This window comes from Cricetulus griseus, chromosome 2, assembly GCF_003668045.3.
Source record: "Cricetulus griseus strain 17A/GY chromosome 2, alternate assembly CriGri-PICRH-1.0, whole genome shotgun sequence".
NCBI classification, from domain to species: Eukaryota; Metazoa; Chordata; class Mammalia; order Rodentia; family Cricetidae; genus Cricetulus; species Cricetulus griseus.
This window is the reverse complement of record NC_048595.1, coordinates 180,730,891-181,015,837: the sequence shown is the minus strand read 5'-3', so window position 1 is coordinate 181,015,837 and position 284,947 is coordinate 180,730,891. Positions and strand designations below refer to the sequence as shown.

Genomic DNA, 284,947 nt, shown 5'->3' with positions numbered 1-284,947 from the left:
CATATTATTCTTTTCCTTTCTGTGAAATGGCTTTGTTGTGTATGTTTTTTTTGTTTGTTTGTTTGGTTATTTGAACTTGGGACCACCAAGTTTTAAGATGTATGTTTTTAAATGACAGTCATACCACTGGTGAATGGTCAAGTTGAGAAAGTGTGTATTGCTAGTTTATATTTGTTTATTTGTTTTTAAAATTAAATTAATCCTTGATAAGAGTTGCTTTTTTAGGAGTTAGTCCTTGACCACTATAGTTTGATGCCATCTCCAGTTTGGTTAACTTGTCTCACGATCAGACCTGTTACTCTCCATGACTAACTGTGTAAGTACTTATAGTGGAATAAATTGCTTTTCTATGAAAAAAAAGAATACTCACAAATGGTGGTGCAAACCTTTAATCCCAGAACTCAGGAGGCCCAGGCAGGTGGCTCTATGAGAGTTCAAGGCCAGCCTATTCTACATAGTGACTTCCAGGACAGCTGGAGCTATGTAGAGAGACCCTGTGTCAAAAAATCCAAAACCAAACCAAAGCAAACAAAAAACACTAGCCAAAAGTGTAACGTTGAAAGGAACCCTATAGAAGCTTACAGGTAAAGGAAAAAATAAACCACAAAAGTAACTTAAATATATCTGACTATGCAATAGCTAACACTCAAACAGCTATGCTTATTGCTTATTGCCAGAGTAAATGTCTAATATAATAGTTGGCGAAGTGCACAGAGTCCTCAGAGCTCAAAGGACTGAGCTGTGTTCTCTGTCCTCCACAAGGGACCTTTCTGCAGTGCCTGTCCTCTGAAACTCTGAGCAGCTTTCCTGGTAACTGAATGCCATGGGCAATTTGGAAACAGTAAATGATTTCTGAACATGCAACAACTGAAGACTAGCTCCTCAAACACAACAATGATGCCAAGGGGTATCTAGCAGCACTCGGGTTGTATCTCACTGTTCCACACAGTCTTGGTTCACAAACACACAGCATGCTCTTTGCACTGTGCATGCTATCATGCTACACAATGCCAACAAATGCTACCAGAAGCACTGTAGCTCAGATTCAAGACTACTGAGTGTTAAAAATTTAGTGTTTTTTTTTTTTTTTAGCATACATGCAAAGTTTTCTGTTCAGTAGAAACATGGTGGTTGGATAACAGGAATGGGAGACTTTTCATATTTTCTGATCACATAAACAATTTAAAATATTTTCAAAATAGTTGATGTCCTCTCTGGAGGCACATTCTCATTCTCTGTCTCTCTGTCTTTCTCTGTCTCTCTGTCTCTCTGTCTCTCTGTCTCTGTCTCTGTCTCTGTTTCTCTCTCTCTCTCTCTCTCTCTCTCTCTCTCTCTCTCTCTCTCTCACACACACACACACACACACAATTTTAAAATAAAATCTTTTAAAAAATTGTGTGGGTGGATGGAATGGTATGTGCATGTCAGTGTGGGTATCCGTAGAGGCCAGAGAAAGAGTTGGATCTCCTGGAGCTGGAGTTACAGATAGATGTGAGCCACCATGTAGGTGTTGAGAACTGAGCCCATGCCCCAGCCCTGGTCATTCATATTTGGCTCTAGAATAAAACATCTGTCATTCCTCTTGAGATAAGAGTGGTGCTTTTGCCTGCATGCTTACTTTGGGAGCCCATTCTTCAAATGACACATAAACCCCAACGTTCCACTGTGAGAATGCCACACCCCTGGGGGATTTGAAGGCTTGGCTCATCTCATCTCTTCCTCGGAGACAATGGAATCTCTACAGAGTTTCTGCCGCCATTTTTTTCTCAGCGTTGTGCCCATCACCAGCACCACCATTGCTCTCCAGTAGAACATCTGGGCTTCAATTCAGTTCACACCTGTTACAACCGGACTGCACTGCTTTGGTCAGAGGGCCCTGCACTGAGGGAGAGAGGGCCAGAAGTCCTAGGCCTCAGGCACCTCCTGATTCTGCCTGTGTTTTGAGTTGCCACCCTTTAATTCTTTGGCTCACAACTGACCACGGGGGTTTGAAATACTGAGAACCCTTTGTTTGCTATCATCTAATTATGTTTGCTAGCTGAAGAGCTCTTGGCAAAACCACCTCTTGCCCTTTGTACTTCACAAAAGCTATCCTTCACCTGTGCTTACAGAAAACTGGAAGAGATCACCAGAATAGCCAAAAGTATGCTGCTACCATGGAAGGGGAAAGTTTACCCACCACACAGCAAACCCACCACACAGCTTGTCCCCAAGTTGCCACAGTAGAGAAGTTTCTCATGAAGTACAGATCACTGAAGGGAGTGTAGTTCCAACAGAGTCATCTCTCCCAGGCTAAATCCAATTGCGTATACATGACGGGGTGATTGTGGTCTGCTCAGAATTTCCCAACAGGTAGAGGTTTGTGGCCAAATGCATCTCTACCCAGGGCCACTCAACACTGGCAAGTGACCCTCCTGCAGTTCCTGACATGCCACACACACAGGTGACAGGGCTTTGGGCCAGAAGCCCTCATGTTGATCACTAAACTTTTGATAATGAAAGAAAGCAGGATTAGTGCTAGAGTAGACTGTTGTGGGGTTAGGGGACTAGAAAAAGAAGAAAAAGAAAACACCACCTGATTATCATTGGACTGTGGAAGACAAGTCTGGTGAGGTTAGCCGGGATGTGAAGGGAGAAGGAGAGCTGGTTCCAATGCTTTGCTTCGGTGTCAAAGTGGAATTTTCCAAAAGTGAAAACATGAAGCAATTGAGTACAGCATGTTGTCACAGACATTGTGGTTTCATGTTTCTGTATACTTAATGCCTATACATTTCCCCATTTTTACATTTATTGTTAGACTTGTTTCTGGTTTCTGAAAGAAATGATTTTGTATTGATCATGGTCAATGAAGGCTGAGGAAATCAACTGAGACTTTCTACTGTAGTTCCCCATTTAGTAGAAATTATGCAAATTACATGGGAGATTTTTGTTCAACTCAATCCCAGAAAAAGTACATTAATGAACACTAAGAGGGGTCTCTAGAGATAACTGTGGCTTTCCTGAAGCCCCCACTGTCTTGCACATCTTGATTTGTTATAATGGTAGAGTTGACCTTACATCTCAAACAGGCTTGACTACTTCACAACATCAAAGTAAGTCTGTTCCTAAAAGGATGGCACAAGTTAGAGTCAGGCTCAGGTCACACTAAGAGCTCAGATGTTCTGTTGGATGCACTTGGCCCAGACCAGCCAATTATCAGAGTTTTCTACAAAGCATTTAAAGAGTGAGGAGATAAAAGGCCTAGATCTGTGTAAGAATGCAGTGTTACTCTTCTTCTGCAAGCCAAAGCCATTCATCTTCCTCTGATGACAGTAATACCCTAGACCCTACCTGGGAGAGAAGAGAGAGGCTTCACAGGAAGCTGGTCTCAGTTGTGCTGACTTCACTAGTCCCTATGGCCAGCGGCATGTTCATTAGCCTTTGTGAAATTTGCTCTTCAGTTCTAGCATGAGGATGCTATCTCCCCATCAGAGGGATCTTGGGAGGCTTCAATAGGCCAATGAGGCTGGCACCACCGTAAGTGGTAATTGCTATGAACTCCCCCTCCACCCAGCCCACATTCCCAGGTCTCTGGAATTTCAGGGCATCAGTAGAGTTCTTGACCTCATTGGGTACTCCAGGGACTCTAACTTCTAGTTTACAGCCAGGAGAAGTCCCTTACCAGATCCTGTTATTTTCTTCCCCCTCCTTTCCTCCATCCATCCTTTTAGATATACCTTCATGTGTGGTATCAAGCCCAGAGATTGGCTAAGCCATTTGGATCATTCTTCTGGCTCCTCTCCCCCTAGAACCGTCCATCCATCTGCCTTGTACACTGCAGTGTACCCATGAGAATTCAAAGCCATGTCTGCCCGTCTACTGTCATACTGTGGCTCCTCCTTAGTGTTTTTTTGCTAGTTTTTCAGCAAACTCAAGCACAGGTCTAAGAAACTAAGCATAAATCATTTTAGTTCTCCAATTCTGATTGGGGCTTTGTAGACTGACCAATTTCAATATTTTTCTCATGTGAGTAGAAAGGGTTTCTTGTTTTGTTTTGGTTTTTGGTTCCTCGAGACAGGGTTTCTCTGTATTGCTTTGGAGGTTCTCCTGGAACTCACTCTGTAGACCAGGCTGGCCTCAAATTCGAAGAGATCAGTCTGTCTCTGCCTCCCAAGTGCTGGGATTAAAGGCATGAGCCACCATCGCCCAGTGTAAAAAGGGTTTCTAATGAGTCTGTTTCCATGTCTCCCTCCCATTCTGAAATGTTTCTACACTAAAGCTGGGTGGAGCTTCCAAGCACATGAAACTGGATTGCCTCCTCACATTTCACCACAGGTGTCACCAGAATGGAAGGCAGGTCCCTGCACACATTGAATCCAGGCTCTCGACTTCCCTTGGTTTGATTGAAGATCCATTTATTTATTCTGATTGGGTTAACTGAGGATCCTAATTTGACAGATGCCTTTACTGGTCTGCTTTCAGAGTATTTGGTTTAAGGTATCTAAGACAGCATGTGCTACTTATTTTAGCTTCTTACTAGGATACAGCTATTTCAAGAAGGGTTATTGAATAAACTGTGACCTAATGAATGTGCACTGGTTTTGTATCCCTAACACTTATCACAGTATCTGCTACATACTAGGCACTGGGTAAACATTTTTGGAGCAAATGAACAAAATCAACTAGTTTAAAAATAGAAGCTGATCTACTACTCTGATCCACATGAGTCTGAACAAGAGCCGATACTCCATCTAAGCCAAAAGCATCTCATTTAACTCATTTTCCCCGGCTCATGACTTTTGGAGAAGGAGCTCAATGAGATGGGGTGCTGGGCTAGGCACTGGATGTCTATCACAGTTCACCACATTCCATTTGCAGTTTCTCAATCTGCTCATAGATTATTTAACTATGTATTGCAGATGGATTTTTCTTTGGGCTGCTGGCTCACAAATAACAACACAGAGACCATCTTAGTTAGGGTTTCTATTGCTGCAACAAAACTGAGACTCCTTACTCTGGTGACTCTAACTTGTGTTGACACACAAAACCAGCCAGTGCAACTGACCCTTTGTCAACTTGACACACAAACACAAACACAACCCTTCCTTTCTTATTCACCCGCAAGACTTTAAATAAGTTTAAAAGTCTCACAGTCTTTATAAATTTAAACACATTAATTTTTTTGAGACAGGGTTTCTCTTTGGCTTTGGAGGCTGTCTGGGAACTAGCTCTTGTAGTCCAGGCAGGTCTCAAACTCACAGAGATCCGCCTGCCTCTGCTTCCCAAGTGCTGGGATCAAAGGTGTGCACCACCACCGCCTGGTCACATTAAAATTTTAGTCCCTTTAAAATATCCAATCTCTTATAACATCCAACATCTTTTAAAATTCTAAGTCTCTCATTTGTGGAACCAGTAAAATACATTCTTACTTCAAAAGAGAAGAATCAGGGCACAGTCACAATCAAATCAAAGCAAAATCAAATTCCAACCATCCAGTGTCTAGAATTCACTCACCATCTTATGGACTCCTCCAAAGGCTTGGGTCACTTCTCCAGCTCCTACCTCTGAAGCACACACAGCTTGTTTTCTAGGCTCTGGCTGGCTCCTCTCCACTGCTGCTGCTGTTCTTGTTAGTCTTCCTATGGAACTGGCATCTCCAAAACTCTGGGGTCTTCTGCTGCAACTTCTGCTGCATTTCACGAATAGCCTCTCATAGGCTCTCTTCACGGTGTCAAGCCTCAACTTCTTTGCATGACCCTTCAGTACTGGGTCTTCAACTGCCACTGAGGCTGCACCTTACCAAAGACTGCCTCTCACAGTGTCAGGCCTCAGCTTCTCTCCACGACCCCTTCATGCCTTCAAAACCAGTACCACCTGGGTGACTTACATGCTACCAAGTCTGGCTGCCAGCATGAGGTGCAACCATGGCCACCTCTGGAACACAGCTTCTCTGTACTCTTCTGGAAGCACTTCCCAGAAGATTCCATCTCAGTGATGCTGATCACTTCTTAATCACCACCAATTTCTTAGTTCCAGCCGACCAGCATCAAGTTTGCTTTAGCAGTTCTGGTATCTTGTTAATCACAGCTGATTCTTCATGATGATCAGAACCACAGGATCTTAATTCAAAATAACAAATAGCCCTGATATCGTCTTTAAACTTCCCTCTGAAACTTCACAAGCCAGGCCTCCATGCTCTGCACTTCTCTCAATATTGTTATCTTCCAAGCTCCCACAGAACATCCCACTGAGGTCTCAACACTCAATGGTCTTTCTAGCCCTAAGTTCCAAAAGCCCTTCCACAATCCTCCCCAAAACATGGTCAGGTCTGATATAGCCATACTCCACTGCATTGGTATCAGTTTATCTTAGGGTTTCTATTGCTGTAAAATGAAACACCAAGACCAAAAGGCAAGTTGGGGAAGAAAGGGTTTATTTGGCTTACACTTCAGCATTGCTGTTCATCACTGAAGGAAGTCAGGACAGGAACTGAAACAGGGAAGGATCCTAAAGGCAGGAGCTAATGTAGAGACCATGGAGGGGTGTTGCTTAATGACTTGCTTGCTAGGGCTTGTGCGGCCCACCTTCTTATAGAACCCAGGACCATCAGCCCAGGGATGGCACCACCCACTACGGTCTGGGCCCTCCCCGTTGATCACTAAATGAGAAAATGACTTATAGCCTCATCTCATGGAGGCGTTTCCTCAGCTGAGGCTCCTTCCTCTGATGACTCTAGCTTGTGTCAAGTTGGCACACAAAACGAGCCAGTACACAGACTTATTTTTAATTATGAAAGCTCAGCCTTAGCTTAGGCTTGTTCCTAACCAGTTCTTATAACTTAAACTGACCCAAGTATTTTACTCTATGTTCTTTTACGTGGCTTGGTTACCTTTACTCTGTACTGCCCATCCTGCTTTCTCCACATCTGACTCTATCCTTCTTCCTACCAACATTCTCTCTCTGCCCAGAAGTCCTGCTTATCTCTCTTGCCCAGCTATTGGCCATTCAGCTTTTTATTACACCAGTCATAGCAAGACATCATCACAGTGTAAAAATACCACATAACAGTGTATATGACTTGTGTAAATAATCAATTTAATTAATATTGCAAAGATTTATTAAACTGCCATGTCACAAAAGCCATGTCAGTTGCTACAGCATGGAAAGGAAGAGACCACTGCCTTCTTTTTGAGAAAGTCACAGCCTCTAGCTATAAATAGCTGCAAGTGATGTCAACCTCCAGGCCCAGTGAAGCAAGGTTTCTGTAGAAAAACACTTATTGGAGAAAAAGGTCAGAACTCTTGGCTTTGAGAGGTACATACAGACCTCAGGAATTCAGATTACCTTTTCTGTTTGCCAGGTTCACAAACTGGGGATGCAAAGCCCCATGGACTGCTAGACATGGACACAGGGACTCAGAACAGTCAGCTACTGTTTCCATGTACTATTTCACAGAAGCCCCTGGCCTCCAAGTTACCATTGCTGTATTACTGCCCAGTTTCACATGGAGAAAGTGGCTTCCAGAATTGGTGATGTCCCTTATTTCTATCTCAGGGAAAATAAGAGTGGGATGCTTCTAGGCACCAGTTCTGGTGCCCCAGGCTTGGGGACACCTCTTGTATAAGAGTGCTTGAGGATATAGGTTTGAGAATAGGCTTGGACCGTCCAACCCTGAGACCAGTTGTACCAGGGGAAAGTGCTTAGGCTTCATTTTAAGAGAGAGGGATGGAGCCAGGAGTTCTGATGGATGTGTTTAATACCAACACTCAGGAGATAGAGGCAGAAGGATTTCTGAGTTCAAGGCTAGCCTTGTCTTCATAGCAGATGGGACAGTCAGAGCTACATGGTGACACCCTGTCTTAAACAAAAACAAACAAACCATACAACAGCAAAAATTGAAACAAAACAAAAGATAGGGATGGCCTTGAACCTCCTCCTCTGTCTAGTCCCAAAGATTAGAAGAAAACTAGGGTAGAGAGGTGGCGAGGTAGGTAGGGTGGAGAGAACAGGAATGAAGCTGCCTGGGTAGGAGAAAGGAGATGGGACACTGAGGACAGGAGCTGGTGGGGGGAACACAGAGGTGGGGTAGAGGCCAGAGGAACTGAGGGGCAACAGGAAAGAAGCTGAGAAAATTGGGAAGATGAGGCTGGAAGAAGAGAACATCTGAGGCAGGGAGTCAGGCCACAGGCTTCTGTACAGCCAACCTCTTCAGTATTGCACTGGCCCATGTGTTCCCAGGACCCTAAGGATCCCAGCAAGTGTAGGTGTAGGTGTAACCACTCAGACAGGAGGCTAGGTTTTCTAAAGAGTAACTCATAGCCCTCTTTGGCCACCAGGCTATTGAAACAATGGGCCCTGGACAGCTGAATGTACCCTGGGAATTCCTTGTTGTTGGGAAGGAAAACCTGAAAGCTCAGCCAGAGGAGGAACTGTCCTCAGGGAAAGATTCAACACTGTTCTGACAACTTAAACCACTTTTCAGGAGAGCCTGGGATTGAGACAGTGGCTGGTCAGCGGGGCTTGGACCAGGGCAGTTGAGATATGCAAACCTCTTGCCTTCTAGTTAAACATCAACTTCCCATTGGTACCCCAAAACAGACTTGGGGAGAATCATTGGACCTCTTTGATTCTCTTCCCAGTGTGTCCTCATTTTGTACATCTCCTTCCTGTGCTTTTCCATATTTATTTCTCTTTAATCGGTGTCTTCGGGATCTCTCTTGTTGGGTTTCCCAGAGACAGGCTTTGCCTCCCCAGGCTCCACTAACCCTGGGGCTTGGCTGGAAATGCCTTAAGTCAAGAAGGAAAGGAGTTAGTGTTTAGTTAGGGGCCAAGTGTTTGCATAAGGAATTAGCTACCTGCTGGTCCAAGTTTGGGCTCCTTCAAAGGCGTCGTGGTGGCTTTTGTTCCTTGAGGATTACTGGATAATCCAGCCCTACAGGTGCCTACTGTTTTGAGAAAACTTTATGTTAAAAAAAAAAAAAAAAAAAAAAAAAAAAAACAGTCGAATGGAAGGCAATCCTCAGTTACTATTCAACCTGCAGTCTTTTTATTTATTATTATTATTGAAAACAGATTCTTCTCTCATACACTATATCCCAACCACTGTTTCCCCTCACTCTACTCCTCCCAAGCACCCTGGCCCCAGTCACCACCACCTCCCTTCCCCCTCATATTCGCCCCTTCATATCGTCTTTAGAAAAGAGCTTCCCTCCAAGAGACAACAGGACAAACCAAGATACAATAAGACAAGACAAAAGCCCTCCTATGGTGGCTGGGCACCTGACATTTTTCAAGGGGTCCTCTGCTGAGGCCGCTGACTCTGAGATTTGACAGAATCCCAGGGTTCTAAACAGAACTGGGACATTTGGCTAAATCTGCAGTTGCCCCCAACTAAGGTTCACACCAGCAAAATGTCCTTCCCTCCCTGCCTCCCTCCCTCCCTGCCTCCCACCCTTGTTCCCTTCCTTTCTCTTTCCCCTCCTCTGTCCTTCCCTTCCCACTCTTGTCTGAGTTCTTCTTTTCGGGTTACTATAGCTGGAATTCTAAATGATTCCCTTCTGTCTTCTCTTTGATATTTCATGTTTTGGGGTACAGGAATGTGTTTGGGTACGGTCATGTTCTGTACATGACTTGGAAATGTTTTGCATTTTATTTTTGATTACTTTAAAAAATGATTTTTAGCTGGGCGTGGTGGCACACGTCTTTAACCCCAGCACTCGGGAGACAGAGGCAGGTGGATTTCTGTGAGTTCGAGGCCAGACTGGTCTACAAAGCCAGTTCCAGGATAGTCAGAGCCCTTACACAGAGGAACCCTATCTTGAAAAACTAACTTTTTTTTTTAAATTTTGACTCTTCAGTATTTATATATTTTTTTACATGTGGATATGTATGTACACATGAGAACTGGTGCCTGCAGAGTCCTGAAGAGGGTTTCAGATCTCTTGGAGCTGGAGTTGTAGGAAGTTGTGACCTGCTAGATGTGGGTTCCAGGTACTGAATTCCAGTCCTCTGAAAGAGCGGGACTCACTATTAACCACTGAGGCATTTCTTCAATCGATCCCTTTTTTTTCAAATTTTAAAAGCATCTTTCTTTCCTATTTTGTTTTCAGTTTGACTGAGCGCAGCTTGTGGAGTGAGGACTTGACCTCCAGGTCTTAAAAGCTCCCCGGAATGCAAATCTTTTGCAAACCAGCGTGGAGGACCAAGGGCTCCGAATCACTGCCAGGGGCGCCCCCGTGTGGCGCCAGCGGATATTAGCTCTGCATCTTGAATGTAAACCAGGGGACCAAGGAACACACAAACAGAAGTCATAATGGTTCCATATATTCTTTACCCCCCTCCCTTCGTCCCTCTGTCCCTCCCTTCCTCTCTCTTTTTGTCTCTGCCTGCTACATTTTAACATTTATCTAGAGGTCCTACGGGATTATTTCTTATTGACAGTTTGCTCTCAACACAAGCCTGAGAGAATGGACATCAAATGCTTAAAACGGTGGAACTTGCAAGTGGGTCTTTCCAGGCCCAGTGGTGTGAAATCCATTTTACTTCCATCTCAAGCTGTTTTGTACATATCTCTAAAACCCAGCTTTTTTTTTAATTTGTCAAATGATCAGGGGATCCACCCCCAACCCCTTTCTAATTCTGGATGGAGTTTCCACTTAGGTCACCTCTTGTCTTCTGAGCACTCTGTCTTGGAGAGCCAGGGAACATGGTGGCAGCACTCTGTCTTGGTGAACTAGGGGTACAGGATTTCTTGCCAGCGTATTTAACTAAGAATGTATTTGGCTATTGTTAAATGCTCATTGCAAATAAGGATGGTGATTTTCTTGAGAAATCACCAATGATTGAATCAATTTAAGAGAGAGCTTAGAAAATTAGATGCCAGTTCACGTAAATAACCAAACACAAATGTTTATCCAGGAAAAATGCACTCCTTGGCACAAATTGAAAGAAAAACCAATAAAATTGAAAATTTATTTACAAGTAAGTTTGGAATAATCAACATGAAAATAATATATGATAATGCTTCTCTACTGAATCTGATTTGTTTATATAGCTGTCTGGAGAGCAATTTGACAATGCTAATGGTATGTACTAAAGGGTGTAGCCAAGTTCCACCATGTAAGCATCAGCCCTTCATACCAATGACAGCTACTATCTTATATAATCTGTTTCAGAGACTTTTCTTTTCTGAAAGACAACATGCAAAAGAAGTTAAAAAAGATTACAAGCAAAGATGCTGAGGGCTTCCACTCCTGGCAATACTGCAAACTTGTTCACCTGAAAATCTTTCCATAACAAACATCTCAAACTCCATTCTGCTAAAGGAAATAGCAAAAAAATGACTCCTAATGACATTCTGCTATAATCATGCACCAGTGTCTCACTCAGCCTTCCTCAGAGGAACTTCCTCTTGCATTGGATGGGAAGAAATACAGAGACTCTCAGGTGGACAATGTGCAGAGAGTGAGAGACCTTGGAACAACTGGTCCTAAATGGGATGTCTCTATCAAATCCCTACCCTCAGGGCTCAGGAAACTCTGTAGAAGAGTCAGAAAGATTCTAAGAGCCAGAGGGGATGGTGAATACCGAGAAAACAAGACTTTCTACACATAGCAGAACCTACACATATATGAACTCACAGACATGGTGGCAGCATGCACAGGGCCTCCATAGGTCTAAGCCAGATGGGGCCCCAGTGATGAGAGGGAAAGTAGACATAAGCCCCCAACTCTACCCCAGAAACTATCTCCAACCACTTTTTAAGTCTAATAACCACTTGCAAATGAAAAATTAGTCTTCTCTAACAGAGTCTCACTGGGCATACAAACCACTCCCAAGGAACGACCCATGCTCAGTAGATGGCCAACACATAATGAACTCAATGATACTTTTGTAGTTTTTTTTTTTTTTTTTTTTTTGGTGGTGGGGGAGTGTTTCTCATAATGCTTTGTCTGTTTTTACTTCTTTCTTTTTTCTTTTCTTACTATACAGGTGTTTTGTTTATGTATTATGGTTTCCAATTTTGTGTCTCTTTGGGATTTTTTTCTGTGCATGCAAATATGTATTTCTAAGGGTCTGTATGTGGTGTGTGTGTGTGTGTGTGTGTGTGTGTGTGTGTGTGTGTGTGGTTTTCCTTTGACTCTATTTTTTATTATTTGTTGTTTTGTCCTATTCAGGTTTGTTTGTTTTTATTTTATCTTCTTTTTTTTACTTGTCTGTTTGTTTTCTAATGAGAGAGAAAATGAAAGGAAATGGATTTGGGTAAGTGGGGAGATGGACAGCAGCTGGGAGAAGTTGGGGGAGGGGAACCATAGTTAGAATATACTGCATGAAAAATCTATTTTCTTTTTTCTTTTCTTTTTTTTTTCTTTTGGTTTTTCGAGACAGGGTTTCTCTATGGAGCTTTGGATCCTATCCTGGCACTCGCTCTGGAGACCAGGCTGGCCTTGAACTCACAGAGATCCGCCTGCCTCTGCCTCCCGAGTGCTGGGATTAAAGGCGTGAGCCACCAATGACCGGCCTGAAAAATATATTTTCAATTTAAAGACTTTAAAAATCAAACCAAATATCTCAAAAGAAGGGACAAACTGTGATATGAATGAGAAGAGAACTAGCATTTCATTTATCAGTGTAGCTAAGATAATAAAATATAGTTAAAAAATCCTACACAAATTGTGATTGCATTTAAGAAAGACTTTTAAGTGTTCAGCCCTGGTGCATACTGTTTGTGGATGTACTTGTTTAGGTAGAGCATAAGCTCAGCTAGAGCTCTAGCTTCCAGAGCCACAGACAGGACATGGGATGGCAGATGCAGCTCAAGGCACATAGAGGACAGACCGCCTAGGCTCAGAAAGCCAAACTGTCAAATAAGGGCAAGTCAGAAGGAAGTCTAACTGTGAAAAGTGGACTATTATAAACTGTTTGGCCTATTGCTCAGACTTATTACTAACAAACTCTTACAACTTAAATTAACCAATTGGCCAATCAGTGTTTCATTAAAAACCAATATGAGTGAGAAATAATTACAGTGTACAAACACATTATCCCACATCAGATGTTGAATGATTGATTGAACACAGTGAAAGGGGAAATAAAATAAAATCCAAATTGCAACCAGAAAATCATCTTGACAAGGCTTTGCAATCCAAATGTTCTATATCTACATAGCCTAAAAGTCTCTATCTATGAACTTAGTTTACAATCGTTTCAGAATAATGATTCCTTGAGTGCTAGGAAAAATCGGCACTGTTCTTCATTGAGGATGTTCAGTTCTACCATCCTGTGGATCTCTCAAGAGCACTAAAAATAGCTAGGCTCACAATGGAGAACCACAGGAGAGCCTCCTGCTGGAGTTTTCAGACTCAGAATAGGAATACTTTTAAAACATTTTTTAACAAAAATGATAATCTAGAGAAGCCCCCAGGGAACAGAAAACAATAAGGAATGGACTTCTGGAATTAATAAGATGCTTTGGACTTTTAAGTAGGGTAGTAGATGCAACTGCAGATCCAAAGGAGATGGGCGGGGGATTAGTAACGGAGGGCAGCTGGGAAAACACTGATGCAAAGCTCAGGGGAGAGACAAGAAATAGTAACAAAGACAGTGTGTGGGGGGAGGGGGACGGGGAAGCCAAATGCATTTTTAGGGGTTTTGAAATAGCAGGAAAGGAGAAAAGTGCAGAGAGTGCAGCAAAGACTCTTGGTACTCAAAAGTGCAAAGCAGAAATAGAAAATAATTTTAAAAGATTTTTTAATGGGGAAGAAGAAATGGGATGGAGGTAAAAGGGGAGAAAAAAAAGAGAGAGAGGTGGAAGAAGGGGGTGGCAGTGGAAGGTATGGAGGAAGAGAGACGACATGGAAAAGGACAGAGTTTCACAGCCATTTTTTCAGCAGCTGCCACAAAAGCATTTAGCAGAATGTAATGAATGTGTTAAGAAGAATGTAAGTGCTAACCTAGAATTTATACATAGCCAAAAGACCTTCTAAGGATGGGGATGAAATACAGGCACTAACAGACAAAAAAGAATGAAGTTCCACACCAGCAGCAGTCTTTTTATTTTTCAGCTGATTATTCAGAAATTTTATAACATGCACTCTGATCCCATTCACTTCCCAGTCTTTCCAGGCCTGCCTCCAATTCTTGTGACCTCCTCCCCAAAAATGAAGGAGGAAGAGGGAGAGGAGGAGGAGCCCACAAATCCAATTTGTGTTGCCTATATACTCGCTGGAGCATGGTCAAACTCCCGGTGGCCAACCCCTTAAAGGAAATTGAGTCCTTCCCTACCCACACCCCTGCCAGAAGCCCTGCATTGTGGGGAGCTACACTTCAGCATCCTTACCACAATTTTAAAGCGTTCTCTTTGGTGGTTTCTTGTCTAGGCTGTTACTTCTTTGGAGGTGGGATGGGGTGGGGATAGGGGTTGTCACTGAAGCCCCCTATGTCCCTCTTTCTCAGCTGTGAGTCAGTAGTCATAGATGACACTGAAAAAGTAGCTTTCTTGCCCTTTACTGTCATGGATCATGGAGTTCTACATGGTTGCTAGTGACAGCTCCAACCACAGAGATCCACAGATATGGCCTTTGCTGATATATGGATTGTGGATATCAACATGGCCCCCAGCCTCAGCAGGACTGGACCCAGACACAGTCCTTAGCAGTAGCATAGGTCATGGACATCAAAATGGTCTCAGTTGGCAGCACAGATCATGAATAGACACATGGCCTTCACACACCAGCAGTCTTCACAAAAGAGATTTCTAGAGTGTATTCAAGGTAGAAACAAGAACCCAGGAAGAATGGCTTAGAGCTAAGGACAAAGAGCAAAGATGTATGTAACTTTCAGATAGATCTTGGAAAGTGCTGATTTTGTAAAGCAGCAATATGTTGTGTGAGTTGTTTTGTTAAGGAAATACAGAACTTACTTAAACCTTTTAAAAAACTTTTTATTGACTCTATGAATTTCACATCATACATTCCAATCCCATCCAATCTTCTTCCTGGACCTTCTCATCCACCCACTGCCCTTGCAACGTCCCCCGGGAAAAAAAAATAAAGGAAAAGAAAGAGACAGACAGACACACACAGACAGAGAGAGAGAGAGAGAGAGAGAGAGAGAGAGAGAGAGAGAGAGAGAAAGAGAGAAAGAGAATCTCATCATGGAAGCTGCAGTGTGACAAAGTGTGTCACAAAGTGTACCCTCCAGTCCACACATCTCTACTGGCAAGTGTTTACTGCAGTGAGTCACTGGTCTGGTTCGAGGCCTCAGGCTTCTGTTACACTATGGATACTGGGCCCTCACAGGGACTCCTCTTAGACATCCTGCTGTTGCCCTGTGTAATGGAGATCCTGCAGATTTGGGTCTGCAGCACCAGACCCTTCACATGCTCCAGCAGATCACAGATAGGGAGGATGTTAGGGTGGGCCAACTCCTAGCCCGGGTCCGGGTTCTGGGCCTTGGTAGAGCTGGATGGGTCAGGCTGCCAGCCCTCCTCCGTCCTCAGGGAGAATTCTCTGGCACCACCCCAGCTAGCTCGCTGTATGGTGCAATGATCAAGGGGCAGGCCGTCTCTCCTGCTCTCCTGCTCTCGGAGCAGGCTCACTTGTACCTACACCACCAGGGCCAGCTCTCCTATGTTGCCCAGGTGAAGTGTAGGGCCCTCTCTCCCTAGTGCTGCAGCCAGTGAGGGACAGGACCAGCATGGCTCTTGGCAGCAGCCTGGGGCCCGGTGACAGGCAACTCACCTCAGCCCCCTCCTCACCACCTCCACCCAATCATATCTGCCTCTCTCCACAGGATATGAGTCTTTCTACTTCTCTATCCCAACATATATTTGCTACCATAATGGTTTCTACCCTTGTGGCACCAGGTCCTCTCTTCCTCTGTGTCCTCTCTTCCCTGCCTGGTGCAAGCAGTCTTCCGTGGCATGTGGGTCTTCTCCTGCTCAGTTTACTTAAACCTTTAAAATAAGTATAGCTTCTAAATTAGAAAAAACTCAGATAAAACATGAAAAGTATTCAGGCAAGCTTCAAAGTCAAAGAAGGCAAAAAGAAACATTGGAAACAAATAGGAAATATGGGCTACTTTTACACAAAATCTAAACAGACAAAATCTTCCAGTCAACATCCAGGTTAGGGGCAGATTGCCCTGGGGTCTGAGGAGGAGGCTTCTTGTTCCTGCCTAGCACCATCACCAACTGAGTGGGACAAAGAGACCGACCCACAAGCAGGAGAAAACATGGGCCTATTCAGAGCCTTGAGGTACCAGGCAGACAGGCACTATTATGGTGAGCAATGGAGAGAGAGACAGAGACAGACAGACAGACAGACAGACAGACAGACAGAGAGATGCACACACAGAAAGAGAGAGACAGACAGAAAAATAGACATACAGACAGAGTGAGAGAGAGGAGAGAGGAAAGAGAAAGGGGAGGGAGAGAGAAAGAGAAAGAGCTTCATTTCCTAGGGACAGACTCACAGCTGAAGAGGTGAAAGCAGTGAGGAGCCGGCTGAGGTGGCTGGCCTGATTGCCACTCAGGACCATGGTGATGTTTGGGCATGAGCTGCTGCCAGGGCCCTTGTGTGGGTTCATGGCTCTGCTGCAGCTACGGTCAGTGTTGGCACCACCACCACCACCAAAGGCCTGATACTACCGAAGGCAGAGACAGCTGTACCGAGTTGTCCCCTCCCCTCTCTACGGAGGGGAGAACTGGCCCTGCCCCTCACTGGCTGAGGCACTTAGGAGAAAGGGTCACAATGGAGCTGACCCTGTTAGCAGGGCCATGGGTTAGCTGACCCTGAGCCCGTGAGAGTGGGAGAGCCGGGAGAGCAGGTCGTGCCCCTCTGTCTGCCGTGCACGGGTGAGGGAAAGGTGTCCGTCATCGTCATCACCTGCGGCAGGTGGGAGACCTTACTCAACCCCCATCAGCTGTCGCACTCAGGCGAATGGGCCTTGCTCCACCTGGGCGGTACAGAAGAGTTGACCCTGTAGACAGGGGTGTGGGTGAGCCAGCCCTGAGGGCATGAGAGGGGCATAGCTGGTACCACCTCCCTTGTCTGCAGTGGGGTGGTGGGGACCAAGGAAAGATGCCCTCCCCCTTGCCCCATTGCCTCCATCTGGCGAGGGAGCTGACCCGCCCCTTTACCAGCTGCAACACTCAGGACATCCCGCCTTGCACCTCACCTGGGCAGCACAATAGAGCCTATGCTGTTGGCAGAGGTGTGGGTGAGCTAGCCCGGAAGTCGGAGTGGGGGGAAGCTGTCCCCAGTACTCACACCATTCAGCGGTGTGGGTGGGGGAGATATGTCCCCTTCTCCTCCCCCTGCAGCACTCAGGGAAAGTGGACCTTGCACCTCACCTGAGCAGCACAGTACAGCTGACCCTATTGACAGCGGTGCAGGTGAAAGGCCGCGTTCCCGGTGCAGGCTGTGGCAGGTGGGAGATAGCCCTGAGGACATAAGAGTAGGAAAGCCGCTCCTGCCTCCCACCAAGCTGCAGCACTCGGGAGAGGTCCCTACACCTCATGTAAGCAACACAAACCTGAAGATGTAGGTAAGGGAAAGCTGACCCTGAGGGCATGAAAGCAGGAGAACTGGCCCCGCCTCTTGTTCATTGCTGCAAGGGTGAACTGTTAGCCAGGGCAATGCGGAAGAGCTCACCCTGGTGGTGAAGACAGGGGAGAGCTGGCAGGCTGACCAACCGTGCAACTACCCTGGCCCAGACTGGTTATGTTTTGACCCGCCCCACCATTCACTCCATCTGTGATCTGCTGGAGCACGTGATGTGATGGGACCAGTCCTGCAGAAGACCCAAAGCTGCAGGATCTCCATGACACAGGACAACAGGATATCCAAGAAGAGTCCTAGTGAGGGCCCAGCATCGATAGTGTAGCAGAAACCAGAGGTTTCTTAAACCAGACCAATGACTCTCTGCAACGAAGCCTCGCCAGTAAAGATGTATGGATAAAAGAGTTTACTGTGTGACTGTGTCACACTACAGAGATTTTCCCTTTTTTTCTCTTACATTTTATTTTATTTTATGGGAGGGGGGGACAGTTGCAAGGGCAGAGGGTAGATATGAAGGGACAGGAGATGAGTGGATCAAGATGCATGATGTGAAAGACAAAAAAAAACACATAAAAAAGACATTTTTAATATAAAAAGAATCCTTCAGACAAAAGAAGAAAAAAACTAGGAAAAAGAACACGTTGAGGGAGCATCGTGTAAAAGGAACACATTAAGGAAGCATTGTGTAAAAGGAACACGTTACGGAAGCATTGTGTAAAAAGAACACACTAAGGAAGCATTGCGCAACAGAGACAAATGTGACTCATTACAATAGAAAGTGCTGAAAGCAAAAGGCTGGGAGAGTTTGCCTAGGAGACTAAAGGAAAGGGGGGCTCTTTAACCCCATTACTAATAGGTGTCAAAGCTTTCAGGAACCAAGCACAACTAAATAATTAAGCAACTTGGTCTTAACAGTGGATTCAGATTATATAACATCTAGCAATCTTGAGTTTTCCATGCACTTAATAACACATGCCTCTTCAAAGCAAGCAGTATCTTCAAGAGATGTCTGTACTCCAGCTAAAGGAAGAAAATATGTTGGCTAGGATAAATAAAGCCTCAAGCATATAATGTATAACAAGAGATAATTCAAAGTAATCGCAAATACAAAATGTTCAAAGTGAAGCGATGTCCTTCATAGCAGCATTGTTCACAATAGTCCGGCTATGGACACCTTTTGGGCGTTTGTTGACACGTGGATGCACAAAGAAGTTGTGGCATATGCAATGAAATATTCAGACCTTTAAAAAGGAAGTCCTTTGCCAGGCAGTGGTGGCACACGCCTTTAATCCCAGCACGTGGGAGGCAGAGGCAGGCGGATCTCTGCAAGTTTAAGGCCAGTCTGGTCTACAGAGTGAGTTCTAGGACAGCTAGGGCTACACGGAGAAACCCTGGCTTGAAAAAGCAATATAATAATAATAATAATAATAATAATAATAATAATAATAATAATAGAAGTCCTCTTGTGACAACATGTAAACTTGAGGACATTATGTTAACTGAAGTAAATCAGACCAAAGAAACAAACTTTTTATTATCTAACTTATATGTAGAATTTAAAAGTAAGCAAAACCCACAGAAGCATTGAAAATGATGACCCCCAGAATGCAAAAGTCAGGGAAACAGAGAAGTGTCTGGCAAAGTGTACAAACTCACAGGTACTTGAGTGGGAGAACACATGGCATGGGACTACATTAACCATAGTGCACTGCTGTGGTTGATGTCTGCTGAAACAATATCCATAGAAGCTTCCACCAAAGACATTCACTGATAGTAACTGAGGTGATTGACATACTTGCTATCTTTTGAAAAATTTTTATTTTATCTTTTATTTACATAAGGCTTGTATTTTGTTTTATTTATATCAGGTTTTATTCACAGAGATGTTCATGCCCATAGAGAAAAAAAGAGGGCTTCAAATACTCTAGGTCTCTAGTTACAGGTGGTTGAAAACAGTGCTGGTAACTTGGAGCAAGTGCTCCAGACAATTGAGTTATCCCTCCATTCCTGACAAACTGAGGTGTTTTTTTTTTTTTTTTTGAGGGGGATTCTTTTTTCTCTTTCTCTTTTCTTACAACTAAACATTCTAAACATTCCTGCTTATTTTCTTCTTTGCTCTGAGCTCTTGACTATCTGTTCTGCTCATTTCAAGTGAGGTGCATACCTTTAAAGTACCCCTGCTGGGATGTGCTTGCACAATCCCCAATTTATTGTGCAGATATTTGATCTTACTGTGAAACCCTGAGACTGTGTTAATAAAATTAACCTTGGATCAAGGGGACAGAGCCACCAACTAATTGACAAGAATTAAAAAACAGAATATGGAGGACCCAGGGACATGGTTAGAGAGACTCAGGAAGGTGTAGGGAAGGACTTAGAGATTCATGGTCTTTTTGGTTTGGGAGGGGTGGAAAGAGACGTGCTTGCTGGGACTCCTGTAAAAATGAGAAGCCCAGCTAGTCTCTCCTCCTTTGCTTCTTTGGTCGATCAGGTTTTCACACCAATATCTGACTTTTGAGTCTTTATTGGTAGTAGAACAACTTAGGTAAAAACAACAGATATTTTTATAATATGTATATACGTCAGAAGCATCATGGCATGTACATTGTGGCTTCACATGTCAATCATACCTCTTGGAAGCTGGAAAATAAGTATGTCCCATGAGAAAAATAAGCATACAAATAAGGAAATAAACAGAGTTAACATGCATTAAATATTGCAGTTTCTAAACAAATAAAGTAAAAGCCAACAGACCTAACTACTAGACATAGACAGACACAAACACTGTAGCAGTAGTTTTAAATTTTTCTTACTATTTAGTTGACACAGGGAATAATTGGTTTATGACACTTTAGCAATATATCATTGTATATTTCTCATATTTTCTCCTGCACCACCGTGCCATGTCCCTCCTACTATTCTTTCTAGTTCTTTCCTGCCTCCAATTGTTCTTTTCTATTTTCCTGTCATATTATATGTAAATGTGCATATATACATATATATTTAAATCCATATTTCACCTATGAGAGAAAATGATCATTTGTTTTCTTCCTCAATGACCCTCTCTAGTCGTCCTCCCACTTTTAAATCTTTCTCTTCCCTAATAGTCTCCTTTCAACTTCAATGTTGTCTGTGTGTATATTTAAAATATAAATTTTATAACTGAGGAAAAAAACATGATATTTGAGCTGGCTTGCCATTCTTTTTCATGCTCTGTATCCATTTCCCTGCAAATAACTTCATTTTGTTTTTCCACCCAGCTGAATAAAATCCTGGTGTGCATGCATTCCATATCTTCATCACCCACTCATCTACTGATGGCCACCCAGGCTGGTCCTCTCCTTTGGCTACTGTTAATAGTGCAGTGAGAATATAACCAGGATATGCAGGTATATATGTAGTAAGTGTGACCCAGAGCCCTTCCTGTATATACCCAGGAATGGCATAGCTGTGTCATGTGGTAGTTCTATTTTCTGTTTTGTTTTTCTTCCCTCCTTCCTTCCTCCTCCTCTTTTTGTTTTTTATTTTTGAGACAGGGTCTCCTGAAATTCACTGTGTAGACCAGGTTAGCATGGAACTCAGAAAGATCTGTCTGCCTTTCAATTTCCTGTTTTTTGAGAAACTGATTTCAGTATATATATATGTGTGTGTGTGTGTGTGTGTGTGTGTGTGTGTGTGTGTGTGTGTGTGTGTGTTTGCCATTCTGATTGTGTAAGATGGAATCTCAAAGAAGTCTATGGCTGTTGTTGTTTTTAAGAAAATGTTTTTTAATTAATTTTATGTATATGGATATTTTGTCTGCATGTAAAAGTCTGTGAATCACATGTGTGCAGTGCCCATGGAGGCCAGAAGAGGGCATCTGATCTCCTGGGATTAGGATTACAGATGGTTGTGAGCTACCATGTGGGTGCAGGTTTTTAATCACTGAGGCATCTCTCCTGCATCTCAAAGAAGTTTAATTTTACATTTCCCCCATGGCTAAGAATCTTTAGCTCCCCCCCTTTTTTTTCCAAATTGTATTTCTTCTTTTGATGACCATTTATTGAGTGGCTTAGTTTAGGTGTTTAATTTTTGGAGTTCTTTATATATCGTAGATATTAGTCCCATACTGTATGGGTAGCTTGCAAAGACTGTGGTGGTATTGGGGATAGAATGGAATACAGGCCTTTCCCAGCACTGTGGCTGAGCTCTTTGTCTATAGCCCCACAGTAGATTTTTAAAGAAACATGCAGAGAAGAAAATACTGGTTGGATTGTGTTTGACTTCAATTTTAAAATTATTCCTCCAAATTTAAGTACACAATACACGAAATGCAGGGTATGGGTGAGGCTTCTGTGGTTTTGAGTTCCAGGACTACGTGAGTTGGAGCATCTCTCCATTCCCACACAGCCCACGTCTGTGAGTGATTATGAGCCCTGAGGAGGAGGAAAGAATGCAAGCATCAGGTGTTAACAGCACTTTCCCCAAACATTCCCCTTCCTGCTTTCCCTAGTAATTCTGGTTTTGGAAAGTTCCCCTCCTGTGGGTCTAAAGTAAACCAAACCACCTCTCCGGAGAGTGTTCGGCAGCCTGGCCCTGTACTCTGACCACTTTGATCTTGATTCCTGGAGGGAAATGACCCCCCCAAAAGGAGATGGAATTTCCAAGGGCTGCCATCTGGTCCTGTGGTGGAGACAAACATGGTTTCAGAGATGTGAGAATTCCCATTCTATGCGAGCCACCTTGCTTCCTACCTGTGACGTGAAAAGGAGCCTTGTTCTTTGTGGGAGGGTGTGCAGTCCATTCCAGGATGGGGCAAAGGCACTTTAGATTATTTTATTGTCTATGCAAAATGAGCTGACGCCTCCCGGATTGCACAGGATTCTTAGAGTTTTGCTTAGTGTATGAGGAACACACCCCACAGCCAGAACAGCCCACCAAGGACCCATCTAGCACTGACGCATGGAAGGGAGCCATACCAAGATGAAAGATACTTTCTTGTATGAAGTGAGGTGATGGAAAAATAAAATGCCCGGACAAGTATGCACACAGACGGATACAGAGTGGAGCTTCCTCGCTGACTTAGTACAGCACCTGACTTTGCAAACTGCCTTTCATTAAAACTGCTTCCAAAACCACTTTACAGTTAATAAAATGCTCGGCTTGGGACTGGGAACATAGCTCAGTTTGGACGGCTGCTTCTCCTGACTGCATGAAGCCCTGGGTTCAATAAAATGGGCGTATGCGGGCACACCTGTAATCCTGATTCTTTGGGAGATGGACAAAGGAGGATTACAAGTTTGCGGTCATCCTAGGCTGTGTAGCATGATGGAGGGCAGTCTGAGATACACGGGACCCCGTTTCAACAAAAACAACAAAAATAAACCAGGAAGTTCAGCACCTGCCAGTTGTTAGGGTTAAAAAAAAAAATCACCCTCAAAGACAGGGGAAAACATTCTCGTTGATGATACCGCTGTCAGGTAGATGTGTCGGGAACCCCAAGGGGTTGAGTCCGGGGTCCAAGTCCATGTTGCAGGTTCTTATTTATTTCTATCAGGCATAGACAACTTCCCTTTTGAGCTGAGACCACCAGTTTGCTTCGCCGCATTTCTCGCTCTATCTCCACCTCCCTGACCTGCCCGCCCTCCAACTTGCCGAGTGAAGGCAGAAAAACACATACAAATTGTTACCCTTTATAAAATGCACCTAAGTTACGGGGGAAAATTTGAGGTTAGATGCATTCTAGACAATTTGGGAGATATTTGACTAAATGTATACCAGGGTCTGTGTTCAATCTGGAGCCAATTTAAGGCCCTCCTGAGAATTTTCAAACACTGAAATTGTGTACAACAAGATCTATTCTAGAAGAAAAATAGAAAAAGAATTGTTGGTTTTGTAAGGTTAAAAAAAAAAAGAAAAGAAAAAAAAGAAAAGAAAAGAAAACTTTCCAATGTCCCGGCTTTAAGAGCAGTTTCTGCTCGGCGATTGCGAATGTGAACAGTAGATGGCAGTGTTGTTCCTGTCTTTGGGGTAATGCCCGCTGGAGCTGCTGCTCAAGCAGTCTGGCTAAACGTCCATTCTATTGGTTTGGTAATAATCATACTGTATCCAGAAACAGAGGAATCTGCCTTCATAATTCTCATGAGCCCCACCCCCGCTTTTCTGTAGTGTTGAGGGTGTTGAAGAATCGCGTGCTACCATCGTCTTTTGCTGTATCTAATGAACTCAATCAAGGAGTCAGGAAGAGCCAGCCGGCTAAGGTCTATGAAACACTCGTTTTGAAAAATTACCCCAGACACTTTTTTGGAAAAAAAAAAGAAAAAAGAAAGCAGAAAAATTGCAGAGTTTCTACCATTTCAACAGTAGCAAATTTAGCAAACTAATAATCAGAAAACAATGTCAGAACTATTGTGGTGTGTGAGTAATGAGCCAGGCTCTGTGCCCAGTGGTCCCCATGTCTGCCGTGATGCAGTGGGAACCATCACCCCCATTTCACAGATGAGGTCACTGACTTTCAGAAAGTTGAAACACTTCCTCTGAGGTGTCAGTTAATGGCTCTGCTGTTTACTGCCCCAGACTATAAGGATAATTTATTACATTTTTCTAAAGACAGTCATAGCAAAGGCAATTCATAATTTCAGAATCCAGGCTTGAGACGCACAAATTCACAACAAGGAAGAAGGAGGTCTTCTATACCCTACCCAAAGTAATATATCAAGTATGTGTGGTGTACAAATTGTAAATCTATCTACCTTTTAAGGATGTTATTGTAATTTCAAAGTATCTTTGCAGCATAAAACTTCTACCTCATGAGAATTAATAGTCATTTACTCCGCAGTTCTCCCAGGCTGGTCTTAACTCATGAGAGCCATTGGTTCTCCCACCTCAGGCCCACAGTGCTAGAATTACAGGCATCGCCCCTGTGCTTCGCTCCACTACACTTTCCTTAAGTGAAAATGCATGTCTGAGAAGCACTTTCTTGCAGCAGCTTCTCCTTGCTTGCAAGACACCCCCCCCATTTTTAAAATTTGAACTAGAAACAAGATTGTTTTACATGCCAATCCCAGTTCCCTCCCCCTCCCCTCCTCCCCTGCCCCCCCAACTAAAACCCTACCTATCACATACCCTTTCTGCTCCCCAGGGAGGGTGAGGCCTTCCATAGGGGCTCTTGAGAGTCTTTTGTGTCCTTTGGGACAGGGCCTAGGCCCACCCCTGTGTCTTGGCTCAGGGAGTATCCCTCTATGTGGAATGGGCTCCCAAAGTCCATAGTTTTGCTAGGGATAAGTACTGATCTACTACAAGAGGCCCCATGGATTTCTGAGGTCTCCTCACTGACACCCATGTTCATGGGGTCTGGATCAGTCCCATGCTGGTTTCCCAGCTATCAGTCTGGGGACCAAGAGCTCCCCCTTGTTCAGGTCAGCGGTTTCTGTGTGTTTCACTAGCCTGGTCTGGACCCCTTTGCTCATCACTCCTCCTTCTTTGCAACTAGATTCCAGTTCAGTTCAGTGTTTAGCTGTGGGTGACTGCTTCTACTTCCACCAGCTGCTGGATGAAGGCTATAGGATGGCATATAAGTTAGTCATCAATTTCATTATCAGGGGAGGGCATTTAAGGTAGCCTCTCCTCTGTTGCTTAGATTGTTAGTTGGTGTCATTTTTGTAAATCTCCAGACATTTCCCTAGTGCCTGATTTCTCTTTAAACCTATAATGTCTCCCTCTATTATGGTATCTCTTATCTTGCTCTCCTCTATTCTTCCACAGACTCAACCTCTCTGTCCCATCATGTCTTCCTCACCCCTCCTCCCTCTTCTCCCCTTCTCATTCTCCTAGCTCCCTCTCCCTTCTCCCCCATGCTCCCAATTTGTTCAGGAGATCTTGTCCCTTTTCACTTCTCCGGGAGACCATGTATGTCTCCCTTAGAGTTCTCCTTGTTTCCTAGCTTCTCTGGCAGTATGGATTGCAGGCTGGTATTCCTTTGCTCTATGTCTAAAATCCATGAGTGAGTACATACCATGTTTGTCTTCTTGTGACTGGGTTACCTCGCTCAGAATGGTTTCTTCTAGTTCCATCCATTTGCCTGCAAATTTCAAGATTCCATTGTTTTTTTCTTTTCCACTGAGTAGTACTCCATTTTGTAAATGTACCACATTTTCTCTATCCATTCTTCACTTGAGGAGCATCTAGGTTGCTTTCAGGTTCTGGCTATTACAAATAATGCTGCTATGAAAATCGTTGAACAGATTTCCTTGTTGTATGAATGTGCTTCTTTTGGGAAATGCCTAAGAGTGGAATTGCTGGATCTTGTGGTAGACTGATTCCCATTTTCCTGAGGAACCGCCATACTGATTTCCAAAGTGGCTGTATGAGTTGGCACTCCCACCAGCAGTGGAGGCAAGACACTTTTTATTGTGAGTCCACAGTAGTGAGGGCCACTAAAAACCAGCAGGCTCCCCTTCCATGGGAAGTGGAAGGCTGGCAGTACAAGGAAGCTCCCCCAGGTATCTCCTTTGGAATCAAGAGAACTCAGTAGAGCTCACCTTCCCATTGTCAATAGGCGAGGAATTCCTCAAGTACATACTTGGGAAGTTAGTTACACTTCAGATAAGAGCAGTGCGTGAAGGAGCCCCTGAGAAGGTTTGAGTTTTGTTGGCTCTGAGAACTTGAGTTTGATCAACATAGAAAAGGTCTGCAAACATCTCGAGAACTTGGGTTTGAAGAACCGAAGAGGCAGAACAAACTCACAAGGCAGTGAAGGCTGGCTTCCACTTGGACTCTCAAGTCCCAGACTATCAAAGCACTCCACGCCTCTCAATTTCTCTTTGAGGGCCTCATGTATCTTTATGAGAAAAGAGTGGACGAGTTTAGGTGAATAAAACCCGAAATGTGATAGTAAGCCTCAGGTTATCCCCTCGCATGTGAAGCTCTGAGCACTCACCAGTTGCAAGCAGAAGCTCTCCTCAATACTCCCCTATGTTAAAGTTATAAATCAAGCTAAAAACTGAATGAATACTGAGTGGGGGAAATGCTCTGCTTTCTAAGATCAACAAGTATACTTTCTTAATGGTTTGGAAGGAATCTGAATTCATGGAGCCTTCTGGGTTCCATGGCAGAGCATTGACATACAAAAGATACCGACTCCTCATTGCTCAAGAAGCCATATGAGCCTTTGTGGGGTTACCCAGATCATACGTCCATGCTCTGCCCCCCCCCCAGCTCCGAAGCATGGGGTTAATAAAACAGCTTCATGACACGACAGGCTCAGTAAGATCCAGTGAAGAAGTGTGGACCCTGGAAACTGTCTGCAAGGCCATCAGAGTGAGGACAGCATGGTCATATTTGGATGGAAAGGGGGTGAAATTTCTTGGGGGTCAAGTTTTTTTAACCCTGCAGAATTTCCACTCCACAGAGAAGGAGAGACCCGAGGCTGGCCAGGGTCCAGCATGAAGAACATGGGCTTGGCTAAGGTCCTCTTTGGAGGCTCAAATGTCTATAAAATTTCAAAGTGTCTTTAAAACTTGGCTTCTCTGTAAAGCACGAGGTCACAATGGGAGACAGCTGGAAGAACAGGATAGGAAGGCTGAGGGAAGAGTTGAGAGAACATTCCTCAGCAAAGGTGAGGGGGAAGGGATAGAAATAGATTACATGGCTCAGGCCCAGGCAAACAGAACCCTGCACTGTGGTTCCAGTATTTTAGAAGAAAATTGTGTGGTGATTTGGAAAGACTGGCATTACCCTAAAGCAAAGCCCTGATGCTACGCACGCAAGTGTTTGGGTTATTGGAAACTTGGGTTACAGTCACAGTGCAATTTTGATTTGGGGATAGTGAGAATCAGTAGTATCAGGGGTGTCTCTTAGGTACATGTAATGGGAAGGAAGGAACTAGAACTGGGAGTGGGGGTGCACCCCTGCAGTCCCAATGCTCAGGAAGCTGAGGTAGCAAGGTCACATGTTTGCCTTCTTTTGAAGAACACAGTGGTTTATTACATTCCATGCTCTACCAACTGGACCCAGGATGAGTCTGCAATTGTTTATTCTCGTAATCAGATGGACATGACCCCTGCGTTCTGAGGTTTCAGTATCTCTCTTCCATCACACCCTACCTCTTACCCACTGTGGCTCATAGACAAGCCTGTCTGGACAAGGCTATGCTTAGATGACTTTATCCATTGTGAATCTCATTTTCGGATCACAAAGCTATTTCCTGGTTCCCCCAAGAACCCTGCTTGCAGATGGTGGGTATGAGCTGGCACCCTTACATCCACCACAGCACAGCACTGTCCACTTGCCCCGCCTTAACCTGCTGTAAGGATCTATGCTTTCCTTAGCATGCCTGCCCAAGGTAGCTGAGGCTAATCCAGACCTGAGAGCAGCAAGACTTGAAGGTCTGTGCTTTGCTAGCTTTCTCTTCTTTTTTTTTCTAAATCCTTTTTAAAGATTTAAAACCATTTGTTAAAGTCAACCTTTATTTTTATTTTATGTGTATGTGTGTTTTACCTGCATGTATGTCTGGGCAGCATGTGCATACAGTGCTGTTGGAGCCAGAAAAAGAGTGTTGGATCTGCAGTTACAGATGGCTCTGAAGCACCATGTGGGTACTGGGAACCAAACCCCATCCTCTGGAAGAGCAGTAAGTACTCTAAACTGCTGAGTCATTGCTCCAGCACCTAGATTTGAAAAGTTGTTACTTGTGTAAAAGTGTGTGTGTGTGTGTGTGTGTGTGTGTGTGTGTGTGTGTGTGTGTGTATGCACCTGTGGGTGCAGATGCCAGTACAAGCCAGAAGGGCCATCAAATCCCCTAGAGTGGGAGTTACAGGGGATTATGCTGGGAACCAAACTTAGATCCTCTACAAAAAGCAATACCCGTGCTTAACTACTGAGCCATCTCTCCAGCTCTCTCCCTTTTTAATCTATCAGAACAATATTTATTATATAATTATTGAACAATTAACTGTAAACTTAAACTATTGTGACAATTGATTTACACGGTCTGAACAAGATCCAATGCTTATATTTCTGTCAGGTCTGATAGACCTAAATAATTAATTATTTAGATTTTCTAGGCTTAGATATATCCTACCCAAAATGTCTTTTCTAGCTTAGAAGGAAGCAAAATGTGCAAAGATGGGACGTGGACTTTGGGTACAGGATGACTTCCTGCCTCTGTCTCTAAAGTATAAGGGGACCACAGAGCAGCAGTTTCCTCCTCCCACCAACCTGAGTTATCTCACCGTCCCTTGTTTCACCAACTGTCTGTCTTATATTCCTCCTGTTTGAGACATCTGGAGTGGCATCAGAACAAATGATGAGCAGAAAGGCTGGCATCTCCGGGCCTGGTGTCTGGCAGCATTATCTGATAGGCTTTCCTGCCTTGTAGAGTGAAAGTTTGGATTCTATAGTTCTCAGGTCTTTTGGGCAACATTCCCAAGACTCAGTTCCCTGTTACTGGCTCTTGAGTGGGTCCCATGGAGGGAGATGCTCAGGTATGTGGGCTGTCACAGGATCCTTCCCAGGAACAATTGGCTGCTGTGTTTTCCTAACCCCCTAGCAGAGAGACTGCCAGTCTCTTGTCCTGTAAGAACTCCAGCTGTGTGCCAGGCCTCAGGAGATCAGTTTTAAATCCACACCTCAGAAAGAAAGCACCAGTCCTTGGTGACCACAGTGCTGAGGGAACTCAGCAGGGCTTTGCCAGGGGCCACACTGTTGATCCTGGCACATTTTCCATCCTGATGTGGACAAGCCATGGGGAGACCAACCCGCCCGCTCTCACCCTCCATCCTTGCTCCCCTGCTGTGCAGGGGGTTTGGGTTTCTGAGACTCTGGGGGAGCTAAGTAGCTTGTCTCGGGCCAGGGGTGTGTGGCCTGTTCCTGTTGCTTCCAAGCCAACTTTAATGTGCTCAGATAGCTAGTGCCCACAACCCCATGGCTGGAAGATGACTCAGGGCCAGATGCAATCAGACTGGGAGGCAGGCAAGTTTTAATGGAAACTGGAACATTGTAGGTCACACCTAGGGTGTATGTCATATAAAACTAATGTAGTAGAGAGACATGTGAAGTATTGACAGGAGTTTCCCACCTCCCCCCACAGCTATGTCCCTGCCAGCTGGGCTGAGACCAGAGCCAGGCATTGTCTGGAAAAAAGGGAGGGATGTCCAGAAGGGGCCAAGTAAGAGACAGTGCAGTCTGCCTGCAGAGCTCAAAGCCCTGTGATCTTTCAACTATAGTCACGTACCTTAAGAGATAGGGCAATGACCGTAACTCACTCAACACACCTCTCTACAACATGAATGTACCATCTCCCGTGGGAATGGGAGAAAAAAAAAAAAACAGGTGTAAATAGGGGGTAAAGATTTAGGAATGTGTGTTTATAAAGCAGAAGGATATCTGGACCCAGAGTCTGTCCTAAAACAATATATTCTGGGCCAGACCTGAGGGACATCCTGGAAAACACCATGCTAGAAGACCTTAGGAGTATGCCCAGGAGTTGGCATGCATGGGGAAAGGTCCTCCTCTCTCTCTGGGAATGATTCTATCCATGATGGATTTGTGGTCTTAAAACAAATGACCCCATGACTTAGTTTCTCAGGAAGGAACTGCATGTGGAGCATGGACCATATGATGTAAACAGGGAAGTCCTTGGAGGCTCCAGCAGGTTCAGCCCCGCCTGGCAAAACACTGTGAGGGGACTCACAATTAAGTCTAGTACTGATATGGAAAATATCAAAAGGGGGAGCTACAACTTCAGAGGCACGGCTGCTAGGTAGGGAGACCCAGTATAGGACCCAAGGAATGGAGATATCTGTTCATGAGAAGAATGGTGTCAAGGGTAAAGACATGACAGCAGTGACAGATCAAGACAGACAGACCATTTTCCATGAATGCCATCACATGGGCAACACTCATGAACTCTTCTCTCTTAAAGTCCCAGTATAGGAAAGGTAAGTTTCCATAGATCACCTTGTCCACGTTTGTGTATAATATTGTAATTCACAAAACTTAGACCCCCCAAACTTGAAAAATCACAAAAATGACTATTTCTCAAAATGACTATGTGTTTTATACATGCCATGCAATGGTACGTCAGGAAAGAAATATATAAGTAAGTAGATAAAGTGTAATAACTAATTTGGCATGTGTGTGTATGGTATGTGTCGGCTGTGTGTGATATGTGCGTGCATGCATGTGTCTATGTGTACACATTTGGAAGACAGAAGAGCTACTTAGATGTCTTCTTCAGTTGCTCTCTACCTACCTTTGTGACAGTCTCTCACTGAACCCAAAGGCCACTGCACTGTCTCTGCTAGACTGGCTGGCCAGTGAGCTCCCAGGATCTGCCTGTCTTCACCTCCCAGGGCTGGGTTTACAGACATGTGGAGCCATGCCTGGTTTTTACATGGATCCTGAGGATTTGAACTCAGGTCCCCATGTTGCTGTAGCCACTGCTTTTACTCACTGAGCCATCTCTCCAGGCGCAATAAATACTTTTATTATGGTTCTGGGCCATTTTTAGCTTTACTTTTAAACATAGAAAGCACCTTTACTGGCCTTGAACTTACAAAGATCTGCCTGCCTCTACCTCCCAAATGCTGAGATTAAAGGCGTGCGCCACCATCACCCAACTGAACCCTCAGGCTTATCCTCCTTCAGATACAAGGCTACTGCCAACATCCTCCCTTCCCACTGACCCCATTTAGAATACCTCTGTGTATGTAGCATCCAAAAATGCTGAGCTGATGTTCCCTTTATAATATGGTTCCTGAGAAACACACTGGACACAAGTCATCTCAGTTTTTTTTTTTTTTTCTTTTTTGAGACAGGGTCTCTCTATATAGCCCTGGCTGTCCTGGAACTCAGTATGTAGATTAGGCTGGCCTCATACTTACAAAGATCTACCTGCCTCTGCCTCTGGAATTCTGAGATTAAAGATGTGCACTACCACGCCTGGCCCCACTTGTGCTCTTATCTCTTCTACCTCCCCTTCTAAAGGAGCCTATTCAGAGTTTGCTCCATAAATTTCTCATTCCTGTGCACAGCAGAGCACTTGCTGTGGTACAGACTTCTTGGGAGCAGCAGTTTGGTTGCCAGGGAGACAGAAGGGAGGATATTATCATCTTTTTAAGTCTCCAAGAAGTGTCTCAACATAGAGTAGGAAGAGGCAGAGAACTTCCACTTACCAATCACCAAGGTTTATAGGGACCCGCACTACCATGGCCTTTTCTTTTTTTAAAAAATTAAGATATATTCAGATTTTTCCCACTCTCTTTCATCCCTCCAACCCCTCTTGTGTCCTCCCTCCCACTTTCTTTCAAATCCATGGTCTCTTTTCTCTAATTATTTTTATATGTGTGGCATTTTTATACTCCAGTGGAAAACATTCACTAGATGTGGACCTTGCCAGTTGTGGCCACACTGTCCAGTTGGGAAGGGGCTGCGTGTGTGTTCTCTTCATCGCCCCATGCAGGGTGGGCTCTAGATGTATATTAAAGGACAGTGCGTTACCAGGACCTTCGGCTGCTTTGTTTCTCTTGGCACTGGGCTTACCTAGGGTGAAGGTCCTAATGAAACCCACTTTCTGAACAGAGCTCCCTTTCATGCTCCTTATGACATAATGTGGCTTTGAAGTCTCAGCTTAGGAGAGAGAGAACAAAAACAATGTGCTGTTATGGGGCTCTAATGTTGCATGTCACCTGAGTGCTTCACTTAATTGCATGCTCATTAACTGGATGCTCTGTGCAGCAGATGAGAATATCTTTTGCTCTGTCCCAAAATGACTGGAAAGGAAGGGACTGGAAAGCTGTAGATTTGAACAATAGCTTCAAACCACAGGTGAACCTAAACCCTGCACCCCTGTAGTAGCACCCTGAGCTCTAAACCAAGTTCAGAGAGCCAGAAGGGCCATATAAATCTCCAAGGGAGAGAAACACCACAAAGCCAGGTGACAGACATCAGTAGCCAAGCTCCAAGTAGGGTTCAGATCCAACAAATGAATGAATGCCATTGGACCAAGAGCTCTGCTCCCCAAGAGGGTGACAGGCACTGTTAGCCATCAAAAAGATTTCTCTTTTTATTATTAAGAAACCCACCAAGTCTCTCCTCAGTTCCATGTTCCCTTGGACTCTTTAGACTGCCTATCACTGAATCTCACAAAGCTAGCAAGGGGAATAAAGGAACCCTCATAGAGGTGACCACAGGCCTGGGGATTAGCAGTTGTCTGTTGCCCTTCTGACTTTCCATGTTATGTTTGGTACTTCCCAACAGCCTGGTCCCATAACTGTTTCAGCCCCAAAAGAACACTCAGAGACTTATATTAATTATAATACCATTGGCTGTTGGCTAGGGCTTCTTATTGACTAGTTCTGTCTTAATTATTAACCCGTTTCTATTAATCTTAGTATTTCTACATGGTCCATCTTACCGGAGATCGCCTGACTCGCACCCTTTCTTCCTGGGATAACATGACGACTACTCTCTCCTACACCTCCCAGAATTCTCTACATCTCCTAGACCAGCCTATCTTGCTGCCTCATTGGCCAAACAGTGCTTTACTCATTAACCAATAAGAGAAACATATTTACAGAACGACATCTCCCATCACTTCCATCTTGTCTCAGGCCCAGCAGTGCCTTGGCAGGACTTGCAAGCTACTCAGATTCCCAGCAACTGGAAAGGTCTTGGTGCATCATGACAGCAATAGTGTAGATGGAATAAATGCATAAGGTCAGATAGAGAAGCTTGTTGGCTTTACAATGCAAAGAAGATGGTGCACAGATGTGTGGAATTGAGGGAAAGCAAGAGGAACTCCACAAGGGAAGAGTGAGGTGAATGGGCTGGACAGATGACTCATTGGCTAAGACCACTGACTGTTCTTTTCAGAGAATGTTAAATTCAATTCCCAGCACCCACACTGGCTGGCTCACAACCACCTGTAACTCGAGTTCTGGGGATCTGGCACCAGAATCTTCTGGTCCCTATGGGCATTGTATTCACACATATGCATAATTAAAAATAAAAACAAAATTTTGAAAAAAAAATTTAAAAATGTATTTTTTTTTAAAGTGAGAAGAACATGAAAGACAGATCCTTTCTCTTCAGTCACCAGCTGTGTACGTTAAAAATCTCAGAAGATGGGGAACACAGATCCACTGGTGACCCTCTGTGGCCCACTGGAGTGGCAGCTAGGGAGGGAGAAGGATTTGGGAGAATGGGTATGAACCAAGTAAGATGCCTCTTTCTGGAAAGCAGAGTTGTGCTCAGTGGGTCAGGAGCATGACATGTGTGTGTGCCTATGGTCTAGGAGGAAGTGCTCCTCTGCTGTAGGGAGGAGGGTGAGGAGTCCTCTAGAGCACCAGGCAGAATCCACACACTGGGACCTTCCTATGCCTCTGCAGTATTTCCATCCTTGAGAATGAATTATAGGGCTGGAGGGATAGCTCAGCCAGTAAAAGCTAGGCGCACAACCAAAAATATAAGAGAATGAATTGTAGACTTCTGGAGTATTGTTGGTAACATGCATTTCTTTATCCTTTCTCCTAAGACTGTGGGAAATGTTACAGTATGAAGTCTTCATGAAGGGAAGTCTAAGAAGTTGTAAGCTCTTGAGTTGCTGCTGCCGTGACAGACGTGACCAGAAGAACTTAGTGGAGGAATGGGTCACTCAGCTTACACTTACATATCCATTGTTGAGGAAAGCAGGGCAGGAACTTGGAGCAGAAACAATGGGGAAAGCTGCTTGTTTGCTATTTTTCTGAGGGATTCACTTACTTGTGGATGGTTTCTTGTAAACCTAGGATCAGCTACTCAGGGGTGTGGTGCCCACAGTGCACTCCTGCATCAATTAATAATCAAGATAATCCCTCACAGACATGCCCCAAGGCCAGCCTGATCTAGGAAATTCCTCACTTCAGGGTTCTCTTTTCAGATGACACTAGAGCATGTCACGTTGACAATGAAGGCTATCCAGGACAGGAGTAGAAGGTGAAAAAGAACAAGATGAGTAAGAAGTAGACTCAAACTCAGCTCAAGCTAGTTCACATCAGTGTGGACTGTGTGGATAACATAAGGGTGCCAGCCCAGGTAGGGAAACGTGTTTGTTAGCTTTAAGCAAAACAAAACAAAACAAAAGCAATAGGATAAGCCTAGATATGGGCATTTATTTTATAAATATTTATAAATGAAGAGAACAAAACATGAACAGATAATTTCATATTTGGGTCACTAATTAACACAGTAAGAAAACAGGAAAATCAATTCCAAATTCTATACAATATTTTCTTCACCAAACTATTTTATCACTGGAGTTTCTGTCTCTGTCTCTGTCTCTTTCTCTCTGTCTCTTTCTCTCTCTCCCTCCTCCCCTATGTGTGTGTGAGAGAGGGGGTGAGACAGAGAGAGAGAGCAAGAGAGAGCAAGTGAGAGTGAGCGAGCGAGCAAGAGCGCATGTGTGTGGTATACTATGTACTAAAGATGGAGGTATGTACTCACAGTCCCAACACACCCACAGACATAATTGTTATGGAGCTGATTGTTATGCTCCATGACTCAAAATACACATATATTCCATGGAAGCTGCAGTGAATGAACATAGCTACACCCATACTTTTGGTTGCATCGGTGAAGGCAACCCATTCCTTCACAAGCTGACGACTAGATTTAAGGAATGGTTCACTTTACTGGAAACCAGCACTGACTCAATGGGACTTTATGGATTTAGTGGAAGGACCACCAGCCTTGCCCCGGCTCTGGGCCTACAAGATAGATAGGCAGTAATGCAAATTACTCTGATTAGAGTTGGAAATCTCTGAATCCCTATTGTCCATCTGACTCTCTTAGTCCCTGTCAAATCCATTACATTCATGAGTCTTACCTGCTACCATTGTCCTTTACCTGCTACTTATTGTCCTTTAGAGACAGACATTATGGGGTATATTTGAGACCATATTATTGGTTAAAGGCAACTACCTGTGCTCCTTAAAATGTCTGAACATTTATTAATGATAATAATGTAAGCCCAGGGACAATTAATGTGTGCAGGACTCACTATATTATCTTAATTATGCTTCATTTTCACCAAGAAATTGATGTTTGGTTATTTCCAAGTTGTACTATTGGCTGAATTTACTGGATTAGGTCATTAAAGCCCAGTGGTCCTTAGCCAGATTCTCTGTGGACACTATGCAGAATGAGTATGTGCTGTCCCATCCCCCTCTGCTAAAGCATCTGTTGTCAGTGGCTTTGTTCCAATCCCTCCTAATAAACAAATTAAGGTTTCCCAGGAATAAGTAAAAGTCTTTAAAATTTCTGGCCTGCCCTGGCTTCCTGTGAGCACAGTCACAAAAGCAGCTTGATACAGGATGACTAATACTACCAAAAATGGGATTCTCAATCTTGCATGGTGGTCTCTGGTTTGCACCCAGGGCAGTATCCCACACACCACAAAGAATGAGCTATACCGGTGGGGATGTGAGCATGTTACAAACAGGGCCAATTGTGGTGCACTTGCAGGTAATGCAAGAAACACTTAGAAATGCTAACCAAACCTCACATTGTCCCAGTTTATAGTGATAGACTCACAGGGGATAATTCTGTCCTTCCCAAAGAACACAGTATCATGATCTCAGTACTAATGACTTAGCTAAAACCTGTTTATGTAATGTGCTTACAATGCCAGTCTCACTTACATGAGGTCTCTCCCTAAGTTGCTGGGTTTTTAAAATAAAGGCAGGGACTCTTAAATCAAATTCATGTGTAAACAGCAAGATTCTCTTTGCTGGCTGGCTTCATTCAGTAACACCCTATTCTCTAAGCCCAGGTATTTTGGCTTTTTATTGCATGGGTCTTTGGTTTTCTATACCAAGAATTTCAAGAGGAAAATAATTCCTATTTCTGTTACCCTCCCAGGAGGAAGCCCAAGACCGCTTGGATCCAGGCAGAGCCCTTCCTGTTCTCCAGAGCCATATGTGGGGTTTTGGCTCAAGGAATAATTTGGGTGTGTCCTTACAAACATTTCTGTCTCTGAAGGGCTCACACAAGGAAAGGCTGGCACAACTAGAAAAGGGAGCTGATATTTCTGGGCTTGCGGGCTTATGTGCTGTTCTACCTGATGACGGAGGTGTGGAAATAAAGTCAGATGGTTCACTGAATCAATTCCTTTTGACACTGAGATGGCTGAAGGTCACACTGAATCTGTTCCTCATCCTGTAACATAGGGAGGCCATCACTTATCTTAGTGTCTAGGGCAGGAAAGAGAGAGCAGGGGCTGGAGGTGGACCTGTGCCAGCTGCCTTCTCTATGACTGATGCTAGCCAGGAGTCCTAACGGCCTCATTTCAGCTAACTCTATGGCAGTTGAAGGGAGTAGATAGTGTGAGTCCTGCTATGTCACTGATGTGAACTGATTTGCAGCCAAGGTCTTGGACGTGGTATATATCAGAGCTGGGTGTTAACCTCTCATTTAATTCTGAACCCCATTTCTTTTGTGCTTGTTTATACAGATAAACTGGTACCCACATGGGTAAGACAGGCCTTCATTGTCCAGTGGGCAGTAATTTCTCAATGATGCAAGCCATCTGTAACTCATGTCTCCCTGCCCCACACATCAGGAATGCACAGATTTTTTTCTGACAAAAAGCTCACATATTCTAGTCAATTTTTTTCCAATTTAAAATAAACTATTTCAAAAAACAGGTTTTATTCTCAGGAATGGTGAGGTAATTCTCCCTATAGCTCATATAGTAAACTCTACCAACTGGGGGAAAATATCCCATCAGACCTTGTGATGGGTCAAAGTATGTTTTCTTTTGGTGTTAGCACATTTGTGCATTACTTTTCTAATTTAACTCTGGAGGAGGAAAGGGTCTCTGCAGCAGGTGGTCCATGAGCAGTCTCAGCTCTCACAAAGTGTGAAAGTGGAGTATCTCTTGGATCTATCCCTGCCTGCCTAGGAAATGCCTAGGGAATGGATAAACACTGGGTGTCTTCAAGATAACTGAGTGTTCCGCATGACATAAGCATACCAACGGTTCCTTTCAGAATGTCACAAATGTTGGGCAAGTTGGGGGAGAGGGAGAGAGAGAGAGAGAGAGAGAGAGAGAGAGAGAGAAAGAGAAAGAGAGAGAGAGAGAGAGAGAGAGAGAGAGAGAGAGAATAAAGCATAGTGAAATGTCCATCATCCTCCACATAAAAATGTTTTCAGAACATAAAAACTCAAAGCTATTTTCAGAAAGGCATCACGACAATGGAAAATACCTTTGCCATCTGTTTCCCATCATTCTCTTATCGGCTTCCCATCCTTCATTTTGAGAGGTGCAGCTTTGTCTTTAGATTTGGGCTTTAAGGCTTGAGGGTTCTAGCTGTGGGTTTCCATACATTTTTACCCACAGTCTCCGCAGTATGCTTTTTGTGGGAGGCTATTTGGGTGAACAGCCTGGCTGCTGGAGTTAAGGGCTCTGTGGCCGTGGGCTGGGTCTGCGCTTGGAGTGCATGTGAGGAGAGTTATACTTCCTGGCAGTTTCTGTTCCCCTCAGCATTTCTCTAGGGAATGGACTTTAATACCTTCAATCATCCTGAGTCAGATCTAATTCATGACTATCAGAGCAGGATAGACTTCTCACCACCAGTTTGGAATAAACACCTTGGAATGGGTGTGTTGCTGTTTGCTGCTGCTTAAGAACCAGGACTGGAGAATCAGTCACCCTGTGCCAAGCAGGGGGTTCTGAGATTGCACTAATTGCTAAGATACTAATTGCATGTGTGTGGCTTTTCTCTCATCCTTAAGTTTTCAGTTCTCTTTACTCATTTGGCACATCTTCCTATTGTGTGTGTGTGTGTGTGTGTGTGTGTGTGTGTGTGTGTGTGTGTGTGTCAGAGAGGAGGAGGAGAGAGAGGAGGAGGCGAGAGAGAGAGAGAGAGAGAGAGAGAGAGAGAGAGAGAGAGAAAGAGAGAGAGAGAGAGTAATGATGAGAAACTGTGACAATAAGCTTTTACCAGCCCCAATCCCTTAACTGTTGTTTTTCCTCCTTGCTCCTAAGTACAGGATAGGAGGAGGCAGGGGCAGGTGAGGTGTGCTGCTTTCTCTCTAAGGGTCTGTGGTTTGTGTTCTGCATGTGAAAAGGATGCTTGGAGCAGAAGATTCTGGAAGCAGGGGATTTGAATAGATATTTTAGGAGGTAGCCTTGATGAGACTGAAGGGACCAGCTCCCCTTTCGGCAGTCATAGTGGCCGAACACATGCTTGTCTGACCTTGTCCTGGACACTAGAAAGTCACATGCCTGCCTCGTGACAAGGAACCAATCAGAAGTTAGCTGGTGGCGCTATGCTTTACTACCCTGGGTGTACTTTACAGACAAGCACACAGCAATGACTCAGAGCAGAGCAACCACCCTGGGAGGGCCTATGGGCCATAACAACCAGTTGACCAATCAACACAGGGCAAGCCCTCCAAGCCTGGAGGCACACGAATAGTGAGCCTGTGCATACCCCTAGACACTCCCCTTACGCTTCCCTACAAGATCTCTTGGGAGGCCCTAGGTCTTGTCTTTGCGAGCCATCCGCCATGGCGGGTGGGTGAAAGACCCAAGCTAACATGGGGTTAGCTCGTTAAATTACAATAAAGCCTCGTGCAGTTTGCAGCAAGCTCTCGAATCCACCTGGTGATTGGGGTGACCGTGGTCATGGCCTGGGACCCCGGATACCTGAGTTTTCCGGGGGTCTAACAAGACTATTTGACTTCTAAAATCCTATGAGTTATTATCATTAAAGATAGTAATTGAGAGAAATACTCTTTCTGCCCAATTATTTCTTTTACCAAATAATTGTATTGTTTAGCCAGGCTCAGTGGTTCTCAGCCTTCCTAATGCTGCAACAATTCCTCATATTGTGGGGACCTCCAATTAGTTTGCAGTCCCACCAATTCGGGTTCCTTTTTCTCCACATCCTCTTCTAGAATTGGCTGTTGGTTGTTTTGTTGATTTTTGGCATTGTTATTGAAGTAGAAGAAGTCTTAAAGTTGTTTTAATTTGCATTTCCTTAGTTGCTAAGGACAATTTTTGAGATATTTCTTAGCCATTTTTTATTTGTTTTTTTTTTTTTTGAGAACTATCAGTTCCAATCCATAGTCCATTTTGTTTAACTCCTCCCATATCTCCTCTAGTAATGCACCCCTCTTCATTCCTTTTTCTTTGTTTTTTTGAGAGCCCACTAAGCCCAGTTAGTACTGGAGCATGGGCATGGGGCCCTCCACCGAAGCACAGGAAGCTAACAGTGGCCATATCTTCATAATGAATGGTTCTCTCTCCTTTAGTTATCATTGGCCTATAGCTCCTCTGTAAAAGGTGGTGCCTGAAGACCATTTACCTCATCAATGCTGGAATGTTGGCTTGCTTGACCTTGTATAGGTCTTGTGCATGTAACCACTGCTTCTGTGCGTTCACGATTTCAATAGCCCTGTCTCATCTAGAGGACAGCATTTCATTCATGCTTTCCATCCTCTAGCTCTTGCCTTCTTTCCACCTCTTCTTCTGTGATGTTTCCTGAAACTTGGTGGTAATGGAGCTAAGATAGATGTCCTCCTTTAAGGCTCTTCACTAGTGTCAATTTTTTAGCATATCTGTTAGATATGCTAAATGTATTATGAATACATCTTTCCTTACTAGGTCCAAGGAACTTAATAATCTCTGAACTCTGTAGCTCCTTAATAGCCTAGATGAAGTGAAGTGAGTTCCTGAGCAAATGCAGATAACAAGATGTAGTACATACTTGACAGTGTATAGTATATCTATATACTGAGAATGGCACTGGAAGGAAAATATGTCCCTGCCTGAACTTTTTCTTACTGCTTCCATTGCCAAATATATAGCAAAAATTAGTACCACTCAAGTTATTGAAATAGCTCCTAGCTGGCCTTTCTACATCTGTCCTTGAGGACCACTTGTTTGTTCACCCCTCAGTAGCCAAAATGATCCATTCAACTGCCATTATTTTTTCCATTTCAAGAAATAGTTAATTGCTTACTATGGTCTTGGCACTATCCCATGTCAAATAAATAACTCATAAATGGGTAATATTTTAAGTTTTCTTAGAAATTTCTAAAAACATTTCTAGAAAGATTTGTTGTATTTTTGCATGTATTTTTGCTTATATGTGTGTCTGTGAATCAATGCATGCCTGTTGCCTATAGAGGTCAGAATATGGTGTTGGATCGCACAAAACTGGAGTTCTAGATGGTTGTGAGGCACGGTGTGGGTGCTGAGAATTGAATACAAGACGTCTGGAAGAGCAGTCAGTGTTCTCAACTACTGAGACATCTTTCCAGCCCAAATAATATTTTTCAAGGCTTCATTCAACCAGAAGCTTAATTTGCACCCAGTATGCCATAAACCCTCTGTCCTCATCAAGGTGATATATATAGAGAGGATACACACAAAGAAAAGACAAGAGGTCAGAGGGTTACAGGTCCAGCCAAGATTAAGAGAACAGAAACTGTCGGGACTTATTACTGTAAAATCAACTATCATCAGAAAAGTCTTCTCATGATCTCAGATAGACATGTCTACCATGTTTGATTATCTATAGGTACTAGGAGAAGAAATCCCTCTGTGTATTCTAGGAAATGCAAGTGTGCCAGCAAGATCACCAGTGGAGTGAGAAGACTCTCAGAAGAGAAGACAAAGAGGTGGGCCTGGGCACTGACTGTCAGGGTCTGGTGGGCTGTCAACTTCTATTCTGTGTAACCTGAGAAGGTGCTAGAAGCTTGGAGAAGAGTGGAGAAATGATCAGAATGACATTTTTAATGGATCACTTTGGCTACTGAGGGCTGAACAAACTTCAGTGCTCATCAAGAACAGGGCAGAAAGTCCAGCTGGAAGACTATTCCAATAACTTAAGTGACAGGTTCTTGTTTTTTTTGTTTTTTTTTTTTTCCTACAACATTGACATTGAATATGGTCACATGCCCGTGTATAATGCAAACAGTGTCCATATGACTTAGTGTAGAGTGTGAGAAGAACAGAGCCAGGATGACGCCTTGAGTTTAGATGATTTCAGAGGCTTCATTCAAACCAAAAACTTCATTTGCATCAGAAGACATAATAGGAACAAGCAACAGACTGTTAGTCTGTTTTTGAGACATAGACATAGCAAAGACTCATGACAAATGGAATGGGCACCAGGATTTGTAAGCAAGTTCACTCATCTGGACCACAGGGCTGAGCTTGAAGAACACAAGAAGTCACACACCCTCTTGGGTTCTCTCCAGCAATTGCTTTTTAGTTGTGTAAATCACTAGATTCCTTTTTCATGTTGGCTGCTGAAAGCTTAATGCTATATTTAGTCAGTCCTTGTTAAATAATAAAATCCTAAAATGAATGTCATAAATAGCAAAAATATAACTAGTAGCTTATGGGTCAGCTATTTGAGAGGTTTTTCTTGCCTGGTTTTCTTATGTGGCGACTGTCACCTGGTAGCTCAGCTGTCACTGGCTATTGGCTGGGTCAAAGTCTTCAGTGGCCTTGCCTACTGTTCATCACTTGAGGCTGGGATCCAAGTGAGAACAAGCAGTAACTGGGAAATCTCATGGAAGTCCACCTTTAGAAACCACACAAAGTTGCAGTCACTGTTTTCTGATGCTCAAGACAAATATACAAGGCAGCCTTTTAAGCTTATTTTGGTAGAAAGAGCTACAAAGAATTTTTGATCAGTTTAATCCAACTAAGACAAGGGGTGGTTAGGAGAAGGTATGTAGAAACTGATTAAACAAATTTTGTATTAGCTACACACACACACACACACACACACACACACACACACACACACACACACACACTAGCATTTTATTTCAGTGTTCTCTATTTATTTTTTTGCATCACCTTGTCCTTTCTAAACACTAGAAAGTGATCTTACTTAAATGTTATTACTTATCACACTGTATTATAGTTTACATTGGAAAAATTTACCTTGATATCTGGGATGCCTTACCTCAAAACACTTTCTGTTAAATTGGTTAGAATTGCTCTAGGGTTTGAAAGTGTCATGCAATTTTAAAGTTAGCAGACATTTCAATGAGCCTAGCTAGGTATCTCCCTCAGAGATATTTTCCACTCTCATTCAGTGAAAGCTGAACTCCCCCATACGTTAGGAGTGTCAGAGCATCACAGTTGTCTTAACTGCTCTTGTTGTTCTCTGTTCCAGTTTCCCTTCTGTGAATTCACAGCCTCAAGAATGACCACTGGACAGAAACAGATACTCCCAAGTAAGAGGAATTGGAAAGAAACTCTATCTTGATTTGGGATTTGCTTCTTCTGAGTAGTTGGAGACTGAAATCGATCTCAATCATATAGATCAATATTGATGTCCTTACTAGTTGGGAATTGATCTGTCATGACCCAGCACATGTAAAGATTTCACCTATGTCTGCCTATTGAGTCAGATTCAAGGAGATTATTGTTTTGCTGAAGACCAGTTGACTGTGGACTCAGCTGGCTCTTCCTGCTATGGGGGATGCTGCAAAGAGTTCTTTTTCTAGTCATTTAGAAGGAAATGGATTTTCACTGGAATATACCATATTAAAATGGCAGGACTTGGATCACATCAAAGCAGGTCAAACCCTGAGCACAAACAGGGACTCCAGAGACAGGGGGAAGAACTTCCTACCTTGATGAATCTTCTTGATCAACAAGGTACACCTTTGTGTGGGTCACAGAGACTCCTGGATGGATGAGACGGGCTCACTAGTTGAGGTTTAGCAAGTTTGAAAATTAAGAAGCACGAGATAATGATGGTGAATACAATTTGACTGAGCAGTGACTTTATCTACTAGCTGTGGAAGGGGTGATGAGTGGTTGGATCTAGTATACAATGAAGGCAGGTTCTCAGGACTTGATGTTGATTAGATATGAGAGGATTCAGGGTGACTCAACTCACTTTGTATAAGTGAGAACAATGATTTTGGAGGTACACTTTTTCCCATCTAAAGATCTTCACAAGGCTTACAATGATAGTGAATGCCGAATGTTGTGATAATATGTTATGATGCTGTTGAGGTGAAAAAAAATACTGTATTCACTCTATGAGCAATGCAATAGTAAGAGAATGATGGGGAATAAACTGAGGTTGAAACTATGTAGTAATGTGCATTACTGGGTCATAGGTGTAGTCCATCAATATTTTGTTATGAAAAAATATAATCATTGAAAATAAAAAATTCTTTGTGGACAAATATCTGTGCCAAGGCTAGTTTCACTTATGCTGCTGTGATAAAATATCCTACAAAAACTCAACTTAAGTGAGAAATCATTTATTTGTCTTATAATTCTGGGTTACAGTCTATTCCCAAGTCATGGCAGAAACTCATGTGCCACTAGTCACATCACTTCCATAGTCAATAACAGAGGGACATGAATGCATTCAGGCCTGTTTGTTTACCTGCTGCTTTCAGCTAGTTTCCCCCTCTCTAATTCTATTCAGGAACCCCTGCCTAGGAAATGATGCAACATAGAGTGGTCTGGATCTCCCTATACAAATTAGCAATCAACACAATCCTGCACAGATGCACTCATGGCACAACCTGATCTAGATATTTCCTCATTAAGACTCTCCTAGCATGTGATTAAGTTGCATTAACTAAACACCACATTGCCCAGTATGTAAAATAAAGTTACCTTTATAATATAATAAAGCTTGCCTTTATAATGCTTTTTCAAATCTTCCAGTCAATCCATCTCTGAATTAACCTATCAAACCATCTTCTATTAAAAACCCTCCATTGAAAGAATATTGCTAAGAGTTGGAGACCAGGCTTGGAAAATAAGCAAGAGGAAAGGAGGGGCAGAAAATAATAATTTCAGGTCACATCATGTCACAGAAGCACTGTGATAAAGAGCCCCTTGTCCCTGACCAGGACATTCCAAGTTACTCAAAGTACACTGAAGCTCTGGGAATCAGTTGTAGTCACACCTAGAACAAGCTCACTGCTCTCTGAGGGGTGACAATAATTGGCTGAACTTATTAATTATGTAACTATCAGCAGCTTAAACATGCCTAAAAGTCCCATGATGCTCCCGTTGAAGCTATGTTATAGTCTAAGTTAGATACTGAATCCTTTAAAAGCTACCTTCCAAACATCCACAAGAAAGAATAGAAGGCACGGATGGATGGCCAGGTGGATGAGGAAATGGATGAGTACAGGGATGGATTAAAAAAAAAGTAGGCTTGAAGAGCTCTGTGCCTGTCCCAAACACACATAGCAGAGATCTGTTATCTTCAAGACTTGTTTCTTTCTGTTCCAATGGATCAGCTTGTACCACAGTTTTGGGCTTGTAATTTTCTTTGCTGCTTTTGGAGATGAAAGTGACCTTATGAAGAAATAAAATCTTGGTGAAAGTAATGAATATGTAAGTTAAGGTGAAATCATACCACTCTGGAATCGTGGCTCGTGCTTACAATGCCAGCACCCAGAAGGCTGAGGTTGCATGAGTGTGGGACCTAAACCACCTTAATTTCAGAGTTTAGAACTTTCAGACAATTCTTTTCTCTTACTTAAGGCACTTGATTTATGATGCTTTGTTAGGACACCGATGCAGCTTGCTTTCTTCATCCTCAAAACAAGTAATGATGGTCTGCTGTACCCCATTGCGGTAGACTAGTTCAAAGTGAAGGTTCACTACAAATTTTACTGGTAGATGTTTGCTGAGTACACATATTACATGGTGTATTTATTTGAAATTCTGATCACCAAATCTGGTCATTAAAATTGAAAAGGGGTATATTTCAAACAATTTAGGTAATATTAGAAATAGCATCTGTGTTAGATGATTTTAAAGGGTCAAAACACACTTAGGTCAAAGATACACATTATAAATTTAAATAAAATCAGAATTTAAGTGTGCAAAATGAAAAGATCTTGAACTGCAATCTTAGTTTAGATAAATAATTTTAAAATAGTTACACAGGTTAATTGATAAAACCCAACATTATATAATCTTTTAAGTTTACAACTTCATTTTGACCTCATATTCATATTTTCTCTCTCTCTGAATAGTCTCAGGTAGAAAAATGAGGGGAGACCTGCTTGGGTTGTCTTCCCTGTGGGGTTTTATGTTGCATCAGGAGCTATGCTTATCTTGAAGGCTAGAAAAATCAGGACAGGACATAGAAAACACCACTGTTCATACCATCTCTCACTGATCCAAGCATGACTCAAAGGGCGAGTAGGTGTATCTAGGGACCCAAGGACAGACTGCAGACCCAGCAGCTATTTGGGACCTTGAAGGGATGCATATGTCATTGACTAATCCTTCATCTACACTCAAAAGAGACTGGCAGCAAGTGAGGGGACTGGATGTTTGTAGATTGCAGATGAGATCAACATTATAAAACAGAACTGCTTTTATTATCAACAGCAAAATGGAACTTATGTAAACTTGGGGGGACATGGTTGATATCTTTCCTCTATTTTGTTTTTGTTGTAAAACAAATACGAGGACAAAGTCAGACACACATTGGAGATAAAAACCAGATTTAAAACAGACGCCAGAAAGCCATTTTTTTTCTCCCACTCTGAGAACCATTTGTGTGTAGTGAGGCCAGAAAGACAAAGGGGATGAATTAAACTGCCAGGTTGCTGGGGAAATAGTGGACAAAGCTGGCATCTGTAAGAGCTGGCTCCTTAATATTTGAATTAGCCTTGTTTGTCCAAATACATTTATTCTTTCAAAAAGCTCATGTAATTATTTATTCACACAAAGCTTCATGTATGTCTTGTTCTCTCTCAATGTAGCCTATGGAACAGTTTGATACAATTTTAATGGAAAAGCAAAGATGGACGCATGGGAAGAAACAATTAAAGTGGTTGACACAAGGTATAGTGGTAGATTTATCTCTCTTCTACTAGTTGGGCAGTTTTCACCATAATTGGTTTGCTCTGCAGGGACTGAGCCCATCCTTTTACTCTAAGGCAGTGACAATTACTAAAGCTGTGTTTCCTCCCAACAACCGAGGGGTGAGTTTTGCTTTTTGACCCATTCAGCCAGTCTGTGTCTTTTCACTGAAGAATTGAGGTCACTTAAAGCTATTACTGAAATGGGTATGTTAATAGTGGTCATTGTTGATCTTAGTTTTTTGTTTTTTTCCAGGCAGGATTTCTCTGTATAACAGTCCTGGCTGTCCTGGAACTCGATATGTAGACCAGGCTGGCCTCCAACTCACAGAAATCCATCTGCCTCTGCCTCCTGAGTACTGGGATTAAAGCCATGTGCCACTACTGCCCGGCTTGATCTTTTTGTTGTTGTTGTTGTTGTGTTCTCAGTGGTACTTTGCGTTTTAGTACTAATGGCTACTTAGTTCTTTTAGTCTCTTGGATAGGCTCATTCTTATTCAATCTAGAATATTGCTTCCTGTATTGTCTTTAGGTTTGGCTTGCTGAATATAAATATTTTCAGGCTATCCATATTGTGTATAGCTTTTCTTTCTTCTTCAACTATATCAGATAATTTTGCTGGGTACATTAGTCTAGGTTAGCCGTCGGAGTCTTTTAGGATGTTCAATGCACTGCTTCTGGCTTTCAAAGATTTCACTGAGAGGTCAGCATTATTCTGATGGGTTTCCCTTTATGACTTGAATTTTTCCTTTTGCATCTTTCAATATACTTTCTTTGTCCCGTATACTTAATGTTTTAACTATGATATGCTGTGGAGATGTTCTTTTTCTGGTCCTGTCTATTTGACAATCGTGCATCATTTTGTAGTTTTGGGAAGTTTTCTTGTATGACTTTTTGTGGTGTTCCACATTTGCTGTATATTCCTTTCCTGTGTTTTAATTTTTCCCTCTAGTTCCTCTTTTATCTTCAAGTCCTGAGATTATATCTTATGTTTGATTTGTTCTATTTATATGCCTTTTCTGTGGGTTTTCTAGTTGGGTTACTGGTCTTTTCATGTCTATCTTCATCTCAATTGGTTCTTCTTCAGTGTTTCTATATATGTATAGAATTCTGCTTTCAGGATCAGATCCTTTGTTTTCATCATTTCCATCAGCCTTATGTTTGTGGGGTTTTTTTTTTGTGTATCATTCTTGTGTTTATTCTCCTTAAGTTTTTCCCCTTTTAATTTCATTGAGCTGTTTCTTTGGGTCTTCTTTAAATTCCTTGATTCTTTGACGAAGTTTATGGGTTTTCTTTAAATTCTCTATCCCAGGGTTCATTTAGGTAATATCCATGGATAAACATTTCCAAAGGACTTGTAGGTTTGGGATAGGAGATTGTGGCCAGATCTTTCATATTGTTTGTACTTTTCCAATGAGATCTGGGTGTGTGGACTTTTTGTTGTTAGTTCTTTGTCTGATATGGATAGAGCAGGCTGGGGCAGAAATGATCATCTGTGAATGGGCTAAGCCTAGAAGTTGGAAATGGCTCAGGCTGAATGAAGTCAGGTGAGCACAGGGAAGTGGGAAGATATGCAGGAGGTTCATTCTAGTCCAAGCCTGGAGCAAAGGGATAGATATGGGAGTAGGGGAGACTGTGGAGGAGAGGACCAGTCACAATCACCTGGGTGGAGCCTGGAGAAGGATGTGTAGCATTTGACAGGGTGGAGAGACTTTATGTGGCATAGATGGGTCCTGTGGGTCAGTGACAGGCAGGACACATCCTGAAGGGAGTTGGTTGTGGCACAGACAGAGGTAGGCAGGCTAGGCTGGGGCACTGGATGTAAGTGCTTGGGGAGGGTCTATGGGGAAGAGGATGAGCCAGTTTCACCAGGATAGCCCCTGCAGAAGGATGTCTTTGAAAGGTTTAAAAAAAATGAATACTATGGTTTCCATTTTAGAATTTTGTCATGTGGTGCATAGTTATATGGCCAGTGTGTTGCTTTGATCCATCCACATGCTGTGTAATGGTGAATTGTGAGTAATAGATATACCAGCTCAACTATTACTCACTCTTTGTGGTGAGAAAAACATCTTGCCTTTTACTCCAGTTGACACCACAATTCAACTCCCATGGGTTCTTCTCTCCTCTGTATTTTCAGTAGCCGTGCATGGGACAATTTCTAGCATTTGTTCCCACTACTGTGTTCAGGAAATTCTCTGTGTCAAGTATCAAAATCTGCCTCTTCAAGGTCAAGCTCATTCCCATCATTTCTAGGAGACCTCATCTTGACATGATGCATTTCACTGACCACTCTTTCCCCAAGATTCTGGGCCATTTGTGCAAGACAGTCAGTATGGCCTTTGGGTGAATATAATTGTGCATCCATAGATGGTTGTCTTGTTTCTCTAAATTGTTTAAGTCTGCAAAGGAAAATGATTTTTGTGTCCAGATTTTAGGTAACAAATGCTCCTTTGAAAAACTTACTCAAAAATAAAGCTGTGTAATACCTCCCTTGTGATAAAGACTAGTGGTCCCCTTCCCCTGACTGTAACACTGTATCATTAAGAGCCTCAGTGGATCAGGGGACCATCATGGAACAAAGCTTGTAGTTAGCTTGCTCCAGATACCCCATCATTCCATTCTTATTTGGGAAAGTCCCACAGGACTCCCTAGAAAGGTACAGAAAGGAACATGAATCAAGAAAGTCTTTCTAAACTAAAGAAGGTGCCATCAGATGGTCCCCAGAAACATGTTCTGATGTTTTCTGGTAAACTCCTTATTATGGAATTGCCTACTGTCTGCATAAGATCCAAAGCCAGGAGGCAGTCCACGAAACTGAGTTTGGATCAGGAAAAAGGATAGGCAGGAGGAACCCTTGGGGGCAGAAACATAGGCAGCAAGACAGGTCAACATGCTGCTTTTTTAGACACAATGTTAGGAATTGGTTGTTCATAGCTTCTACTGTTGTTTCATTAATAGACTCGTGTATGAAGCAGTAATTGTCTGGGGAAGGCTATTCATTTTAGTGTTCATTACAGTTTGCTTAAAATTCACGTAACATGTTTTCCGTTTCCTTTGGAAAATGTCTACACTACATCCTGACATTTAATCTGCGGCCTTAATGGGGATGACTAATGTGAGCTGTAGGTTTTTGGCAATTTCGAAAGAAAGCCAACTTAATCTACTAATACCTTTTTTAGGCTCACAGGAAGGGGGGGGAGACAATTAAGAAACACAAGTAACTAGTGTACTTTCCTTGAGATTCGTAGTAAAAAGAAGTGTGTATGTGTTTCAAAATATGAAGGTCTGGTTTAAATAAAATGTTTAACCCTTCGAAAGTGAGGACTTTAATATACATTGAAAGGTACAGGGTTTTGGGTGTGGTCAGCTGTATTGCAGCCAATATCTTGGCATGTTAGTGCGCACACAAATCTCTGGTTTATGAGGCACTGGGAGCAGTTACACAGAGGGTGGGTAGACAAAGCAAAAGCAGTGTTTAAATTGTGCTTGGAAAACATTTTGGATTCAGTAGAAGCCAAAACCATGGGAACTGGCCTATATCCTTAGGGCTTAAAAGAGATCCAAACAGGCTCACCATGGAGTGGAAGTATGCAGAACACTAGATTTCAGCCAGGCAACCAGGGTTCTGGTCTCACTTGTGTGTAAATTGGCTGTGTACTCAACTCTTACAAACCTGACCCTCAGTTTCTTTACCTGTAAATATGAGTGAGTTTCTAGCTCTAGCTTTCAGGGTGATAAATCATTCTAATGGGAGCTATTGGTGTGCATGGTCTTTTTACTCTGTTTCTTGGGGACTCCATAGTGTGAGGGCTCTGGCTGTGTTCGTGGCTTGGACTTCTGGGATCTCAACCACAATTACAATAAACAAGGGGATATATGGCAGTTGTAAACATTGGTTTACAATTAGGGCATTTACATTAGGCATCTAAAAATCTCACAGGTGTGGAGGACTTAGGGGACTGGTTTATCTGGGTGCTGTGTGTCTGAATGTGATCCTATGGTTTAGTGGTTGTATTGATAGTCAAAGAAATGGGCTTAGGAAGAAGTCTTGGATCAGGATGTGGTCTCATTTATCCTCTAGTGGCAGCGATGGCATGGATGCAAAGAACAGGAAAAGTTGGCCCTCCTGAGTTTCTGCTACCTGCAGGGTCCTCCACCAACAGGACATGTCCTCGCCTCATTGGACCCTTGGAGCCACACAGTGAGATCAATCAGGGAAGTGATCAAGTTGGAGATTGTTGTGGGTGACCCTGCTCGGACACCCCTTGGGGGAGGGGGTGAGAAAAGGCAGCACCAACGACTCAGGCACTGGGAGTACAGTGAGTAGCAGATCATCATGCTGCAGACTCATTTAAGGAAGTTACATAGACCTGTCTTTATACCCCTTCCCAAGGTCCCACTGGCTCAGGCGGCTGACTCTGCTAATTTGTCCTTTCCTCATTGGTGTCTCTGGGTCAGGTGTCTCCTTGTCAGCAGTCTCTGGTGTAGAGGCAGGCTTAGCTCAGAGAGGAAGTGCCTGCCATGCATGCTCATGCAGGCTGGCCTAGGCACCTGGGCAGGGTGGCTGCTGCTTGGGTAGACTGGCTGAAGTTTCTCCTATAGGAGATGTCACACAGCTTGTTCCAGGAGATAGAATTAAATTGCTTTGCCTGATTCAAAGGAGGGTTGCTTGTTTTTGTTGTTTTTAATTATAAGACCATATTGTCTCAATGGCTGAATTACAGACCGAGTTTTACATTGTATGTTAGGATTCTACTGAAAGGGTTTTCAAAGACAATTAAAATAAAAAAATGTACTTTTTATTAAGAAGTCATGGGTTTGAATGTATCAAGAAAATGAGCATGGTAAATAAAAAAATACCAGATGTCTCATTTCCCCTCCCATCTTTACTTCTTTTTAAAAGTTCCTGGAAGTTGTCCTTCACTCTTTACAAAATTTCTATTCACCCCCCCCATAAACTTGTCTTTAAACGGATTCCAATTAACCTATCACAGTCCCACAGATGAGCACATCAGTCTCTTTCCATGGCACTGGAGGAGTAAAGAAAGGTTGCCTGAATAATGTGGTCCTCCACTGGACTGTTGTAAAGCGGGAGTACAGATGAGCCCTGAGTGGCGTGGAGAGCTGTGGAGTTTTTGTCATCTGAAGAGAAGGGAACTTTCCTATTTCCAGCATATTCTTGAAGAGCACGAGCATTTCTGAATGGTCAGGTTGAGCACACTAGTTTGCCATTGTCTATATCAAATAGGACTGTGTTTCATTCATTTCAATTTTATTTATTAATTCCATTGTGGACCAGTGTTGTAGAATTTTTAGTTATGTTATGATATGGCACGAGAAGAGCCTTTATGGGAAGCCCCACAGCCAGTGGGTGAGGGAGAAACCATGCTATGCAGACAGAGCTTATGTGGGAAGTTTTATTGGGGGGAGGAAAGGGAGTGGGGAGAGAAAGGGGAGAGAAGTGGAGCGGGGGGGGGGGGAAGTCCTGCTTGCCTCTTCAGAGAAACAGTGGGAGAGAACCGAGCTTGCCTTGCCTGTACCTGCTCCTGCCTACAGAGCAGGAGCACTGCTTGCCCTGTGCTCATTCTGCCATGTCCCCAAGGGGCGGGGCCAGATGTGCCTGGATGATAACAGTGTGTCTCACCTTTAACATGCAGGATCTATTCTGCAAGCCAAGGTAAGGAAAACCAAATAAAGCCTCAGAGAACGAATAGTGTGACTGGTGTTGTTCTCAACCCTGATATCTTAAAATAGTAGATAGATGTTTGAATTAGTTGTCATTTATATGCTTCTCTGAATTAAGTTCAGAGTTCAGGTGCGAATGTGACTAACATCCATGCAGTAGTGTAAGCTGCAGCAAAAGCTCTAAGTCACAAAGTGGGTAGAAAGAGACTCCCTGTCATCTGAAGATCATTGTCACTAGTGCATGTTGTCCCTGGGTTTTGTTTAGGTTCCTGAGTCAACATTATACTTTTCTGTATGTTAAAAAAACAATTAGGCTGAGTAAATTTCTGAGAAAAATGGGAACAGAAATAACAAGATACCTAAAACATCCTTGGTGACTAGTTATAAGTTGATAGATGGGGAAACCCACAGAGATAGCTGACCAGTTAGTGAGAGCTCACTGACTTTGGACTGATATCCGGGGAACCTGCACAGGACCAAACTAGGGCCACTGAATGTGAATGAATGACAGTTCTGTGGCTTGGACAGTCTGTGGAATAGTGGCAGTGGGACTAGGATTTATCCCTAGTGTATAAACTGACTTTTTGGAGCCCATTGCCTAAGGAGGGATACCTTGCTCAACCTTGACACATTGGGGAGGGGCTTGGTCCTGCCTCAACCTGATATGCCAACTTTGTTGACTCCCCATGGGAGGCCTTACCCTTACTAAAAAGTGGATGGGGCCTTGGGTGGGGGAAAGGTGGGAGGGAGGAAGCAAGAGGAGTGGTAAAATGAAAAAAAAAACTTTTAAATAAATAAAAATTAAAAAGAATGATATAAAATTACAGTTGTTAATAGAGCAGCCAGGGATGCCCATAAAAATCCTACTTGGTAAAAGCTTTTTGGAATCACTTTCTTCTAGCACATTCCTCCATTCAGCATACCTATTGCCTTTTATCTTCTGCACGAAGCTCCCAGCAGTACAGGTTTTTATACTTCCTCATGAGTAGGTTTAAGGTAAACTAAGAGCCTTGTTGCTTGATATTCAGAGCTAGAGTCAAACTTGGTTCCAGGTCATTTGACATTACAGAGCTCACGCTGTACCATTAATAGACGCCAGATGAAGCTGTGTGCGCATGTTAAGTTTTAAAGGATGCCCCGAGGCAAATACTTTCCTTATTCCACACAGCTAATTTCTGGTTGGCAAAGGACAGAATTAAGATCAGTCATAATAGTCCCTTGTTTTCTTATTCCTTGGATGAAAAATTTAAGCACACAAATCCTACCATGGATCGAATTAACTTGTAGGTCTTGGAAACTCGTGTGTGTGTGTGTGTGTGTGTGTGTGTGTGTGTGTGTGTGTGTGTGTGTGTGTGTGTGTGTGTGTGTGGTGTGTGTGTGTGTGTGTGTGTGTGTGTGTGTGCACCCACCCATTTTAGCAATGTATCAAAGGAGGGTTCATATTAAATTCTGTTAAACCTATTCACTTCACAGAGTTGTGTGCATGGCATGGCAAGAGGGATTGCTTTTGGGTGCAGATGCCATTTACATTGAGATATGCCTGCTTCTTACTTTTGCTTAAAGATTTGGCTCCCATAAACTTTGTTCTTTACTCTCTTAGAGATACTTCAGTCTGCTTTATTACAACAGCTTCCACAAATATACTGGTGGAAGAAGTGAGAGGCTTTGAGGACTCTGGAAAACTGGGTCCCAGGAAGCTTGGAATTTATGCAGAACTGAATGATCCCACCGCTTCAATTGTATTATTCTATATGATCTCCACTTGAAGGCAAAAACTCCCGACTGCTTTTGTTGTGCATTTCACAGCATTCCTTTCCTTTCCTGTGGCTGTGCCTTGCCCTGCATCTAGTTCTTTAACACACAGCCCTGCAGGCAAAGTCCCCAGGGCCTCCCCATAGATGTACAAGCCATTGTGGTCTCAGGAAACTCAGCCAGAACACTACCCCAAAATAAGCTTTATTGCAAGACAAGTGTCATATTTGATACATAGACCTACAAAAACAAACACAACCAAAATCCGTAAGTTTTTCCTCACAAACACTTGATTACAAATTTACATTGTTTTTCTTTTTCTTTTTAGTTATTAAAAACAAACAAACAAAACAGAAAAAATAAAAGCCCCCAAACATTGGATATAACTGGTTACTACTCTTTGGTCGACACAGGTGTGAGAGGAATGATTGGCAGTCTGTGTGTGCTTCGGCCATTTCACATGAGGTTTCATCACTGGTCCAGGGATGGGTTCTCCCGAGAGAAGAACATGGAGATGTGTTTGTATTGGTACCTCCTGGTGTAGCATCTTTTCAAATGGCTAAAGCAAACTAAACATCAATTCATTTTACAAAGGTATTTCATACAAAATAATCTATGATAAAATGAGGCATATGGTGTATAACTACAGTATTAATGAAAATTCTAAAAAAAAAACATGGGTTTAAAAAAAAAAACAACATCAACATATATTCCTTGGCTGCGTGGCATGATTGTTTGCACATATGGCAATCCTGAAATAGCTTGAACATAATAAATGCACCATTAATCTACGACAGCACCAAACATGACAGAACACCAGGTGTTCCTAGTCAAAGGAACAGCGGTTCTTCAGCTGCCTAGGGGACCACAAGTGCGCAGCGCGCCCTGGTAAGAATGAGGTGTTGTGGGTAGCACATGTGGTTCCTTGAGGTTATGAGAAGGAAATACAGTACAGTTTGGCCTGCGATGCTAACGGTCTCACAAGCAGTCAAGGTATTTTGCTACAGTGGTTGAGTTTCCTCTACTGTTGCCTGGTGAATCTGGTGATGTGAAATATTGTCACGAGAGCTGCTTTGGCTTTGATCTCCTTTAGATGGGATCAAATGACATTCACGTCTTTTAAATTATCGATTACACTGCCCATTCAGCTCCGCAAGACTTGCTTTCAAATATTCAGGTGCGTACCAGTTGGAGGGCTGGCAGAAAAACCAAAGGAAACATCTCTTGAATGTACTGGATTTTTTTTTAAAGCACCTCTAAAAGAAATAGCTCAAATTTATAAATCTAAAGAAAAACAAGCAAGTTTCCCTTTTGTTTACATAGTTTGTTCATTTCTCCATATATTACTGCATTAAAATAAATAAACATCTATATTTTTTTTAATTAGCAACTATAGCAAAATACCCAAAGTGTTACAGACTGCTAACAGGAAGAAAGCTCACATTATTTTTTGTGCATTTAGTGCCATATGCTGACCTCTTGAACATTTAGGTTTTTTAATATATTTTAAAATGAAGTTATATAAAAAATACAGTAACTATGTTTGCCTTTGCACTCAAATCTTTGGCCATACTGGAGTCTAAATTATCCCTCCTGTGAGGGTCAACATTCCAAAGTCTGAATCAGGGAGGAAAGGAGCAGAAGTCTTTCTTTTCTCTCCTCTTTGAAACTAGTCACTGACATTCCAAACACTTCTGAAGGCTTACTGTGCTGGGATCTGAGCTGGGACCCGAGTCTGCAAAGGGCTAATACAGCTGAATCTGCAGCCTCATCCTGAGGGCCTCCCCCAGCACCCCCAGGAGGTAGTCATCCTCATTGTGTTCCTCCAGTTTCCTAAGCTCCTTCTTCCCATAGAGAGGGATGCTGCTGATTTCCAGTGTGTACGTGCCAGGGCTGAGCTTCTTCTTGGCTGTGTGCAGGTAGCTGAGCCCGTTCCTCTGGTGGATTCGGAAGATGCCTTCGTCATTCCCTTGGGAGATGACATAACGGATGTGGTTGTTGAGGGGCTCAATGGCCGGCACCAGTTCTAGGATGTGCTCCTTGGAGCCAAGGCCAGAGAGGTTGAACTTCATGTTGACTGGGCTGTCCATGTCAACGCTATCGAGGCTGATTTGCTCCACCTGGGGAAAGAGCAGGCACACACAGTGGACTCAAAAGCCATCCAAGGGCAGGTTGAGGCTGTTCCCCATTTGGCCATCAGCTGTCTGTGAAAGAGGCTCTTGTAAATAGGAGTGGGGCAAAGCTTCATCCCATGGATGATGCCCTGTAAATCTTCCTCTCATCCCCAACAAGATCATTAAAGTTATAGGACTTAGGCCACAGAGAATAGTTATATTGATAGTTCTTTTGATGAGCTTATCAAAGTAGCATATGGTTCTTATTAGGAATTTTAAAGTGAGAAAGGGTCACTTTTCTCTGGTGTTGTGGCCATTCCTAGTTTGTTCATGTTTCAACAGATGGCCGCACACTTGTGTGCCTTTGAGCTGCACAAAGTGTATCCAGTGGGATGTTAACTAACAAAGTTGGAAGGGGGAAAGTTGTGTTGGGAGATTCTCTTCAGGGAGCTGGAAGGGAGAAGTGGGGGTGGGGTCAATGAGATCATCATGCCTTTTGTGCATGTGTGAAATTCTCAAACATTTTAAAGAAAAAAGGATAATTTAAGAAATGAGTCTAATTTTTATCTTTTCTGGAGTCAAGATGAGAAGTCTGTTCAACAGCAGAGCCTGCCCCCAGGGAATTCAAGGCTGGGCCCTGAGTTTACTGGGACCCTCAGAACACATAGAGCCATGTGCAGAGTGAGCCAAGATGGGTAAAAGCCAGTGGGTGGGGACAAGACACCATGACCCGAATTTGTCAGCTGGGGTGTGAGGTAGGAACACTCCTTAGTAAGGCATGCCCAGAAACCCTAATCCTTTCATGTGGGGTGTGTGTCCCAGTGAGGATGTGGCTACAATAACTTAGAGGAACCCGCCATTATTTAGCCAGATTATGTTTCGTGCACTACAATGGGAAGGTTGTGTATCTTGATGAATGATTTGCCCTGATTAAGCATCCATTGGAGACTTTGGTCTGCTTAAAAGTAAATGTAGCATTAACTTGTTATTTTAAAACACTATCAGAGATTTGGGGGCTAAATTAGTGTGGTCCTATAGCTAAGGAAAGGTTTTGGGGCCCAGAAAACTGAAGCAAGCTGTCAATTGACACTGCCAGTTAGTTGGTGACTGTATTTTTTTTGGGGGGGGCAATTCTCAGCAATATTAATTGAAAAGAGAGGTGACTTGTGAAATCATACTGTGTCTTGCCTCAGGGGCAATCATCAACATCTCTATATGTGGGTCAATAATCATTGAGACACAGATGATCGGTGGGTGGGGCAAGGAACAGATCCAAAGCCAGGCAGCCTTTGATCTAACCATGTAACTATGCTGCTAAAATGCCATTGGGAGAGACAAGATACCAGAGGCTGGAAAGTCAGACCTCTGGTTCTTTATAAAAGACAAGGTAACTGAAAACAATATTTTATTGCAAGGGGGCAAGACTTATAAGCACAGAACACCTGACTGGGCTGGTGGACCCACTGAAAAACTAAAACCAACAGTGTCTTATATGTCTGGAACAGAACTGGAAAAATTCAGAACCATTTCAGTTTTGCATTTCCAAATAATTATTTCTCAAGTGGGCACCTCCCACTTTGTGGCACAAATAAAAACTAACATGATTTGAAACTAAATAGTTGTCTTCCCCAGGGCTTTGTTAGATTTCATTCCAACTAATTTTAACTTGCTCATCTTTACCACAAGGCACCTGCCAATTTACCCACTAAATATCCAGACAGATTTAGCTGAGCTAAAGCTGAAAACATATAAGTGGCCCTGTGACAAGATGTGGATAACCTTTTTGTTTGTTTGTTTGTTTTGGCAAAACAGGGTTTCTACTCCGTATCTACTCACAGCCGAGGCTGGCTCATGCTCCTGCGTGCTCCTCTTTTGCCTGGCATCTTTCTTGGAGTAGCCATTGATTTTGCACTCATAACAAGCTTCTGGGGACAGAGCATTTTCCTCATCCGTCTCGGTGTCCACTGATAGGTACTGTCCTTTGTTGAATCCCATCCCTGAGACACAGTGGCTGTGCATGAGGAAGAAACACTGTTAGACATTATCATTAGCCGGGGCAGTCTAAAGATCTTTCAAAAACATGGAAGCCACAGAGCAAGCTCTAACCCACTGTTTCTCAATGGGGGTGGGGGGGGGTGAGGTCACGACCCTTGGAGGTTTTTAAATGGCCCTTTTACAGGGGTCTCCTAACACCATCGGAAAACACAGATATTTACATTCTGATTCATAACAGTAGCAACATTACAGTCATGCAGCAGCAGTGGAAATAATGTTATGGTTGGGGCGGGGGTCACCCCAACATGAGGAACTACATTAAAGGGTCGAAGAACTGCTGATGTAGGCTCTTAATCACAAAACCTAATCTTTGTGGTTCTGTTCTCCACACAGAGGGAGAGATTTCCCCTCGGTTTGAATAGGCAAAATTCTGAGGATCAGCCCAGAGCTTCCCCAGTTTCCAATCCTAACTAGACTGAACCCACTGAAACAGAGTGTAGTTAAGGAGGTAAAAGCAGCCCTGAAAGTCCAAAGACAATGAGGAACTGTTGCTTCATGGGTCTGAAGTTGGCTCTTATTGTTCAGAAAAAGATCCCTGCTTTAATAATTGGTATTTCTGAATTCCTATTTTAGTTAGCAAAACGAGACAACGTGTTGGCACTAAAGTGATCTGTGCTAGGCCCAAACTTTTCTGCAACATGTAATTGTATAGCGGTTGGGGGAAGACTGGTCCATGTTCCTTGGTGCCTGCTTCATCTATTATTCCTTTCAAAGAAAATCATTCCTATCTACTTCTAAGTTTCCATCTTCTGTGTCTAGGTGGAAAGGGTGCACAGGGCTAGCACTCAGCCACTAGAAGATAGATCTGAGAAAGTTCAGTTGCCCAAAGGGAGGCAGCCTTGTGGAGAAGGACTGTTCCCTTCCTGGGCAACATAAAATCAGAGGAACAAAGAAAGAGATGAAGTCCTTCCCTGGGCATTGCTGGCTCAGCACCTGTTGCTGCAGAACAATGCAGGTCATTTTCACATCGACCTCTGGCAGAAATACACAATCTGGCCTTGAGTTGGAAGGATCAGTTTGAGCCACTACAAGGAGCAAAGAGCTATACTATGGAAGCTCAAGTCTTAGGCTCTCTAAAAAGGAAGCAATCCTATCCTTCATGAAGCCTAAGTCCCAACACTTCTCTTGGGCTTCACATGCTGTCAGGGTCTCTTCCCTACAGGGGCTGCAGCCTGAGCTCACTGGAGAGAGGAATAGTCACCCCTTGCTGCTGAGGGGGAACTTGAGCTGCCTTACCCCTGTCCCACTCTGAAGTACCCTGGCGGGCAGCCACAGAGGTAGCCCCCTTCGGTGTTGGAGCAGCCATAGCTGCATGGGTTGTTGGAGGAGGAGCACTCGTTCACATCGTGGCAGGCACTGGAGAACTGGTCAAAGGAGAACCCGGAGGGACAGGCACACTTGTAACTTCCCAGGGTGTTGTAGCAGGAAGCAGAGCCACAGGCACCTGGGTTGGAGCATTCATTCTCATCTGTTCAAAGAAAGAAAGAAACCCTTACACAAGGAAGGGCCGGGATAAGGAAGATAAAGAGGGGGAGTGGTCTCCGAAGGCCTATCTGTTTATAGGGGATAACTTAACAAACCAAAACAACAACAACAACAAAATAGAGAATTCATTTAAAAAATACTTCAAAAATACATCTTTAAAGGCAAAAAACCAAATCAAAATAAAACAGAAACTCCGCACTGCCTGTTTCTATTCTATTCATACTATTTTTGAGTATGTGGACAGCCCTAGGGACAGATATTTGCAGTTTACCTAATGAATAATTCTTTCATTTTCTCAACAAAGGGTTATTTCAAAAGCCTGTATTTCAGGCAAATCCAGAGAGAGCAGGTTGGCAGTTGCCAGGGCTTGGGGGAGGGAAGAGGCAGGAATAATGGCTACTAAGTTTGGGGGTTTTTCTTGGGGGAGGGAGACAGCTGCCTACTCTTGGAAGAACATACCGGAATCATTGGGCTGACACTGTTAAAAAAAAAAAAAAAAGAAAGATGGATTTGATGGTATGTCAATCAGGAGGATTTTTTTTTCAAAGCTCATCTCTGTGTCAGCATTTCTGTCAACTGCCCCTTAGCTCTTCCCCACCCCTTCATGTATAGGGAGATGGAGTCTTTATGAAAAACATTGGAAACAACCCTGCTTGACACTATTGAACTAAGAGTGGTTTTAACTGCTCCAGAGCCTGCTGGGGGCAGCCTGTGCTTTCTGCGGAGGGTGGGGTGGGGTGGGGGTGGGGTCGGGGTGGGAGTGGATGGGGGGTAGGGGGTGGGGAATGGGGACTTGTATCCCACCATTAGCTGACACTGAGCTCTTAGCTGCTAAACACTCAGTCCCAGCCCACGGAAGCAGCGCCATTCCAGGTCTGTTTTCAGTTGCTGTTATCACAGATTCAAGGCCCCACGGTGCTTTTGACTTGGGAAATTATGAGCTTGCTTTTAACTGTTTGGTTGATAGATAGCCCTGGGTTTGACTCCTTTGAGCTTTATTAGAACCCAAATTTCACCCTGGGCACAAGTCACATCTGGTCCATGGAATTCTTTCCATTCTTGTGACTGCATATGGAGTGTCGAGTGTCTGTGGACATATTTCAGCCCACATGGGGAAGGAAGCAGGCCCATCTGTGAGTGTGCGTACCCAGGGAATGAAATGATTGTGGGGTGGGGGTGTGGAGGCAGGGCTATGTGGAACCTGAACATACCCAGTGTTTTACTTCTATATTTGAGAGACTTGGGATTCTTCCCCAAAGCTTCATCCACTTTTATAGTTAGTTCTCACATTAACATATGTAGTATTTGTCCTCTAACATGGAATCTAAATGGCATTATAATTTAATAGCATGTTTCCACTATGATTTTATTCAGGCATTGTGTTGGTCGAAAAATTACAGAGAAAGCCATTTAATTGAGGCAACTGAATTTGAACATTCCACTTATAAGGACATTTTAAAACAGGATAATGTTTCTGGAAGTACCCTAAGATCAAATATTTATATGCTATAAATACATAGCATGGCAAACATTGTATGAAGTTAGTCAAGTATGGCCTTGTTTAAGATATTCTGTGAATTAAAATGCCAGGCTAGGCTATGCTGGGATTATTTTTGGAAAGCTTGTACTCTAGAAGGAACTGAAAGTTATCAGCAGTAAATAGCAAAAAATTTGCATGCTGAAACATTTTCTTCATGTGCAAATGTTCATTAGAGTCACATCTTTTTTTTTTTTCCAAGACAGGGTTTCTTTGTGTAGACCAGGCTATCCTGGAGCTAGCTCTGTAGACCAGGCTGGCCTTGAACTCAGAGATCTGACTGCCTCTGCCTCCCGAGTGCTAGGATTCAAGGTGCTCACCATCAACGCCCATTGAGTCTCCCATTTTCAATTTTGAATAATCAAAATACTCAACAGTGGTGGAGAGTGCTACCTACATCTGGGTATTCTATGTCCTAAAATGTTCTCTTGATTCTCTGTGGTAACTTACTGGAAACTTACTAAGCTTACTAAAAGTGGGAATCTTATTAAAGTGGGGGTTTGGATGGTAAGCTTTTCCCAAAATGGACATTTTCAGAGAACTTTTACTTTTCTTGAATTGGTGGTAACATGAATAATATATAAACGTAGGACTCTGTCTACTTGACAAGAGGCTGGTGCAGTGACTGACAGTTCTGACTGCTCGCTAGAGGTCTGAGAAAACTACTTGAAATTCTTCTTTATACCCCCCCACCACCAAGCAGGGTATTTATTCCAGCAGATAATCTGAACTTTGTCACAATTCTTACTCTTAACACTAACTTGTTGCTTTCTTTAGCTTCGTGGCTGGAGTAGTTTCACTTTGTTTCTGCTATGGACTTGAGCTAAAATTCCATCGGTGTTAAGGTTTAAAGGCAAGAATAGTGTTTGTTTTATTAGAGGCTAGCTGAATCCTTGGAAGGATCCAGGACCTTCGAAATCAATCTCTGCTTGTCTATCAAGGGAGTAGCTGCCTAGAGATAACCGTTTTTGGAAAGAAAAGCTCCTGATCTGATCGGCTCTTGCAGTTGGGGAGACCTGCTCATGTACTTTTGGTTCCCTTTCTTGTCTGGCCTTGGATTCTCCTGCTTTAGTCTGTGGGTGCTGGGACTGCAGGCACATCTTCCCACAGCTCACCTTGAAAAGCACTATTGCTCTGCTCAAGGTATTTCTCTCATCAGAAGGCACCCAGGCCTGGGTCTGGACTCTGGCAGCCTAGGCTAAAGCACTTAACCCAAGGAATTCAGCCAAAAGGAAACTGTAATGGTACCTCACCATGTCAAACTTCACGTGGGCAATTTCAAATGGAAACTCCAAAGTTACTAAAAGCCTGGGCAGACAGTTCTTTGCATTGGATGTTTACAGGTCAAAACTTTAAGAAGTGTAAAAACTTGAATTGATGCCTTATACATGTTCTCATTTCTATTTAAATTCCCTCGAAAAGGTAGAACTTGGTGTGAGTTAACTACTAGGGTATGAGTCTTTTGCCTTAAGCTTTAGAAATATCTTAATATAATAAAGTTCCACATCATCTCTAATAGTCAAAACCCACTATTGTCTGTATTCTGCTACTTGGCCTCAGGATCTATACTGTGTGTGTGTGTGTGTGTGTGTGTGTGTGTGTGTGTGTGTGTGTGCATTCTGTGAAGAAAAAAGGAAGTGAATTATATTAATGAAATAATTTTGATTGGCAACTTAATTCATTGCTTTGGTCATCATTTAAAGATTTAGCCTTACCCTTTTTTCCTAACTGCACATTTTTAGTTTTTTATTCCTTTTTTAGGTTAGATAATGGGTTTCCTTTGTGGCACTTCCCCACATGTAATCATTATCCCCTGCTCTAGATCATAGGCTGTGCCTGCCTTTCCTCCCACAGATGTGCATTTCTGGTGTGGCAAAGCATTTGCCTCTGGCCTGGCAGGAGGTCACAGTCCCGATAGGGGCATCACAGACCTCGTTTCTCTTCGGAAACACTTGGTTTTCTTTTCAGCTCATTGAGCTGCCATTAGAAACGTCTTCTGAGAAGAACATAAAAGATCAAGCCAAGTCAATCCATTTGGTTGATCATTACACTACTTTTGAATGATGTGTGTAGTAGCTTCAGAGACAAAGAAGCATCCTGCTATTCCTGGGGGTCGGGGCTCTGCTTCCTTTCTGTTTGGGATGTGCTGGGCAGTGCAGCTACAGGGGGTGTTCAAACATAGTCAGGGAATTGGGCATATGCAAAATGAGTCTACTCAAGAAGACTGTTCACTTTGTTCAGTGGTTTCTTATGGGGGGGAAATTTCCCTTATTATTATCAATGCAAAGAAGAGAACGGAAGAAATGCCTGTGTGTTTTCTTTCGTAAACATTTTTGTCTGGAGCTGTCAACAAACAGCATCTGCTGTAACTAGTTGCCTTTTCTATGTTAAAACACAGTCACAATGCTTATTAAAGCTGTGTGACCAGAGGGCACAGATGGACTGGCCTCAATTCTTAGAATTCCTGACCAGACATGGTGGGTATGCCTGTCGTCCCAGCCGGTAGAAGTAGAGGTTGCAGGGTCTAGAGTTCAAGGCCAGCCTGAGGCTACATAGCAAGTTACAGACAAGCCTAGGCTGTATGAGGCTCTGCCTCAAAAAAGAGGGAAAATATCTTTTACGTTTCTAAGAGGGTAATGGATGAGTAGTTCCTCAACCTTTTTAAGAGTGAGCAAGGATGGGATGGAACCCTGGACCTTACATGTGCTAGGCAATGCTCTCCCACTGAGCTAACTCTAGTCCTCCTACATATCAACCTTAAATATTGTTTTTTTTTTTTTTTTTTTTTTTTTTTTTTTTTTTTTGTCTTAGGACACTGTACTACAACTGGCACTTTTATTATTTATTCAGTTTACTCAGACACTGAAGTGAGGAGTGTGTGTGCTGGGCCACTGAGGCATGCTCACCAACACATTGATTCCACTGGTAGTGCTGAACGTATCCCTGTGGACAGCCGCATCTATAACCTCCCAGGATGTTCTGGCAGCCATGTTGGCACCTGTGGTTTCCATCACATTCATCAACATCTGCAAAAACAATCCAAGTACTGTCTTTACATTCCTTTGTTAAATGTGCTCCAAACACAACCTTTTAAGGGAACAAATAAACAGGCATGGCATACAGAGAGACTGGGCTCTCCTTCCACGTGGTTATTAGTTAGTGGTGGTGCAAAGAACTGCTGAGATAAGACACCACCTTATTCCTATGCTGCCCACCAGGCCATGGCACACCAGCGTTCTGAATAGCAGCTTAATTTCAGCAAATCAACCATAGTAACCACAAATATGGTGCATTTTGAGTTGATTAGCTCCATATGGTATGATTATTTGGATACACACACACACACACACACACACACACACACACACACACACGTTACAGATTCTAGCTGATTCAAAAGTGATTCACATGTAATCCCCACCATGGGGAAAATACAAAAAACATGGAGATATCTATAAAGTATAATGGTTTTGCATGTAAATTTTTTTTTGTTGGTCAAGACATGCAAATCCTTTTTAAGTATTTGAATACTTTGTTATTTTTAGACAAGATGTGGTATAGTACATATGGAATAATTTCTTTGTTAATATATGCATACACTTTTGGAATGACAACTAAGGCTTTGAAATCTACCCCAAAAGAGTGAAATAAAATTGGCATGTCTGATGTGTGTGTAACAAATTTACATGGATAATTAATAAATAGTATCTTATGTGGATGGTCACGAGCTGAATTCACACATGGCGAACAGCTGTAGGTTCAGAAGGCTTTCAATGTCTATTGATTTCAAATACAAAAATTAAAATTACAAATTTTAAAACAAAGAATGGCTGAAATTACAAAAGTCCTACAATTGTTACAAAGAGCCTATTTAATATTTTGAATGTTTCTAGAGCTGAAAACCACATACTTGGAGGAATAACTCTAAAAAGGATGACTAACTCAACAATATAAATTGCAGCACAATATAAAAACGGAAAGGTAATGTGGCTAGTCCTATTATCTGAGGCCTTCAACACTACCATATTCATCTTCTTGTACCTGAGCCCTTGCCAAGGAAACACTGAAGACCCATATGACAGTTTTTTTGGGCTGCAGACAGATTCTTACTTACCTCCCAATAAGGTGTTCTCTTGGATTTTGTAAGAGAAAAACACTTATTTCATGGGAGGCGCTGTAGGCTCTCACTAGTAAAGAGAATGGTGCGAGAGCTTCAATCTATAAAAAGGTAAACTCCATTTACATGTTCCTCTGCTGTGCTCTGCCTTTGCTGAACCCAGAGCCTGCTGATTCCTGTGGTCTAGCTATCTACCTCGCTCCACAGAGCCCATTCTTGCTTCCAGAGCATTCGGATTACAGAAGAGGTACCTCGGCTATTTGACATTTACTTGGGTTCTGGGGCTCTGAACTCTGGTCTGCAGGCCGACAGGACAAATGCTTTATGTGTTGGGCCATTTCTGAAGCCCTAATATTAAGGGCTCTTGTGCACATGAACTCACCTTCACAGTTCAGCCCAGAGGCGTCAAGAGAAAACCCTCTCTGGCATTCGCAGCTGAAGCTTCCAGGAGTATTCTGACAGATGCCCTTTGCCCCACAAAGTGAAGGCTGAGATCCACATTCATTATTGTCTAGCAAAGCAACAGGATGGAGAGAAAGAGTCAAGCTTCCTGATATGCACTATGTGAACCAAATCTCACTATGTGAAATAAGCTGACGGATACAAGCTCAAATTTCCATTGTATAGAGAAAGGATTTCAGGCAAAGTTAAATCCGAATTTATTAGCAAGAGTAACATAAAGAGGTGCACCTTTTCAGTGACTTGAAACCAGAACATATTTTAGAGTTACTAGAGGCGCTGCTTTAGATGATATAGACTAAGAATCTATACACATGCTTTCTAAAATAAAACTGAGAAGTCCCAGTCTGCCTATTAGCCTTTGATCATATTTTATCTGAGCATCACAGTAGTAGGGAATATGAAATTTGTATTGCACTGCCTACAATACAAATGTGTGATGAGGACTTCTGCTGTCTGACATCACAGCTGTACTGAGGATTTCCTGTCAAAGCACTACACAGAGTGTGCCCACTGCGCAAATGCATGTCCAGGCCTTCTGCCTGTGGCTGAGGCTTGTAAGCAAACGTTCATGTTACCTACAACTTCCTTAGGCCAGGTTGAGCCATAGTCGGGCACCTGCCCAATGTCTGCAAAATACCTTGACTCGGATTTGCCTTACCAATGCAAGCGGTGTGATGCTGGGTGAAACCAGGAGGACATTTACAGGTGAATCCCCCCAGGGTGTTGACACAGAGGAACTGACAGTTGTGCTGTTTGGTTTGACATTCGTCGAGGTCTGAAAAGACAGAGAAGTCCAGGAGAGTCAGCAGGGCCAGCCAGTTATGCATTTGTTCTCATGAAGCCATGGGAGCTGTGCATTGTCTAGGGGAGCATTTGGTTTGAATTCCAGCTCTAGTCTGTGAAGGCTCCCATATGTTTATGAGGGAGGGTTTTAATGTGCATATTAAACAGCCTACGTATAGAAGGCTGCTGATTAGGACTGGGTGGCTAAAGGTTTTTAGGGCCAAGCATTCTTAAAGTAAAGACAAACACAGCAAGTCCACCATTTTCAAAGCTCAAAATGGAAAAGCAGTCCTTCTTGTACTTAGTGTGGTTTAGTACATGGGTGGTTACTTATTAGAGGGAATATTAAATAAAAAGAAAGCAAAGTTTGCAGATGGAGGAAGGTTTACCAGATCCAAATGGAAACACCATCACTAATATGAGTAGAAGCAAAAACTTAAGTTTCTGTTGGGCATGGCGGTGCAAGCCTGCCAAAAAGACAGTAAGAAACCCAAACCAAAGCAAAACAAACAAAGACAAAACAGCCATAACTTTAGAATTAATATCTGGACTCTTCTAATAGGAAACTCGAAATTGAATGAAATTTGGATGAAACTTAACTTAGGAAGAATATATTCAAAGTGAGTCCCCTGTACAGTGGGAGGTAAGAGTTCCATACATTTCATAAACCCTGCAAAATCAGTTCCTGAAACCCATTTCTCTAAACAGGGTCCCGAAAATCCAGAACCTGCTGTTTTTTATGCACTTATTTTTTATTATAGGTTGGAAATAAAACCTTGCTTCACAGAGAACGCAGTTAAACCATTTAACCAATCCATTAGCATCACACTTAGGAGGTTCCTATAAAATCAAACACAGATTATGGCATTGAAGCCATTTTAGTGATCAAATTTAGCATGGTAATTACTCTTAATACTACACAAAAAGGAAGCCACGCACTGGCTTCTCACCTTGTTGCAGTAAATGCAGATGAGAGATGAAGTCTGAGGTAAGCAGCAACAAAAACTCTAATTTCTCATGGTTTGTTTCAACACTCGCTTCAACTTTTTTTTTTTTTTATTAAAAAGTTACCATCTGAATGAAAGGATTATGATGTTTTCATACACGGACACCATTGTTCTGATAACCCCCATTATCTCTTCTTGTTTCTCCCTCTCGCCTCTGACCACCTCCCCAAAAGTGTTCAACTTTCATGCCATACATAATTTCTTTGAAGCTTTTTATTTTAAAAGTTTTAAAAATCAATATTTAAGACAGCACACAAAGTAATTGGTTTCATTATTGCATTTTTTACACTCCTATAAAAAAAGTCTACAATCTGTTAGAAAACATGATATTTGTATTCCTGAGGCTGTTTTAATTTGCTTAATGTGATGACATCCAGTTCTGCCCATTTTCCTTTGATGCAACTGAGTTTCCTGGATGGAAAAAAAAAAAAACTCTCGTGTGTGTGTGTGTGTGTGTGTGTGTGTGTGTGTGTGTGTGTGTGTGTGTGTGTGTGTGTTTTAGTTTCTAAGGAGAGAAATATCATGACTCTTAGATTTTTAAGTTCCCCTTCCTTCTATAATGGGAGCTCTGGTGCAGTTTTCTGTGAAGGGGTGTTTTAACACAGGGGAAGCCCATGCCACAACTCTGATCACAAATATGCAGACGTTACTGAAGAGAGAAGAGAGAGAGAGATAAGGGTGGCTGTCCCCGAGACTCCGCTCACCTTTGCATGTCTTTCCATCCTCCTGCAGGACGTACCCCCGGGGACAGGAGCACTGGTAACTGCCCTCTGTGTTCTTGCAGATGAAGTTGCACGGTTTTGGAGACTGTGAACATTCATCGAGGTCTAAGCAGAGGTAACACGAACATGAGAACATGAGCACCCTGGTTACAAGAGACGGCCAGTCCCTCGCCTCCCTCCACATTCTCACTCATCCTTCTTGCTTCTCTGCAATTTACAGTGGGATCCAACTGAGAGTAAAGTAGCAGACTAGCTTATTGTGAAGATCAACGTGCAGATCTTGGCCAGCTCTTGTAATGTCTAGGCAACTATTGGGGCTCAATTTTTTTTTTCAGATTAGTTAGACTGGATTAGACATTAGGAGCCACACAGCCTCTGCAGGCTTCATCAGTGCGCTCTGCCACCTTGGGCCTTCCGACACTCCCACTTCTTCATTGTCTCTCCAGTGTGGCCTTAGTTTGAGCTACTGGCTCCCTATTGGACCCTCTCATGGATGCCCTCTGAGCACTCTCGTGACCTGTCAGGCACTCATCACTTTTCCCTTTTTATTTTTATCCATTTTTGGTCCCAGGGTGGTGTTACGTTGTGGCCTTTCTATGCTCTGTTGTCCATTTACAGAATCTTGCTGTTAAGCCATAATGAGCGGTCCTCACTGGGATAAGACACCACTTTACTGCCAGGCCTGTGATTGACAGCAGGCAATCTCTAGTTCCTCTACAGAGCTCACTGGATGGATGCAGCATAGCTCTTGATTGCCAACCTACTCCTGGCTACTCCCCATCTGCTATTTCTACTGCATGAATCAAATGCGTATGAAGGGTCAGTTGGTTTTTCTTAATGTTTTATGCCAGGTACTTTTTACTAAGATAGGTAATTTAAGAGGATATTTCAGAAGCTGAGTAAATACAAAGAAACTAAGAAATGTTTGAAAGAGAAAAAAAAAGGTTATTCTCCAGCCTTCCATTTGCCACAACATGGTATGGATCATGGATGAGATGATAAAAAATTAAAGAAGATTGTGTTGTAAAACAGTCAAAAGATACTGTAGTGATGAGACTGCTTTGGAAAGGAGAGATTTTAGATGATTCCTAGTTGCTTCATTTCATGAAAAATTGTAGAAATACATTCTGTTTCACACACAAACACTCTGGATTCACAAAAAGTCTGGTTTTCACCAATTAAATGCACATTCATAAATTTTAAATTAAAATAGAAAATGTTGAAAGTACATTTTCCAATTTTTATGTTTCCCTCAATGCACAGAATTTGAGATGAACTGGACACTGTACCCCACAGAATTGATTGAAAGCTGTCATTCAGAACAGCATCAGGGATGGGTCTGGCATCCTTCAGTGAAAGCTGCATAGACAAGCACTCCACCAACTGCACGTGGCCTGTAGGAAGCAGGAGTTGCCAAACCGTGTGTGTACAACCTTATCTTACCTACACAAGCTGTCCCGCTGATGTCGGTAGTGTAGCCAACCTTGCAGAAGCAGCGGAAGGAGCCCATGGTGTTGACACACTGGCCATTAGTGCAGAGGCTGGGCATGACCTTACACTCGTCAATATCTGTAGAGTAAGAAATAAAGAAAAAGGAATAGAAGTTAATGCCTGCAGAGTGGAGACGACTAGAAATGATGACAAATGAGGGGACTGACATGAGGTGGCAGTGAACACCCACAGAAGTTCTGGAGCCCCCTTTCATTGCTCAGGGAATGGCAGTGTGGGAGAGGAACAAAAGCAACTGAAGAGGCAGGAAGAGATGAACAACAGGGGGGACTATGCTGCGAGGCCCATGCTGGACTATTCGTTTTGCATTCTAAGTAGGAGTTAATATATATGTATTATATATACATACATACATATATATATATGTGTGTGTGTGTGTGTGTGTGTGTGTGTGTGTGTGTGTGTGTGTGTGTATTTCAGAAAGCTACCAATTTGAAGCCTGACTCTCCTGAAATATGGGATAATTTATATAGATTTGGGCCTCCAGTTCCCACCTGCCTTAGACAAAAGGAAGGCTTCTGTTGGCAGCCAGACCGACAGAAATGGGAAAGAGTAATCCTATCACAATTCTATCTAAAAAACTAGTGCTTTTATGTGTGTTCTATACAGGAATCACAAGGATACTCTTGTGTAATGCTTTATAAAGCACATGTGTACAGGTACGTGTGCACTTGTGTACAGGTGTGTGTGGAGGCCAGAGGAACTTCCCAAGTAGGTCTGACTGGCCGGCAAATGAACCTTTGGTGCCTCCCTGCCTTCATCTCCCTACCACTCTTGGCCTTTTAAAATATAGGTCTTGGGAATCTAATTCATATCTTCATGCTTGCAAGGCAAGCACATCACCCACCCAAGCTTTCTGCCCTATCCCCTCAGGCCCTGTGTCACAACATTTAAGAGATATATTTCTACATCAAACCCATGGAAGACTTTATTATTCTCACTTAACAGATAAGGAAACAGAATCACAAAACTATGGTAACAGTGAATAATGTCCCCCAGAAAATGGCACATACCCAAAGGTCATGGGGGCTGGTAACCTCCAAACTACCTTTGCCTTGCTGAAAGAAACGTTTCTCACTGAGTGTAGGTAGAGATTCATTCTATTTTCTGGATACTTCCACACTAGCAATTTTCATCACTAGGACTACTTTTTCACATTTCTTTTAAACCAATTTGGATGTATAAAATTCACTGGTCTGATATGATGCCTGAAGTTCCTCAGCACATTACCTCTTCCATCAGTGGTGTATCCTGGGCCATGAGGACATGTCTTTCTGTACTGGGCAGTTCCAGGAAGTGGGCACAGCTCACACTGGTGGCCCCAGCCTCGCCCACCATCACAGCAGCATTCTGACTTTGTGACGAGATTGCGGCTACTGGAGGCCATCTGACACATTGTCTGCAATACCTCTGCAAAGCACAGACCCTGCCGGTTGTCTGGAACGGACACAGGAAAGACAGGAGACAAGGTCAAGGAGCCGTCAACTTGGTTTTCAGGGGACAATCATGCTCTCCTTTTCAGAAACAACCTTCAACCTTGAAATTATTCTTCTTAATGTGAGCAGTTCACACTTAATGATTATAAAGTTTTGTTGACATTAACTTTACACCCCTATGGTGTTTATACTACAAACAGATGATTAAACTTGACTAAAGTTATACAATATTTACTCTTCTCAATCCAGTGAAAGTGATGACTAAATGATAAGGAGCCCTATTCCCACAGAAACCCAAAGGAAGAAACACCACATATATTTACTTCCTTTTAGATAAAGTAATGGCAGGTAAGAATTGAAAAATAAATTCATAACTATGTTATGACCTTGGTGCTTATTTCATTATTTCCTGGTGTTTTCTACATTGAAAGGGCCAACAGAATAGACAGTATATTACTATAAGTATAGGAGTATCTTCTTCAGTATGGCTTAATAAGCCAAGTGTGCTAGTGAAATTGTAATATGGACAGAAAACAGTATTCTTTGTAGGGTATCTTTGCTATTTTTCAAAGACTTATTACCATTGAAGGTCTAGATTGGAAACAACATGAAATCTTGAGTATAAAAATCTTCCTACAATTGGAAGTAGCATGTTGATACACCTCTGATGTTTGGCTCCATCAGGCTACCGGATCCGACCACATCCTACTTTTGCACCTGCTGTCATTAACTGCGATGGCTAGAGTAGTGCATACATGTCAGCATTGGTTGAGTGTGATACAGTGCCCACAAAGAGTCTATTTTCCACTAGAAAAATATATTGTAATCTTTTTTTCTGAACCATAATACAAACGTCTACTGCACTTTTGAAATGTGGCATTTGCTTTGCATTAATATTAGCGGTGCTTACTTCACACTGCAAATATTTTCTTTTGGAATTAAGTCATTTCCTCATGCAAGTCCTTATTTGGGTCACATTTTCCACAGAGCTTAATGAATCTAAATTTTGGAAAGAACATTTCAGGTTGTTATTTACATTACGTGTGCATGCATGGCCTAGGCATATAAATATATCATTTTAATAGACATATACCTGTGTCAGGAGGCATCAGAGTACTATGCTTACGAGGTTCAACAGACAAGGATACATGAGTGGAGCTGTTCTCTGATGACATCATAAACATGCTTTGCTTACCAAGAATAATATTCATATATTCACTTACCAAGGCATTCAGTGCCTGAGGAACTTGACTGAAATCCTTCGTTGCACTCACATCTATAGCTTCCAATGATGTTAACACAGCGTCCATTTTCACAGATGCCTGGCTTGGTCCTGCATTCATTTTCATCTTCATAGAAAAAAAATCATATGAGTAATGAGCAGCTTGTAAAACTCAAGGTTTCCTAACTATCTCCCAGTGGTTACATCATCTTTAAAATTTTTTGACAAAATACCAGTAAGATGGAATCAATATAGTCACATGACTGTGGCTCCCAGTGTACCTCATCCATCCAGGGGGTTCCTTTTTAAAAGCTTCCTTTTTTGACCCTACCCCAGTAGAAGAGGAATGGTGTTCTCACAGAATGGCAATGGAAGGGAGAGCTCTTCCCTAAGACACCCCACCAGGAGAGGAAGAATTCTGTGGAAGAGGGACTAAAGTTTGGTGGTAGAGAGATGGTCTGTTGAGATGGTGGTAACCAGGGATTAAAGCTTTTTGAATGAAATCACAGGGTCAACTGTGACCTCTGAGGGCAGTTTAAGGGATGGAGAACTTAGGGAACAGTGCTCTTTGGCTTGGTGACAAGTTTACACCAACAATCAAAACAAAAGAAAGCAAAAACCCAAACTTATATAAATTCCCAAATATCCTTAACTGGATTTGGATGACATTTTGTAAATTGTATTTGGTCATTTCCCAAAGGTGTTTTCAACACAAGGGAGCTTGTGACAACTTCATCTTTTTGATAAATTGCTCCCTTTCTTTCATACATTTTAATTTTTCAGTCTTTAGTTTTCTGACATCTTTCTCCTGTTTCCTTTTTATTAACATTTGCCTTGCATATCTTCCCCATCTCTTCGTTTGCAAACCATCATCTCACCCTTTGATTTAGGTATGTTTCTTACAAAAAGCATTTAGCTGAATTTAAAAAGAACTGTAAAAATGCCTCCATCTTTCATCTAGCGATTGAAACCATTTAGACTTGTGATTTCCTTCATACCTGCCGTTTCATATGTTTCAAATTACTTCACATTTACTATGCTGGTGCCCCATTCTCTTAACATCTATCAAATCCATCTAATTTTTTACGCTTTCCTTATGTCTCCAACTCAAGTTTGGAAATTACCATGTTTTTTCCACTCTTGTAGCAGCAGCCTTTAAATGATTTCAGATTATTCCTTAAATGAATTTTCTACCAGAGTCAAGCAGAACTTTTTATCTTTACCCTGTGCATGCTAGGTAAGCATTCTATCACTGGGCTATTGTCTCTTAAATTGCCCAGACTGGCTTAACCTGATTCTGTCGTGTAGGATGGATTTGAACTTGTCATCCTCTTGCCTCAGCCTCCTCAGTTTCTGCCCCAGTAGTGGGATCTGTTCAAAAGTTTCTAACCAGTACCTTGCATTTTTGTGTGACCGCTGTGTTACTACACATATGCAATGGCTGTCTCCTGGATTAGATTATGTAGTTTGATAACTAGTTCAGAGAGGGCAAGGGAATATAAAATAAATTCCAAAACAGACTTTTGACAATGGCTTATTTTGATTGTTTTTATACTCCATTGAGTTAAAAATTTTAGTTCAAGATTATTTCCCTTTGAGCATTGTGAAAACAGTGGGCTATTTTCCATTGCTCAGCATTTTTGTTCAATTATAGGGAATCTAGTTCCCTCATCCCAAGTGTTGAGTATTTTCATTTTGTTTTTAAGTGTCCTAAAACTCACAATGATGTGACTTTATGTAGCTATTCAGTTTTAGGGAAAACACTTTACTATGGAAATTTAAAAGTACTCACTAAAACGATGAGGTAAATTATGAATGTTGAGTTTTCTATCTCTTGTTTCTAGATTCTGAGGGCTCAGGTCTGCCATCCTAGATATGATCCTTCCTCTCAGGCTATAATTCTCTCTCTCTCTCTCTCTCTCTCTCTCTATATATATATATATATATATATATATATATATATATAGTATGTATTTACACACACACACACACACACACACACACACACACACAAAGGGTTTTATGAGTCAGGGTTTCTCTGTGTAGCCCTGGCTGTCCTAGAACTTGCTCTGTAGACCAGACTGGCCTCGAACTCAGATATCTGGCTGCTTCTACCGATCCCCCTGCTCCCCAGTATTGGGATTAAAGGCATGTGCTACCACCACCCAGCTTAACATATTTATGTTGAGTTATAATTTAACAATAGGGATTGATTTCTCCAATAGTGTGTTTGCTGGATATAATGCCTAACCTAAGCCCTGTTACTTGAATGACAAGTTGATGTGCCTCGAGTTCTACCACTGTTAGTTCAATTTACTGCCACTGGCAATGAGAATTAAAGGGGGTGGGGAAGCTGAGTTCCCCACTACTGCTAAAATCTGTAGCTTTCATTGGATGTGTCTTAGCGTGGCACTTCCTTACCCAGAACATCTTGATTCCCAGAAATTTCCTTGGTCAATTTCTGCACAGAATGATCACCAACTATTGCCATTTCCATGCCCACTGCTCTCCCCGTGCCCACCCCCTCTCTTCCTGCTCTGTGTCTCATCCACAGAAGTACTACCAAGAGGAGAATGATGCCCCAGAGAGTTCTCAGTTTATTCATGAGTCTGGGCACCATGGAATTTGGACTTCTGTGGACCACCCCACTACAGTCCCTAGTATGTCTATGCAGCCACAGTACTGAGAAGAGGATGCAACTATTCCTCTGGGCACTGCCCTCACTTTCAGCCTTTTCCCCTCTTCCACAAGATGAGGACTTTTTGTTGTCTCCCTTGGACTTCCAAGATCTCACAGTTTCTCCTTAGGAAATCACACCCTGCCTGGTACACACTCCCTAGTAACTTCTACCTTAAAAACCAAAACCAGAACAGAACACTTCTCAGCCACACATGATGACTCCAGTGACTGCCACATCTCCTCATCCTCTATTAAGGACAAAACTTGAAAGAAGGATTTATAATTGCCCACCCCACTTCCTCACCTCTGATTCTTTGCTTCACTCACCTGCTCTGTCTCTCTTGAGTGACGCTTCCTAAAAGGCCACTAAATACAACTGTCACTGCTCTTCCACTCCTCAACACCTTGCAAAACAACTCCCCTCTTAACCTACTCAATCAATGGCGGGTTCCCCACATTCCCCAGACAGCACACCATCCCACAGGTCTCCTTTCTTGCTGGCTACTGTTTCCATTTCCCATGCGTTTTTAGCTGACCTAAAAAGTGGAGTTCCCAGAAGCTCAGTTGCTGCCTCTCCTCGTCTCTAAGATCCCCTTCCTGGTGTCCATGTCCTTTCCATGATCATTTAAACAATGTTTATGCCAGTAATTTATACCTCTGCCTCATGAATGTTTGTATGTGTAATAATACCACATACATAGAATACCACTTCCATAGAAGTTTACGGTAACATTATCCAATCAACTTACTGGAGTAAAAAGTTGTCTCATCTTTTATACTTCTCTCCCATCACCTACCCTGTCATGCATCGATCAACAATCCTGGATGCTGATTAGTTTATTTTTTTTTATTCTAAATCTGTATACACAACCGTGGCCCCATCCTGGATGATTTTTAAATAGCTGCCTAAATGACATCACTACTTCTGCTTCTTCCCCCTTAAAATGCACCACTTACAAGGCAGCCAGAGTTCTCTAAGACTGTCAATTAGAGGATAACAATGCTAGCAGTTAATTGAAATTTTACTATCTGCTCAGCTCTGTCCTAAATTAGCCGTGACAACAGCCCCATGAGGTAAGTGTCCTCATGATTACAATTTGTTTTAGCACAAGGAATCTGAGACACACTTAATCCAAGTTCCCTAGACCAGCCAAAGACTTGTAACTAGGTTCTTCACGTTCACGGCCTTACAAATAAAGTACTTTGCCTTCAGGCTTTCGCCACAAAACCAGACTCTCCATTGCGACTGCAATGCTTTGGCCTCCCTTTGCGCTATACTCTGGCACAGACTCCAGCAACAATGGCTTTCGTTGCTGCCACAGGATCTACACTGATACTGACATTTCTTGAATTTCCATTCCATGTCACAGCTACCAGGTCACTCCATTAAACTCTCAAGTGCTCTCTACAGTGTCTCCTACCCAATCACAAAACCTTATTTTCCTTAAAGGGCTTATTACCATTGTATGACATTACCATGTTCTTTTGTTTCTTATTTGTTCAAACCTCTTTTTTCCAAGCCAGGAAGGAAGTGAGGGATTTGTCCTCAGACAAAACCAGTTTACTCTGCCCTGCCAGCATCACAAACATGATGAATGTTTCATAAATATAATTAAACTAATGGACGACTCTTGTGTAAAGGGTTTCCATGAGGCAGTGTACTCTTTTTGATGGGGATTTCAATCTTTTTCTTAAGAATTTCTCCAAAATACTCAAATATACTCTGGTATTTTTTTTTTGCTTAGTTTTCTCTTCCTTCCTTACTTTCTTCCTCCATCCCTCCTCCCTCCCTCTCTCTCTCTCTCTCTTTCTTTTTTTTTGAGACAGTGTTTCCCTGTGTCCTGGAACTTGCTCTGTAGACCAGGCTGGCCTTGAACTCATAGGGGCCTCTGACTCCTGAGTGCTGGGATTAAAGGCGTATACCATCATGCTTAGCTAGTTTTCCTTTTTAAAAAGGATTTTTATTTATAAACATATTGCAGATACCTGCGTTTCACTTGATCATTTTATTGATCCATAATATACACATTTCTAATTGAGTTTTCTGTCATTTCTATTTCATGAATGCATACACACACACACACACACACACACACACACACATCTTTACATGTGTGTATATGTGCATGTGTGTGTGTGTGTGTGTGTGTGTGTGTGTGTGTGTGTGTGTGTGTGTGTGTGTGTGTGCCTGTACGTGCAGGTGCACACGGAGAACGGAGGTCACCACCGTTACCTTCCTCTTTTGTGCTCCACTTTAGCTTTTGAGACAGGGTCTGTCACTAACCCTGGTTCTCACTGTCTTGGCTAGTCTGGCTAGTCAGCAAGTCCCAAGAACTCCACTTCCACCTTTCCAGTGCTGGGATTACAGGTGTCCACTGCAGAGCCCAGATTTTATGTGGGTTGGACTGAGGTCTTCATGTTTGCAGAGTAAGCACTTCATCTTTACTTTTCTCTTTCTTGTTGTCTTGACTTTATTTCTTATCTTCCTCCTATCTTCTACTCTGTACACATGATGTGTACATTTGTGTAAATTGGTCCGTTTTGAATAGTTTTCTGCAGTTTAATTTTATTTGTTGAAAAAGTAGCTTCGCAGTTCACTAGGGGAAAGCAGGCATGATCTATGGTTTCAGTTCACATATTTCTTTATGAACATCTTCAGTGAGTCTGTCACCACTCTTTCTGTCCTTAAGGGGATTGTTGCAGTTCTAGTCACAAAGTGCAGAAAGTCTTGGACTCTTTAGTGACTTCTTTGTCCCTCTACCTTTGGCGGTGCCTCTGGAAATCTCCACATCTCGACCAGTCTCTCCACATCTAGACCAGCCTGTCGATAATTAAACAGCATGGTGCCAGCCTGTCTTTTACAGACTGCAGAGTGGATAGGGCCTCCACAAAAAATACTCCCACGTTTTTCTAATCTTCTAATCAAACCTGCCCCTGATCTTCTAATCAGACTTTTGAAAACTGAGATAGTTGGCTAAAGTCTGAAAGAGAACATGTCACCAAACTCCTGGGTTGTGTTTGAAACTTTCACTGTTTAAAGACACCCTTCCAAGTCTGTTGTGACAGGGCCTTTGTTAAAATTGAGACAGCGCAGTACTCATCTCTCCTACGACAACGTTTCTAAAATCTTCAAGGTTGAGGAGGACATATCTTTATTCCATCATCTTTAAAATAAACTATCTTCTCCTAAATTCCAATCTCAGATGCTTATGCATCCATTTTTAATCAAATTTAATGATCTTAGTATATTTTTTCTATTTATCAGATTTTGGTATTTGTGATTTCTTGAAGAAATAATTGATTATAGTATATTGCAGGATCAAGTTTCCACCTCTGGCTAATTTTACAGTTTTCTTTTGGGGGTTTTCCTATAACATCCTTACCTTGCCATGTTTTATATTTTTATTACAATATAAATATTTTTTCTGAGACATTTTCTTGGACTCTGGGTCATTTGTGTACATTTTTCATCTTAAAAGTGACTTTATTTTCCATCTTGAGTTTTGCAAACACATTTTAAAATGATATTTTGCTGTTTGTATGGGATTTCTAATTGTGAAATCATGCTACCAGCATCAAATGAACTTTTCCACAGCATTTTCCTGGCAGTCCAAAAAGGTTTTGCATACAGTTCCACTACCAGCATGCTATAATGAAATGCTTAAGGACCTACTTCTTGCTAGATAGCCCAGGCTGGTTTTGAACACGTGGTCCCAAGTGCTGATGCCACAAGCTTGAGTTGCTATGCCAGGCCTTGGGGGTTTACATCTTTTATTGTGTGTTTTAATAATAAAAAGTACAGATACAAAATGCTGCCTATCAGCAAGATCATAAAATATTAGGCTAGAGGATATGCCTTCCTTCCCACCCCTCCACCATCATACGCCATAAAGAAAATGAGGGAGTAAGAATTAAGCCCTCTTTGGAGTTATCCAGCTCATTCGCAATAGTTCTAATGAGAAGCTTTATCCTGATGTTTACCCCTGTCCCCCAGGAAGCAGACAGATGAATGTGCTGGCATTATAACAACAGTCTGCTAGTTACAAACAATGGAAAATTTCCATGTGAATAAATAAAGCAAAACGTATTTCTGAGTACTTTAGCCAGATAAAATTAGACTAACTACTTAGGCTCCGGTTTAAAACAAGGAAAAAGTGTCTCAAGCGAGGTAATCAGGGCGGTTATTTCCTCCTTCCCACACGTTAGAATTTTGCCCTGTGCTGGATTTGTGGGAACATTATGTTTGACTTAGGAGCCTGGGTTAATCCCCTGAATTGACAGGTCCTGGATGACTAGTGATTCTAAAACAACACGGGGTAACTACACTCCTAATGTAGGACTTCAGAACAAAACAAACAAACAAAAAACCCCAACTTCCATTAAATGAAGTTTGTGAGGTTACAAGACACGGCGCTGTAGTATGGATACTGGACGTGCCCCGAAGGCTGAGATGCTAAAGGTCAGCCACCATGTGGTACTGGTGGGAGGTGGGGGGACCTTGAGGAGGTGAGGCATCACAGAGAGGTGCCAGGGTCACTGCAGACTTGTCCCCGGCTTCATTTCTTTGGCCTTTTGTGGCTTGGATAGTACTTTCCCTCTTGTGACATGCTGCCTGGACATAAATTCAGAGCATGGGACCACGGTTCATGGACTACAACACCTATAGCTACGAACCAGAACAACTTTTTCTCTCTAGACATCTCAAATACTTTGTTACAATGACGGAAAGAGGGCTAAATGAATAGGACTCCACGCAGAATTTAGTATGATGCTACCTTTTAAAGATTTATGTTGTACATTCGATTTAGGAATTCACTCTTGACAAAGGTAAAAATTTTCAGATAAAGATCAAGTCACTCTAGATACATAACCTTTAACTTAAATATAGTTTTTGTGGTTAATTCCTTCTGTGAATTGCATTTTCTCTTTTTAAAAGCAACCCTACAAATTCACTTGCTTGTATTACCTCCAGAAAGCATACTACTTTTGATTTCCTATAAAATTACATGTTATTTTATATTGCTTCACTCTGTGTGTTTATGGTTATGTCTGTATTACTGTGTACATACTCATTTTAACAACTATGTATTTTCTAGCATCAATAGACCACACTATATTTATCTATGTATCCATATGCATATTTTGGTGGTTTCATTCATTCATTTTTTTGTTAGTACAAGTAACACAATGCTATATGTCCTATATTTCTTTCCCTGTGGTAGCTTCATTTTTTTTTTAAGTGAACTTTACTGAGGTATAATTTGCATACCATAAAATTTGTAAGTGTACAATTCAATGGTTTTTGGTCAATTATGGGCTTGGGGCTCCCATAACTGCCACCACAATGTAGTCTTCTAACATTTCCATGCCCTAAAGGCATGCCTGGTGTCCATTTGTAGCCGCTCTCTGTTCTAACTTTGAGTAGCAAGCAACTGTGAGTAGATCCATTTTTAAGAAATCTTATTCTCTATTTTGGTATTCTTTTCACAGAAACAGGAAATTATTAATAATTCCTGATTCTCTAAAAAGTACCTCCATTGCCCTAGGTAGTGGATGCTGGTTTGGGAGAAACAGGTTCTCAGTTAAGCAGTCCCTGTTCTTAAGGAGGAGAAAGTTCTTCCAGTAGGGCTGCAGTGGCTCAGGTGGCAGACAGCACTTTAGGAATAAAGGGCACAGATAATGACTGTGGCACTCTCAACATGCTTGCAGGAGGCAAGACTGGCACTCGTTGTGAAGTCATAGCTCTACCCCACCCCCTTAAACATAAATGTCCCGAGACAAACACGTTGAATGATGGAGGAATAGGTAATAATGCTGTCAGACTGCTGCTTAGCGGCTCCCCTCGCTCGTGGGTGAATGCAAAGGTGAGACCATTAACCTCAAAGCTTTCATTTTTACATAAGTAGAGGTTATTTCCTGGACTTTCTTTCCTACACTTCAACATTTGATGTTTCAGATGCACAGGGGCTCACAAATAACAAATGGCCATAGTTCCCAGCTTTGTGAACCACCACTGCACGATCCAGAGCTCCGTGTGCCAATCTGGACCCTGAGATGATGAACACTGGCCTCGGCACAACCTGGAAAAGAGCTGGCTTATATTTAGCTCGTCTGGGAAGCAGTGTGAGATCTGGCTTGGAGCAAGAGCGCTGCTCCAGCAGAGACTGTCCTTGGGACTTACCTACACAGCCCTCTCCATCAGGCCTGCGGGCCATGCCAGGGGGGCAGATGCACATGAAGGTGCCGATCAGATTCTTACACATCATGCCTCGAGATTCACAGTCGTGCAGTCCTTCGGCACATTCATCCAGATCTAGAAGACAGTTGTTAAAATATCTATCAAAAGGAGAACGAAAAAGCAAAAATAGCACATTGTGTTTAGTCAGCTATATGTTAGTAGTTTTCAGTCATCGTTTCTGGTCTCCTGACCCTCATCATGCTGTCATTTGGTGTGACAGAGGAAGAAGTAGCCTGGTCTGCTGAACAGCTGACTCTCTAGCCCAGATGTGTAACACTCTCAGGACTGGTCCTTACAATGAGCTCAGGCAAGGGTGGGCGATCTTTGCTTCAGCAAGATTCTGAGAGCTTGACGAAAACGGGATGCTCAAGCTACCCCATCCATTGAGTCTTAAGCGTCTGGTTATCTAGGTGGGGAAATCCACAGCAAAGCTGACCCATTTCTTTCTGTAAGGCTTGGGAAGAAAACTACTCAGAAGAAGACAGCGATCACAGCATGACACATGCCCGTGGGGCAGGTCAAGCTGCACATCCTCCCTTACCTTTACACATCTTCTGGTCTTCCCTGAGGGCATAGCCAACCGGGCATGTGCATTCATAAGATCCAAAAGTGTTCATGCAGCGGAAGGCACACAGTAGTGGGTTCTGGGCACACTCGTTGATATCTATCAAAGAAACGGGCATGCACTCGCTCAGTGTGAGAGTCTTCATTATATGTTCTCCCCTTAATCATTTCCTTAAAGAAAACACTCGTGTGGGCTGGGCAGTGGTGGTGCACGCCTTTAATCCCAGCACTCAAGAGGCAGAGGCAGGAGGATCTCGAGTTCGAGGGCAGCCTGGTCTACAAAGTTACATAGAGAAACCCTGTCTCGAAAAGAAAAATGAAAGAAAACAACAACAACAACAAAAGTGAGAGAAACCCCAAACCACTAGTGTGTTTGCTTGCAGATCACAAAGGAAGCAACAAGGTAATCAAACTTTCACTTCTGGTCTATAAAATATAGTACCTGGCAAACTCATCTTCCAGCAAGTTAGCAGCTGCTATATGCTGGAAGAACCCCAAAGGCTACCTGGAGTTTTAGTGAAAACTCAGAGCCAGAACCCACAGAAACTAACATTAATTACCATGTTGACTGACCTCCCTCCCTCTTCCCTTCTCCCAATCTACCTTGCAGGTGACCATTATCCTGGCAGTGGAAGCTTGAGAGCTAACACTAAACTCCTTCCTCTCAGGGGACAGAACCTTGAGGCCACCATGGTGCTAAAGAGGGAATGAAATTCTGGAAAGCAGAGCCAGAAAAGAGAAGTGGTATACTTTCTTCTTCTTCATGTACGGAGTCTAGGCTGTTGACTGTGCCAACCATGTGTGAGACAGAATTTAAATAGGCTGCTGACTGTGCCACAAATGCCTGGGACAGAACACAAAGAGGCTAACTTCTTAGTTCCAAGAATCAAACTGAAATCTGAGCCTTCACAGGCCCGACTGGGCTGCCATTGTGCCTACACAAGTTACCTCTGCTAAGACAAAAGCATCCACATTTGTAGCCTAGCCCAGAATGTATCATTCCCAATATCCAGAGTACAAACGGGAAATTAACTGATACATTGAAAAGCCACAAAAAATGTAGAAAGTGTAACCAAATCTTAAAGAAAGGAAAAAATCAACAGATGGCAGCCCCAAGCCACTCAGGTGCTGCTGTCAAGACAAGTGCATAGAACAGCGACTGAGACTGCCTGATGAGGTAAAGGAAAATGGACTCTGGCAGAGTATGAAGAGCAGAACAACACAGTGACTAAGGAGGGAAATCATTTCCCCAAACACATTCTATACATCAAAGGAAGACATCGTAATCTCAGGACAGCATGACTTGCCTTCACAGTTCATCATGGGCCCTGGCTCGAAGCCCTCATTGCAGTTGCACTCGAAACTTCCAATCACATTGGTGCATGTACCATTCCCACAGGGATTGCCGATAGAACACTCATCAGTGTCTGAAAAACAAGCGAAGGTGTGCAGAATCTCACACACACTTCAAGGATCTGAACAAAGCATAGTGACCACCATAGCACCTCCCGCCTGGCCTTGGCCAGCCTTTATTGTGCAGCGGACCTGAAGGGTTACTGTGCAAGGCTCTGACTCTCAGAGTGTAGTGCTCCCTGCAATGGTCACAAATCCACAGGACATCTTTGTTGAGAAGAAGTGTGCAAAGACATAAAAGAAAATGGACAATTCTCCTAGTCAGGCTTTTGTCAACTAAAAGAAAAGTGTGTGTGTGTGTGTGTGTGTGTGTGTGTGTGTGTGTGTGTGTGTGTGTGTTTTGATTGTTTTTAGTGTTAGAGACCAAACCCAGGCCTTGTGCATGCAAGACAATTATAATCTGCCATAGGACTACATTCCAAGGCCTTAGAGTAAACACAGAGATACTGGGGAGCCTCATCTTCATATGAACCAAGCTGCATGGGAAAAATGCAGAAGTGAAGGTCCTGTTATTAGCTCATCTCAGTTTTCTAAGTTTTACCACTACCAAGGCTGCCCGAGGGCCCTTGGGGCTAATCGGAGAATAAAACTGGGCATTCGACCTACATCAGCCAGAGTTGATACTCACCCACACAGCGGACTCCAGTGTAATCCAGGTTGTAGCCCATTGGACACTCACAACGGAAAGAGCCATCAGTGTTGATACACTGACCATTTGAGCAAATGCCTGGGCTCTCAAGACACTCATTGACATCTAAAACATAAAACTGCCTATGAACTTCCTCATAAGAAAAGATATTTCAAGACAGTCACGAAACACACATCTAACACGAATGGGACATAAGTATTTTTCATTGTGTTAGAAAATCAGATACTTCATATATGATACATACATATGGTAAATCGTTCACAAACTATTACATACGTACTTTAAATAAAATACACTATAGGACACATGAAAACTAGGGCGATTTATAAAATAACTGAAAAATCCATCTATTTGTAAGGAATGTGACAGTAGGTTAAAACGTGTTAAAGCTCACCTTCTCGTGTATCATGAAGACTAGGGACTGTCCCGTGGCCATATGGACACAGATCCTGGAATGCAACTACAGAGAAACAGGTTCTCCGTTATTGAAGTGCTTCGTTTTAAGAACCAGTTAACACTGTACAAATCCATCTTTAACAAGAGTGTTTTCTTTCTTTCATGTCATCATGTCCCGTCCCTGTGTTGCCTGCACCCCACCCCCACTCCTGTCTGCTGTTTTGAAACGAAGTCTAAAACTTACTACATAGACCAGGCTGGCCTTGCACGTACAGAAATGGGCTTGCTTTCTGCCTCCTGAATGCTAGGAGTAAACGTTTGCAGAACTGCACCTGGCCATGATTCATTTTAAAACCAACTTAGAATACTCAGAGAAGGTTCCCTGAGCTTCTGCTAGGGTATGACCAACCTGGGGGCTTTGAGTCTATCTGTCTAACACTAGGAAGTCCAAAAGTGTCCCTGTCCTTCACACAGAGAAGCCACTCCTAACACAAGACCCACCGCAGGCTGAGCTTCCTGGGAATTACTCTACAACTCATTGGTGCCGATGGGAAGCTGGGGCCCACTGTGCTGATGTCATGTCTCAGTCTCAGAACTTTATGTAATACCCTGATAACCACAGTTCATGATATTATAGCAACACAGGCTTTTACTTATCTGTGTGGGGATCAAACTCTAGCTTTGTGGGAGTTATCCCTATGCACTATTGCCAAGTCACACTTCCACATCCCCAACTTGGGACTTTTGAAGTCATGTGGAGTTTAATTTCCACTCTCTTCTGGCACCTTCTGACCCCACCTCTGCAGATCAGTCTTCAGAAAGCCAGTAATGCTAATGCTTTGGAAGGAAAAGTGAGTGGGCTATCTCCGAGTACACACTGTATGTAAGTGCTGGTGGAGGTCTTGCCAGGTAGCTGCTTCTGGAAGCATTGATAGTTCTATATGAAGGCATCATTTTGCCCTCCACATTGTCACAATGGAGATCTCTCTGTTGTTCCGCTCACCTTCGTCATCTTTGGGGCACAGCTCACACGGGTCCCCCCAGCCTTCGCCTGGCATCTTACTGCAACAGCATTTCGCTTTGGTGGTGTTGAAGGCTTTGGGTACAGAACACTTTCCGTTTTCAAAGTTGGTGAAGCAGAAACTCTGGCGAGTATCTAATTGGGAAAGCAAATGGCACAGCTCCTCACTGCTCTTTGAACGGATGGAACAATGTGTATACAATTGGTTCTGATGGAACATTTCTCAAGGGCAGGACACAAGGTACATGTTAGATCAGTACTTAAGAGACATGCCTGGGCATTCTTCACGGTTCACTTTCATTTGCTAGTTTAAATTGATCTGCGTATAAAATGTTATTATATCTAAAATATTTTTACGATGTGTTTAGGGATTTGTAAAATCAGCCTTAGTTGGGAAAATATTCCCACAGTCTTCCTTTTTTTTTTTCACTGTCACATTAAAGTTGTCCAAAAACAACGAATTTAACTTTCAGTAAGTTAAACTATGCCTGAGGCAACACATGTACTGATAAATACAACCCATGCCAGCAACAAAATGAAAATGGTAAACCAAGACAATTTTCCTTTTAGCATAAAATCTATATATATGCACTGACAATGTTAACAGGGTGTCATAAAAGCTGTCCATTTGAGACACTCTTGAGAAGTCTATGTTGTAATGGCAGACAGTTTATTACTGACAGACAAATATTTTATCATAATAATGCACCAGCATGGTGGTTTACCATCCACATTTAAACTGTCTAGAGGACTGTCATGACAGAAAAGTCACACCGCAGCTTACCGAAGCATCTCCGTCCATTATCAGACAAGACAAAGCCTGGGGGACAGATACACTGGAAGCCCCCTGGTGTATTGGTGCAGGAACCAAAAAGGCAAATGTTGGGGTCTTCGTCACACTCATTTATATCTGCAGAACAGTAGAGTTTGTTAAGTAAACCAACATTCTGTCCTATAGTTTAAAATGTCTACTTGTCCATATTGCAACAGCCATTAATTAATGGATATCTAATAACGGAATTAGAGATGACACTGTGTACATAGCCAATTTATTCATTTAAAATAAGTTATTGCCCTAAAAGTGAAAGATTATAACCAATTTCAGCCAGCTATATTCCCCGAGCTTCCCATGTCCACCTCCTAGTCCATCACTAGGAATGGGACTTCCCTTGCCTACCTGACATGACCAACTTAACATGCCTCAAAGATGCAGGGCACTCAAACGTCCCCTCCCAAATGCCTCATTTGGAAATCCAATAGGGCTTTTTAACGCCTAGACACAATTAGTGTGTAGCCTGACTATTCTGCTCCTCAGTACCTTCTACCCACCTTTAGTCACCACCCAATTACTTTACACCTCTTTCAGCTTTCAGAGGAAGATAGCAGTTACACAATGAACAAGGTTTAGTGAAAGAAAGGCATGCAATGTCAACGAAAGGAAATGAAGTGTAAACTGAATCACAGATGCAGGGGTATCTAGGACGCTTTGCTGAATAACAACATCTGCATTTCTATTTCCATATTGCTAACAAGTGGCTGATGTGATCACTCCATACAACGATGGGCTGTGGACACAAGGAAGAACTGAAACTGAATATGAAAAGCAAAAAAACAACAGCTCAGTGGGTAGAAACACTCATTGTGCAAGCATGAGGACCTATTTTTGAATTCCCAGAACATATGTTAAAAGCTGAGGCTGGTCATGTGTGGCCTATAGCCCCAGCACTGGGAAGAAGAGGCTGCCTGCCAGCCTCACTCCAGGTTCAGCAAAGAGACTGTCTCAAGGAGAATAACATTTGTATGTACATACATGTACTCATACAACATCCACACCACATAATACACAAACATGCTATACACATACATAAATAACATATACATACTTTCTACCATGTACACAATACTATACACACACACATATATACTCAAATCAAACACATACAACATATATATACCACACATATATATCCCCTTCACCCCATACTCTCTCTCTCTCTCTCTCTCTCTCTCTCACACACACACACACACACACACACACATCATCCTCCAACATACCTACCCCCATATATCACACACACATGTGCATACTACACATATGACACACCACACACAGATCCTTATAAACCACACATCCACACCCCACATGTACATTACACACACATATTTCCTACATGCATCACCTCCCACATATGCGGCCCCCCACACCAGATAAACACATATATTCTATGTAGCCATCACTGATGCTTTTATAGAAAGGGATGGATGGAGTATGGAATTTCTTTGCTTCTTTGTTGTGAATTCATCCATCTGTACACACATATACAAGTAAAAAAGAAATCCTCTCCCATATTCCCAAAACAAAATTTAAAAAATGGTAGAGAATCTTAAACTCTCAAGAAACTTTCTACCCAGATGATTCAACCATATTTATTATTGTTTTGGCTAGTAAAATAAGATCCAATCTTATAATAAACAATACATACCAACCGGAATGACTGGGGATACATACTATCTAATCATGTAGTCTGAAATAGAATTCAGTTCTATGAAGTCAACAGCCCTTTTTGCTCTGTAACTGCCTTGAATATGAATAGCAGAGCTATTTATCTTTTAGGATCTTGCCAAGGGTGAGAGAATGAAAACCTCAAAGACAAACATATCCTTAGCAGTCTTTTCGTGCTAGCAAAGCCTCACTTAGATGCTACTGCTTCCGAATGTCAATCATGCTGTAAAAGCGATTCACAAAAAAAATGAGCTGTACAAAGGTGGCCTCCATCATGTCTACCAGGCATTCTGGGGCTGTAAGTGTTTTCCTGTGCTGGAAGCTTCAGTAGGAGACATCTGCTATGAGAAAGCAATTCATATTTTCTATTTTTATCTAGGTAAAGCCTTCGCAAGAGGGGAAATGTCTAGAGAACCACCAAGGTTTCTAGTTCATATTCTCAGAAGCCATCTTTATTGAACTATTTTAAAACAGTGTGTAAAAGATTACATTGTAGACTTTTTTTGGAGACAGGGTTTCTCTGTGTAGCTTTAGAGTCTGTCCTAGAACTTGCTCTGTAGACCAAGTTGGCCTCTAACTCACAGAGATCTGCCTGCCTCTATTTCTTGAGTGCTGGGATTAAAGGTGTGCGCCACCACTGCCTGGCCATTACAGACATTTTAAAAATGCAATGGGTAGTCTCTATTGACATTTAGGACACAGATACTGAGTTTAATGAAAAAAATGCCTTGACTAGCATTATGATCTCTGTTGATGAAAACAAGCCCCACACCCCTAAGCTTTCACTGCCAACACTCTACAAACCAACCATTTCTGACTGTTCAATAAGACAGATGTAGGCAGCAATATGTTTAACTCCTGAGGTCAGCATGTACATGGTGGCTGGGTTTGATGTTCCCACACGGCCTTTACCAAGCCTTATTCTCCTACACACCCCGTGACCTCAGAATGAACTCAAGCCTCACCAATGCAGTTCTCGCTTTTCACTTCATATCCAGGGGGACAGATGCACCTGAATGATCCCTCCAAATTCTGACAGGTCCCCGGAGAACAAGAACCAGGAAGTGCGACACACTCATTAGTATCTTTAGAGAGAAAGAAGACAAACAAAAAATGTGACCCAGACAGGAGACTAATCGTTGCAGATTTATCGGTTTGCTGAATGATAGTAACACAGATTCCCCTTGGGCCCTTTGGTCTGCTGGGTCATGGTGGACAAAGATGCCCTGAACTCCTCTGATACTGTGGATGCTTCTCATAAGGAAGACTGCCAATTCTTGTGATTTGTTTCTTCGTGTACTTTCATTGAGACGGAGCCTCAAGCACTGTCCCCAATAAAAACTCTCCCTGTGACACATTCCCGCCTGGTGGTTAATACCTTAGCCTGAAATGTCCGGTGACACAGGTCGTCATAGTCCTGTGATTTGGTGATGAAATACGGATAAGCTAAGTGAGCCCACGGGGCTTCTAGTTCCTCACAGAACAAAATGCCATCTAGATGAGTGACTGTTGAGTTTCTTACCGATACAGTTTTTGCCGTCTGGTGTAAGTTCATAACCCTCATTGCAAAGACACTTGAAGGAGCCAATTTCGTTGAAACACCGGCCATTTCTGCACACTTGGCCAAAAAATGAGCTGCATTCATCTATGTCTGTAAGCAGAGAGAAGTCAGTATCTCAGGGAGCGCCTACACCGTACCATTTCACTAGCTGAAACTTGAGAACACATTTGTTGGCATCCCTTAACAAAAGCTCTACATTGTAGTTGAATAACAGAAAAGAAAATGGCACATCCTCTGACGGCTGAATCACTAAAAGGTCTCACAGGGTCCCCTCCTATTTTTTTCAAGGACATGAGCTATAACTTAGGAAATTTATAAACAGGTAGTTTGACAGTTTAAGGTGAAGCTTTCATTTCTTTCACCAATTGAAAAGTATTTCTTTTGACAGAGGAGAGGGGACTATGGGATGTAACTGTGACTGAATGATTTGTGGAGCCTTACCTAGACACACGATCCTATTCTAAGGACAAAGAATGAGCATACTAACACAGAAACCAGCTATGTTAGAAAGTGGAGGCCTGCTGACAAAACACACAATTTGCAAAGAAGACAGCAAGTGCTGCATTTTTTTCAGGTTAGCCTCGGGCTGATTACAAGTGAGTCATTGCCTTTGGTTTCTGAAGACTGCATTTTGATTACTGCATCAGTTGTGCCTCTAGGGTCTCCCTATCTAAAACAGGGACTGGGGACCTACAGAAGAACCTGAGAGTGTTGAGTAAAATACCCATCTAGTTGCAAATCCTTTTCATGATTGCAGAAGTCCGAAGGACAACGAGAATCAAGAGGGAAGGTGGTAATCAGGAGGTGGGGCTGAGCTGTGATGATCCTATAGTGGTGGACGGCATCTCCAACTCTTCCCTCACACCCCCTAGTCATGCAGCTACAGTTGTGGTTGTATTACATTGCAAAGCACCCCACAGTGTCAGGCTCCTTGCAAATAGGTAATATACAAGTGTTGCCCTTTTTTCTTACATTTACTCCATCTCCTCTCTGGCATCAACTCCCATGTCCCATTAGTATGTCAGTGGGAGGCAAAAGCTGAAATCCTCTATTTAGCACGGGTGTGGTCTGAGGGCCTATGTCAAAGCCTGTTCACTGCTTTTTTTTTTTTTTTTTGGGCGGGGTGTAGGGAAAAGCATATGGACTTTTGAAGCTGATGGACAGGGAAATTTTAAGACATGGATCGACATGGGTATGTAGAATCTGCAGGGGCTTGAGTGTAAATTAAGCACAAATTCATATAAAATATGTGAGGTAACGTGAAAATAATTGAGGGTCTCTCCATCTCACCTAGAGGGGACAAAGAGCCTAAACTATGAATCAGTCCTGATCCATTTCCATGTGTCCCACTGACCTTTCTCCCTGATAACTGGATTGGTCAGCAAGGTCTTGAGATTACTGAGGGAAACAAATGGCTGTAGGTAACTAGAGAGTTCTCAGTGGCTTTGCCTGACTTCTGGCATGTGTTCAAGCTTAACAACAGAAGTGCTCTGTGCTCTTTTCCGTGCATGCGTTCCACTGGGATTAAAGAACCCAGGCTGAACCAACAGGAAGACTTACCGAGGCAATCGTTGTTATGAGTGAGCTCAAACCCAGGGTAGCACAGACAATTGTAGGATCCAACAGTGTTCTTACAAGTTCCGTTGCCACATGGATGCCGCTCACACTCATCCACATCTACAGAGAAGAGCTCAACTTTTAACCAGAACCAGTTCCTCCCTTTAACATGTTTGTACCCCCCACTACTTCATTATTTGGATTCTCTCCAGGATAGTGCTAGGGACCCATGTTTGTTTGAGGAAAGAAAGAATGTGAAAAGGGGGAAATAAATCAAAATTGCAAACTCACAAAAGAGTGATTGGTATATGTCATTGGCAGAGATGTTGCAATGAACAGGCTTGCTTATCAAATCTTAAAGCATTGCTAACACCTGTTCAAGAGTTTATAACTCAATTTCATAATGAAAACTTTAGTCCCTTTAATGAAGTAATGAAATCGAAATAGGGGTTTGTTTAGAATTTTAGTCATGAGCTTTCCAAAAAATCCTGGTGGGAATGTTAGCAAGGTCATCTGTGACTGGAGACAGCAGACCCTTGTGCTGGAAGGCCAGCCTGCAGAGCCACCATACAAGGAACACACAGTTCCTTAGGAGAAGCTATGTCACAGAGGTCTGAGGCTCCAACAGACTTTATTGTGGAAGAACTGTTAACATAGGGACATACTTTTCCCATATGAATTTCTGAGTCATAAATATCACAGATTTTTTTTTTTGTGGTGGACTCTCTGACTCTCTGAGAAGTATAGAAGGAGACTCCTGTGTCTCCTGTAAGCAAACCTTCCTAGGAAGTCCACACACATGGGGGCCATAACCTATGTTATACTTTTCATAAGTACCAGTTAGAGATTTTTTCCCTGTCATTCTGGGGTAGCCCATGGTGGGAAAGTGTTCTCAGGGTGCAGTGAGTAAACTGAGGCTTTTCCCATATGCTCCCTGTTGCACAGATAAACCATGAAGGAAACAATTCCACACCATTGAAACCTGATTTTAAACTCGCCTAGCTGGTATCTAGAATCCCTATAGATTGGGTGCACAAAAATCCCCCGGCTTTTCCAAACAGAGATCATGCTACTTACAAATAACCACATTTTAAATTTAATTTTACTTCTTCAAATACAGAGCACAACCCTCTGCTGACATCAGAGTTAAGGGATTTGGTTCAATCCCAGCTCAGCGCATCCTGCCCACCTGCCTTTGGAAACATATTAACCAACACTCTCATCAATTAACTAGCCATTATGTTGGGTAGTGGGAATTTTTAAAGAATATAGTTATACTCATGCTTGCAATTATTATTATTATTATTATTATTATTATTATTATTATTATTATTTTTACAAGATAGGGTTTCTCTGTGTAGCTTTGGAGCCTATCGTGGCATGGCTCTGGAGGACAGGCTGGCCTTGAAATCAAAGAGATCTGCCTGCCTCTGCCTCCTGAGTGCTGGGATTCAAGGCATGCGCCACCAACGCCTGGCTTCCTGCAATTATTTTAAGAGTTAAAGCTTAAATGAAGCCAAGCTACAGTTTGTATAAAAGGGTGCATATTTGCATATATATGTTAACATTGTCACCCTTACTACTGCTTTGCATTCAGAAATGCATTGTGTGGACAAATTCCACCTAGGCCTGAGTTCATCTGAATGAACATCATGCCACATGAACTTCTGGATCGAAATGTTGAGAATCACTGGGCAGAGGACCAACTATGGTATGTCCCTACTTGTAAATTTTACCCCAAAACCTTAAACCACTTAGCATGGCAGAGACATGGTAGTTGCCCTCAGAATCACTGTTCTTAAGTCCCAGCCTCATGTCACTCCCTGGATTGGAACACCCTTCTTACCCATGCACATGGTCTGGTCTTGGGAAGCCTTGAAGCCATTGTTGCAGATGCACTGGTAACTTCCTTGCAGATCAACACACAGGCCATGACTGCAAACATTAGGAATTTCCAAACATTCATTTCGATCTAAATCAGAAGGAAAAGAAAAAACCAAAACAGACATGTGTTATACATATCTGATTTTTATTAAGATTCCCTCGTTTTTCACAGATGCATTTCTCTAACCTGCTATTAATTATTATAGACAGGCTGAGAATGAACCAAGACAACAGCTAAATCAAAATAAGCAAGCCTTTCAAGTACCGAAGTCTCTCTTTTCAGTCCTACAATGTTTGTGGGTTGACTGCGATCTCAAGGGTTCTATTTTATACCAGAGAAACCCACCAACAGAACCTGGTTTCTCAACAAAAGGATCTGAACGTTATGGTGGAAGTGTTTTCAGTATGATGAACACATTGAGTTACACAATCTTTCTAAAATCATCCTTAAAGGATTTTGTGGTGAGGAAGCCAGGAGTCCTCCGGGAAACGTGAACCCACAGGTTGTTATGTGGTGACTGCTAGCCTCTTACTTACCTACACAGGCCCCATTGGGAGAGAGCTTGAAGCCAGCTGCACACTCGCAGCGGTAGCTGCCAGGGCTGTTGATGCAGTCTGCATTGCGCTGGCAAAGATTGTCACCATTGCTGCACTCGTCGATGTCTGAAAAAGCAAACGGTCCAGGTAAACAGTCTTTCACTATTGTGTTAGGGTCACATTCAGTTCACCAAGTTCCACACTCAACTCTTAAACGCTACAGAAGAGGTGGTACAAAATCAGGAGCCCACCCCAAAGCCACTTTTATATAGCAAAGTCTTTGGAGGATGGACAATATTTCTCAGATTACCTTCACAGACCAAGAGCAGGTCATTGTAGCTGAAGCCTGTTGGGCATTCACAGCGGAAACTGCCGATCTGGTTAATGCACACACCGTTTGCACAGATGCCTGGAATCTCTTTACATTCATCAATGTCTGAAATTGAATGGATTTAGTAAAGCATATGTGTTTCTGCTAAACCTATTTACCATCTTACCTTAAAGGAATGCTATGCGTAGCCTGAAACGAAAATATACTCTGTTCATGTCAAATGCAAACGATCTTGTGGCTTACGAAGAGCTACACAGTCCATCTAAGGAGCGTTGGGAAAATGAAGGTGGTTGGTGAAACGCAGAAAGTGATTTTAAGTGCCAAGAATGCAAGTGAACCTCTTAGGAAATCAAAGCCTCAACCACCAGTAGTGTCAGGTCATCTGAACAGCAGACATTCATCTGATAAAGCGTGTTTCCTCAAGTTAACATATATGTTTTGACTCCCCCTCTTAGATTGCTTCTAGAGACATACATCAAGTATATTGCTTCAGCTAGGAGGGAAAAATAGAACTCTCAACAGAAAGACCATTCAGAAGGAAGTGATTTATCTGAAAAGGAATTCTGCAAATTCATAGTGAGACCCAATTAAAAGGATGGTATAAAAATACAGGGAAAAATACAGAAAAAAACTTGAGGTGTATTTTGAACAGAGTAACTAGCAGTTGAAATAGGATGAAGGGGTCTGAGAGATGGTTCAGTGGGTAAGAATAAGGACCTGAGTTCAGATCCCTAGTGTCCACATAAATGTTGGACATGGTGGCATGCATCTTAACCCCAGGGATGAGAGGGGTGGGATCAGAGGGTGGGGGGATCCCTGGGGCTCTTGGCCAGCTTGTCTAGTTGACTAAGTGGCATTTAGGGTAAATGAGAGACCCTGATTCAGGAGATAATGTGAAAAGCATAAAAGGACCACATCAGATACCAATCTCTGGCCTTTAAAAATACTGGCACATGCTTTGCCGGCCTGACCCCTACCTTGGTGATCGTACCCTCTGTTCCTGTCCTATTCCTACCCAACTTCCCATTCACCCCAGATCTCTCTGGGCCTGCACCTGCTTAGAGCTCCCCGAGTCTGGAAACACCTCACTCTTCCTTCCTCTTTCTGCCACCGGGCCCAACCATTACCTAGTGAGGAGACTACCAGGAGAGGCAAGACCATCCAGAGCTGCAGACATTGAAGTCTTGGCCCCACACAAACCACCAGGTGACAAGAGGAGATAGAGAGACCCCACCTGCACCCACTGAAGAAGGCAAGGGAAGAAGACTGAATAAGAACACACTCAACAACAGAAAGACCAATGTGACACCACCAGAATCTAGGGACTCCACACCAGCAAGATCTGAAAAGCCCAATACAGAGGATGAAGAAGATGATAGAGACCTTTAAAGAGGAAACAAGAAAATCCCCTAAAGAAAGAGAAGAAAAAAACAAGCAAAAATTACATGAAGTGGAGGAAAAGACAAACCAAAAAATTCAAGAAATAAACAAATCTCTTAAAGAATCTAAAGAAAGCCAAGGAAAAACAACCAAACAAGTGAAGGAAGCACTGGAAACAGTTCAAGGCACAAAAGCTGAAATAGAAACAATAAAGAAAACACAGAATGAGGCTATGCTGGAAATAGAAAGGTTGGATAAATGATCAGGAACTAAAGATGTGAGTATAAACAATAGAATTCAAGAGATGGAAGAGAGAATCTCAGTTGCTGAAGACTCTCTAGAGGATATACAGTCATCAACCAAAGAAAATCTCAAGTCCAACAAATCCCTAACACAAAATATGCAGGAAATATGGGACACTGTGAAAAGGCCAAACCTAAGAATAATAGGTATAGAAGAAGGTGAAGAAATACAGCTCAAAGTTACAGAAAACATATTCAACAAAATTATAGAAGAAAACTTCCCCAATCTACAGAAGGATATTCCTATGAAAGTACAAGAAGCTTACAGAACACCAAACAGACTGGACCACAAAAAGAAGTCCCCTTGACACATATTAATCAAAACACCATACCTACAGAATAAAGAGCCAATATTAAGAGCAGCAAAGGAAAAAGGCCAAGTAACATATAAAGGCAGACCTATCAGAATTACTCCCGACTTCCCAATGGAAAATTTGAAAGCCAGAAGGTCCTGGATAAATACCCTACAAACACTAAGGGAGCATGGATGCCAACCCAGACTACTGTACCCAGCAAAACTTTCAATCACTATAGATGGAGAAAACAAGATATTCCATGACAAAACCAGACTGAAACAATACATATCCACAAATCCATCATTAAGGAAAGTTCTGGAAGGAAAACTCCAATCCAACGAAGATAACTACACTCACAAAAACATAGGCAATAGATAATCCAATTTTACAAACACGAAAAGAAATGGGAAGGCGAAATACATACACAGTGACACCACCAACAATAAATCAATGCAAACAAGAACCAACAATCAATGGACATTAATATCCCTCAATGTCAATGGTCTTAATCTGCCTATAAAAAGATACAGGCTAACAGGATGGATACAAAGACAGAATCCATCCTTCTGCTGTATACAAGAAATAAACCTCATCTTCAAAGACAGGCATTACCTCAGAGTAAAGGGTTGGGAAAAGATTTTCCAATCAAATGGGCCCAAGAAACAAGCTGGTGTAACAATCATAATATCTAACAAATTAGACTTCAAACTAAAATCAATCAAAAGAGATAAAGAAGGGCATTTCATACTAATCACAGGAAAAGTCCATCATGATGAAGTCTCAATCCTGAACATCTATGTCCCAAATACGAAGGCACCCACATTTGTAAAAGAAACATTACTAAAGCTCAAACTACACATAAAACCACAACCCTTATAGTATGAGACTTCAACACCCCACTTTCACCACTAGACAGGACCACCAGGAAGAAACTTAACAAAGAAACAAATGATCTAACAGAAGTTGTGACCCAACTGGGTTTAACAGATATCTATAGAACATTCCATCCAAACACAAAAGAATATACCTTCTTCTCAATGCCACATGGAACCTTCTCTAAAATTGAACACATAGTTGGCAACAAAGCAAACCTCCACAGATACAAAAGAATTGAAATAACCCCATGTATTTTATCATATCACCATGCTTTAAAGTTAGAATTCAACAGCAATACAAATTGCAGAAAACCTACAAATTCGTGGAAAATGAATAACACCCAATTGCACCATTCCTGGGTTGAGGAAGAAATAAAAAAGAAATTAAAGACTTCTTAGAATTTAATGAGAATGTAGACACAACATACCCAAACTTATGAGTCACTTTGAAAGCAGTGCTAAGAGGAAAGTTCATAGCACTAAGTGCCCACATGAAGAAACTGGAGAATAGTCACACTAGAGAATTGACAGAACAACTGACAGCTTTAGAGCAAAAGTAGCAAACTCACCACAGAGGAGTAGATGCCAGGAAATAATCAAACTGAGGGCTGAAATCAAAAAAGTAGAAACTAGGAAAACATTACAAAGAATCAATGAAACAAAGAGTTGGTTCTTTGAGAAGATCAACGAGATAGACAAACCTCTATTCAAAGTAACCAAAAGGCAGAGAGAGAGCACACTAATTAACAAATTCAGAAAAGAAAAGGGGGGTATAACCACAGACACTGAGGAAATCCAGAGAATCATCAGGTCATACTTTGAAAACCTGTACTGCACAAAATTCAAAAATCTAAAGGAAATGGACAATTTTCTGGATAGATATCACTTACCAAAATTAAGCCAAGAATAGACAAGCAGTTTAAATCGACCTATAACCCCTAATGAAATAGAAGCAGTCACCAAAAGCATCCCAACCAAAAAAAGCACAGGGCCAGATGGCTTCACTGCAGAATTCTACCAGAAATTCAAACAAGAGATAATAACAGTACTCTTCAAGTTGTTCCACACAATAGAAGCAGAAGGGACATTGCCAAACTTTTTAGGAGGCTACAATCACTTTGATACCCAAGCCACACAAAAATACAACTAAGAAAGAGAATTACAGACCAATATCCCTCATGAACATCGATGCAAAAATACTCAACAAAATATTGGCAAGTTGAATCCAAGAACCCATCAGAAAAATCATCCACCATGATCAAGTAGGCTTCATGCCAGGGATGCAAGGGTGGTTCAACATATGAAAATCCATCAATGTAATCTACCATATAAACAAACTGCAAAAGGAAAACCATATGATCATCTCACTAGATGCTGAAAAATCCTTTGACAAAATCCAACACCCCTTCATGATAAAGATCTTGGAGAGAACAGCAATAACAGGAACATATATAACATGATAAAAGCAATATATAGCAAACCAACAGCCAACATCAAACTAAATGGAGAGAAACTCAAAGCGATTCCTCTAAAATCAGGAACAAGATAAGGCTGTCCACTCTCTCCATATCTCTTCAATATTGTACCTGAAGTTCTAGCTAGAGCAATAAGACAAGAAAAGGAGATCAAAGGGATTTGGAAAGGAGGAAGTCAAACTTTCACTGTTGGCAGATGATATGATCGTCTATATAAGTGATCCAAAAAACTCTACAAGGCAACTCCTACAGCTGATAAACACCTTCAGCAAAGTAGCAGGATACAAAATTAACTAAAAAAATCAGTAGCTCTACTATATACAGATGATAAATGCAATGAGATGGTAATCAGAGAAACACCACCCTTTACAATATCCACAAGCAACATAAAATATCTTGGGGTAACTCTAACCAAAAAAGAAAGACCTGTACAGTAAGAAGTTTGAGTCTTTAAGAAAGAAGATACCAGAAAATGGAAAGATCTTCTACGCTCTTGGATAGGTAGAACAACATAGTAAAAATGGCAATCTTGCCAAAAGTAATCTATTGAGTCAACGCAATCCCCATCAAAATCAACACAGTTCTTCACAGATCTTGAAAGAACAATACTCAACTTTATATGGAAAAACAAAAAAAACCCAGGATAGCCAAAAAAAAAAAAAAACTCTGTACAACAAAGGATCTTCTGAAGGCATCACCATCCCTGACTTCAAACTCTATTATAGAGCCATAGTTCTGAAAACAGCTTGGTACTGGCACAAAAATAGACAGATAGACCAATGGAATTGAATTGAAAACCCTGATATTAACCCACATGCCTATGGACACCTTATTTTTGACAAAGATGCTAAATCTATACAATGGAAAAAAGATAGCATCTTCAACAAATGGTGCTGGCACAACTGGATTCAGACATGCAGAAGGTTGCAGATAGATCCATGTCTGTCACCATGCACAAAACTTAAGTGCAAATAGATCAAAGATCTCAACATATATCCAGCCACACTGAATCTTCTAGAAAAAAAAGTGGGAGATAGCCTTGAAAGAACAGGCACAGGAGACTGCTTCCTGAACATTACACCAGTAGCACAGACATTGAGATCTGCAATTAATAAATGGGACAAATTGACAGCCCACAGAATGGCAAAAGATCTTCACCAACTCCACATCTGACAGAGGGCTGATTTCCAAAATATACAAGGAACTCAAGAAGCTAGCCATGTAAACACCAAACAATGAAATTAAAAAGTGGGTGCAGAACTAAATAGAGAATTCTCAACAGAGGAATCTGAAATGGCTGAAAGACACTTAAGATAGTGCTCAAAATCCTTGGCCATCAGAGAAATACAACTCAAAACAACTCTGAGGTACCATCTTATGCCAGCCAGAATGTCTAAAATCAAAAACACCAATGACAATCTATGCTGGAGAGGATGTGGAAAAAAGGAACATGCCTCCATTGCTGGTGGGAGTGCAAACTTGTAAGACCACTTTGGAAATCAGTATGGTGGTTGCTCAGAAAAATGGGAATCAGTCTACCTCAAGATCCAGCAATTCCTCTTGGCATAGACCCAAATAATGCATGTTCATACAACAAGGACTTATGTTCAACCATGTTCATAGCACCATTGTTTGTAATAGCCAGAACCTGGAAGCAACCTAGATGTCCCTCAACTGAAGAATGGATAGAGAAAATGTGGTACATTTATATAGTGGAGTACTAATCAGCAGAAAAAAGCAATGGAATCTTGAAATTCGTAGGCAAATGGATGGAACTAGAAGAAACCATCCTGAGTGAGGTAACCCAGTCACAAAAAGACAAACATAGTATGTACTCACTCATATATGAATTTTAGACATAGAGCAAAGGATTATCAACCTACAGTCCTCTTCACCAAAGAAACTAGGAAACAAGAAGAACTCTAAGGGAAAAATGTATGGACCCCTGAGGATGGGAAGGGGCAGGATCTCCTGAGCTAATTGGGAGCATGAGGGTAGGGGAGAGGGAGCTGCCAGAATGAGGAGGAGAAGAGGAGGGGAGAGGAGGAAATGGAGGACCAGAAATGTTGATTTGGGGGAACAATTGAGGAGAGCAGGATGAGAGATACCATATCAGAGGGAGCCATTATAAGGTCCAAGAAGAGATCTGGCACTAGGGAGATTTCCAGAGATCTACAAGGATGACACAAACTGACAATCTAGGCAATGGTGGAGAGGATAACCTAAATGCCCTTCCTCTATATGAGACTGATGACTACTTTTTATGCCATCCTAGAGCCCTCATCCAGTGGCTGATGGAAGTAGAGGCAGACACCCACAGATATACACTAAACTGAACTCTGGAACCTAGTTGCAGAGAGGGAGGAATGAAGATCAAAGGGGTCAGGACCAGGCTGGTGAAACGCACAGAAACAGCTGACCTGAACAAGGGGGAGCACATGGACCCCAGACAGCTGTCTGGGAGGCCAGCACGGGACTGATCCAGACCCCTGAACATGGAGTCAATGAGGAGGCCTCTGCACTCTAGGGGGCCCCTGGTAGTGGATTAGTATTTTTCCCTGGGACTTTGAGAGCCCATCCCACGTCTTGGCCTGGAAACATGGGGGAGGGCCTAGGCCCGGCCCAGGATGATGTGGTGGACTTTAGGGAGCCCCCATGGAGGGCCCTACCCACCTTGGGGAGTGGAGGGTGGATGGGGTGGGGGGAATTTGGGAGGTTGGGGGGGCAGGGGAGGGAGAAGGAGGACGGATTGACATGTGAAGCAGGCTTGTTCCTAATTTGAACTAATAAAAAAATTACAAAAAAAGAAATACTGGCACACACATACATATGCACCTTCACAAACACACATGAAACACATCCATCCCACAAACATAGCATAACGCAGATTAGTTAGCCATGTAAGACAATATGCATGGCAATGGAATTCAGAATTTTTGCATGGTATACATGGAACTTTTAGATTGTCAAGTAGTTATCACACTTTAATTGCCAGGCTATGCTAATGAAATATACTATTATTAACACTTGGTCAAAATCTAGAAGATGGTTTATTGATTAATTAACTAATCACATTACCTAGGGATCCAGATGAGACACTTGAGTACCAAGTGTGACATATACATGCACACGTTTACATATATACGTATGTGTGCATTCACAAATATAATGGGGACAAACTTACCAACGGCTTTTCCTGTGTGGATGTCAAAGGTGAATCCAGGAATATTTCCACATATAGTTTTGAAGTCAGCTTTAAAACAGAAGCATAGGCAGGCACTCTTAACATTCTCAGGCACATTCAAATTATCTTTATACCATAATTGGCACCAACAAGAGCATTTTTATATTATTCACACTGGTCTTTTACATTTTAGTTATATGCATTTGACAACAATGTCTGCTTCTACAAAGGGACGGTGTAGGCATTCTCTATCATCGCCATCTCTATCATCAGCTTTTTATTGATCTGAAGGTAAGAAAAAATATTAAAGAAGACAAAGGTTCAGTGGCTGCTTAGATGGCTCAGCTGCAGAAGTTCCATCGAGCAAGCCTGGCCAGCTGAGCTGGATCCCTGGAGTCCACATGAAAGTGGAAGGAGAGAACCAACTTCACAGAGATGTCCTCTGATTTCTGCACACACAGACGTGTGGCACGGAAATACACACACTAATTATAAATAACATTTTAAAATCATAACAAAAAATCCAATTCATAAAGACTGAGACACTGAATTTAAGGAGGACCTGATTGCACAAGGTACAGAAGTGCAGTGGAGACACAGGCCAAAGATGACCCATTTGTTTTGTTTGTGTTTGTTCACATTCTACCTGTTGGAATGTGTAATTTGAGAAATAAAAGGAACAATTTATCAAGAGATAAAACAGAGACTATAAGGGTTATTCTTACCTATAACTATCAAATCAACAGAGACTTAAAAGAACATTGATTTGTTAGGGCCAAGTGTTTTAGATGGCTGTCATGACACAAGTGTGTATGGTAAAATGTTAAAATATTATATGGCTCATGACTCTCAGTGACGTCAGTGTGGGGATTTTATAATCTTCTCATATCAGTAAACACAGAGTTCAATTCAATGGCTTCTAATAGTCAGGCCACTTTCAGATATGCATGCATGCATGCCTCCATCCATCCATCCATCCATCCATCCATCCATCCATCCATCATCCATCTATCTACCTGCTTACCTACCGTCTATTTATCTACCTACCATCTATTTACCTACCTATCATTCAGCTATCATCTATCTATCTATCTATCTATCTATCTATCTATCTATCTATTTATCTATCCATCATCTCAGTTCATCAGAAACATAGCACCCACATGAAATAGCCCATTTTCCAGGAAAGGCATCATTAGAAAGGGCAAGTCCTTTGCTTGGGTTACACAAGTGATAGGGCTTTCATAAACATATACATCTGTCCACTAGACCTAAGCCCTCCATTTCCTCTCAGAGAAAATGACATTTATTTCCCTAAACAAGTAATGTTGAAATTTGACTTCTGGAGGTTGATAATAGAGACTGGTGAGATTGTCTTCACTTCATCTGATGGGACACAAACTAGGTGAAGGAAGGCTGCTGCGATATGAATCTGAGATGCCCCTGCTCGGCTCACCCTTTAAACACTTGGCCTCTGGCTTTTTAGCTGCTGTTTTTGAGGCTCTGCAGCATTTAGAGGTTGGACATGCCTGGTGGAAGCAGTTGGGAAGAGTTGGACTTTAAAGGTCCCACCTGCTTCTGCCTCCAGCCTACGCTTTCTATGCCCTGTGAACAAGCTAGGACCTTAAGCTCCTGCCACCCTGGACAAAGCTCCTCCACTCAGCCTTCACTGCCATGCTGGGTTGTGACTTTTGGAAAACATGATATAAAGTAAATCTGTTGTTCCTAAGATGGGTCTCTCAGGTGTTCTGTCACAGCGATGAGGAAAGTGGCATGCTGCGGGTTTAAGTAACTGAAAACAGGCCCCTGTACCACTTATCCACCCCTCTTCCCTGGAAATCATTTTAACATCCTTATAAGTGAAACGTTTGGATGCATTTTGTGTCAATATTTGGTAACAAATGCACAATCGGGTTTCTAATGGTCCTCTCAGTTCAACTTTCAGGATCTGTCACTCCGAAAAATTACTATCCTCTAGGCCTCATAAAGTCTAGACGAAGGGTAATTTAAAGACAGGTGGTTGCCATTCTTGTATTTGATGTTTCATTTTTTTTCTTTCAATAGAATTAGTGCTTGCCGAAAAACCCTCCCATGCTGGGCTGGAGACATGCTCCTCTGGGTCCACTTCCCAGCATCCACAGAGCATATCACAACCATCTATAACTTCCAACTCTTGGAGATTCAGTGCCCTCTCCTGGGCTCTGCAGGCACCAGGCACAGAAACACATAAAGGAAAACACTGGTACCCGTACAATAAAAAAATAAAAGTTTTAAAATGCATTGTCATGTAAAAGTCCCTTCTGTGTTGTGGGTGAAACTACACAAGGAACACAATAATGAGCTATTTTACATAGTTTTTCATGTAATTCTTTTTTAAAACCTATTTTCAAGCAACATCTTTTCATCAAATACTTTCTTTTACATATTTTTCAAGATTTCATTTAAACAATTGTTAATGGAGTTGCAAGCTTTTAAGTTACTTTACCAAAATGTTACACCTTCCATGTTGAACACAGTGACAAACCACCGCAGTTGCTCAATAAATTCGTTTGGTGAATAAATAAATAAATGGCTGGTCTCATTTGATGACTATAGACCAACACCATGAACTCCAGCGATGGCCCTTACTGCCTTTCAAGATTTGGAGCTTGTGCAGCACGTGTCCCAGGAGTCACTGTTTGGCTCCCCAGGTGAAACGAACCCATAGCATGTTTTGTGGATCTCTGTGGAACTGGGTCCCTCTGGCTACAGTCACACACACTGTGACTTGTGTGTCAGACGAAGCCTTGAGCAGGGTGTCAGCTGCCTACCTGTTCCTGGCGTTGGGCACGGCTCACACGGCTTGTTCCAGGCTTTGCCCACGTTGTACGTGCAGCAGCACATCCTCTTGGTCACATTAAAAGGTAACTCGTTTTCACAAGTGGTCCCGTTATAGCTTCGGTAGCAGAAGCTTTTCCTCATGTCTGCGTGGAGAGAGATGTGTCAGCTCCGCATTGAGAGCAGGGAGGCCACAGCGCCTTGCTCAGCTGACTCTCCTGAGGGCTACAACTCTGGGAAAGGTCTGTCACGTTTGGCTGTCTTATCTGCTCCACTGTGCCCACATGGACTGCCCCTGCGTTTAGGCAAGGCATTTTATGGGCCAATTAGCCTGCATTTCTTCTTCTACTAAAATATTCATTGAACTAAAAATATTAATTATCTGGGCGTTGGTGGCACACACCTTTAATACCAGCACTCAGGAGGCAGAGGCAGGTGGATCTCTGTGAGTTCGAGACCAGCCTTGTCTACAAAGAGCTAGTTCCAGGACAGCCTCCAAAGCTACAGAGAAACCCTGTCTCAAAAATACCAAAAAAAAATAAATAAAATTAATTAATTTAAAATTGAAAAAAGAATCAAGTGTTGAAGTTTAAATATCCTCTTGTGTATAAAAAGTGCATTTTATATACACAGAGAATCAAAATAATCTAAGACCTGTAACTCCAACTCCCATTTTTTTTAAACCTCAGATTTATAGAATATGTAACATGTCGTGGAAGATTAAAAGTTTGAGGTAGAGCAGCAGTTTATGGGACTCTGAAACACTTCCTCATTCATAAAAATTTCTCATTCATAAAGATTTGGCTTTCAGACACTCTGAACAGTAATTTGAGAACTGATGGGCCATGAGTGCAAATCAAACAACCTTGATTCCAGCAGGGCATCTCAGTGTGCGGCTACTGACCCATACAGTTGTGTCCTCCATTGACCTGCATGTACTCAGGTGGGCAGATGCAAGTGTAATTTCCCAGGGTATTGTAGCAGGTTCCAGGTCCACATACGCCAGGATGGGTAAAACATTCATCAATGTCTGTAAGAGTCAAGGACATCCGTAAGTTAGGTTGGTTTTGTGACTTTATATGGTGTAGCTTACTGAGGAGAACACAGGTGTTTCCCCAATGCTGTGTTTATAAGATTCAGAAATAAAAAAATACCACCAAAGAATGTGTTTACATTTACATGCCACACAAGAACATACTTCTTCTTCTTCAAAAAAAAAAAAGATAAAAAGCTCCCAACCCTAAAAATATGACCTATAAAAAAATTGCCTCATGCCTGTACATATTTGGGGAAAATTCATGTTCTCCAAGAGGAATTTCTTTGAAGTCTGCTATTTCCTATGCTGTTTGAATTAAATTTTAACAGCAATTTTAAACTGAGTGTAGGCTAAGTGATCCTCCTTTCAAATTAGAAGTCCCCTCATAGGTTCTCAGTGCAGGGTAAATCACATTTCTTTCAGATGCATTTGGGTAATAAGTTCAAAGCTAAAGGCTGTAGTAGAATAATGTTTCATTCTTAGTGTTCAGTTTTAGAAATACCCCCTTGCCCCACCTCAAACACTGAAGTTATATTGTTACCCAGACTATTGGGCGGGGCTAGGGTGTCTCCCTACACCCAGAAACTGAAGCAAAAAAAAAAAAACCAAAAAAACAAAACAAAACAAAACAAAAACAAAACAGACAAGCAAGAATGGGCCTTGCCTCTAAATGCAAGAAGGTCTCCTAAAAATAAAATTATAACTGCATGTGATAAGGTGTGGGGAAGAATCCACACAACATTTCAATGTCTTTCTATTATATCCACTATTTACAAACTATCAACCAATATTGACTGACAGTCACATTTAAGTTTACCTGTTTCTACTTAAAATTATTGTCAATGTTTACATGTAACTAACTTCATATTCATGATTCCATTTTCAGGATTGTTTTTCATAAATCATTGCAAATTGAATTTATCACTATGCAAAGGGGCAACATTGCTATGGAGAGACATAAGTTATCAGCAGTCTCAACAGGCCCTTACTGTAGGATGCAGGGAGACAATGTGTTAGGGAATAACACCCGACCCCCTCACCTTCACAGATGCGGGTTTCCTCACTGAGGTAGTAGCCCTGTGGGCACTCACACTGGAAACTCCCAAACGTGTTGATACAGTTTCCACCCTGGCAGAGCCCTGGTAACTCCTGGCATTCATCAATGTCTACAAGAGGAGACAGTTCATTAACAACAAACATCACGAACAAAGGGTCAGTATTTTCAGCTTTCAAACACGACAGCATGTATGGGCCACAGACATCTGCGCACCTCAAGGAAGGCCCTTCAGTGCTGGTTTATTCTGACTGTGATTCTCTTGCCTTTGCTGCAGAACTGCTGTTTTCTGAGGAGAGTAGTGGAAGCAATCTGTGGGGAATTTGCTGGGGACAATGTAACACGGGTTTATCTGAATAACAACTGAATACCAGATGCAGGCCATGGATGGCTACTTCTCCTCGGTAAAATTGTTGCTCAGCATGTGTGTGAGACAGATTCCCTACCTGTGATTCTCCTCAGGAAGCCTGGTGGGCACTGTGTTCACACCATCTTTTGTAACTGATTCCCTCTAAACTAAGCCGTTTTCTTTATTAAAGTCTACATGACAACTAGTGAGGAACTGACCTTCTAAGATGATGGTGATGGGGTTTGGTCTAAAGCCTTCTCCTCCAGGACACAGGGTATAATATTCAGCTGGGAAAAAAGAAAAGGAAAACAAGAAGTTTGATTCTTGGATCCCAGTGGTTGAAACAACTGGCAAAGATTCAGCAACTGCCCAACTCAAATCCTCGGGGGGCGGGGGTTGTATTTTTCTTTGTGTCCTTTTAAATGCATTTACAGTAATGTATATCACATTTTACTTCCAAATATCATTACTTCATCAATGACATGCAGTGGGATAATAAACCATTTTTTTCTGGTTTTTATTTTAAAGAAAATACTTCCTTTTAAATAATTCACACCATAAATGTTTTGACAAGTAAATAAAAATGTCTGGAGTCCATGGTGCAAAGGTTTGGGTTCTGTGCATATCGGAACATGTGTTTCCATTTAAGGTGCTCCGTGACTGACTCCAAGGATGTACTCCACCTATGGACCTGAACTAACAACCTCCAAGAGCTGGGAATGGCCTTCATCTGTGATACCATGGACAATCAATGTTATGACGATTCAGATTGGATTGCGGGCAAAAATTATTTTTAGAGAAACACAATGAAAAAAATAGGAAGAAAGGAACTGAAATTCCTTTTCTACAAAACACTCTTGGCAGAGTTTAGCACAACTATTGACAATAGTCCAAAGTAACCCCTTTTCCTAGTCCCCAGTCCAAGAATACAACAGCAACTTATTTCTATCCTGGATTGTTCTGTTCCTCTTATTACAGCTCCATACTTACTGCTATTTACAGGGGGGCACGTCTCACAGGGGTTTCCCCAGGCCTTTCCCAGGGAGCAGCAGCAGGAGGAGCGACTGACGCCCACCCCGATCTCTGTATTGCAGGATAGACTCCCGTCTCCTCGAGGACCGAACTTCAGGTAACAGTTGCCCACGCGGTTGTCTGTGGAACAACAGAAGAGCTTATTGTGGTCCTAGCTATGGAGAGAACCCCCAAGGAGGGCATTTAAAGGACTAAGTTCAAGATTTTACACACTGATATGGAGGGTGCATCCTAACTCCGGGCACAATACAATCCCTCCCGTTTAAACTTTTCAAAACTGAGTCAAGCATCACAAATGATGACACAGGGCAGTCACTAGAAACCATAGACCATTTTCCATATGTTCATGAAATAAACATCACAGTGAGGCATTCCTTATTTGGGGGTCCTCTGGACATTTCAACTGAGGTGAATATAAGAAAACTGGGTATGATTAATCTGTGTCTTGAGTTTTTGAAGAAGTGGAAACATACCTAGGACAAGTTAACTAAGTTTGTAACATGTTATCAATCAATCTCATTCTGGTCTGCTCTTTCATCTGCATCCCCCCTAATGGCTTTCCTTCAATCTTCACAGCAACATTTGCAGATTTTCAAAAGGTTGTCAAACTAGATCTCTCTTGTGAAAGGTTCCATTGCCTGTAAAGGCTGCCTCACCTTGAACCATGGCTTTAAACAGTATTTTCTTTTTCCCTGGAGTGATCTCAAGCTCAGCATTCTCTCTTACCCTTCTTCTGAGTTCTAAACCTTTCTGTTTTTTTCTTTCTGGAGTATTAGTTATTTCCAAGGTAACACTTCCAGAAATTAAACTGGATATTCTTTGTTCCACATACAAATCGTCCTACATCTTGAGTCTTCAGGGTTTTTCGGTGGGTAGAAGTTTCTACTTTTCTCAGTTGTCCAGGATTGCTGCCATTGCTGATCCCCGACTCTCATTCCCTTTTCACACCAGTAATAACAAGGCTTGACAACTTTATCTTCAAAATGTATTTGGCAACTGACATCACTGATGCCTTCCCCGGTTAGTCTGAATTCCAGATATCACTACCATTTTTACCCTAGACTACTACAACGGTCTCCTAACTCATCTCTTAGCTTCAATCCTTGGCCCAAGGCCAGTCTGTTTTGGCCTTTGTAGCCAAAGTAATCCTTCAGAAGAAATGCTTTAGGCCAGGCCACCCCTAAGAGGTCCCATCCCAACCAGAGCATTTGGAAGTCTTTATGAGTCCACAAAGTACCTTTTGCTTTTGGCTGCTTCTCATTGTTATACTTTGATATTTTCATTTGTTTCTGATGCCAAATCTTGGGTGTAGAGAGCTAAGTCATGGTCCCTCCCTGGCTCACTTTGAATTCATTCAACATTCCTATCTTTTCCTCAACCCCTCTTTTTATCTTTATCCTCCATTCCTGTCTTCCTTTTCCTACTTGACCATTTAAATGCTCTTCTAGTAGTTTTTGCATGTGTTCTCATAAAACAGTTTTAATGTGCTAATTTAAAATTTAAGTAAATGACATTTCTGTCATGTAAAACACTGAGTTTTAGTGTCTAATCACACTTGCTTTGTGGACAAACTGTGTGTGATGTCCAAATGATTGTATTTCTAGTCTGTTTTAAGATGCAGCATAGGCTAGAATCTAATGTACAATCCTCCTACCTCAGCTTCCTGAGAGTTTGGATTGCATTAAAAAAAAAAAAAAAAAAAAAACCTCTGTACTGTGTGCTAAATCTGTGTTTCTAAATCTGTGTCTCTAAATCCGTGTTACCACAAGTAATGTAATGAACATCCTACATCTATGAAAGAGTAGGTATGTTAATATCTTTGGTATATAAAACCAGGATAGTAATTTATGGTTCACAGAGCTTATGAAGTAAAAAGCATTGCCTTATATTATCTACATCCAATGGATCCCTTTTAACATTTTAAAATGATTTTAATGGAGTTTACAGAAAATAAAATCTATCTATACTGAAAAAAACTATTGCTTATTTTAGTAAGGATTTAGTCACTGCTAACGTCTACCACCTCCTCTGTTGGTTTTGTGCTCAAAGTTGTCCTTCAAATTCAAACTTGGAATCATCTAGAGTGTTTCTTAAGTGAACAGACTGTTTTTCTTCAAATGAATTGTATCAAACACATATTATAGTTAATTCGTCAAGAGTATTCAAATATTCAGCTCTGTATGATTCTATTTGTTTCATTTATCTTTCACTTACCAACACAACCCACGCCAGTGGGGTTCAGCTGAAAGTCAGGTGGACAGTTACATTCATAGCGACCAGGTGTGTTCACACATAGGCCGTTGACACAGTTTATGGGATCTGCACACTCATCAATATCTATGAACATGTAAGAAGCCCATGTTAACATCTTTACTTCTACATACAAAGTGCTATTCCAAGGAACTGAGTGGATCTTTCCCCCAAGTTATTAGAGATTGCTGTGGAAGACTCAGTAAAATGAAAACAAAAGGTTCAGCATAAACCTAGAGTAGGTTCTGTAGTGGTAAGAATTTTATATTTTTATACATGTGTGTGTGTGTGTGTGTGTGTGTGTGTGTGTGCATATGTACATGGTCATGTGGTTGTGCATGCATGTGTGTGTATGTATGAGTGTGTGCATGTGTGAGCATATGTTCATGCATATGAGTGTGTGTGCATGTGTGAGCGTGTGTGTGTGTGTGTGTGTGTGTGTGTGTGTGTGTGTGTGTGTTTGTGTGTGTGCATGCATGTATGTATTTTTTGAGGGCGTAGGGGGTGACAATAGATTATACTTTATAGCCCTGACTGGCCTGAAATTCAGTATGTAGACCGGAAAGGAACTCATAGAAAATGACATTTTCAACAATACCATTTAATATCCTAATATATAATCAATAATCAAATGTTGCAATTCTGGGGAAGAAAAAAATGATCTGCAGAAGAACAATGAAGAATCCAATGAGAAGCTCCACAGGTTCAGAATTGCTATTCAGTGTGTGTAGAAGTTCACTGAGATATGTAGACTGCCAGTATGGTTAAATTTGGTGAGCAGATATTTTTTTTTTACTTGCAATGTTTGTTTATAATGAATTTTATTAAAAATTAAGAAAAATAAAAATATGTACAAATTCAAATATGTTAACACTCGTATATGAATACTTACTAGTTTTGTATTAAATAATGAAGTTGTTTATCTGAGCACAAATAAATTCCATAGTAGAAAGTAAATGCATCAGAAGTGTGCTTTTTTTTTTGAAACATGCACAGCCTAATGTTCAGGTAATCCAAGAAGATTTTGAGTTTATGTATTTAGCATAGACTACTAATGTCAAGCACTAAGAACACAGTTGGCCGTGGCTCACAGTACCTGTGCAGTTTCCTCCCGTCCTGTCCAGTTCATAGCCATCATCGCAGATGCAGTGAAACATCCCAGGCAAATTGTTACAGGTTCCAAAGACACAAATGTTTTGGAAGGAGCATTCATCAATATCTGAGGACATGGAAAATAGGGTCACCTCTCGTTTACAAAGATATTTAAAGTTTTTTTAATATGTAACAATGAATTTTTCCTAAATTCTAAGATATTTACAATCAGTAACATTTATTTCATTGTCTTTGTCTAGATGAACAGCTTGAATGGTAAGTAAGGCACACTTATCTATAGGATAAGATATAAAACAAGTCCTATTTTGGTTCAATGGATATCTTATGCTTTTCCCCGTTTCTGCAGTGCTAGGAATCGAACACAGAGTCTCCTGTATGCTAGGCTAGTGCTTTGCCACTGAGCTAACCCGAGAACCAAGGGTCTAATACTTTAACTGTTTTGGATTATAACAGGAAGTGCCAGCTTAGGCAGTATAGTAGAATACAAAAATCAAATGCAAACCCATGAAATTAAAAAAAAAAAGTAAGATTTTACCTAATTCGTGTAAACAGTACAGTTTGTAAATGGCAAACTGAAATACGACATAACACTAAATATTAAATATAGTGGTTAAAAAGTCTTTCATACTTAATTTTAGTTTATTTTACAATCTGACCTATTACCACAGAATCATTTATAAACATGTATAGAATACTGTTCCTTATACCATGAAATAACACAGCCTCACTATGTCTATGTATTCTGTTAAAATATAGCTATCAGCAGAGCTGGAGAGGTGGCTCAGCGTACGGCTCTGCCAGAGGACCTGAGTTTGGTTCCTAGCCGTCATATTCAGTGACTCACAACCATTTGTAAATCCAGCTCTGGGGACCTGATACCCTCTTCTGGGTTCCACAGGCATTCACACTCATATCACTCTACTCCACAACACACTATCTGTGTAATCAAAGATAAACTCTTAAAAAAGATATTTCTACTAAAACCAGAGACTTGGGTTATAAAACTTTCATGGGGCTGCAGCTAAGGGGCAGCAGCTATGTAGTTATCACACTTGACATGTGAAAACAAGGCACAAAGACAGAGTAGAGGCACAGTTGGAGAAATAATTTGCACCCACATAAAAAGAGGGTGGATATTTTAATATATAAATTGTCCGTTACTGTCAGCATACACCCCACCTGTAATGTTTAGGTTAGACTAGGAAAGTCATTCTCTTTTAAGGAAACAATTCTCTGAAAATGATTTTTTTCAAATGTAACATTTATTGTGTGTGTGTGTGTGTGTGTGTGTGTGTGTGTGTGTGTGTGTGTGTGTGTGTAAATGTATACGTGCACATTATTGCTTGCTCGTGGAGGTGAGAGGGCAATCTGTAGAAATCAGTCCTTTTCTTCCACCATGTGGATCCCAAGGCTGGACCGCATGACATCAGGCTTGGTGGCAGCACGTTTTCTTTCTGAGCCACTTTTCAGGTTCCATAGAGAAGTAATTTCAAACCACTATCTTGAAACAGTTGTACCTTAAATTTAAAAGGGTCTCCTGGCCATTTAAAATAGTTACACTAATTTTTTTTTAACTATCTCAGGTTTAAGGTGCTGTCCAAATTGTGTTCAATGTTCAGCTAATATTCTTGCCCTTTATTGGGACAAGAGAGCTATCCTCTTAAGAGAGACAGAGCAAAGATTTCTTCATGTAGGTTGCAATTAAACTGCCGTCAGTCTACGAGTGGAGAGAGAATGGCAACATCTTTCTGGACACATATTTCACTCTTTAATGAACTTTACCAAAATTACTCCATTTATCCTAATGCAGTAGCTTTGTAAGACAGGGTAAAACACTGTGAAAACACTGCCTTTATGTTATCGGTACTCAACAATTTAAACAATATAGAACACATTGCTAACAGACTGAAAAAGAATGTCATCTTCCCCTAGGACCTCCATCTACCACCATGCACAGATGCAACCCATACTGCTGAGTGGTTACTCAGACCTTACTGTCTCTCAGGCATAATTTCTCTCTTAGAATCTACTTTCTGATGGTGGGGTGGGGTGAGGTTTGCCTTTGAGTCCCCATAGACAATTTGCTTGTGTGTCATTGCTGGTACTTGTCATTTCTTTCACACTATGGTGGGGAAAGGGCCTGAAATTTGTTTCATTTTATTGTCTTTGCCCCACAGTTAGCTTGAGTGAGGAGAGGAGAAGGAAGAGAAGCAGCCAGAGTTGAAGTTGAGAGGGTTGCCTTTTGTTGAAAAATTTTTCTAGGGTTCCTATGAACGGCAAATTTTGCTGAAGTTTCATGATCTCACAACAAAACTAAATTCTTTTCATCCTTCAATCGTGTTTTATTTCCTATAGCATCTTGATGGTCCAAACTACATGTAATGTGAATTGAATCTCTAACTTGAGAGAAATTCCATTTTTTCCCTTGGACAGTTAGCATACTGGACACAAAGCCCGGTTTTTAGGAGATAGTGTATTTTTTTCCCCTTTCCTCTCAAGCAGAGGTGAACAAGTCCTTGATGGACTTAGGAGGCTTCTAGTCTCAGACATACACACCACAGACTCCAACACGAAAGGAAATGCCAGAAACAAGCTGCTTTGACTTTACTGAGCACAATAAATATAGATGGCTGAGGTAGGCAACAGATCACCAATTAGAAACAAAAGACGTGTGTCACATGTCATTTATTTAGTGACACAAAAGTAAAAAAAGGAAATGGCTTTAAAAAGGAAAGAAAGAAAGGAAGGAAGGAAGGAAGGAAGGAAGGAAGGAAGGAAGGAAGGAAGGAAAAAGAAAGGAATAAGCCAAACTTCCAACTATTGGATCCTAGCCAGAAATATTTCATAAGAGATGAAAGCCAGCCTTCCTCATTATTCATTCCACAAAATAATCCATGCTTAAACGAGTGGCTTTTATAAGTGCTGTATACACTGTGTATTCTGCTTCCAGGGGGAGCCTGTTCCAGCCCTTTTTGTGGCTTCATTTGCTGTAGCTGATCCAACTTGAAAATGAGTTGGAAGCCTGGCGACCCACCTTGGCAGGACCTGCTGTCTGAGGCTGGGGTGAAACCCATCTCGCACTCGCAGCGGTAAGCTCCCGGGACATTCAGGCACTGGCCGTTTTCACAAAGGTTTATGTTTTCCGCACACTCATCAACATCTGCAGAATAAAAAAGACATCTCCGTTAAGTTCCAGGTCTCACGACACACTCATTTCCTTGCTCGAGAATGAAATCAGTAGCTGGTGTTGGTGTTCGTTAGTATGAAGCAACAGTCAACCCATTCGCTAGAGTTAGGGTCCAGGGCCTGAGGTCAAAGCTCTCTAACATACACCCTAACACCCAGCTATAATATTGACTGATGGGGTTTCTCTCAGTTCTCCTTAATACCCACTGATTAGTCAGTATTAAAAGCAGTGTTAATAGATAGGACCGAGAGCTCTGGAATCACATTTATTCATTTGAAAGCAGAGTAATACACTTCCCAGTTTCCTTAGCTGAATCACCTATTGCTAAAGTCTCATCAAAATGGCACAGACAGACACTTTTCAAAGACCTTCAAGATGATCTACTTAATTCTATGAAGCAGGAAAGGGGAGGAGGGCAGATGCCAGCATGTCCTGAGCCATGTGGCGTGGCAGTTACCAGGCTGCAGTTTTCATTGACTTCACTAGAAAGACCAGGGCTGAGAGCAGTCAAGAGAGCTGCCAGGATCCCACTGAGCCCCATTCTGACTGCAGATGTGTTTGCCCCCAGCACCATTCTTTCTCTGACATTACAGCACACACAAAGTCCAGAAAATGCTCTAAAGAGAGGGTGTGCCAAACAGACAGGCTTCCTTAAAGAGGTGCCGGAAACAGATATGTCTGCACTTTGTGTGCCTGTACTTCATGTGAATAATTACAGGATTAGTCTTAACAATTGGGAGTTTAAAGTGTGAGTGAACATCTGCTGAGAGACACCTTGCTTGTAAAGTGAAAAGTAATTTTCTTGCCCAAAAGGATGATGTAGTCTCCAATATGGGTGTAAATGAAACCGCGGTTCATCCCATGTGTGGCAGGAGTGATATGGCAACCCGTGTGTACTGACTCTTAGGTGGTGGTTCTTAAGTCCCTTGCTTCTGTTATTCTGATTAATCCTTTCAAAACTGGAAGAAAAGCTAGTAAAACTCTGAGGAGGATAGTAAGCAGCCTTGATGGTATGACTTAGAAAGAGACATTGAGCATCCCATCTTCCAGAACTCAGAAGTTCCCCCAGATCATCCACATAGTGATAAGAAAATGCTGCTATGGTTGCTATGCTTATTTCAAAATGAGAAGACCCAATGCCACCCAGGCTGCTCATGTACATAGGTTTACAGCAGAGCAAGCAGCATAGATATTGCAAACTCAGTGCCCTTATCCAAAGCCTGCGATTTCTGATCAGTACCTTATAAAGTAGTAAGAAGTAACAATAGTCATTAACAGTACGGGAAATGATATATGACATTACTTTAAAGCATCCAATACTCTGGAAGCTTTTCTAGGCTTCTGTGTTTAGTGATGAAAAAGGCATGTGCTATCTCATTCATAGGTCAAACAGAAGCACTGACACAGTTACTTCAGTCATCTTCATAGTTTTCTGGAAATGAGGAAAGCACATTAGGTATCCTGAGACGGACATAACTGAGCACTCCTCAGGTCTGTCACTCACCTGAGCAAGTAAAGCCGTCTCCGGTGAAACCCTCCGAGCAGGCGCAGCGGTATGAACCTGGGGTGTTGACACACTGAGCATTTATGCTGCACTGGTGGGTTCCATTGGAGCATTCGTCCAGATCTGTGTGACAAGTGAGCACAACAAAGAAGACAGGTGATGAAGATGGGACATTCTAACGCACAGGGAGGTTTTGACTTGTCAAAATTATGAGGACATTATTCTGTGTCCCTAAGGTTTTAAGTACATAATCCAAAATGTTCATGTCATTAACTGTGGCCCCAGCTACCAATTCAAGAATGGTGTGATATCTTCATGAATCATGTAAAGGAAAACTGGAATCAGATTTCACTGTGATCTCTACCCATGGTGGCTTTTCAGCACAGAGTTCTAAATTTATTTTCTAAGGAGGGAGAGGTGTGGTTCTTGATCTCATGGAATTAACAGCCTGTGGAGAAGTATGGATGTTAAACACAGAGAAGAAGAGAATTACGTATTTCTCTATGGACCAGGAAGAAGGTTACAGATAAAACCCTATTAGGAAGACCTCATCGAATAGGTAACTTTTAATCAACTTCCTCTTCCCAGTACGAAGAAGCATAACTTCACAGAGTGGAAGGAGAGATGGGTGTTTCTCACAGAGAGCTACACAGACAGGGTCACTAAAGAGGAGAAGAGCATGTTGTGACATTAATGGCAGGTGACACCACGGCAAAGCACAACACAGGGGTCAGGGAAGCGGAAAACGAAATTAGAAAATGCTACAGGGATTCTGAGGCTAACTCTGGGGTTTCTCCTAAGTTTAAAGAGGTGAATGTCAACTGTGAAAAGGGGCTGAAGATTTCCTGTTCCTATTATTGAAGAATACACTGCAGGAGGATCAGGGAGTGGATATGGGGGAAGGAGGGGGAGAGGGAAATGGGGAGAGAGGGGGAAAGGAAGAAGGAGAAGAGAGGAGGGTAACATTGAGAGGGAAGGGGAGAGGAGGAAGAGAGGGGACAGAAGGGAGGGAAAGGGAATGAATGGCTGAGCAGGGGATGAAGATGGAGTACTGGGGACTGAACCCTGTAGTCTCATCATGGGGCAGGCAGCCTTGTGATAGCTGGCCAGACTGAGAGATGGACATGAGGCACATAAAATGGAAATCAAAAGAACAGTAGGTAGGCACATGGGGCAAGAAAAACGGGAATGAGGACAGGCCTGCCTATAAGGGCATGAGATTAACGCTAGTGGGCGTGGCTGGCCTGGAAAGAGGCTTACAGTCGACCTGGAGAAGCTGCCACAGGGTGTTACACAGCAATGTCATTTGGAAACTATGATGATACATATTCTGTAATTGGCTTTAAATATGTGACAAGTAGGAAACATTTGACTGGACAGGAAAGCTTTACTCAAATTATTTTACATTATTGGTAAGAGCTATTAAAGTTTTTTTTTTATTTAATCTTTACTATAAGCTTTTACTGAGAAGTCATCATGGGGCCCTCAGATGGCTTTTTTCTTCTTCTATTTTAATTGACCTGTGTAATTCCTACCAGCTGGATATATTCTTTATTGTTACAGCATGGACATATTAAACAGTTTTATGAATGACACCCAGAGTATAATCCAGTCCCCTGCCTCATTCAGGGCTCTACAATATATTAGGCTTTGGCTCAATGGTTATGGAACTCAGGGAAAAAGATTTCCCTAGTCTACTTTTTTCAAGGTAGACATCTTGGAATTGAAGGAAATGCTTAGCTTTGCCTGCAAGGACAATTCTAGTCCTAAGAACTGTCCATTGACTCCCATCTTAAGGCCATTTGAAAAACCCCTTTGTTTCCTCCATTTATTTCACTGTCTTTCAAATCACACTGATTACACTATGAAAAGACTGGGAAAACACATTAGCCGTTTTTCATGTTACAGCTGTTTAGATCACTGGCTGCACATCAAATAATCTTTTTTTTTTTTTTTTAACTGAGCAACATGCATGAAAAGGCAGATGCCAAAGCATCCTGTTGTAATTTGACCATTTATATTAAAGCTAAGGAAACACTCAGGCAGGAATTATCCCTGCAACCAAAGACAGCTTTGATTTATGAGAGAATAAATAAAAAGTGAAGAGGACGTTCCTGCCAGACAATGTTGGTTAACACGTGTGCAAGGGAGAGCCACAAAGAGTGGCTGGCCCTCTGAGAAGGGTCTTTCTGTTTGCAAACTCACCGATACATTTGATGCCATTTCCTACCCAGCCTTCTCTGCAGCTGCATCTGAAGCTTCCAGGGACATTCAGACATGAGGCATGCATGTCACAGTTGTGGGCGCCAATTTCACACTCATCCACATCTGAGAAACCAGTTAAAGAGGAAAAGATAAAGCATGAGCTAGTGAAGTCTACTTCCAGGTGGGTTTCTGAAAAGACAACAGTTTAGGATAGACATGGGGATTGCAGAGAGAAAATGCCGGCACTGCCTTTGTCTTTAATTTGTTTTTTGCTCCAGTAAGATGTGAAACTTCATGATCATGACCAAACAATCCCTGCTCCACAAGAACTTGCTGGCCACTTCCTGCTGGAATGAGAAAGAGCAGCTGTTGTCCCCTGCGGATATGAGTGGCAGCCCCCACATGTTGCAAAGGCTCAGACAAAACTCCGTGGGAAGGATATGGAGAAATGCATTTCAAGAGAGATTTTTGGGAAAGACTGTGCTGTTCCTTCCTATTAATACTTATCACATATTTTTCCATGAAGATAAGGATGAGCCTAACATAAAAAAATGCATCCTTCATTGTGAACGTCAATCCCCCAATGTAGTTCAGGAGTAAAAATATTTAGAGTTTTTGTAAACTGTCACTTATGTGTGCACTGTTTTCTTTCTTATCTGAGAACATGTGAAGAATGTTCTCCTCAGATATTACCTTAAAGGGGACCAATGCATACCAGCATGTGTTTGTGTTCACAAATACTATACATAAACACATACATATGGTCTATTCAGGTATATACAGTCATGTGCACCCTAATGGCATTTTGTTCAATGGCAAACCATGTATGTGACAATGGTCCATAAGCTTATAATGCCTAGACACGCAGCTGTGCTGAAATAAGTATGCCTTATGATGTTAACATGCTGATGAATTTGTCGATGGACACATTCTTGTGATCTATCTCCACGGTAAGGCAATACACAGCTTGTGAATGCGTGTATACATAATATACACATTTGTACTATGTACAACTATGATGATTTGGTGTCCCAGAACTTTCTAGAATATGCATCATATCCATTCTGGCAGTTCACTAACTACCAGCTGCCATGGCTGAACTGATACTGTGCACACACTACTGGCTCCTAATCCCTTTATGCCCTCATCCCTCATCATCTACCTTTTCCTGGATGGTTGGCTAAAGCGTGCCCTGCAGCCTGAGCTCCTCACTGCTGCCTTGAGCAAAATGCCATGCAGGGAGCTTAAAGTGAACATGCAGGAAACAACTAGCCAGACCTTTATGACATGACGTTTCCTAGTCCTATCTGAATGCAAAGGGATAAAACTAAATAGTAAAAAGAGGAGACAGTATATAGAGTGCATGGGGTGAGGAAGAGCCATGAAGGGGGGAAAAAGGGGAGAGAGGTAATGGGAGAGAGAGAGAGAGTGAGAGAGAGAGAGAGAGAGAGAGAGAGAGTAAAGGGAAGAAACCACGGGAGAAAGGCAGTAAAAACCTAAATAGAACCTAAGAATGTATTATCAGTTTAACATTGCCAATCAAATGAAAACTTCGATCCTTTTAGCCAGTGGTTGCCAAACTTTGGGCTGCAACCCCTTTGGGGGTAGAACAGCCCTTTCACAGGGTTCCCCTAAGGCCACTGGAAAATACTGCTATTTACATTACAATTCATAATAGTAGCAAAATTACAGTTATGAAGTAGCAACAAAAATGTTATGGTCAGGACTGTATTAAAGGGTTGCAGCATTAGGAAGGTTGGAGAACCACTGCTTTGATGTTCCTTCTTTACATGGGCCCTCCATTTGGGCTGCAATCATGCTGAGTAACGGAATGATCCACCAGAAGCAGGGCAGACTTGACCCACTCCTTCCTACTGGGTAGCTCAGGTAGTATGCACCTCAGAGATGACGTATGGCTCAGCTGAGAGTCAGTTGCTCATCACATGGCCATCACAGCCTGGTTGACTGGGATGCATGGGTCTGAGGATGTTGAATGGTGAAATGACATGAACTTTAGAAACCAGTGAGACAGAAGTCTAGCCAACATGAGGTTGAATCCTACCTGTGCATCCCGTTGTCCCCTTCTTCACCGAATAGCCCAGCTGACAGTGGCAAATGAAAGAGCCCTTCGTGTTCTCACACTCTCCAAACATGCAGATGTTGGGATTCAGGTCACACTCATTCACATCTGGAAAATGCATTTTCTGGTTACTGCTGTTCATCGCAGTAATTCAAAAGCCACCTTTTAAACTGAATCACACAGTACTGGCAGAAACAGATACAATTCAAAATAACAGTCCCCTTGAAAGACTTGTTTAGCAGGCAAGTACCTACTTGCCTTTAAGGGTTTCTGAAATAATTCTCCTTTTTCAGATTTTACAGTTCTGGAAAAATGGTGCAGATTTTCAAAGTAACAGTGAAAGAAGGCTTCTTTCCATGTGTATGTGCATTTGCACATGTATGGAGCTCTCATTTGCTGGGGAAAAAGTGCTGTGGCATGCTGTCTTCTGGGCACAACACGGCTATCACATGCATGAATTCACAGCAGCTGTGGTCACTTGTAAATGATCAACCAAACTAAAACTGGAACACAGCTGTGGTAGGTGATTTCAAGGACCCAGCCCCTATTGAAGCTACCCGTCGTCAGCAGATTGATAATTGCTGAGGGAGGACCATAGTTTTTGAGGAGGATGTGGTACTGGTAGGGTTCCTAAGCTTCAGTGGATGGCCCCACACCCATGTACATAAAGGCAGCATTAACTGGACTCAGTGGGTTATAAAAACACAAGCACGAAGTTGGGAGGGAGACATGTTTGAGGAGATATGGGAAGGCAGGGAGATGGAGGAAGATACGATATTTCACTCTGTAGGACAGTCTCAATAATAAAGTAAAGAATTATCATTTGTGTACCATAAGAATTTCAAGTCTCTAAAGAAAGAAATTAAAGAAGATACCAGAAAATGGAAAGATCTCCCATGCTCTTGGATAGGCAGGATCAACATAGTAAAAATGGGAATCTTGCCAAAAGCAATCTACAGATTCAATGCAATCCCCATCAAAATCCCAACCCAATTCTTCACAGACCTTGAAAGAACAATTCTCAACTTTATATGGAGAAACAAAAGACCCAGGATAGCCAAAACATCCTATACAATAAAGGAACTTCAGGATGCATCACCATCCCTGACTTCAAGCTCTATTATAGAGCTATAGTCCTGAAAACAGCTTGGTATTGGCACAAACATAGACAGGTAGACCAATGGAATAGAATTGAAAACCCTGATATTACCCCACACACCTATGAACATCTGATTTTTGACAAACAATCCAAATTTATACGATGGAACAAAGAGAACATCTTCAACAAATGGTGCCGGCATAACTGGTTGCAGACATGTAGAAGACTGCAGTTAGACCCAAGCCTATCGCCTTGCACAAAACTTAAGTCAAAATGGATCAAAGATCTCAACATAAACGCAGCTACACTGAACCTATTAGAAGACAAAGTGGGAAATACCCTTGAATTAATCGGTACAGGAGATCGCCTCCTGAACATAACACCAGTAGCACAGACACTGAGGTCAACAATTGATAAATGGGACCTCCTGAAACTGAGAAGCTTCTGTAAGGCAAAGGACACAGTCAGCAAGACAAAACGGCAGCCCACAGACTGGGAAAAGATATTCACCAACCCCACATCTGACAGAGGGCTGATCTCCAAAATATACAAAGAACTCAAGAAACTAATCCCCCAAACACCAAACAATCCAATTAAAAAGTGGAGTACAGAACTAAATAGACAATTCTCAATAGAGGACTCTAAAATGGCTGAAAGACACATGAGAAAGTGTTCAACATCCTTAGTCATCAGGGAAATGCAAATCAAAACAACTCTGAGATACCATCTTACTCCTGTCAGAATGGCTAAAATCAAAAATACCAATGACAGTTTATGCTGGAGAGGATGTGGAGAAAGAGGAACACTCCTCCACTGCTGGTGGGAGTGCCAACTTGTATAGCCACTTTGGAAATCAGTATGGCGACTCCTCAAGAAAATGGGAATGAGTCTACCACAAGATCCAGCAATTCCACTCCTAGGCATATACCCAAAAGAAGCACATTCATATAACAAAGACATATGTTCAACCATGTTCATAGCAGCATTATTTGTAATAGCCAGAAACTGGAAGCAGCCTAGATGTCCCTCAACTGAAGAATGGATAGAGAAATTGTGGTACATTTACACAATGGAGTACTACTCAGCAGAAAAAAACAATGGAATCTTGAAATTTGCAGCAAAATGGATGGAACTCGAAGAAACCATTCTGAGCGAGGTAACCCAATCACAAAAAGACAAATATGATATGTACTCACTCATATGTGGACCTGCTTTATGATTCATAGTAGTGACCATGCTTTATCAGAGCTGTTTTTAAAGATGTTGCTCACAATGGTTTCCTCCCAGATGATGACTGAGAAGCTAATTTAAAAAAAAATAGTGCCAAGTACCACAAGAGTAACAGAACTGTGCTATTTTCCTGGATTTTGTTTCTTACTTTGTTGTTGTTGTTTTGTTTTTTGTTTTTGTTTTTGCTTTTAAATGGAGTGTGCTGGATGTCTCTATAATTTTGTTCTAATGACTGCAGAACCTGAAAATCTGTTGCTGCTATTGATGCATAACATATTGCCATTATTGCTCTCTCTCTCTCTCTCTCTCTCTCTCTCTCTCTCTCTCTCTATATATATATATATATATATATATATATATATATATTAATTGAAACTCAAATATGTGATGAATCCAAGGTGTTTCAGTGAGTGCTCACCTGTGCATGCAAATTTGATTTCATCTTTAGTAAAGTTATATGCTTGCCAAAAAAAAAAAATAAGTGACACACTGGAAGACAAATGTCACACAATTTCAATTGTATGTGTAACCTAGAAATGATGAACTTATGGGAACAGAGAGCAGAATTGTGGCTATAGGCTTCTATGTGGGTCTTTTAAAAATGGGGAAACGATTGGTTTAAGGATATAAAACTGCAGTTGGACAAGAGGCATGGACTCTCTGAAGTCTTGAGGTCTACTGAGAGCATGATAAATATGGTTGATAACAATATGCTATATTTTAAAAGTTGTGAGATAGTATACTTTAAGTGTTCTCAAAACAAAAATGATGAATATGTGTGATATAACATGTTAATTGGCTTAATTTAGCCATGCCATTGTGAACATACTGTATTGTGTGTCATAATTGTGCATGCCTTTATTTATGAGCTAAATAAATGAATGAAAAAAAGAAAAAGAGAATTATCATTTGTTACCAATACCCACCGATGCACGTTTTCATGTCCATTGAAGCCATGAAGCCATCGTAACAGAGGCAGCGATACTCCCCAGGAATGTTGGTACACTGGCCACCATCACAGACATCGGGATTGTTTTCACACTCGTCAATATCTGGTGACACAAAGTCAATGCCCAGTGAAAGCAAGCATGTCTTTCCTTGGTGCCAAATAAATTTCTTCCATTCAACTCTACTCGACAAAGTCTGGAGCCACATTTGCAATAGAATAATCATAGCATGCATATATTTCTTTTTTAATCTGTTCTGTACCTGCACACGATCTCCCATCTGGCATTAGGGCATACCCCTCACTGCAGCTGCATTCATAGCTTCCTTCTGAATTGGTGCACTGGGTGTCACAGCCGCCATTCATGATCATACATTCATCGATATCTGTGCAGACATTGTGAGCACATTAGACGCCAAGTCTACATCCATGCAAAAGAATGGTTACTGCATCTTACTTTTAAACAGATAATACTTGACTAGCTTTGGATATGTCTTCATACTATTTGCACTGATGTAAGATTATAGCATTAACTTTCCTTCATCGTTTTCACTTCCTTTTATATAGCATTATATTTAGTCCACCCTCTGAGGAGGAAAGAACCCAGATATGATAAGAACAGTGAGTTTTCTGCAAAATCAACAAACCGTCTGGCCCCTGTTTGCATTTATTTATAGTACAAAGTACTCCCATAGACTTTAGGGTAAACATATTTGGTACCAAAATTTGATGATCTGAGAGATGGGAAATGCAGACCTGTGTGGCCCATTCTCACCTGTACAGCCCTGGCGGTCTGGCGTGGCCTGGTATCCAGGATTGCAAGAGCACTGGTAGGTTCCAATCATGTTCACACATTTGCCATTTCTACAGAGATTGTCGCTCAAGGAGCACTCATTAATATCTATAAAAGACAAACAGAATTATGCTTTATGACAGAGAAAAATTAGAAGAGCCTTTAAGGGCGGGCTTCACCAAAGAGAGTAGGAAACAGGACAATCGGGATGTTTGGTAAAGATGTTGGTCTCTAGTCACTAATTTCTGACACCAGAACTTTCTGTCATGTTGGAAGCATTGCTTTCTTTGTCCATAGCTTCCAAAATAGAACTGCATGTTCTACTAGCCCTTGAAATGTGTTTTAACAGAACTGAGTAATTTTTAATGTTATTGTAATTTTAATTACAATTACATAGCCACATGCAGCTAGTCATTGCCATTACAGAGTGCGCGGACATAGCGTATGCCATAAATGAATCTTATTATTGCTTATTTTATGGGTTTAGACTGGCATGTCCACATGGTCTTCAAAAGCCATTCAGGTGTCACCTATAGAATCTGAACTATCCTGAAGATGTTGGTTCCAGAGAATAGTTTTGACAGCTAAGACACTCACATTTTTGTGTTTGTCAGGCTGTTTATGTGCCTGGTTATGCGAATCTTTAGCTCACAACTATTAGTTTAAAACAACCTGGCCCTTACAAGATGCAAAATGCTCATTAGAAGGTGTTAGACACAGTGACCATTGGCTATAAGGAGAAATTATTTCAGAATCACACAATTACCTAGGAGATTTTGCTACATAAATTTATGGTTATAGTCAATGAGTGCACATATTATAAAACATTCATATTTTTATGAATTTATATAAATTGCCCTTTTGAGGGGCAGTTTTTTAGCTGTAAGGTTGATGATCTCTAAGCTATAACAACTAGACACAAGAACAGGTTCCTGCATCACTGCATTGCATATGTCCAGCCACTCATGAATTCTTTAATCCCCAGGGTAAAGTCACCGTTTTCACTACTATCAAAATAAAAATACTTAAAAGTTTAAATTCATCCTACTGGAAAATGTCTGTTTAATGTTTTATTCAATGTTCATTTCATGTACCAACACAGAAATCTATCTGGCTCATAAATACATGTATGCACTTTGGTGAGCTGTGCTCAAATGGTTCTGAGGAAGAGTTCTCCCCAGGAAGGTGCTTCCTAGCTAAGTCAGTGCTAGACAGCATGTGTACTAGAACATGGTAAACCCTCTGTGGATTTACAAGGCCCTCACTGGAATGGACAAATGCCCGTAGCACTCTACTGTCACCTCTGCCATCTTGCTGAACTTGGTGTTAGCAGAAGACCTTTGTTGACAGAAGACCTTGAGACATGAGGTATCAAGGGAGTGCTCATGATCTTCTGTGGGTTGTGTGGACTCTGGGTGAGGTGTGGACTACTCAGACTGATCAGGGGGATAGGTGTGTGGACAGAACATGGAATGAGTATGTGCGGAGAACAATAGCCAGGAGGTGTTCTGGGCATCCTACTCGACATGCTACATGGACAATGGAACCTATGACCTTGCATAGAGGTCTTTACATGGAGAGCAGCCCAGGGCCCCTCCAGGGCCCAACAGTCTAGAAACTAGATGTGGGGAATTTGGATTCCCAGGTTGTAATGAGCCACAGGATCATACATTCATTAGTTCTTTACCCATTATGCTAACTGGATTTCTATACAAATGGGAGAAACTCACCCACACAGTCCTCACGGGATGGTGACAGCTCGTGTCCCAGTGGGCAGTCACACTGAAAGCTGCCCTCAGTGTTCACACAGGTGCCACCCCTACAAAGGAGAGGGTTACGTTCACATTCGTCAATGTCTGAAAGGTAAAAACGTGAGATCCATTAAAGAACTCGGAGGAAAATATATTTACACATACAGTATGGGAGAAGGGATATTAGGAGGCAGGTGTGTGGCTCAAACACAAGGACATATCCAGTCAGAAGTGGGATAAGTTTTACTTTTCTCTTCAATGTGAAAATTAAGAAACTTCTACTCTCAATACAGTAAACAATTAAAAATTTTTCATGTCCAAAATAATACGGTTCATAGGAGGTTACCTATACACATTTACTTCATATCACCATAGACTAAGGGTTTGTGTTATTGTTGCCAGTCATTTAATATTTATAGCTCAAGTCCAACTGAAAAACAAATCTTAAGGCTCCTAAACAATTTGTTAGGAGCCTCTCATCTGTGGTCCATGGTTGCTTGCAGCCCAAGTCAGTCATGAGTGCAGACCAGCACACTCCAGACAATGCCCTTCTGTAATGTGAAAAGGTTGTACCCCTGACAGTGGCAACATATTCTGTGGCAAGTTCCATAATTCACTCATATGAAACAGTGGCCCAAACATTTTTCGGTATCACAACTACAAGGCACAGTTCTCATGGGACTGGCAGGGCAGAACACAAATCGGGGGTCACCACAATATTATCCATTTTAAATAAAACCTTCCTGGGTCGTTTGTGTGTTGCTTCCAGTCTGAGGAAGGGATTTTGTCTGCCCTTGACAGCTCTCATCCTCAGCACACATCCGGTCAAGGGTGCTGCCACAGCTCTGAAGTCAGCCTAGGCCCAGCTGACCAGTTCGCAGTAGGCTGGTTTCCCAGCCAGCCAGGAGGACCTAGCCAAGCTTACCCATGCAATTCTTCATCATCATGAAGCCGCTCTCATAGCCTTCAAAGCACTCGCATTCGAAGCTGCCTGGGGTGTTGACACAGATGCCACTGCCGCAGAGGTCAGGAGAGATTCTGCACTCGTCAATGTCTACTCCCCGTGTTCAAGAAAAAGAAAAACACAGAATGAGATAAGAGAGCACTGGAGGGATAGGGCCTTCTAAATGAGGGAAATGTACTTTGGAGACTCGGGGAAGTTGGGGCTGAGAGTAGGAAGAAATGTTCTGAGGAGATCGGGTGGAGGGGGACGTCTCTTTCATGAGGCACATTCCTTTCTCCAACTGCCAAAACTGTCATGGTCAACCGGCAGGTGGGGCCTGTGTGTCTGTGAATTCTGAAATGTGGCCTCTTTGTGGCTTAGATGTAGTGAGTAGACCAAGTAACTCCTCTGCATGGCCCAAGTTGGGAGGCAGTGTGCTCACCTGGGAGGAAGGCCCAGCAATGCCAGAGACTGTTCATTCTGCTACCCCCGCCAAGAGAGCATGTGGACCTGAAGCACTGATGCTAAGAAGACTGGCTGCCTGGAGGTCACAGACAGGCAGTCTCCAGGGCAGCCACAGCACACCCCTGAAGCCAGAGCATGTGGACACAGCAGGGCCTTGGAGTGAGCCCACTATGTGATCTGTGCTACATTCAGGATAGAAGTGTTCAAAACTTTTAAAAAGTAAAAATAAATTATGCGTTGTGTTTTGCCATGTTTTCTATATTACAGGAATAGTATCTGTAGTCTCCAAAGGGTTTTGAGTAATCCATCACACTTGTATCATATTTTCAATACAGAACTTGGATCTACACAAAATAAGTTTAAGAAAATATGAGCCATTTAAAAAAGGTCATAATGAAAGAAATGTTTCTGCCACTATCTTATTTTAAAATATTTGTTAATGTACATAGGAGGCAGGGTCTTCCTATGTCTCTGACTGTCCTGAAATATTCTGCATAGACAAGGAAGGAGCTCGCAGAGATGCCCCAGCTTCTGCCTGCTGAATGCTGGGACTGAAGGCACGTGCCAGCACACCAGGCTTACTGTGTCTTTTGATGAGTTGAAGTTTGAAGTCTTTCTGGATAATCAATGGACAACTTCTGCATTTCTGGTCAAGCATTTGTAATAAATTGCATGTCATCAAACAGAAACATTGCTAACTTCATCTCTTTTTGATCTAAAGTGGTTAAGAATGCTGTTTGCAGGTAAGGAAAATAAGTCAAAATGGGTCTATTGCAAATTAAAATAATTACTAGAATATTCTTCAAGTTGATGTAACAGGCACAGACTCTTAATGGCTATATTCTTTAGTCCTCATATATTTGATGTGATCATATGTTCACATCAAAACAGAGTTTTGTGCTATTTTTTTAGCTCCCAAAATTATCTGGAGAACTGGCTTTTAAGTTCAATAAAAGAAAGAGAGACAGACAGAGAAGGAGAAAGAGAGAGATTATATTCTCACTGAGAAGGTGGGCTTTTGAAGGCTCTATATTCATCACAAAGGCAGGAAAGCTAGGATTTATTGATGGAGAAAAACAATCCTACCTGTACAGTTTCTCTCCTCCATGTCCAGGGCGAAGCCATTGTTGCAACGGCACTTGAAGCTTCCAATCGTGTTTCTGCACTTTCCATAGGTGCACATCCCAGGAAAGGCTTTGCATTCATTGATATCTGAAAGCAGAATGAAGCCCAACTGTGGAGCTGGTTGGCAGGAATGAGTCCCTCCACTGTCTTAACTTAAAAATTTATCTCCATAGACCACAATTGTGCAGCCGTGGACAGGGACAGCTTCTGGGGTCTGCGATGACTACAGAGATGGCACAGGAAACGTGTCATCATGGAAGGGGTTCTCCACCCTCATCTGAGTCTCACTTTTATATACCTGGCTATTCCTTTATGAAGAACAGCAGGAACAGAGATCTTTCTGCTACTGAGGAAGTGGGCAGGGCTATCTCTCCTCAAGCTATGCCAAAAGAAAGTAGAGGGACAGTAGAAAGACAGAAAGTGAATGATAAACATTCTGTTTCCCAGATTTCTATCAATACTATCTTTTACATGTAGTTTATGGTTCCTTGGGTTGGTCACAAATCACAGCTTGCAAACAATTCTCAGAGAGTGCTCTGGGAGTGTGTCGGGCCAGGGACTCGCTTGCAGTTACCTTTGTAAAATGGACGTCCAGTGAGGATGTCCCCTCTGTTAGCAAAGCCTGGACCTCGGGGACACAGTGTCTCATATTCCTTGGTGCCAGGTTTGGGGCATTCTTCACATTCTGTACCCCAAGCTGCCCCAACTGCACAGCAGCAGGCATCCATGCGGAACTTCCCAGGAACGGGGTGGATGCATTCATCCTCATCCCATTTCAGGAAGCATTGCTCCACGCGGATATCTGCATGGAGAGGACAGGTGCAGGCTGAGTCCAAGTTGGAACACTCACTGAACATCCCTATATCATGTCTGGTCAGTGACTTACACACAGTGAACCTCAGGCTACTTGTGCTCAGCTAAGACTGTCCCATCTCCTAAAGATTCTGTCTTCCTCAAGGGCAATGCTGGATGAAACCATCTCAAGAAAGCAGTGCATGACAGTGGCCCTAGAGGTAGACTAAAAATAAGAAATCTGTCTGTCACCATCTTGAATGGACTCCATGGTAACAGTCATTTAGGGAGGAGAGTAAAGGTGGGGCTCTTAGCAGGTTATTAAACTCTCACAAGGAACCCAAAAAAGCTATCCTGACTATATGGCACTTCCATGTCCTAGCAGTGATCATGGTCTTACATTTTCCTCACAAGAAAAATAATTTTAATGATGGACTCTTCTTTTTCATCATCTTAAATCATTTTACAGCAGTCCTATTAGGATCCTGTTAGCCCTGTTAGGGTTCAGTCAGTCCTGTCAGGGTCCAGTCATACATAGCAATGGTCAACAGTATCATTGCTGCACCCCATTTACAACTTAGTAAAACCCCATTAAATTTGCTTTCCTAAAACATGTTTTTACTTCAAATGGGTTTTAGTCTGTTATTGTAAATTTTGGATCTGGGTTTTCTCCTGAACCATGCAGTCTCATCAACTTCTTCACTATAAAGGGGCCAAATCATTTGTTTAAATGAATGAGCATATTCCTCTTAACTTCAAACTCTACCAAACTGTATGTTAGAGCTTAGCCTGAGTTACCCAGAGCAACAAGGAACTGCAACAAAACAGGTATAGCCAGTATGGTCTAATGACAATATGCTCATGTGTTGGTCAACAAAGTGATGGCAGACCTACAACCACACACTGCTTAATGACAGAAATGTGTAACAGGTTCAGAAAAGAATCTGTTAGACAAACAAAGTGATTCTTTTGGTGAAAGCATCCTGAGACATGACATCATGAGTGAGCTTGAGAACTGCTTCGCAAAGGGAAGATCATCTCTGATGGAAAGTCACTATAGCAAAGAGACAGGCTTATTATTTCATTTGTTGTCAACACTGAGTCTTTGGAGTTCTCAACCGGAGGTCACACCAATATCTGCATCTGTCTTTAACTTTGAGTTGCATATATTTCCACAAATCAAAACTGAGAAAATGAATTTTCTTAAGGGCAAGCATGGTAAAGTTTCATTTTGAGTCTTCCATGCTGTGTTTCTACATGAACATGAAGCAAAAGCCATATGCTATGCCACTTTCTAGAGTTTAATTAGCACAACTTCCCAAGCACTGGTCTCTCTGAGATGGCTTCACCCAGCACTGCCACCAGGGAAGGAAGGATCTTCATAAGAGGCAAAGATTTAGTTAAGTACAGGTGGCCTGAGGACCACAGAAGAACTCTGCTCAGAAGTCATTCTGTGAGAAACCAGAACAAATGGGTACATGAACTAAGAATGAACAAATTCTTTATATCTGGGAGAGTAATTCTGTGTCTTTATATTCATATCAGTATTTACACTAGGTACTGAAATGGCCAGAGCATGGGTAATAAAAGACATGTAAATGCTTTGACTGGCTTGCAAACAAACAAAGATGGAAACCTGGAACCTGGGAGTTTGCTGCAGCTCCCCAGTGTACTTCACTCATTTAAGTCACCTTACCTCCTGCAAACACTTGAGAGGCTATCCCTATTTTAAATGAAGCTCTATTGTGGTGACTTATCACTAATTTGCTCTCAGCATCTTCACATTGTCACATGCCAATCCTCTCCATCCTCAGAATAAATCAACTTATAACAATTCAAGTGCTGACAAAGGCTTTCATTAAGTACAAGACTCAAGAATCCAGGATTTTGTTTAAAATCACTACAAAGACTTATTGTGCAAGAATGAGGACCTACATTCAGTTCAGATCTTCAGTAATCTCTTTAAAAGCCAGGTGTGGTGGTTTACACCAGTAATCTAGCAGGCTCTGGGGGTTCATTGCCCACCCAGACTAGCCAAAACAGCAAGCTCTAGATTTGGTGAGAGACCATATGTCAGAAAAATGAGAGAGGGGGTGGAGAGAGAGAGAGAGAGAGAGAGAGAGAGAGAGAGAGAGAGAGAGAGAGAGAGAGAGAGAGAGAGAGAATCAAGACTCGACTCAAGACTCAAAAAGAGAGCATCAGTAGATGCCAGAAATTGACTTCTGGTATACTCTGAAGTCACCCATATACACATGTGCTCAGACATGCACACATGCCCAAAGAAGTAAATCAATAAAATACAAACATGTAAAGAATCCTATTTTCCGTGTTGAATATATACTTTCAAAATGATTCCATATGAATCACATCACTGCTTTCCATCCAAATTTAAACATGCTGCCAAAATTAACTTAAAGTCTTTGTTATAGTAAATTCAACTATAGTATTGCAGATTTAACTACCACTTAACCACTAGTGAAAAATACTATTGATACATTTAAATACCTAAAGATTGTTTAATATGGCATTACCATTGTTCATGCTCTGTCTACCTTCTTAAGTTCTAAACACAACAATTTACACAGAAATAGTTTGCAGACTAAAATGGAAGGCCCCAGTAGTAGACCTCAGCATGGCAAACACAGCTTTGGCAGGTCTTACTCTGCCCTGTTCCCTCATTTAGCATTCCCTTGCTAAACTGTGAGATTACAATCTGAAAGCTAGCCACCAAGGTCTATTCCCTTATTTGGTCACTTCTTACTCCTGAGGCTGACACCAAGGTCCAGCTATCAAAGTATTGAAGTCCAGCAATCAAAAGCCCTCTGTTGGCTACCCTAAGTAACATGCTCAATCAACACATACCAACCCATCCTAACACAGGTTTCCCCTTTATAAACTGCCATTTGCCTATGGGTCATGTCTGTCTCCTCTCTATCCAGAGGCCTTCAGGTCAAATATCCCTTCTCACTCTCCCTTGCTCCCCTTTCTCTCTCTGTCTCCTGTGTCTCTTATACACTGTCTTTGTTCCTCTGGGGCAAACAAATCTCCCTTGAGCTGAGAACTTGATCTTGGGGTGTCCTGAGCCAACTCCAGTCCTTTCAAAAGCTTTACTACCCCACAGCTTATTGTGAAAAGTTATCTATCAAAGAAAAATTATTGCTCACATATAACATAAAGTAAGTGAAAACTTTTTTCCATTATGAAATTCAAATTCTGACAGCTATGGCACTGCTAAAGACTAAGGCCAGGCCACCATCAAGATAGTGTTGGCAAGGGATCTATGCATTTTAGATCTGTAGAAAACAAAGCACTAAGAAAATTTACACTTTAATGGTGGTAGAGGAGGGAGCAGGAAGATACTTTGCCCCTCCCTTCCCTCTTTACCAAGAAAGTGCAGTTGCAGTGAGCTAGTACATGCTAACATGCTAACTTTTTCAATTCTGGGTTCGAGATATGCCTAGCTTTCTTCTATTCATGTAATGGAAATAACTCAACTTGTCTAAAGTATCAGAAACTAAAGCTTAAGTGACAGTTTTTCTTTTTAGTTGTAAAAATATGTTTTAAACAGAAACTATTTTAATAGAGCACATATTTCAATATCTTGGAGTGATTTTCCTCTCAAACAGCATTTCATTCAAAGCAAAAGTCTCCAGTATGGACTCTGGTTTTGGACTGGCCCAGAAAACAACAAGCTGCTGGTTAACTTCATGCATGTGGACAGGAAAGCCTGCATCTTACCCAAACACACACGGCCAGTTCCATCCAGCGTGAGGCCTTCAGGGCATTCGCAGTGGAAAGAGCCTTTGCTGTTGACACAGCGTCCATTTGGACAGACGCCAGGAAACACCTCGCATTCATTAACATCTGTGGGGAAACGTGGTAAGCAGAAGGATAATGACTTTACAAATTGAAAAAGCAGGTGTAGCCTCATTTCCTGTGTAGTGTATTCAATCTGCAACATGGTGGTGTGGGTTATTACTTTAGTTTAAGCAAAAATATTCCACAATGTAGCCACCAGCTTTCCCGGGCACCAGCTGTGCAGACGACCATAGCCTTGCTGTCCATAAAAGTACAGTCCAGACATGCTCCCTTGCCAGCTGTTCTGTGCCTTGAGGACTGGGGACTTCCTTATGAACTATATAAAGAGGAGAAATGGGGACCTGAGGTATTTCCTAAGAGCACTGTGCTGATTACACTGCGTTATTTTAATTGACATTTCAAGGGTCTTGAAAATAGTGACTAGCTCCTTGAGCCCGGAAATAGTTAATTTTGGGCACTTCTCTAAGGATTTGACATATTCAAGAATGGCACCCACCTTCACAAGTCACACCTTTGATTCTGGCAAATCCTCTTGGGCAAGCTGCGTCTGTAGGAACAACAGGACAGAATCTGACTTTGTTATAAAAAAGACTGCATTTGTCTGGCTTAGTATGAAGGAACTGAAAACGGAAGCTTGGTCTCAGAGGCCAAGGGACCAGTTGTCTTCAGTTCAGAAAGCTCTCCAAATGCTGTGGCAACGCCATCAGTGCTGACCCAGATTGAAATTATGTCTCTGACAATTCCTCTCTGCTCAAACTGACAAATGAAATAAAAGCAAACGAATCAAAGCCTCAAGGACAAGGCCATCCTGCCCTTCTGGGACACATCCAAACAAAGATACTGGGTTTGAGCCAATATTCTTCCTATGTCTAAGACACTAAGAAGGTCTGCTCACACTTAAATGTGTGAGCATTAAGGAGAATGAATTTCACCTGGGAAGACATTTTTGGAGAGAAGACAACATAGCAGTCTTCCCTACTAAAGACACACTGTGAGAAGTAATGTCCTTTGATGATATTCCAATCAATAGCTCTGATGGCCAGGTCAAGCTCCTACCTAGCTCACAGCGCTCACAGGGGCTCCCCCAGGCAGCTCCAAGAGTGGCACAGCATTCAGACTTGAGGGTGGCTCCATTAATGTTCACTTCACAGCGGTTGTCCTGGATATTGAGCCAGCATGTCCCTTTCAGGCTGTCTGAAAAGGAATAGGAGAGGCTGAGAAGCTCTTATCTTGGAAGAAAATGAACTCTGTGCACACCAAAGGGATGTGGTACGGTGTAAAATGATGTAAGAGTATTAACTCTTAAATCATTTTTATGCCATACTCTTGGAACATATTGATTGCGGCATAAGTCAACCTGAACAGCACTATCTCACACAATGTGGCCATTAATGAGAGTGTATCCACTAATAAGCTATAGAGAAATAATCACTATTGCCCAGCTGTTTATCCTAGTACTAGGAATATGGTGCATTGCCATGATAACACCATAACACCACAGGTGGAAAGGAACAACCTTTGTTATGTGCTTTGATAGTTAAGAACAATTGTTTATCATTTTCATTTTCCCTCATTCTTCACTGAACAAGCCAGTCAAAATCTACATTACATTCTAGAAGAGCCAGTATTTCCCTAACTGTAGACATTTATTTTACTAATAACTAAAAAAAAAAAAAAAACTAAAAAATATCCAAACCCCAAAGATGACAATTATATGACGATAACACATACCAGTCATCCCTTGGTCATACAAGGATTTTTTTTTTTTTGTATTTTGTCCTGCATACTTATCTGTAGTTTTAGCTCTATCTCCAATACTTACTAATATATACTTTTTAAAAAATACCAATGAGTTGAGGGCAGAGAGCCACATAAACAAGATACAAAAATGTCACAATCTGACCATTTGAAATAGCCACCCTAATTTTTACAACGTTTCCACATGTCATTTAACTTTTTCTTTTTAAATGGTAAATCCTATCGAGCTACCACTGACATCTAGCTTTTGATCCCACATGTGGCAAAGGGAATGGTCAGTGGTCAGTGAAGCTCTGGACAGAGTGATAGATTTTAATTGAACAAAGAATAGATGATAGTAGATTCCGAAGTAGCAGCGGTAATGAGTTTATTCCAAGCCGACAGGGTAAATGCTGACTGCCTCTACAGCTACATGTTTAATTTTCTTTGTTTTCAGTTAAGTGTGTATGATACTGGCAATAAAACTGACTAATTGCCGATGCACAGCTCTGGGTGTGCAGCTAAGAAACCTGCATTCCTGAAAGTCTCCTCAGATGATTCTGATAATAATCCCTTAAGAATGTATTGCTGCACACAACTGGGGAATATCGAAGTATATTCCCACAGTACTTGTTATCTCATTTAGTTCTATCTGCAAAGCTTTCCTTCTAAATTCAACAATAAAACATAAACCAAAGGGACTTCATAAATCCAGAGGGGAAACTATGAGAGAAGTAATTATGATGGCTGTGGCGCATCCCAAGAAGTTGGCATGGCCCACATCCTCTGGGGACAGAGATGAAGCTAAAGCAACAAGTCTTTCCTTGCTCTAATACAAAAAGTTGTGGGCAAGAGTGTGGGAGGAGTTGGATGAGGGTGGAGGGAGAACTGAGAGTGTGGGCAGAGCTGGGTGAGGATGTGGGGTGAGAGCGTGAGAAGCTGAGGCTTTTGGAGGAGCTGGGTGAGGATGTGGGGTGAGAGCGGGAGAAGCTGAGGGAATTGGAGGAGCTGGGTGAGGATAGAGGAGGAGCTGGGCAGTTTCTTTGCTCTTTCCTTTGTCTTTGCTTTTTCCTTTGGGGCAGTGTTTGGCTTGGGACATTTTCTATACACTCTAGGAAGGCTGATCCAGTAGCCAGCGTCTATCCCTTCTCAAGTGGAACACACTCTTTACAGGTTTATACCTGTAAGGGCCATGACACAGAGGAAACAGATCCTGCTGTAAGATCATGAATTTAAATCTTTAATTATCCATATAATGACTGACTTATCATCCTGGCTTTGGCTACTCAGACTTAGATAACCTGGGATAACAATTGCTACTACTCACTAGGCTAGTGACCCAAGTCAATCCAGAGTCTCTCTATCTACTCAATCAAGTAATTTGGTGCTGCCATCAAGATCAAGTCAGTGCAGTCAGATTCTAGGCCTTCACCAGGCAGCACTTCACTTCTTAGGGTGGTACTGCACCAAGACACAAATTAGAAGCTCACTGACACTCCCCTCATGATGTTTATATACACACACAGGCATAGGTGTAGAGATTTGATTATGGGTTAATTAAAATCTCTGAATAAAATAAGTCAGGGTAAACATCTTGAGGAGAGAGAGAGATAGAGATGGATAGAGATAGGGAGAGAAAGAGAGAGAGAGAGAGAGAGAGAGAGAGAGAGAGAGAGAGAGAGAGAGAGAGGCTGAGACTTTATCCAGGATGCTCAGAGAAGCTTGACTCTGACAGCTTAATAGAAACAGGAAGAGGACAAGGCACAGACCTGGATGAAGACCATCCTAACCACACAGACCAAGTACAGTGGTTATAAGTTGGACATGCATGAGCAAAGGCCAGTGTGGCTCAGTGTGGAAGGGTAGCAGGCAGAGTTGTGGGGGATGGTCACAGCAGGAATGGTGTCACGAGGGTGACAAAGGCTTTCACAAGGACAGCCACCTTGATCTGAGTAAATGGAGGAACTACAGTTTTTATCAGTACAGTTCCCACAAAGGAATGGCACATGCTGATTTGTCTTCCAAAAGATTACCTGAGGGCTATGGAGAAACAGAATGTAGATGGGATGTTTGGGGGTAAAGGGAAAATGAAATCAACAGTATTAAGAAGAGAACTAAACAATGAAATTTAAGCCTTTGCCCAGATATATATATATATATATATATATATATATATATATATATATATTAGGAAAGCAGAAAGGGTGATCAATTAGGAAAAGGGAATGAATCAGTTTGTGTAGATATATAGTGACTAGGATATTGGAGGACAGTGGGTGATGAATAAGTACACAGTAAAGTAGTATGTGTGTATAAGATGCTGTGATGAAATCTATTACTATGTTAAGCTAACATAAAAGAAATATAAAATTAAAAGAGAAATAATGGGTGGCGGTGAAAAGTGGCTAAAATATGAGTAACCAGCAAGAAAAATCAATAGATCGTGGTTATCAATTCAACGTGAAGCTGGGGAGTAAGGCATCAATGCTGAACAGAATTTGGGGTGATAGCTGAAAAAAATGGAGCTGCCATAAAAATGTGTCCGGGAAAGAGGATCGAGTTTGAATATCAGACCCTGGTTTTAGACATGCTCTGTTGCGATGTCCTGAGACATCCAAATGGAAACAGTTGCAGCCAGGTAGAAACACAAGCCTGGAATTAATGGAAAGGTGAGGGTGGATCCATGGAATTGAGGAACAGGGGTGAGTGCACACAGGGAGGCAAAGAGATCAAGAACCAACTGGTGATAGACTTCCCTCTGGAGGCCAGGAGGCTAAAAATGGCATAGCAAAACAAATTAAAAACAACAACAAAAAAAAGAGCCTGAAAACAGTTGGTCTTGGGATGTACACACTGCAAATTCTAAGAAAGTGATTGACAGAGTTCCTTGCTAGTAGTCTACCATGAGCAATAGACAGTGGGCTCCAACAGCAGGGAACCTACTGCTCTTTTATGTCCATGGGAGCTATGGACATGAGGCAAGAGTTCATGCAGACCCAGGAAAAAGACACAGGTCTGGATTATAGGGCACTATGGAACTAGAGCATAGAAATTCAGGAAAGGTGAATCAAATGCATCCTTCTGCCGTTTGCTAACCAGGATACAAGAGTCTTCTAAACATTTACAAACCACTAAAGATCATTGTTAGTATATCTGAAGGGATTAACTCAAACTCCACAACTATTCTTAGTACCCAATGAAGTCACAGATGGTCTAACTTTAAATTAGTAACCACAAAGTAGAATTTCCATTCTCTAGTGATTTAGACCCTGGCACTAGAGGTGGCAGGGTAATCACTGATTAGATAGCCCCATTGAAAATGTGTTCAAGGTAGGTTGGAGAAAAGGTGCTTGCCAAGAAGCCTGGTGACCTGTGTTCTACTCCTGGGATTCCCACGGTGGAAAGAGAAAACCAATGGAAACTCTCAAATTTTATCACAATGAATGAAAAACTTAAGAAACTGGCTGGGGAAATGTGGTGGTATTTAGTTGTTGGCAAGTAGAAGAATGACTTTATGATTTGGGCATAAAATGTCTTTGTTTCGTTAATAACTATAAGGACAAAAGGCCAAGATGATAAAAGTCTATATGATGAGTCAGAAAGGAGGATGTCTTTGATGCTCAAGTGGCATACAGATTGCTTTCTCAGACTAATGCTGAATTCATTTCCTTTATATAATAAAAATAACCCCATCTTAGTTGGAAATTGTGCTTTAGCAGAAATATTTCTGCCTTGCAGATCTAGCCCCACACCCCAAGCACTGATTTAAAAAATGGAGTCCCGAGCAGTGCTCAAATTTCAGTGGCCACGTTTCACTAGGAAATGAACACATGAGTAACTCCAACGTGGGTTCCACTGATAATCTTGACCATGGTCATTTCTAATTAAAAACAAATAGAATAGGTAAGCTAGCACCCAACTCTTTATGGAGACAATGATGAAAATACTGGTATCTTTACTTAACTATTAAATCAATAATTTACTTTGGCTAGATACAAACAAGAACTTGCCCATTTATATGGCACTATGTAAATTTTCCTTTTAAGGTGGTCATTAGGTAGCCATGGGGATGGAGGTATGCCGCTAGATGTAGGCAGAAATGACTGAGCAGACCTTTCCCTTATACATGACATTTTTTCCTAGATCAGACTACCTTGCTCTGTATATATTCTGTGTCATTACCAAGAGTTGGTCTTGAGCAGGCATGGTGGCCCCAGCCTGCAATACCAGGATCTGTGAAGCTGAGACAGAGGAATTGTGAATTCCCAATCTGCCTGCTCTGCATCAGGTTCTAGGCCAGCCTGGGCTATACATCAAAGTCCTATCTTGGAATAAAATCAGAATAAAAGAACTGGCCTTAGACGTTTTGAGTCATATTATTATCCCTAGAGATTTTCCAAAGCCAAAGAAAGACTTATCTTCTTTTCTTTGGAGCCTATCAACTTGTGATGGATGAGAGAAAGGAAAATACTAAACTCCCTCCATGCATTCATGTTTAAAATTTTTCAAATTCTTGTCCTGTGAACTGAATCCAAATCCCATTGTGTCTCTGATTACAACAGAAGGGAAAGATCTGTGATAAGGATTTGACGGTACCAGTGCTTGAAGCATTTGAAGGGTAAGAAATGTATCTATACAGAAATGCTTACAAACACAGCATCGTGTATCCACTGGCATGAAAGGGGGCAACAGAACTGTTTAAAAGCCTGCCTAACGTCTGCTCTTCTGTTCTCCTGTTGTCAGTTCTGTTTCTACCACAGCGAGGCTGAGGTGTGGGATGACCTTCACAGGGAATCCCTGTAGGAATCTCACCGATGCAGACGAATCCTGTGGAACTGAGCTTGCTGCCGGGCGAGCACTCACAATGGAAAGAGCCAAGGTTGTTCCTGCAGGCCCCATTGACACATGGGTTGCTCTCACATTCATTTACATCTACAATCCAGAAGGAAAAGATTCCGTTAGAGCTGCCATGTGTTTCTGGAAAATATTATTCCAGCAAGCCTCTCTATGCCAGAATGTCTGGTAAACTTGGCTTTTATAATTTTAATATGGTTCTACAAGGCCTAAAGTGAGTGGGGAATGAAGACACGTGTTCTATAGCCTGGTTACACATCTACATGACTGGAGACTCCATAGGATCATTAGGAACAGTCTATTTGGAAAAGGGCTCAGTATGTGCCCCTTCTATGACTGTAACTACATATAGCTGGTTGATTTTGTTTGCTCTTTTAATGGGTTGTAACTCAGGTGAAATCCACTGGCACAACAAAGGTTGATTATAGTTCGGTGAGGTTTGAAGACAAAGGCATACCAATATTGGCTTTAATTCTGAACTCCTAGGGGCAAATGAGAATCAAGGACTGGGATATTCATCCTGGCTACAGAATTCTCTCCAGTCACCATCCACCATTCCCTTTCTGGGGGCCTTTACAAGTTACATGATTACTTAATGAATTACTTTACACAATTAACTTTGGTAAGACATAAATTAGGAAAACTAGAGCTGGGGCAGTACGGGGAAATTTTTTGGTGGTAGAGCACATTTCCCAGGCCCTAAAATTAATCTCTCGAACCATTAAAAATACAAAGAAAATAAATTAGATTGCACTCAGCAGGACTCCATGAATACTGCCTTCTGTCTTAAATCAAATAATATACCAGCAATCTAAGCAATTTCTGTTGATGACAAAAGCAAACAGAATCATAGTATATCTACATTTTCAAGAGGTGTCTAAGAAATTCTCTAAGTTATAAAGTTAAATAGCTTAACACATGGATTAATAAAATGTAAACACAGGTTTCAGTTAAAATATGGACAATAACATCAAGGACACTGTCAAATAACCCAATTACTCTGCTACAAAGGCCACCATTCTATCCCATCTCTCCTTGCTTAATTATTTCAAACACAGCAATGTATCTCAACACTTTTGTTAAACAATAGGGTTTCTGAGATCCCAAGAAGACCTTCCCAACTACACATATCTTTGGATTTAATATAGATACTTCTTTTCTTTAAAGTGTTGGAGAAGACTTGTAAGTAAAGTTAGAAGGCTCTAATGATTGTTCCTGCCTAACTCAAGTAAAATGTAGATAAAGCAGTCCTAAAAGGGGCAGGTTCAGAGCCCATTGCCAGCCAATGAGTTAAAAATATCATCTCAGATATCTATGTACAAACTCCAAAGACATGTTTATATAGGAAATCTCATGGGAGCTTAAACCCTTCACAAAGAACTATAGGCAAATAAGGAATTCTGAGAGCAGAGAAGATGTCCCACTTGGTTATTCAATACCAAGTGGTCATCCCTAAAACAATATACATACAAATAACATAAATGGACTGAGATGGTTATATTAATATGTTTAGAAATACACACACAACAACAACAATTAAAGAAATAGAGGCCATGAACTTGAGAGACAGGTATACGAGAGGAGTTGGAGAGAGAGAAGAGTTGAGGAGAGAATTATATAATTATATTTTAGTTAAAAAAAATCTATGTAGAGAGCGATTACTGTCACCAGAATGCCTAAAGGTGTGCTCAGGTATTAATTTCAGCTCTTGAACTACAAATTGATGGGGGAAATATGAGTACATTTTGCTTTCAGGTTGCTTGCAACAGAAAAGGACTTCTTAAAGGAGAAATACAAATACTTATAATACACTAATTCCAATGTAAGGCTTTTAATGAAAAAAAAGAGACAGTATTGAAATCCTTTCATGAAAATGCAAGCACAAAATAAACTAGACGAGCAGGAAGTAGATAATCCACCTGAGGGTATTCCATACTGAATTCTCTAATTAATTCATTTGTGAGGAGTCCCCAAAAGAAAAGTGCTGGTGTCATAGTTTCACAAATAGCCATTTTGAATTAAGCAATGGCCAACTCAAACACTATAAACACATACAGCGACAACTACAAATATCAACTATTTAGTTTTCCCTTAAATACAATGTTTTTATGGTATAAATGTCATGGAAGCAGAAACTGAAACAGTTCACTGTACATTTCTGGAAATAAACTTCAAAGCACATCTGGTTTACATTTAACTAGTTATGTCACTGGAAACACAATCTAAACCACAGCACTTGATGTAAAAAATTTAACTTTCACAGACCCTTCTAGCTCCAGCAAAATGAAATGATTTTTTGGAACCCTAGCCTAAAATACAGAGGAACTTCCTGCTTATTGGTATTGTTGTTTATTATATATTTATATCAATCTATTGAAAACACGAGTTACAAATAGAGTCAGTGAACAGAGAAAGTAACATATACAGAAAGCTGAAATTTGCAAAGAATCTGGTACCAATTCTTGGTCTAGCCCATGGAAATTAGTGAAGAAAGACTAGAGTGGAGAGAGCTCAGGTTGAAAATTGACTGTGCCCAATGGTGGAAGTATGGAGACTCAAGGAGACAAGAGATGAGAAGCCACTGGGTCTGTATATATGTAGTTTTGAGGAAAACTTTAGATGAAAGGTAAATAACTTAACAATGGGTAAAAAAAAAAGTTACTTGAGTAAGTTTACAGGGTAACCGACATTTATCTTAAATTTCCACCAACATCATAAGGTTGGAGGGAAAATATTTTTCTATTATTTCATCTTTATTCATATACCATGAACTTCTTTCCTATGAATGACAGATAAGTCATGTCTACATCAAAGGAAAGACTAAGGTTTATTAAGAGGAAGTGCCCTTTGAACAAAACAAGTCAAGTCATCTCTCCAACCTTCCTTGTTGGCTGATTTGTCACTAAAGTGCCTTACAATTATGTGACCATCCAACATTTTGCTATTAAATGTCATTCTGTCTTTTACCCATTCAGTAGTTTACCTATCAGTACCTCTCAGTTCCATATTACTTGTTTTGACAATTCAGTGTACATACCACAGGACCAGACCCTAACCATTTGGTTCCCACTCTTTTTCTCAAGCCATCACCAGAGGGTGTGGTTTCATGCAACAGATGGGAAACAGGACTTTAACCATGAATAGCTCTGAGCTAACTGAGATGACATCTCATCTACTCTTGAGTTGTATGTTTCCTGAGATTTAGACAAACTCACCCTTTAATAGAACTGGTAAAATTGATAAATGCAGCCGAAGTGTGAATGCTCATGAAAAACAAAAAATGTTCGAAACCCCTTATCTTATCCCTCTGTAGTAAAACACACACACACACACACACACACACACACACACACACACACACACACACACACACAAAACACATGCAAGGAAATCTGACTGACAGTCTTTTCTAGAGAATGTTGAAGGAAAATGGGTGTTAGGGGTAAGGATGGAAGCCAGAAAATAGAAAACATCACATGTATCGTTGAGGAGCCAAAGTAGGGTTTATCAACAGATGGGTGTGTCCTGTCAGACAATAAGGGAAACAATTACCTCAGCTAAGTTTAGGAAAATGTGATTTTATATAAATGATTATCTACCACCTCCTTGGTTAATTACTGTTTTTCAGAGGTCCTTCCTACTCAATCCAATCTTAGAACTGTGCTTTGTAATTGCATTCCATTGGCCTCAGCTGAGACATTTGTGTTTTGGCATCTTGTTCAACAGTCCTAACTTGCAACTTGCTTCTATCCACAAGAATGCTTTGAAGTTAAGAAGATGAAGAGAGGACAATAATTATTTTTTGCATAATAGTGCTATTGTACTTTTTTCTGGTTGTGGAGTCTTGAGGAAGAATTAAGCCCACAGAAAAGGAAAGGTTTATTCTGAAGTAATTAATATTAACTTTCTTAAAACAAGCTACTATTTGAAAGCAGTAGCTGGATTTGAGCATATTATAGGAGTCCTCTGCAGGCCCACATTGTAGAAACCAAAGGAAGACAATGAACGGTAGTTAAGAAACAGATTATTCTGAAACAGAACTGTGATTAAGATATCAAGTCATCCCTGAATGTACTCATGTCATAGCCAAATCTCACTGAAAACAGACACTTCCCTAAGCATTGAACTTGGTCAAGCAACATGCACCGCAGAAACACATGGCATAAAAAGAGGTTTTAAAACAGTGACCTAATTTAGGTCTACAAACAAATGATATCCTTTAACTTGTCAAACGGAAAGGATAATTTTCATAGACTATGTATTTCAGAGAGGAATTAGCTTTACATTGGCTCCAAATATTTTTCTGGGTCAAGACTTTGACAGTATCAACCATCCACTTCGTAATGACTGGCAGCTAAGTGCTGTTGGGATGTAGGTTTGTAGGTTAATGTGTCACAGTGATTTTGTTTTTAAAGGGCAAACCAAGCCAATAAAATCAGGAATTTTATTTTAACAAGTTAAATAATACAGCTCTTTCTGTTGGTTTTTCCAAGTGCTTGCTGATATTCTATGTGAACAGAACAAACCAACAGTGTTTATAAATTGTGTTTATATGAATGCTATTTCCAGAACTTCCAAATCAGTGGACAGAGATCATAAAACAGGGAAGACATATAGACACATGTATGCATGAACACACGCACGCACTCATGCAAGCATGCAGGCACATGCTTTGACGACACTCCTTTGCAGTGACTGGTGCTGATATGTCTTGAGGTGCTTCGTGGGTGCAGACATGCCAAGTTAAGGAAGATAGCCCTTACCTTCACAGGTCTCCGTCTCTGTCCGGAACACATAGCCTGGGGGGCATGTGCAGCTGTAACTCCCCGGGGTGTTTCTGCATAGGCCATTGTCACAAAGCAGCCTATTTACCAAGCACTCATCAATGTCTGCAAACAGTCAGCAGAAAACAGGAGGTGGACATGGTAAACAGCATATCAGGACCGCCTATATTTCATTTTTATTGCCTCAGTATCTTTATGCCACACTACAGCAAACACACCCAGCACTATTCAGATAGTACCTTCTTACACTGGTGGACGCTTTTAAGATCTTTCAAAGCACTTGGAAAAGTAAGACTTAACAAGGGATCATTTTTGTTCTCCTTCAGTTACCCTCCCTGACCCTCTAAATGTGTAACTGTTAGATTTATTTTTACATTTAAAGCACTGATAAAAATGTGTCAGAAAGTTGAACTCATTTGCCAGTGAACTTACTTATGATAGGAATATGGTATTTTTCATTTTTCTGATTAAATTCCAAGAATGCATTAAGTGTTGGTTATGGAAACGTTTCCCATTATGTTTTCAGTAAGGAAGAGGAGTTATTAGTGAAGTATTGTTGGTGCATTTTGTACATTCCTCTAGCCATCCAGAATGGCCCAGGGAGACCGTTTAAAACCTGCAGTTCAAAAGTTCACATCAACTTTATCTCACTCTATTTTATTTGGAACAGATCTCACTATGTAACTCAGGCTGGCATCAAGTTCACTCACTGTGGGCTGAGATTACAGGCACTGACTTCTTATCAGCAAGTATAGTTACCAAGAGGAAGAAATAACTATCCTTGGGGATAAAGAGTTCCTTTGGCTGAAAGTTACATTTTTCCTCTTACAAACAGTTGCCCTTTGTCAAACGATACAGTGTCACCCTGACAATGCTGAAGGCGGGATCAGAAAATGATTTTACATATCACCACCACAGGTAGTATTATCTTTTTGTTTCATTTGCGTTTTTCCCACTCTGGATGCTATGTTTTGCTCTGATTCCGACTTTTAATTTGTATTTTTAAATTAGAATCATATAAATCCAGTCATTCTTCTTCAAATGTGTGCTCCCTTGTAGGTTGACCAGGCTTCACTGGATGGTCCTACGCCCAAGCATATATGTGCAGCACAAGTTCAATTCAACTGGTTATTTTTTTTTTTAAAGAAGGGATGAAGTTGGAGGGGGTAAGAGAGAAGAAGGTGGAGGGGTGGGTGTAGGAGGAGTGGGGGAGGGGCAGGAGGTATATGATCAAAATGCTTTGTATTCACATGTGAAATTCTAAAAACATTAGACACATGTTTTAAAAAATAAAAACCTTAACCTCTAATAAGGTCACATCCCGTGTTCCTGAGATTGAGGACTTTGATGTGTTTACTGAGGGACACAGTTCAATTTTATGAGAAATGGGTAAGAAAATAATGAGTCAAACACATGATAGGGCATTTTTTTAAAATTTTATGAGTGTGAGTGTGTGCGCTGCCTGCACACATGTATGTGCACTGTGTATGTACAATGTCTGCGGACAGCATCAGAGGGAATCACATTTCCTGAAAACCCAGGTCACAGTTAGTTATGAACCACCATGTGGTGGTGGGAACTGAACTGGTCTGCTGGGATAGCAGTCAGTGCTCCTAACTGATTCGAAATCTCTCCAATCCCTTCATCTGTAAATTTTAACAAACATTACATATATGTAAAGTGTGGGAGCTGAGCCACCTGAGTTCTGAGTTGGAATGATCACAGAATTTTCTTGGTTTTTAAAAGGGCCCAGCCCACATGCTCATTTGAAAGGAGCTCCAAAAAGTTTGATACTGTGTTGTGGAAATCATTTCTAATCCCTTTGTATCAAGGTACCATCAAAGGCAGTCAAGGGACTTCTAGTTTTCATCATTAACTGTCGTTTCTTCTCTTAGCCATAGAATTAAACAACACAAGGTGTACATGTACCACCAGTAACTTACCAATGCAGTTTCTTCCAGAAGCATCTGGTTCATAGCCACTATTGCAGTTACAGCGGTAGCTACCCCTCAAGTTTTCACAGATCCCATTGGCGCATATGTCAGGGTCCAAAGCACACTCGTTGATATCTAAATGGAATGTAGCATATTTAACACTCACAGACACCTGTTTGTTGACAACTGACCTAATAAAGAGCTTTTGTCATGTGAAGTATCTAACTTTGAAAACCTACAGTTTGCCTTTTAGAAAGAAGAAGGAAATAAAATAAAAAAATAAAACTGAAGAAACTTCATGGGAAAGTCAAGAGAAAAAAATGAAAGGAGCTGGCAGCACCCAAATAATCAAGTCATGCAGTATGTCTCTATTTCTGACAAAATTAATAAAGAAAAATTATAGGCTTTTGGCTCAAAATCCAAAGGAAAACTCAATTTAGTAGGTATTATAGCCATCTAATTAAAACATAGAGATTTATTAGGAAGGCCTGTATGATTTTATATGCACAGGGTGCTCTTGCTTTGTTCTCATATTTAGCAATTACTTAAGTAATAGGATACATAGTGCTTCTCATTGTTCATGAGTTAGAAAGAATCCAGAAGACACTAGAATATGGCTACTTGACAACCCAATGATTTACAACAAGCTACAGTCATGACTACTGCTCTCCTGCCCTGGGACAATGGCACTTGAGCTCCAGTGAAACAAACATACAATTCCCAACAGGCAGTGGGCTCTGGTGGGAGGCCATTGACGGGGAGTCAACAAAACAACAGCAACAAAATACTGTGTTGCAAAAATCCCATTTTGTTTATTGTGAACAAATTCTGATGATGATTGTTTACAGGAATTGGGAAGGATCAGGCAGTCTGAACATCCCGATTATCCCAGCACCTGGGACAGGAAAGGCAAATACGATCAGGAATTAAAGGCCAGCCTGGGCTTCATGACACTGTCTTCAAAAAGAAAAAAGGGATTAGAAAGACCGCCTTAGATACTCCCTGCTTATCTACCTAACTTTTCACTTTATATCTGGGAAAATATCCCAGTAAAATTCTGCCTCTTTCTTTGGTTTCAGATATTTACTTAAAATGTAACAACACTGCCTGAAGATTTACAGTCTTCTCAAACATGGTCACAAACCTTTAACACTTGTAAACACAGACACACTTCTCTATCAGAGTTTTGTTAAAACATAACACCAAATTTGAAATGAGAAAACTTGAATGGATTTTACTTCTTCAGTTAGATACAAACATTTTGGTGGTTTTTAAGTATCTACAATCTTAGTTATTTTGGGACAGTGTATCTCAGACCTGATCCATACCAAATATCCCTTAAAGACAGATATTTTTCCAACTGTTAATTATTTGGTGTAGTATTTTACATATAAAATCATGGGTATGGATTGCTAGTAAAATTTTTCAATAAAGTATTTTTAATAGATAAATATTTATTTTTAACAAAAAACAGTCACACGTGAAATGTCACTTAATGTCATCCTGTTTAGCAACTATTTCTCTGGAAGATGGTTTACCCTATCAGTCTCCATTTGAACATTTCCACAGTAAATATAACCATATCTGTATTATTATTACTATAATATTATTTTAAGATGTGTGACTTTCATTTTTGCTGCATTTGTTTAACTCTGTGAAACTGTGACTCTTTGCCTGTCTAAAATACCTGGTGGTCCAAATAAAGAGCTGAATGGCCAATAGTGAGGCAGGAGCATGATAGGCAGGGCTGGCAGGCAGAGAGAATAAATAGAAGGAGAACCGAGAGGGGGGAGCAACAAGAGAACAAGGAGAGGAGGAATTCAGGGGCCAGCCACCCAGTCACTAAGCTACACAGTAATCCATGGAGCAAGAGTAAGATGTACAGAAGAGAACAGGAAAAACCCAGAGGCAAAAGGTAGAAAGGATAATATAAGAAAAGCTGGCTAACAACAAGCCAACCTAAAGCTGGGCATCCATAGCTAAGAATTACTTGGGAGCTGGGTGGTGACTCCCTAAAAAAAGCCACAAGAGTAAAAAGAGTAAAAAAACATTACACACAACAAATATAACCTGGAAGCTATATAATTTATATTTTACAACATGAGACTGAGAGTTGAGCAGAATTACCTCTTCCATCCACAGTGATGCCTACTCCACTGCTACAAAGGCCATGGAACTCAGCTGTGTGACAAAAAAAAAAAAAAAGCCACAAAATGTTAAGCCACACCACTCCACACTCCGTCATTAACATAAAAATGAAAATAGAAAAGTTCAAACAAGCTTATTCCTCACTCATTAACATAAAAATTATGTAAATTCATTTTTATATAAAAAAGTCACTGTTTTCTAAAACGTTATTATTTCAAGAATTCTAAAAAAAATCACAGAAAAGTATAAGGAGTAGAATTACTTGTAACCATGTTTCAGGATGATCTCGATATATTTGATCAGGGTTTGAATATTATTCATGTGCAACTTTAAGGCATGTCATCACATTGTCTTTTGTTTCTTTCTCCATGATAACATGACAAGAGTCAAAACTTACGTCATAAATATTTACCAAATACCAGGTATTCTCCATTTTTACATCCAATAATTAATCTAATTGTCCATAAAACCAGCTAGAAACCCTTTTTCTCCCTCTGACAAACAGTAATGCAGTAAGTTTCCCGAAGCCACTGAGGTGAGTAGAGAAGCAGGCTTGGGTCCCTAGAGTTCTGTCACAGATGTGTCATGTCAATGCCCCATTTATTAGAGCATCAATATTTTATTCTCAGATACATGGAGGGACTATGTTTTTTCATCAGTCTCTTACTAATGTAGTTAGGTCTTTCCAACTTGGAAAAACTTAGACGAGTAATGACAACTTCAGCTATGCTACTTGAATGATTACTTTTTTGGAAGTAAAATTTCTGCAAGTGCCTGCTTCGTTTGAGGCTAACATCCCTTCCCTGACCCAGAGTACTCATCCATCTGTCATGGAGTATCTGTTTTAGCCTGTCTTCCCATCATAGGAAAAATTAATTGCCTATGGCTTCCCCAATCTGACAAACAAAATTGTCACTTCATTATCTTTTTGCAGCAGACATCTTTTCATGTGGAAAGCTACCATGTATGTGCATTCTCCCTTGCAAACACCTGTGTGTGCTAAACTTTTTTCTACAGAGCTTTTCCACTTTCTTTAATGATTAATGTGTGCTCCTTGAAGAGTAAGGGATGATACATGAAATGCTTCCTTTCAGTTTAAACCTCTGTTTTGATAACTGATATGTAGTTTAGGATACTTTTTTCCTCTTTTTAAAAAAGAAAACATCATATTCAGTAATTTGAGATGCATCAAATATTGTTTTCAAAGGTTTGAGCAACCCATGTAAGACTTTCACCAGAACTCAAAACCCATTAACTTTCTGGGAAGTTTTCTCCCATCTTCCATGTGGAAAGAGAACTAACTAAATATGCTCCTCTCTGCTGCACTCTCCCCAATGACCCAGGCAACTGCCTGCTTCATCCATTGTGCTTTCCCTGCTCTCTGTTCTTGACACTTTTAGGGTGCCAGTCATACTACACTGTTATTTGTGTTGGCTGCCTGTGAGCTATTCAACCTGAGTATCTTCAACCTGATGAAAAAGCAGGGCGTTTGTTTATTTTTGGACCACACTGTACTTATTTATATTCCACAGAGGCTATTGAAAGTATGAATGAACAAGAGTCAACCTTGATGGACTTTGGTTAATCAGACTGTCTTGTATTTATAAATTTAGTAATGGCAAGTAAATGTCAAGGTATTTTATATTCTCAATAACAACAGAGATCCAGGGAACTGAAGGTAAAATTCCAATATAAAATCTGTGCCACAATCTCAGTTGTATGAGCAAAATAGTTGCTGTTTGCTGTGATCATTGTGGGTTCAGCAAAAGCATGCACACATTCTGAAACTACCAACTACACACATCTCACACACCAATGCAAATTTGCTTTTTCTTCTTCAATTCAGAATAAGGACAAAATCACTTCAGAGCAGATATAATCTTTGAGCAAATTCTGCTGTTGAACTTCTAGCATCTTACTACAAGTGAATACCTGAATTTTTAGCAGGGCAAGGCTGGCAGGGCTCTCCAAAGCCATAGTCTGGATTAGCACAGCAGCATTCAGACTTGGTCACTGCTCCAGGGAAAGGGCGCACACACACTCCCTTCTTGATTCCACCATAGCAGGTACTGCGCATGTGCGTGTCTAGTGGAAATGAATGGATGGTAAGAGAGACAGAGACTGCAAAATGGGAAGGCTTCTTTAACCTAAGAGGCTACCACACTTGGGAACTTCCAGAGAACACCTGCCATTTACTCTTCTTTTGCATCTTTAGCATCTTCAAAGTTGGGGAATGAACGAATGCTTGTAGAGTAAGGGGAAAACTGAAAAAAATATCAACAACCATGGTCTCCAGCCCTACCCCATGACACACAGGTACACAACATCCCATCTATTCTTATGGGTCTTTAATTGGCTACGGATATAATGACTATCAAGAATACCACTTTGAGCTTTAATCTTGGAGTTGTCCTTAGCCACAGTCTGGCATTTAACTCTTGTTTCTATTGGACAAGTTCTAAGGAGCAGTGAAAATAAACTGTCTTGAAGTGACTGGAGTGTTGCCTGGGAGATAGCTTGATTTGACCTCTTAAATTAGAACATCTTTCTCTTCAACTCTCAGGATGTTGTTGGTGACTATGATTTTTATCTCTGATGCTCAATTAATAGTTATGGGAAAAAATAAGCTGAGTATGGTGACGCACATCTTTAATCCCAGCACTCAGGAGGAAGAGGCAGGCAGATCTTCATGAGTTTGAGGCTAGCCTGGTCTACAGAATAAGTTCTAGGCCAGCTACATAGAGAGATCCTGTTTCAAAACAAACAAAATGAGCAAAAGGAGCACTCTGTCTCTGGCACTGTACTGAGTGATTATGTAGACAAGATCCCATGAAACAGTCATGTCACCAACTCTGGTGTTGAGGAAGGATATGTAAATAGGTCAAGCTCTCAAATACCCAAGCTGGAATTCAGTGTGACTTCCTTGGTACCTCCTCTTGCCACTATGCCCATCCACACCCCTACACATTCTATTTTTGCTTGATTCTCTCACTCCCAAGCTTTATGAAATATGTTACTGTTTTATGAGGCAGTAAATAATTGACTATTTAAAAATTCAGAACATCTTAAAAGCCAGAGAAGCAGCATAATTCAGCAGTAGAGCATGGTAATTTCATCAGAGATAGTCCCCATTGAAAGTATCTAACATTGTTCACAAGTTATTGGAAATAATTGTATCTGTTTCTTAGAGTGTCTTATAATGTTTTCTTAGGTACTAGCAGGTTTGTTTGTTCTTTATTTAATCAACAGAGCTAATATGGAAAAGGGGTTTCTGGAGAGACTGTATCTTATCCAAAAACCACACACCTGGTAAATAACAGAACTGGTAAAGAAAAGAACATAACTTTTAAGAAACAAAAATGCTGCTGTTTGGAAACTTGATGAAATATTCTAAAGCTAGTGTTTAAAAAGCCTGCTGAAAATGAAAATTTTCTGAAAATTCTCTAATAGCAAGGCAAATTTTGAGAACTCATTCTGAAGATATAAAGAAATTAATGACCAATCCTTCATATCTGTTTAACATCAAGGACATCCCTATCTATTATCTGTCTGTCTGTCTGTCTGTCTGTCTGTCTGTCTGTCTGTCTGTCTTCTATCATGTATCATCAATATCATCTACCTACCCATCTATCATCTATCTATCTATCTATCTATCTATCTATCTATCTATCTATCTATCGTCTATCATGTATCATCAATATCATCTACCTACCCATATATCATCTACCTATCTATCTACTATCTATCTATCTATCTATCTATCTATCTATCTATCTATCTATCTATCTATCATCAACATCATCTGTCTATCTAACACTTAAGAGAATAGCTTTTAAAAGAGGATTTTTGTGCATAATCTGGGTTATAAATTAAGATTCTTTTCCCTTAAATCTCATCAAGAACAAAAATTCCCATGGGATCCCTGGAAGGGCTTTTATTCAGTCCTGCCTGGAAGGTTTAACAGGCAAGACAGGGGCTATGATGCCCACTGTGTGAGTGAGGAACAAATGACAGGAGAGTGTTAGCCTTGGGTCACAGTGGGCAGGGCAGAGGATAATATGTCTATAGACTAGATCACATGAAGAGAGGGTCCCATGTGGCAGGCACACAGGAAGGAGTTGGCTTTAAATATTTGCAAAGCCTGGAAATCTTGAAGCCATCCTAGGGCAATTCCAGCAACACAAAGAATTCCTGCTTCCACAGTCCAGCCTCTTCCCCTATGCTTCAAAACCCTTCCCCCCTGCAGAGCTGAGCTTGGAAGTAAATTTGTTATTTAAAACTCAGCTTGGAATATTAATTATTATATGCTAGTGAACATTCTAATTTCTAAATTCAGATTATTCTCATTAAATAAAATCTTCATAGGATTTTCTTGTTACCTAAAAGTTAAGTTATAGAATAGTTTGAGCTTTCTTCCTTCATTATGGGATCCATTTTGCCTACTGAAAAAAACTAAAAAATCAAATTTAAAAGGATGGGGATGGTATGAAAATATAAGTTTTGTCTCTTGTTTACACTCCACTTGTGAGTCATGGTTCTTCAGTATACTAATTAAAACCATAGCTTAATTTTATGGAAGTTAAAAATATCAATTCTTATAGAAAGAAAGATATAATAAGAAATTAAGTTAAAGAGCCAATTCAAACAACTCATAGAATTGATTTCTTCTTAACATAAGAAGGAATGAAGAAATCTGCCATAGTATGAGTATGAGAATTTTCTACCCAGACAATGTCCTCCCATTTCAAAATTTGAAATCACTATAATGGTGAAAAATTCACAAAGGCATTCCAGTAATTTCTGATGTGCTCCCTGCAAGTGGATAAAAGAATAAAGCTTTGGTTTTGAACATCAATTTCATGATAACTATTCATAAATTATCTGCTTGAGATAAAAATAATTTCTCCTTCCTAAACCAGCTTTATGTTCAATTTAGAATTCAATGGAGCCATGTAGGTGTAGAAAAAAAGCAACCAAGAATTTGATGGCAACTGAAAATATTTCAGCTCTCCACACAGGAAGGAGCTACATTCTTCTGGCTTCTATATTTGAAATTCCCCTGGACAAAGTGCTGACAACCTGCAGGCTGAAGTGTAGCCTCGCCTGGACAGAGGATGAATCTGAAAACAGATGACTTCCATCTGCCGACCCTTCCTTGTCCCTCCTTAACCCTCCTGGGATCCAAGAGTTCTAAGTAAAAAATTAACAACTATGGCTAAGAATTTCCTTTCTCTCAAACTACATTCTCAAACCAGGCTTGCTGTTTTCCTGCCTAAGCTGAACAGGGGGTGCAAAATGGCTGACTCATCCTTCAAGTTTCACAAAAGCACTTGGAAGGGAAAACCTCATAAATGTATTTTCCTAACTTCTTTCCTCTCGGTGTCATTGCAACATTATGGCTGAGGTCTCAAAGAGCCCACAGCATCTCAAAAGTTCTTCGTGTCTTTTCAAAGCCCGATGCATGATCATTTTGATTCATTTTCATGGCACCCACTCATCGAATATTCCCCAAAGGAATTCAGAATGGCTCAAAGTAAAATGTATATTCAGTCTCCCATTTTCCCTTCAGTAGTTGGTGGTGATGAGGAATAATCCTAAAAACCTTAATCTTTGGCTATCAGTACACTTCTATGGCACAAGTCACTTATGATTCAAGCTTTGTCGGGATAAAAGCAAGAGTTTACATGAATATAACTATAATCCCCAATTTTATATATGTTATTAATCATAACACAAATTCCCATTGAATTCAGAACTCTGTTTCTTTGTATATCATCAGGAGTTTTGAAAGGAGACAGTGTGGGTGTCTGATTTTTATAACAGTTTTATTAAGATATAATGTACAAGTTATAGAGTTTACCCATTGAAATTCTACATTTAAAGATCATTTACACTCAAAATTGTTTTTTAGAATATTTCCACGTCCTTTAGATATCATTTTCTTCTCCTGTCACCCTGTCCTTTCTGCCCTAAGCAATCACATTGAATGAATGAAGATTTGCCTATTCTGGGTATTTCCTATAAATGACATCATACACAAAACAGCCTTTTTGTAACGGACCCCATTCATTTGGTGTGTGTTTAAGCCTTACCTGTGTTTTAGCATGCATTCTGTTTGTAGTTGAGTATTATTATTCTTTTGTGTATATATATCCTATTTTAAATTTTCAGAGTTCACTTGGGTCCATCAGGCCACTTCAGAATGCTCACTTACCAACACATACACGTCCATCTACTCCCACAGCCAGGCCAGGGGGACAGTCACAGCGGAAAGACCCTTCGTTGTTGATGCAGTGCCCGTTCATGCAGATGCCTGGGGTCTGGCATTCATCAACATCTGCTCAGAGGGGGACAGAAGCTGTCCATTATTGAGTAGTAGACTTTGCTGTATTGTTTCCTTCAGATTCACTAAAATCAGTCTGCCATTCCCTTAATTTTTCCTATACCAATGTTACTTTGCAAAGACATTATTGTTTCCCAGTTCACAGTGTCTTTTTCCCTAGGAAGCTTTAGACATCTGCCTTGCTGAGCTAGCAAGAGATATGAATAACATGAAAATGAAGTCAGGAAAACGGAATTACTCTTGCATGATCCACAGATAAGAAAGGGATGTTTCCAATCTTGGTGACTTTCTTATCTCAAAGCCGGACATACCTGTGCAGTAACGGCCATTTGGAGCCAGAACAAATCCTGGCTTGCATATGCATTTGAAGCTACCATCTTCATTGATGCACATTCCATTCAAACACATGTTGGTAGTTGTACATTCATCATGGTCTGTGACAGAAGACAAGAATGACTTTGACCCTGGTATCAAAAGTACCAAGTCTCTCTCTTTCCACAATCTCCAGTCAAAACTACCTCATATATGAATCCTGCACTTGTGGGTACTATCACTTCACTTTTTAAAAATCCTTTAGCTTTTACTTTGAGATTATGATATAATTGCATCATTTCTCCCTTCCCTTTCCTTTCCTCAAGCCCTCCCATGTACCCTGCTTTTCTGTCTTTCCCATTAATTGTTGATATTCCTAAACACATAAATACAACTTACCAAGTCTGTATGATGTTACTTTTGTGGGTGTGTTTTCAGGGATGAACATTCGTTCATTTCATTTCTCAAAACAAGAGTGCCTAGTGCATGAACTCAACAGTGTGAAGGCTGAGAGGGAGCTGCCATGTGATGAATGAAAGGATAAGGAATACATCTTATGCTTATTTTCCTTTGAAACCATCTGAACACCATTGGTGCTTTATTTTCCCAAAAAGGTAGCAAGGTTTCAGTGGGTGTTAGGTTTGCCCTGGAAACTGAAGTATGGTAAGCCTCATTGCAGGTGAAATGAGCTGGGCTTTCCTTAGTGAATGTCTAAGTTCCACATGTCTGTTGGCATCTATTGTTCAGCTAAGCATGCCAATCATTGACTATAGATACCAGCATTGCCATATTCTCCCAAATTCAGAAGGAGACTGCTCCTTCTCTATCCTGTCAGTATTATGACTTTGGTATCTAAAATATAGCACATTGCTGATTTAAATATGCTCTGCAAAGGAAAACTGTGAGGGGTCATAAATCATGAGTTGTAATATTATGAATTAATTCTGTTAGTTTACTTCTATAGTCATGTTAAATGCCTTCATGTTTTATTTACCTATGTTATGTGACCAGCTTTCTTTCACACATGAGATGTGGAAACCTTTGTGGAAATCATATATATGATTCTAAATAAAAATATATATTCTCGAAAATTCATTTCCAAGGGAGAAAAAATATTCCATACCGACACAGTTTTTCCCATCTGTGGTTAATTCAAAGCCAGCATTGCAAATGCACTGGAAACTTCCATCTGTGTTCACACACCGGCCGTTTTTACAAAGAACCCCATTCTGGATGCACTCATCAATATCTGAGAAGATTAAAGAGAGAAAAAAACAGTATTGCTTTGTAAACTGGAGGATAAAAACAGCAAGATAATGCATGAGATTTGAAATATTCACTATGTGTTCACACAAAACACCCAGGATTGCGTTGCTTTCTCAGCAAAATTTTCATCTCTCACCAGCTTTTCTTCTTGCATAGAAAGTGTAAGCAATTCCACAGAGCAGGCAGTAGGTAAAGAGAGAACAAAGGAGAGAAGGAAATGGGGCTGCAGTGAGCTTAGGAACAGGTCGGAGGAGTCTGAAATTATTGATGCAGCTGCTTTGGGTATAATAGACAAAGACCTTTGAAGTCAGAACCTGATGTTGGTTAAGTGAAAAGCTGCAGAGCTTCTGGGCTAAGAGCACTACAATAACAACTGCAGGAGAAAGTCGATTCAGGCAACTTACTATCCAGGAAAGGAAACGACAAGTCAAGTTGTCTGGTAAATGGATTCTGGGAAGAATCAGCAGTGAGGTAGGTTTCGGGTGGTGATGGTGGTGGGTGAAGCAATGAGACTGTGAATACAGACAAGGCATGATTTGGTCTTGGACTGTGAGTGGGGAGCTAATAAAAGGGTGGTTGAAATGACTATAAATCTTAAGCTCAGTGAAGGGGGTAATGCTGACATTACTGGGATGAAGAAAGCTATGCTGCATGGGCAAAGAAGGCCAACCAAAGGGTTTTGAAGCCAGATACTACACTGCCTTTGTTATACATGCACACACTGCTTGGGCTTCAAGGGAGATTATCCAAGGGCGTTATAAGACAAATCCACAATGTAACAGTTCTTAAGCAATTCTTGTGTCATTTTAATAAATTTCCTTTTACTTCAACAGCCTTGCTGACTCTATTTCACAGAAACCCAGCTTTACCAATGCATGCTTGCTTCGTAGGAGTCCTCTGGAATCCAGCGTGACATTTACAGTAATAGGATCCAGGTGTGTTAACACAATCTCCATTAGTGCAGGGATTTGATGTGCATTCGTCAACATCTGCAAGCAGCAAAAGAAACCATTACAGACGTCACTCAATTTGTAGAAATGTTTGTTTAAAGTGCATTTAGCCTCCCAAACTTGAGAGAAGGCCAGCCCGTGGTAATAGTCTAAATAGTAGAGTATTTATAAATGAATGAAAATTCCTTTCCTCAAGTACACACAAAGTCCCAATGTGAAGATTTACAAAAATAATGCTTATTGGAAAGTACTAGAGAATTTGCTTTAATCAGGAAATAATGATTTTTTTAAACTGGAATAATGCCAAGTGATTAAGGGCACAGGCCTTGAAAAGCAACAATGTGAGTTCCAACAGACTGTAATACTCAGTAACTACAGCAATCTAGGCAAGATAATAGCTTAAGGCCTTAGACAATAACATGAGAACAATGAATGGTTTCTAAAGACACGAGTGCTCATGCACACACACATACACACACACGCGCGCACACACGCACATGAACACTACACGTGGTCAATACTGTTAGTTTTGAAGAATGGGACTGATGGACTACAGGCTTTTTCTTGTTACTGTGTTGGGGGCTCATCTATATAAACACAACTAGGTATTCACCGAGGCTTTATTTTGTAGTAACAAACAAAGTATGCAGACAATGAAAAATGATTAAAAAGCGATGTTTTTCTCCATCAACCTCAGATTTCCTGAAGTTCTTAAAATTAGCACTGAGGATTTTTCCCACAGAAAATAAAATTTTATGCAATTACTATCTGATTTGAAAGACAAGAAAGTTGAAGGTTTTCATGTAACTTTTGAGGCTCGATTAAATGTGACTCCATTATAGAAGCTTGGGTGTGTAAAGTCAAGGACTAGACTGACAATTCAGGCCAGGCAAATCCCGGGGAAATCACTTGTGCCAGTGTAAGTTGAATTCATCTTCCCTTAGCAATGCTCACTAAATACTATTTTGAATCCTGGCAAGTTAAAAGAGTTGGTGTGATGGTTTGCCATCTCAGGTACATGTAGATGCCATTAGCGTTGCCATTTTAGCTAAACCAGAGAAAACAAGGCAATCAACTCACAGGGTGACCATTTTAATAAACAGATCACTCCTTCCACAGATGTTCCTGCCACAGGACTGCGCTCTCTCAAACACACCAACCTCGCTTACATAAACTTTCAGATGGTGTGCAGTTAAACCCTTTCTGGTAAAAGAAGGGAAGGCAAAACAAAACCTCATGGTGAATACAATTAAGACAACAAAGTCTAACAGGATTAAATGCTTTTTCAATTCATTTAAAGGCCCCTTCAGCCCATTAAGACTCACTTACATTGACACTTTTGGTTGACAACATCAATTCTACTGAGCCAAAGGAATGAAGCAGAGTGGGGAGAGAGAGAGTTTAGAGAATTAGCAAACACACAAGGTATAATAAGTGCACTTTCCACTATGAATTAGCATCTCCAGCTTGCAGTGCTGAAAATCACTTCGTTTATCTAGATGTACATTATTGAAGTCCAATAATTAAAAAGCATTCACAGATATATCTTGATGGAAGCCCCATTGTAAAACCTTTTAAATGAAGAATACAAGAGACCACACACCCATCCTCCTCTTTCCAGGTAAATGGTCTAGGAAGCCATGGCAAACAGTGTCACTTCAGCATGTCTTTCTCCTTTAAGGACCTATACCTATGGCGTATAGTTGCCATGACAACTCTTCCTGCTACATATATTCAGTGATATCAAATCTGTCTCCTTAGTCGTCAAGGTCCAGCAAACAGATAGGCTGTATCTGTTCATTTATTTTTATTTCTTCTTTGGCAAATTAAGTTGCTCTATAATTCCAAGTGCCTTTTAGACCACATTTGTTTCTTTTTTGTTTAACAGGATTATGATTTTGCTTTGTGTTTGAGACAGGATTTTTCTGTGTGTAGCTTTGGCTGTACTGCAAGTCACTCTGTAGACCTGGCTGTCCTCAAACTCCCAGAGATCCACCTTCTGGGTGCTGGGATTAAAGGTGTGTACCACCATGCCCAACTGAATTATGATATTTGTCTTTCACTTTTATCTATTTTTTATAGTTCTGGGGATCAAATCCATGGCCTTGAACATGCAGACAAACCCTTCATCATTGAGATTTGGTTTCAGAACAACCACAAGTCACTATCACCATCTTCTGAATTTGTTCAATTTCATGTTTCTTCTCTGTTATGTGTCTTACATTCCAGTACTGCAAAGTTACCGAATTTATCTTTCTTAAAGGGACAGAGATAAATAACTACTAGTCACTACACTGTGGCTTTTTCTACAACTCCCTTAAGGACGGAGTAGTGTTAAGAAGAATTCATGGGAATCTTAGACTCCTAAATCAAAGAATTGTGAAAGAATTGATTATTAAAGTTGTTGAATTTTCATGCACTACATGAGTTTAAAATTTATCCTTGAAAAAGTATTGTATATATCAATTTAGAAAATACTTAATTTGAAGAGCTCTGTATTACCAGTGGCAGAAGAGGAATTCATTTATTTCCTATTGTCCTATAATGAATTGATTTAACATGATTTTAACAACAGTGTGAATTAGACAGGCTCTAGGCATTGCAGAACTTCATGTTAAAAGTAGAATAAGAAATTAAGGGGAATATGGTGAGTAGATGTAACTGCAGGCTTTGGGGGTAATTCTCCTAGGAGCAAGAAGGGACAAAGTTGTTTTTGTTTGTTTATTTTTGTTTTTTAATGTTTAACATAAATAGTCAGGCTCTTCAATGTTAAACTTGCAGCAAACGTGTCTCCTGGGCATGGCTGGGTGTGATCTATATACCATCTTCGGGTGAAGTGAGCAACAGTCAGGCCAATGGCTTTCTGTAGGATGAAGCTCGGGAGAGGTGTCTACAGAAGAAATCAACTTGGACAACCCAGGTCCTTTATCGAGGCTCCACCTGGCCTTTCTGGGCCTGAGCCTACAGCTGGACAAATAAGTACACCTTTGACTAGTCGCTAAAAGTATCGGGTATTTCTACAAGTCATGACCATCTGCTTCAGTACTTCAGACTTGGTAAGTCCAAATAAGGAACTAAACAACATATCTAGATGTAATTTTTAGTATCTCTACAATACCATATTGGACGGGTTGTGTTTGTCTCCAATGGTGTCTCCTGAGCAAGGCAAAGATGTACTACTGAGTTTGGCTTTTGGTAACCCCTGCCCCTCCAGGGAAATTCTGATTTATCCAGATAGCAAGCCTCTTGTAGAGCCTGCTTCTGAACTAGAGATATCCTATTGTCTTCCTTTTGTATTGTCATATCACAACTATGACTCTAAATCAAATAGATGGAATTTAGGGACTCAGACCAACCAAACTACTTTATAAGTGTGTGAGAAAATAGGCTTATAGCCAGGCAAGGTGGCATATGCATTTAATCACAGCACTCTGAAGGCAGAACAGGTAGATCGTTGTGAGTTCAAGGCCAGCCTGGTCAAAATAGTGTGAGTTCCAGGGACGGAGCTACACAGTGAGACCCTATCTTAAACATATGAAAAAGAAAAAAAGAAAGAAAAGAGGAGAGGGGGGCATTTGAGCTCACATATGGCTTAGGACAAATTTGGGGATTCTCTATAATAATAACTGTTCTCTAGCTCTGGTCGATGGGCTCCTAGAAGTCACTGGGATTTCAGGAACATCATTAAAAAGTTTCTTCATTAATCACTTGAAGATGCCACTGCCTTCTTCACTGTGTGAACACTCTCTATGACAGGGCAAAGCAATGCTTATTTCTGAGCATAAAGAAATTCCATATTGCCAAGGACACACAGCACAGTAGAACAAGGAAAAGCCACGCTGAGCAAAGGGCATCATTTGTGACAATATCTTACCATACTAGATCCTGAGCTGTGAGTATGCTTCCTAAAATCTGTTAGGAAAGTAATGCATATTACACAGTGTTGCTGACTGAAGTTCCACAATTGTCTCATAAACGAATGGGTGCAATATTGTTTGTAAGCCATGTTTTATCACAGAACACTATTTTTATTTGAAGATGAGATAACATTAAAATTACAGTTCTTCAAATGTGTAAATTTGTATGATATTTTCTTGAAGAAGAAAAACAAGAACCTGTCCCTTTAAGGAAAAAAGAAAAGCCTAGTCAACAATAAAGCTAAAATCCCCGGTTTAAAGTGGGAGAATTAAAAAAGAATACTGCCAATTTTTAAAAATTTAACGGGAGTTTCTAATGAGTATGAAGGTGACAACGTCAAATGTGTTTTTTAATAATGGTGAAATTTCTTGACTGTGGAACAACTTTAACAGGGGGAGCCATTATATTTCTGGTGACACCCTACACACATTGAAAAATTCACCCAACATACAAAACAGGCAAGTGGACTCATCACAACACTCAGAGTTTTTTGATCTTTCCACATTGCAAGTAAGCTCTAAGAATTACTGCTTACTAGCCTTGAATGGAATAGCAGAGAAGATCCATAATTATCTGAAAAGCCTTCAAGACTTCCCTCTCCTTTCTCAAGTCTTTAATCTAACTTAAAATTAAGATTAATTGTATTTTTCTATTAAAACAACCTATCAGAGCTGACTAATACAGACACAGAGGATCTCGGTTTTAATTTTTGCTTTAGAAAATACACTTTCATTTATTTTAGAATAATTTTATGTGGTACTTACATTAAAATGCCATACTTACATTATTATTATTTAAATTTGCTTTAAAATTTATCTTTTATATTAAAGTGTGTGTGTGTGTGTGTGTGTGTGTGTGTGTGTGTGTGTGTGTGTGTGTGTGTGTGTCCATGTCTGTGTATCTGTGTGAATGTATTCCACCTGTATATGAGTGGTTATGGAGTCCTGAAGAGGGTGTCAGATCCCCTGGGGCTGGAGTTATAAGAAGATTGTGAGCTCCTTGACAAGGGAACTGGGCACCAAATGCAGGCTCTCTGCAAAAGCATGAAGTACTCTAAACTGCTGAACTATCTCTAGCTCCTGTCGTTATATTAGAAAAGATTTTATTTATGCTGTTCTCTCTATGTGTGCATTCATGTATGCAGGTATGGGTAGAGGCCAGAGGATGTTTTCCATGGTGGTTTGAATGAAAATAGCCTCCATAGGCCCATAGGGAGTGACTCTGTTAGGGGGTATGGCCTTGTTGGAGTAGGTGTGACCTCATTGGTGGAAGAATGTCACTGGAGGTGGGCTTTGAGCTTTCAGAAGCTCAAACTAGGCCCACTGTCACTCTCTCTGCGTGCTACCTGCAGATCTAGATGTAGAACTCTCAACTACCTCTCCAGCACCATGTCTTCCTGCATATCACCATGCTTCCCACCATGATGATGATGGACTAAACCTCTGAACTGTAAGCCAGCCTCACTTAAATGTTTTCGTTTATAAGAGTTGCCATCGTCATGGTGTCTCTTCACAGCAACAGAAACCCTAACTAATTCAACATCTCTACCTTCCACAATTACTCTCCATCTTCTTATTATTTTTACTTTGGAGACAGAATATCTTACTGAACCTGAATGTCTCTGACTGGCTACTGGTTGATCAGTAGGTCTCAGTGTCTGCCTCCCCATTGCTGGGATTACAAGTACATACTCCTCTGAATTCAACTTCCCACGTTTACACAGTTAAAACTCTTTCAGCTCTGTCATTCCCACAGTCCTCTGTCTTTGTTAGATACAGTCCTTCTGTATCTAAGAATTTAATGATTGTTGGCGATGGTAGCATATTCCTTTAATCCCAGCACTCAGAAGGCAGAGGCAGGTGGATCTCTGTGAGTTTGAAGCCATTCTAGTCTACATAGTGATTCTAGGACATCCAGAACTACATAGTTTGTCCATACATAAGAACCATATACCTTGTCTCAAAAAAAGAAGAAGGAGGAGGAGAAAGAGAATGAAGAATTTGTTAATGATTATAGTAATACAGTCATATCCAGCACTTTTTAAGAGTTTAAATGAGTCAGGGACCAAAGTGTTTGCATATTTGTATTTAGCATTGTCACTTTAAAAGTGATTGATGAGAATATTGTTTTCAAAATACATTCACTTTAAAAATTAAATTCAAAGTAAGGATGAACAACTTTATAAAGAAAGGAGAGACAAATTATATTAGGAAAAGAGAGAATGGGGAATTTTCCTGTGACTTAGGTCAACAACCAGTTAAGGGGTCCCGGAATACAGAGAGTGGCATGCAGGCCAGAGAGACATCAAACAAATAGTTTTACTTCAAAAGACCTTAAAAAGTCATATTCGGTCCCATTTTTTCTTACAATGTAGCAGTTATGTGAAAACTTAAGAAGGCTTAAAGAATTGTGAGCTTACCTATACAGTCTCCATTTGCATCCTGCTTATAGCCCATGTTGCATTCGCATCTGTAGCTGGAAACAGTAGGTATGCAGCGTCCATTCAAACACAGGTTGGCATGGTGTTTACATATGTCTATTGTCTGGTTGAGAATTGCTATGGAATATTATGGTGTAATCAGACTTGGTCATTACAACATAAGTTATTTATTTGAACTGATTTTTTAGAAGTTTAGTAGAAATTAATTAAGTACATATCAGAAGCCTGCATTACTCTGTATTTTATTAAATTATATTTTTTCATTTTGGGGGTGTTTGAAATATGTTTATGTATGTGTGTGTGTACTTTGCTCATAGTCATTCTCTATTACACTCACATTTTTACTAAATTTTAATATGGAAGATCTTAAAAAAATACTCAAGACACATGGCCACAAGTCGTGCTTGTTAAGTCAGACATCTGGAAACTCTGCTCATGTCTTTTGAAAAAATTTCAGGAATGTTCTACTATACATGTGAGCATTTTCCATTTCTTTTTTTTTTCTCTTTTCTTTCATAACTTGTTGAATATGTAGATGTAGCAAATAGGCAGCATGCCAGAAAGAATAAACAAAACACCATGGGACATTATTAAATATTATTATCAAGAGTGGTGCTTTTAAAGAGAGAGCTTAAATGTCAAGCAAACGGACGCCAATTCTGCTCCGAAGCCCACAGTTCTCAATTTCAAGCAATTTGACAACAATGGCAAAGCACCAGTAAAAGGGGTTGTGTGCATCAGGCTATTTGGAGAGGCACTGCACAGGGCTTGCTTTATCTCATTTGAGACATGGTGTTGGGAAATAATCCAAGCAGTATATGAGTAGGGCAGTGAGATGGGCCAGATGAACCAGAATCCAAAGCATGCTTTCCAGTGATGTCATCTAGATTGGATATTCTTGGACTCTTATTTGTGTTTTCAAAGAGCCTAGGTCACGCATTCTTTTGTTTGAATTTATCCAAAGGATTGAAGAACAGAACAAATGCTTTCCGGCTACATTTTTTAAAAATTTAATATCAGTGTATTTCAGATACATGCGCGCGCGCGCACACACACACACACACACACACACACGTTTGTTAACATAATATCACTTGAGGCTAAAACTCAAGAATCTACTGGAAACCAGACCACTTACTTAGTCCAGTGATGATAGGTCCTTGTCCCCCAGCTCCTACTCCAGCTCCCCCAACACCAGGAGAAAAGCCATTGCCTCCAGGGATGGGGAGGAAGCCTGTCCCTCCTGGGCCATAGCCATTGCCATTGCCCCCAGTGCCTCCAGGTCTAGACACTGAACTCCCTGGAATGCCACCCATTGGAAGGCCATCCAGGCACAGTCTACGATATTCCTCTGTAAGGAAAAGAGTGCGGTTAAACACAGAGTCTTGATGCATCATAAAAGCAGTTGTTATAGATCATTTTTAGTTTACTTATTCAATATGATATAAATAAGGAAGTTATTACCTTGTTGAATATTTTCAATGCTGTATAGTAACAAGAACAAGGTATAGGTATTTCAAAAATATTTAAAACTCACGTTCCTCATTATTTGAACTGACTTACACAAAGAGCCCTTTGTGTGCACCTTTCTACTTTACCCCCTAAGTACAACTCATAAAATTCCAGGCATAACTATTCTTGCAAGAAATGTACTTGAGCAGGTGAAAAGCTTTAGGTAAATCATTCTACATGTTTGGTTTTACTTGACTTCTCATTAGTATTATGTACACCCAAATTTCATGTCTGTTTTCTCCATTTTAAGGGATTCGATATTAATATAGATTCAGAATAACATTTTTAAAATAAAGTTTAGCAGTGGACAGAATCCACATAGCCTTAAAATCTTTACATAGTTTTTGTATAAAAAAAACAAGTAAGAAGAAGCAAGGCTGTAGCAACTTCCTTATTTTCCTAATTATTCAAGGAATTAGGGAAGTATATTAGAGATCATGCTTGGTGGTGTATAACAGCTTCATGCTTTTGAGAGAATGAGGAATGTGTCTCATTTTTTCTCTATAACTGCATATGTGCTTTTATAAATAAATTTCAGAAGTCTTAATTATTTTTGAGTTTTAGAATTCCACATGGAAAAGATAACGGAAACTGTCAACATATTTGTTTGTAAAGTCCTAATCATACTTTACTGCTCATGCTATATCTACCAAGAAGGCTTTCTCTTTCATCGTAAGGGGGATTTTTCCAATAGAAAGAAACTTTTAATGCCCAGGACTTGGGAGGGATTAATTCTCAGGTCAGGAGAAGGGAAAGAAACTACTATAAAGGACTGGTACAATACAAGCTGATGGTAATCCAAATAAATGTCTGCTCTGCTCCAGAAAGCACCAGCATTACCAGCTGTCTTAATACTGTTGGTGCCCAGGTGTCAGCAACCTGCACTCACCAGAACCTCTGACAGGACAGGCTTCAGGAATGGTCCCAATGCCCCAACAGCGGCCAGGCTCGCAGCAGCACTGAGCTTTTGCCATTCTGCCTGGGAGTTCTTGTGCACAACGGCCATTCACCAGCCCCGAGAAGCATGTGCCCGTTCTCTGATCTGTAGATATAAAGGGAAAATGGAAGATGTGGCAGAATTACCTCCAGTTCCTACAGCAACCATTTCCATGTTAGGAGAAGTGAATTGCATTGACTTACTCTTGCTTATACCAGTTCATTCCTTTGTCTTTTAACTTTTACATATCTGATCATTGCTTTATTCATTTATTCAGCAAAGAGTCCTTTACATACTGATTCTGCGACATTTTCCTTGAATATGAAAGTGGAAGACATGTAAATCTGAGGCAAGCTTCAGTGACAAGTCAAACAGGCCTGGTGCCCAAGGAACAGTGACAGCCCAACCCCATTCTTCACAATCTTGTTCAGGCCTGATCAAGACACTTTCTTAAACAAGAAGAAAACGGGGTTGGGCTATGTAGCTGAGGCATGCCTAGGCTTTCTGTGTATTCCAGGCCAGCATCATACTTGACCTTACACATGTTCTACTGTCTGCCATTGAGATCTATGTAGCTATTCACTTTACAACAACATCTATCTGATGGAGATGCTGACTTAAAGATTGATCAGAAGCCACCTGAGACATTTATAACTGAGTACATGGTCTCCAACCATACAAAGAACAGGATCCCTACTGACTGAGGAAGAAGAAATTGCAGAGGCTATTATCTCAGGGGTCCTAAGGTCACTTTGAAATGACTATGGGATTTGAATGCAATGTTGTAATGGTTTGTGGATGGGATAGTTTCAATCAGAGAAAAATAAGTATGAGAAGAGAAGGAAGAGCCATTAAGAGGACAGAGGAGACATTCAGGTGAGCAATGACTTTGATGATGACAGTATCCAGGATCATGTTATTAGATTGCTTCCAACCCAGCGTGAAACAAATGAGTTGGCTTTCAGATAGCCAGTAGGAAGTGGATTGCATTTGTTTTCTAATAGAAGCTCAGCTTGTTGGAAAGCAAAGTACCGAATCTGTTGCATGTGTGTATGCTTTCCAATTTTAATATATGTGCTGCCATAGCAAACAAGAATGCATGTATGCTTCAGGCCATGGGGGACACTACAAATCTTAGGAACTCAGTTTGAAGAGTTTGTAGACGGGAATGCTATTCCAGGTTAATTTCTATTGCAATGTGAGTCATGGAAGGGAACACATTTTAAGATATTCATTCTAGGAGCCAAAGTATCATATTCTTAGAACTACTTGATTGCTGTACTTCTCATGAACAAGAGGTAAATTAAGATAAGAAAGCCCTGAACTCTTAAGAATAATCCCCCCAACTGTAGAATACAACCAGTGTTACAAGGTAGGATGGAAACATGAAATTTGGCAAGGCTTCTGCATGATGGAGGTTGTGGCATGTTTTACAACAAAACCAAAATCACAGCCTTGAGTCAGGAGACCTAGATTCACTTCCATAACTGTATTTAACTCTTCTTACTCATGGATCGGAGCTGGTGGGAAGATGAAATAAAACAAAAGGTCACCAGGCCAAGTGGTAGATTATCTATCATGAATGTCCCTCTTAATGAAATTATCCCAAATAGTACAAAAACATGTGTATAAAAAGTGCTCTGTTGGCATGACAAGAATGGAGATATCATAATAGAGGGAAACATTTTTGGTTTACAGAGAAATCAGGCACTAGGGAAATGTCTGGAGATCTACAAAGATGACACCAGCTAACAATCTAAGCAATGGAGGAGAGGTTACCTTAAATGTCCTCCCCTGATAGTGAGATTGATGACTGACTTATATGCCATCTGATAGCCCTCATCCAGCAGCTGGTGGAAGTAGAAGCAGACACCCACAGCTAAACACTGAACTGAACTGGAACCCAGATTCAGAGAAGGACAAGTGATGAGCACAGGGGTCCAGACCAGGCTGGTGAAACCCACAGAAACAGCTGACCTGAACAAGGGGGAGCTCTGGCCCCCAGACTGATGGCTCGGAAACCAGCATGGGACTGATCCAGACCCCAGGAACATGGGTTTCTGTGAGGAAATCTCAGAAGTCTATGGGACTTCCTGTAGAAGTTCAGTACTTATCCCTAGCATAGGTGTGGACTTTGGGAGCCCATTCCACATAGAGGAATACTCCCTGAGCCAAGACACAAGTGGGTGGGCCTAGGCCCTATCCCAAAGGATACAATAGACACTGATGACCCCTTCTGGAAGGCGTCACCATCCAGGGGGAGCAGAAAGGATATGTGATAGATAGGGTTTTAGTTGGGGGGTGAGGTAGGTGAGGACAGGTGGGAGAAGGGAACTGGGATTGTCATGTAAAATAATCCTGTTTCTAATTCAAATAAAAAAGTTGGAAAAATAAATAAATAAATAGAAAAAACATGACTGCATACTAAGTTGCCTTTTAATTAAGTATTTTATTTCATGTATTAGATTATCATCATGTAGGAAATTGGAAAAAATTGATGCTAAAGAAAGGGTCTTCAAATTGAAAAAAAAATACTATCAATTCCTAGTCTATGGTTTCAAAATCTCAAGCTAGGGTTGTAACATGCACTTAGGAAACTAGGCCATATGTGAGAGGGCAGAGACAGAGAGGGAGGACTATAAAGATAATAAATGTTTTAATAAATGTCATGATTACTCTCCCCTAATAACAACAAAAAGATGGATGACATACTTCTAATCCCTTAATCCCTTAAAACACACAGAATATTCTAGGATGAGGTACAGGACAGTGTATCCATGGCTAAGGTTCACAAAAAGATATACTGTGAAGGAAATCAGTTCAATCCGGTCCAGTGTGTCTATAATTCTGTGGTCCTTACAAAGAACTACATTAAAGTGTTAGAAAAGCACTGGGCAGAAATGAAAGCTGCCTAGGAACATTACTCCTTAAAGCAAGGACTTATTCAAGGAAAAGGCAGAGAAAACCCATAAAAACATGGTCTTAACACTGTGCATTCAACTAGACTGATACATTGTAAGGAGACCACACTAAGTCTACCCCTTTAGTCATGTCCACACTTGTTAAATTGCCCAATCAGGCTTTACAAGTCTTATTTACCACTGTCCCTAGAAAAAGGAAACAATTTACCTCCTCTGAATAAAATATAAACCCTTATTGAAACAAAATCATGGTACAATCATTAGAATGTACCTCATGGTCTGGCATTTAGTCTAAATTTGGTTGAAGAGAACTATTGGCAGAAGCTCCTGATGGAATCTCCATTGCTTAAATTCCCTTTTTTTGCTTTTGACTAGCATTTCAGCCTTTTGGGGTCCCTAACTTCGTCTCAAAGTCAGCAGGAAGTAGCATAGGAAAGAATACATCGCCCATTTTCCCTGGTTAAAATGCTAAGTCAGAAGGAACTGCCTTACATAGGGGATGCCAATACCTCTCACTCCCCGATGGGGACACTAGAGAGACAGCAATTCCATGATTGGAATTTTCAAAAAAGAAAATGGGGGAATGAAGAACCAGCTCCCCATTTCGGCAGCCATAACAGACAAACACGTGCTTGCCTGATCTTGCCTTGGTCACTAAGAGGTTAGACGCCTCGTGGCAAGGAACCAATCAGAAGTTAGCTGATGGTGCTATGCTTTATGGCTCTGGGTGTGCTTTATGGACAAGTGCACAGCAATGACGAACAGAGCATAGCAACCTCCCTGGGAAGGTCTATGGGTCATAACAACCAGTTGACCAATCAACACAGAGCAAACCCTCCAAGCCTAAGGCACACCAATCCTGAGCCTGTGCATACCCCTAGACACTCCCCTTACACTGCCCTATAAGATCTCTATGCAGACTCTTCGGGCTGTCTTTCCTAGCCATCCACCATGGTGGATGGATGGAAGGCCAGAGCTAACATGGGGTTAGCTCATTAAACAACTATAATAAAGCCTCATGCTGTTTGCATAAAAAAATAGGGTAAGATGTATGATGAAACCCTGGTTATACTTGGAGATGGCAACCTGAAGTACGCATGTCTTTACTGAATGACCTCTGTTCATTAAAACACGGAGCAGAGCAGGTTAGCCAGGTCATAATCCTTGTGACAGTTGGTGCCCTGGCACTGCCATCCACACCTCTGATGGTTGAGCTCCAGTTTGGGTTACTGTGTATTATCTCCAAATATCTGTCTTTTCCCAGGATACTTTCATACAAACTTCATGTTGACATTATTCAATAGACACTGAACTAGGGGCAAAAAAAGACATTGAACCACAGCAGGAGACAGGTTTACTGCTTCCTTTGAGGTAGTCAAGATTCTTCCCTGTCTCATTTCATCTTTGAACACTCTTTCTTAATCACTGGTCTTCTTTTATATGATTGTGAACTAGCTAATACACTATTCATTCTTGACTTGCATTCTAGGGTTTAGCCACAAACACCTTTAGGTATTTCAGGTTCTTCCTCAAGTGTTTTCTTGCAAATGTACCAGAAATTAGCACAAAAGGTAACAGAGTTCTACACACTATACACACCAGGGCTACATTCTGTGTTTTAAAGAGCTTACGATAGCCATCAAACTAGGTCACTGAATAACAATCTTCCCTTTTGACTGACATGCTCCACCCCATGTTACTCCCAGCCCATTGATTTTCATGCCTTATCCTGCTTTGAACTCTTGATGGACACCCACTGCATTCAGGATCTACCTGCACTCAAAACTCTAGCATCAGACACACTCTCAACACATTCTTTTATTTTACTGCCCACCAGCCTCCTACTCCATTCTTTCCCACCTAAGCTTTGCTCAGTGTCCCCTGAGCCCATATAGAACACTTTTTCAGCATGCAGATGCTCACAGAATTCTCTTGTCTGGTCAATCCTGTTCTTTCCATGCGTCCTGTTTCTATGCACATCACATCTACATTAGTGCTCATCTCCTTGAGGATTTTCTTTCCAACATTGTGTGTGTGTGTGTGTGTGTGTGTGTGTGTGTGTGTGTGTGTGTGTGTGTTGCACATATTATATGTGTATGTATGTTGTGGGGAGCTAATCTCTGGCCCTCATGCTTGCAGGGAAGTACTTCACTTATTGAGCCATCCCTCCAGGACTCTCCTTTAGAATTTTGACTTTAATTATCAATATTTAAAACATTTTTTTGTTATTCCTCTGTAATGTGGAGGTTAGAAGACAACTGTGTGGCGTTGGTTCTCTCCTTCCACCTTTATGTGGATTCTGGGGATCAAACTCAAGACACAAGACTTGCATAAGTACTTTACTGCTGGGCATCTAGCCAGCTTTAGACTTCTTTTCTTTTGCTTAACAGTACAGATTACCTTAAAAGTATTTAGCAGAGAGTTACTTCTTTTCTCAAACATCCTCTCTCCCTCTCCCTCTCCCTCCCTCCTTCCTCTCTCCCTCCCCCCCCCCTCTCTCTCTCTCTCTCTCTCTCTCTCTCTCTCTCTCTCTCTCTCTCTCACACACACACACACACACACTTTATATTATATTTTCAGGTTTGTGTCCTCGGTATGTTCCAGGTGATGCTGTGTAACGAAATGTGTAAAGCTGGAGGAATATGCAGTAGAATGTTGTGACATCACTTTCTGCAAGAATTTCTAAATGTTTAATCTCCTTTTCTAAACTTTTCTTGCCTCTGATTGACCGGCATTAGCCAGTCCCTGTGGAGGGCTGAGCTAGCTCTGTGAGCACAAAGAGGCAGCCACCTTTGCCTGCATAAAGCTTGCTCTCTGTGGCTTAAATATTCATTACTTATTACTCCTTGTGCCACTCATTCTTCAGTGACTGCATTAAATTGTGGAAATTAGATATTAATGATGCCCAAGGGGAGAAAATTCCAAAATGACATAAGGCTCATTAAATAACACTATTAAAATGCTTTAAAGGAAAATACTATTAGTGACACTTCAACTCTTTTTTAAATGTGGCATATGTTAGTTTCTCAAATTAAAATTTTTTTCTGGATTTAAAATAATGATTAACACACTAGGTAAAATTAAGTTAGGATTTGTCTTCCAAATTTAGCACTAAATGAAATGGGATGTCTACGCTATTTGAAAATTAAAATGACTAACTAGTTAAATGCTTCTGCCCTATGAAACTCTTCTATTGTCCACAGGAGAGAAATGATCAAGTTCCCTGACATCTTATGTATTTTAGGCTCATCAAGTTGACTTTGTTGGTTTTCTTATGATGGTGTAGGGAGAACTGTGCTAACTAGGACAAGGAAGCAGGGCAGATCCAGCAAACATCTCTCTCAGAACAAAGCTGCAATAGCAGGAAGCTTCATACTAAAGACTGGAGTTTATCTTGCTCAGTATCATTAGCATGTACACTATGCACTTACAAAACAAACATCAGAGGAAGATTCATATATTCATGACACAAGAGTCGATCATAAATAAATTCAACCTAAGAAAATATACACTCAAGATTTTTCAAACTCAAAAACCTCTCACATGTTAAAATGCTGTATTTGGGTTTTATTCCTTCTTCTTCACATGGATACATACTTATTCAAATATATTATATAATGCATTTCAAAAAATTAACCTGTATATTTTTAGTGGTAGCTTTATATTTTCAGGGACTCATTTTTCATGTTTGTATTTTTGGGGTGCCCTTCCTCTGTCCACTGGGATAGGATGTTTCCTCTGAAATGAAGGGGATTTTTGGAGGCCCGGGACTCAGCTTCTGGAGTCAAACTGTGAAGTATCCTGGACCACAACTGAGCCCCGCATCATCTTGCCCATCAGAAAACCGAAGGACACAAAGATGTCATTAGCCAAATGAGACTCCTATACCCACTATCATCTCATTCACACATAGGGTGCTTTTCCCATTCATTCAAATGCATTTACTCAGCAGGAATTGCATACAACATATAACATGGAGCTCCAGATCCATGAGGCTGAACAAGGCAGGAGCACAAAGTCTGGCTGGTGGGAAAATATGGGCTCTTGTGAGAGGACAATAGACCCTGAGCTACGACATGGGTCATGTAGGTGGGGCTCAATCATTTTGTTCAAGAAGGAATTTGAGAATAGGTAAGAGTGGCCATTAAAAATAATTCCTAGTTTGAGGCTCAAAGAATGAGTGAGCTTTAATGAGTATGGAACTCACAATGAGAAACCACGATAATTCGGGCAGAGGAGTCTGTGGACAAACAGGACAATGCTATCACTCTTCACAATGAGAGATGCACATGTAGGGTGAAAGGTGGTTACAGGTAAGTCCCCAATACAAGCTCAATGAAGACTTCCAAGAGACAAACAGGTTATTTTAAGTTAATGGTAAAACAAAGATAACTAGTCCATAAACTTTGTGGTGAAGTGCAGACATTTTATAACCTTTTCTTGTTTCTCCTAATAATAACAATGATCCCAATGATACTATTTTATTGAATACTGTCTAAAGGAGGTGGAGAGAGACCAATAGCTTGCCTGAGTCCTAACAGATCTGCAGGTGAGACTGAGGGTATACAGTGCTTCACACATCACAAATTCATGATAGCTGTGACTGTCACTGTCACTCACATGTCTATCCTGTGACCCTACTCTCTTTGATAACAACCTGGCCCACTGATGGCAGGACATACACCTTTCACATTCACTGACAGATGGCCATAGTTAATTTAGTGCCTGGTAGGTAAGATATTCATCAAATGGTTTCAAGCCATAGACCTCCATTGCTGGTATGAGATTTTCAGCTTATCTCCTTAACTCTGTAGTTCTAGCTCCTGAACTGCTTCACTTGGTACTGTCACTAATCCACAGACCCCTGGGTGCTACTCCTATACTAACTGCCAGACTGGGACAAATCCTCATTATCCCACTTGTTCATCAGACCATGAAACTTTGGGCACTAGACTAATTTCTCTAATTCTTTATTACATAAATCTTGAGTGCTGCCATAGAAATTGTATTTTTCCCTGTCTTTGTAGCTATTATCAGCTTAATATTGGAACTGACCAGGATGAATGCCCAACGCAAGAAATGTGAAAGTAACTAACTATCCCATGATTGTACATCAAAGAACATTTCTTAATCTCTGGGTTAACATGACAGAAGCCCAAGGCATGCTTCCTGACAGATAACCTACACCACGGCTGCAAAGTCCAGCTTCATTTTTTACAACAGAACAGTGTAAATATATTTGTCTTTAATTTGAATGCATTTGAAACACAAAATTAGGGGTGCCAACTCTTCCTTTGTAATAAGTACTTTTTTTTTTTACTAGAATAAACAAGCTTTAAGTAAATAAGATGCTGTCTGTGTTCATGATTCATAGCAACAAAAGAACCTTTAATTACTATATTCCAGCTCCCCAAGCAGATTTTTACATCGTTCTAGTGCTGTGCCTGCAATACTGGGTAACCGTTATGTCCTGAGCAATTCATTCTTCCAAAAAAATGATTTTGACAACATAGAACTAAGCCAAATGGCTCCTGAAAGTGAAGACCTTACAAACAGTACTTGTTCTATCAATTCCTCAGTGATGCTAAATACTGCTAAGGCTTTAGACAACCTTTTCATCCATTTTCCCAATGGTTTTATAATTGTTACCATCTTCATACCTGTTCAGGCTGCTCTGTCATTACAAAGCAGCTGTGTATGTATTGTACCTTCAAAATTCCAAGGCTTACCGATGCACCGAGAGCCATCTGTTGAGGTTACGAAGCCACGTGGACAGACACAAAAATAGCTTCCCACGGTGTTGGAACAGTCACCGGTTTCACAGACCCCAGGAACCACGCTGCACTCATCGATGTCTAATCAAGGGAAGATAATTGAGAAAGGCCTTCATTAAAAAAAAAGATTTAAGAACTATGAGAGCACTCATGGTTGATTGGTCAGATCATATAACCCTGAAGATACTCTTGTTTCAAGCCCTAAGGAATTTCTCACACATGTCTATGGGAACTTAGTGGAGAGTAACCTCCCAGGGCAGTAAAACAAGGCCAAAGAAAGCAAAACTATATAGCCCTCTCCCCTCCAATGTAACTTAAATTGCAAATAAGATGTCAAAGTTTTCATTCCAATTCTACATCAATGAGGGAATTATCCTCTTGGAGCCCTTCAAAAACACATATACAATTACCTTTTAAATATGGAATAATTAAATACAAACATGGCTAATTTTAACAATAATCATTGGAACTAACAAAGGGCATCGGGTTAATTTTTTCCTATTTGGCTTTAGGATGTGCTTTTGGTAGGTACATTTGGATGTGGGTGCATTTGACATGCTGGGAATAACTTCAACTTGAAACAATGTAGAACTATGGCAAAGTGAAAACCTGAGAGGCCCTGGAAAAGGCTCACTTTTCCTGCAGCAGCTCTGCTTATCCACTCTGCTTAGTTCTGGAAATGGATCCTTTCCTTTCACAGGATGGAAAGTCCGATGCTTTTCCTTACCTTTTCCTAAATCAGGAAACCCCAGTGCTCTTTCTATAAGCTTTCCTGTACTTTTCTTTTAATCCCATAAGCACAGAGAGGCAGAAAGTCAAACAAAACCTCAATTAGGCACACTGGGAGCTGAATGTTAATCCCTTTTACAAAAGGAAATGAGCCACTGGGAGAAAACCCAGCCAGGGATACCCAGTTGGCATTGTTCGCAAAGACACTGGTGTGGTAAAAGACTACTGAACAGAGGAAGCAATTATAAAAGTCATAAACATAATTACTTAAAATCAAAGTAAATGGGAACCTTTTGTTTCTTTTATGTTCTTGTCCCCTTGTGCTGTATACATTCTTTTAGAATGTCTCAATTTACAAGACAGGGAAAATAACTGCATTTTAATTATAAATGAGAGGGAAACCATTTAAGCTCAGTAATTATACCCCTCCCCCTGAGCCTCAGGGATCACTGCAGAAGAGGGGGTAGAAAGACTAAGGGGCAGTGGTGAGCTTTCCACAAGGAAACAGTGCTTCCTGGGCCTGGCAGTACATACAAAGTTCACATGAACTCACAGGGGTGTGACAGCAGGCACAGGATATGCATAAGACAAAGCTAGTCAAAATCCCAGCATGGATCATGGAGGTGGACATTAAGGACCACCCTTAGCTGAAGAGAGCTTGACAAAGATGGCTGCCAGAGGAGGGAGAGCCAGTTTTCCTTAGGGTCCCTGAGAAGCTAGTCCTGAGTAGATGACTCTCTATCAATACACATATGGGCAGCACAAAGTAGACTCTGAGTGTTTAAAAACAGAGCAGTTGGAGGAAAAAGTAGTGAGGGAGAAACAGGAAGAACTGCAGGGGAGAGAATGGGAACATTGATCAAACACATCCTATACAAGTATGAGATTCTCAAACAATGAAAGAAATGAAAACTATGAAATGGGAAATACAAGAAATGAACAATTCTAAGTTTTAAATAATAACATATAAATTTAGTCATCCCTTTTTTATATCCCTCTATTGATCCACTGATTACTTTTGGCCCATTTATTCTGAGAAGTCATCAGGCTAGTAAGTTGTATCACAAAACAACCATTAGACTTTTAAAAATTTCCTTTGTAACATGCAGACATCCTGGAACATATTAATTCAACAGCTGCTGAAGGACAGAGGCACAAATCCACACCTATCAATCCCTTGAGATGTCAGAATTCTAACATGAATTGCTGACACAAACGAGGAGCAATTGTGCAATGTGGTAACAGCACTCCCATCAGCCTTCACCCAGCAAAATGAAGCCATGTGTGCCAATTAGGACCTGTTGCATCCTGTGCTGCCATCTTCGTGCACACCATGCTTTCATACAACAGAGAGTAGCACAGAGATGAAGCAGGAACAGGCAGACCGCAAACAAGTATCACGATAAATCGCCTCTCTCTGAGGAAGACAAGACGGAGAATAGCATGATGTGAAGCAGATGGCACAAATAGAAGGCTGCACCCTGCATCCTATTCTCTTCACTGCCTAAAATATCAACAGTCTTGGTAGTTTAGGATTGACGAAAATCCTTAAATATTATAAGATCTTATGTCTTTCATCTGAACACTAACTTTTATTTGTAAGCATTTCCTAATAAAGGACGTTTTTCCTGTCCCAAAATGAAAAGTGAAAAAAGTTTGACATGGGGAGGGCACAGTATTTTTGAAAGAACTATCTTGGATATAGAAATACATGGTATGTTTCCTAATTTGTTTTCTGTTGTGATACAACACTGACCAAAAACAACTGAGGGCAAAAAAGTTGTCTGTTTCATTTTCGAGCTTATAGCAATCCATCATTGAGGGAAGCTAAGGCAGCAACTAAAGAAAGGAACCTGAAGACAAGAGCTGAAGCAGAGGCCATGTAACAGTGTGGTTATGCAACATTACAAAAATATCTCTTACAATCTAAGAGACTGGAACTTTTGCTGGAGCTCACAGTCAAAGTTAATAATATACCTTGAGGTCACTTGAGACTTATGACTGCTCTCCTACTTTGTACTCAAGTAGTTTGCTTAACCTGCTTTTGAGAGAACAATGTAACAGTCAAGCTTATGTGCCTTGGGTTTCCCATGTAAGTCAACTTTTACAACCTAGGATAATGCATACCTGTAATCTTAAATTATATACTCTTCCACATCCTGGGCCCAAATAATGTGTGTGCATCACTTGGTGATAGCAGCAAACACAGAAGCTGAAAGCAACTTTCTAAAATCTACCATAGAAAGTTGAAAGCAACCATTTATGGATATTGGCTGATAAGTGGTGGTGCCTCCTGTATAGTTCAATAAAGACAGCAAATCCTTGTGTGAGGGACACACAGATACAACAGACAGACAGGAGATACAGGGAGCATGATGTGGATGATCCAAATCTGGATTTGTTCTTGGTTAAATGACTCCAAAGAGGAGTGTTCTTCTTTTCTTAGTTCAACATCAGTGCATTGTTGGGGACTCTCTTGAATCCACAATATGATCATGAATGTGCTTAGTCCATGCAGAGGATTGCTGCTTACTGCTTTCTCCCCGTGGCTTGCTCAGTGTTCCTTTTTCTACCACCCTGAAACATCTGCTCAATATAATACCACCCATACTGGGCTGAACTCTCTCACATTAATCAACTAAGAAAATGCCTCACAGACTTGCTCGTAGGCCAATCGGATGTGGCCATTCCTCAAATGAAGGACCCTTTTTCCAGTTGATTCTAATTTTTGTTATGTTGATAAAAACTAACCAGCATGCTGTGGCATTTAATTTTTAGGTTTCTGTTAAAACATTCATTTTACAAAATCTCTGTGTATTTAGAATGAGATAGAAACCTTAAAAGGTTAAGCTCAAAATAGATACATGCCACAAATACTCTGTCAGGAGGCTGAGGGTTCTTTATACAGAAAATGATTATTCCCAAATATTTTTAGGCAAGTTACTCCACAAATTTTAAGAATTAAAAAAATAGGTATAAACAAAACAATACAAAAGCAATAATGAACAGAAACATGATGGCCCAGACATTTTGCATTTCAGGATACAAATGCCTAGTATTTATTCATCTAATAAAATTTAGCATTTATATTTATGTTCAGTGGGCTACATGCACAAAGCTCTCTTAGTAATTTGTTTCTTCAGGATCCTGTGTTGAAACTGGATTTGAAAGAAAGCCCTACATCAATGGACATCACATATTGCCTCAGTGTAAACAAGTGCACCTAAGGGTTGCAGGTCAATTCAAAGGAAAAATTAAAGCCATTCCTGCACACCTATTTTGCTCCCCCTTGAATCTTCTTGAACATTCTGAATTTTTTAAGTGAAATAGGAACTTTAGTTTTCAAATCTCAAAAAGACTCATTTAAACACAAGACAGAGATTTAATAGCATCATGGCTGAATGTCCAGGAACATGGACCTCAGGTTTGGTTAGACCAATGTCTCCTGCTTAGATCACAAGACATCCAGGCTGACATTCTACAACCATGTTAACCTTGTGAAAATACAGGAAACTCAAGATGGCCTGATGAGAATGGAGGCAACATGGGGGTCAAGATGCTCTTCTTCCCTTGTATCCCACAAAAATTCAGATTAAACTGTGATACACACAGCTGTATAAACATTCTGGTCCTTGTATTACTTCCCTATGAATTCTAATTTTCTGTGAATTGATACAGATTTATTACAGAGAAAATCTAGATTCTTTCTCTGGCTTGTCTAAACTGTAAATATCCCATTTACATTCACCTAGTTCTGTTTCCTGGAAAGTTTCTGGAAAACAAAGAAGCTCAGGTAGTTGGTTGCCGGCCTGAACATCTGGCGACAGCCTCTCTGTACTCTGACTTTATCTTTCATCATCTTTCCTTGATGGGGTCAAAATGGCTACAGCTAGACTTTTGACTGGGTCATCCAGTTAAAGGCAGGTTGTTTCTCCAAGGTCACCACCCTCTTGAGAGGAAGAAAATCTCCCTGAGAAAGAGCCCATAGCCTCTCTTTTCATCTTAATATAGTGAATTGGATCACAGGCAATACCTGAACAAATCCTTAGGCAAAGGCATGGCATCAGTGGCATAAGCCTGGAGTCCTCATCATCACTAAGTTTAGACTAATAAGTCACAGAAAGTGGAAGGGTGTGAGTGAGTCTGAAACACTGCACAGATGAAGACTGGGACTTGAATAAGCATGGATGGCTGGGAAGCTTGGGGGTAAAAGGTGCAGTTGAAAGGACAGACAGCAAATCCTGGAGCATTATCTTTAGAGCTTTGTCTTTTATTATGAAGGAGCTGTCTGCTTTCAAAGATTTTAAGCATTTAAAGATTTCAAAGATTCAAAGCATTTCATGAAGAAAGAATATTGCAGGATGCCTCAATTTAGTCTTATGAAGAAGAAAAAAGCCAGTATGAAATCAGGACAAAACAACAGAACTTTGCCACCACAAAGACATGTCAGACCATCTGATTTATCAGATAGATGCTGTAGAATGATTGAGAGAGAATGGGACATGGGGAGAGTTGGGTTTGAGAGAAGTAGACTAATGACCTACCCAACTAAAAGTCTGGGTATGGGATTCAGATGAGAGCTAAGTTCTGGCTTCATACTTTTATGGTTTATCACTAAGTATGCAGCTTGGGTTAGATGTAACAATGGATAGGATTATTACAAATAATGCTATGAACATGGTTGAACAGATGTCCTTGTTATATGAATGTGCTTCTTTTGGGTATATGCTTAAGAGTGGAACTGCTGGATCTTGTGGTAGACTCATTCCCATTTTCTTGAGGAGTTGCGATACTGATTTCCACAGTGGCTGTACAAGTTGGCACTCCCACCAGCAGTGGAGGAGTGTTCCTCTTTCTCTGCATCCTCTCCAGCATAAACTGTTATTGGTATTTTTGAATTTAGCCATTCTGACAGGAGTAAGATGTATCTCAGAGTTGTTTTGATTTGCATTTCCCTGATGACTAAGGATGTCATCTTGAACACTTTCTCATGTGTCTCTCAGCCATTTTAGATTCCTCTATTGAGAATTGTCTATTTAGTTCTGTACCCCATTTTTTTAATTGGATTGTTTGGTGTTTTGGAGACTAGCTTCTTGAGTTCTTTGTATATTTTGGAGATCAGCCCTCTGTCAGATGTGGGGTTGGTGAATATTTTTTCCCAGTCTGTGGGTTGTCGTTTTGTCTTGCTGTCTATGTCCTTTGCCTTACAGAAGCTTCTCAGTTTCAGCAGGTCCCATTTATTAATTGTTGATCTCAGTGTCTGTGCTACTGGTGTTATGTTCAGGAGGCGATCTCCTGTACCGATTAATTCAAGGGTATTTCCCACTTTATCTTCCAGTAGGTTCAGTGTGGCTGGGTTTATGTTGAGGTCTTTGATCCATTTCGACTTAAGTTTTGTGCAAGGCGATAGGCTTGGGTCGATCTGTAGTCTTCTACATGTTTGCCTCCAGTTATGCCAGCACCATTTGTTGAAGACGTTCTCTTTGTTCCAGCGTATATATTTGGATTGTTTGTCAAAAATCAGGTGTTCATAGGTGTATGGGTTAATATCAGGGTTTTCAATTCTATTCCATTGGTCTACCTATTTTTGTGCCAATACCAAGCTGTTTTCAGGACTATAGCTCTGTAATAGAGCTTAAAGTTAGGGATGGTGATGCCTCCAGAAGTTCCTCTATTGTACAGGGTTGTTTTGGCTATCCTGGGTCTTTTGTTTCTCCATATAAAGTTGAGAATTGTTTTTTCAAGGTCAGTGAAGAATTGTGTTTGGATTTTGATGGGGATTGCACTGAATCTGTAGATTGCTTTTGGTAAAATTGCCATTTTTACTATGTTGATCCTGCCTATCCAAGGGCATGGGAGATCTTTCCATTTTCTGTTATCTTCTTTAATTTCTTTTTTTAGAGACTCAAAATTCTTATGGTACAGGTCTTTCACTTTTTTGGTTAGTGTTACTCCAAGGTATTTTATGTTGTTTGTGGCAATTGTAAAGGGTGATGCTTCTCTGATTTCTTTCTCCACCAATGTGTCATCTGAAACTGGAAGGAGCCTAGATGCCCCTCAGCCCGAAGAATGGATCCAGAAATTGTGGTACAATTACCCAATGGAGTACTACTGAGCAGAAAAAAAATTATGGAATCTTGAAATTTGCAGGAAAATGGATGGAACTCGAGGAAACCATTCTGAGCGAGGTAACTCAATCACAAAGAGACAAACATGATATGTACTCACTCACATGTGGACCTGCTTTATGATACATAGTAGTGACTGTGCTTTATCAGAGATGTTTTTAATGATGTTGCTCACAATGGTTTCCTCCCAGATGATGATTGAGAAGCTAATTAAAAAAAATGGTGCCAAGTACCACAAGAGTAACAGAACTGTGCTGTTTTCTGGTTTTTTGTTTTTTACTTTTTTGTTGTTGTTGTTTGTTTGTTTGTTTTGTTTTTTGTTTTCTTTTTAAATCGAGTGTGCTGGATGTCTCTACAATTTTGTTCATATGACTGCAGATCCTGAAAAAGCTGTTGCTGTTATTGATGCATAACATTTTGCCATTATTGATTTGAAACTCAAATATGTGATGAACCCAAGGTGTTTCAGTGAGGACTCACCTGTGCATGCAAATTTGATGTCATCTTTAGTAAGTAGTAAAGTTATATGCTTGCTAAAAAAAAATAAGTGACACATTGGAAGACAAATGTCACACAATTTCAATTTTATGTGTAACCTAGAAATAATGAACTTATGGGAGCAGAGAGCAGAATTGTGGCTATTATGCTTCAATGTGGGTCTTTTAACAATGGGGAAATGATTGGTTTAAGGATATAAAACTGCATTTGGACAAGAGGCATGGACTCTGTGATGTCTTGAGGTCTACTGAGAGCATGATAAATATAGTTGATAACAATATGCTATATTTTAAAAGTTGTGAGATAGTATACTTTAAGTGTTCTCAAAACAAAAATGATGAATATGTGTGATATAACATGTTCATTGGTTTAATTTAGCCATGCCATTGTGAACATACTACATTATGTATCATAATTGTGCATGACTATATTTATGAGCTAAATAAATGAATGGAAAAAAAGAACATAGAAAAAAAAACCATGGATAGGATTTCAAAAGGTAACACAGGGCTTTAAAAAATGGAAAACAGGTGTAGAGTGAACTATTTGATGGATTTTTGATTGCCAAGACACAGAACCTCATATTCTTGTAGGTCTCACTCTTAGCAGGATGTGGTGCTAACACAGATACCACAAACTTCTGAGAAAATGGCCCGAGGGATGCTCTGTTTTGACAGGGAAATGGCATCCTCAAAAGCTCTCCATGAGCACCTGCTCCAGGAAACTTGAACAAATCAAGTGATTTTGTTTATAAAATACTGCTAGAACACCTCCCGCCAGTGCCAATGACCCGTGTACACCCGGTACAATCTGTAGAGCTATTTGTTGCTATATAACTGTTTTGTTATATATTGAGTTTCTATTTATTAAGGTTTATTGGTGGACAGTGGGCAAGTCCATGAGTTGCAACGTGATATTCAATCAATTGCTGTATATTTTAGCCCTAATAGGGCAATGTTGGCATGATAAAATGAATTGTAAGTGGAAAACTCCTGTTTGCTTTCTCCTTAGGTTTTGAGAACACATCAAATGTGAATTGCACTCAGGATTTTGTTTTAAATGAGGGGCTTAACTGAGAAATAGTTCATATACTACAGACTTCCCATGTTCACCTTATGAAATCCAACTATATTTTTCTAAATACAATGCAGGGCTGCACGACCATCACTGTTATCTAATTTCATGACACCTTCACCCCTCCCAGCCAATTCCACTCCACTATTAATCATTTTTCATAGCCTCCTGTAAGCTCCAGGTGACCATTAATCTAGACTGCATCATGACACAACTGGCTATTCAGCACAGTCCATGCAAATGAGATCATAAAATATGTGGTCTTGTAGCTTGACATTTGCTAAGCTGCTCCATGCTGTAGTGTGTTTCAGCATTTTGTACTTTGGTTGCTGAATCTGCAGCTTGACATCCATTGTGGATATTGTGGATATTCGGGTGATTTACGTTTGGGCACCAGTGGACACAAAGTTGTCATTAACGTAAATTCTAATGAGTCATGAAGGCCAAATGTCTTCAAAGTGTCAGTGGTACTGCACACTCCCACTCACAGTTTCTCCACACTGTTACCTGCAATTTTTCATGCTATTTCATGGTAAATTGAGCTTTCTAAATTTATCTATTTAGGATGGCATCCTACTCATTACATTGCTACTGTAACAATAAAAGATGACACATTAATTTCTCAAGACCAGGCAGCTAGTTAGCATGAAATTACTTTTTCAAGCATTTTTTGGTGGCAAGAAAAGTAACGATTTAAATGATACTCTATTTAAAATGTCTTCCAGATAATTTCTTTAAACAATGAAAAACAATTGATTAGACACATGCTATTCATTCATAAACTCAAGAAGTTATTGCTGATTAAAAGCCTTTGATTTGTCACATACCAAGAACTAATTATTCATGGTCTGTAACTGCCAGGAATTTGCAGTCTGCTAAGAAGATGGATATAAAACAAAGCACAAGATGATTGGTTTCCCTGGAAGACAACATGTTATAGCAGTATTCTAACTCAATTCAGTTGCCAGGTTCAGAACAGGTATTTGAAGTCATAGAATCTGATAAGGGACCAGAAAAAAAATTGATAGAACCATTACCTGTATAGGAAGGAACAAAAGTTTTTTTCTTTTTTTTTTTTTCAGATAGGAAACAGTGAGAGCCAAAGTATGAAGGGAGCTTCTTGGGTGAGGGATGAAAGTTTCCTGTGAGCTGAGGTCATTTATTTAGGAGATAAAACCAGAGGGTAAAATGGATCTTGGAAAGTGTGGTAGAGGCTGACTTGAGGTCCACTGCTGGTGAAAAAGACCTTCCAGTGCTGGTGAAAGATATAGAACAGAGTTACTAATGTAGACTGAGACCGTACAGGCCATCAAGCTCCAGTTAATGAGATCAGGACCAAGGGAGAAAAGGACAAAGGCAAGAAAGAAGGAAGGGTAAGAGAAAAGACACAGCAAGTTTCATTAGTGAGCTGGAAACAATAAACCAGTAAAACAAGACACAATGGTATTTTACGGGAAATAAATGGCTTCTTCATTAACTCCTTGGTTAACAGTATCTTCAAACAGTTGGACTTTGGAAGGTGATTGTTAGACAAGGACATAGGAGGATGAAGCCATCAAGACAGATAAAAATCAGTGGGATGGAAGTTATGAAGCAGAGGAAGGAGATTACAATAGAAGCAAGAAGATAAAGGAGTTCTAACTCCTACACCAAAGCTTGTAGAGAAACAACTCAATGGCACACCCTTCAAGTCCCCCACTGACATGAGGCAAAGGGTTTGAGCTTGAGGCAGTGTCTCAGCTTTGACTGTTCAGCACCAATGTCTTTGAGTCATGCACACCTGGTCTGAGAAATTCCTTGTTATTCTCAAAGATATACATAACTGGGTTATCAAATCTTAAATACAATGTAATAGTAAGTACTGTCCTGAGGAAAAGGGTTTAAAATGCTACCCTACATGTCTTTTAAATGGAAACGGATGGGCTAGAAAAATGGCTCAGTGAGTAATGTACTTTCACATAAGCAAAAGGGTCTGTTCTCATGGTTCCAGTACCCATTTTAATAAGAGCAAGGTATACTTGTCCAGCCTAGACACAGGGGTGTGGGGGTGGAGAGGTGCCTTGGTCCTGCCTCAACTAGATGATGGGACAGACTTAGTAGACTTCCTAGGGGAGGCCTTACCCTCTCCGTGAAGGAGTGGGGGGTGGAGGGAGTGGGAGAAAAGGTGTTAGAATTTGAAAGATAAATTAATAAAATAGAGAAAAAATAAATAAGAGCAAGGTGTAATGGTACACATATGCCATGCCAGAATTGGTGGGTGGGGAATACAGTTGAGTGTATCCACACACATATTCATACACCACACACACACACACACACACACACACACACACACACACATACATATGTATATAGCATACACAAAATATATATGCATATATCATATAATACATGACACAAGCATTAACAAACATGTACAAACATGTATACATCACACATATGCATATACCACATATAAACATATACATACATATATGTATATGTGCATGCATACATCACACACACATGCATATACTACAAATACACACACACACACACACGGGTGCACGTGCATACAGTACATTCACATATGCATACATTATACTCATACATGCATATAACACACACACACAGAAGAGAGAGAGAGAGAGAGAGAGAGAGAGAGAGAGAGAGAGAGAGAGAGAGAGAGAGAGAAGCCAAGGAATAAAAGTTTCCTCTAGAAACTGGAGAACTTGGATTTTTCCTTAGACTTTTTGGAAAGCATGTAGCACTGGTTTTAACCAGTGCCTTGGTTTCAACCTTCTGAGATACATTTCTGATTTGGGATTATTTAGATGTAGAAGATAATAATAGAACTCACGTATGCTACATTCAATGCATTTAGTTTATGTGGTGAAAAGTGCTGGCAGCAATAGGAAACTAGTATACTAAAGAAGAATATGCTATCAGGAACTTGAAAGAACAAACACAATGTCACGAAAGGAAAAGAAAACATACACAGTGAGGACCTTGAGGTAACTGATATATACCTGCTTTGATGACAATCTACTGAAGGAACTCTGCAGGAAACAGTAGCGAAAGGTGACTGAGAGTTGAAGACTATTGTAGCCTCTAGGATGGCTTTAGTTGCAGTATAGCAGCAGCTAGAATTAATAACTAGTGGTGGCAAGAGTTCAAAGAAAATGAGATTAAGTGAAGAGCTGGGGAAATGTTCCCTGGAAAAAATTGGAAGACATTTCACCAAAGGCAGGGGAGATGGAAAATAAGGATATGGAGAAAACTTGAGGTTTAACAAGTTCACACCAGATACATCCCATCTTCTTGATAGGAGGAAGTAGAGGACATGTGCGAAAACCCTAATTTGTTCAGGAGTTACCAGCACAGACTATTGGATATACAGATCTTGACTTCAACTCAAGCATAGAAAGCACTCTGCCATGCCCCATTTCAAACACAGAGTACTGACAGAAACTATGTGAAGACAAGGAGAATATAAGGTAAACACATTCCTAGAGCAGCAATAGCATATCCAAGAGATGAGTTGAGCTGAGACCAAGGGCTTGCTAAATTTCTTCTCTGGAAGCTGGCAGTGGTGACCAAAAGAACAGGTCTACACCTGAGGACAGGATGGTGTGACAGCGACAACAGGAACCGTGCTGGTGGAAAGAGAACTCAGAAAGAAGTGGACCAACAGAGATCTCCCTGGGAAAGTGAGAGTTCAACAAATAGGTAAGCAGGCCAACAATAACTGAGGTGGAGGAAAGAATGGGCAAGAATGAACTAAGTAAATGTGTCTGAAATCAGTGTGTGAGGGGACAAGTGAGGCTGGAAATGGAAGCAGAGAAGAAAGAAACTAGATGACTATCAATTCCAAAATTTTATGTGAAAAAGTTGGAGAGTGACAGCAGTCATTGAAAATGGAAAGGAAGGGCATCCTTCTAGGATGATGCAGAACACCAGGCGCTGTGTGTGTGGAAAGTGCCATGGTCTACAGCTTGACATCAATGTCTTATGTTATTTTGGAGCTTTGCTGCAATATCTATCTATCTATCTATCTATCTATCTATCTATCTATCTATCTATCTATCTATCTATCTATCTATCCATTTATCTATCATCTATATCTATCAATCTATCTATCATCTATCTAATTTCTTGAACCCTCTTTTTTAATTGCTGTCAAGCCTAGGAAAGTGCATTTAAAATGGTCTTTGTATATTAGCATAAGTGGATGCTGCTGGAACTTTGTCACGAAGAGTTTTGTGTTCACTTACTATGAATAATAGCATTTGTAAAACGTCTACTATTGTGCGATGTAATAAATGGTTTCCCGGCCGACTCATCACAGTCCAGACCAGAGTCCTCATCCAGTGGCTGATGGAAGCAGAGACAGACATTCACAGAAATACACTGAGCTGAAATCTGGAACCTAGTTAAAGAGAGGGAGGAATGAAGAACGAAGGGGTCTGTACCAGGTTGGAGAAACCCACAGAAACAGTTGGCCTGAAAAAGGGAAAGCATATCGACCCCAGACGCTCTTTGGGAGGCCAGTACGGGACTAATCCAGCCCCTGATCATGGATGCCAATGGGGAGGCCCCTGCACTCCTGGGAGCCTCTGGAGGTGGACTGGTGTTTTGCCCTGGTGTGTGTGTGGGACTTCAAGAGCCCATCCCACTTGAAGGGATGCACTCTGTCTCTGAACACATGGGGAGGGACCTAGGCCCAGCACAGGAAGATTTGTTGGACTTGGTGGAGCCCCAGTTGGGGGCCCTACCCTGCCTGGGGAGTGGTGGGTGGATGGGGTGGGGGGTAGGTTGGAAGTGGGGGAGAAGAAATGGGGGTGAGGGGAGGGAGAGGGAGAGGGGAATTACATGTGAAACAAGCCTGTTCCCTAACTTGAATTAATAATAATAATAATAATAATAATAATAATAATAATAATAAATGGTTTCCCATTGGCCTGAAATCGGTGCTGCATCTTCCTAGGCACTAGTTTGAAGTAATTAAGACTTGAAGTATTGGCAGCAAGAGGCACTGCCATCACGACGTTTAGTGGCACTATGACAACCGTGAAACTATTTCCACACTCCTTGAATCATCATTTTACTTGGGGTGAAATATTTTGTTATCCTTTGTTAATCCAAACTTAAGACACATGGGAAGCAACATTACATTTAGAACATGGACTTCTAGGATAAATCAAACCAAATATTATTTATAACTTTAAAATACTGATGAGTCAACATGGTGAAATCACATATGTGTAGAATAGCACCTCTAACAGCAGAGTGGAGCCCTATTAAATTGTCTTCCAACATCTTTCTTGCTTTTTATTCCCACTACCAGCTGTGGGTATCAAACTCAGAGCCCCACACCTTCTTAGTAAGCCCTCTGTCACTACAGAGCCATATTCCCGGCAGACCCTCAATAATTCTTTGCTCCAATTCTCCCCACCTTTCACAATTTCCTTCAAATTTTCAATGAGGAGAAGATGAATTAAAAGTCCCCCTTGAAAGTTGGATAAAAACTAAATTTTCACGAACATGAAAGTCAGGAAATTCCAAAGTTAAATTTACTATAACCATTTGGACTTGGCAAAGTTTCAGGAATTCAGTACTCTGTACTCCTGCTCTCATTACCAAGCAGTAGGTGAAACTTTGAAAGTTTTAAAATAGCGTTTTGGCAATATCCTGTAAGAAAACTAATGAAGTTGATTATTCCTCAATGCTCTAATGATACATTTAAGAGTAATTTATTTTTATCTTCCATATAAATGGTCTCAAGTGAAAATGAACCTAGTTCTACATTCCACTGTAGTAGTATGATGTCATGAGTGTTGAGCTCCCCCTGTGCTTTTCATAGTTTCTACAAAGAAAATGAATATAATGACATCTCTATGCTCACTCACTAACATACATACTACATACAACTCTGGCAAAGAAAGTTGACCGTCAAATGGGCACAGTTGTATTTTTTAGTTATGCTTTATTCTGAAAATTCTCCTAACAGGTTATGTTTTGTAAAGTTTAGCTTACTATTTAACATAGTGGCCCATGGCTGGGGATGCAGATTGGAAATAGAGAACTTGCCCCAAATGAGCAAGGCCCTGTTTTCAATCTCCAGCACTTCACAAAAGCAGCTGTACATTTACTGTGTGATACAAACACTATCTGTGTACAGGTAAAAGTGGACTGTGTAACTGGATACACTAGTATGGAAGGGTCACTCTTCAGGCTCAGCCAATAATAAGTGCATACCTGGACCTTCATAAGGAAGTGGTGGAATCACAAAAATTCATGGAGTCATTTTATATGGAAAATGACAAAAATCAAAATGGCTACTCCGTAGTCTACTAGTTGCACAGATGAACTGCAACAGACTCTGTCAGCCTGATTTAGACAACCCATCTCTCACTCTAACTAGCTGATTTACACACACCCATTTCTCACTCTAACTAGTTGATTTACACACACCTTTCCTGCATTCTTGGACAACCACCCTATGCTATAGGAAACAATCCTCTGTTACTTACCCATAATGAAGAAATGCATCCAGTCTTTATTTTTACAGAACTTTATAGGTTTTTTTGAGACCGAATTAGATCCCATGTTCCTTCTATTACTCTCCCCAAAACACAGATCTCTCAATGTGCCCTTAAAACCTCAGGTGTTCGTGCCTCAGTTTCTGTTTGACAGTGGGAAGTAAAACCAGTTGAGTCCAGGCAGGAATTAAGTGGTCATCTGAAATCCTTGGTTCTACCTTTCCTCATTACCATGTCATTGCCCTCAGCAGTTTATCAGACTACGCAAATATATGCTCCAGCATATCAATTATGACATTTTTGAAATTTTTGCTACCTTGTAAAAGCTTACCTGTTGGATGCTATGTGAATGCCCATCCCCACTGAAATGATATATCAAAACCCTCAATAATTTGTGCCATAAAATGCTGTATTTCATGACACACATGCAGATCATTGGCAGGAAAATCATGATGACAATACTAAGGCTGAGACTTATTGTCCTGGCGTTGGCATAGCCCCTATTGTTCTGATGTGTGAGCACTTGACTTTGTGCTACAGGTACTCCGTTCTCCTCCCTTCCCTTGTACATTCTGGAAATTGCTTCATACTTAAGTTATCATTTCTCTCTACATGCTTCCTCTTAAGTCGGGAATATAATTATTAAAATAAAATTGTGATAGAAGTTAAAAACATGATCTCTCTCTTTCTCTCTCTCTCTCTCTCTCTCTCTCTCTCTCTCTCTGTGTGTGTGTGTGTGTATGCATGTATGCATATGTGCAGGTGGTATGCATGTGGAGGCTATGTCAAAATCAAGTATTATTTTCTACTCTCCATCCTGATCATTGTCATAGTTATTGTCTTCTCCTCCTTATCCATCCTTCTTTCCTTCCTTCCTTCCTTCCTACCTTCCTTCCTTCTTTCTTCTTCTGAGACAGGGCTTTTATGTAGCTGACTGACTAGAGTGACTGGCCAGAATGCTCCAGGGACCCTCCTGTCTTGACCTCCCAGCACTGGAGTTACAGACACTGGCTGCTACCCCCAAGTGTCTTGTTTGGGTGCCAGGCGTCTGAACTCAAACACGTCACCCATTGGCTTACCTCATCATCTCAGATTTAGATGTTTCAATGTTCGATTCACAACACATATCAGTCCATCTTTATATCCTAAAGGTTAACTTTTTTGTTGAACAGTTTTAATTATGGATATGTATTTATTTCTGTGAATTTATATTTATAACAATGACATCACCCATTGAGTCTCAAATAAAGAACTTGTTGAGCCCCATGAGATGACTCAGTGTGTAAAAGTCCTTGTTGCCAAGCATGACGATCTGAGTTTGAACTCCAGGACCCACAATGGGAAAGGGAAGAACCAGTATTGTTAGCTGTTCTTTGACTCCTCCATGTGTGCCATTATGGACACTCACTATATAAATAAATGTACAAATATAGTAAAAAAAAGTTATAGAAATTAAAGAACTTCTCCTCTACAATTCTTCTAAAAATTATGTATGCAGCTTTTTTCCATAAATCATTTTGCTTAGTTTGAAATTTAAAAAGAAGAAAGTAGCTCCCCACACACTACTGCTTTCGGGTCACTAAAAGGGGGTCAACTTTACCAACTTCATTGTCAAGGTGGCAGAAAAGTTACTGAACACTCATGGAAGTCATTTGTGGGAAGAAATTGGGAGGTTTGTAATGGGACTTTAAGCCAGCAAGCTGTGCAGGTGACATAGTCCCACTCTTAGCCTGCTCTGCTCAGAGCTGCTGTTCTGGGTCCCTCTGGAGTCCCTGTCACCACTACCCTACTCCCACCCTTCCATGCTGGTCTCTCTCTCTTGGATGTGGTATTTCTGTTTATGAGACGGCAGGCATCTAAAGGTCAGCCTGATAACCCCACTGCTAGTTGCCATTCCTAGATGGTTTATGGGGAAACAGGTGCTTCCAACTTCTAGTTTTGACTTAATTCACTATTTTCCAAATGAATTTGTTCTCAACTTCAGTATAAATGCATCATAAAAAACAGAACTTTCAGGTCATAGAAGTTTTACTATCAATTTGTCTGAGTACAAATAATTATCCCTACTTTTAAATAGATTATTAATATACTTAAATGTTTCAAAGAAGATAAAAAGGAAATAAAACAAAACCACTGGCAGGGCACTAAATGTAAAGATGTCTTCCCAACCTTTTTTCAAGCAATCCAATTTCCATGTTTTAGGATAGTGAATGAGAATTCCCTCAGGTCCTTCCATTGGCACTCTATGCAGAAACAAGCAACAAATACATATATAAAAGTGGCCTGGACCAGCAGGTCTTTCTTTAGAGTGATGGCTAAAAGATGAGAAGATAGAAAAGCTGGGCTACAGTAGTCTTGTATAACCTATGTTTTATGCCAAGCATCTTTATTAAGAACAGAAGTATTGCATCCAAGAAAGGGAGATGGTGACAGGGACTCCAGAAGGACCCAGAGCAGCAGCTCTGAGCTGATCAGACTAAAAGGGGAGACTATCACTTGCAGCATACTCACCAGAACTCCTGTTACAAATCTCCCTATGGTTTTCCAGAAACAAAGGACAGAGTTAGTAAAAATCCATTAAATGATGGGATGACTTCAGCTCAGTAAGGAATTATTAAATAATGTTGCACAAGGAGAACACAGGATATTTCATGGGCATCAGAGACCAAGCACACAGAGACCCAGGAGCTCTGGGACTAATAAGCACAGGCTCTACTCAGTGGGAAGAGGAGGGTTCTCAGGATCCAAAGCCACAGCTTCCCCAAGGCCCTGGTCTTAGGCCATTACCGGCTCTGCCAAGCACTTTCCTGATTTTAGAGAAGGAATAATGTTCCTTCTCTATAATCAGGGCCTCAGGGAAAGTCTTAGTTTGGTTTACCTCTCAACATAAAATGTTTTATCTTCTATATGCAAATGTTTTACAACTTGCTTTTGTCATGGTAAATATATCTTTAATGTGTGTATGTAAACATATGAGGCAACCACAATTTTTTAAACAGTCATTTCCTACTATACCAATCCCCCCACTATTTTATGTATTGTTTACTATATTTTGTCATCAGAGAAAAGAAGACATAAACTTATGTCTATCATTTTTTAAATGATGAACATAGATAGGATAATATCTTAGGATTAAAATTAATAGATTAAATATGGCAAGTGCATTTGTATTTAGGTAATCAAAAATATTCCTCATATTTTTGTCAGGAATTTATGCTAATGTTCATGGCCTAACACCTTCAGTGAAATAGTTTTCATTATAATTTTATTTTGTCATAGATTATTTGGTTTACATGTTTTTATTCTTTGTAATCTAAAACACATTTAAAACAGTAATCATATAACAATTGCCTTTGTCAACAGTGAAATCAGATCTTTGATCTTTTTATTAGAAAAGTTCTTATTGATTCAATCAAGTTCTTTACATATTTTGAAAAAAATGTTTTTATCAGTGCTAAGAACAGCTTTTTTCAGTTTTCATGTGTCTTTTATTAATATTTATGGTGCTTTTCTCTTTTATTAACATGGAATTTACTTTCTTTTATAGACTGGAATTTACCAATCTATTCCCTACAGATCCAGGGTTCACAAAATATTGGAATATGTCTTTTTAGGCCTGGGACTATATAACATGTGACATTCCAATGAAATATTTTTCAAATTTAATATCTAGCTATTTCAACATCATTCAATGCATAATTGATCACCTCCCTTATTGAGTACATGATATATATTTGTTTTTGTTTTTCTGTACTTACTTTGTTGAATGTCTTTGGGGCCAGACTATTTGCATGTTAGGCCCTTGGCAATTAAGGAGAAAACCACTGAGAAAGTCACATGTTGGTCAGTGTTTTGAGTGATGTACGATTCCACCACCTACCAGATCTCTCCTGTAACCCGCTTCCTTCCTCTCCCTTTCATACTCAATCCTTACCTCCCATCAGAATATATGTCACTTTAGATGGGAGACAAAGAATCCAGAGATGTGTGAACCCCTCCCTGCCAAAAAAACCCAACTCTGTTGTAAGCTGAGCAAGGTATCCCTCCATAGGGCTCCAAAAAGTCAGTTCATGCACTAGGGATAAACACTGGTTCCACTGTTAGTGGCCCCATAAACTGTCCAAGGCACACAACTGTCATCCACATTCAAATGCCTACTCTGAGTAGAGAGCTGGGATGGAACTCATCTGGAGCCACAGAGCTCCAGGTTACATACAGCTATCATCAAAAGAGACATGGGAACAGGAAAGCTGAAGTGAAGAATGAAGGATTGAGTTGCACGTTTTCTGTCTTTGTTACATCACGGAGGTGATGGTGCCTTTCCATTCATGAAGCTTACTGACTCCATAGCTAGCAACTGGACCACAAAACTGCATCTATTTCTCACCTAGTTTCATATTCCAGAGTTGTGCCACAACGCAAACCGAGAAAACACTGAACTGCTCAAGGCAGTCCTCTGCTGGACTGTGCCTCTTGGGGCACCGACCTGTCTCATTGACAGTCCTACCAAGAACAGGCTGGATCTCAGTAATGTCATATTTTAGTCACATTATCTGGAGAGGGTTCCTAGGCCCTCTATGCCTTGGTGTTTTCAGTTGTGAAATAGATCAGTGTTAGTAGGCCACCCTCCCGTTCTGTTGCGATGACTCAGTACAACATCCGGTGTAAACTGGGTTATCTTACTGTCCCAGTATTGCCAGAGGTTATAGTAAGTGCAAAGTGAACATTAGCCATTATTATTGCTTCATGTAGTCTGCTAGCAGACTCAGGCATGAGAAAAATAACAAGGTAACTTAAAACGCAGTGGGATATGTGACAGAGGGATTAAGTATGTTTTATTATGCGGGTGGGAAATGGGTTTGGATATGGCAGTCGCAACTTTCGTATTCAATAGAGGGAATATATCTGTTTCAACCTCAAAGTTCTAAGCCTCTTGAAGGATTTAAACAATGTTGGTTTTCACTAGTGACACCAGGTTTCATCAGCTTCCATTGCTAACAACTGTCTTCCCTCACTATCCATTTCCTACATAGCCTTCATTCTAAGAAATAGCTGGAGCATTTATTCTTTATTTCAAAATTAATTTACTTTTGGAAATATGAGTAAAAGCAAATAACATATTCCCCCTGGTTTATCAAAGCAGAGTTTCAATAGCAGCAAAGGACACCATGCCAACATGTTCTGGGAGTTTCCCAACCACAAATAAATACATTTGTTGTCTCAGACTCCAAATGACAAAATGCTGTGTAAATAGACCCAGGCCAAAGACTTTTCAGGATAAATTTAAAACAAGAATCTGACACATAAAGAGTTGCTCGAAGGAAAGGCTGCAGTGTAGCTCCCTGTCTGAACAAGTGCCAAGACAGAATAAATGGCTCAGGAATGTTAGAGAAGGTACAGTGGGGAAGAGGGGAGCAGGCAAGGCCGTATGGGACCCACCTGTCTCTATCCATGCACAGGGCAAAGCAAACTGATACAGCGTGTTTGTAGAAAGAAGAAAGCTGGGCAGTCTCAGTGGTGCACCATCATATTGCACGGAGATACTTAGCATCTCATCTTCATTTAAGTTACATGGATATTTACATTAATGAATGTCTGAATGGGATAAGTGGCTGAAGCAATCTCCTCTTTGGATGTGAAGGGATCACTTACTCCTCTGAAGAATCATTTGTCTGCTGTCTGACAGAATCAGGAAATTAGATTTTGGAAGCAAACTTGCTCAGGATAAATAAGCATGGCTACAGTGGCTACCATCAGGAAGTTGATGGAATTGGGTCCCTAACCAAGGAGAAAGGAGAAATGATTTTCTTTCCACATATACTAACAAATGTGGATGCATACTTCTTCTAGATTTGGTTGAGATTTAGGGCCTGACTAATAGTCTGCATTGGACATGAGAGGCGAAACCAGTTGCATAGCAGAAACATACCAGAACACCTATGTAAAACACAACAGCTTCCATGAAGGCTCAGATGGAGTCAGTTATCACCCTGAAGCAGGACATAAGCTATTCATGCTCAGATTCCATGACTGGCAGATCAAGCCTTTCACAACAAGGGAGGATGTTCTGATTGGTGAACAGATAGATATCAGAGGTGTTCTTCCTTTCCATGGAAAGCAAAGATTCTCTAACCTCAGAACAATAGGTCAACATAATGGGACAATGACACAGAAGACAAAAGCAACACACCACATTTAATGTTTATCTTGGTCTCCTAGTGGCAGGAAGATTGGTACAAGTATATGGTCATCTGGGCCATATAGTTCCAGGGCTATATGGTGAGGCTCAGTCTCCAAATCAATCAATCAATCAATCAATCAATCAACCAACCAATCAATCAAGGAATGAATAAATAAATAAATAAATAAATAAATAAATAAAGGAATAAGTATTTTTAAAGGAAAACAATAGCTGGTCCAATGAAGGAAAATTTCTGCTTGACAAATTTCCTCTTTGCAAACACAGTTTTATCCTGATCTCACAGTTAGACTGCTTTTTGGACATGAACTCAGGTCAAATAGATCACCATTTTATAAACTTTGGTTCCTGCTAAGCAACATCTATTGGTAAGAAGTTTGACAAGTATACCAGAAATAGTTCTCAGATCTGGAACACAGTAGTGAAGAAGGAAGAATTTCTGTCCTCAGGAATCTTACTCGAGCATTTGAAAGAAATAGTCAACAAATACACACAAAGTACACTGACATCACTATTACCAAAAATCAACAGCCCAGTGCTGTGATTTACTACAAAGAATACCATCATGCCAGTGGCTCAGACTCAACAATGTTGTGTCCTCTTAGTTTTGAGCAGACAGAGAAACTTAAATATTAATAGGTTTCTTTTACATGAACAAAAGCATGAAATTTCATATAGTAAACACAGGAAGGGCATAATTTTAAAAGAAATCTGCCAGTATTCCATTTAACATTTTTAACACTGAAATTTAAATACCTAGGCTTTGATAATAAAAGTTACTGCTGTGGCTATATTTTTATTTAGAACATCTATCAATTTGAGCTTATGACAACACAATATTAAACTCTATGTGAGTATAATTCAAAACCCAATATTGTGTATAGCCATGGCTCTGGTATTCTGAGGTACTCTTTGATACTAATTGAATTAAATAATTTCATGTAAGTACTGCTTGCTCTTTTATATACAGGAACAGTATTACCCAAAGAAAATTGATAATAGCCACTTTGAAGACAGATCTAAATAAATAGCCTTACAGACAAGTAAAGCTTTCACAACTCCTTTAGGTTTCAATTCCTAATCGGCCCCTGTTCCAATTCCTCCATTTCCACAAATCACAAATACTAAATCACAGACTTATTTCTGGGCAATGCTTAAATAGAGTTGGCTGCCTGAGCAGGACGGAAGCCAAGACATGACTGGATTCAGGTCCCCCGGTGGTGCCTATGTTATATCAATAAGTCTCATTCCCAAAGAACTGGGCAAGCAGGAATAAAGAGTAACCCTGTCTTCCCTCGAGCTCTGTCTTGGCTCTGCATGAGCTTTGGATGAAACGTGATGGAGAAAAGACCTCTTCCATTTTCTACTAAAAAGAAAGTCATTGTTTGATGTGGAATGGAAATGTCACAACCACTAGAATCAGCCAGTGGCTGCACCTTCTCACCTATAATCAAAGACTCCCTCACTCTCAGATAGACTTTGGAGTTTTTTCCATAAATTAAAAGTAGAAGGGAGTGAAAAAAAGAGTCATCAATGGAATAAACTACTCCAATAAAAACTTTGGAAGGAAAATTGAAATAACGGCACTCTTTTGGTAGGCCATTTAATATCTGGTGCACTTCTTGTGCCAGTTCAGATAATTTCCCTCATTCACAAATGTTTTTTAACCTTTTCATTGTAAGTATGCTGATGATCAATATTGTGCTGAAGTAACTCAAATACTTGAATGTTATTAAAAAACAATGTCATAGAGAATTTATTTGGTCCTTAAAATAGGCAACTACATTCTTCTCACCTTCCTCTTGTGAGGAACACTTATCTGGTAACTGTGTTAAATATGTAAGACTGTAAAGATGACTGCAGACTGACTATAAGTAAATAGAAGAACATGGAAAATAGAGAATGATACTAGCCAACAACACATAGGATTGTGGTTGCTAATAGTGAAACAGTAGCATTGATGCCCACACATTATCTATTTCTGAATAGTGGTCAGATTCCCATTTGCTGTGTACAATCAAGTACTACATTTTCACTTTCCCATTTTCTTGTTTATATAGATGGGCCTGCTTCTTTGTAACTGGTAAAGATAGAAACACACTACTGCCTCTGATAAAAGGAGAAATCGTAACTAGAATAAATGAGGATGCTTTTTCACAACTAACTAGAATAATTACATGTGACTGTCTTTAGAAACTACTTCTGGGTTACCCAGTGGCTCAGTGAAAAACTGGCTTGATGTAGAAGCATGAGATCTAAGTTCAGATCTTCAGAATTCATCTAAAGGCTGATGTGGTAGCCCCAGTATCCTCATAGTGAGATAGAAGGCAGAGCTAGGAGAATCCAAGAAACCTGTTTCGAACCAGATTGAAGATGAGGACAGATACCTCATGCTGTCCTCTAACTTCCATACACATATCATGGCATATATGTACCAAGGCATCTTCCCGCCTGCCTTCAAACACAGGGACATGTACACAGATACATTACAGAAACACACACACACACACACACACACACACACACACACACACACACACACACACTAAAAATTTACCTGTGATGAAATAAATTCATTAGAGAAGAGTAATGACCAAAAAATTTCAGTACTACTAAAAGCATTCTAAAAATATACACAATCTTGAAGCTACATGCATTTAGAAATTTCTTAAGTTTTATAATAATAACACAGACTTTCATCTCAGATAAATTAGAACAGCAAATTTACCTGAGACAAGTACACAGATGAAATGAAAACCTACCTTACGAAAGAAATTATGAGGCTAAACTCACTCTTGCTACCTTTGCTATTGAGATCAACCAGATGTAAAAAGTTCACTTGCTTTTTGTATATCAAATCCTCTAAGGCTACAATATATGATCCTAAAACCTAATACTATAGGCTACACTTTGACTTCCACGTTAAGAAAAAGAATCAGGATTATTGTCATTAGTTTGAGCAATTCCAGATGATTTTTTTTTCTCAGTTCAAAGTCAGCAGCCAGGCTCACACCCCTCAACACTCTCACCTTCACATTTCTGGGTTGTTTCACTCTGCTTGTGACCAGCAGGGCATCTGCATTCAAAGGAGCCCACTGTGTTGATACAGTTTCCTCCCTGGCACAATCCTGGAATTGCCTGGCATTCATCAACATCTGCAAGAAGAAAACATTTTACACATAAACCAAACTGATTTCCAGACTACATCAGTACTTTTCTTTTATATCCAGGGGAAAATGTTGTTCTCAAGTGAGGGAAGCAGACCCTCTCTACACGCTTGTTATTTAACTTTTGTAGATGGCCCTATGTATGCCACACATGTCTTCTGGAGATGCTGTTCTGGGGTGTGGATAATCTACTGATTTGGTTTCTCACAGAATGGTTCTTACTGTGTGCTTTCCTAGTTCTGGCACCGACTTTATTCCTATCTTCTCAGCATCCCAGGGAATGGTGAAGTGACTGTCCTCAGTGTGTTTCCTCCTGGAGTTCAGTGATTAAGGACTTTGAAAATTCAAAGGGATTTGATCTTTCTGCCATAGGCACAGGGCAGAAGAGTCTTGGACAGAGCGCGCGTGCGTGAGTGTGTGTGTGTGTGTGTGTGTGTGTGTGTGTGTGTGTGTGTGTGTGTGTGTGTGTGTGTAAACCACAGAAAGTAAGTTATGTGAGCATAAGAGTCAAATGAAAAGCAGAAATGAAAAGAATATAGGGCAAAGATCAGATATTGGAATTTAACAATGCATTATGTAATAATGTATGTATCAAAACAGAAGTCACAAGGCAAAACTGAAAATGTTTTTAATTAAATGATGGAAATACACAAAATAAAGCTTGTGAGCTGCAGCTAAACTGGTACCCAGAGGTAAATGGAGAACAGCAAAATGTCTACATTGCAAAAAGCGTGAAGTTCTCCAACTTTTTATAGCCAAACATTTTAAAAGCATTAATTAAATGTGAAGTGAATAAAATCAAGAAACTATGACAAATATTAAACAAAAACCATAAAGGTAATTACTACATAACCTGGGTTTCTGGAGGTATACATAAAATGGATGTATTTTTGTCAACATTAATCATAGATATAATAAAAAGTTATTTACTAATATAAGTACTAAGAGTGAAAACCTCACCATAGAGTCCATAAAGATGAAAAAGATCTAGAGAACAAATGATAGAATTTCAATAAGTAAAGGGTAATAACAAGTCTGTTGAAAGTTACAATTGCCAAGGCTCACTCAAGAACAAACAGCTATTAAGAATAAAGTATAACTGTTAATTTCATTCACAGTTTAATATATTTACACAAAGAACACTTCACACCTCAGTGGAAGCACCACTGAATTCCATAAAAGATTTAAGGGAAAAAATGACAGAAATTTCATTCACTTCTCACCGCACAGAGTTGTGACACTGCCCTGTCGATGTGACTAAGAAAACATCTGTCTGACATCAAAGCTGGACCAACAAATTACCAAAAGAAACATGAATAAAAAGAGGAGAATTGGGTAATCTCTCTCTCTGGGACAGGCATACAAAATTATACTGAGCCAAACTTAAAAATACTTGACAAAATTAGTGTAACTGGACCAGAGGAGGTTTATCCCAGGAATTTAAAGGTTTTCTTAAAAGCAGATTGAAATATTAATCAATATAGTTCATCAAATTGACAAATTAAAGAAGAAAAGCTGTCACCAACCTATGGATTTAGAAAAACAAGTAGGAGAATTCGGCTCCAATTAACTATTGTAAAAGCCCCACTAAACCAGGAATGCAATACAAAATCTAGCAAAAGCCATATGTGAAAAACAAAACAAAACAAAAAAAAACATGGTTAACAAGGTAAGTAGAGATTTTCAAAAATCTTTTGTTGAGTGTATTTGAAAGTCATGTCCTCCCTTATCTGTTTCTTTCCTTAAGAGAGGGTCTTGCTATATAAACCAAGGCTGACCTCATGCTCTATCACACCTATTAAAATTTTCATTTTATACCTATGTAAATTTGACTTAACTTCTTTATGAGAAAGAAACAATGATATAACTGAGTTGACTTGAATGGTAAACTTGCATAGGGGAAGGAGAGAGGGAGTTAGGTGAAAGAGAAGGGGAGAAGAGGTGGGGAGAGGAGGACATGAGAGAACAGGAAGATTGAGTCGGGGGAAGAATAGAGGAGAGCAAGGTAAGAGATACCATCATAGAGGGAGCCATTATAGGTTTAAAGAGAAATCTGGAACTAGGTAAATGTCCAGAGATCTATAAGATTGACCACAACTAACAATCTAAGCAATAGTGGAGATGCCCTTCCCCAAAAATGAGATTGATGACTACCTTATATGCCATCTTAAATCCTTCATCCAGTGGATGATGGAAGCAAAAGCAGACAGCTAAGCACTGAACTGAACTAGAATCCAGGCGCAGAGAGGGAGGAGTGATGAGCAAAGGGGTCAGGACCAGACTGGTGAAACCCACAGAAATGGTTGACCTGAACAAAGGGAAGCTGTTGTACCCCAGACTGATAGTTGGGAAGCCAGCATAGGATCATTCCAGACCCCTTGAAAGTGGGTGACAGTTAGGAGGCCTGGGCAATCTATGGGGCCTCTGGCAGTGGATCAGTATTTACCCCTAGTATTCGAATGGACTTTGGGAACCCATTCCACACAGAGGGATACTCTCTCAGCCTAGACACACAGGGGTTGGGGGAAGGCCGAGGCCCTTCTCCAAATGATATAACAGACATTGAAGATCCCCCATGGAAGGCCTCCCCTGCCTGGGAAGCAGAGAGGGGATGGGATAGGAGGTTGGTGGAGGGCAGGAAAGGAGGGAAGGGAAGGGAGAGGGAACTGGGATTGACATGTGAAACAAGCTTGTTTCTAATTTAAATTAAAAAGGAAAAATCATTTGGGAATTAATAAAAATGTGAAACTAAAAAAATAAGTACATTATAAAAAGCTATAAAAAGTTGCTACAATCATTTCAAACTGGAAGTCTAGTAAAGCTGACAAATGACACATATTTCATTATAAGATTACAAAATATTGTGTGCCATTGTCATAAACATTTAAAACACAGAAGACCAGAGAAACAACTATACAGTTTTATTTTTATTTTTATGAGAAAAAAGCAACTGTCACTTATTATGCTTACAGTTGTTATAAAAATAGTACATTTAGAAATAATGCCCCTATAGCATCAGATATTTTATACCTGCTTATTCTAAAATAGTTTGCAGTAACCGTCAATGTTCATATTGTCCTTTGTGTGTTCATTACACAACGATACTCTAACACTTAAAGTTGTGGCAATGTAACCCAGGGCTTTTGTAAAGAGTAGGCCAAATTAGCAGGGTCAATTACACTGCAAATTAGGAATGTTTTAAATTAAAAGTTTATATCATTACATATTATTCTCCTTTCTCATTTTGCTGTTGTTGATTATACTCCATTCACCAGGGAAAATTAGGACATCTTATTATGAAATGGTGAAAAGTTTTAAAGGGGATTTATAATAATAACTCAAAGACTATTTTAAACAATGATTTACTACTGGTAACCTTCAAAAAATTCTTAGTTTTCCTAAGTCATTTAAGAGTTAGGTCTAGATCTTGTGACTCTGTTTTCCCCACAAAAACACTCTCTTGAACCAGGCATGGGAGCTCTTATCCCAGACCTTAGCTCTTGGGAGACTGAGGACAGGAGGAACAAAAGTTAGTGGGATTAAGGGTGAGAACTTGTTTCAAAATTAAAAAATAAGTAATACTCTCATAGAATGATACATATGTCTTATGGGCAGATGAAGCTAGTTGTTGAAAGAAAAGAGGGCATTCATTGTAAGGAAGTGAAATGGAAACAATGAATTTAGAAACATACATCAGCTCTGTCTGCAAAAATAAGAGGCAAACAAAGACTTCCCTATTACATCTTCAAAATCTCAGACATGCAACAAGTAACAATTAATTCAACAAGTGGAGAATTAATTGTGCCAATGTGTTTCTGTTCATTCTGTCAATTCAGGCTCATTCCATTCATTTGTTTAAATGTTGGGTTATTTCAAATTGTATGCAAAGGTTTTATAGAATTAAGTTAAATCTTTTGAAAATCAAGTCTTACCTACCCACTTAAGTGTCTTCTATTAAGGTTATAAATAATGTAAAAAGATATGTTAATTGTGGTTTATGAAAATGCACTCTTCAACTGTTCCAAGTTCTGTTGTCCTAAAAGAACAAATTCACTATAACAACTAGCATTTGGTGGCACATTTTTAATTTTTGCCCAAATATGGAAAAATGGGATGTAGAAATAAAACATGGCTTACTAATAGGCATAGGGCCAAGGACAAGAAAATAATGATATTTGATAATGTTTAAATTTTCTGTCACCAAATAGGTATGATTAATTTTTTATGTGTATGAATGTTTGTGTGCATTTGTGGGCACCAGTTCATCCAGGCTGGCAGAGGGAGTTGCCCCTCTTGGAACTGGAGTTACAGATGGGTGTTGGGGACAGAATGTGTGTTCCTACAAGAACAGATGGTATTGTTACTTACTGGGCCATCTTTCCTGCCCTAATGTTACTACTAATAATTCTATCATCATCACCTCTCTCTTTCTCTCTCTGTGTAGGGTGTGTGTGTGTGTGTGTGTGTGTGTGTGTGTGTGTGTGTGTGTGTGTGTGTGTGTGTGTGTGTGGTCATGTATGCCACAGTCGAGTTGTGAAAGCCCGAAGACAACTTTCAGGACTTAATTCTCTCCTTCCAATGCAGGTTCTGGGAACCCATCTCAGGACAGCACTTTTACACAATGAGATTTTCCTGCCCTCCTAGATTCATTTTTAAATGAAAATATCATTTTTATGTCCATAAAGGTAAATGTCAGGCCTTAATCACAACAGTTGAATAATTGGTTAGTATCTCTCTGAAGTCTTAGAAACATAAGATCTCTCAGCAACTACTTGCAATGGTTTGGTTCAGCCAGAGTCTTTATTCATGAGTGACGTGAGGAGTCAAACACTGAACAGTCATAATAACCAGCTGATGATGACAGTATGCTACCTGCTTATATCCAATTTTACAACAAAAAGCAGGGAATGTTTCTGTCTCAGTGTGCTTCATCTCAGCAGTTACCACCATTTCTAGACACCAGCTGAAAAATTGGCATTTCCTCATTACATTGCTCTCACCATTCCATCAGCTGCAAGTGATACTTCCCACACACTTCTCACTCTTCACTTTGCCTCACTGGCTCCAGCTAAGGAGTTCATTTCTTGTCTTCCTCACTCAGTCCCTGTATTTGATTTTCTTTTGACTAAGGAAATCTCATCCTAGACAAATGAGCACAGATTACCATGTGAAAGTTTGATGCCAAAACCTTAGCCCTCAAGTGTTTTGTTCTCTGAGCTATTATAAAGAAATGCAAGACCAGGTGGGGAATTTCCTTATTTTAAAAAGCAAAGGAAATGTCTCAGTCCAGTGCTTATGGAGGAGATGACTCAGTTGGTCCCAGTGCTTATGGTGCAGATGGCTTAATTGGCCCGTTCTTACTGTACAGCAGGGTGTCAGTTGGTCAAGTGATTATGGGAGACAAGGATAAGTTCATCAAATTCTTAATGGGGGATGTTCAGCTGGTCAAATTCTTACTGGGGAGATTGTTCAGTTGGTCAGATGCTTATGGGAGAAATGGCTGTTTGCCAAATTCTTATGGGGGAGATTGCTCAGTTGTTCAGGTGCTTATGTGTAACCCAAGGACCTGAATTTGATCCCCTCAAACCACATAACAAGGCAGGTGTGGTGCTGTACACCTGTAATCCAGTGCTGGAGAGGCAGAGACAAGAAGGTTCTGTGCATTCATTGGTTAGCTAATACACTCTACTTGCCGAGCTCAGGGTCAAAGAAAGACTCCATAACAAAAAGAAAGTGGAATGACACCCAAAGTTAACTTTAAAAACCCCTTGTTTTTTAAAGAGCAAACAAACTTGTCCATGGGATTCTTATTATCTGCTCAGCTGGTGGCGCTATTTAGAAGGGTTTTGGAACTTTCTGGAAATGGAGCTTCACCAGAGAAAGTGGATGACTGGTGAGGTCACCTGGCCCCACTTATCTCTGCTCCTTTTCCTGACTGTAGGTGCAATCAAACCAGCTGTCAATCACTGTGTGATGTACTGTCTCCCCTAAAACCATAAGCCAACATAAACCCTTTCTCAAGTGGCTACTTGTCACGGAGTAAGACAGAGAAATTCAGGGAGTAATATATGTAAACAGTTTAAAACCTTTCTTTGATACCCATACTTTCAAAATTACCAACTCCATATTTTCTCAGTTGCCTTTACTTAATGCTTCTAATTCTCCTTTGAAGACCTTTTTATAAGACTTTACTATTTTTCATCTGTGATACAAAAAATGTGTGAACTCTGAATTTATTTAAATATAATTCTTTGGGGACTTATTTTCCACCTGCCTTTTTCTTATGTTCTTTCTCTCTTGACCTAATTATTAAAGAACTTTTCCCCTTCTGGCACCTTCTGTTCCCGTGAAGGTCTGAGATATATGAATGTCTCAGGCTCTTATTCTCTTCAACTGGACATTAGTAACTTTGAATCTAGTTCTCACTAGGTGTAAATAAACACAAACTGAAGGATGATAATCCCCTAACAGAAATGTTTAGAAAGTGCTTCCCCAAGTCTACCAGTGTTTATTACTTAATTTAACCATTGTTTCAGAATCCTATTTCAGAATTGTGAGCTATTCTTAACAAGCTTCCTCTTGGTATTTTTGCTGCCATCTTTAATACAGGCAGGCGCCTGTGATTGAGTTTTAAGCAGTGTGTTGGATTGTAGAGTAGTTGCTTGTGTTGACAGAATGCTCATTTAAGATTATACTTGACAATTCAAAATTATTTTGGTCAATGAAGACAACCAAGATAAATGTGTTTTGGCTATAACTATCAATACTAATATCTACTAATCAAGATAATAGCCAAATCTCCCTTTCAACCAAGGATTAAAGTTTAATAGACAAATAAACAAATTTCCTTACCATATATTCAAGTTTTGGGACAGGCAGAGACTTTTAAAAGCCAATACTTAACTATCAATGACATAATTAATAATTGTGTTACTTATGTCTTAATATACTAAAGATATGAAGTGGATACACTTATAAGTATAAAAGACAAAATGTCAGGTATCAGTCTTAAGTAAACTATCACTTCTAATTAGATATGAATGTGTGTACATAAAAACGCAAATTGCAAGAAAATAGTACATACATGCAAATGGCTGTTTTCATAGGACATAAATCTCATAAACATTACTGGAAGGATTTAATTGAACTATCAAAATTTGAATGCACTTGCTTTATGATAGCTTAAATTGAAATGGTGACATGAGCTTACTTTGGCCATTTAGTGCAATGTAAAAAGGAGACAGCACACCACTAAGGGTGGATGAAGGATGAGACAGCACACCACGAAGTGTGCATAGAGGGCAAGACAAGAGGTCACCCTGCTTTCAACATTAAAGAAGTCAAAGATTGCTAAGCACTCCAGGAATGCACACCTGACACTGCTTATCTAGGTATAGAATATTATCATAGAGACACAGCTAAAATTTTAAAAAAAAATCTTCCTATTTTACCCAGAGATTAAGTTTCCTAAAGTATCTTGATTTTCTGTTGCTTCTCATCCCCACAGTTATTGTGTTTATTACAAAACCATAATGCTTCATTCTTTCTTAAGCCATGGACCAATTAAAACTGCAAGAGCTGCAGGGTAATCGACTTTCAGAGATGGCCAGCCTTGGTTAGTATGATGATCACTGTTTTGGAGCCAGTATTAAACAATTTTTATTGTCTTCTACACAGCTGACATTTGTTTTTAACTTTATAAAATTCCAAGCATACTATAAAGTCACTGACTGGTATTAAAAAATGTGTGACATGTATATCAATGTGTCATTTTTACTGTCCCACCTCCCCCAAACCCCAAACTAATTTGGCATAAGTATTTAGAAAACGATCTAGGAACTCAAAGAGAAAATAAAATCATAGAAAGATGCAGTCTAAAAACTTTCTAAACTGAGGAGTAGCACATGTCCAAGGACTTCCTGACCATGCTGTGATCTTGAAGCAAAGCAGAACCTCTCATCTCGCTTTCCCAGACATTTTAACTATGCCTTAAGTTTCATTTTGCTCCTATTACTGTGCTAATCCATCAGAGTTTTGAGGCAAATGAAATCCAGAACTTCACCTCTGCTGTATAAGCAAAACCAAGCAAGAACGTCTTAGGACATTTCTAATGACTGACTACAGAATTCGAACATGGATAACACATCTCTTAAATAGTTAGTCTCTCTGACAGAACACTGAAGGAAAAAAAAGACATGCACATATAGATGAAAAGATTTAATAATTTGGCATGCCTTTGCTGAATGACTTTTTAACCTGAATGATTTTTTTCCCTTGAAATACTAAGTTTTGAACTATTTAAATCCTGCAACCATTTCTTGGCTCAAAGGGTATTTATTGCATTTGGTGTGTGCCACTCACACTAGGCACTGTCCCAGATGCCTAAACTCACTAGTGAATTAAAGGATTCCTACTTTATGCAGATTATATTCTACAGGTAGAGAACCCAGCCAGTAAAGAAAAATAGTGTATTAGAAGTTGAAAGGTGATACAGAATAAAGAAAAGGCATTATTATAATATCTATGCAATGGGTTATTGTATTTTCAATAGTTATCTATGCCTATGGTGTCCTATGTAAACTAATTTTGGAAGTCTCTGGAGAACAGTAAATACTTTCTAGAATGTATTACAGTACATCTACACAAAAGAATTTTGATTTTTGAACTTAGGGTTGCTAAGCCCATATCCTTAGTAACACTACAAAACTAGCAAACATCTTGATTGCTTTTTTTTTTTAATTTATCAAATTGCCCATAGTTTCTTGTTCAGTAAGATAGGGTTGCACGTGCCTCCTCAGCTGTGATTTTGACATAGAGGATGACACTGGTCTGCTTGCTGAACTATGACATTTACTCAATGGGGCTGATGTCATCATCACACCTGATATACTTGCTGACTTCAGTCTGAAACCTTGTACATGATTTACTTGTAAGTTCATCTAACTCCCATGTCTCAAATAAAAGTTACATCATCTCTATCAATACAAAAGTCATCTCAACCCCTGTATAGCAAGTTACTAGAGAGAGTATTTCCAAGTTCTAAAAGTAGATTTAGTTCATACGACATCAGAGAAACAGCCAATGAATGGCAAGGGCTCTGTTGGCTAAAAGTAAATGGAACTAACTACTAAGTATAGGACCATTCTAGGTACTTGAGTTGGGGCTGAGAGCCTTGGGACTCAGATCTGCCCTTGGTATATATACCAGTGCCCATTTATGAGGTGTGGGAGTCCCTGGAGATTACCTGGAGAGAAAGACATCATGGATGATCAGGAGAGAGAAGAAATCAGTGTGTGTGTAGTGCAAGGTGGGCACAGAAAGAACCGTGCCATCAGGATACAGACCCAGAGCAGCTTACACTCTCATTGCATGACATTTTAACAAGTAGTTTTTTTGGTTTTTGGTTTTTTGAGACAGGGTTTCTCTGTATAGCTTTGGAGCCTATCCTGGCACTCGCTCTGGAGACCAGGCTGGCCTCGAACTGACAGAAATCCTCCTGCCTCTGCCTCCCGAGTGTTGGGATTAAAGGCGTGCACCACCAACACCTGGCTAACAAGTAGTTTTTAAAAGTTTCTTTATTCTTCGTCATCTTCTCCATTAATGTTAAGAACTGAAACTTTCCATTATGTGACTAAAATATAAACTATCTCTAGTCAGACTTCTGAGCAGGTTCCACCCTGGCAATGGGTACTGTTTTCAAGGTCCCACACACAGGTTTTCTGACTCCAATCAAAGATGTGACACCTGTGGTGGTAAACACAGCTGACTCACCTTGACACGCTCCTGTGCGGATGTTGGGGATGAAGCCCCGGCGACAGGGCTGCGGCTGGGCTGGACACATCTCACAGGGATGACCCCAGGCTCGTCCAATGGTGGCACAGCACAGTGTCTTTGTGCAGACGATGCCTGTCAGCTGGCCCTGGCACATCTGATTATTGACCTGTGTGAAACACGGGCCTGTCCTGTAATCTAGAATGAGAAAGAAGACAGAAAGACAGCTTTTATGATCATACACTAGTCTTAGACCCTACTACCAAACACAGAAGCCAGAAACTTCTCCTTCTGAGCAAAGCAGCCAAGGACAGAAGAGCAGTGAGTGTCATTTTGAAAATTTATAACTTTCCAACCATGAGATGTGTATTCAGAGACCACAATGAATTCTGAACTGGGAATTGTCAACGGATGGCTCATGACACCCAGATGTGCTTTCTTGGCTTGGATGATTTTAAAGAATTTCAGTGGGTAATCAACATTGTAAAAATGGGAAATTTCACAAGAAACTTGTATTTCAGGCTTTTCTTGAGAAAAAAAAAATGCCTGGAAGTTCTAGTTGTGTTAAGCCCAAAATGTCACATGGCATGATAGGATGAAGAGTTTTTCCTCCCAGGATCCTCCTACTTTAATCCAAACCCTTAGTACATATTCAAAAGCCCCACCTGGGTTTTCAAGTCTTTCTCATTAAGGATTATAACTCTGCCCTATCCTTTCTTTTCAGACTAAGCAGTCAAGAGTTCACAAAGTCAAAGTGACTTGATGAAGATGTGTTTTGCATATCAAAAATATATTTGGGCAGTCTAAATAATGCATAAATAGTTAGGTCTAATAAGCTGGCATCTATCTCTGTATCAGTCTGTAGCTTTATGGTTAGCTTAGAAATTCTAAGAAACACCTGCAGTCACGAATTCTTTACAGGCAAGGTGATGTTGTATTTTCTTTGCTCTCTGACAGTTGACCATTATCTTATGCTGCTATAGATGATAACCAAAGTTTGAGAAAATACCTGACAGTTTCATGATGTACAGGCACTCCTATGACCTTCCTGTGAGGTCAGCTGCACTCTTACACCTCAAGGTGTAAGGTCTGGGGCCCAGCTACTTTTGTGTCACTTTATATCGAAACCTTAGGCCCACTGACCCAGACTCGGTATGTTTAACAAAATGTTCAAGAGATCCACAAGCATCTCAAAGCTGGAGGGCTGAATCAGACTGTAGGCCACTCAAAGACTAGCTCTGGGTATTTCTAGTTGACTTTCTCTACACTGTAAATCTACCTCGATAAACATTCTGAGGAACCAGTAAACATTCTTGTAGACAGAGCAGAACCACCAATACGACAGCCATTGGTGCTGATTTGCAAGATTTAAGAAATGAAAGTTAGTTTCCTAATGACTGACTGGTGTATGGTTCCCATTGGCCCTGAAAGTAAGAACACACTCAAAAAAGTTTCTTTCCAGAAATACTACAGCTCATCGTTAACCAACTCTGGGAATGAGAGATGTCTCTTGGGCTTTCATTGCAAAGGTTAGGGTTTGATTCTTATGAAAAACTGCTACAGTAGAAGTTAAACTTGGATAACACTCTGACATTCAGAATAGCATGGAGGATGTATTATAGCATATATTGGCTGCACCCAGTCAAACAAAACTTAAAACCATATAAAACAGTGTTTAAAGAAAAGAGAGGCTTTATTGTACAAAAGAAAGGGATATTTTAAAAGTTCAGTGTACTTTGAGAGCTAACATAAAGATAAGTAAATTCAATGTAAGAAACAAAAATCTAGAGCTGGTATTTTGACACAAGCTGGCTTAAAGTTCTCAGCTTAACTTCCACAAAATAGCTTATTTTAATATCTCATAAGAATAGCAGATAAGACAGGTATTGGTGGCACACGCCTTTAATCCCAGCACTCGAGAGGCAGAGGCAGAGGATCTCTGTGAGTTCGAGACCAGCTCTAGTCTACCAGAGCTAGTTCCAGGACAGCCTCCAAAGCCACAGAGAAACCCTGTCTCGAAAAACCAAACAAACAAACAAACAAGAGTAGCAGATGTTTGGCTGCAAGGTGAGTTCTTGAAGAAAAATCTTTTATGTGTATGGAAAGCTATACCAACCTTATGAATAAGCATTTTTCCATGTCATAACTTTTAAAAATCTTCATAAAACCCTCATTTTTGCCATTTTAAACATTGGGTTTGCACTTTTCAATTATATCAATTTCTGAACATGTAGGAAAACTGCATTTCTTACCAAAAGATGTTAAAATTATAACTTCTCAAGATGCATACCTAAATACTTGTCTTCAAATACTTTAAGGTTTTCAGATCCCTAGGGCAAAGGCCTGTGGGGTTTTCCTCTGACCCATCCTCAAGCAAACCAACTGGCCAGGAGACTCATCCCTTCATCTCACCACAGCTTCTTCTTAAAATGCTGGCTTCTTAGCACGTTCTCAGTAGACACAACATCTGTGTGATTTTGAGAAGGACCTTTCTGGTGGAACGCACTGATGCAGGCAACCTTACACCCCCTTCCAATGGCAGATTTCAGATGTCTTCCTTCTATTGTTTACACTTTCCTCTGCATCAAATATGCAATAGCTTATCTACTCTGATGATATTTTGCTTTCTCACTCAAATAGTTTAAATTTTAAACTAGCACTCTTAACTCTGCATGCAGCAACTGTCAATAGGCAAAGCGAGAACAATATTGCATACTGAAAAGGAATTCAAATTCCTGGTCATATTAAAATATTCTGTCCCTAAAGTCTACTTATGCCTTGGTTATTAGCAAGAATCTGAAAAATGCTTGTTCATCATGAATTATCTTTATGAAAGTTTCACCATAACAAAATATTACTGTGTACTCCAGTAAGCATTAAGAATCAAGGTGGGAGCAAAGTAGAGGAATGTCTCATCAGCTTGGTGTGTTGGAGCCAATGGGTGGGAAACTAGTAACTTCCTCCTTGGGGTATGGCCAATAAAATTTTTTTAAAAATTAGTCTGGGAGGCCAAATATTGCTATTTTTATTTTCTAACATAAAAGTCATTCAATTTATTTATTTTTCAAATTCATTGCTTTATCTTTTCTTATTGTGTGTGTGTGCAATTGCATGATATGTGAGGGGAGAGGCGTGTGCACCACAGCTCACATGTGGAGGTGAGAAGAAAACTTTGTGTGTCTCCTCCCCACTGCATCTGTATCCCAGAGATCAATCTCAGGCCAGCAGGCTTTCAGCTTGGAGTAGTAAACATCTTTAATTGCTGAACCACGTCCCTGGCTCTTCACTTCATGCTTTTGAACATTAGGACAATTAACAAGCTCATAAAAAGTTTGGCAACTCCCTGCATTTCTTTCCTCCACAAACAACTTATTAAGGTATATATTACATGTCATAAATCCATCTGTCTAAAAAAACATAATTAGATGATTTGCGGTACATTTACTGAAATGCACAACTATTATCACAATTCAGTTCTGGAACATTTTTGCTATTTCTCTAACATTCCTTATGTGTATTACCAGCCCAATCCTTGACAATTGCTCTCTAAGCCCTATCACTACAAATCTGCATTTTAGGACAATTCATGTAAATAAAATGAAGTCATAGGCTAAATAAATGGGGCCTGAATCTGCATGTGAGAGTTATCCTTAAATGAGTGAGGTAAATCTAGTACCTGATGGAGGATGGCTATGATGCAGAAATGCATTATGACAGAGGAGTTGAGGAAAGAGATTAACCAAATGAAATGGATATGAAAACAATATATATATATATGTGTATATATATATATTGTATCTCATAAACATATTTAAAATATAATTTATATTTTTAAAAAGGGAGTTTGGTGGGAGCTACTTTGTATAGCCAGAAAAAGCTGTTCCCAGAAGGTGAAGGTTATTAAACTCCAATGCCACAGGTGGGATGCCTCTCAGCTGTTGATCAAGGTTGTCCCAGGGACTACAAAATAATACATGACCTCTCTATTCCTTTTGGTGGCCCACCAGAGGTAGATGAGAAGACCTAGTACTGAAGACACCATACATCTTAGATGTGTGATATGGAGAAAACCGCTAGGACTGATCTGGAAACTTCCCTCCTCCCATCTAGCTTTCATAATGCCAGAAGATGCTATGCAGGCCTATTGAGGGAGAAGAGGTACCAATGGCCTTACTTATCTCTGAATATTATGATCTTATGAGACCAATCAACTAAAGGAATAAGGTATTCCTAAGGGGTGCTATGGTTATGGGGGTAACCATTTGCTTTCTGATCGGATTTGAGATCTTCTCCACAGAAGGAAACACCTTGTACTAGAAACTTAGACAAAACCCCACAGCAAGAGAGATCATAGGCCCTAAGGGGGAACTGAATACTGCTCTTTATCTAGATTGATATGGCATCAGGTTGCGCAGTAAATATGTATGCTTACCCCCAGATAAATGCCACTCTCAGGTTTATTCAGACAAGTGTCTTTTGCTAGTGAACAGTGATGAGCAGAGATTCATGGTTACAGAAGGTCCTGAGTATAAGTGACAGATGTGTGCTCCACCCTAAGAAAGTAATCTATTCCATCCTTACTGAGACTCAGGGAATACTGCCCAATAGGGAGCACAGCAGAAAGAATTCAAGAGTTAGAAAATAAAGAAAAAAATCTGCCAAACAACATCTTCTAGCAAAGACACAGACCTACAGATGCCTGTACTGGCCCACACGGGGTGGTCCTGCCAACAGTAAGACATGGGTGGAGGGATTCAGTAGACCCTAACCCTTACTGCTGAGCTATAGTTTTACCTATGGATTGAGGGACAGGGCATATAATTGCCTTCATTATGTACTCACCGATGACACATACCATCCCACCCCTCCCACCCCCCACCCCCGCCATCAAGCTCAGGTAGTTCCAACCCTATGGTCACACAGATGTCTCAGATTAAAAAAAAAAAAAAAAAAAAACAGGTGACAAAACAAAAACAAAAGTCATGACTCTGGGACAGATATGTAGGGGAGAGGTTCCTTTTGAGTGATAGAAGAGAGATAAGAAAGGCTGGGAAGGGGAGATTAATCAGAAATATATTATTTGGGGCTGGGGAAAAAGAAATATATTATATATTTATGAAATTATCAAAAACAAAATAAATCAATAAAATCAATAAAAAATCCCAGAAAATAAAAGTTAGATGATGGGCTGGGGAGATGGCTCATTGGGTAAAGTGTCTGATGTACAAGTACAAGTCCCCAAGTTTTGGTCCTCAACACTCACATGAAAACCACTGGTAAATCTGTAACCCTAGTGATGGTAGTGAAACAATAGGAACCTAGTGTTTTTCAGCCTGCCTTTATAGCCAATCAATGAGCACCAGGTTCAGTGAGAGATCATGTCTCCAAAAGTAAGGCAGGCAGATTGTATGAAGGAAAAACAGGAGGAAGGGAAGAAGAAGAACAAACAACATTACGTATGTTTGATAAAGCATCAAAGAATCATATTATTTTATGTGTCCCTAAAATTATACATAGTACACATAAGTATGTGCACACACACACACACACACACACACACACACACACACTAAGTGAAACTATGTAACCTGGGATGACAATACTCCCCACAAGAGCTATAGTCTATCTAACAAAAACCCCAGTACCAGGTATGAGAAGCTTTCTTTAAATTGTTAGTTACATTGGCCCAAGTGATTCTCAAAACAATGTAAGCTACTGCTGTTGTCCTTGGTTGCCTCTCAGAGGCTGAAGTTAAACCACTATTGCTGAAGACACCATGCACTTCAGTCACGGGACTTCTGATCTGGGAGCCTCCTGCCTGAGATCTAGCTCTCACAGGACCAGAAAATACTATGCAAGATGCCAAAGGAGGGGTGCAGTCACAGTCCTATCCTGCTGTGACATCTATGAACCACAAGAATTACCAACACAGCAATAGTGGCATTCATGTCTTGGTAACCAACAACTATCTAACTGGACTTAAGGCACGAAGGAAGTCATGCCTGCTATTAGAAACTTAGCCAACTGCCCAGTGCTAGAGAGGTCATGGGTCTTGGTGGACAACCTACTACTGCCACTTTACTAAACCAGCACAATTCCTAATTGACTCTAAAAACTTATCAATAGACCCACAGATAACTGCAGTCCTTAACCCCCATCAAAGTAGCTTCTCTTTATAGCAGAAAATCACTACTGGTCATAATGCAAAGATCAGCAGATTAGATCATGGAATCCCAGCCCCAACAGATACATTTATAACACAACTCTGGTACCTAAAGTCCAGATAGTAGTACAGAAAGTGATGTGTGTGTGTGTGTGGGGGGGGGGTGGGGACATAAGAGCCAAGAGACCAAGATGACTGCTGTGAGATTTTTGTATTTTAGAAATGTCAACTGAAGCTACACACTCGTGATATTGCAACAATATGTCTTCCTACACAAGACCAGAACAAGTACAACATCAACGGACATGCTAAAGTGTAAGTGGGAATCTCACCCCTAGACAAAGAAGAACTACAGGCAATAATGAAGGACAATTAGTGTTTCTCAAGAATAAGGGCCCTAAATGGCTCGCCAGTGAATAATGGCCAGCCCTCTAACAAAATGGACTCAGCATGGTATACTTACATATTTATGCATATATGAGTGTTGCAGTAGTAATCAAAGAAAAGAAGCCATTAATTTGAGAGGGAATGAGGTAGAAGACATTGGAGGGGTTGGAAGGAGAAAAGGGAAGGGAGGAAGTAATATAATTGTATTTTAATTAAAATAGTAATTTTTTAAAAGATAAAAGTGTTGATTCTGGTTTCATATCAACACACACTTTAAGTCACACATGCATATACACACATATATATAAGTCACACCACACACACACACACACACACACACACACACACACACACACACACACCAGCATTGTCTGGCTTAAGATAATTATATGAGCCAAGAGGTGGTGGCTCACACCTTTAATCCCAGCACTGGGGAGGCAGAGGCAGGTGGATCTCCATGAGTTTGAGGCCAGCCTGGTCTACACAATGAGTTCTAGGACAGTCTCCAAAGCTACGCAGAGAAACCCTGTCTCAAAAAACCAAATTATTATATGAGGTTAAAAATTAAAATTAAATCGAGATAAGATTTTTATAGTGAAAGGTACAATGAAATATAAAGAAGTAAAACTTCTGGAAACACATTTTTTTTCAAAAATAGAAAAAGCAACTAAGAAAAAAAGTACAAATAAACTCTTGTCTTCATAGGTAGATATACAATCCTGTGCTATATAAGAAGAGAAAATAAAATCTTTGCTTTTTAGAGAGGAATAATTTATCACATTATATATTAATTTATTATATTTTTTCTTACAATCACACAATTATTAGAATGACACCAATAAATTCCCGAGCTTTCCATGTCTTAACAATAGGCAAAGCTGGAAGCTGCCACAGTCTTTTTGTGGAATTTTGGCTAAAAGAGCTTAAGGTCACCCAAGAAAAGTACTTCCTGTGATGTTTTAAAAAGGATTTTTTTCCCAACTAGAGAATTTGTGACATGAAATTGAACATTTTAGAGAATCAGAGGACAATAGCTATAAAATCAAACAGCACGCTTGCCAGCATGCACAGAGATGTGTGACTGAAAGTGGCAGCCAGTAGCCACATGTGGCTTCCTCAATTTCAGCTTAAAATACGAGTAACATAAAACAAACATTCAGTTCTTCAGTCACACTCGCCACATGCCAAGTGCTCAGAGGCCACATGGTGGTTAGTGGCTACCAAACTAGAAAGTACAGTATTTACATCATCCCAGAATGTTCTGTCTATATATGCTCTTGTGGTTATCTCCCAACACCACAGAAAAATGGAAATTAAAACAGCACTTGGTACTGAGGCAATGGTTCTATAAGGGGTTGTGTGTCTTGAAGACATACCGATTCAGATTAAAAATGCAATGAAACACGGCAACATGCAGGACTTAGCTGTTGGTCAGCATCAAAAAGCTATCTAATGAGAAGTTTCAGACTCTAGCAGTTCTATGACAATTCTTTCTGATTGTCCTGTGGGTAGGAGAAAACAGGGATATGTGCATGGGGGACAAAGAGCACACATGTGCCAACCATGAAGTCTGTGAAGAGCATAGGTACACCACTGCTTCATCTGTGAACAGTTCTACTTGGTGGCATGAATAGCTTTCACTGATGGTCACAGAAGACTTACACAGGCTAAGCAAAATTGCCCAAAGCAACACAGTTGGTGCCTAAGTGAAGAAGATTTTGAATGAGTAATTTTATCTCACATCAAATCATTCCAGTAGACTGGCTAGCCTGGGATCCTCCTGCCTCTGCCTCCTCAGCTCTGGCAGTACAGCCACATGCCTCTGTGTCAGGCTCTTTTACATGGATGCTAACAATCCAACTTAGGTCCCCATGCTTGCACAGTGAGTACTTTATTGGCTGAGCCATGTCCTTACCTGCAAATCCATATTCTCAACTACCATACTCTCTCTTCCATTTCTCAGCATCTTTGATTATCATGGCAGAGTTCATTCCACACCTGATCAACAGCTCTCGCTTTGAGTTAAATACCATTTTTGTGCCTATATATTCTGTCCCATATTTGAAGACTGCAAGTTCTTTATTCTGTCAATAAATTAGCTTGGTTTACTAAATGCTTCACTGTGTGCTTTGATTTGTGTCCCAGGAGCCATTATGTCTAAGACTTCTGAGCCACTGCCCGGACATAGTTCTTTCATGGCTGCTAGTATTACATCATTCTCAGCTAGGGAAGTTCTCTTTCAGCAGGTCCTCTACAGAGTCACAGCACAGCCCACTCAGGTCCTTATCAGCAGCTTTGCTAATGTTCTCTGTGTGGGCAGAGTATAAGGAAGTGCTATTTCAGTGCTGAAAGGGGCTGTGGCAATGGAGCTGGGTGGACGACAGAAAAGGCTAACCAAGAGCCCAAGAAGTCAGACACACTATCTACAGAAGATAATGTTGAACTGCTCAGTAAAGGCTCAGTTATCCCAAAGTGTTACATGAGTGCCCCCAAAGTTTCAGCCCATCCTAGATGGAACATACAAAAGCATTTTAAGCACTGTAACAGACTACTTAAATTCAAATCATTTTCCATAACTTTTAGATATAAAACACTATAGAAACAAAGAGGTTTAATTATGGATCAATGGATGAGGGTATGAAGTCTGCAAAGTCTGAGTAACTAGTCTTACCAGGAGGATTTAAAGTGAGAGCCTGAAACTTGTGTTTCATCCTCCTGCTGTATCCAATAGAAAATGGTACCTGGACACCTACAAGCAATGACTATAAGGTGTCAAGCATGTCTCTGGCCTGATTCATGATTTTCATGACAAATACACCTGGTTGAGATTCAGGGTAGACTATAATTCAGCATTTCTCAGTATGTGGTCAGCACACACCAGAACATTAGAAATATTCTGTCAAAAATAAAAAAAAGATTCTGTGGTCAAACATCAGAAAAAATATGAGAATTCAAGAAAACTGGCTCCTTTGTCTGTAGATATGATCCCACAATCTTCAGGAGTTCTTAATGTACTTTTATGCATATTAACTGCCAAGAAGAGGCTAGAGAAGGTAGTCTTCAAAATTTATTTGCTCATAAAAAAGTTTTATATAGAAGCATTCCTGAAGACCAGTGTGGGGTGAAATACACTTTGGCAAGCACCTATCTAACTTTCTCACCATGTAAGCCCCTGTCATATCCTCAAATGTGGCTGTCTGAAATAGATTTAGTGAAAGGATACCTTTTGTGTGACTGGCATCCATCCAGATGATATCACTGCCCCCATAAATATCACAGAGAATGTCAGAACCCGTGCCATGCTATGATACAGTCTGCAGCAGATCCCACACTACTGCCCAAGTTTCTAATGGTGCCAACCGTGTTTGTAAATGGCCATAGCTCCAAGACTCTTCTGTTTTCCTTGCATTGTTTTACTCTCTGCCAAAGGTCTTATCTAAGACCTAATATGTGATTCATACATTCCTACACAGGATTTTGTAAGCAATGCAGGGCAGAGGAAACTGTGCTTGTGTACACACATGTATGAGTGCAATATGGTGAGGCATCTATGTTTATTTCAAAGGGTACTGAGATTTTCAAGAAGCATTGCTTCTTCTTAACTACAATAATAAAGGTATTACATCCTGCCCCTCTACTTAGGAGCACACAGCACAATGACTGGGAATAGGGGAGGGGCTGCCTGGCAGTTCTAAAACCCAAACTTTCACCAACTACTTACCTGTGACCTTAAATGAATCCACTTCCCCCCGTTTCTGTGTTTGTAAAATGAATCCAGTACAACAGGAGAGCTTCCATGGAGCAAGCAGATGCTATGGATGTGTGCATGTGAGGTCAAAACTTCAGCTCTGGATCCAGTGTGAGGCTTTTAATAAATACACACCACCTGACTTCTAGTCTTATCCATGGCCATTAAGAATCTAACATCCCAGGCCACTGTTATTTGCAAACCACTTCCCTCTTTATGTTCCTCAAACCACAACAGGGACATTAGAAAGTGAAGCACGAGGGAGGCAGAAACGTCTATGCAAAACTTCCTGTGGCCTTGAGCCTCAGAATTATGTATGGATAAATTGTTCTCATTTATAAAAGTTGGAAGGAACAACGTATATGGATAGCAGGGTCCTCCTGAGAAACAATATACTTCCTTTCAGAGTAGATCTCTCTACTATTCAAATTTCCTCTTCCCCAAAGTTTGGTTTAGAATCCAAGCCAGAATTCACAGCCTGAAAACTAATACTGGCTGTGCAACCAGGAATAAATTACTCTGTAGAGAGAAATACCAGATCCATAGAAATGTTTTGCAGGAAAAAAGACCCCCCCGTTTTTTTGTTTTTTTTTTTTTTTAACCTCACCAAAAAAGTGCTGCAGGCAAACTCAAAAATGCAGCCTCTGTCGGTGTCTTTGGTCTTCGGAGTACAGCACTTTTGGTTCCTGGCTTTCACTCAGTCTTGCTCCCAGCAGTGCTACTCTGTCCTGGACAGGAGCACAGCCGGGGGTTTCTGATTATCCCTGAGGTTATCATCTCCCTGTAGCCTATCTGGCCTCCTTTGAGCACTGGGTTTTGAGTCACTAAGGGTCCACCCCACCTAGTGATGCACATGGAAGAAAACCTAATTGGGCATCCATGTTTCCAAATGTCACCAACATTCCAAAGATACAAAAACATCTTATATTCAATCAGTCTGTAAACTTTCTATTCAGCCTTTTGATTGCCCATATCTGTACTTATAGGTGTTGTCAAAATTGAGAAAAGTATGATTCTTATACTGTAGCATCTATTTGCCTATCAATCTACATATTACCTATCTGTTTATTGTCTATCATCTACATATCTATGCATCTATTTTCTGTCAATCATTTATCAGTCATGTATCACTTATCCACCACCTATCAATCATCTAGCTATCATTTACTCATCACCTACTATCTTTTATCTTTCTCATCAATCATTTATCACATTCTCTCATTTAGTAAATACCAATTTGAAACTTATTAGAAAAAACTTATTTGAACATATAATCACTCACTCCACATTTGCATTTTTAGTATATAAAGCCTTTGTCTATTTTCCTTCTAGTCACTAAGAAAATTACTCCAACTCTCAGGTAACTGCAGACAGCTTTGCTTAATATACAGATAGGAAGTACTAAGACCTAGGAGGTGGGCTTCCTTAAGTGATCATGCCTTTTAGAAACAAAGTCAAATGCAACACATAAAAGGAATGCTAACCAAACTGAAGCAAAAAATTGAAGAGCTAAGGTCCACCGAACTGTTCCTAACACTTCTCGAAACACAGTTTTATTCTAAAGCTGAACTTCCACAAATACGGATTCACAGAGATCCCAACGCTCACACTCAAAATAAAACCGGAGTTACATAGAAAAATTGTGGACATATCTGACTTGACCTAAGTCCAAACCATCTTTTCAATTGGGACAGATTTCCATTGTGTGTCATAGTGGGAGAATCATACAAAGCCATATATTTGAATGGTTTTCTTAGTACAAGAGGACAATGGAGGCAGCAACGTGTAGAGGAAGGGCCCGGATGGGTTTCCTGCCTCTCTTCCTCAGCACCTAATCTCCACTCGCCCCACACTGCCTGTAAGCTCTGTCCTATGACATACTCAATACCCTTACACAACATTCCTTTCATTACTATCTTTAATTACAGAGGCTACATTTTGTCTCTGGTAGATTTTTGGCAACTGAGAACCCTAACTGAAGCATGTATCATCTCAATGAAAAATTTAAAAGTTTAAAATGTTAGTTACAACGTTAGAACTTCATAATTTTGTTTTCTGTTTTCCAATTCGTAGTGAGGGGGTGCATTTATAAGTAGCAGACATTCTCTGCCAGTGTGTCTGGGTTTAGATTAGAAGTTTAAGCATAGTCACACTAGTTCCCTTCCCCAGTGGAGTTCCAAATTTTAATCTTCCCCACATCTCCTGCAATGTTAGGATATTTCAGAGGGTCTTAGCCAACATTAAGCCATTGAAAGAGGCTTAACCCTTGCAGAAGCCTTTGCACATGCTGGAATCTTTCAACATGAATCTCAGTCTCCAGCACCCTGATTTGTCAGGATGACATAGACAGGAACTTAGAGCAAAGGATCCAGTGGGGTGTGCTGGTTTGAGGTGCACAGGAGTAAAAATGACTTTGTGAAGGAAAGTATTCAATGAGACAAAGAGGCAGCCGACTCTAGCCAGAAATGAGAGATGGACTTGTAAACCACCTAAGACTGGCAGATGTTTTAACCTGGAAGACGCTGCACAGCCAACACACTCTCTAAATAGACATTGGAAAACTTAGTGTCTGCCCATTTCCAAATTCTGAATTCCCACTAAGCCTATGTGAAAACCTTAATGAAATACTCAGGGCAGGTGAGTCTATGAGCACATAAAATATAATGACTTTGAATGCTTAATACTGTCCCATGCTCTGAAAAAATAGACTGTATTGGGGATCATCAGAAATCTTATTATTTTATATGCACCAATGAGTCTTAACATTTTAAGTGAAATTATCTGGAAAAACTTAAGTTTGTAGTAATACTTTTCAAAATCATAATCTTTATAGAGTAGACGAGTCTGGCTGCCAGAAGAGGCTCCATAATTGCATTTCAATCTTGCGGCAGTGTCTGACTCAAGTGTGGGAATGTAAGTTTTCACAGTATTTGCAGTGGAGGCTTATGCCTGACGGGGCTATGTCACACACTGCTGAGGACGAACAGGCAAGGGCAGGCACGGGGTTAAAACTGTTCAATGGAGAAGCCCATTTCTCTTGGTTTTGTTTTGTTGTTTGGGATTTTCATAGAATTGCAGCTTTCAAATACCTGTACTATTTGTGTTTGAATATATTTGCTTTCAGCTACTCTCTCTCTCTCTCTCTCTCTCTCTCTCTCTCTCTCTCTCTCTCTCTCTCTTAAAGATTTATTATGTACACAGTGTTCTGTCCACATGTAACCCTGCAGGCCAGAAGAGGGCACTAGATCTCATTACAGATAGTTATGAGCCACCATGTGGTTGCTGGGAATTGAACTCAGGACCTCTGGAAGAGCAGCCAGTGCTCTTAACCTCTGAGCCATCTCTCCAGCCTCTGACATTTTCTCTCTCAATAACAATATTGATAACTAAGAACTTTTGAGATTGTTTTGTAATTATTAAACTCACTAACTATATATTTGAATACATAGGAATGAGGTGCCACCTCTAAGCAGAAAGCATAAAAGGGCCATAATAAAAACTAAAATTTTTTTTTTAAATCAGCACTACCAAAATATCAATGGCTAGTGATCTCACAGGCTGGGTTATATATCAAGTGGCAGCATATTTGACTAGTGTGTGTGGAGCCCTGGCTTTGAGCCCCAGTGCTTCAGCAGCACAGCACCAGAAGAGCTTAGGCGCCTGTGTAACAGGAAGCAAGGAAGGAAAAGCAGGAATGAAAAGGAAGTACAAATTATGGTATCGATAAAGTTTTATTCATTCAAAGGGCAGAGAGGAGAAAAGAAAAGGCGGTCAAAAGCCATTTTCTTTCTTTGAATGGTGTGTGTGTGTGTGTATGTGTGTGTGCGAGCACACTCGAGCGTGCACGTGCATGCCTGTGTTGCATGTGGGAGTGCTGTATTTGCATGTGTGTGTGTCTGGGAGTGCATGTATCTGTGCACACACCCTGTCTTGCTGTATCTTCTCCATCATATTCCTTTTTCATGGAGTCTCTCACTGAACCTGGAGCTTGGCTAGCAGTCAGCAAGTCACAGTATTTCTCCTGGCTCAGCCTTCCACAACCTTGGGGCTACATGCACTGGGCACTAGCTATACATGCCTTTTTATGTGGGTGCTGGGGCATTAAATTCGGTCCTGATGACTACACAGGGAGTGCTCTTACCCAGTGAGCCATCTCCCACCCCTCTGCACACCATGTTTTTAAATTACTAAGTCTTATACTGAACTCCACCTTGGTAAGAACAGAGTTGTCTTAAACAAAGGACTCATTAGGGAGAACCATCTTATTTTCAGGATTGAATCCAAGTAATAATTAATGCATATGACTTATTTAGAGTCATTTCTCAGTGTTTAACAATAAGCATGCAGTACCTGGAATCACGTATTTAAAAAGTCACATTGAGACTGTTAATCTTTCTGATCTATAATCCCTTATTCCATGGTTTTTATCTGAAGACCTTTTTCTCTGCAGGGATTGTCATAGACAAGTCAAATTGAAGGGGGGAAAAACATGGACACAGCGGTGTGCAAGTGTGTCACCCACTGAACCAGCTCCCAGGACATAGTGAAGTACAAGCATATTATCCACTAAACCAGCTCTCAGCTTTGTTCAGCAATCTTTCTGTTCTTTGATAACATTAAGTTATTTTTCTTATAAATTCTCCCAATTATCACTGGAACAAAATCAGCAACAAAAACAGAGGAAACTAGAAAAGGCCCTAATGAATAAACAGAACCTGCCTCTGTTTTATAAAAGGTGAAAACCTTAATCACAGGTGTTTATCAAACAGAGTCAAGATTATTCAAATATACAGTCTGTGTGGGAATTAAGGACAGAATTTTGACAAAATACCTTTATGAGGTATCTTTGTCTCAAACCCGTAAAGAAAGCATGTCTATTTTTTTAAAGTTTAGTTATAACATACACATCTCTTCAGTTATTGTTATAATTTTAAAGTCTCCCCTCTTCTAGGATGCTTTGAAAACCATGTTCAATGACAATAGGCATGGCTTCTCTCCATCTCAGAAATGCTCAGACTCAGCGTCTGTGATTTAGTAAAATGTTTATTCCAGAATTATTCATGCTGTTTCCAGTTCTATCACCCACTCTAACCAGATGTAGGTTCTTTAAAAAGAGAAAAAGCACAGCTGTATTGGCAAATATCTGAGTGGATAACAGCAGTGGCTGTGCCTGCCTTACAAGTGAGTTCCAGCGGCAGGACCCATGGTGGAAGGAGAGAAATGAACTCCTGAGAGTTGTCTTAGTACACACACACCGTGGGCTCTCTTGAGACCCACATCATATGCATTGCGTCTAAAAACGCATAGTCTTTTAGTCAGAGTGAGAATCACTTCCTCTTTCAATAATCAATAGTTGATCATTTCTAATAAGTGTATGTCAGGGACTCTAAATTAGAAGCACCTAATCTATGCCAAGAGGCAGCTACAAAAACCACCCCAGGACCATTTTGATGATGTCGGAGACGTTTAGCCTATATTCATGTGGTGAACTATTTGTTACATATAGAAAAATTTGCAGATTTGCTGAAGCAACTCAAATGCAAATATAAATACTGTTTTAAATGTAAAAATCTCTACACCACAGCCAAGTTACACAATGAGGTACATACAAAGCATTTGAGGAAGATAAACTGGCACCCACTTTAATCTGGGTGAGCACTGTATGGCTTTACCGTCATAAGCAGCATGGAGCTGGCAATACAGGGTAAATAAAACCTGCGTATGTGAAAAAATAAACTGACACATCTAAAAATATCAAGTGGTATACAGTAAGGGCAAAGAGAAGACAAGGCTGCCTCTCAGCCTTCACTGAAACCGGGTGCTGGGAAATCCAGCTGGCAGTATCAAGTACAAAGGCAGAGGAATGAATGGGGAAAACAAAATCAGTTCCTTGTGGCTGGGACGGGGCATACTTTGGTGCTGTGGAATAATCTTTTTGTACACTGTGAAGATGTGCCACTTAGATTGGTTTCATAAAAAGCTGAATAGCCAATAGCTAGGCAGGATTTCCGGGGCAGAGAGAACATTGGGAAGACGAGGAGACACCAGTGACACAGAGCAAACGGCATGGCATTATGAAGCAAAGGAAAGCAAGCCACAGAAAAGGACATAGATTGAAACATATGGGTTAATTTCAGTTATGGGAGCTAGTTAGAAACAAGCCTAAGCTATTGGCCAAGCTTTCGTAATTAATAACAAGTCTGCATGTTGTGATTTGGGGTCTGACTGGCAGGTCAGAAAAAGAGTTGCTACACTTTGGTGTCGGGTGGTTAAGGAAACATTCAGATAGGAAGGAAAAGCAGCAAAAATGGTAACAGCAAACCATTACTGAGCAGACACTGAGTACACACTCAACATCTGTGCCATCAATACTTCATAACACCCCGATGATGCTTACTAGCCCTGCAGTTACCATTGCTGGGGTACACTCTTTTAAAAAGGCTTTCTCTGTCAAGTGAAGGAATGGCTACCATTTCTAAGGTTAATATTTAAGGAAATTTCTTAGCTTGGAAGTATATAGAAAAAAATGGTATAATACTGGAAAAAAATCACTGTAAATACAGTCTGGGGGAGGAAGAGTGCTGAATTAAGGCATCAGGGTTGCATGGCTCACCAGGGTGTGCATTCCAGTGGTGACTGAAAGGTAGAGTTGACAAGACTTAGTAACATCTGTCTGGGATGTGAAGCAAATGTCCAGTGTTACTGTGAGGTACTCAGTTTAGGTGACTGGAAGATTCTGTCTCATACTAGGAATGTACAGAGAAATCAGAGCTCTAGGGATAGCCAGCAGATTCAATGTAATGTGCCACACCAGAATGCTAGTGCAGTAGTCAGACAACCTTGCCCCATAGCAATGCAGGCTGAGTCTCTGATGAATTGGAGACAAAGAAATTTCAGTGCAGTGGATGGAAAGGACAACAGACATTATGTGAGAGTGTGAACTAGCCCAGGAGAACATCAAAGAGAGAATAGTGGCATTAAAGAAAATAAAAAAGAGGTTTCGTTTAATTAGATGTCAGAGAAGAAGCTGTTGAATTAGAAAAATAAATTAAAAGTGCATTATGTACACAGAAAACAATTATAGAAAGAAGACAGAAGCTTTGCTGACTTTGTCCCCAGTAAAGCAATTATTAAAACCACTTCATGCAACAGCCATTTTAAGTCTGTGAGTATTGTCCTGTGGGCACAAAACAAACTAGTTAACATTTCTTCAAGGAAATCTCAGTAAGAGTCTGTGTCACTGTGAGCCACACCCCTTTCCTCCTTTTGATGCACTGGCTTAGGGTCATGAAGCTCTCCATAGAGGCAAGAACAGCAGGAGAGATTGACAGCCCTTCTCCTCTCCTGTCTCAGTCAAGGCCTGAGTCTTGTCTGCCTAGTAGGGCAGGTTAAGACTATTTAGTGTCCTCAGGTTAGTGTGGCAGAGGCCCACTTACAGGGACAGACATGTGAGGGTGAGGAGGTCTGATAGAGTGGATGACTACTCTGGCATCAGGCCAAGAACATTAGGGCAGACCCTGCTAGCTTATCAGCATGATGGTAAGGGGAGAGGTTCCCAGGAGGACAGGCAAGCTGAGAAGACGCAGACCACTGTCTCCAGTTCCAATCTTGAGCAATAATTGCTTAGAGATTTTACCCACAAGAACTGACTATATTTGAAATATTACATACGTAATGTAAGAAAGAACTAAGACTGCTTTTGAAAATGGAGATTTTCGAGGCTAGAGAGATGGGTTAGGGGGTTAAGAGTACTGGTTTCTCTTCCAGAGGCCCTGAGTTCAATTCCCAGCAACTACAGGCTGCCTCACAACCATCTACAGTGGGATTTGATGCCCTCTTCTGGTGTAAAATCAATAGAGTACTCATACACATAAAATAATTAAATTTTTTTAAGAGTGAGTTCCAGGACAGCTAGAGCTACACAGAGAATCCCTATTTTAAAATAAACAAACAAAAGACCCAAAACAAAACAAAAACAAAAATCTTTAAAGAAAATGGAAATTTTCAGAATTTTTTCAAGTAAACAAGAGGATGCAGGTGGCTTTATGAGGACAATGGGCAAAACCACAGCCCAGTTAGTTTTCTGGAAGACCCACAGAAAAAAAGATCCCTAAGGACCACAAAGCGGTCAAAAACCTCTGCCAAGGGGCCTGAATTTAATTGCATCAGCCTGTGGAGCAATGTAAGCCCTAAGACATTATAGAGAACAATGAAGGAATTAGGGAGCAATTAGTGGAACCCCACAAATGGTGTGCCATCAACAAAAGCACACAGCTTAACAGAGATCAGAGAAAGGGAGAGTCAAAGAAAGCCTTGCTAAGACCACTGGCACCCCAGGGTGACTGAGCATGCTCTGAACTGGTTCTCTGAGAAACAAGCATTCAGCTAGAGGGGAAAGACACTTCACTAAACAACTGCATTTCAGTCTAGCCAACAGGCAAATAGTAGATCAAGCTTCCATGTTGCAGAAGCACAGACTTTCTATAATGTATCATTTCCTAAAGTTTTCTACAAAACCAGTGAAGAAACAAGAGACTGTACTCTAGTTCATAATGGAGAGACAGTAGGAGGCACCTGGCCTTTGAGAGGCCCCAGAGGACCAGATTTGACGGAATTCAGAACTATCATTATTAATATGGCTCAAGGACTAAAAGAGATCATGCTGTATGTATGAGCAAGGTGTGATGAGAGTGTCTCCTAAAAGTAAAAGTATTCATGATCAATTATGAGGCAATTAAGAAAAAGAACAATCCAGTTCCAGAGAAGGGGGTGTGATGAGCAAAGGGGTCAAGACCAGGCTGGTGAAACCCACAGAAACAGCTGACCTGAACAAGGGGGGGGGGAGCTCTTGGCCCGCAGACTGATCACTGGGAAACCAGTATGGAACTGATCCAGACCTCATGAATGTGGTTGTCAGTGAGGAGGCCTCAGAAATCTACAAGGCCTCTTGTAGCAAATCAGTACTTAGCTCTAGCATAAGAATAGACTTTGGGAGCCCATATCACATAGAGGGATACTCTCTCATCCTAGACACACAGGGGAGGGCCGAGGCCCTATCCCAAAGGAGATGACAGACTCTGAAGACCCTCTCCCATGGAAGGCTTCACTCCCCCTGGGTGCAGGATTGGTATGGGATAGGTAGGGTGTTAGTGGGGGCAGGGGAGGAAGGGAGGGAGAAGGAACTTGGATTGACATGTAAAACAATCTTGTTTCTAATTTAAATAAAAAATAGAGAGAACAAAACAAAACAGAACCAATAGGAAGTATAAAGCTGTAAGACAGGGCTGAGAGTAGACTGCACACAGAAAACAAGAACTGACTTTCTTCTCTCTGCTTTTTCTGTTTTAACAGGTGTGTTGTGGCACACATGGGGAGGTCATAGGAAAACATGTGAGAATATGTTTTCTTCTTCCACTATGACTCCAGGGATCAAAATCATGGTATGAGGCTTAGTGGCAAATGCCATTCCCTTTAAGCCAGCTCACTGGCTCATGCCATGGTTAGGCCATTTTGAGAGCAGAACAGAAAAGACAAGAATGAATTAAAATGAAGGGAGATTCAGAGAAATGTGGAAGACCATTAAGTTTCTGAAAATATAGGTAATAAGAAAAAGAAAAATATAGTTACCAGAAAAAGAGGAGAGAAAAGCAAAAACAGCCCAAGAAATACTGGCAGAATGCTCTCCCCACCTGATGGAACACACTATTAATTAGTCTATACCTCTGTTTTGGTTTAATGAGAATGATCCACATTGGCTCACACATTTGAATGCTTGGTCCCCAGTTGGTGAAACTGTTTGGGAGTGACCTTGTTGGAGGAGGTGTGTTACTGTTGCCTGGTTTTGAGGTTTTGAAAGCCCTTGCCATTCCCAGTCTCTCTCCCAATCTCCCTCTCTTTCTCCCTCCCTTCCAATCTCCCTCTCTCTCTTTCCCTCCATCCCTCCTTTCCTCCCTCCATCCTTTCCTCTTATGTACCTTGTGGTTATTTCTCAAGATGTGGGCTCTCAGCTACTGCTCCAGTGTCACGTTTGTCCACTTGCTGCCATGCTCCCCAGAATGATGGTCATAAACTCTAATCCTCTGAAAGTGTAAGTCTCCAAACAAATAAATAAATAAACAAACAAACCCTCTTCCATCTATAAGTTGTCTTGGTCACTATGCCTTATCTACCATAGTAGCTAACACAACCTCAAAGAAATTCAATACAATCCAAGTCATTAAAAATCAGAAACTGAAACCTATATGTTGAGTGAAACTGTTAAAGCAACTGGGAAAAAAAAAAAAAAAAAAAAAAAAAAAAACCTCAACTTCCTACACAATAGAGTCCCAATATAATTAATGGATTTCTTGCCAGAAAAAAAAAGATGAAAGACAAATTTGAGGCTAGGGAACTAAGAGCAAATTGATATTTAAACAAACCAAAAGAAGAAAATACACATTACAGAGAAACTAATGAAGCTAAAAATGGAAAGATTAAAGGAACACAAAGAGAACTAAAATTTTGTTCTTTCATAGATAAAATTGGCAAATCTTTGGCTAGACTGACCAAAAAGAAGAAGGGTGCATGAGAATGAGAGGATAATTATTTCTGGTTCTACTGAAATACAATTGATCATAAAGTGATACCATGAATGTGGCCAATCATGGATCTATAAATTTGTTTAGAAAAGGACAAAGTTGAAAAATGATACAAAGTATCAGAAGTGTTTCTGGAGTAGTTTACAAAACAGACTGAAGTAGTAACAAATCATTCTGGGGGGGTCACAATTTGGACAGCATCAAAAGCAAGAAAGATACCAAAATAAGAGACAACTATAGACCAATACTCTTTATGGATACAAGTCCAAAAACCCTCAGCAAAACACTGGCAGGCAAGGTCTAACAACCTAGACAGAGGATTATACTCATCACTAAGAAGATAAATGCAAATATTTAAGCTTGTTCAATGTATAGAATATACAGTATCAATGTAGCAAAAGTCAAAATCAATCTGATCAACTCAATAGACATAGACAAACATTTGATAAAACCCAGGATCTTTTATGATGAAAACACACAAAAATCCAGGATTAGAAAGGAACTTCTTCAATCTAGCAAAGGGTATTTACAGAAAGAAAGAAAGAAAGAAAGAAAGAAAGAAAGAAAGAAAGAAAGAAAGACAGACAGAAAGACAGAAAAAAAGAAAATACATTCCACAATGGTGAAAGAATGGATGCTTTCTTCTTAAGATCAGGAATAATAGTAAGGAAAGCTACTTTACCACTTTTGCTCACCTTGGTAGTAGAGGCTTCCACCAGAGTAATTAGGCAAGAAAATAAAACCCTATGTTTTTAGGTAAAATGATCACACACACACACACACACACATGCTCTTGTATTACCCACTATTACTGTTTCATAACTAGTTCTCCAAAGTTTCAGGATACAAAATCAATGTATGAAAATCAAATATATTTCTAAACATTAGCAATAAAAAATGAAAAATAAAATCAAGAAAAAATTCCATTTACTTAGGGAAAACCCTAACCAAAAATGTGTCAGCACTTACATTCTGAAACATACAAAACACTGTCGAGTTCTTTTAAAAAGAAAAGCAATTAGAAAAATTATTTAGTGGAAGGAATGAAGATAAACACACACAGTTTTCTTGACAGAACTAGAGTCATCTGGGAAGTGTTCCCTAGATTTGGTCTGGTAATTGCAACAAATCCAACCCCACATGAATGAAGACCAAAGTGATGAGATCCAACAGTTTACTCTGAACTGCTAACTTGTATTCAGATAACTATGTTCCAGATTTGCTTTAGTGTCCTCCTAAGGTAAAAGGAACAATACACTCCCAGCTCTGGGAAGTGTGACTCACAAGATAGTCATCTGATTTCCCATCATCATGACAAATCACTGACATGAAGGAAATTTCCCCTAAATCAGGGAGACTTTGGACTAAAGAATGTTAAAGCCTTTGTTTCAAGATTCACTGCAATCATATTTTTAAAATGAACACAGAAATCCCCACAGAGCTTCTAATGAAATGACTGGATAAACATGTTTCATAATTTTAGTAGTTAAATGATATTGTAAAAATTAGATAACTGCATCGTGCAAGAAACTGACTTCTTTCTATTTGCCGAAGTGTACTATGGGAAATAATCCAAATACAGGACCCTCAATCCCTAAGCAATGCTTCCTTCTCTGATGCCTCAAGCCCATTGTCCAGAGAAGTGAAGCAGGAAGATAGAGGAACTCAAAAGAGACAGGGAACACTCACAGTAGTGGGAATGCAGAGGGCAGGGCATACTGGTCTCCTCCAGGGACTCCTTCAGCCAATTATATAAAAGTGAGCATCATCCCTAATGACTTCATTGGGGTCTCTCTGCAATAAGACAAGTAAGTACTGGATCCTGGAAAATTGTTAAGAAGTGATTTGTAAACTTCTTAGTTACCAAAAGAGAGAAAAAAAGAAAAAAAAAAAAAACAGCAGCCTGAGGTGTTTTAAAAGGACCACGTGTTAGCTAGTATTTCACAAAGTAATCCCATCTACAGTGGGATTACTTTGTGGGCTTGCAAACTGCTGATGGCTAGTCAGGCTTTGGTCCCACTTTGTATTTGTCTGAATGTAGGTGATGCCTGTGCTGACACATTAAAACTCCCTGGTGTGTATCATCCTGGTATCACTGCAGTGAATTGGAACTTCCAGGGAACTGGCATTGGAACATGTGTTTTATTCAAAATATCCAGGTTATTCCTAGGACCCCGAAACAGCAAACACAATGTCATCATTTTCCAAACAATAATTGTATTTACAAGTTTAAGGAACACAATAAACTGTTAAATTATGATTAAATCTTCTACATAATGTTCAGAACTTAATTCTTTTCCTTTTAAGATGAAAATGCTCTTGTTCAAGCCTGGAATGTGCCTTGTGTGCTATTTCTAAATCAGATGAAAACATGCAACTTGGCCCATATGGAAGGAGTTTGCATGCATTAAACTGTGACATTAAGTACGGTCATGGGAAACATGTGTAACCCACAGAAGAAGGGACACCCATGGAATTGAGGGTCCTGGTTCCATTAGTTGTACCTAATGCATTGCCATAATCTTACTTGTAGATATCAGATACAGAAACACAAATTATATCCTATGAGAAGTACCTACACTTGGCTTTCTGTACGACTTTAGACAGATTTCCAAGTCAAAAATTTCCTGTGATGTCAACGTCTTAGAAAACAGCAAATTGAAAACATATCACAGACTCTTCCCCTTCCCATAGAAACTATGAACAGCAACAACTCAACAGAGGTCAAAACCAACAACCAAGCAGAGATTATCACCAGTACCTAATGAAGCAAACAGTCCCAGAGGGCATCATAATGACAGACCAGGATGGACACAGAAAACCTTTGCAAACCTTCCCTTGCAGACAATACAGGAGTTGAGGGTAGATATTCAAAACCCTGAGAAAGTTCACCAATTCTCCATAGAGAGCTGTATTTGTTTGTAAACTAGAGAAAATGTGTAGGAGTAGGGGCCCTGCTACCAATATAGCATCCCATTGGAAGGGAAAGCCAAAGCCCCAGATGGCCCCAGCCAGTGTGACCGCTACCAGATGGGAGGACGTTAAGGAAGATGTGATGATCATCACCACATAGGGCCAATTATCTCCAGCATTAAACAGAAGAGAATAAATGAGGGATGTGAGGGTGGCGGAGTCTCAGGGGGCAGGAGACTGTGGGAAGCCCTTTACAACTAATGGGAAGAAGGGACCAACTCTGAAACCATCCAAGCAAGCAGAGTCTCCGCACAGCCAAGGATGCTACCAGGCATCACACTTGAAATGGGGGCGGGGCTGGCACAACTTTTGCCTTTGAAAAGACAGAGTGATCTGGCCACAGGGGATGCAAAGGACATGGAGTACAGAGTTCAAATCCTTCCCCCAAACTACTGAAGCCCAGCTGAGGTCTTCTTCTGTCCCCAAGGGTTCAGATCAGGAAGAACCTGAAACACCTAGGCCTCCAACAAGAGCTACAGAATGGAAATAATGTGCAGGCAATGTTTCAAGGGAGAAGAGAAAATTTATGTCCCTCGCCTAGTTACCACAAATAGAAACTCTGGACAGAGCTTCCTGTGTTTGTAGGGAGAGGAAAAAAGGACAGGGCAGGAGGTATTCTCTTTACTTACCCTGAGGCACAGAGTAGGCTAAGAGAACAAGACTATTCCATTATCCAGGGGAAGAAAAGAGTAACTACAAAACAAAAGCAAAAGCAGACAGGAGTTCTTTGCACTATGGAGGTCTCTGTCAAGAACTACATAAAGGAATGAATTGAAGGTCTGGAGAGATGGCTCAACAGATAGGAGCATTTGTAGAGGACCTGGGTTTGGTTCTCAGCACCCACATGGTGTCTCATAAACATCCCTAACTCCTGCTCCATGGGACCTGGTGTCTTCTTTTGACCTCCACTGGCGCCAGGCATGCATGTGGCACACAAAAGGACATGCAGTTAAAACACTGATACATGTAATCAAGTTTTAAAAAATCTAAAAAAAAGACTTAAAAAAGAAAATGAATTGACAAATAGAAGAGAGGTATCTAGGTGAAAAAACCTTAAAAGCAAAATAGGAAAACTTCAAAGTTAAATAAAGAAACTGAAGACAAAAGCAGACTATTATAAAACTGTTAGTTGGCAAAAAAGAACAGACAGGTTTAAAAGAAGGACTTACTGACAAAAATTAAAAAATAGAATAGATAACAGATTAAGTTTATTGATAAGTACCAATATAACTGAAGAAGACCTAAAATTGAGCTCAAAGATAGAATAAAAGAAAATTTGCATGTTTTCAAATGGATATTATTTCATATCAATTGATAACAATTGTGAGTGGGAAGTGTGTAAACTTCCAAAATTAAACACATACTACTTGGAACACACACATGAGTCAATACATCCATATTCTCCACAATAAGAAAGCACTCATGAGTGGAACTTAGAGAAGCTACTCCATAATAAAATATAATTGGCCAACCATGTAGTGAAAAAAAGATCACTGCGATTATCTTTCAGTTCTAAAACCAGATTTTCCTTTAAAAGTTTCAAAAATTAAAAACAGAAGTTATTTACTCACATGGTTAAGTGTTCTAAGGGTCTTTTTTTTTGTACAAATTTTACATTTTTTCCCAGTAATAGTTTCCTTTGGTCTGAAATCTTAATTTACAGTGATGATGTTTTCATCTCTCACATCTTAAAATTGATTTATTTCGTTTTCCTTTTTGAAAGATATTTTCTAGGTCTCCACAGGTTTGTGTTTAGTGGCAGCGCTGTGACCATCTTCTCACCTGCACATCCTCCATGCAGAAACTCTCTGGCATCAGCATCTTTATCACCCTCCCTTCCCCTCTGGCTGCTAGAGAGATTTTCTCAGTATCCTTGCTTTTTTAGAAATTTGATTATGTTGTTCTTTGATGTTTTAAATGTTTCTTTTCTTAGGGTTCACTCATATTCTTGGTCATGTCAATTTCCAACATTTTAAAAATGTTTGGAAATTTTCAACTATTATTTTTCTCCTCTGCTAACTCCAACCGAATGTACTTAATTTTCTAGAATTTGTCACAAAGCTCAATATTTTAACTTTAAATTTGATTGTCTCCTTTTCTTTGTAGTTCATTTTGTATTTTCTCTTGATGTGTATTTAGAGTCACTAATATTTTCATCCACAACACCTAATTTCCTCTGTATCGTATCCATATAGTTCATGTCTAAATACTGCTTGGTTTCCACATGCTATTTCCTCTAGCTTTATGGACAAACAAAATACCTTAAAAGCAATCTTTACATTGGCCAGTCTGCAACTCTAACATTCCGTTACCAGTTCTGGTGTTTCTGATTTCATTATGATCATCCCCTCTGACTTCCTTATGGGAAACTTTTACTTGTTAATAGCTTAATAGATAACATGTATTGTCTATCCATGTTTTCCAGACCATTTGGAACTTTGGTAATCACATAAATAATTCTGAATTTAGAAATGGATATTTGATCTTCTTAAGTATTTTACCTTTCATAGTCAATAGCCAGGCCCAGAATAAAATGTGTTTTATGGTTAACTTCTCTCTTTTATTTCCTTAAATACTTTTCTGAGTATTAAAATCAATACCCCAGAAACCGTGTCATTTTACATCTTAGACTGAGGGAAGAGAACATTTTTAGACGTGTACTCAGAATATTATTCCTTTTGACGTTCCTGGGCTATTCCTTCTCCAGCTTTAGGATGACTGCTCCTCTCTAGACCTCATGTTTTACAGAGAAGGTGAATGATGTGATCCTGTATGTACATCCCAGTTTCTTATATATGTACGACTCCTCTCTAATATTTTGTCCTAAGAATTCTAGCCATCATGGTCTGCTGGAATCTCAGCTGCCTTTCCTCATCTTAGGGAGTCTATGAGCCTGGGACTGTCTTCTTCCTGACAATATGGAAAACCCCAGCAGCTAACTGGGAAAGTCAGGTAGCTCATACCATTCATTCATTTTTCTTTCTCTCACTTCATGACAGGGAGAGGAACAAAGCTGCTCACCTCATGACATTTGAGGAAGAAGAGAAAGAGCCCCTCCTCCAAAAGCCATTAAGATCTCAAATCCATCTGATTCATCTGATGGAAGTTGAAGACCTCACAATCCTATAGCCTTACACATATACAAGGCCTACCTATTGAATACAGCTACACTGAGGACCAAGCCATTCTAGGATTTTAGGGACATTTACAATACAAACCATAAAACATGGTGTCCAATAGTTTTGAAAATTGTTGTCTCAAATATTTTCCTTTTTCAACCAGGAGGGTTAATATAGACTCCATTTGTTTATCCTGGTTGCAAATTAAAATCTCAATTTTGTTTTAAGTTGATGAATTTTGAAGATTGTGGGCCAATACAAAAACTTTGAGCATATGAGTTGAGAGGTATAATCTGAAATTTATATGCAAAAAATTCATTTATGCCAGATGGCAAAATAGCTAAATGCCAGCAAACCACTGGCTTCATGTGAATTTTCACTCATTTCTGTAGCCCTTCCCTGTCATCCTTACACAAATTGACTGGTCCACACAGTGTATTTCTAAGGAGACAGACTACATACTTCAGCTGAAGGTATGATTAAGCATGTGGGTTCGGAGACTATGCTGCCTGTGTGTTCAAATCCTCCTTTATTTTCACCTATTAGCTTGGGGGATTTGAAAAAATGACCTGGTTTCACTGTGAACCACTTTTTCTTTTTCTTTTTTAGAAAAACTTAAAAATATTATCATTGTGCCTGAGGAGATGACACAGTGGGTAATGACTGCTATCCAATAATAAATAACTTGAGTTCAGGTCCATGTCACCCACATGAAAGCCACATCTAGTAGTATATGTGTGTAACTCCAGTGCTGGAGCAGAAACATGCAAATCCAGTCAGTCAAGCCAACGTGTGAGCCCCGAATTCAGTGGGAGATTCTGTTTCCAGGATCTAATATGGAAGAGTGATGGAGCAGGACATGCATTGTCAACCTCAGGCTTCCACAATACACTCAAAAGTGTGCAACCCTCATAATTGAAATTTTTAAATTTAATTAAAGATGTTTTCTTCGTGTTATTACAACTAAATACTTTAAAGCAGCTATCAAAGCAAATGGCCAATAAGTGTCATTTCTCAATATGGCATACTTTTCTACTTAATATTTATGCTAACAGTCTAACTTAGGCACACATATATCATACTTCAGTGAGTATGTTATATAAAGTTAATACTGGATTGCTACACTCCAACTGATATATGTGCACCCTCCTAATTTTTTTGCTGCCCTTTCACTTCCCAGCCTACATTCTGGCTTGTCACCCCAGACTGACCTTTGGGAGAGCTACTTTCAAGTCCTGAAGCCACTCAAAGCACTTCCCTCAGTGCAGACTGAATGAAGAGCAGCCTTTGGCCTCTGGTTTTCCAAACACTCCACATTCAGGTCCAAGTTTTTTTCCGGCCTTGTCCTGTCTTTCACTGACTGTGTATTATGGCCATGCTAGATAAATGAGCCCCCAGGGACATTTGGGGACCCTCTCTAAGCACTTCTTGTCTGGCTACTTCTGTTGGGAATCCCACAGGCTCACAATGCAGCTATGCTGTGTCTTCAATTGCATTGTACCATATGAAACCCAAAGGGCACACAGGCAAGTGGAGAGGAAAATTCTCTGCTGTTGAGAGACTCACAGCCCAGAAAATATGCACATGTAACACAAAGATAAGCAAGTTACCCAACAGAACTTAGATAAATGGCAGATAAAATAAAGGGGGTATATGTCTAATTGTCACAGATAAATAAGAAGTGGAGAGGTGATGTTTTTGCAGATTAATGATGTCCTGAACTGACCAAATACCTCTCTTTGTGAAAATCCTTCAGCAATATTCTATGCACAGGGAAAAGACAAACTTTAAAGGGGTCAAATAAAAGAATGCTAAAAGTAATTATGATATTTGGGGTAAAAAAAAAAACTTGTCAAAACAAGAAATACAGAATCTGATTATTCAACTGCATAACAAGCCAAGTAGTGAGAAGACTTTCCAGTCACTCTTGCAATGTCACAAAACAACAAAGATGACACTGGGGTAGCTTACAATGAATGTATCTTAATCAAGAGCAAGAAGTGAGTGCCAAATCCTAAATCACCCCCCTCACACCCCATCAAGATACTCATTTCTATGTGTGCATATCCTAACTTGGCTTCATGGATTTTTATAGCTATAACACATTTTCTGTGCCAACACTGGCTAGAAATTTTCTCAATTAACTCTCTTTTCACGAAGATGAAAGGTTTCCCAAATTTCCCATTTATTCCAAGCCCTCCTCTGTATAGTAGCATTAAATTTCATCTCTATAACTTTGTTCTCATTGGTTCTCCCATGTGAGACTTAAGTTTGAGTAAGTCACTGCCACGAAGATCTTTCTGATAACTTGGAGAGTCATTAAAACTATTCAAATTGTCACCTACGGGATGCCACACATTACATGATTAGTCATTTAATTACCAGAGTCACCAACTACCTGTGTAGCAGCAGGTATCAGAGAGGTCAAGCAATGCCACACAAAGGTAATACTAACCTTTGAATTTTTACTGTACCCAACCTTCATGAAACTCAACAAGTAATAGTGGATGCCAGCTGTGTGGCAGGCTCACGGATCATGTGTCAGGTTTTACTATTTCAATCCTCCCAATAACTCAATGAGTAAACTACAAGGCTACATTCACTCCTAGAAACAGGCATTATTTGTTTTGGGTCTTTGGGTAATAATTGTATTTGTTATACAATTCTCTCCCATCTATACACAGATGTATTTAATTCCTTTCAACAAACTCCTACATAGCAATATTTTATTACAAGTGAGTTTTATGAGTTTATATATGGTATGGCAGCTTTGCATAGTTTCCAGACCTGGTAACTTCTTATGTCATCTGATCTGATGTTGAAATGGGTAAATATCTTATTCAGCAGATGTAACAGAGAGGCTTAAGTTAACTAAGAACAAAGAGATGGAAGGCAGGGCCTTTTCCAGATGAACCTATTCAGGTAATGATTTTCTCCAAAACCCAGTCCCCCCTTGACATAAGCAAGCTTCACAAGCCTTGCCTTCCACTGCTTCTTGCATCTCCATCATCTCTTTTTTCTTCTCTTCCTTTGCTTCTGCTCTTTAGAGTCTGCTCCATTCCCCACCCCACCCCCACCTTGTCTTCTTAATGGCATTCAAGATAAAGATGTTGTCTAGCTAGTGCCAAAACATAAAGTTCTCACAGATCTTCTGGTACTTTTCTGATGCCCATTTAAGGCTAAGTTTGGCTTAGAGGGTGCAAGGTTATAAAATGCTCTTCTTCATGACCTTAGCAGAGCAGAACTGCATGTGTGTGCACTGGTGAGATGTGTGTGCTCACTGACTCATAAGCATATGTGGGTTTAACATTTATACTCGATAATTTCTCTTCTTTACAGTGTCCATTCCACTAAATCTTCAGTGTGAAAGGAAAGGGAAATGCACCTTTGGAAAAAGAAAAAGGACTGACTTAGTACACTACAGAAATTATAATTGATTGTGGAGGTTAAACATTGCTGCCATAGATGAGCTATAATATCACTCATAATATCAGTGTAGGGGATAGTCTGATGGAATTTTGCACCACATTTGCTCCTAACAAGGGAGCTGTTCTAATTTCTTACAGTTGAGAAGCATCTCTGAGCTCATTACTTCTTCACATTCCTATTATGGTATCTATCATGGGCACTGGATCTTTGTGTTTAAAGAGGATTTCCAGTTCTGGTCCTTCAATACACAATTTGCTTATTGTGCATAGGATATACACTATTTCTTCATAACTAGACTTCCAAGTACTCAATATTTGATAAGTGAGTAAAGGTTAAACATCCTGAATAAGTGTAGTTTAGTTGTAGTCGTATATTCTAATTTATGGCTGAAAGGGTAAAAAGAAATAAAATGCCAAAAGCAGGAGAAAAACTAGACATTTATAATATTTTAGAAAAATAAAGGATTTTCCAAACATACTAAATAAGGAACCAATCACAAAGAAGCTTTTCCATGGAAATGAGCAGGACATGTCACCATCTCTGTTGTTTTCATCAAATGGCAGAAGATGGCCTGCCCAGACACCCATGATGGGGGGGGGGACTGAGTCTGGGGTCTTGAGTTGGATTGCAATCTTGTGTCCTCTGATTTTCATATTCTCAGTGCTATGGGTTTGACCTAGGCCAAGCTTCTTCATCTGTGAGATTGGGAAATGGCTTTATAAAGATGAGAGGCCTGGCATAGATGATTCAGGTTCACCCCCATAACTTCAGTATTCAGTGTAGTCATGTTAAACAGCCCATGGAATGTTTAACAGTACCAAAGGAGAAGAGCAGCATAAGAGTGTTTCAACTACAGAGTAGATGTTGGCAAGAATGGCAAGATCTCATTCCTTGAAAATAATTTATGTATAATAGGAATGGGAGACCCAACTTACTTGCTAACTAAATAAATAATACTTAATCCTGGCTTATTAATTATGAATAATTGCAATTTCTCTTTTTATATTGTATTGTTCCCTTAACTATTTTACATTATACATGTATTGCTGCTAATTATGAAGTAATGATTCTTGAAAGTATCAAATCTACTGCCCATATCTGTAAGGTACTGGTTTATTTCTTCTATCATACATTCCTGTATTTCTGCTCATATTATTTAGTCTCTGTGTTACTAAAATATTGTAGAAATCCACCATACATTATAATAAATTCCAAGTCTTAGAAATCAACACAGGTTGACAAGCATATGAGTTCTTTACAAATTGGGTTTTGTCCAAGTAATTTCCAGAACCCAGAGAAACTCCAAGACAGCTTTCTTCTTGTTTTTGAGAATATAGACAAGGTCAAAGTGGTTTAGTTACTATCACAATTACATTATCTCTAGATGGGAGGGCATGAACAAACATGTAGATTCAAACCTTTTTAATGAAACTTGAAGTTTCAATCATGAATGTGCTATGACCACATTCATACTGAAATAGATAATACAGGAAGTATATATACACCCTGTTTTTGTTTTGTTATTGTTGTTTTTGGAAACAAAGTCTCTCTGAGTAGCCATGACTGTCCTGGAGCTCACTTTGTAGACCAGGGTGGCCTCTAACTAAGAGATCTGCTTGCCTCTGCCTTCCAAGTGCTGGGATTAAGACATGCGCCATCACCACCTGGCTGTGTGTGCATACTTTAGATGTTTAAGCTGGGTAGGAAAGAAACAGTGTTAGTATTCAACCAATCAGGACACATAATGAAAGTGCTGCAGGTGGACATGAGTGAGAGCCTTATGGCTCCAAGGCTCCAGGAGACACCAGAGTATTCTGCCTCAGCATTCTTCTGACAATGAGCTCATGCATTTGTCTCTACAATGGTGTGATTCTATGAGAACTGCCCAAACATGGAACTGATTCTACATCATTTTCTCTAAAGGCTTGAATGCTTTGCTATTACAAACAGTGCCACTGTAACTTGCTCTCACGATCCTATATCCTTGCAAATGAATACCTTGGAAAGAGTTTTCTTGAAAACATTGATAGGTTCAAAAAGAAATTCCGTAGTTCCTCCTTTTAAAAATCACCTTCTTTTGGTAGTGCTGGGAAGACTTAAATTTTAAAGACAATGTCACTAGGTATCAGGGTATACAGAATTGAATGCTTTTCTAAGAAAAACACATTTTACATGAGAAAAGTAATCTGTAGTAACAGTTTATGTGTAACTAAAAGGGTGTAGCATATATTTTTACCAGATGCTCCTCAGGAAAGCTGCAGGGGAAATTCAGTCATTAAACAAGCAGTCAGTTCACTGAAGTCAAAGAAATTTTAAAAAAGAGGGGGTGGGCAGACCGCATCGGGAATCAAATAAGCATGTGAGCGTGTCTAAACATCCTTCATGCAGACTCACTTATGCCCTCTCTGCCTCCTTGAAATGTCTCTTGATAAGCAGTAAGGTACTCTCAGACAGGGATCATTGAGGCCTGCTGCATAATGCTGATGGATGTTTCTGCTTTTTCTCAGGTGCATGGGAAATACAATTGTTTTTCATCTGTTTTGTCAAAGAAGCAAAAATAATTGAATACTTTTATGTGTTTTAGACACAGCTGAGCCATCTGTGTTTTACAGTCAGCATGTGACCACAAGGCCTCTCCCTCTTTTTCTGCTAACTATAAAAGGTCATTGTGTATCACCATAAAGACAAGAGACTCCAGAGTTTCAGCTTACAGCTCCAAGATGCAAGCTAAATAGCTTAATCATGTCAGTCATTAGCTACCTTCAGTCTTTTCCCGAGTCCAGAGAGCAGTCTGCCAGAACCCAGATAGCTGCAAAAGCAGGCCTGCTCTATGTGACCCCTGAGCCCAGGAGGCTAGTTTGAAGGAAAACTGCATGTATTCTACATTAAGGAGGGGAAATGTCCTTGACTTTATGAAGCTTTTTTCTTTTATAATAAAGAACATGTATTCCGAAATCAGTAATTAAAGACATGAACTTTAATTGTAAACAGGCAAATTAGTCTATTTTCTCCACATAAATGGGTCACTTCTCTTGTATATAGTAGTTACAATAGTTCTTAAGAGAGATTATGAACTCTAATTTTATAAAAATTATTATGTACGTGTAAAAATTCTACTGGAAAAAAAAAAAAAACCTGGGTCCTTGAAATGTTAAAGCTCATGGCTGTGATTTAGGAGTGGAAATTCCTAACTCCTTATTCGAAAGCAATGAAGCTTTTGTACTTTCATGACCGAAGGGTGGTAATTAAAAAGAAATTAAGCAAGTTTTTAAGGCCAATTCATTAACTGATTAATTTTATAATGTCTTCTGAAAACATGCTACTGTACATGTAAAATGTACACCATTCTACTGGAGTCAAATCTAGTGAATGAATAACTGTTGGAGAACAGTGATGTAATGCCTGGAAGCCAGGGCTGAAAGGCTGCCACCCGCTCTGCACCAGTTAGGAACTAACTTTGAAATCTGCTTTGATGAAAGAGCTGTAGAATTCACATGAACAACAGAAAATAATGAGCATCGTTTCCACTGGTCCTGACTGTGTCTGCATTTTTTAGTTGATTATCTTCTATTCTATGGTCTTTAAATCTGTATTATTTCATTTCAATCAACTTGTGCTAACATCTCAGGATTCATTTTCCTTCTCCCAAGAAGAACATCTGGTAAAAGCTTTATACTTCATCCTAAGAATAATGATAAACTCTGTCATCTCTGGAATGTACTTTAGTCCCAAGAAGTCTCCATTCATTAGGAATAGCATAAATAACTCAGAGTGCATACACACAGGCATATGTTAAAAGTTGGTATATGCCTAACTTTTCATACCTCAGAACTCTTATTTTCAAGGCTTATCCTGAACACCAACATGACATTTTTGTGAGGATAATGAGCTTAGGTTTTGAGGCACAAGTTATCTTCACAATTCCAAATGTTCTCTGCATATATACCTGGAATATTTCATTGATATTAACTTCACACACTTTAGTTTTCCAATAAAGTGCTATTTAACTTTAGATGCCACCACAAGCCCAGGGAAAATAACCTGAAGATATATATATATATATAATATATATATATATATATATATATATAACAATGGGATTATGTAATGTTACTTTTAATCTATTCTCATGGCGCAGGGCCATTTATTACATATGATGGGTTTAACTTCTTTGGTGGACCATTTCCACACCGCTCTCAGGCTCCATGGCTAAGTTGCTAGAGCATCAATGTCAGATGTTCTCAGCAGCTGATAGGAAACAGGTTTAATTGCTATTGAAATCATTTAAGTTGATTTCATGTTGGGTTTAAGACTGTTTATGGAGGCACAGTGGTCAGTGCAGGATGCTTTCTTCGAGCATCCATTCCTCGAACCCTGTTGTCTTACCCAAGGGAAGTTCTGCTAGGTTCACATACCCAGCCATCTTTTACATGTATTTCTGGGAAAGCTTACCTCATACCACACTGCAGGAATGGGTCCTGAATCCAGAGCCAACATAATAAGGCTATCCTTTGTCAAGGACCATTGTGCAGAAGCCAAGCTTAATCCCACTAGCACGAAATATCTCTGAAGACTACAACTAACCAAGAAATAGTTAAAGAGAGGCTTCTCTCCATAGATGGATCAAGGAAGTTTATTGCCTCAGTAATGATTACAGTCCTCATGCAATCACAAAACAAGCAACAAGAAAACACTCCAAAACCCATCAGAGTAAGACCAAATAGAAGCACACAGGACTGCAGAGCCAAGAGAAATGGAGCAAGACATCGAACGCCTTGATAACATCTGATACGAAGCCCAGTAGCTCTAGACTTCTGTTATGGAATGTAGTGTGTTTCTTTATTATTACGGCAATTTGTGTCCGATTTTGTGGCATTTACCCGGGGACATATTGCTGTTAATTTTTTTTTTATCTCAGTCAGGGGTACTCCCAATAGTGTCTAGAAAACAAATGAAGTGCATGATGGGAATCTGACACATCAGTCAGCATCATCCTGGACCTACTGCTTCTGAACTGGCCGCTCAGATTTCATCATTATTATGAAAATCACTAAAGGCGTTCCGCTCCTGAGACGGCTGCCCCAACCCTTACCATTCAAACCACTGGTGCATAAATAAATAAGTATAGTTCATTGAAATAACTCCCATAGGGTAGCAAAAACATCATTATAACATTATAGAATAAACTTTGAAAATTTAGTCCCCCAGTCTCTTTTCCCCTCTTACCTCTTTCACACTGTGGCCCTGTGAATCCATAAACACAAGCACAGCGGTTGGGGCCAATGCAACGCCCACCATTCTGGCATCCATTTTCACAGACAGCTGCACACAAAACATCAAGAAACAGCTCATTAAACAGCAAGTCTGCAAACACAACAAGACCCTGCAGCAATGCTGCCAAGAAAACATCTTATAACCAATTGCTTCTCTAAAACATGAGCGAATGAATCTGATCCATTGCTACACCAGAGATGCTTCAATAATCTATAGATATTATTGTTAATCAAACTTATTGTTAAGTTCTTTATCAGATTCATGAATATTGGCTGGGTCTGATGCTCACAAGAGTCAGAAGATCACTATTCAGTATTTTATTACCTGTTTCTCTGGGACATAAGGGGCTTAGCACATCCATTGCCCTCCAAGTGAGGTATATATCAAAAACAAGAAGCACAATAAGTGGACAGGTGTAGGCTGAAGGTGCAGCCACTTGGCTCTTTGTTCATCCAGCATCACTGTCCAGAGAGCATTGGCCTGTAATTGCTGCTCTGTCAATGTCAATCACAGCAAGAGGACACATACTTGCAATGAAAAGAGTTTCTTCATCTCAAAGCATCAGCGTGTCAATGACCTCAGGGTTATTTATTACAGTCACACTTTGATGCTATACACTATGTGACCTCAGGGCTAGTTGTTGCAGTAACAGTTTGCTCAAAGGCATGATGCTACATGGCTCTGGAGAAGTGTGTCTTCCTTAGAGTCACATCTTCTGCTTCTTTACACATCACACGCCATGTTTCTAAGTAGCACTTTGGACACATCATTGCCTTGAAACATGGGGCAGGCGAAAAACTTAGATGAATAAATACAAAGGGCAGGAAAGGGGGAATGAAGGCCATGAGGGCTGTGAGACAGATGGGGGTGGATAGAAATGTCAGAGAGAACAAGAAATTCCCAGAGATCTCTAAGGAGAGTGTAATTTTGGGATCATTTGCAGGATTTGAAGGCTCAATTGTAAAGAATTACTAGATTTGGATCTATGATTTCCCAACTGACCAACACATATTTTGCAGAAGGATAACTTTAATTGAATGTGATTAACGGAAATGTAAGGAATCTTCTTTAAATGTTATCAAGTGGAAGGGAACTGGAACAAAAGCCGCTTTTCCAGCCACATCTTGTTACTGTACCAGCCTTTGGAAAAGACACAGACAGGCTAGGGAGATGGCTCAGCCAGGAATGTACTTGCACACAAGCATGAGGGTTCCAGTTTAGACTTCAGCACCCACACAAAAAGTTTGGTGCCCCTGTAATCCTAGCACAGGGGAGATGGAGACAGGCAGATTCCTGGAGCTCGCTGGTCAGCTATCCTGACTGAATGGTAGCCCAAGCTTCAGTGCCACCCCTTCCCCCGCTCCCCAAAATAAAATGAACTACCAAGAAAGGCATCCGACCATCTCTGCCCTCCAAACACATGCATATCTGTAACACTTGCAGGATAGACACACAAATGGAGAGACTCTGTCTGCCCCTGGCTGGGATCTATAAGCAGAAGGAGGCTGCTTCTCTGAGTTTTCCAAATCCAGAAAGGAGGACAGTGCTGATAAAGGTTTGGCCTCTCCTGAAGAGACTGGCCACTTAGGGTGTAACCCTAACCTGACATGTCTGCGATAGGGTAACAAGTTCTTTCTTCTTTACAATGTGTTTGGAGGTTCAGAAAATACAATTACTGTTGGTAAAATATTTATGTGAGCCTATGACATAAGTGAACACCAATTTTAAAATGGTTCTGACATTTCTGATTTCTTGTTCCTAACACTGTGAAGATTCATATGGATCCTGTGGACAGAAAGGCCAGGACCCACTGCACCACCAGTGATTTTCTGCTGTTCCCGTCAATAACAAAAGAGGACCAGTTAGCTGGCCTCAAGTTCCGCCCTCCAAGCCCTTGGTTACTGATGCAGCCCTGCCCTGTACCAGCCTTTCCCAGCACCTTTGCTACCACTTTGTCAGGCAGGTGTGCACAATGAGCAGTGACTCCTGTCCTCCACCCCAGCTTTCCAACCTCCCTGGTCCTTAGTGTGCCACTCACAACACCTGCTGTGAGAATTAAGCAAACCTGCATGAAAAGCTAACGGCTTTTATATAGTCTTGGAGCGTTGGTTTTTGTTTGTTTGGGGGGGGGAGTGTTTGCTTGGTTGTTTTGAGACAGGGTCTCCTTTTGTAGCCACTGCTAGACTCAAACTCAGAGATCTGCCTACCTGTCCACCCAAGTGCTGGAATTAAGAGCATGCACAACACAAATGGCCTCTTTTCTGTACTCTTAACTGCTGATTTCTTTTGTTTGTTTGTTTACTATGAAATAAGAGATTTGTTTTCCAACATCAAAAGATTATACTAAAGAGAAACGATAGAGAAGCAGAAAGTATAAATGGAGTAGAAGCACTCAAAACATTCAACTGGGTAATTTTGTCTTCTGAGTGAGGTATGATTTTATGAATTAGCATTTTTGTAATGAAAATAGTACTTGACAGTTGAATGACAGCAGGAAATGCACTTTAATACATCCAAAATTTCTACCCTGGAGGGAATATTGGCCACCCAGTAAAAAGGAAATGTTTTTATATAGCACGGGACCAAAGGGAAGGGCAGGGAGGACAGAGGAGACTCGGTATGAATGGAAGTTCCTGGCTAAGCTGCCAGCGACATCTGCCATGAGCACACTACTGGCATCAGCCTGGAGCATGCTCACTTATTGGAGGAGCTCAGATACTTAAAGAACACTTCATGTCAGAAATGTCCCGAGCATCTGCTGTGCTAGGCCACACAGCAGGCACACATTTTCATGAGACAGCCATGTGTGCTGCTCCACAGACAACAAGTACTTGGGCCCACATTGAGATTGAAATTATGGCTGTGACTTCTACTCAGACATATCAGATAAAAATAATACTACCAACCATGTTAAAATGTTTAAAAAGAGGAATAAACTGCCCTAACAGAGGACAGCTTAACACTACTGTGACTTTCCCTCTCCAGTATCAGACCTGTTCTCTTCCCACCTTCTATCCAGCCTTTCTCTCCCAATTTTCATAGCCTTCCTCGCTTCACCTATGTCAAAACATCGAGGTCACCCAGGGCTCTGACTTCAAGTCTATTCTTTTGTCTATAACATTCTAATGGTCACCTATACTTATGATTAAAATATTACATAATTAAAATTTCAAATGATATTTATCCCTAAGTATGTCTCTGCCTTGACCTCTGTCCTTAGATCTGTGTTCACAGGCAAATCCACATAGAAGCCCAACAGATCTCTGGACCTAACATGACTATTGAGCTCTATCAGCCTCTTTCCAAGCATTCTCCTTTCAGCTGATCCCAATTAAGGAAATGGCATTATCACTCAGTCAGGTTCCACCTTTGATCTGTTATTTGGGGCCTTTGCCTTTTTTTTTTCTTTTTTTTCTTTTTTTCTTTTTTACTTTTCACCCGATTACACCTGGTTCACAAATGACTTACAAAACACATGTGATCTGAGCTCTTGCCAGCTCTTTAGCTGCCATGGTGGCCTTGTGTCCATCAGCAAATCTGCTTCCTTCTTGTCCCCCTCACAATCTGTCTCATTATGTTATCCCTGGAGACTTTGTAAAAAATGTTACTCAGATCACATCACTTGATGTGCTGGCTAGTTTTATGTCAACTTGCCTCAAGCTATAGTCATCTACGAGGAGAAAACTTCAATTGAGAAAATATCTTCATGAGATCTGGCTGCAGGAAACCCTGTAGGGTATTTTCTTAATTGGTGACGATGGAGGAGGGTCCAGTCCATTGTGGGTGGTGCTACACTAGGCTAGTAGTCCTGAGTTTATAAGAAAGCAGGCCAAGCAAAGCCATGAGAGCAAGCCAATAAGCAGCAACCCTCTATGGCCTCTGCACCAGGTTCCATCTCCATTTGAGTTCCCATCAGCTCCTGCCTCCAGGTTGCATCTCCATTTGAGTTCCTGTCCTGACTGCCTTCAGTGTTGAACTGTGATGCGGAAGCTTAAGTCAACTAAACCCGTTCGCCCCCAACTTGGTTATGGTGTCTATCACAGCAACAGTAATCCTAACTAAGACACTTGACTGCTAAAAATGCATTTGTTTCCCATCTTATCTGGGAGATAGCTCAAGTTTCTTCCCTTGGCCCGCAAAACCAAACCATCTTCTCCAGATCTGTCTCCTGCCATTTTTCTTTGTCTCCATCTTGTTCCAGGAACAGAGATTCTGTCACCATTTTCACAGTTGACTGTGTCTACTTTCTGTCACGGCATTTCTGAACTAGCTTTTCCTTGTGCCCATAATATTTTCCCCACGGGATCAAAAACACAGACTGCAATGTGTGTGCAAACATGCATTCCCTTTCCCTTACTGTTTTCTTCTCATCCTAGACCTTCTCATTACTGAAATTTGCATTTGATTATATAATACTTATGCTTCTGTTGCTATAGTAAAACCCAACTTGGGTAGGAAATTGGTTTACAGTTCTTCTTAGTAATGGCACATAGCTGAAGCACAGTTGGGGCAGGAACCCAGAGGCAGGAACTGAAACAGACCATTGAGGAAGGCTGCTTACTGGCTTGCTCAGCCTGATTTCTTATACAACATAGGACCATCTGCCCCCTAGGATGCATTTCCCATAGTGAGCTGGACCCTTCCCTATCAATCATCCATCAAAATTGCCTGACAGATTGGCCTACAGGCCAATCTGATGGAGGCAATTCCCCAGTTGAGGTTCTCTCTTCCCTGATGAGTTCAGCTTGTGTCAAGTTGACAAGAAACTAATCAGCACAAACTTTTACCTTTTCATTTACCTGCCAGCCCTCTTCTCTACACATGCAGTGTCATTGCACCATGCAAAGGGAAGGACACACAGTGACACTTCTTGATAAAATGGAATAATGCTTCCTAAGGAGCACTACCCACTGGAAACACTGAAACTGCTCTAAGGCAGTTTAAATGTTTCCAAAATCCTCATGTTAATAAATATCGTATTTCAAGGGCTTTTCTGGATTCAAAAGTTAATCGTCATCCTCTCCTTCTTCACTCTCAACAATGTGACACCCTTTCCATACAAGACAGCTTAGAAGAAAATATCATCTTAAACTATTCCTGTCACTACTGTCTACCAGCTACCACCTTCACCACCATATTTGCTAACATATCAGCAAAGACTTTGCTTGCACCATACATTCATTGTTCCTGTGAGAAAACAGCAGATGGAGTGTATGTCCAAAAGAATGGGAACCAGGACTCAAACAGTTATTTGTAAAAACGGTGTTGGCAACAGCATTACTCACAATGGACAAAAGATGAATTCACATAAATGTTCATCAACATATGCATAAACAGTGTCTCACACACATTCAATACAAACACACACAAGAGACAGAGTGGGGGGGCCAATTCCTGACAGCAATGTAGTCTTTGGGAGGAAGGAGTTCTGAAACATGCTACAGTCTGGATAAAACGCAAGTTTATCAGGCTAAGTAAATTGGGAAGGACCAGAGAAGAAAGGGCAAATCCTGTGCTTACTGTCCTTATTGATAACCTGGAGCAATCAAAAGCATAAAGATAGAATGGTAGGTGCTAGGGGTTGGGTGAGAGGGAAATGAGGTCAATGACCTCGTGGGTATAGCGCTCTGATTTTATAGCACAGAAGTCCTGAAGATGAGGATGTGATGCTTGCCCTGCAATGAATGGACGAATGCCACCAAACTGTAACTGAAGTTTTTTTAAGATGATAAACTGTATGTTACACATGTTGATCACAATCAAGAAACATTTTAAACCGCAACAAAAATAAATAACATAATTAAAAGCAGATGCCTATGTACACTTAACATCAGTTCTCCCTGTTGGAAATAGATCAGCAGTTCTTAGGGAAGCCCACAAGTCTACAGTATTCACCCTTCTCTAACGCTGTCTGGGTTCTTCATATGTACTTAAAATTACACTAAGTTTGGCCGGGCAAGGCAGTGCAGGCCTTGTACATCTCAGCTACTGGGGAGGCTGAGGCTGGAGGATCACCAGGCTGTTCTAGGCCAGCACAGGCCAGATGATGAGCTCAAAGACAGACTGGGTAATTAAGTGAGATCCGGTCTCAAATTAAAAAGTAAACAGTGTTGAGGCTCCAGCTCGGCTACGAAAGCTTGCCTATCATTCACAAAGCCTCAGACTCAAGCTTAGTTCTGCAAGCTAAACTAACCCAACAAACAAAAACAGTGTAAGCTCTCTTAAAAGTGTCATAATTTGGTGAACATTAACCAAATGTATTCCGCAGGGATGTGTCACAGCCCAGGAGCTACACTCTATACCCCAGTCCAAACAGGACTATTTCTTTATCATTGCATGTTTCTCTCCAGTGAAGGCACTTTTATTTACTGGTGTAGAGATACAGCACAGTGCTAACCTCCTTGTCTGGCAGATATGAGATCCTGATTGAAGTCTCCAGTACTTTATGTGGGTAAGAGCTCTTTCTTCATAGTGATATCTCAACTTTTCAAATAATCCTACAGTCCTGTACTCTGGCATTCAATACATTTGAACAAATGGTAATTTGTGAAATTGACTCTCATGGGGTTAATTTGGAACACTTCTTAAAAATTGCATGTACGTGTTGGGGGTGAAGGGAGCTATAGAGTTTTCCAGTATCCTTTACAAGTTTTTCAGGAAAACATCTATGTGCTGTGGGCATAAATGTCAAACTGGATAGCACATCACTAGTACTCAACATCAATATTATAAAGCACAAAAAGTACTGAGTTAGAAGAACTCCTTTAGGCTAAATGTGTAACAACTCCTTATGAACTATGACTTATTATACAAAACTACCTCTTCCAATGACCATCCATGAGCTTTGTAAGAACTTACATTCTGACTAAAATGGAATGGCCACTAAGTCACACTATTGACAATAAAGTTGTTGCTAAGGTTCCTTACGCTGTCCACAGTAGGTCCCGATGTATCCCTTCTGGCACTGGCAGTGGTCATCAGCACAGGTCCCACCGTTCATGCACCTCACACTACACTGCTGGACTGAGAAGAACACAAGAAAAATACAGACACCCGTCACTAATCATATTCATGACCTTGTATGTCTATAAACTGTAGGGGAAGCTGTAGCCACGCCTTCTTAGGGGCTGGCTACAAGAGTACCTGAGGGCTTGTGAGGGCGTGGTCAGAGTGAGTAGGGGGACTGCGTTTTCGGTTTCGGTTTCTCTTTGCTTCTTGCTGTACAGACTACCACCGGCTGGCTGGTCCGCTCTGTAAGTAAGGCTTTTCCCTATTAAATACCCTTATATTTCTACCTGACTCCGTATTGGTAATTTCTTACTATAATAAACTACACGTCCAATCTGATGACAAATATATTCTATATATTCTACAGATACCAATGTTATAATCCAATCAATATTTATTATTTGTCACTAAGCTCACAGGTGTGGATATACCTGTTGTCACACATTGACAGTATATATTTAAAATAAACTACAATTCCAGTGTCAAAAGAATTCCCTAAAAGGTGTTAGTGGCATAGTTTTTAGGGCATATTGGAGACACTTGTATCCACTTAGCAGGGTCTATGTACCTGCTGTCATGATGCATTTGGGGTCAGTCCTTATGGAACATGGAGACAGAAAAAAATCAGTTTCCAATACTTCAAAGTGAATTTAGTGAATGTATTTTTAGTGAAAAAATTCCACTCTGATGTGACCTTTGGATTTGTCATTGAAAAATGAGAACCAGACAGGCATGGGCAGTAGCAAAAAGCAACCCCAGAAGGTTCAGAACCCAACAATCTAAAGACCTTAGGATGCAGAAGGTGCAGAAGATGTGTTGGAGAGACAGGCAAGGCTAACCAGACAAGGTGGGGCTCTGTGCCCACCAAAGGGTTATGTATGTCCCAATTGCAGATAGAAGGGAGGATTTCAATAGAAGCGATTTCATTTTAAAGATGAACTGCTGTGTAAAAAGGGGATTTAAAGATGTCACGTGGATGGGAGTCTGGAGGAAAGATAAGGATGGCTTGAACCACATAGTAAGCAAAAGGTAGGGTTGAAATATATTGTCTAGTGGAACCCACATATTTAAAGGTTTACATGGACAAAGGAAAGCTGCAGTTGCCTAAACACTGGGTGGGTGACACGGCCTCCTCCTGAGGCAGGAGCTGTGGACATGTAGACAGTGGCCAGCAATAGCAGCAATGGATTAAGAATTTCATTTTGGAGGTGAGCTGTAACTGAGGGATGCACCCCAGGTTAACTTTTGGCTTCCACTCGAGTGAGCACCTGCACACATGTGTAAGAAAGTGTTTCAGGCAGTTGTTAGTGATAAATGGTGCTAAAATGCTTTAGCAAGTTCAAGCAGGATGAAGGAAGGTTGGACGGGTTAGAAAAGTTCCTGATGGAAAGGAATTAGATATTTTCTAAAGGGCAAATGAATGTGTGAATGTCTGATTAAACCAGGTTCCTCCCTGTTCAGGCCTGCTCATTAAGCAACATTGCAGCCAGGCGGTGGTGGCTCACGCCTTTAATCCCAGCACTTGGGAGGCAGGGTCAGGCAGATCTCTGTGAGTTTGAGACCAGCCTGGTCTATTAGAGCTAGTTCCAGTATAGCCTCCAAAGCTACAGAGAAACCCTGTCTTGAACTCCCCTCAAAAAAAGAAGCAGCATGGCAGCATTGCTTTTGTTTTGTTGTGTTGCCAAGGGTGGGTGAGAGCAAATTGAGCATTAGATAATGCAGACACAAGGAAGGGTCTCTGGAAGACAATCTGGCAAGGAAAATGTGCTCCTGAAGGCACTTGACATCCTTGTGAGTGTGAATGCTAAGTCTCGAATCACTGGGAAAGCACAGACCACTAGAAACAATGAACCCAGAGGTTTGTGTCAGTGGTCCATCAGACATCAATCACATCGGTGTGCCTAGTTTGAATATTACTCCTGTATCAGACAGCTTCTACATTACCCTTGTTTAGCAAAAACCTGTGGAAGGAACCACTAAAATGTAACAAAATCATACTCATTTTACAGAGATTTAAAGTCCTTGTTTAGACATGGAGCAGTTAAATAAATAATATCACTTCTATCTTACGTTAATGTGATCTTAAACAGTTGCATGGAAATTTAATCTTAGTCTTTGGAGTCCCAGCATTTTCTAGAGTCATGAAAAACGATACCCTTAGTCTACTGTTATAGTTACTTTCATGGAATTATTGGGAATTAATGTATAGCAAATGAGTTAGTACATATAAAACATTTGGTCAGTATTTCAGTAAATAAATTTCTTATCTTCTCTCCTCATAGTTAAGACACAAATCGAAGGGAGGCTGCAACAGCTACACAGAAAAGTTAATAAACACAGGCTAGTGTTTGGAATGATAGGGTTAGCCAGCCCTAGTCAGTAGACTAAAGCCTGTGTTGATTTAGGTAGGTGAGCTGGTTAGATTTTTGTCAAGTTGACATAAATCATAGTCATCTAGAAAGAGGGACCATAATAGAAGAACTGACTTATCTGACTGCCCATGGTGAAGTTTTGTGGACATTTTCCTGATTAATGGGCCTAGCTCACTATGGGCAATGCCATCTGGACAGGTGGTAAAGACGGTAGATAAGAAAGCCAAGAAGCAGTATTCCATCATGGACTCTAACTCAGTTTCTGATTCCAGCTTCCTGGCTTAAGTCCCTACCCTGACCTCCCTTGGTGATGGGATGTGGCTTAGGATCTGTAAAATGAAACAAATTATTTCCTTCATCAAGTTGCTTCTGGTCATGATGTTCATCACGGAAACAGCCATCAAAGTAGGACAGTGGGTTAGTGTATATATATAATATATATATATATATATATATATATATATAGTGTGTGTGTGTGTGTGTGTGTGTGTGTGTGTGTGTGTGTGTGTGTGCGTGCGTGTGTGTGTGTGTGTGTGTGTGTGTGTGTGCGCACACGCCTCACTTTACTCCTCTGCAAAATGGGATCATAACACTATCAAATAATGTTGATGAGATGATTAACAGAATGCAGACACCTCACACAGCACATAGTAAAAGCTCAGGAGGTTACAGTTATCACAAAGCATTAACTTTGTAGAATCCTAAACAACCAGACATCTACACACATCTTATGTGACAATTACCTACTTGAGGCAACAACTAAGACACCAAGACTGTCTTAGTTGGAAATTTAACATAAGCAAGCCTGGTTAGTGAAAACAACCCCCAATCCATATCTTCTTCAAGGAGGACATTTGTCACTGGTTCACAGGCTTAAGGAAAATGAGGTAGCTATAGCCACAGAGAGGCAACATACTTGATTTTGCTCCACAGGTCGGAGATATTTGTCCACTGGAACAAGTGCACATGTTGGGTCGGGAACAAAATCCATCTCCACAACTGTTCCTGCAAATGGCTGCAGAGAGCACAACAGGAATGAGTGACAGAACCCTCAATCATGCTTCACAGTAAGAAAGCAATATTTTAAAACCATAGATATGAAATTAATGTCACAAAACACCTGACTTTTAGTATGTAATGAAACAGCCCACTGGAGATATGGGACTAAGTTTTATAATTTCTGTATGGTGTCATACAAACAAATGGGACTCCTTTAAAATTCTATAATACCAACTGACACCAATTTTTAAATTTGTATATCAATAAAGGTTGCTTTTTCTATTCAAAACTGGAAACTTGAATTCAGGATTCACCAAAGGAGGCAGTCTTGATCCTAGGGAGCTGGCAGTGGTGAGGAAACCCAGAGACACTGAACATCTTAGAAACTATAACTCACTGTTTAAGAATGTGAAATTGGTAGAGGCAGAGACCCCAGACCTTAGTGAGCTGGCCAAACATCATGCTCCCTGCACATTCCATCCCAGATGTCTTCTGGCCTACCCTGTCATCCATCTTTAGCCCCCTTCATGACTTCATCTTTCTTCTGCCATATTATCAGCACAACCTAACCCACTCCTGCTGCTCTAAAAAGCCATTCTGATGGGGGATGGGTACTGAAGCTTCCTACAGCTGTGACCCCTAGTGAATGCAAGGGTCATCTAAGCCAAGTTTAGGCTCACTGACATAGCACATACCACAGATACTTGAAACCTACATTCAAGTGTCTCGGAATGGGAACTCTCTCCCAAATTTAGTCAGGCCATTAAGGAGTGGAAAAATGTGTCTCTCCATCCCTAGTTGAATTCCCTCTTTGAGCATGAAGGCTGTGTGCTGATTTACTCTGTCTCTGGATGCAAGAAACAAAAGAAGGGTCCCAAAACTACATGTAAATACTTGCAGTAATGTGCATAGGAATCTTTCTCTGGAGAGAGGTCTGGGAGCTTTCAAAGAGTCTTAGGACCCCCATAATGTGAGAAATACCCTCTACAGGAGCAAACCAACTTGCTAATAGCTTTCCTTGTCTAAGATTCCCTTTAGCAACTGTATAATATGGAAAGTGTCTCAACTGATTATCCTGAATGAAAATGCTGTGAAGATATTATGGTTTTGAGATTAGAGGGGAAAAAAAAGCAAGAAAATGCTTTCCACCATTGAATTAATACCATAAATAATTTTATATGCCAGATGTGCATTAAAATACAGTTTTATTTCAAGGGCTTAGATGTAACAGTCCCATGTAGGTTTCAAACCAAAAGAAGGTTGGAGGGGCTGGAGCCTGGACATTCTCCAGCAGTTAGTTTTCTGTCAAGGCTTCAGTTTGTCCAGTAGACAGACCAGGATGAAGCAAGGCAGATGAGCCCCGTTCTCTCTATGCTCATTGCAGTCTGTGGTCATATTACATCTCCTCCATTTTAACTGAAATTTTGGATCCTAGGAATGCTGGAGGCAGAGGGAGAAAGGATGTACATACTGGGAGCCTGGTGACATCAGGAGCAGCTGCAGGGGCTGGCACTTAAAACACATGGGACATAAGAGGTGTGAAGTTGAGTTCTCACTCTGACAGTGACCCACTGTGAGCACAGAAAATACTCAAAATGTCTCTGGGTTCAGTTTTCTCATTAGAAACATAAATGAGAGGGGGTTATATTGGAAGATTCTGACTTTTTTTTTTCAGTTTGCAAATGCTGTGATGTTAAGCCAATCTCATTCATTGTTTTCCCAATGATCAAAACACTGCTGCATAATTTCTCCATAAATAAATGCATAAGCAAACTCTTCTTCCATTATTTCATGTTCTTAGATGATTTTTCTAGAGATTTTTTAAAAGAAAGCTAGAAAGTAGGTTTGGAAACAAACATGGAAATTTGGAAGTACTTCAATGACATTTCAAGCCACAATTAAGAATAATAACAGTAGGCATGATGTCTCAAGCCTGTAATCGCAGCATTTGGATGGCTTCGAGAAAGCCTGGGAGTTCAAGGCCAACCTGGGCAACACAGTTCCATCCCAGCAGACTAGCTAGAAATCCTGTCTTCCAAAAAGAATAATAAAATGATCACAAGGAAAAAGGGAACAAAATCACAGTGCATCATGCTTTAGAAAGTAATAGGCACACTTCTTTACTGTCTTCTCGTGTGAAACTTGGTAAGAGCCAAACATCAAACTAGAAACATCTGCTCAGAAACAAAGTGTAGATGTAACATATGAGAAAATTAATCATGGGTCTTCATATTATTATCATTATTTTGTAAATTGCCTCAGAATTTGTCTTGCTTCATGGTGAAGGAAATCCAACAAAGAGATGTTTGTTACCAAGAAATTTGGGAATTAAAAATTCCTGGTTTTAAGTTTACAATGGTTTTAATTTCCATATTTCTTCATATATGACCTTTTTAAGATGCAAAAATCGCAGGATTACTGACTTCAGTGTACCTAAAGTAGGTGAGGCTTATGCTAAAGGGATGGTACCACTGCATCACATGCTCTCTGTTGATTTTGTGGACAAGTTTCATACTCTCAAATATGGAAATTATTTTCCTAAGATGTTAACTTATAATATATAAATATTATCAGATATGCCAGACATAATTGTCATAATTTTTTGAGATATGAAGATAATGTCAAGGCTTGGCTAATGTACTTATCTCATTAGCACCCAAATATTTCAAATAGAAAAAAAAATGTAGGTGACAATACTCACTATGATGTGCTAGAAGTTAATCTTCTACAGAAGGAAATGGCATGATGACAGTCAAAGTATTTAAAAGTGGACACTCCCTGGGCCATACATACATTACAACTGGAACTCTGCTGGGAGGCTTTGCTCTCTGCAATTCCCATTCCTTACTGATCCAATAAAACCTGACTCTACAGATTTTCAACACGTACCATAAACCTATTCCTTCTCCTCGGCTGCTCTCCAACTCAATAATGGCAGTCACACTCATTACATTTAGTGAGTCAGACTTTCCACAGAGCCTAAGTCATTCCCAGCTAGTGTGGCAGGTGTGTGGTGAGTGACGTTAGCTGTTTCAAGAGTCTATAGATCCCAATAGTGTGAGGCAGCCAGTGATGCCCCAGTGGTGGGAAAGAGTAGTGCACCTTCTATAAACACCTCACAGATGACTTTCTGTGTTGGAGAGAAGGCAAGTGACCATCATGCTTTTTTTCTTTCCTCCTATAAAACCAAAGACCCATACATACAAGGGCTTATTTAAAATATTTATGGATTGATTGCTTAAAAGGACATAGTAGCTGTTTCTGATTTTTGTTTCATTACAAGAAGTTGTGGGATTTTTGAATAGGACAGAGAGAGAGAGAGAGAGAGAGAGAGAGAGAGAGAGAGAGAGAGAGAACTAATCTTTATAATAAAACTTCAGATTTCTGTCCTTTGAAAGAACTGCACAGAAATAGCATTTAGGGTCTGTCTCAGACCCACAAACCAATAAATATAGAGTTGGAGATGCCACTATACCCACAGTACCCGTTGGCTAGGGTAGCTTGCCCTTTTTCTGTTCACAGTGGCATAATTATCTTTCCCTTGGGGAACACCAAGGTCAGCCTAAAGTCAAGACTGGCTGTAAATGCATGTGTTGTCTTTGACCTGGCTGTCCTCCAGAGTGGACAAATGTGGCTGGGCTATATAAACACATAGGGTAAGGCCTATCACAGTGCACCCCACAAACCTGCAATATAAGACCCCTCTGAGTCCTTGATCACAGCAATACAACTTAACAAGCTTAGAACTTGGAGACCAGTATATACTCTGGGAGCTGAGAAAAAAAGGTAACCTGAACCTTTAAGTTCTGATACACAGATCTTTTCAAGGTGTAAGAGTCGCATTTAAGAAAGCATACTGTCCACTGTAAGATTTGGCATGTGGAAATTCTAAGTATAACTGTCCCCTTGCCACAAAAGCATCAAACAACTTACATTAATTCTCTTGAAAACAATACAAAACAAACAATAAAACCTGTTAATGTTTGCTCAATTCAAAATCTGTGACAGTACTCCTTGCAAATCTTTGCCATGTGGCTGCTGAGAGCAACCCAGAGTTGAGAAGCAGTGTAAATGTCTAAGACTGGTCTTCTGATGGCCCAAACCTAGGAGACCAAGAGTTACCCAAGTAACACTGTCTGTGGTCCTATCTGGAATTTTAAAGGAAAGGTAATGTTGAGTCACCTAGTGAATTGAATTGCTCTAACACAAAGCCCTCCATTTGTATCAATACACACAAATGGTTAAACAAAACTTTTAAGTCTTCTAAAACCTTTATCACCGCCTATCTTTCTCCCTAGTTTCCCTTAGTGAACTCTCAACTCAATGTAGCTTCCTCCCCACCACCGAGCTTTCATTATCACACAACATTGGTTGTGTGATCAATGGGTTTTGTATGGACAACTGGATGTTTAAACACTGAATATAAGGTCAGCCCTGAAACACAGCTGGGTATGCTGCCCTCGACTGTGAGTCCCCGCCAGACACTCACGGACAATGCATTGATTTCCTCCTGGGAGCGTCTTCCATCCAGGGCAGCAGTAGGAATGGAATCTAGAACCACACACGTTGGGCCTGCAGGGAGACAAATGCAGTGATACCCACTTAAGGATGGGCGCAGCAACACAAAAAAGCTCTTCCTAAGCAAAGCCCTAGCGAGTAGATACCAGGACTAGGAACAAATCAAAGCTCCACTTCAAATTCTTGAGGCTTGGGAAGCAGATGTGAAAGTAAACTGGCTAGACTTTGGAATGGGGGAGGGTCCAGAACATCTAAACATCCCCTCTCATCTGCCCTTCCTTGCTTGACTTTTTAAACCGGGAGAAGAAACAAGAAACACATAAATTGCTACTATTCTAGAGTCCGGATGCTGAGAACAAAAGGAACACTCCCTTCAAATATCCTTGCCCTTGTTCCCAAATCCATCCCTCCTTGATCAACTGTTGTCTCTGGCCCTTAAGTGTCAAGCAAGGAAGGTGGCTTAGAAGGCGGAGCGCTGGATCTGGTGATGATAACCAGCGACTGCTCCCGCACACGTCCTCAAACAAAAGGCTCTAGAGCTGCGCCCCCGACGGTGGGGAGCAGGCAGACTCGGGGGGGGGGGTGTGCAAGGCAGACCCAGGCCCGCGTTCGTTCTGACACTGTGGACTTTTCTCAGCGCCACAGACGTTGCACATGCTCTGCCATCGGCACCCAGAGGCCCGCTCCCACTGCCAGCCAGCGGAAGCCCCCTAGGGAGGGCTTTCCGCGAAGCAATTGAGGAGGAAAACGAGGGCGCTCTTGGAGCTTTGGGGGTCTTTAAGTGTCTTAATGGAGGGGACTGAGGCTCTACCCGCCAGCGCGACAGTCAGGGAGGGTGTGAAGTAGAAGGCAGGGAAGCCGAGGTGCCCCCGCACAAGCCAGCCACCCCGCCGCCCACCTACCCTCGGAGTATGTCCTGCTGTCCTCGCCTGCGGACTCGGCTCGCCGCTACAGCACCCTCGTCCCGGTACTCGGGCGCCGCGAAGCCACCTTCGGAGCCCGCTGCCGCGGGCCGGACCTGTTGCGGGGGCGGCTGGGGCCGGAGCGATTTAGGTGGCAGAGGCTGGGGCTGACCGGCTGTGCCCTGCGCCCAGAGCGCCACGCAACCCAGCCACACGAAGTAGGGCTGGAGACAGGACCGCCGCCGTCTCCCCATCGCAGGCACCAAGAGCGCGCGGATCAAGGCCCGCGGAGAGAAGGTTGTCGAAGAGCAAAATCCGCGAGGCCCGGAAAAAAAAAAGTCAGGGTCTGACCTGCCCTTCGTCAGCTCGCAATACTGCCTTGGGTTGCGATGCCCTGGTGGAGCAGGAGGCTGCGTCAGCTCCTGAGTGGCAGCGTGCGGGGCGCGGGCTTCTAGCGCTGGGGGCAGTGAGGCGCGGCGGCAATGCAGCCGGCAGCCCCGCGAGGTCCACGTTGCATCCCCCGGGCCACTGCCCCGAGCGACTCCAGGACCGCCAGCGGGTGGGGGCGGGAAATTACAAAAGTAACCCGAGCAGCCGAGGCATAAAGTTACAAAGAAAGCGGACCTCACAAGGGAAAAAAAAAAAAAGAAAGAAAAAAAAGGCGCGGCGGGGGGGTGGGGTACAGAGGCTGAGCGATTCCCGTGCGCTCCGGGCACAGATCCTGGAAAGCTGCAGAAGTCACCAAAGAAAGCAGGCGAGCGTACAAAAGTCACCCACAAAAGAAGAGGAGGGTCTCCTCGGGGCTCGTTTGGGGTCCTATAGGGCAGCTAGGCGCGGGGGGCGGCTGCACAGCCCGGCGGAGGTGCGCGGGGCCCGGGCGAACGGCTGGCGGGAGGGAGGGCAGGAGGCTGGACGCCGGGGAAGATGCCGCGGAGGAGGGCGCGGCGCCGGGGTTTTAGAGGCCCGGCGGGGCGCGGGGCGGGACGGCGGGCGGCGGCTGTCAGAGGGGGCCGGGGCACAGCGGTCCACACGTGGAGCGCAGCCGGGACGGAGGGGGCAGCGGCGAGGGGTGGGCGGGGACAATGTTACAGGGCGATCTCGGGCAGGGACGGGGGGTGGGGGGGCGAGCGATGGGGGAGGGGAAGAGGCAGGAAGGGGGCAGGGCGAAGGGAGCGGAGGGGATTGAGATTGGGGAGAAGTTGAGGGGGGAGTTTGAGCCTCCAGTCTAGGTTGGAAGCGGGGCTTCGGATGAGGGATTGGCGAGCCGGGGTGCCAGAGGAAATGAGAGGGGGATGGGGGAGGTGAGGGCGAGGAGAGAAGTGGGAAAGAGGAGGGAGAGGAGGGGGCCAGGGCCCGCTGGAGGGGCGAGGCGAGGCGGCCAAGCTTCCCGTCCCGCTCCTTGGCCGCTAGCTCTGTTTTGACTGCCTTACAAAGCAAGCAGACGGAGGGGGAGGGGGCAGCCAGTGACCAGGTTTGGGGAGAGACCCCGCAAGGGCCTCTGCCTCTCCTCCTGAGAGCTCCGGGGTCTCGAGAACTGCAGACAAGGGAACCTAAAAGTGCTACTGAACTTCCCCATGGGACAGAGGCCGCATGGTAGAAAATGGGACCTACTTCTGCAGGGACCAAGACTCTGATCCGAGATGGGGGGATTCGCAGATGGCCAGGGAGAGACCCTCATACAGGAGCTCAGCCTCTGTCCTAGGAGTCTAGGCCCTTCCGATCGCCCTGCTACCCCCACCAGGAAAACCATCAATCGGCAGAACAAACGCGCTGGACGTTTCCAGATTGAACTGCATCAGCAGTGTACAGAAGGAATTCATATCATGCCAAGGAGCCTCAGCCACGCGCTGGCGCCACAGTCGCGAGGAGTCCTTAGAGGAGATGTGCTCAGGTGTGACCCCTGGCAGAACTCTGCCTGGGTCCGTAAACAGGAATCGTTTGTTGTTGGGTCAATTGGCAGCATAGTTGGTAAATGGGACCTGGGCGTGGCTCTGGTTTTTGTCTTGGACCCCTTCTGATTAATGATTAAACTTGGCAATTGGTGCGATGAATGGTCTGTAAATTTAGGGTGTCTTTCCTTCAGATTCTGGGGTCTTTTGTGGTTCTGCTTTCAGGTCTCCATGAAGCCCTTGCCATCTCTTAGTCCTTGGAATTAATGGGCCAAGGGACCACACACCTCTGAAAACTAAGAATGAGCAAGCAGTTTAGGAAATGGTTCTTGAGAACAGTGACCTGCTTATTCCAGCCCAGAAACCCTTACTTTAAAAGAAATGAGTGTGCATCCTTAATTTTCCTAGCCTGGATTGTCCAGATGTGCTATTTGACAGCCAAAAATTCTTGGAGAATTGGCACACCTCCCTCCTTTATTTCTCCAGTGTAGTTGTAGTTGGCAGACAAAGGCTCTCAGGTAGTAACCCTTCTAACAGCATCCACTTAGAGAAGAAGGAAAAGCAGGAGTCACAGTTTGCAGGAGGGGACACTGGGAACAATAGAGGTATTTTATTGTCTGCATTTTGAGTCAAACAAATAGTTGTTTTAAGAGCTAAATAAATGTTCTCACACGTTAAAGCAGCATTTTAATCTTACCCCAAGACTGCATTTAATACTTAAATGATTTCAATATTTCAATCCTGCTTATTGCATTAAGCCCAAATGTTCTAAAATCGCATATGCTTTCATTCTACCACTCCATAATACCACTTTTAGGAGCCTGCATAAAAATATTTGGAAAAATACAGAATGATGGTTCCTTTAAGCTGTTCGTTGCAACACTGTTGTAATAGTAAAGGACTAGCAACATAACCATTTCATCAATGAAGAATTGGCTGCATGCGCACTTAATTCATCTTATGGAATACTATGCAAATATAAGAAAAATTAATTAGAAGCACTGTGTTCCTCTGGAGTGTTGTCTAGCAAAGTGGATTGGGGAAATCAGCAAGGTGTTGATGAAACAGGTCATGTATTGAGTCTTAAGTAGAATACATATTAACAAGAACTAGGGAGAGAGGGAATGATGAGCCATTGTTCCATGGTTGCAGAATTTCTATTCAAGAATATGGGAAAGTGCTAAAACGTGATGGCCACACATTGGGTACAAACTATCCTATTTAAGCAAAATGATTAAAGTAGTAAATTCATACTATGTACCATTTTATTATAGGTATTTCAAATGAAAGATATATGATTTCACATTGCATCCTGCCTTTTGTCTGTATATTATTTTGTAAGAGAAGCCTGAATCAAACCTAACAGAAATGACTTGTAAGGGAAAAAGAAGGTAGGAGAAAATCTAGTGGAAGCTACACCTACTCTTACAGTTCTGAAACCATCTATATATCTTATGTAATTAAAAATAATTAAGTTTTAAAAGAACTGAAAGCAAACTAAAGTAAATTGGTTACATTTATAACATAGTCACAAAGTAAGCAGTTGGTCAAAATCATATTTTGGACAATAAATCTCTAGTGAAATATAAATTAGGAATGAAAGAAACATAAAGAAGTCTAAAGTTGAGCAAGAAGAATGAATGGTTCAGTGGTTAAGAGCACTGGCTGCTCTTCCTTAGGTCCCAAGTTCAATTCCCACCACCCACATGACAGCTCATTACTGTCTAAAACTGTTCATGTGGATTCCTATTTCCTTTTCTGGTATGCAGACTATGTGGAGACAAAATATGCATATACACAAAATATATAAGTAAAAAGAAGTCCAAAATTCTATTTAATGGGGATAATGTGTGAGAAAGAAATGTGGGCAAATGTTGTGTGAGCCTGACCTCAAGCCCAAAACTCATGTAAAAGGCCATATGGCATGGTGTACATCTGTAATCACAGTGTTCCTGTATTGAGATGAGAAGGAGAGATGAACGAAATCACCCATAAACTCATGAGCTAGGTAGCCTATAGGACACAGTAACAGAACATGAAGAAGGCACTGCCTTCATAGGTGGAAAGGTGAGAGTCAACTCTCAAAAATTTTCTCTTACCCCACACAAACACTGTGGTGTGTGCACAGTATTATATATTGATGATTGGTTTTTCATTTTGAATGGGGAGTTACTGGCATATTTGATTATACAATTTAAGTAATAAGTTATTAATATTATTCCAACCAAAATGTTTTTGGTGGTTAAAAATATGATTCTTTAAGTTTGATTTAAACTACTTGGGAAAAAATAAAACAAAGACTGGGTGATGGGGGATGTCCTTCTGTATATATGTTTCTCTTATTGGTTGATGAATAAAACACTGATTGGCCAGGCAGGGAGGTAGACAGGACTAGGAGACAAGGAGAATTCTGGGAGAGGTAGGTAGAGAGAGCGCCAGAAATAGACAACATGTAGCTGCCAAAGGAGTAAGAGGTCCAGACCCTTCTCCAGTAAGATAGGACCACATGGAGATACTTTGATAAAAATGGGTTAATAATTAAGACAGAGCAAGCCAATAAGCAGTCTTGGCCTTTGGCCAACAATTTATAATTAATATAAGTCTTTGTGTGCTTATTTGGGGCTGAGAAAGGCAGTGGAACCTGTCGGGACAAGAAACCTTCAGCAACAACAACTGGGTTTTGAAACTATAGGTTAGATGTAATTATTTTTATACCCCTTGATGAACATTCTTAAGCTAACACCCTATGGGGAAAAAAGAATCAATATGCCCAGGAAGACTCGAAACAGTGAGAGGAAGCCAGACTAGTCGCATAGTGAGCTTGGGACCTGTGGAATGACATAGAAGTGAGTGTGTGAATGGCTGGTGCTGGGGAAGACAGCAGCTTGGAAAAGCCAAGGGTGTAGGCTAAGGACAGCCTCTAACATCTGCCATCTACAAGCAAAGGGATAAAAGTAGGTAGCCTAGCAGTACTAGAACCTTTCAGACAACAGCTCTTTTACTTCTAAAACATAGAATCAACTGTGGTTCCCACACAGAACCCAACAGAGGTCAGATGGGAAACTGACACCCACACTGTAACAAGGTGACTCCCTACTTCCTGAATAGAATCAGAGAAAGATCCTGTGGGGAGTGTGACTGCCAATCCTCCCATACAGTAAGGATCCAACATTTCACCATGTCAGTGGAGAAGCTGGGCTTTGAACCTGTTAGTTAGGGTTCTCCAAAGAAACAAAACCAACAGTAGTACATATGTAGATATGTATTTACTAGAGGACTGGCCACAGACTGAAAAGCCTCTTCTGCAAGCTGAAAATCCAGAGAACTCAACAGCTTGACTCATCCCAGGAAGCCAGACACTATAGAAACAGGGAGACCAGAAGTAGAGTCTCTGTTGAGCTTTCAAACCTCAAAGGACTCCTTTTGTCCAATCAGGATGAAACAATAAAAAAACAGAGACCAGTGATCAACCACTTGTAGTTTTCTTTCATGTTGCTGTGATAAAAATACCCTGACAAAAGGAGCTTAAGGAAGAAAGGACTGTTTGAATCACAGTTCTAGGTTATAATCTGTCATGGGGGGTTGGCAGGTCAAGGTGGCAGAAACATCAATCATCTGGTCACATCACATTTACACTCAAGAGCATAGAGCAATGAATTCATGCATGCTTGCTAGTGTCCAGCTTGCATTCTCCTCTCATTTAGTCCCAGGTTCAGCCCATAAAATGGTGACTCTCACATTTGGGGTGGGCGTTCTTCCCTCAGTTAACCCAATAAAGAAAACTCCCCCTAGATGACATGCCCACAGGTGAATTTAAAATAGACCATCTCAAACTGAATCTTCCTTCTCCTGTGAATCTAGATCAATGGTTCTCAACCCATGAGTCACGACTCCGTTGAGGGTGGCATATCAGATATCCTGAGTATCGGGTATTTACATTATGATTTATAACAATAGCTAAATTACAGTTATGAAGTTGCAACAAAGATAATTTTATGGTTGGGTGTCATCACAACTCGAGGGACTATATTAAAGGGTCACAGCTTTAGGAAGGTTGAGAACCACTGTTCTAGATTGATAGCACTAACCATAACAAACTGGAAAAATGTGTACCTTGCTTTTCAGAAGAAAGAGCCAGAAGGCTTGGCTCCTCTTTCTTCTGTTTCTTGTGTCTCAGGTCCCCAGCTAATGAAGTGGTGCTCAGGCATACTGAATCTGTTCACTTAGTCTATAGACTCTCAACCTAGTAATCTCTTCAGTAAATACTTCACAGACACAAACACAAGTCATATTCTGCCGGTTTTCTAGGCATTCCTCCATCCAATCCATTCACACAAAAGAACCATCATGCATCCAGTCTGACAGTAGAGATGATTGGATGGTACATGAGATGCTCTATGGACTATGTGGATACCCACACCATGGAGCCATCCTGGGGAGCAGAAGTAAGGTGCCACTCTCCTTTCCAGTTAGGGGGATAATCATAAACTACAGAAAGAAGCCTGTGCTCCACTTCTGCTTGGCTATGGTAGTGTGTTCATCTTCCTGAAGCGTTCAACAGGCTTAGTGTGGAAATAGGACTTCTACCACTCCCATGCAGTAGTGTGATGCCAGGAAGGCTACTAAAATAGATAGTTTAAATATATAAATGTCTCATAATGCAAAGACCAAAGTGACCAAAACTCAACTAAGAATTCCTCACCTTGCAAAACCCAGGAAATCTCAAACACAAATGAGAAATGAAAATCCATATACACCAGTACCAAATGGCATGAATTCTGGATTTGTCTGACAGTATTTTGAAAATGGCCATGACAAAAATACTTCAGTGAGTACTTGTGAGCTTAGATAAAAGAAAGTAATGAGAAAGTAAGAAATGAAAAATTTAGAACAAAAAATATAGCAATAAAAATATGAGAGTGGTGCTATTTATTTGCAATGCAGGAGATTGAAGCCTGCAAGCAGTTTGCCACTTAACTGTCTTCAACCTCATTCCCATTATTATTATTATTATTATTATTATTATTATTATTATTATTACTGAGGTATAATCTTGATGAGTTGCTCAGGCCCAGGAACCAAAATCAATGAATTTTCAGTTTGAAGAATAGAATTACTGAATCTAAAATTTTAGAGAAAATCAGTTGAAAATTAAAGCATCAGAAATCCAGGAGACGACAAAACAAAATCATTATCATAACCCCAAGAGAAGAGAAAACAATGTTAAACTACCTGAGGGGATAATGGCTAAAATTTTCCAACATGAGGAAATAAATATATACACACAGATTCCAGAATCGTAGTAAATCATAAACACAGTAATCCCAAATAAATTGATATCAAACTTCATCACAAATTAACTAAAATCTAACATAAAAATATTTTGAATTCAGCTGGAGAATTGACTTTCCCCATTGGAGAAAAGCAATTGAGAACCAGTTAGGAGCAGGTCTTTCTCCAGAAATGACAGAGGTGGAAGAAATTGTCCACTTAAAATCCTATACCTGAATAAGACATTTTCAGTTGAAGAGCAAGAAAGAATTTTTTCTTTAGAAAAGCTACTGTAACATAATGACCAAAGGAAAGTCTCTAAACAAAAAGAAAATAAGAGGGACTCCAGATACACTGAGAAGAAAGAACAGTAGACAATTCAGACACATGGGGTTAGCTTTACTTATTGCTTTTCTAATTTTATTACACTGTTTATATATTCCTCAATGTATGTGTTAGAAGTACTCAGGAGAAATATAGACTAAACAGAGGAGCATTAAAAGCTGAAGGATATTAGGATCTTGTGAATGTGCTGTGATAACACAAAGGAGAGACACAGAGTCACCTCTGTGACAAGGGAATCACTCCCCAACTCCTTGGTAGTGCTTACCCAAATCTTCACATGTCAATTTCCTAGTGTTTATAGTGTATCTAAGAAGTAGGTATTGGGGAAATCTGGGTGAGGATTAGATAGGATCTCTTCACTGACTTTTCATCTTTCTGTAAATTTATGCTTAAGAGAAAGTGGTACCAGAGAGATGGTTTAATATTTGTCGCTGAGTCTGAAGAACTGAGTTTGACCCCCAGGACTCATGGTGGAAGGAGGATATCAGTTTCCATAGGTTATCCTCTGACTTCCATAGGCGTGCACATCACAGCATGTAAACACACACACACACACACACACACACACACACACACACACACACACACACCACTACCACTACACACATGATAAATAAATAATATCTAATATATGTACATATATAAAAACACTTTTTAAATTAGTGACTCCAACTTGCCTATCTTGCCAACAGAGACATTGCTTCCAACTAGATTAAAAATAATAGATGAAATAAAATGGCAAAATCTTGGTAATTGTTAGAGCTGTGAATAGTCCTTTATCAGAAATTTCAGCCAATAGGATGAAATCCCAAAATTACAAAGACTGAAATAAACACCACCACCAATCAACTAGACCTCATTGAATTTTATAGAATAGTTTATCTAACAGTCATACAATACACATTCTTCCCAAGACTGTGCAAATTATTCATCATGGTAGTCACCTTTGGCAATAAAACACATCTTGCCAAATTCTCAGAGAATAGAAATTAATAGTATATCATAAAACTGCCAATTAAAGCTGAAACTAATAAGCACAAAGACAGGGGGAAATGCCAAAGCAATTAAAGATTAAATAATATTCTTCTAAATAATACTCATATAAAATGTCTAAAAAATAAAACAACACTATACTAAATTAAAGTGAAAATCAAATTTATTGATCTGTATGTACATCATGGAAACAGTATGTAGAGGGAAATTTTAGAACAGTATATAATAGAGGGAAATATTTAACACTGATAATCTAAATTTTCACATTAGAAGACTAGAAGAGAAGAGTGAGTCCCGTGAAAATATGATAAAAGATATGAATGATATAATCTCAGGAAAGTGATAGAGAAAATCAACAATACTGAAGTAGATTATTGGAAAGGGTCAGTAAGATCTAGCAAAGCTAGGTAGAAAAAGACACATATCATTATGTTAAATGAAAGAACTGTCACTATTTACTCTATGGGCATCAAAATGACAATAAACACACAGTATAAACAACTATGCTACAAATGTGCTAACTTTAATGGAGTGGATTAATGGCTTGTGGGTCATGGCTTACTAGTATTCACACTGGATGAATAATCTCATTGAATAGTCATAGAACTGTTAAAGATGTTGAAATGGTAATTAGTAGTTTTCCAAAGTTTATTTCCACATTTTGGTGGTACTGTCTAAAATTCACTGGACTTTCACCAAGCATTTAAGGGACAAATGATATCAACATTCTACAAATCTCCCCAGAAAATGGAAGCATATGGAATGTTCTCCACCTCATTCTATGGTACCACACCATTCCACTAAAACCAAAACCAGAGAAATTCCAACAACAGAAAATTGTTGACAAATAATGAATATAGACCCAAACCCCTTCAAAAATAACAGCAAATCCAATTTAACAATGTATAAAAGTAATTGTACACTATGACCTGTGAGCAGTGGCTTTAGGAGTGAAAGGCTCACATAAAATTTATGGGTTAGCATGATATGACACTTCAAGAGAAAACTTAGGAGTTGGGGAGATGGTTCAGTGGGTAAGAGCACTTGCTGGGCAAGCATAATTATCTGAGTTCAAATACCCAGCACTCATGTATCCAGGTGAGGCCATAACACTTCTAACCCCAAAACTATGGAGACAGGAGGATAGTAATGGCTTTCTATCTGTCATCGTAGCTCCAGGTGACAAAATGCTCTGTCTCAAGGGAATAAAGTAGAGAAAAATCAAAAAGGACATTCTATGCCCTCTGGCCGCTGCACATGCAAGGATGTGCACAACTCTACACACTAGCGCATATGCTACATGTTCCAACTTCCCCTGCTTTTTTTTAAAAAAAGAAACAAACTCATGGTCACAGCAAACCAATAACCATGCAGGAACAAAAAGCATTTAAAAACTTCCAACAACTAGAGATAGAGATTTCTTCAGCTTGACAAAAGGTATCTGTAAAAAACCTTGTGGCTAACACACTTAATGGTCAGAACTAAATTCTTTCCCATTGGAACAATCAGGTTAGGACTGCTTCAAGAATGGCACCAAGGCAAAGATGGCCTTCATGATCATTTATAGCTAATGCTTTACTGCAATAAGACAAAATATGTACTCACAACATAAGTATTAGGAGAGTCTTTAAAACAGTAGATGTTTGCAGGTAACAGGATTGTGTATATAGGGAATACTTGAAAAAAAACAACAAAATTACTGGAGCTAATAACCAGTTTATGTCTGCTGCCTTCTTATATATCACCAATGCACAGTTGATCTGAAGAGGAGCTGATTAGATATAACTATACTGAATTTGCACAACATTAACAGAAGGAAAACTCTAAAGACCAGAAGAGAAAAAGATCAGAGAGTCAGAGAAAAGCTGTTTGCCCATTGATGAGACCTCAATAACTAGAACTTACCTATAGACTCACTGCAAGCACAAATACACCATCAGCTACTTCACCTGTGCTTAATGACAGTAATTCTTAAGTGTCCATCAAAACACAAAGCAGCAACAATGAGATGAATGGCCATAGGATTGTCACCATACAGCTTCAGAAATTACTGGAAGGGTCACAGTCATCCAGACAATATGGTGCAGGATACAACATACTTCCCATACATTTATCTCTAAATTGGTGTTTTGAAATTTTTAAAAAATATTTTTCATAGTCAAAAGGTTTTGGAGGCTTGATTCCTTCTTGTACCCCCTTTCACTGATCCAGGTCCTTATATTCCCACCACAAACAGGTTTTACAATTTACTAACTCTCCTTTATCCAAAGAAGTCATTTCTGCTTAGTCATATTATCCTGGAAAGAGTATTTTAATTTACTGCTTTTTCTTAAACTTTTATGTCCAGATGCTTACATTTCTTTTTAATTGCTCAATAAGTGTAGAACTGTGGTTTCTTCCTAAACCCAACCTTAGGTAATTGCTACTTTTTTGGTATATGACACGGTCATTATCTTAACTTTTGATTTCAGTTTTGAATTTAAGTAGTTAAAGAAAGGTTGTACAATTTTAATATGATTACATGTTTTTGTATTTGTGACTACTAATTTCCACTTACCTTGAAACATTTTCAGTGATTATGGCCTGTCCTCTAGATATTCATGAAACTCTCTGAACATTATCTATCCCATTATATGGTGTTGGTCTTTTTAAATGTTCCATAAGGACTTAAAAAGAAAAGCATATGCATATGGTCTTGATACACAAATTGGGGACATCTTTTGGCTAACATATAAGCATTCTATAATTAAAACTCTCCATTAGTTATTTTCTGTGGACAGCTAATCTATTCTGACTTTACAGACACAACTTGCACTGATAGTGTTCATGGCTCAAATCCTATTCTTTTAGACTCTTGGACTGTTTTACTATAAACTCTTCCATCTTTTTTTGAAACAGGCATCTCTCTTTTTACCTAGGCTGGCCTGGCACTCACTATGTAGCCCATGCTATATAGCAAGCTACCCAATCTATTTTTCCTAAGTGGTGGAGTGACAGGCATAAGCCACTTGGCCTACAACACTCAGTTTGGGTTATTGTAGCCTCACAGTAAATTGTATGCCTTATAGTGGACTGATGTCTCTGTAAATTGAGTCCCTAGGCCACTGATGTTTATACATCAGATTTCACTTTGCTCCTATCACATGTTTCTTCCTCATTTAACCTGTCTTTCTGTTCTGGGGATTTTTTTTTTTTTTTTGTATTCAGCTCCTGCTCTCCCTCTTTCTTTCCCTGCTCCCCCTTCTCCTCCCTCTCCTCCTTTACTGAACCTGATTTTCTTTGAGTGAATACATTCTCTGTATGTGAGGTATCAAAATATTATTGGTTTTAAATTTTATCTGGTTTCATTTTATATCTTGGCTTTAAACACTTTGTTTATGAGTCCATGGATTTTCTTGCCCCCCCCCTCTCTCTCTCTCTCTCTCTCTCTCTCTCTCTCTCTCTCTCTCTCTGTGTGTGTGTGTGTGTGTGTGTGTGTGTGTGTGTGTGTGTGTGTGTGTGTGTTTAGAGCTATCATTTCAGTATAACAGTTTTTATCAACCTCATTGGAACAGCTGGGACTACTCACAAGAGACCCTCAAGACTGGGCTTGTTGATATTCCCTCAAAGAAGGAGGGCCTGATAAGGGCCATTAGACTTTCATCTGACATTTCAGCTTCCTGGTCCTGCACCTCCTCCCTACCAGTTTCTGCCTCAGCTGTATGTGGTCTACTGTTGCCAAGAGGGGTTGTAGGTAGCAAACTGAGTGGGCACTCCATCATCTATGTAGATATGGGTAAGTTGTCAGCCATGTTGGGCCAAGACTTTTCAGTGACATAGCTGCTTTGAGGTCACCTGTGCTATGGAAGTAACCCCTAACCCATGTTCTATTAAGTCACTCTAATAAACTCCTTGGTTCTCTGTCTTGTATTTTGGTGTGTCCTTGGTGCTTTGCAGACAGCTGAAACTTCAGAACTTTGGTTTAGCTATGAAATGTATGCTTCCTATGATTTGCAAGGTGCATGTCTTGTTTTCAGGTGTGACTATGGAAGCATTGATCAGGATTTATATCTCTCTAGCCATAGCTTCTCATTATAGCAGCTTTAGACAATATTGATTGATGTCCCGTGAAAAGTCAAATAATCAGTGTTTTCCTATAATGTCACATACTAATAGTATAATGTCATTTATTAACTTATTTGCCTTTAAATGATCATTGATTAATCATTAATAGAGTAAGAAAATGATTTTTTTAAAAAAGAATTTCCTCAAATTTTGTCTTGTTACATTTTATTTTCATAACTCACAAATTGCCAAGGTAACATCCCCTTTCCTTAATGATGAATCTTAACTTAGCTCATTCCTTATTATATATTGATCATCGTAGTTCCAGAAAACACATATGACTAGTGAACCAAACCGTAGCTCTGTCACTGGGCTGTACCCCAGCCCTTTTGCCACATGTTCCCATTATTTCTGAATTTCAATGAACAGTATTGGAGAGTGGCTTGTGCCTTCCCTTAGCTTGGTTTGGATACCTGTTGCACAGTCAGTTACTCATGACTTTGAATGGAGCTGTGAGTCAGGATGTAGCCAACCTGTTTTGCCTCTTTGATCTTTTTGACCACATTCAACCTGCATTTTCTTCTCTGGAAATGCTTGTATTATTGTTGATGTTTTACAAATATAGCTAAGACCTGCCCTGGTAGATATTGTCATTCATGTTGTTTTTTTTTTCTTTCTGGAACATAGAACATATACTGCATCTACCAATTCAGTTGTTGCTTTTTTCAGGAGAATGAATGCTTCATTGTTCTATCTTTGATGATCTTTTGGACTCTGTGTGCAGAATTCCTTATTTCGATGACAGATGATGTGTTTGCCTAGCGTGTTGATCCACTGGTCTCAATTTCTGTGTCTCTTCCTATGCTGGCTGTGGTTATGTCAAAACTTCCTTCTTTCTTGGCGATCTCATTATCAGCCAAATCTATGATTGTTTAATTTAGTCAGAAAAAATGTCAACGTTTGATTTGGGTTTGCTTCTTAACATATATTTTACATTGTTAGGTCTGAAGATTTTATTAATGTTCATTTATCATCTCTCCTATTTTTAAACATATTGGACTTTCTAAACTGAAGCAAGAGATTTCAGCTTACAAATTAATAATGTATTACAATAGTGCTAATTATACCTGTATTGCTATAATTAAGCTAGACCATAATTGAGAGTCTGCTTGCACACACAAGCAGTGCTAAGTGAACTCTTGGGTTAAAAATAAGAGAGAGAGAAAGAGAGCACATGAAATTGGAGGGGAAATTAGTCATGGGTAGGAGAGGAACTAGAGGGGAGAGAAAAGGAGTGGACTCTATCAAAATGTGTTGTATATGCTTGTATGAAATTCTTAACTTAAAAAATCTTATTTTTAAAAAGATTCTTTCTTATTAGGTTCATGCTGTAATTATTTCCTAGGGAAATTCCATCTGAATTTTCCATTATCTCTCTTTTAGATAATGTAGCATGCAGCATGTCACTTCCTGGGTACCCACACTGCTCTGTTGACAGTGTCCTCATCACTCAGTTTATTTGGTACAGAAATGTACCCAGCACAAAGCAACTTTCTCAGATTCTTAGAAGATAATAGTAGTGCATGCTATTATTTTTAGTTTCCTACCATCAAAAAGATACTGAACTTCCTGTCTTAGTTACGATTCTACTGTTCTGTGATAAACAATGCTCAAAATCAACTTGGGGAGAAAAGAGTTTATTTCATCCCACAGTTTATAGTTCATTATTCTGAAAAATCAGACCAAGAATTCCAGACATGAACCTGGAGATAGGAACATATTCAGGCTATTGAAGAATGCTGCTTACTGGCTTGTTCCCCATGGCTTGCTCAACTTGCGTTCTTCTATGACCCAGGACCACCTTCCTAAGTGTGGCACTCCGTACAATGGGCTGGGCCTTCCCATATTATAGTTTATTGGTTTTACTCTTTTTACTCCTATTCTTTGCTCTTTGGATCTTTTGGGAAGTCCACCACCCAGCACCCAAATAAATCACATGCACGGAGGCTTATTCTTTCTTATGAATGCCACCCTAGCTTGACTTATTTCTAGCCAGCTTTTCATAACTTAAATTATCCCATCTACCGTTTGCCTCTGGGCTTTTTACCTTTCTCTGTTTCTGTATGTCTTTTCATTCCCTCTTACTCTGTGTCTGGCTGTGTGGTTCTGTGGTTGGCCCCTGGAGTCCTCCTCTCCTCCTTTTCTAGTTTCCTGACCTTCTCAGATTTCTCCTCCCATTTATTCTCTCTGCCTTCCAGCCCCACTTATTCTTTTCTGCCAAGCTATTGCCTGCTCAGCTCTTTATTAGACCAATCAGGCAAAGTAACACTGCTTCACAGAGTTAAACAAATGCAACATAAAAGAATGCAGCATCTTTGTATCATTAAAACAAATGTTCCACAGCATAAACAATTGTAACACATCTTCAAATAATATTCCACAACATCATATCAATCATTAATCAAAAAATGCCCCACAAACCTGCCTACAGGCCAATCTGACAAAGGAATTTTTCTCAATTTTCTTTTAAGATAAGTGTAGCTTATGTCAAGTCAAAAACAAATGGATAAGCACACTTCCGATACTTTTACCTATATGGGCACAGCTTTTGTGTGTTGGCACAGCTTATGCTATGGTTGAAGAGCTTATAACAATTAAATTTTTCTGTCACATATTTTGTCTACCATGCATGTGTTCCAGGGTCAAAACAGAAATTATATTTTACAACAGAGTTGAGATTAGTGGGTTCAGGAAACTTCTCTCTTCTGCCTTCCCCTCCCTTTTCTTCTCTCCTTTACATTTGGGGTTGAACATTTTGAATTGTATGTCATGAAATTCTTCCTTTTCTTTTGACTTCATCTGAGGAATTTTGACTAGTTTCTCCTCTTTGTTATTCTCTCATTACAGTTGGGAATAGGGGAGTTTCAGATGTTTTTATTTTACCATCTTAACTTGGAAGTCTGTATGAGTACTTTAAATAAATTTTAATCAAAGCAATACAAACAAATGGTCACAAATCAAATCATGCAAAAATATTTTGTTAAGAAACAACTGAACATAGTTCCAGGGTGGCTGAACTCAACCTCACTCCCCATAGGCATTTTTCTTTTTCTCTGTAAATGAACGGAAAAATTACATATTGTGAAGTATACATATTGTAAGTATATATTTGGTGAACTGTGATGATGGTCCAAAGTCATTTAACTCTTCCTGTTAAAATATAGTCTAGGGGAAGATCCATCACTAGGGGAAGATCTCCAGTGCAATGATTCAATTTATCCCTCCACCTTATCCAGGTGGCATATTATGTATGTATTATTGTACTCTCTGTTAGTTTGCCTCAAGTAGAACATATAAACATCATATGAATGGATTCATTCAGCATATTCTTCTAGCTTCTTTTATTTAGTATGAAATAATAACTCATTTATAGTGTAACAATTGCCAGGTCATTCCTGATTACCATACAGTATTCCATTTCCTGCTTTGCTTAGTAATTTTACTGTAGGAGCATTTCAGCTAGTGCTTATTAATATTATAATTTCTCTATTCATTTGATGATGAACATGCAAGCTTTTTTCAGTTTAGAGTTATAGGGATTTTAATTGGAATTTCAAATAATTTGTAGACAGAATATAGAAGAGTGGATATCTCATCAGTACTCAACATTTGAATCAATGAGTTGAGATACAGAAAAACTTTTATTAGGTCTTTGATGATTTATTTTAGCAATATGATCATTAGTATTTTGTTAAGTTTATTGTAAGTATTTTAATATCCTTTGGTGCTGGGAGAATAGACTTATTAGTTCTATTTTCCTTTTTCTTGTTCAATGCAGTATTCAATTTTATGTGTTCATTGGGTATTTTTATAATTAAATTAACCACTAGTCTAGGTGTTGTAATGGAGGCATTTTGTAAATCTAGTGTCTACAATAATAACTTTTAGTAAGGAGATTAACTTTGCTAATCTTAGTGGTCCTGGTCCAATTAGTTTAAAGTACTCAAGAGTCGAATTGAAGTTTCCTAAGGGAAACTATCTAACTACACAAGGTTCCCTTTCCTTGAATATCCAGCTTGTCTTTCTGACAACGTACCCAGCAGATTTAGTACTTACCTACCCAGCCTAGACTACCAAGCGAACCTAATCCTTGCTATAAATTTATTTACATTATCCTCCTGACTTACACCCATCCTATTTTGCATGCCTTCACTTTCCCTCCCATATCCAGCCACCCATCCCACTCCAACAAATAAGTGAATGTAAAAATGAATAAGCAAACAAAATTACAGTGAACACTAACAGCCAGGTCTATTTTGTTCCTTTCAAACATTGTAAGAAGTAAATTTTAAAGAAACTTAAAAATATAAAAGAACTACAACGTTAAAAATATCAACTTACATTTATCCCTGGCACACAAATGGACTTTGGGAGCCCATTCCACATGGAGGGATGCTCTCTCAGCCTGGACACATGGGGGAGGGCCTAGGTCCTGCCTGGGATGATATGACAGACTTTGGAGATCTCCCTAGGGAGCAGAGGGGAGATAGGGTGGGGACTTGGGGGGTTGGTGAGGGGTGTGAGAGGAGGGGAGGGAGAGGGAGAGGGAGCTGAGATTGACATGTGAAGCAAGTTTGTAACCTGATGGAGAATGTACTGTGTATGTTCATCTTACTGATTATTGTATAAAATACTGTTTGGCCAATGAGACAGCAAGTTAGACAGGACTAGGAGTCAAAGAGCATTCTGGGAAATATAGTAGAGAAGTGGTGATCCAGGCAGGAAGTGACATAGCAAGGAGACACATATTTAAGCAAAGAGACACAGGAAGTGTCCCTTTTCCCCTCGACGCCTCCTCCAGCAGTGCGATGTGAGCCACCGGCAAGAGAGGGCGCCAGCAGAAGGCATCCTCTATAAGATAAGTCTTATAAAATATATAGATTTATGATAATTGAGACTGAGCTAACAGATGAGAATCCTAGTCATTGGCCAAGTAGCACTGTACCTAATACAAGTCTTTCTGTGCATTAATTGGGGCCATAACTCAGGCGGGTGGCTGGTGTAGAGCGCACACGTGGTGGTGGAGCTCGGCGGCTTTTGGCAGAAAGATTTATTGAAACAGTAACCAATTAAAAAATAATAAAAAATAATCAAAAACCCTATTCTAACAAATAAAAACTATTCTATTAAAAATATCAACTTACTGATAAATTCACTACAGTGATGTTTATATATAATTTAAGGATGCATTAAAGAAAAAGAATGTTACCTGCTGTATATATTCATCAAAGGTAGACTTTAATTTCTGTTGGATTGATTGTACTTCAACAGGGTTGCTTAAATTTCCCTATGTAGTTGAGTGGGGATCCATTCTACATTGGAACAAACAAATCTTAGGTATAAAGAGTGGTCACATCCAAGATTCTGAAATGTACTGTTGCAGTTGGCTTCAAAAATTCACCTCATAAATTGCCTAATATAGTTTAAAGATGTGAAATTTGAACCTGCATGATTCCAGTAACCACTTCAGGGGGAGAAGGGAAGATGAGAAAAAATGAGTGGAGGTTGTCAAAAAGATACCCAAGCAAGTCCTAGTAAATCCAAAAGTTTAAGACAAAAACTAAAAAGGCAAGTGTCTTGGCAGCTTTCTATCACTTGCACATACCATGGGCTTTCCTAGATAAACAGCTTTCTAAAATAGCCCATGTTACTTTTGGGAAAAGGGCCAAGCACCTGGCTTACTTACTGGTCATTTTTAAGCAGAGCAAGTGGCATTTATGAGAATAATAGAGGTGTTTTTTAATTGAAAATATTTAAGTGGTTTAGTGAAAAATTAAGTAAAATCCCCATATATTGTGCTAATGTCAGAGCCAGAAACTAGTTGGAAAAAGAATCCAAAGATAAAAATAATATAAAATTCACCATAGATGTTAAAGTTTTGTTACAAATTTTGCTTTCTTTAAGGAAAGCAATTGAATTGGAAGTGGAAAATATGCATCTTAATGGTCAATGTTTTAATAAAATGAGCTTAAAGCTACAGTATATGAAACATTGAAAAGGGGTTTCCTAAAAAATCTTAGTTTTGTTTCTTTCAGATGTAGGAAGATACTAAATAAAGGTTTCATCTATTTCTATAGAAATGAAATTTTAACAGGTAAACAATCTAGTCAATATAGAAACAAAGCTAGTTTGCTTTTCTTGAGTTTCATTGTCTCAAACATAAAGAAATAGAACTTCAGTGGTCCAAACACACTCACAGGAGGATATGGAAGAAACAGAAGTATAGAAAGGGGAGCAAAGTGAAGTTACATTTCCCGCCAGTAACTTGGAGATTTTTATGTTCCAAATGAGGCAGTGGTGAGAAAATCAAGAACTCTGAAACCACTCAGAGACCTCCAAGAGGTAGAGCTGTATTTCTGCAGTCTTTCTAGAAGATTAGGACAAGTAGCATTAGTGATGGCAAATATTAAACACACTGTGAGAATCAGAAAATGCAAGTTGGAGAGGGAATATAAAGTGATATGGAGAGATGACCAGTTGCCAGGTCCATTTCGAGATCTGCTGCAGTCAGAAGAAGCTGGCAAGAAGCTGTAATTGGTAGGGAATGAGGTGGGAGGAAAGTGAGAATCCAGTTACAGGAATAAAATCAAGAGAATTGTGTGAGAAAGAGTGAGGGACCAATTGTTCCCAAGGCTTCTGTTGAGTAATAGGAAATGACTAGATGAATATGAGTAAAATGAGGTGTGGGGATGAGTATTTTTATGAATTATTCTTGAGAAGCCATCATTGGAAATGGGTTTAAATGAAGTGATTCCTAATGATATTCTGCTAGAGTCATGGATTGGTGTCTAGCCCAATTGTCCTCAGAGGGGCCTCATCCTCATCGAGTAACTGATGGGAGCAGATGCAGAGACCCACAGCCAAACACTAGGAAGAGCCAGGGGAACCCAGGGGAGGAAGGATTTCAGGGGATGGAAGGATTGTAGGAATCAGAGGCGTAGAGGACACAGAATCCACTAAGCAGGACTCATAGGAGCTCACAGAGGTTGAAATTACAAACATACCCTATATATGGGTCTGACCTAGGTCCTCTGCATATACTTTATGGTTGTGTTGCTTATTCTATTGGGACTTCCAAAAATAGAGAGTGTAGTGTCTCTGACTCTTTGGCTTGACACCCTTTCCTCCTACTGGGTTGCCTCGTCCAGGCTTGATATGTTGGTTTGTATCCAGTCTTATTGTATCTTGTAAGGCCATGTTCAGGGGATATTCCTGGGAGGCTTGGTCTTTTTTTTTAAGGTAAAGGGAGGAGGAGTTGATTTGGGGAAGAGAGGCAATGGGAGAAGGGACTGGAAGGAATGGAGGGAGGGGAAACTGCAATTGTGATGTGATGTGTGAGGGAAGAATAAAAGTTTGCAAAATGAACAGGGGCCTCTGGTGGTGTTGCAACTTCAGTAGAAGAAGATCCCACAGGCTCCTTCTGTGTTCTGTGAATAAAGAACAAGTTTGTCAGTGAGCACCACACAGCTGTAGCATTTACAAATACAAGAAATAAGTCCATGGAAACAGGTGCTTATTGGCTCCACTGGAATTAGCCTAATCAGAGGAAAAATGAAACCTCTGGAGAAGGTGCATGGTGGTAGGAGTAGAAGTACAAAGGGAAAGAACCTGAATGGAATGGGTTGGAAGGTCACAACTGGGCACTTACTAAGGCATTTAAGAAACATCACAAGAAAAATTTCTGGCGATAAATATTTTAACTACTGGGTGTTTTTTAGATCAGAGTCTTTAAGTGATTCTGCCCTGAGCAGCCCTTCAGAGAATAAAAGGGCTGCTTCCATCGTTTAGGTTCCATTGAAGTTATTATTTCAACGGACCACTTTCAAAAATGCTTGTTGCAAACTAAGTAAGTGTGAGGTCAGGAAATAGGGGTAGCATGAAATGTTTCAAAGGAATAAGAAATAACAGAGTAGAGTTAGACACCAAGGAAATTAATGACCATCACACTTTCTAAAAAGAAAGGAAAATGCAAAGGCAGGGGACTAGCAAACTCATGAGAATCAGACTGGCACCAATCCTCATAGCACCCTGACTAACAGAAAAGATAACACTTTTGAAAGTGAAGAGGAGAGGCTGGAAAAATAAATAGTGGACCAGCCCAGAAACTGTGTCCAGAGAATTGCAGGTCAGACTAGACATTAGAACCCCAGGCCAGAGTGAGAAGTTAGGTTCATTTATGTGTTTGCAAGAGCTCAGCTTTGTCCGCTCATCATCTAGTTCCTTTTGCAGGGATCATCGTCACTGTGTAACACTGGTGGCAGTTAGTTCTACAGCCTCAAATATGGGGGAAATGGTTACACATTCCCCACTAATGCATCAGTTCTACCATTAGACACTGCTGTCGGAGTCACTGAACCAGACATCTGGGATGTTGAAGGAGCAGGAATGAATCATTAGGACAGATGTATAGTATTTAGTAGTTATAAGTCCTCCTTTTCAAAAATGACCATTCTACATATTTGCTTCTTGAGTCTTGTTCTGTAATTTTCACCACAAACATCTAACTTCCTTCGTTATATATAGAGTCCCTTCCTGACTGGGGTAGTTACTGTTTCTTTGGCTAGCAACTAAGAATCATCTTTTATTTCATAATTAAATCATATTCCAGGTAATGATCTTGAAGAAATACAGAGGGGCATTTGGCCTAAGTGGAGATGAAAGCAAACTACTAGTTTCTAATTATTATTATTATCTGTATTTGAGGTCAAGGCTCTAGAGTGATTCATTGGCTCTTCCCATGACCACTAAAAGAAAAACAAGGAACTCAAAGCCTTTGAACTAGTGAGATGGTTCAAAAGGTGTTAGATATGTTAGGGAAAAGGGCATAACTATCAAATCCACAAGCTCCAAGTCAGAGTTGAACAAATGGTAAGTATATAACTTTTTAAAATTCAACCCTATGTCTTAAAGCCACAGAGCTACCCAAGGCAGGATCCAACTTGCAATTGATGATGAAAGTTGCTGAGAAGTAGTACCAGTTCAATTCACCACCTAATCAGAGGTTTTCAAAATTAGGTGAAAGGGGCTAGAGAGATGGCTCAGCAGTGAACAGTGTTTGCTGCTCTTCCAAAGGACCTGAGTCCATATCTGAATTACTTGTAACTCCAATTCCAGGGGATTCAACATCCTCTTCCAATCTCCATGACAGACTCTTGCACACACAGGTGTATACATACATACACACACATAAATAAGAATTTAAAAAGTTTCATAAACCACAGAAAAATAAATGAGTGTTTAGTTCAAAGGGGATACATACAGTTCAGTTTGCTTCCGGTCCTTGATCATAAAATCACATCCCACAGTGTTATTTAATTCAGTTACCAAGTTCAGATACCCCAAATTTCTTGGTATAATATGGATGAAAAAGTTTCGACTTTGCAATGCAAGGGCTAGCGTGCCCTATCCATCTCACACCAGGTCTCTGGAAAGATCCCAGAACGCATCAATGTTACCGATGGTTTGTATCATATAAGTTGTAGGGAGCAGGACCACTTAAAAATGACAACACAGCATAGTAGAAATAATCATAACGTTTCCTGTAGGTCCTGTGTTTTAAAAGATGATTCTCTATTTAAATTAAAAGGGTAATTACATTATGGGCTTTATAATATAGGTAGATGAAAATATGTGATAAAAATAACAGTAAGAGATGGACATGGTGGCTCAAGCCTATAATGCCAGCACTTGGAAAGCTAAGGAGGAAGAATTACTGTGAGCTATGGGCCAGCCTGGGCTATAGAACAAGATCTTGTCTCAAAACTAGTATGCTAGGGATCTTCTTTGTTTATAAACAGAGGAAAGCCAAGAGCCTGTTTCCTGTTGGGTTGCATGAGTTCTTTGAAGTCCCACAGGGACAAGACAAAGCAGTGGAGACAGATGCTGTACAGACTGTGGCTAGCTATCACAGCCATATCACACAGCTGAGGGATTATATGTCTTTACTGCCTCCAGAAGCAGCCCAGCCTCCTCATTCTGGAGAGGAAGGAGAAATGTTACTTTATCCAAAGGCTTGCTTGCTGCAAACACAACCCTAAAACATGTCCCAGGAAAATAGATAGGGTTACATTCTTGCCATAATAAGATACTCAGGACCCATGCATGGCAAATTGCTGTTTGCAGCAAACTGATTCAAGTTTATTATACCTGCAAGCTACTAAAAAGAAGTATACAATCCATGGGAGAGAGATAGAATATCAAGAACCACACAGTATCAAAACCACGAGAAAGACAACAGTAAATTATTGTTTTGTTCACACTGAGACCTAGGTCCAAAATGATAGATGAATCTCTCTCCCACCCATAAACTGTATACTCTAAACACACATTGGAGACTTTGTAAGTAAGCATAAACAAATATGTTAGAATTTCATGTCTGAATTCTACAGTTTGAATTATTGTGTCCCTCTACAATCTATGTTGAAACAATCTCCAATATGGTCTTATTGAGAGAAGGGACCTTTGGGAAATGATTGGATGATGAACGCTCCACCCTCATGAATGGGATTACTATTCTCTTAACAGAGGCTTCAGAGAGCCCCTGGCCCTTTTTGTTCTTATGCACGTGCCTCTTGCCCTTTCTGCTGTGGGAGGATGCTGTAAGAACTGATGTCTATGAAGCAGGGAGCTATACTTCAGCAAACATTGCATTGTTCTGAGTTTTGACTCTAGCTCTTCATTGTCACAGTATTATCATCTTTTCCCTAACATCTGCATGTATTTATCTAGAAATAAATTTCCTTTTCCTTCTACAGAAAAAAAATAGGTCTTAAAAATATATCCAGTCTACAATATTTTAGGCTATTTTTTCTGCTTCCTACTTTCTAATCATCCCAAACACTAAGACATGACATACACCTTTTTTTTTTAGTAGCTTGCAGGTATAATAAACTTGAATGTTCACAAAACAAGAAGTACACAAGCCTTTGGAAGAAAAAAACTAAGAACAAACAAACAAACAAAAAACAAAAAAACCCTTAGCACCATGAGGGATTTCCCAGAGGAGCCCAATGAGGAGGCAGAGTTCAGAGCTGAGAGTCAAACAGCATGAGCAATGGAGCTGCTGTGATCTGTCTTAAATATATTTACACATTTATGAAATGTAAGCTTGGATCACGTAGTGTCCATAAATTAAACAGCCAACAAGATTCCAAGATGAAGTCATTTTATTACATAGGAAAGTTTAATTTATCAACTTCAAGATCCCAGAACACTTATACTGTCTTTTGAGCTTTCTGAATGCATTTGCTTGTTTTGGTGTTTGGCCCAATGAACGATATCTCAGGAGATCATATTTTATACATGAATGCAAACATATGAAGCAACTTGATGGTCTGGAGTTTATATTTAAACAAGTTTGTGTTATCCTGGTTTAATTCTGTGCCCTGTAATGCAGACAAGTCATATTTTTATTAAAGAAAACAGACAAAAGTCTGTCTCAGAAGTGCCGAAACTGGAAGTGGCGAGTCGCTTGAATCTATAGAATCAGCACCGTTAATTCCACACAGATGTCTTGGTGCATTCCTGTAAATTTTCAGACTGAAAAGGAAGTTAGTTACACCCTTCCCTTTAACAGCCTAGGAGAAAATATTTCACATATTCTACTTATGTTTTACTAACAGCAAAAAAAGAGAAAAAAATGAAGTAATTGTCACTTCAAGGTTAATATTTTACTATTAATCAAAATCAACACGTGCACTTAACAGGCAGTACAAAAGCCCTTCTCTATGTCAATTTCTACATTTCAATCATAAAAAATGCAGTTTGTGTTTTCAGATAGTGATTGGGGGAACAATGTGTGGACAAAATTTGTATTTATTTCTAGCATACTGAATAGTGAGGCTGTCATATGTTTGTGCTAGTCTTAAGCATAGGGGATGGTTGCAATTGTTCCTTATAAGCATTGCAAAGGTAAAGACATCAGTTGAGGGAATTGTACAATGGCAAGTGTTCCATGGTTTGGATCACTTTTAGTGTCATTACATTCTCCAGATCATGTTCCCATGGACCACTAGGTCAGCACCTCTTGGTTGTATACTGAAGATACTGTTACCATTTCTTATAAGAGGTAAGTTTATAGCATGGATGGTCTTCTTTCCCTTCTCTCACCCAAGTACCAACCAGGCCCTACCCTGCTTAGCTTCCAAGATGAGATAAAACTGGACACATTCAGAGTGCTATGACCATAGATTGATCTTTTTCTTCTAACACCCTTCTTCCCATAAAACACAACTTCTCTCTCTCTCAAAGC

The 284,947-nt window shown here is 40.6% G+C and overlaps 1 protein-coding gene across 2 annotated transcripts; it reads right to left on the bottom strand.

Moving 5' to 3' along the window:
• Nucleotides 1-55,570: 55,570 nt before the first annotated feature.
• On the bottom strand, nucleotides 55,571-260,349 carry Fbn2 (fibrillin 2). Of its 2 annotated transcripts, none has more exons than XM_027400938.2 (65): nucleotides 260,096-260,349; nucleotides 259,165-259,247; nucleotides 254,593-254,691; nucleotides 251,224-251,319; nucleotides 244,249-244,344; nucleotides 208,627-208,824; nucleotides 198,718-198,843; nucleotides 174,495-174,620; nucleotides 165,797-165,949; nucleotides 164,534-164,746; nucleotides 163,375-163,512; nucleotides 156,957-157,076; nucleotides 155,945-156,070; nucleotides 154,821-154,943; nucleotides 154,381-154,503; nucleotides 150,099-150,251; nucleotides 148,146-148,199; nucleotides 146,028-146,153; nucleotides 144,064-144,189; nucleotides 139,259-139,378; nucleotides 133,766-133,903; nucleotides 133,206-133,256; nucleotides 132,629-132,754; nucleotides 128,673-128,900; nucleotides 128,060-128,185; nucleotides 126,491-126,619; nucleotides 125,545-125,670; nucleotides 123,797-123,922; nucleotides 123,285-123,407; nucleotides 123,002-123,127; nucleotides 119,729-119,854; nucleotides 117,667-117,789; nucleotides 115,462-115,584; nucleotides 113,805-113,930; nucleotides 110,754-110,876; nucleotides 109,622-109,744; nucleotides 107,366-107,527; nucleotides 106,594-106,662; nucleotides 106,013-106,138; nucleotides 104,841-104,966; nucleotides 103,930-104,082; nucleotides 101,120-101,188; nucleotides 93,587-93,712; nucleotides 93,277-93,402; nucleotides 92,702-92,827; nucleotides 90,859-90,975; nucleotides 89,260-89,388; nucleotides 88,703-88,822; nucleotides 86,019-86,144; nucleotides 85,217-85,369; nucleotides 84,212-84,277; nucleotides 83,797-83,922; nucleotides 83,063-83,182; nucleotides 81,733-81,855; nucleotides 81,135-81,266; nucleotides 72,276-72,401; nucleotides 70,847-71,053; nucleotides 69,551-69,676; nucleotides 68,090-68,212; nucleotides 66,254-66,370; nucleotides 65,516-65,644; nucleotides 63,923-64,042; nucleotides 59,231-59,462; nucleotides 57,776-57,950; nucleotides 55,571-55,945 (listed from the first exon to the last, which is right to left on the bottom strand). In XM_027400938.2, exons 1-65 carry the CDS (start codon nucleotides 260,347-260,349, stop codon nucleotides 55,571-55,573), a joined length of 8,721 nt encoding a protein of 2,906 aa, XP_027256739.1. The 2 variants fall into 2 exon arrangements, with proteins under 2 accessions (XP_027256739.1, XP_035294925.1); XM_035439034.1 differs by having other exon boundaries at nucleotides 57,779-57,950.
• Nucleotides 260,350-284,947: the final 24,598 nt, after the last annotated feature.

Bases quoted from the DNA above. Each gene is read 5' to 3' on its own strand.
- Fbn2 (XM_027400938.2), bottom strand. From the start codon at position 260,349: ATGGGGAGACGGCGGCGGTCCTGTCTCCAGCCCTACTTCGTGTGGCTG. The intron at 198,844-208,626 runs GTGAGTCAGCTG...TTCTTCTTGCAG, and splicing joins CCGCACAGGAGCGTGTCAAG to ATGTTGATGAATGCCAGGCA. The intron at 89,389-90,858 runs GTAAGTCTTCCT...CTCTGCTTACAG, and splicing joins TCATAACAACGATTGCCTCG to ACATAGATGAATGCAGCTCA.